This window comes from Schistocerca americana, chromosome X (genome assembly GCF_021461395.2).
Source record: "Schistocerca americana isolate TAMUIC-IGC-003095 chromosome X, iqSchAmer2.1, whole genome shotgun sequence".
Classification (NCBI taxonomy): Eukaryota; Metazoa; Arthropoda; class Insecta; order Orthoptera; family Acrididae; genus Schistocerca; species Schistocerca americana.
In genome coordinates, this window is record NC_060130.1 from 830,587,133 (window position 1) to 830,875,490 (window position 288,358).

Sequence of the window (288,358 nt, forward strand, 5' to 3'; positions counted from 1 at the left end):
GTTAATGAAGTGAATTAACAATATTCCGATCAAAGACCGTTTAGGTTTCTCCGCATTTTTTACATTGGACCACTGATAAGTCCAAGATACTCCTGACACTCCTTGTGAAAACCGCTGTTTTAAAACAGCAGTACTCGTGTTTTAAAATCAGGAGCCCTCTTTAAAATTTTCACTGAAGTTATCTTCCAAAACATATATTGGGTGATACAGATGCGCAATTAATGTATGTTCACTCTTACGTTCAGTCTGTTGCACTATCGATTTTTACTCCTCCTGAGTATTATCAGTATCATAGCATCGATCGGCATGGCAACACAGCAGTCACAATGGGTAGGATTACCTGGGTGTATCGTGTAACGCAGCAATTTGTTGTGCACTACTGTCCGGTAATTCTAGTAATCTTAGAGAACGAGTTCTATTTTCTTGCTAATTTGGTAGCAGCATCCGAAGTCCACTGATATTAATTTTTGAATAAAGGGCATGTTCTGGAGTAGAATGTCTTCTGAGCCATACGTGGATGGTAGAGTTCGAATTACGAGTACAAGTTTTTGCCTTGTCCATTGCCAAATTTCAGACTTCTCGTGATTTTTAGGTGATGGTGTATGATATCCTTCACGCTATAACAAATACACATTGACAGGGGCTAAGCTCTATTTAACGTAGTTTACTGTTTGTGATAATCTTTTGGTGGATAACACAGATATCGTGTATATGGATTTATCAGCGGGTTGTGGATATTTGCTCATATCTTCTTCCGGTTCTAGGACCTGCTGGCACTTTCTACTTTCTTCTTACATTTTGGGCGTATTACATTGTGTAACTTCCTAGCTGAAGGGTTCTCTGGACTTGATCTTCCTATACAACCTGCGAAGAATTTGCGTAGGTGTCGAAGATGGGGATTGATGCGGCCTATGTCAGTTGGGAGTTCTCTACTTTTTGGCTCTATGCCATAGATTACATAACTTGTAAGTGTTCTCCGAAGCTGTTGACGATGATGAAGCATGTTTCGCAAATAGATGGCAAAATATTTTTCTCTGATACACACGAGTTGTAATCCTCCCTTTTCAAACAATATCTGCATTGTAATGTGCGGAATTTTAAATGTTTCACCGTTCTGAACAAACCACCTTACAGCCCATTACTTATGCACTGTATTTCTAGCACGGTAATGAGCTCTCTGCGCGAGTACCTTCGCAATTCCCCTCTTATAATGAGTTTTTGATGTTGCTGAGCAATTATTTTTAAATGAACACACCGTCATTGAACTGCATTGTTATTTATGTAATTACAACCCAGTCCGCGCGGGATTAGCCGAGCGGTCTAAGGCGCTGCAGTCATGGACTGTGCGACTAGTCCCGGCGGAGGTTCGAGTCCTCCCTCGGGCATGGGTGTGTGTGTTTGTCCTTAGAATAATTTAGGTTAAGTAGTGGGTAAGCTTAGGGACTGATGACCTTAACAGTTAAGTCCCATAAGATTTCACACATACAACTCACGTTTTGCCCTTTTATGCCATTTTCAAGTGACTGAGTTAATGACACAACCCATCTTGTAGTTCCTAGACTTATTCTCCAGTTGATCCGCTAGCTCGCTGTAGGTGTTTTGTGAAACGTAGGCTTGATATATGCATAGTCAAGAGGTTTCTATCCAGTAAGCTAAAATGCGGTTTGAGTGAGGCCACAATTGTAGATTTTCGAATGTTTATTATTGCATTATTGGCTTCGCAGTAGCTGCCAGTTAGCTTTCGCAGCTTTTCCGTTTCTTCGTTCTGTGTTGCTAATAGTATGATACCATGACAGCCAGTTAGTTTCTCGGTGAATAGCGGAAAATAATTGCTCAAATGCCGACCGGTGTGGCCGTGCGGTTCTAGGAGCTTCAGTCTGGAACCGCGTGACCGCTACGGTCGCCGGTTCGAATCCTGCCTCTGGCATGGATGTGTGTGATGTCCTTAGGTTGTATTAGGTTTAAGTAGTTCTACGTTCTAGGGTACTGCTGACCACAGATGTTAAGTCCCATAGTACTCAGAGCCATTTGAACCATTTGAACCAATTCCTCAAATGCACCAGCCAACAGTGTCATGGACAACGGACAGCCCTGTCTGACAGAATGGTTGATCCTGATCAGGCTATTTATGGTTATCTTTATATGAATTATTTCACATATCACGGCGTGGATTGTGTTGCAAAATTCTTGACATAAATTAATTTTCTTCAAAGTAATATTCAGGTAATAATGCTTCACACGGCCAAATGATGTGTGAAGATCAAGGGACAGAACTGTCGATGTAGCGCTAATAGTATACAACCTGCTGTCGTGTCTGTGACGTTGGTTAGGGTGTGATGTGAATGATGGTCCTTCCGTTCCCAACACAGGCCTTATAAATATCGATTGGATGTTGTGCTACGAGTTTCGTTCTTCCCATATTTATCGGGACAGTATCTTAAAACTAGAATTAAGGAGAGTGAGTGGTCTATACTAATCGTTGTTTTCCTTTTCAGCTTCTTTAGGTTTCATGACTATCACTGTTTCTCGAATTTCAGTAGGAACATGACTCGTTTGCAGCATCTCATTACACATTTAGGTAAATAGATTTGTCAACAGTTCCCCATATTCCGCGTAAAATTCAGCGGGTGAGTCGTCAGGCCCGGGTGTCTAGCCTTTAGAGATCTTATTAATCACATCGAACACATGTAGTACTTTGATTTGCTCCATCGAAAACGTATTTATCTTCTCGCTGTCGTCTTGCCTATATGTAGCTTAGACATATGTGATTGTCGCCAGAATTTATCGCTAAGTGACTAAGTGCTGATCCTTCTCTCATCCCCCCCCCCCCCCCCCCGAAGAGTTGTTATTGCTTCGGATATTAATTTTCTATTCGAGTTAAACTTTTCTTGGTGTACTTCGTAAGCAGAAGTTCTTTCAGTTTGTATCGTGGAATGTTCTCTGGCTCTCACTTGCTATAATAATGTTTGCTTCGGTATAAGTTTGACAATTTAGACCTTTATTATCAAATGTCTTTCGAGGATTTAATTATATCGTTTTTCTTCTGTAAATATATCAGGGCGTGGAATAGAAATTCAGTTGTACTGTTTTGTTCTATCAGAATGTGTGTGTGAAATCTTATGGGACTTAACTACTAAGGTCATCAGTCCCTAAGGTTACACACTACCTAACCTAAATTATCCTAAGAACAAACACACACACACACCCATGCCCGAGGGAGGACTCGAACTTCCGCCGGGACTCTAGCAGAATGTATTATTGTTCTTCTGAGTTTGGGCTTTGTGCATTTCATCCACGAATTCGTTATATTTGCATAGCTATGCATTTGCCTTGTGCATTGTTCCCCGTTACAGCGTGCCTCACCCTTTACGTGCTTGTTTTCTACAGGGTGTTTCAAAAATGACCGGTATATTAGAAACGGCAATACAAACTAAACGAGCAGCGATAGAAATACACCGTTTGTTGCAATATGCTTGGGACAACAGTACATTTTCAGGCAGACAAACATTCGAAATTACAGTAGTTACAATTGTCAACAACAGATGGCGCTGCGGTCTGGGAAACTCTATAGTATGATATTTTCCACATATCCACCATGCGTAGCAATAATATGGCGTAGTCTCTGAATGAAATTACCCGACACCTTTGACAACGTGTCTGGCTGAATGGCTTCACATGCAGATGAGATGTACTGCTTCAACTGTTCAATTGTTTCTGGATTCTGGCGGTACACCTGGTCTTTCAAGTGTCCCCACAGAAAAAAGTCACAGGGGTTCATGTCTGGCGAATAGTGAGGCCAATCCACGCCGCCTCCTGTATGTTTCGGATAGCCCAAAGCAATCACACGATCATCGAAATATTGATTCAGGATATTGAAGACGTCGGCCGTGCGATGTGGCCAGGCACCATCTTGCATAAACCACGAGGTGTTCGCAGTGTCGTCTAAGGCAGTTTGTACCGCCACAAATTCACGAAGAATGTCCAGATAGCGTGATGCAGTAATCGTTTCGGATCTAAAAAATGGGCCAATGATTCCTTTGGAAGAAATGGCGGCCCAGACTAGCACTTTTTGAGGATGGAGCGACGATGGGACTGCAACATGGGGCTTTTCGGTTCCCCATATGCGCCAGTTCTGTTTATTGACGAAGCCGTCCAGGTAAAAATAAGCTTGGTCAGTAAACCAAATGCTGCCCACATGCATATCGCCGTCATCAATCCTGTGCACTATATCGTTAGCGAATGTCCCTCGTGCAGCAATGGTAGCGGCGCTGAGGGGTTGCCGCGTTTGAATTTTGTATGGATAGAGGTGTAAACTCTGGCGCATGAGACGATACGTGGACGTTGGCGTCATTTGGACCGCAGCTGCAACACGGCGAACGAATACCCGAGGCCACTGTTGGATCACCTGCTGCACTAGCTGCGCGTTGCCCTCTGTGGTTGCCGTACGCGGTCGCCCTACCTTTCCAGCACGTTCATCCGTCACGTTCCCAGTCCGTTCAAATTTTTCAAACAGATCCTTTATTGTATCGCTTTTCAGTCCTTTGGTTACATTAAACCTCCGTTGAAAACTTCGTCTTGTTGCAACAACACTGTGTTCTAGGCGGTGGAATTCCAACACCAGAAAAATCCTCTGTTCTAAGGAATAAACCTTGTTGTCCACAGCACACTTGCACGTTGTGAACAGCACACGCTTACAGCAGAAAGACGACGTACAGAATGGCGCACCAACAGACTGCGTTGTCTTCTATATCTTTCACATCACTTGCAGCGCCATCTGTTGTTGAAAATTGTAACTACTGTAATTTCGAAAGTTTGTCCGCCTGAAAATGTACTGTTGTCCCAAGCATATTGCAACAAACGGTGCATTTCTATCGCTGCTCGTTTAGTTTTTATTGCCGTTTCAAATATACCGGCCATTTTTGAAACACCCAGTAAGATCGATGTGTTTAGTTCAAATGGTTCAAATGACTCTGAGCACTATGGGACTTAACTGCTGAGGTCATCAGTCTCCTAGAAGTTAGATCTAGTTAAACCTAACTAACCTAAGGACGTCAGACACATCCATGCCCGAGGCAGGATTCGAACCTGCGACCGTAGCGGTCGCGCGGTCCCGGGCTGTAGCGCCTACAACCGCTCGGCCATCCCGGCCATCGATGTGATAAGTTTCATCAAACTTCGATACGTATAAATATTCTGGCGTTGTAGATTTATATTACAATGTGGTAAGCAGTGTGTTTGGAAAACGTAGTGGCCAAATTTCTATAAAAGTCAGTTTGGACAGTATGTTGCAGGATACGTAAATACGTTTGATGTATTCAATACGAGGTCTGTTACATACGTGTATCCGAAAGCGCCGTCGTGACCTACCACCAGGTGTCCCACGCATCTAGATTTTTAATGAGATAACCAAGTTCTTCGCTGTTGTTGGAGTTCGGAGTCTGACCTTTCGGTGACAAAACACGATTAAAATATTCTGGTATAACGAGGTCATCATGAGGGTTCCCTCGTAATCTAAGTGTTTGAGCTTTATAGAAATTCTTCCGAGCTTCCCTATCTTGATTTACAGACAGACGTACACTTTAACGAGGAGTGTTGCTGCTATTACACACGACAAATCGCTACCATTATGAAGAATTTTAACTTGCGCCGCATGAAGTCTTTTACTGTCGTTTTAGCAGCTACTGTGGCGCAGAGGTTCCCGGAGTTCTATATTGTCTCATATCCATTTATTTTATTTGGAATCGCTTCTTGCACTAGCGCTGTATCGACCGCCACTACGTATAAATATTCCTATACACGTTTCATCTGACGTACGGTTTGCGTTATACAGATGATACAGATGTTTGGCGTTGCTATGCAATATGTGTGTCTGTAAGGGCTGTTATTCTCTGGTGAAATGAAAGGAGTCTTATGCGCGAATAAAAAGCGATCTATGTACGTTTTTCCTGTTATCATGATCCATATTATCCTATTCATACCGCAACTGATACAATATTTAACTTGTCTGTCTACGAAAGTGCGAAAAGAGGCGACACGGTTCTTATATCTTGGTTTCATCTGTACCGTGGAGTAGACAGTAATGAAGCTGTCTCATTAGATCATCCGCCTATCTGACTGGGAACGTCGCCGCCTTAGACGCTTCCGATGTTGCCATCTGCCCCGGAATTTATCACCTCTTGGGTTTGGTTATGATTTCGTCTTTTTGGGATTTCCTTGCTTTAATGTACTATGGGAGTATGTGTGGGTGGGTGGGGGGAGGGGGGCTGGGGGGGGGGGGAAGATTTCCTGCCATTTTTTGCCTTTGCCAGCACAGTTTTATTCTGTTACTTTCTTTTTGACACGCTTTCGACTAACGAAAATGCTTTCAAGGTGCTGAACTTCTCTTGTTGTTTAGCGACAAGTTCCTTCGAAGGGGTTGATCAACTTGCATTTGTGCCACTTCTTGCGGAGTGTCATTGTTTCCTGTTTATTTTCCCCTCTGACCTTGTAGTCGGTCCTGGCAGCTGTTGAGAATCTATATACATTTCTGTCAGTCTTGTTTGATTCCTGGTGTACAGAGGAACATTGTCGCATCTGTTAGTGATCTATAACTCTTCAGATTTTTCCAGTTCACACTTTTTACCGTTTGGTGCAGCGCTAACAGTACTTGTACAAGTTGTGTTCGAAGTGGACGCTTCCATAGGCGTACGGTCCGTTACCACTTGCTCATTTTGCATTATTTTTCAAAGAGTTTCTACCTAAATTGCTGTACGTGCAGACGCAGCGGCTCCTGGTCCCTGTGGCTTAACACAGGCTCAGGTACTGGCGTTTCCGGGAGGGAGTTGTGCAGGCTATTTAGGAGGGCAGTTACTACACAGGTCAGCGCACGATCATGTGTCTGCGGCTGGCCAGTGTACGATACAAAATCCCTGGGAGCTCCTACTATCGAAAAGGATGGCACGTGATTTCTCATATCGATTATAACGTTTCTTACGACCCATCTGTACATGTATTAGAAGTGCGTCTTTTTCACACTGAGTACAGTTTCATAGCAACGCAGTACCTGATTAATTACATTATTTGGACATTTAAAAGCCAGGATATTTATGTCCTAATATTCCTGACACTGTATATATCCACGGTGCTGCATTAGTACATCACGGTCGCTGCAGTGTCTAAACTTGTGAAAGTCTTCATTTTCTTACACAATCCGTTAAGTAAAAAAAAAAAAAAAAAAAAAAAAAAAAAAAAAAAAAAAAAAAAAAAAAATGGAATCTCTGACCACAGCAGTTGTAATTCACTTTTGATCCATTCCTTGATCTGAAAAGCAGATGGACGCTGATGGTTTCTGTCAAAGCTGTACTGCGTGGTATCTACACCATTGATAACAGGCAATGTATAATTTTGAATGTGTGAGTCAGTAAAGTCACTTAACTTGGAAATGATATGGTGACTGCACCGATGTACAACATCGCCCCAGTTGCCTGTTGCCAAACATGTGTGTGCAGTACTGCTGCCTCTGGCAGACTGAAATCGAGAAGCAGGCAACAGAATCATTGTGCAACTAAGTAATACTCTTACCGATTTCTGTTACCTGCAGCAGAAAGTTTTTAAGCAATGAAGACTATCACTGGATGCGGAACAAGTTTTCCACGAGTAAGCTGCATCGCCCACGAGAACAGTTTTCGGTAGTGCTCCGTCGTTTTAGAGGGAACACAATCAAGAATCAATTTTTCGCTCAGTTGACTTCAAACTTCCCTACGGATTAAAAGCGTGTGTCGAACTCGGAATCGAAATCTGGATCTTGTGTTTCCCCGGAAATGCTCTTACCGATCGAGCTATCGAGGTATGACCTAGGACGCGCTCTCATAGCATTACTTCCGACAGTACCTGTCTCTGCCATTCAAATTCACAAAAATTTTCGTGCAGACCTTGTGGGACTGACACGTCTCGAAAAAAATAAAAGAAAACATCTCGATTGATCCTTCCCACTATTTGTCTTGGGCCATTTAGGGAAATCATGGAAACCCTACATCCTGATGACTAGACAGAGATTTTAACCACCGTCCTTTTAGGTATTCGTTGTCGTGAAAATCAAACGTCATGACGACTGTCGCCATTGATTAACAGACAAGCAGATTCTCTCAGCATAGAAGAATTCTATAACGCTGTTACGTCAACGCCTTCCCTAGTAGGCTCCACAATCTGTAGCGTCCAGGCCAACTTCCTGCCTTCGGTTCAAAAAATGGCTCTGACCGCTATGGGACTTAACTTCTGAGGTCATCAGTCCCCTAGAACTTAGAACTACTTAAACCTAACTAACCTAAGGACATCACAAACATCCATGCCCGAGGCAGGATTCGAACCAGCAACCGTAGCAGTCGCGCGGTTCCAGACTGTAGGACCTAGAACCGCTCGGCCACCCCGGCCGGCTCCTGCCTTCGGAATTTCGCTTCAGGGCCAGAATACTGCAGAGGCGGCACTGTATAAGACACCGTTCGGCTGCTAAAATGAGTTGGGTTACCACATTCCGCACTGCGTTGGCCTCCCTATGTGACCGGATGCGCACAGCGGTCCAAAGGAAGCTGCACGGACCTATCAGTATCTGTCGTCGACTGCTAACAGCCGTCGACCCGATATGGATTATTCACGCTCACTTGCAACTAGCCAGTCAATGAAATTGCTGAGGCCGCAACTGGCGCCGTGCAACTAAGACCTCCTGCAGGCTGCTGCCAACAGACTCCTGGGCATCGCCAAGGGGTCCGCGGTTTGCAGACCGTGCCTGGGTGGATCCCGCACCTGACCTGCGGCGAGCTGCGGGTGGAACGCCTGACGTAGGCACGTGCAGCCAAGGCGCTGACGCTGCACCGGAGCGGTGGCCGCCTTGCTGCTGCCGGGGCCAACGCGCTGCCCGCCAAGTTCTATCGCGTAGTTTGATGCACTGAGGTGAGCCCCGCCACACAGGCTCAATGCACACAATCGAGACGTCGCCTTCAGCGCTTGTATGAGTAATTACTGAATAAAATATGTTGCTCATACAGCTGAATTTCTGATTTCACGACCGCCTAGGAAATCGCTGCTGCATCCACCGCCTAATCAACACCCTGAGACATCTTCCTGACATTTAACAGTGTCAATAACTTGCGGGAAACTCTGGCACAATAGCAGAGCCGCAATGTGCTTTTTCTGGCGTTCACATGTCTTTTCCGTTTATTTTACAACATATATTATATCAACTGTGGTGTCACCGCCAGACACCACACTTGCTAGGTGGTAGCTTTAAATCGGCCGCGGTCCATTAGTACATGTCGGACCCGCGTGTCGCCACTGTCAGTGATCGCAGACCGAGCACCACCACACGGCAGGTCTCGAGAGACTTACTAGCACTCGCCCTAGTTGTACGGACGACTTAGCTAGCGATGCAACACTGACGAAGCCTCGTTTATTTGCAGAGTAGATAGTTAGAATAGCCTTCAGCTAAGTCAATGGCTACGACCTAGCAAGGCGCCATAGCAATTGATAGTTATCGTATGAAGCATGTCTCATCAAGAACGATGTATACAAATGATGGATTAAAGTTAAGTATTCCAGAAGCTACGTACTTTTCTTTATAGCATTCATTACGTATCCTGTTTCAGACCTCACGCCATCCTGCGTGAGCTTATAGCGTGCATTTCGGCCTTCTCTAGCAATATAACATCAACTGCTTTGGTGCCCCAGGGCATGCTAAAATCCTTATTGTGACCCATTCGTTGTGACATAAATAAAGAAAATAAAAGCGAAAATATAGATGCTTTGCGGCCTTTTATTCTTATAGTCTGGACTTCAGGAATGGTAAAGGAAGCGCAGAAGTAAACGATGGAAGGATGACTCATAGTGTGAACATTAAAGAACTAGAGACGGCATTAACGTACAGAGCGACGATTATTGAACTATGAACTGACCCTACGAAATATTTTAGAAAACAGATTAAGGAAAGGCAAACCTACGTATCTAGCATTTGTAGACTTAGAGAAATCTTTTGAAAATTTTGACTGGAATACTCTCTTTCAAATTCTAAAGGTGGCACGGGTAAAATACAGGGAGCGAAAGACTATTTACAATTTGTACAGAAACCAGATGGCAGTTATAAGAGTCGAGGGCCATAAAAGGAATGCAGTGATTGGGAAGGGAGTGAGACAGGGTTGTAGCCTATCCCTGATGTTATTCAATCTGTATATTGAGCAAGCAGTAAAGGAAACAAAAGAAAAAATCAGAGTAGCAATTAAAATCAATGGAGAAGAAATAAAAACTTTGAGGTTCCCCGATGACGTTGAAATTCTGTCAGAGACAGCAAAAGACCTGGAAAAGCAGCTGAACGGAATGGACAGTGTCTTGAAAGGAGGATGTAAGATGAACATCAACAAAAGCAAAACGAGGATAATTGAATGTAGTCGAATTAAATCGGGTGATGCTGCGGAAATTAGATTAGGAAATGAGACACTTAAAGTAGTAAATGAGTTTTGTTATTTGGGGAGCAAAATAACTAATGATGGTCGAAGTGGAGAGGATATAAAATGTAGACTGGCAATGGCAAAGAAAGCGCTTCTGAAGAAGAGAAATTTGTTAACATCGAGTATAGCTTCAAGTGTCAGGAAGTCGTTTCTCAAAGTATTTGTCTGGACTGTAGCCATGTACGGAAGTGAAACGTGGACGAATAATAGTTTAGACAAGAAGAGAATAGAAGCTTCCGAAATGTGGTGCTACAGAAGAATTCTGAAGATTAGAAGGGTAGATCACATAACTAACGAGGAGGTATTGAATAGAATTGTAGAGAAAAATTTGTGCCACAACTTGACTAGAAGAAGGGATAGGTTGGTAGGGCATATTCTGGGGCATCAAGGGATCACCAATTTAGTTCAAATGGTTCAAATGGCTCTGAGCGCTATGGGACTTAACATGTGTGGTCATCAGTCCCCTAGAACTTAGAACTACTTAAACCTAACCAACCTAATGACAGCACACACATCCATGCCCGAGGCAGGATTCGAACCTGCGACCGTAACAGTCGCGCGGTTCCGGACTGCGCGCCTAGAACCGCCAGACCACCGCGGCCGGCACCAATTTAGTATTGGAGGGCAGTGTGGAGGGTAAAAATCGTAGAGGGAGACCAAGAGATGAATACACTAAACAGATTCAGAAGGATGTTGGTTGCAGTAGGTACTGGGAGATGATGAAGCTTGCACAGGATAGAGTAGCATGGAGAGCTGCATCAAACCAGTCTCTGAACTGAATACGAAATGAAATTGTAATAACTTCGGAACAGTTTGCGTTAGGACGTTAAAACTGCACTGTTCGCCGCAGGGCATGATGATACTTAGTATGTGCAGTATGGTTTGGTTTAGTGACGAATCCCACATTCATTTGGATTGGTACGTCAATAAGCAAAACTGGCGCATTTGTGGTACTGAGAATCCACATTTCGCAATCGAGAAATCTCTTCACCCTATGTGGTCTGCAACGTCTAGTCACGGAATATTCGGTACGATATTCGTTGATAGCACGGTGACTGCCGAAAGGTACTAGAAGGTTTCCGAAAATGATTTCATCTCCATTATCCAAAATGATCCTGATTTCGACAAGACGTGCTGCATGCAAGACAGCGCTCGATCCCATCGAAGCAGGAGAGTGTTTGATGTCCTCGAGGAGTACTTTGAGGACCGCGTTCTGGCTCTGGCTCTGGCCATTGACAGGGGCCTCGATTGGCCGGCATATTCACCGGATCTGACAACATGTGACTTTTTTCTGTGGGGATGTATTAAAGAGAAGGTGTACAACAATAACCGTAAAGCCATTGCTGAGCTGAAAACAGCTATTCAGGAGGTCATCGACAGCATCGATGTTCCGACACCTCTGCGAATCATGCAGAATTTCGCTGTTCGTTTGCACCACATCATCACCAATGATGGCAGGCTTATCGAACGTGCCATAACCTAAATGCGAAAATCTGTAGCGGAGTTTACATGCTGAGTAAAGTGTGTGCACGCCGTAGTTTGTAACTAATTTACGTTTTTACGATACAGTTCATTAATTGTCACTCTGTATCTTGAGCAGCACACAAAGGCTAAATCAGCCGGAGTGTCGACATGTGGTTGATTACTGGGTTAGTGAACGTCATTCACCAGGCAAGCAGACATTGCTGTCAAGCCTCCTTTCTTAACACATTTTGTGAGATACTGCAAATAATAGTGAACTGATAAACTATAAATCACGTCATTCCCTCAGTAATACAGTATTTACAAATTATTCTGTATTTTCCGACATTTTCTGTTGTCTGACATAATCCAAGTCCAGTTAACGTCAGATAACGGAAGTTCTTCTATACCACAGCATTGTGAGACGCCATTTAAGTTCTTAATCATTTTAAAAGCAGTAAGTTAACCATCGGAACGATTATGATGTCACTATCTCGTCAAACCAAAGCTGACTGTCATCAAATCACCCAGTACAGTCACCTAACATGGGGCTACATTAAGATTGAATCAATGATTACAGAGAATACAGTTCAACATAATCTATATACACTCCTGGAAATTGAAATAAGAACACCGTGAATTCATTATCCCAGGAAGGGGAAACTTTATTGACACATTCCTGGGGTCAGATACATCACATGATCACACTGACAGAACCACAGGCACATAGACACAGGCAACAGAGCATGCACAATGTCGGCACTAGTACAGTGTATATCCACCTTTCGCAGCAATGCAGGCTGCTATTCTCCCATGGAGACGATCGTAGAGATGCTGGATGTAGTCCTGTGGAACGGCTTGCCATGCCATTTCCACCTGGCGCCTCAGTTGGACCAGCGTTCGTGCTGGACGTGCAGACCGCGTGAGACGACGCTTCATCCAGTCCCAAACATGCTCAATGGGGGACAGATCCGGAGATCTTGCTGGCCAGGGTAGTTGACTTACACCTTCTAGAGCACGTTGGGTGGCACGGGATACATGCGGACGTGCATTGTCCTGTTGGAACAGCAAGTTCCCTTGCCGGTCTAGGAATGGTAGAACGATGGGTTCGATGACGGTTTGGATGTACCGTGCACTATTCAGTGTCCCCTCGACGATCACCAGTGGTGTACGGCCAGTGTAGGAGATCGCTCCCCACACCATGATGCCGGGTGTTGGCCCTGTGTGCCTCGGTCGTATGCAGTCCTGATTGTGGCGCTCACCTGCAAGGCGCCAAACACGCATACGACCATCATTGGCACCAAGGCAGAAGCGACTCTCATCGCTGAAGACGACACGTCTCCATTCGTCCCTCCATTCACGCCTGTCGCGACACCACTGGAGGCGGGCTGCACGATGTTGGGGCGTGAGCGGAAGATGGCCTAACGGTGTGCGGGACCGTAGCCCAGCTTCATGGAGACGGTTGCGAATGGTCCTCGCCGATACCCCTGGAGCAACAGTGTCCCTAATTTGCTGGGAAGTGGCGGTGCGGTCCCCTACGGCACTGCGTAGGATCCTACGGTCTTGGCGTGCATCCGTGCGTCGCTGCGGTCCGGTCCCAGGTCGACGGGCACGTGCACCTTCCGCCGACCACTGGCGACAATATCGATGTACTGTGGAGACCTCACGCCCCACGTGTTGAGCAATTCGGCGGTACGTCCACCCGGCCTCCCGCATGCCCACTATACGCCCTCGCTCAAAGTCCGTCAACTGCACATATGGTTCACGTCCACGCTGTCGTGGCATGCTACCAGTGTTAAAGACTGCGATGGAGCTCCGTATGCCACGGCAAACTGGCTGACACTGACGGCGGCGGTGCACAAATGCTGTGCAGCTAGCGCCATTCGACGGCCAACACCGCGGTTCCTGGTGTGTCCGCTGTGCCGTGCGTGTGATCATTGCTTGTACAGCCCTCTCGCAGTGTCCGGAGCAAGAATGGTGGGTCTGACACACCGGTGTCAATGTGTTCTTTTTTCCATTTCCAGGAGTGTATATTGTAATTCTAAGGGCCTGCAGCGTAGTAGATGCTTTGTTAAGACGTTTTATACAGGGTGTTACAAAAAGGTACGGCAAAACTTTCAGGAAACATTCCTCACACACAAAGAAAGAAAAAATGTTATATGGACATGTGTCCGGAAACGCTTACTTTCCATGTTAGAGCTCATTTTATTACTTCTCTTCAAATCACATTAATCATGGAATGGAAACACACAGCAACAGAACGTACCAGCGTGACTTCAAACACTTTGTTACAGGAATTGTTGAAAATGTCCTCCATAAGCTAGGATACATGCATCCACCCTCAGTCACATGGAATCCCTGATGCGCTGATGCAGCCCTGGAGAAGGGGTATTGTATCACAACCGTCCAAAATACGAGCACGAAGAGTATCTACATTTGGTACCGGAGTTGCGTAGACAAGAGCTTTCAAATGCCCCCATAAATGAAAGTCAAGAGGGTTGAGGTCAGGATAGCGTGGAGGCCATGGAATTGGTCCGCCTCTACCAATCTATCGGTCACCGAATCTGTTGTTGAGAGTCTGGAGCCGAGCGACCGCTACGGTCGCAGTTTCGAATCCTGCCTCGGGCATGGATGTGTGATGTCCTTAGGTTAGTTAGGTTTAATTAGTTCTAAGTTCTAGGCGACTGATGACCTCAGAAGTTAAGTCGCATAGTGCTCAGAGCCATTTGAACCATTTTTTGTTGTTGTTGAGAAGCGTACGAACACTTCGACTGAAATGTGCAGGAGCTCCATCGTGCACGAACCACATGTTGTGTCGTACTTGTAAAGGCACATGTTCTAGCAGCACAGGTAGAGTATCCCGTATGAAATCATGATAACGTGCTCCATTGAGCGTAGGTGGAAGAACATGGGGTCCAATCAAGACATCACCAACAATGCCTGCCCAAACGTTCACAGAAAATCTGTGTTGATGGCGTGATTGCACAATTGCGTGCGGATTCTCGTCAGCCCACACATGTTGATTGCGAAAATTTACAATTTGATCACGTTGGAATGAAGCCTCATCCGTAAAGAGAACATTTGTACTGAAATGAGGATTGAGGCATTGTTGGATGAACCATTCGCAGAAGTGTACACGTGGAGGCCAATCAGCTGCTGATAGTGCCTGCACACGCTGAACTTGGTACGGAAACAACTGGTTCTCCCGTAGCACTCTCCATACAATGACGTGGTCAACGTTACTTTGTGCAGCAGTAACTTCTCTGACGCTGACATTATGGTTATCGTTAACTGCACGAAGAATTGCCTCGTCCATTGCTGGTGTCCTCGTCGTTCTAGGTCTTCCCCAGTCGCGAGTCATAGGTTGGAATTATCCGTGCTCCCTAAGACGCCGATCAATTGCTTCGAACGTCTTCCTGTCGGAACACCTTCGCTCTGGAAATCTGTCTCGATACAAACGTACCGCGCCACGGCTATTGCCCCGTGCTAATCCATACATCAAATGGGCATCTGCCAACTCCGCATTTGTAAACATTGCACTGACTGCAAAACCACGTTCGTGATGAACACTAATCTGTTGATGCTACGTTCTGATGTGCTTGATACTAGTACTGTAGAGCAATGAGTCGCATGTCAACACAAGCACCGAAGTCAACATTACATTCCTTCAATTGGGCCAACTGGCGGTGGATCGATGAAGTACAGATGGCCAGAAGACTCTGCGCCGAAATATCGTGGCAGAACGTTACTGATATCCGGCAGTTCTCCCGTGTTTTTATTGAACAATCAGTATGCCGGGAAAGCTTTAAACATCACAAGTACAGTACATACTGACGAAACTGAAATGAGCTCTAACATGGAAATTAAGCGTTTCCGGACACATGTCCACATAACATCTTTTCTTTATTTGAGTGTGAGGAATGTTTCCTGAAAGTTTGGCCGTACCTTTTTGTAACACTCTGTATTCAGGATGTACATTTTATGTAGACAAACCGGAATAACTCGAAAAATAAACTTCACACGTAAAAGTGTGTAGAATCCAAAGTTGATTATTTTCGAGGGGGACATACTGGTGCTAAAATTACCCCGCCACAACATCCCCATTGTGGTGGGGTGGGAGAAAACTTTAAAATTTCAAATGGGAACCCGCATTTTTGTATTGCAGAATCAGATTCTACATAGAAACTACGTACGTTTTGTCTTAAACATTTGCTTTGATTCTTGGTAGTTGGCACTGCAATTCAAGAAAATCCATGTTCTCAGTTTTGCGTGGACAACCGTTACGTATAAATAAAAAATACTTATTTAGTTCGTAAATTTTGATTTGCTAAAACTAAAACTCTCCCTCTCTCCCCAAATACTGTATTAATTTTTTCCACAGATTCGGATAAGTTTTGTTTGTTTCATGGTCATGAGGCCACACAACTTTTAATTATGAAACAAATCATTTGATTAACTAATTAACCAAACATCCTACTTACTAACGAGTGAACTCGATTTTTATTATCCGTAACCATTTTCTTTGTATAGCTTTATGTGAGCAGTCCTTGTTTATCATTTCATTTGTTACCATCTTCTAAAATGTATACCAGTTAATGTTCATTTTAAGGAAGAGGGAAAAGCCCATCCAAGGGTACAATGAAAACTTTTGTCTCAGATGTGTAAAACTCATGGAATATCAGTTACGCACCAAATGTGAAATATATTTAAATCATCAACTCTGAGTTAGCCGGAAACGTCACTAAAACTGCACTAACAACGTGTAGACCATAAACATCAACAAAACGTATTCTTTGTGGGAGCTACGCAAACTATATCTTAGCCAATAAGAGTTATTGTCTACAGTAACGCATGGGACATTATCTCGCATTCGCTGTATAGAAATATGAGGCCGTTTTAAGAAGCAACAGGTCGCTGTGAACGAAGCAACAGTTTATTATCAACATGACACTGTAGACGTTGTGTTTTACATGTATAAGACAAAAACGTAATCGTGTAATTGCCTGAACAACCGAAAACACTCGTCTACCATCACGCAAGGTAAGCCTCATAAGAGATACAGCGAAAAGTTATCCCGGCAAGTGTGTCACTGACATTGGAAACAAAGTTCTATTTATGAAGCTGCCGCCAGAAATTTAACCTCGGCACCGCGCAGCGACGCCTCAAAGCGTGGAGCTTACTTTAAAATATTCATGGCTTCTTCGCGGAAGTAGTATTGATCCAACCAAGAGGGTACTGTATGACTGATTCTGGAACCATCGATTCCTCGAGAGGTTACTGTCCATTTCTCTTTGTGCGGCCTTCGTTCAAATACGGACGCTGCAGTGATTGACGGGACTTCGTGCTATATTGTGTGGAAGATTTATTGGGACGCTAAGTACACTTTATCAGCGTTCCTGAAAAATGAAAGCACTATTATGTGGAATCAACTGATAATCTCAGTACTCGAAATTGTAATAGCCTTAGAGAATTTGCTTACTACTTAAATCATCTTCACTCCCATGCAGTCATAAGCGGTATACTGAGATGGAACACTATGCCACAGAATTTAACAATTTGACCCTCCTCCGTGGGTAAGTGATCTGATAAGAGATCGGCTTACCTAAGAAAAGAAAGAGGAATTTGTTGACATGGAATATAGATATAAGTGTTAGGAAGCCTTTTCTCAAGATGTTTGTTTGGAGTGTAGCCTTTTATGGCAGTGCAATGTCCAATATTAACAATTCCGACTAGAAGAGAGTAGAAGCTTTAGAATAAATGTGTGCACAACATGACTAAAACAAGGAATCGGCTGATAGTGCCCTGAGACATCAACGGATCACCAATTTAGCATTGGAGGGAAATGTGTGAGGTGCGAGAAGGTAAAAATTATACAGGCTGATTCACGAAGATATGCAAATATTTTAATATGTTGCTCTACAAGTACAACTAAAGGAAAAGTGCATATAAACATAGCTCAGCAAATGTTCAGTTACGGGGTTTCGGCTAATAAAAGATTTTTCCTGAAATTTTGCAACTTCGCTAATATTTAGCCATCGCAAAACCGTAGGAGGTTAAAGTAAACTACGATTTCAATTGATTTTGTAGTTATTGATCTGGTGAATCGATTGAAACATGTCCCAGACGTGTATCTGCAGTAGTTTTACAGAACATCCAGCGAAGCAAAGATTATTATACACGAAAATTTGTTTACTTTCTATTAAATTTGTAGAAACGTTTATGTAATTGTTGGCAACGGTTAGTGAGTCTTTTCAGTCGTTTCGTAACCTTGAAACGAGCTAGTTTTCTGTATGGTTCAGTGAAAGAACATAATAACCACAGTGTATGTAAGAGAAACCACATAGTAACTGTTGTAGTTTGTAGATTATTTATGAAATACGGATGCCTTTCAAATTACGACACAAGAATACGCCATATGGTGTTTATTTATGGTAATTGTGATGGTAATGCTATGGCTGCAGTTAACAAATATCGCGTACGTTATCCAACTTTGAGGATTCAGAATGCACGAACCATTAGCGGAGTATTTCTAATGTTATGGGAGACAGGTTCTCTGGATGTTCTGGAGGTACACGTCTGGGACATGTTTTATTAGATTCACCAGATCAGTAACAACAAAAGAAATGGGAATCGTGCTTTACTTTAACCTCGTACAGTTTTACGATGACCTAATATTAGAGAAGTTGCTAAATTTCATGCAAAATCTAGTATTAGCCGTAACTCCGTTACTAAACATCTGCTGACCTATGTTTATACGAACTTTTCTCTTTAGTTTGACTTGTAGAATAACATATTAAAATATTTGCATATCTTCGTGAATCACCCTGTAGAGGGGGACCAAGAGATGAATAGTTAACAGGTTCAAACGAATGTAGATTGCAGTCGTTATTCAGAGATTAAGAGGCTTACACAGGCTAGAGTAGCGTGGAGAGCCGTATCCAGACCCGCATGTAAGGTGAGTGTGTGTGTGTGTGTGGGGTGGGGGGAGGGGGGGGCAGAGGGGGCGGCGGCAAGGGCACGTGTTCCATCCCGTGGAATGGAATGTTTGGGATTATACAAGATACAATGGAAATTGTCTAGTACGAAAGTGCTTACTTAGAGTACACATCAAAAAAGTTTTGCATTACCTCGGTTCCGAGAGCCCCGGAACCCGTACAGAAAGCTAGAATCGAGACCAACATAAACATCATTTCCGCCCTTTTTATTCCTTTTGAAAACCACACATTGCATGATGTACCACTATACACTGAGACCTTTAGAGGTGGTGGTCCAGATTGCTCTAATACCCATTAGCTCTAAAACCCATTACCACGTCCTCTTGCATTGATGCATGCCTGTGTTCGTCGTGGCATACTATCCACAAGTTCATCAAGGCAATGTTGGACCAGATTGACCCACTCATCAACGGAGACTCGGCGTAGACCCCTCAGAGGGGTTGGTTGGTCACGTCGTCCATAAAAAGCCCTTATCATTCTACCGCAGGCACGCTGTAGAGGGTTTATGTGTGGAGAACACACTGGCCACTCTAGTCAGATGATGCCGGTATCCCAACGGAAGTCATTCTCGAGATGTACGAGGTGGGGGCTCGAACTGTCGTCCATGAAGACGAACGCCTCACCAATGTGCTGTCGATATGGTTGCACTATCGGTCGGAGGATAGCATTCACGTATCGTACAGCCATTACGGCGCATTCCATGACCACCAGCGGCGTAGGTCGGCACAACATAATGCTACTCCAAAACAGCAAGGAACCTCCACCCTGCTGCACTCGCTGGACAGTGTGTTTAAGGCGTTCAGCATGACCGGGTTGCCTCCAAACGCATCTCCGACGATTGTCTGGTTGAAGGCATATACGACCCACATCGGTGAAGGGAACGTGATGCCAATCCTGAGTGGTCAATTCGGCATGTTATTAGGCCCATCTGTACCGCGATGCATGTTGCCGTCGTTGCAAAGATGGACCTTGCCATGGACGTCGGGAGTGAAGCTGCACATCATGCAGCCTATTGCGCACAGCTTGAGTCGTAACACGACGTCCTGTGGCTGCAGGAAAAGCATTATTCGACATGGTGGCGCTGCTGTCAGTGTCCCTCCGAACCATAATCCGTAGGTAGCGGTCATCCACTGCAGTAGTAGCCCTTGGGAGGCCTGAGCGAGGCATGTCATCGACACTTCCTGTCTCTCTGTGTCTCCTCCATGTCCGAACAACATCGGTTTGGTTCACTCCGAGACGCCTGGTCACTTCAATTGTTGAGAGCCCTTCCTCGCAGAGAGTAACAATGTGGACGCGATCGAACAGCGATATTCACCGTCTAGGCATGGTTAAACTACAGACCACACGAGCCATGTACCTCCTTCCTGGTGGAATGACTGGAACTGATCGGCTGTTGGACCACCTCCGTCGAAGAGGCGCTGCTGACGCTTTGTTGTTTACACGTCTAGGCGTGTTTAGTGACATCTCTGAACAGTTTAACATTGTGATGAGACAATTACATACGCGTTTTGCCTACGTATGCATCAGTAAATTACGTCGGATGTATCATAAGACAGGCTCACACACCTCGGGCCACGAAGAAGAAAAACAAGTCTTGATCGACCCATGTGTTTTATAAAACTGTTGGCAACACTTCACACGAGTGAATCACTTGATGCCTGTGGAAATCTATAACACAACACTAAATAAGTTGAGGATTCATCCCAAAACCAATAACATAACGCTGGACTTGTTAACGATAGAGTCAATCACATGCCTGAAAACATTATTGTGAACCGACATTAACAGCCAACGTAAGCCGAGAGAAATTAGGACTCGTACAATAGAGACGCTTCCCTCGCTCTCTTCATCTGTTTTTTAGAGTGCCACATGGTACCATAAGGAATATATGTGTGTGTGTTTTAGAAGTTTTCAGAATAGACTCATCATCGCGTCGTACGCTTATAAGCGACGTAAAGTTCGGACAGACTTCAAAAAGATCACGATTGCAATACGTGTGGGATTGCTATTTTTCTGCCAGCCATAGGTGCGGGTGTATAATTAGTCATGTTGGCCAGTCTTAGTTCTATAGGAAGTAAGGGGGCATACGAATTGGTTTCAGTCAGCCGGCAGACTAACCCAACGTTAGATCGTCTACAAAACAGCTGCTACTGTCGCTGTTCCGTGTAATCGATTTCCGCACTAGAAAAACAGGCATACAGTGCACAGTTTTATAAACCATTATAGATCCTGATTGTCGTTTTTCTTAGAGTATCGAGGTACGGTATTACTTCCTGCTATTACCGAATAATTCGTTAAAACAATAGTCTTCCTTAACTGTACATATCTATACAGATCCAGTAAAAATGTAAAACTTACGGTATCTAATTTTAGGAGTCATAACCAAAAATGACGTCATGATGACGAAATCAAAACATCTAAGCTAGTCAGTTATATTCTTGTAGTACGGGTCCTCAGCTTCAAAATGGTTCAAAAGGCTCTGAGCACTATGCGACTTAACTTATGAGGTCATAAGTCGCCTAGAACTTAGAACTAATTAAACCTAACTAACCAAAGGACATCACACAAATCCATGCCCGAGGCAGGATTCGAACCTGCGACGGTAGCGGTCGCTCGGTTCCAGACTGTAGCGCCTAGAACCGCACGTCCACTCTTGCCGGCGGTCCTCAGCTTCTATAGATTATTAAAGGATTTCATCTAGCTTTCAGCTGTTATAATTTAATTTGTAATCGAAAGCATCGTGAAATCCTAATAGACAAAATTGCAGAATGACATTAGGTATACGTATACGGAAACTTTAATAGGTAATGATCTGAGTGTGCTCGAGATGCATTGTTTTCTTTTCGTATCAGTAAGGTATAATTTGTTCTATGTCTCCGCCAGCAAGGCAGTGAAGAACTCTAGAGATGCGTTCTCGTACTTACTGTCACTAGAATTTTTCATATTCATAACGCTAGGAGAAACAACTATAGGGGGTTATTGTATCCCGTACTGATTTGTTTACGACGAATTGACTGTCATAGAGCCAGAGCATAACTGTCAGCATCAGTGTTTGGTAGCTTATTTAAAGGATTTCCAGGTAATTATTTAAACTTATAGATACTTATTGAGCGCACGGTAACAACACGTCTGGTCGCATAATCTTCTGGCCATATCTCTTAAATGGGATGGGACCTGCAGTTCAGATACACTATTTTGTGTGTGCTGCCACATGGATACTCCAAGGCCATGGGGGTGGGGCGTGGGGTCCAGCAACGACAAGCAACATGCAAAGTGCTGCTCTGTGTACCAAAAACGCAAACTTAACAGTGTCTGTTTATTAAAGTATCAGTCCTGATGACTATAAAAAATTTCAGATGCTGCCTCCAAGCTCGACAACCATATGGAAGAAAGTGATAATGCAACTCCAGCACAGAGGTCTCATAACGTAAGTGTGACTTTGATATTTTTTTATATAGAGCATAGTTCTATAACGAATTGTTGGCACATCCATAGAATTCAGCAGTATTTACTTTAATTTTGTGGAATATGCTTGTTTAGACACCATGTCAGTCTACTTTAGTATCAGTAGAAGTGTAGGACAAACACTGGCATTCCTCTTAGCACGGCAGTATGAGCACAAACAGCAAATGCTTTTCTTTACTAATGATAATTACTCACTATAGTAGCAAAAAGTTTGGGGTGAAGGTCTTGCTGACAACACTACCAGTCAGGTGGTCTTCTGGCCATACCTTCTAAATGTGATTGGACTTGCAAACCCATTACACTATGATTTTGTGTGTGTGCTGCGACATGAATACACCAAGACCCTGTGGTGGGGTGTGAGCCCAGCTATGACAAGCAACATACACACAAGATGGCATCTCTTTCTGTCATACCCACTCATTGTGTATGTAATTTCACTCATACCAAAATGTTAGGGGTAGGGTGAATGTGATTTTATCCTGTACGCGTGACGTTACCCAAAATGCATACTAATGGAGGAAATTAAATTTAAAGACACACAAATCACTTCATAGTGAGGAAGTGATGGCTTATTTAAATAATAATAATAATAATAATAATGTATGACTGTAAAATGTTAAAAAGAGGATGGCTACAAGATATCGAAGGCTGGCATATAGATGGAGCTACCAGTGACCCTGGTTGACTCAGCAGCGTGTGAGACGTAACCTACCAAAACGGGCCTGACGACGAGATATGAAACAGTATCTGCGCTGTCTCTAATTCGGCCTTCTCTATCTCTCTCTCACCAATGTGCTTTCAGTCTCCTCCAAAACACCCAATTCTGTATACGCTGAAAGCAGTAAATTTCTCAAAACTTTATTGTCACAAAGAACAATCGAAAAAATTGTTAAATCTACGGTCAATAGTTTTCAAAAATTATAGAAATGATGAGCTATGGTCGTAGGTGCTAATATAATTAATTTAGATAAAAAATTATGCTACCCATGCATTACTCTCCATCCAAATACTTTCATGACTCCTAATACACATAGCCTGCTATTCGCATGTATTCGGTGGAGAATATCACAGCATTCAGAATAAAATGGGAGAATGACTGTGTCGTCTTGTCACCATACCTCTCTAGAATGAAGCATCTTTGTTATACGAAAGCATATGTGGTGTCATCTCTCTCTTATATCAATTCTTTTCATGCCAAATGTTCAAATGTGTGTGAATTTCTAAGGGACCAAACTGCTGAGGTCATCGGTCCCTAGACTTACACACTACTTAAATTAACTTGTGCTACCAACAACACACACACCTATGCCCGAGGGAAAACTCGAACCTCCGGCAGGAGGGGCCGCGCAGTCCGTGAAATGTCGAATCAAACGGCGCGGCCACTCCGCGGAGCCGTTTCATCTCTCTCTACCATTTACCCCGCCTGTATAATGCTTTTATTTTCAGTTCCATGTACATGTGTGACGTCATAGCTGTAACTTCCTCGCTCTGTACGAACAACAAAATCTGTTTTTTAATAGGAGTCTACAAGTTCTCTCTCAACCTTTAGCTCAGATCTCTGTCAGTTTGGAAGTAGATGGTGCTGTGATTCTCTCGTCCCTGTAACATTCTAGGAATTTGTAAAAGTGATCTCCAGGCTCTTTCATCAAGTTCTTAGGTCTTAAAAATTTCGGCTATTCTCTACGAATAAATACACATTTCCTGTATGACCTTGTAGTATCCAGATTTCACCGAAATTTTTAAATTTTCCAAATTGTTTTCCGTTTTTTCGGCATTCCTCCACTATGACGAACAGAAATGTAGTCTTCTCAGATATTTTCTGTTAATTTTTTAAACGTTTGTCCACGCCCTAGGTTGCTTATAAGTAGTTCATGCAGTCATGATGCCTATTCCTAAAATTTTTTTAGAACACACACATATTCCTTATGGTACCATGTGACACACACAGAAGTTGATCTACAGAAAAAGAGTCTGTACGAGACTTAATTTGTCTTCTTTTATGTTGGCTGTGAACGTCGGCTCACAGTAGTCTTCTCGAGCATGTTGACTGAATCTAAAAACTAAAGTAAACTAAACTCCATCGGAGTAGGCCTTGGAAGGTCGTACGGTACCGACCGGCCGCCGTGTCATCCACAGCCCACCGGCGTCACTGGATGCGGATATGGAGGGACATGTGGTCAGCACTCCACTCTCGTGGCCGTATGCTAGTTTACAAGGCCGGAGCCGTTACTTCTCTATCAAGTAGCTAATCAGTTTATCCCACAAGGGTTGAGTGTACACCGCTTGCCAACAGCGCTCGGCAGACCGGATGGTTACCCATCCAAGTGCTAGCCCAGCTCGACAGCGCTTAATTTCGGTGATCTGACGGGAACCGGTGTTACCACTGCCGCAAGGCCGTTGGCCCATTTAGATTGAATCCGCTGGTATTAATTCCAGCATAACGTTATTGGTTTTGCAAGAAGTCCTCAAGTTATAAACGTAGTTTTAAAGCGTTTTTGCAACCATCAAAAGATTCACTGTGACAAAATGTGGGCAGAAAACATAAACCTCATAAGCTGATCATTACTCGTTTTTCTTCTGCACTGGAAACAGTGTGTGATCATGTACTGTGATACATCGATTGTATCACTGAATATGTCATCAAAATGCGTATTTAATGATCCAGTTACTGTGGTAAAAATGCCAGAAGATAATGCATATTTTTTCTTCTTAGTCTAATGGGCTTAATTAATTCTCACTGTGTAGGTTGACTCTGCTACCGTCAGTTCTTTGTCATCTCTATATTTATTATTATTATTATTATTATTATTATTATTATTATGAGAGATATATAATACGAAAAAAATGAGGACGTGTTTTTCATGCAGTGTTTGTTAACTATTTCACGTTTTGATGGATGACACGCAGGTAGTCTTATCAAGCAGATTCCTGCTATCAGAGACGCTGTCATTAGAGCGTGGGCACTGTTTGTCTTATGTTGTATAACGGTCATAGAGCAGCCCGTGGACAGTGTAATGGATACTCATATATGTAGGGGGAGGGAATTTTTTGTCCGTTACTGCTAGGAACACACAGAGATCGGTGATTGGCACCATTTACAAGTTGGTATAGATCATTTTCCATGGTTGCCATTAGCCAGTGTCCACAGTTTGAGGCTGTAGTGATTCTTACCCAGGGCTAGTCGTTCCATTTATGCGGAAAGTACCGTGGTAGCAATGATAGGTCGTCTGGCCAGTCAGTATTCACACGCCTTTCTCCGCTGGTGTCAGCGTCGGAGGCGGGTGGTAGTGTCGCTGACTCCTGCAGAGAGGAGCTTAGCATCTCATCTGAAATTTTCTTCAGGGGATTATCGACAGACAGCACTAGAACGCAGGAGCTTCTTTGAATGAATTTCATCATGTAATAATTATGATGCGCATTGTTAGGCCGGGAGCCGACCTGCGCGGAGCGCGACCGTCTCGTGCAAGTCTTTTTAGTAGACGCCACTTCGACGACCTGCATGTTGATGAGAATGAAATGATGATGAAGACAACACAACATCCAGCCCCGAGAGGAGAAGATCTCAGACTCAGCTAGGAATCGAACAGCATCCTTCACATGGCACTCTGCCTCACTGACGACTCAGCTATGGAAGCGGACTGTCCTTTGTACAGCAAGAGAGTTGTTGTGATTTATGTGAGTTAGCGACTTTGTAAGCAGAAATCGTTCATTTCCTTGCTGCTCGGTATCAATTGTGTGTGTGTGGCGAATATACTGAGTGGTTATGCACTGAAGAGCGAAGAGATATGCCTAATATCGTATAGGGCCCCCTGCGAGCACGCACAAGTGCCGCAACACGACCTGACATGGACTTAACTAATGTCTGAAGTAGTGCTGGAGGCAATGGACACCATGAATCCTGCAAGGCTGTCCATAAATCCGTAAGAGTATCAAGGGGTGGAGATCAATTCTGAACAGCACGTTGCAGGGCATACCAGATATGCTCAATAATGTTAATGTCTGGGGAGTCTGGTGGCCAGCGGAAGTGTTTAAACTCAGAAGAGTGTTCCTGCAGACACTCTGTAGCAATCCTGGACCTGTGGGTGTCGCAGTGTCCTGCTGGAATTGCCTAAGTCCGTCGGAATGCACAATGGATGTGAATGGATGCAGGCGATCAGACAGGATGCGTACGTATGTGTCACCTGTCAGAGTCGTATATAAACGTATCGGGGGTCCCATATGACTCCAGATGCACACTCCCCACACCATTACAGACCCTACATCAGATTCAACAGTCCCCTGCTGACATGCCGGGTTCATCGATTCATGAGGGTGTCCCCATACCCGTACACGTCCATCCATTCGATACAATTTGAAACGAGACTCGAAAGATCAGGCTACATGTTTCCAGTCATCAACAGTCTAGAGGCGTAAGGCATTGTGTCGTGCAGTCATCGAGAGTACACGAGAAGGCTTTCGGCTCCAAAGCCCATGTCGATGATGTTTCGTTGAGTGGTTCGAACGCTGACACTTGCTGATGGCCCAGCACTGAAATCTGCAGCAATTTGCGAAAGGGTTGCACTTCTATCACGTTGAACGACTCTCTTCAGTCGTCGTTGGTCCCGTTCTTGCAGGATCTTTTTGCGGCGGCAGCGATGTCGGAGATTTGATATATTACCGGATTCCTGATATTCACGGTACATTCGTGAAATGGTCGTACGGGAAAATCCCCAGTCATCACTATCTCGGAGATGCTGTGTCCCATCGCTCGTGCGCCGACTGTTACACCACGTTACAACTCACTTAAATTGTTATAAACTGCCATTGTAGCAGCAGTAATCGATCTAACAACGGCGTCAGACACTTGTTGTCTTATATAGGCGTTGCCGACTGCAGAGCACTGTTCTGCCTGTTTACATATCTCTGTATTTGAATATGCATGCCTATACCAGTTTTTTTGGCTCTTCAGTGTAATTAAAGTACAACTACTTACACAGGTCGAGTATGGGCTGTAGTCATCGTATGGCAGCTAAACTTCGTAGATATTCTAATGCGTTAATGTGGAACCGATTTACGCTGGAAAAAAATTAGTTCCAGTTTTGACCATTACGTACAAATCTGGCGCTATTATTACAAGAAAGACGTCTAGAAACGCCTGCATATGTAATGGATTAGGAACGGGATGTGGGCACAAATGAGAAAGTCACAATGTTGATTTTACTTTTAACTACCGCTTACACAGTTTGTTCATTTGGAGTACTGGAGATGTCAACGAGAAGCTGCATCCCTAGAACTATGTTATTAACAGTTGCTGGCAGCAGTTCCGGTGGAATTTGAGTAATATGTTATTGAATGTTGGATTTAAGATCAGGTACGAACCGAAAGTATCTCCGATAAAAGTGTCCTTTTAGATATTCCCAGAGCAAAAAGTCACATGGATTCAGGTCACGTGATCTTGCAGGTCACACATCAGGAAAACATCTGGGGATAACACGTCAGCGGAAGGTTGCATTAAGCAGCTCTTTCACTGGGCGAGTGACACAAGGTGTCGCCACATCTTGCATGAAATGAGTGGTTTCAACACAGTTGCAGTCTTCCAAAGTAAGAATCACAAGCTTTTCAAGGGGGGCTCGATAATGTGCTAATGTCATTGTGGCCGTCACATGGGGCGAGTGAAGTGGCACTTTGTGCACACCACGCGGTTTAATAGTACCCCAAATTTGGCAGTTCTCTTTACTCACAACACCCTGTAGTGTAAACCGTGCCTCCTCATTCCATACAATGTTGCCCTGCCGCATAACATCAACTACGATCGTTGACAGAAATCGAAGCGCAAATCCAGAACGTTCCAGAGGAACATGAGGTTCCAGCAGCTTACAATCTGGATATTGTGTGGTACGAGTGTAAAACACACCGCGAAATGTTCCATACTGTTGACCATGGACAGACCATTGTCGTGACACTGCACTGTCTGGAGCATGTGCTGCACGGTCAGTCACAGCATCAGCAACCTCGTCAATAACTTCCACCAAAACAGAACGCCTTCCTCTTCTGGGTGACACTCCAAGCTTAAACCATTTAATGACACTGGGTCTCTCCACAGACCTTTCAGTTGGTGATACTCTCTCGATGTAGTACTGTAATTGCTTACATTCACATAAGCAGTTTCACTAATAGCACGACATCTTTATTCCCGACAGCCGTGCTGTTGACTCGCATTATGGAATAGAGTACAGTGTCAAATTTGCACCTGGTGGCCACAGCTGGAACTAACTTGTTTTTCACCTTAAATCTGTTCCACATAAACACATTAGCATATCTATCAAGAATCGGTGCCATACGATAACTGCTGCCAACAGCGGACCTCTGTGAGCAGCTACACTTAAATTACCACCCAGTGTTTTGTATCTGTTCCATATCTCAATTAGGATACCTTCCATTCAGAAAGCTGTTGCACTCAGCGACTGTTTTATTGACTTGTAAATTATAGATTGTAGCGATCAGTTTTATTGTGCAGATCTAGATTTTGGCTAGAAGCTAGCCATTCTCAATGCACTATTATTTTCGCTCAATGCATGTAATGCCTGTCGGCCGGGCTTCATCCACAATTCATTGAATACTCATTCAATGAACTGTGGATGAAGCCCAGCCAACAGGCATTACATGCATTGAGCGAAAATAATAGTGCATTGAGAATGGCTAGCTTCTAGCCAAAATCTAGATCTGCACAATAAAATTTTTTAAAAAGGACGACTGATCGCTGCAATCTATAATTTACAATTCCATATCTACTTATTAGTGTTATAGTGATGTCGCACACTAATAGAGTGAGAGTTACAAGCCTTTTTTTGTGCTTGGGAACTCAAGCAGATCTCGTTCACAGTCAAGAGCGCTTCCAGTAGTGCATCTAGGTGTCTTATAGCCTCGTCAGAAACTAATGATATTGTGGGGCCTCTCTGCGTAGCCGTCGTGTTGTGGTGGGTTATTAGTGGTAATATCTTGGCTTAATACTATTTAATCATTTTCTTTGAGCCTTTGTCCCACTGCAACGTGGGATCGGCCTTGTTCCTATGGATTTGGCGATGCTAGTGTCAGAGGGTGGCCGGATGTCCTTCCTGTGGCCACCCTATACCCCCCGGGACGGAATTAACATACCATAGCTGTCTGCGTCCAGCGTAAGCCATGAAATACTGTGAACGTTTTCAAACGTCTCCGAGTCGTGTAACTGAGGCGGAACGTAGAATCCAGCCCAGTACTCAACTTTTGGGATGTGAAAAACCATCTAAAAACCACATCCAGTCTGGCTGGCACATTGGCCCTCGTTGTTAATCCGCTGGGTGGATTCGATCCGGGACCTGCGCACTTATCCGTGTTCAGGAAGCAGCGCATTAGCGCTTTAGCGCTTTAGCGCCCTCGACAAACCTGGCGGGTCGTTAAGCTTATAGGGTGGTCCATTAATAGTGACCGGGCCAAATATCTCACGAAATAAGCATCAAACGAAAAAACTACGAAGAACGAAACTCGTCTGGCTTGAAGGGGGAAACCAGATGGCGCTATGGTTGGCCCACTAGATGGGGCTGCCATATGTCAAACGGATATCAACTGCGTTTTTTAAAATAGGAACCCCCATTTTTTATTACATATTCGTGTAGTACGTAAAGAAATATGAATGTTTTAGTTGGACCACTGTTTTCGCTTTGTGATAGGTGGCTCTGTAACAGTCACAAACATATAAATACGTGGTATCACGTAACATTCCGCCAGTGCGGACGGTATTTGCTTCGTGATACATTACCCGTGTTAAAATGGACCGTTTACCAATTGCGGAAAAGGTCGATATCGTGTTGATGTGTGGCTATTGTGACCAAAATGCCCATCGGGCGTGTGCTATGTGTGCTGCTCGCTATCCTAGACGACAACATCCAAGTATCCGGACCGTTCGCCTGATAGTTCCGTTATTTAAGGAAACAGGAAGTGTTCAGCCACATGTGAAACGTCAACCACGACCTGCAACAAATGATGATGCCCAAGTAAGTGTTTTAGCTGTTGTCGCGGCTAATCCGCACATCAGCAGCAGACAAACTGCGCGAGAATCGGGAATTTCAAAAACGTCGGTGTTGAGAATGCTACATCAACATCGATTGCACCCGTACCATATATCTATGCAACAGGAATTGCATGGCAATGACTTTGAACGTCGTGTACAGTTCTGCCACTGGGCACAAGAGAAATTACGGGACGATGACAGATCTTTTGCACGCGCTCTATTTTGCTACGAAGCGTCATTCACCAACAGCGGTAACGTAAACCGGCATAATATGCACTACTGGGCAACGGAAAATTCACAATGGCTGCTACAAGTGGAACATCAGCGATCTTGGCGGGTTAATGTATAGTGTGGTATTATGGGAGGAAGGATAATTCGCCCCCATTTTATCGATGCCAATCTAAATGGTGCAATGTATGCTGATTTCCTACGTAATGTTCTACCGATGTTACTACAAGACGTTTCACTGCATGACAGAATGGCGATGCACTTCCAACATGATGAATGTCCGGCACATAGCTCGCGGGCGGTTGAAGCGGTATTGAATAGCATATTTCATGACAGGTGGATTGGTCGTCGAAGAACCATACCATGGCCCGCACGTCTACCGGATCTGACGTCCCCGGATTTCTTTCTGTGGGGAAAGTTGAAGAATATTTGCTATCGTGATCCACCGACAACGCCTGACAACATGCTTCAGCGCATTATCAATGCATGTGCAAACAATACGGAAGGCGAACTACTCGCTGTTGAGAGGAATGTTGAGAGGAATATACGTTTTGCCAAATGCACTGAGGATGACGAACATAATTTTGAGCATTTATTGCATTAATGTGTTATTTACAGGTAATCACGCTATAACAGCATGCATTCTCAGAAACGATAAGTTCACAAAGGTACATAGATCACATTGGAACAACCGAAATAAAATGTTCAAACGTACCTACGTTCCGTATTTTAATTCAAAAACCCTACCTGTTACCAACTGATCGTCTGAAATTGTGAGCCGTATGTAAGTGACTATTACAGCACCATCTATCCCAAAGCGAAAAAAGTGGTCCAACTAAAACATTCATATTTCTTTACGTACTACACGAATATGTAATAAAACTGGAGGTTCCTATTTTAAAAAACGCCGTTGATAGCCGTTCGACCTATGGCAGCGCCATCTAGCGGGCCAACCACACAGCCATCTGGTTTCCCCCTTCAAGCTAGACAAGTTTCGTTCTATGTAGTCTTTTCGTTTGATGCTTATTTCGTGAGATATTTGGCCCGGTCACGATCAATCGACTCCCTGTATATATATTTCCATTAAAATTGCTACACCACGATGATGACGTGCTACAGACGCGAAATTTAACCAACAGGAAAAAGATGCTGTGATATGTAAATGATTAGCTTTTCAGAGCATTCACTCAAGTGCGGCGTCGGTGGCGACACCTACAACGTGCTGACATGAGGAAAGTTTCCAACCGATTTCTCATACACAAACAGCAGTTGACCGGCGTTGCCTGGTGAAATGTGGTTGTGATGCCTCGTGTAAGGAGGAGAAAAGCGTACCATCACGTGTCCGACTTTGATAAAGGTCGGATTGTAGGCTATCGCGATTGTGGTTTATCGTATCGCGACATTGCTGCTCGCGTTCGTCGAGATCCAATGACTGTTAGCAGAATATGGAATCGGTGGGTTCAGGAGGGTAGTACGGAACGCTATGCTGGATCCCAACAGCCTTGTATCACTAGCAGTCGAGATGAAAGGCTTCTTATCCGCATGGCTGTGACGGATCGTGCAGCCACGTCTCGATCCCTGAGTCAACAGATGGGGACGTTTGCAAGACAACAACCATCTGCACGAACAGTTCGACGACGTTTGCTGTAGCATGAACTATCAGCTCGGAGACCATGAGTGCCGTTACCCTTGACGATGCATCACAGACAGGAGCGCCTGCGTTGGTGTACTCAACGACGAACCTGGGTTCACGAATGGCAAAATGTCATTTTTTCGGACGAATCCAGGTTCTGTTTACAGCATCATGATGGTCGCATTCGTGTTTAGCGTCATCGCGGTGAACGCACATTGGAAGCGTGTATTCGTCATCTCCATCGGCGTGATGGTATGGGGTGCCATTGGTTGCACGTCTCGGTCACCTCTTGTTCGCATTGACGGTACTTTGAACAGTGGACGTTACATTTCAGATGTGTTACGACCCGTGGCTCTACCATTCATTCGATCTCTGTGAAACCCTACATTTCAGCAGGATAATGCACGGCCGCATGTTGCAGGTCGTGTACAGGCCTTTCTGGATACAGAAAATGTTCGACTGCTGTCCTGGCCAGCACATCCTCCAGATCTCTCACCAAATGAAAATGTCTGGTCAATGGTGGGCGAGCAACTAGCTCGTTACAATACGCCAGTCACTACTATTGATGAACTGTGGTATCGTGTTGAAGCTGCATGGGCAGCTGTACCTGTACACGGCATCCAAGCTGTGTTTGACTCAATGCCCAGGCGTATCAAGGCCGTTATTACGGCCAAAGGTGGTTGTTCTGGGTACTGATATCTCTGGATCTATGCACCTAAATTGCGTGAAAATGTAATCACACGTCAGTTCTAGTATAATATATTTGGCCAATGAATACCCGTTTATCATCTGCATTTCTTCTTGGTGTAGCAATTGTAATGGTCAGTAGTGTGTATATATATGCCATGTCGCTCATTATTGATACACATAAGTTTTCTTAGCAATATATTTTTTAAATACTGCAGTATTAGTTGCCTAGCATGTGTCTTTGGAATTCCAAGAATGAACCAAATTTATTTTAATAGTAATGGCCATACTCGTATTTTCCTACGGTTAATATTGAAGCCTTATATCAATATCGCATTTTCTAATAATAATGCAGAGCTTATTTTGTTTAGACATTGTGATTACAATTATGCGCCCTTATTCCACCTGGCAGTGCTGTCTGGCTGAAAATGGTGTCGCTTACGCATTAGGTCTTGTTAATTTCTACTGTTCCAAAGAGAAAGGGGTAAGGGAAGGGACTGCTTGACGCTTAAACTGTTTGCAATGTTTATCTGCAAAATCGTCATCAGATGTCAGCTTTTAACTGCGTAGGCGGCTGAAAAGTTACCACTGGTTCTCTGTGGAGCGACGTCCCATCCGTAAGTGACTGATTTTATAGCAGTGCCTTTTGCGCCAGCCACCAGGTCGCTCGCGTTGGACACGATTACATACAGATATTGTAAAATAATGCCCATTTTTGTACCATTCCTGGAGGGGGGGGGGGGGGGCTTGGTCTAGTGTAGTGTTGGGCAGTCGTGTGGAGCCCTCCTGTTTTTGCCCAGGCATTCGGTGGCAGCCCAGGCGGCATCTAACTTGGACTGTTCAACCTGCATAATGAGGCGAATGCAAGAGGGAGGGGACAGGGGAGTTCCTCATAATCTAGGTGTGTGTTTGTAGCTGTCCTTGATATTTCCACCGATATCTTGGGTATTGTTTTGCTGTTTTTATCTTGGCAGTGACGTATCCCATTGATTTGTCATCAGCAATGACATTTTCTGCTAACAGTCATGTCGGATGCGATTATGTATACATTGTACAAATTGCTCAGTTACTGCTATCTCGGTGCTAGTAACTGTACCCCTCAGGTAAGTGATAGAGGGGTGGACTACCTGCCAGGTGATATACGTTTCGCTGGTGTGGTTGCACATACTGGTCAGTTTTCTCTCTACATGCATATTTTGTAGTGCTGTTTTACAGACAAAGTATCTTTTGTTAGGAGCATCAGAATCTGGGTATGGTGTCACAGAATATAATTACGTGGTGGTGGCTTAGCAGGGGGTTTATTAATCATAGTGTGGTGTTTCTAATATACGTAATATCTTTTATTGGAAAACTGCAGTGCTTATAGATTTAGCTCTGGCGTCATTGATATGGTGTCACATCATTATTTCTACCAATGCATTCGTTTCTAACACGTATACAACGAAGTCACACACAGTAGTAACGTAGAGGTGTCTCAGCAATGATAAATAAATCTGGCTCATGATGCATTGCGATTGACTGAGATGTCAAGACAGAAGTCACATAATTCGATAAAATATGTAAAATTGTGAACAATATGTAAAAATATACAAAAATAACAATCTAGATTAAAATACGAGCTGCGCGAAGCGGCCGTGCGGTTTGAGGCGCCCTGTCACGGATTGCGCGGCCACTCCTGCCGGAGGTTCGAGTCCTCCCACTGGTATGGGCGCGCGGGATTAGCCGAGCGGTCTAGGGCGCTGCAGTCATGGACTATGCAGCTCTTCCCGGCGGAGGTTCGAGTCCTCCCTCGGGCATGAGTGTGTGGGTTTGTCCTGAGAATAATTTAGGTTAAGTAGTGTGTAAGCTTAGGGGCTGATCACCTTAGCAGTTAAGTCCCATAAAACTTCACACATACTTGAACATTCGGGCATGGGGTGCGTGTATTGTTCTTAGAATAAATTAGTTTCAGTTAGCTCAAATAGTGTGTAAGTCTAGGGACCGATGGCCTTAGCAGTTTGGTCCCATAGAAATTCACACACATCTGAATATTTTTTTAAAAATACGACAAATTCGGGAATAATGAGAGTATTTACATATTCAGCTGGGTATGGTCTTTGCTGTTGCCTCTCATGACGTAATATTAAATTGTTATTAACAAATAGCCCTCGAGTGATGTAACTCGTTATTAACAAATAGACACAGCATACAGTGTCTTCCTATGCTACTCACGCAAGCGTCCCAGTAACAAAAGATAATGATGTGGAGGGTGTTATTCAGCAGCAGTGATAAATTATTCTGACACATGCTGCATTATGATTGTCTGAGAGCATCATGACGTGGACGCAACGTCGGGACCAGTGATACGGCGCTCTCAGAATTGGATAAAATACGAGGAATTGTAGAAATATACATAAAATTGTGGAAAATACGGAAAAATTCGGAAAGGTGTGACATTACGTAAAATTGGAGAAAATGCGAAGAAAATGTGGTGAATACTGATGAATACATAAAATAGTGGAAGAATGAGAGTACTTACATACCTTCCAGAGTGTTGTTCGTGTTGATGTATCGAATGACGAAACAATAATTTGTTGTTAACAAATAGACCTCAAGTGATGTGGCTCAAGTTAATTTTGTCATTATCAGATAGAAATAGCCCGATTTTCTTCCTATGCTGCCTAGCGCCAGTGCGAAACCCACCCACTCAGATGTCCCAGTTATAATAGATAAATATTGGTAGGAGGTGCTAGATCCTCATTGGTCCAGGAGTGTCGGAAGTTCCATGCGGCTTTTCGCGGATGATGCTGTAGTATACAGAGAAGTTGCAGCATTAGAAAATTGTAGCGAAATGCAGGAAGATCTGCAGCGGATAGGCACTTGGTGCAGGGAGTGGCAACTGACCCTTAACATTGACAAATGTAATGTATTGCGAATACATAGAAAGGAGGATCCTTTATTGTATGATTATATGATAGCGGAACAAACACTGGTAGCAGTTACTTCTGTAAAATATCTGGGAGTATGCGTGCGGAACGATTTGAAGTGGAATGATCATATAAAATTAATTGTTGGTAAGGCGGGTACCAGGTTGAGATTCATTGGGAGAGTGCTTAGAAAATGTAGTCCATCAACAAAGGAGGTGGCTTACAAAACACTCGTTCGACCTATGCTTGAGTATTGCTCATCAGTGTGGGATCCGTACCAGATCGGTCTGACGGAGGAGATAGAGAAGATCCAAAGAAGAGCGGCGCGTTTCGTCACAGGGTTATTTGGTAACCGTGATAGCGTTACGGAGATGTTTAATATACTCAAGTGGCAGACTCTGCAAGAGAGGCTCTCTGCATCGCGGTGTAGCTTGCTCGCCAGGTTTCGAGAGGGTGCGTTTCTGGATGAGGTATCGAATATATTGCTTCCCCCTACTTATACCTCCCGAGTAGATCACGAATGTAAAATTAGAGAGATTAGAGCGCGAACGGAGGCATTCAGACAGTCGTTCTTCCCGCGAACCATACGCGACTGGAACAGGAATGGGAGGTAATGACAGTGGCACGTAAAGTGCCCTCCGCCACACACCGTTGGGTGGCTTGCGGAGTATAAATGTAGATGTAGATGTAGATGGGTGTAGAGGGGAAGAGGGGGAGGAGGGAAGGAGGTTTGGCTCCTATAGATGGCCTTGAGCAATTACCCGTGATTCCAGGGGCGAAGGGCGTGGGTAGTGGCCTTGAATATAACTAGTCCAAGTGTGTAACCTGGCACTCGAAGTTCTTTTCAGCGGCCTTGAGATAAGAAATCAGTTATAATTTGGTCTGGGTTAGAAGGAATATATGTTGATAACCTACTCACACACACACACACGCACGCGCACACACACGCACACGCACACACACACACACACACACGCACACCCACACACACACACACACACACACACACACAAACACAACTTCTTTGAAAACAGCATTTCATTTATTTTAAACTCTTATTCCTACCCAAAGAATTTCTAATAACAATGTTAACATACACACACATTCGACGTGTTAACAAGTCAGACGACACTACAAGGAAGAAGTAAATGAGGATCAAGTCTAATACCTACATGGTGATTAATTACAAAAATAAATCTTTAGCAGTTATCGAAAAAGTTGTGTCATAGAAATCATCGTTCATCTGCGCAACTCGTTATTAGTTTATAAAAGCAATTTTTAATGACGGCAAGAATGCACAAATATCACGCTTTTTGATCGCAGACACGTGGCAGTGACTTTGTTGTGTGATCGGTTTTCTCTAGACGAAGAATATACTCGTACTTTCCTCATGGATGACGTGAAATAAAGAAGAATACAGTCATTTAGTTTGAATTTGACGTTTATTGTGTGTCCTCTGTCTGAAACGTGGGCTACAACACCGCACATTCTCCAGACACGACTGTTCATATTATTAGCGCCTCTGTAATAGTATACACTGTATAGCAATCCTTTTCTTTCCTAACTGTTGCTATTTACAATATATATATATATTGTAAATAGCAATCCTTTTCTTTCCTAACCACTGTTTATTTGAAGCCAGAGAGTCTCCCAATTACATTTGAAGAATATTGCGGTTCTTTTATTTTTATTCGTAGCGAACCACCCCTATTTTCCCGGCCACATCAGTATAACTATGATTCGGATAATTACAGTGTGTACGGATTAGCAAGGCTGTCCTTAAGAACTTCGTCTATAAGAAGGTTAAACATCGGGGTATGTGGCACTCGCAGCATTTCACAAACATAAGATGGTCGTTGGCATGCTGCCCGCCTAGGGTCGATGGTAAAATATTGATGTATAGATATACTGGTATATTTTCCAAGAAATGTCAATATAACTCGGCGATATCTTTTCCAACAACATATCGATATCAAAATGACAGTACTAAGTGCAGATATTTTTATTTGATATTACATTTTTTCCACAACTTTCGGTAAATATTTGAAGGTGTTCTTTTGAAATTGTAGCAGAACATACTTTTACTTTCACTGTGTAGGAGTCTTGCTCCTTTCTGAGATTTCATCGCATCCAATTTTTCTCTTTGACTATGTAAAGCAAGCATATGTGTGGCAAAAGGGGGGTGAATAGAATAGCATTATTTCAAATGTGAAGAAATAGAACATCCGTTACGTTTCTCGACATATGAAGAGCCGATATGATACTTGTTTTAAATATCGATATATCGGCCTCCCGATATTTTTATAAATATCAACAGTCCTATGCCCACCTTGGTAAACCGAGTGAGTGACACCATTGCACTCAAGTAACTGGTCACTGGCATCTAATCAGTACGATTCAAGATATTTACGTTTTGAAATTAAAATGATAGAACTACCAGTTACCGAGACAGTCAGGTGGGACCTACTAATACTATTTATAATAGTTCACCGTTCCTGCTAAAATCCAAAATGGCGCATGCAGCTGAGAAAGTGTTTGAAAATCATGCGATTAGCAGTGAAAATAACAGCTAAACTGTTCAACAGTGACGATAAAATAATTTCCAGAAAGTAGAGCTCATATTACAGAATCAAGTACGAAAAAATAGTTAACGTTAGCCAAGAAAAAGTAATGTTAAACCGTCGGGACTTAGTGAGGACGAGGATCAGAAGTCTCCAGTCCGAGCCAATGCGCGGAGTCATTATCATATACTGAGTAGCATTAGTCAGCGTAAAAATATCGATCTCTCGCCGGTTGCGGAGGACATCAGCGGCGACCCTCGGAATGCAGAACAGTGTGTCCAGAAAGTTCAGCGCGTAACCGGGTGGCTAGCAATTCCTCGCTTCACCGCCAACTGAGGAGAGATGCCGCCGTGCAGCAAGCCGGCTGAGTGACAGAATACCTACAGCAGAGCAAGCTACGCCTGTCGGCAAGACGACCAACAACCCGCCGCAGGGAATCGCCGAGTAACGATGCAACAAAAACTTAAGTAATAGAAAATTTTTATTTGCTGGGAAATATCTAAGTTATGTGTGGAAAACTGGCTGAGCAAGCAGACACGTATAAGTTTCCACCTCTTGATGAGTCAGGCGAACAGTCCAATAGTAATACACTGACAGAAAAGAGCGCGACACCAAAACATAATTAATGTAGAGTAACATATTTAAGTGATTAACACTGCAAGGTCACACGTTAATGTAAGTGCAAGATAAGCCATTGCTAATGTGAAATGCTGGTACATCTATAACCATTGTAGTGCATTGTGTTCTGTAGGTGCAAGATGTCATTTTGTGGGCTGGAGTTCCATGCCTGTTGCGGTTGATCGGTCAATACATGGACGGTTAACGCCATTTCCGGATAACACGAAAGTTGTCGTCCGATAATGTTCCATATGTGCTCGACTGGAGATAGATCTGGTGACCGAGCAGGCCAAGACAACATCTCGACGAGCTGTAGAGCATGTTGTGTTACAACAGTGGGATGTGGGCGAGCGTTATTCTGTTGGAACACACCACTGGAATGCTGTTCATGAATAGCTGCACGCCTTAAGAGCAATCTTCACTGACGTCAGCTCACCTCGTCCAATCTCAAAGGCAACTAATAACGCACACGACCATGAGGGCTTGTATTTGTAGCAAACCTGATTATGCAATCTCACAGCAAAGCTACTAGCGCCACTCTTACGCGCTCGGCGCAAAATAGGAATTGGCATCATCTTCCAGATGTAGAAACACGCCTACCAACTATCGTTAATGTCGCAAAACTCCATTTTGGTGCAGCGATATTTTTCCGTCAGTGTATTAAGATTAAGCAAGAGCCACTTGATAGGAGGGCGCCGAAAAAAATGAAATGAAGCTGTGTACGTAGTTACCCAAGTATACAGACTAAGAAAGAAGAAATTGGGGAATGGATAATAGATGATTCAGGCCCATTAGCATGCTGAATAAAACTCGGATTCTATAAGAGCCTGAGCAGCCTCAATTTTCGGAACAAATGCTTGCTGGGGATGGAACTAACCATCTTATGTCATTTCTGAGTTCTTTAAGCGCTCAAGCAACTGCGGTAAATAGTAATATTGCGTCGGTAAATTCTAACGTTAAAGCTGTACGTTCAAATTTACAGTAAAAAATAGAATCTGTACATTCAAACATAGAGTCAAAAGTGCAATATATAAATTCAAATATAGAGTCAAACATGGAATCTATAAAAGCAGTGTTGAAAACGGTGGAAAGTAAACTTTTGGGTGAAATGGTTAATTTATGAACAGAATTTGATACAATTGTTAGAAATTAATTATAGCTGAAGAAATTACCCTCGACTAGGCTGTTGTGGGTAAATTAGTGTCAAAACAAAATTCTGAAATGCTTCAGGGAGCAGTGTCGGAAATGAATCGCGTGGAACGTCAAACCCGGGAATCGTTTCAGGCCTCACTGTTTGCTGATAATGTATTGCTGGACCAACAAATCGCTAATCTTTCTTAAGAAGGCTGTGGACTGTTTTGTAAAGTTGTGTATAGTTCAACTTGTGGGTCTATAGTCGTGGCAGTAATTAGACGTAGAAAATTTGATTACCTTGTTCCTAAGGGAAATGTGCATCCAAAAGAAATCATTCAACTTTCTGAACATATTTTACCAAAATCTTAGAGTGTAAGTCATTAAATATGCTTCATTACCGGATACTTGAGAGAAATATGCGGTCGTATGCGCAAACGGTTTCTCAAATTCCTGTAAAATCGAGAAAGAATTTCAGGAGTTGTTTCTACAGAAGTACTGGTCAGGGGTTCCTTTAACGGAGGGACTTATCAATCAAGGTACAGCTCATTAGTTTGTTTCTATGAACATTGGTGGGGAAATGCAAAGTCAATAGAGACTGGCTTGGACATGTAATCGTTCAGTTGTAATCTGGAGCGATCTCTGTTTATATGACACAAGAACTACCAGCACCGCGAGATACAAATGAACTCTATCTGCCTTACCTTAGTAGGATAGAACATTTACAGATGTACAACAGCAGCGTACGAGACCGGCAGCCGTCTGGGAGCCGCTGAGGCAAGTAAACATTGTGTGTGCGCAACCAGCGCGCTCAAATAGGAGCGCGGACGTTGCTGGCAAACGCCCACGCCTAATTACAGTTTAATGACTTCTACACGGAACAGGGAGTACAACTAAGGAAGGTCTCAGTGCGGGATCGATTAGAGACAAAACGATATAAGAGGTCCCGAAGTCATACAAATCCTGTGAGTGAAGCTAAAATGCCGCGTGATTTGGAGACAGAAGCTGGGAGCGGCGATGCAGTCGAAACCAGTAAAGCACAGCCAAGTCACAAAGTGTTAAAGGCGTGGGTGGGAGTGCAAGCCGCAAAATGTACTCCACTCGCAGTGCATCCAGCCAGACTCACCCCCGATCACCAGTTAAAACAAGACAATGATACAAAAATAAATAAGGGGATTAAAAGGATGCGAAAACGGATTTTGGACAGTATTTACGATCTTTCTGAATTATTCAGTGAGCAAGTAATAGAAGAATTGGTTGATACATCATGGGTTCACGTAATTTCAGCACCGTAGTATGGAGTATGTGAGCTCCTGAAACTGAAGAACAGTTGCAAAAGGAACGTGAACAGGTAAGCGATGGTGATAGCACGTTGATCAGTGTACATGGAGTTAGTAATAATCGAGTGACTATTAGTAATAAGGAAGATATTAGGGAATCTATTTCTGAAGAGGAAGATGGTAATGAATATGAATTTGTTTCTGAGACAATAATTAGTGATAAGGAGCTTAACGTTTTGGACACACAAAAGCGGTGGAGTCAGGCACAAAAATGTGCAATCCATCGCTTCATGATAGGTTGGCCTATCATCATCGTTGTTTAACCATTTTTACCAATAATAAGGAATCGAGGGATTATTCTGGTTTTCGTAGGAAGGAAAAAATTCAGTATGTGAGGAAGGACAGGATGATAAAGAAAATGCTATGAATTACGTAAACTTCTTAATTACAGCCCAGTTAGTACGTGTCACTGCGGATATTTTAGTGGGTAATGGTTAAGAGGTGTCTGCGGTGTCTGAAGAGTTCTTTGTACGGAATTAATCAATCTCTGAATGATACGTTGTACAGCAGCCGTGCGTCCCCAGCTGTCGGATGATTTTCTTCGCCTTTGATAACCATTAGTCTCCCACTCTTCAACAATTACTCCATAACAATTGTACTCCCGTGATACAGCAGCAATTTCGTGAATCTCTATTACGACAATTAGGTAAATCGGGGATTTAGTCGATCAAGAAGTAGTACTTCGCTGTATGTGAAGAGGTGTAGTACGTAAGACTTTTTTTTGGTTGAAATAGTTTGGAACATGGAATTTTACAGTGTTTAGGAAATGTACCCATTCACAAAAAGTGTAAGTGAATACCTATAGTGATGTAGAATTAGAAAGGCGTATGAAGAAGAAAAAAAAAGAAAAAAACGAAAGCTCAGCCATTAAAATTCTGCAGAGAACTTTGGAGAGATAGATTTAAGTTGTGACAACTAGTCAGAAGTTTCTACCGATGAGAAAGCTAAATTTCAATTAACTGTGTAATATTAGTATGTAAATGAGACAATTTTACCAATAAAGAGGTTCACAAGCTGTTACCTAACTCTCTTTTAGGAGAAATGAGAAAAACAATTATATTCAATTACATGATACATATTTCTTAAGAGTTAAAGTATTTTATTTGATGAGTAGATAGAAAATAAGCCAATACTTAATCTGAATGAGCAAACTTCTAAGAAGTGGCCAAGTGGTTCCAGATTTGTTTTTACCCTTAACAGATTTATTAATGAAAAATTATCAAAAGCAGCCAAAATGATTCCCAATTTGTAGATTATTTCGACTTACTTATGTATGTGTAATGTTAATACGTCCATAATTTTCAAGGGTAGCCGAAAAGGTTCATGCTACGTACATTTAATTATGTTGTATCTAAATGTTTGATGGCAAAATCAAATTTCTAATCTAAAAATTCTGTGTCATGTAAAGTAAGCAAGGGAATGCACAATACTTTGTTTTTTATGTTGTTGCTTCTGACGTTGATGGAAAGTAGTAGCTAAATAATTTGAATGTGGCTTTGTAAGGTTTAAAAGTTTCAAGGGATAAATATTCAATGGTAATGCAGGAAGTGCTAAAATTCTGTTCAAGGTGTGATTTCTTTCATTTTTTCAAAATTATTCAAAACTGACTACTTATGGAATGAAATGATTATCATCTTTTAATACGTTGGAAGCAGGTTTTAACATAGCCACCTATCAGGGACATAAAATAAGCTATCTGCCTTGTACTCCAACTAAAGTAAGTGGGAGCCTGAAACAGAACGGAGGCGGGCTACTGAACGTTATGTATGGAAGGCAGTGAGTTGCCTGGAGTGGGAAGGAGAGAGTGAAAGAGCCGAAAGTTATATGAACATGGCGTGTGTGGGAACACAGGAGATGACTCGATTGTTCTAGAAGGATTTTCGCGTGAACTTAAAAGCGTGCGGTACAGTTGCGCTGAAGGGGAATCCCAGTGCTGCTCTGCTATACAACAGATCGAGATATTGCACATAGACATATAATAGTCCCAGGAGTTATTAACCCTCCATGTTAAAAACTACACTCCTGGAAATTGAAATAAGAACACCGTGAATTCATTGTCCCAGGAAGGCGAAACTTTATTGACACATTCCTGGGGTCAGATACATCACATGATCACACTGACAGACCCACAGGCACATAGACATAGGCAACAGAGCATGCACAATGTCGGCACTAGTGCAGTGTATATCCACCTTCCGCAGCAATGTAGGCTGCTATTCTCCCATGGAGACGATCGTAGAGATGCTGGATGTAGTCCTGTGGAACGGCTTGCCATGCCATTTCCACCTGGCGCCTCAGTTGGACCAGCGTTCGTGCTGGACGTGCAGACCGCGTGAGACGACGCTTCATCCAGTCCCAAACATGCTCAATGGGGGACTGATCCGGAGATTTTGCTGGCCAGGGTAGTTGACTTACACCTTCTAGAGCACGTTGGGTGGCACGGGATACATGCGGACGTGCATTGTCCCGTTGGAACAGCAAGTTCCCTTGCCGGTCTAGGAATGGTAGAACGATAGGTTCGATGACGGTTTGGATGTACCGTGCACTATTCAGTGCCCCTCGACGATCACCAGTGGTGTACGGCCAGTGTAGGAGATCGCTCCCCACACCATGATGCCGGGTGTTGGCCCTGTGTGCCTCGATCGTATGCAGTCCTGATTGTGGCGCTCACCTGCACGGCGCCAAACACGCATACGACCATCATTGGCACCAAGGCAGAAGCGACTCTCATCGCTGAAGACGACACGTCTCCATTCGTCCCTCCATTCACGCCTGTCGCGACACCACTGGAGGCGGGCTGCACGATGTTGGGGCGTGAGCGGAAGACGGCCTAACGGTGTGCGGGACCGTAGCCCAGCTTCATGGAGACGGTTGCGAATGGTCCTCGCCGATACCCCAGGAGCAACAGTGGCCCTAATTTGCTGGGAAGTGGCGGTGCGGTCCCCTACGGCACTGCGTAGGATCCTACGGTCTTGGCGTGCATCCGTGCGTCGCTGCGGTCCGGTCCCAGGTCGACGGGCACGTGCACCTTCCCCCGACCACTGGCGACAACATCGATGTACTGTGGAGACCTCACGCCCCACGTGTTGAGCAATTCGGCGGTACGTCCACCCGGCATCCCGCATGCCCACTATACGCCCTCGCTCAAAGTCCGTCAACTGCACATACGGTTCACGTCCACGCTGTCGCGGCATGCTACCAGTGTTAAAGACTGCGATGGAGCTCCGTATGCCACGGCAAACTGGCTGACACTGACGGCGGCGGTGCACAAATGCTGCGCAGCTAGCGCCATTCGACGGCCAACACCGCGGTTCCTGGTGTGTCCGCTGTGCCGTGCGTGTGATCATTGCTTGTACAGCCCTCTCGCAGTGTCCGGAGCAAGTATGGTGGGTCTGACACACCGGTGTCAATGTGTTCTTTTTTCCATTTCCAGGAGTGTATATGAGATGTAAGTGTTGCACCATCTGACAGTGGAAAGACTAATTTTATTCTGTCACTATTAAACATCCCAAGGGAATTCGCTTTAGCCATGTATATGTATTTTCAGAAACAATATTTCACCCACTACACCAGCTATTATTGGAGATTCTTACATGGTACTGACGGAGTTACATATCAGACCTTAGTGAGAGCAGTGCCATCCCACTGCCAGAAACTGTAAAACACAACAGCGTCTTTATATCTGATGACGTCACTGTGGAGAATCAGGATAAGATATTAAGATATTTCTACTTTGGCCGACGTGTAATAATGGATGTGTTTTATTTGAGCCAGACGTCTTCCTGGATTCTGAAGCAGTTAGTTTATGATTTTGCTAACTTTGTGGAGGTTTTCACAGAGGAGATTATGAATTTAAAACATATTTACAACCCGTTTTAGATACTGACATGACTTCTAATGAATTTATAAACATCTGTTGAGTTTTCAGAAATTACACACAATATGGGCTTCTTTGACTAAACTACAAAATTAAATTACGTTTGGTATAGATGAGACTTCCAGGTGGCTTATATTATTAAAAAATATTTACAATATACAATATGCAATCATCATGTTCGGATGTACACTATGTGATCAAAAGTATCCGAACATCTGGCTGAAAATTACTTACGAGTTCGTGGCGCCCCTCATCTGTAATGCTGGAATTCAGTATAGGGTTGGCCCTCCCTTAGTCTTGATGACAGCTTCCACTCTCTCAGGCATACGTTCAATGAGGTGCTGGGAGGTTTCTGGAGGAATGGCAGCCCATTCTTCACGGAGTGCTGCACTCAGGAGATGTATCGATGTCGGTCGGTGAGCCTAGCACGAAGTCGGCGTTCCAAACATCCCAAAGGCGTTCTATAGGATTCAGGTCAGGACTCTGTGCACGCCAGTGCATTACAGGCACGTTATTGTTGTGCAACCACTCCGCCACAGGTCGTGCATTATGAACAGGTGCTCGATCGTGCTAAAAGATGCAATCGTCATCTCCGAATTGCTCTTCAACCGTGGGAAGCAAAAAGGTGCTTAAAACATCAATGTAGGCCTTTGATGTGATAGTGCCCCGCAAAACAGAAAGGGGTGTAAGCCCCCTCCATGAAAAATACTACCACACCATAACACCACCGCTCTGAATTTTACTTTTGGCACTACACATCCTGGCAGATGACGATCACCGGGCATCCGCCATACCCACAACCTGCCATCGGATCGCCACATTGTGTACCGTTATTCTTCACTCCACACAACGTTTTTCCACTGTTTAATCATCCAGTGTTTACACTCTTCACACCGAGCGACACGTCGTTTGGCTTTTACTGGGGTGATGTGTGCCATATGAGCAGCCGATCGACCATGAAATCCAAGTTTTCTTACCTCCCGCCTAACTGTCATAGTACTGACGCAGTTTGGAATTCCTGTGTGATGGTCTGGATAGATGTCTGCCTATTACACATTAGGATCCTCTTCACCCGTCGGCGGTCTCTGTCAGTCAACAGACAAGGTCGGCCTGTATTCTTTTGTGTTGTAAGTGTCCCTTCACGTTTCCACTTCACTATCACATTGGAAACAGTGGACTTACGGATGTTCAGTACTGTGGAAATTTTGCGTTCAGACGTATGACACAAGTGACACCTGACCACGTTCGAAGTCCGTGAGTTTCGCTGAGTGCCCCATTCTGCTCTCTCACGATGTCTAATGACTGCTGAAGTTGCTGTATGGAGTACCTGGCAGTAGGTGGCAGCACAATGCACCTAATATGAAAAACTTATTTTTTGGGGGTGTCCGCATACTTTTGATCACATAGTATATATCAGCAGTCCGATCGATAGGAGGACTACGCATAGACTGAACATCCGGAGGTGAAAACTGAAACTATCAGTGGAAATCTTAATCGTCATACTACGGAAATGCAGTGTTTGGGCAATGTCACGCAAAAGATAACTGTAAAGTTTATCACTCCCTAGATACTGCTGATACAGTCAATGCATGTGTAATCTCTCCCTCATGCCAAGAAGGACAGGTTTCAACTTTTCAGATTACAGTCAACTGGGCACCCTTTCTGAATGAAGTACGTATTTTTAACATTTCCCATCCCCTATCACAAATAATTATAACTTATTACTACTCATCATGACGATTTCTAACATCTAATCAGTAGCTGTTATTTTCAATGTTAAAAGAAGGACAGGTGTCGTTTAAGAAACAGGGCATTCTACAGCATTATTGGGCAAAACAAAATTAGAAAAAAATAAACAAAAAAGAATCCTAGACCCGGAATAAAACTCTCGAACTTGGGTATTCTAATGAAGAACACTACCCACTCCACTAATTTCTTTTATTTTTTTTTAAATCACATATTTGTGTTGCGGTTATTAACATGCAAATCAAATGTATTCAACAAGTTTCCACAACTAATGACTATATTCATATTCAATCGATACAGATGTAACACGCAAAACTTCAGAAGGTTTCTAAAGTCTTTGATGTTTTGTTAGCCAGCTTGGGTTGATGTTCCACTTTTTCTTAAATTCTTTCATTTCACCTTCATTCACTCCTCTTAACCAAACGGCTGGCATCGCATCAGTATGGGTGATGACTGTATACATATTGCCTTCAGTTTGTCAAGTTATTGTTGTTTCTTTATTGCCTTGATTGTCTCTAACAGTTTTATCATATTCTATAGACCCATCGCGCCAATGGCCTTACCGCAGTGGTAACACCGGTTCCCATCAGATCACCGACGTTAAGCGCTGTGGAGCTGGGCTAGCACTTGGATGGGTGACCATCCGGTCTGCCGAGCGCTGTTGGGAAGTGGGGTGCACTGAGCTATTGTGAGGCAAACTGTGAAGCTACTTGATTGAGTAGTAGCGGCCCCGGTCTCGTAAACTGGTATTCGGCTGGGAGAGCGGTGTGCTGACCACATGCCCCTCCATATCCTCATCTAGTGACGCCTGTGGTCTGAGGATGACATGACGACCGGTCGGTACCGCTGAGCCTTCCAAGGCCTGTTCGGACGGAGTTAGCTATACAACCATCAGGTTTGTAAACAGCTTGTTAAGATTTTCGCAAAGACTCATCTTTATGGTTCTCGTGGTGGCAGCTGCTCTACAACACCGATTCCTAACGGAGGCTTTGTAGTCAGTATCTCAGCTAGAGCTGAACGTCTCAGAATTTCTTGTCTTCCAAGTACACTTCAATGCCTGTATGTTTATAATGATTGTCAGGTTTAAATAATTCATCTCTTAAACGTGTACTAGTCTTTCGACTCTGTCACCATCATCGTCAATAGGATTTGAGTCAAACTCTTGGATGGTTTTGATTATTTCATTCATTATCTTTGGGATTCCACCTCTCAAATTTTAGTAGGTCCTGGATTTTGAAGGGGAATGATATACGATTAAAGTTATAACACCGATGGACATCATTCATTCCGTTTTTAGTATAACGGTCTGCATTCTAATTTCTATCAGAAGCCGGAAGCGACCACGCGAAGCAAAATACAACCCTCACAGCAGAAGTTTGGACATTGATACAGACCAGTTTAGCGGTTGTATCTGTCATCACCCGCCTTATTCGAAGTAGCGTGATTGCCTTTTCAATTTACGATTGGAATTGAAAACATCTGACTATGAATTGGATGTAAGTTCAACAAAACAGATAAAAAACTACAATACGAAGTGGGTGTAACCGAACCTGCTCACGACATCGAGATCGGTCACATTGGTTGCAGCCACTGAGGCTAACGGAGGTAGTGTATACGCTTCTTAGACTCAGTCACATAACGATGGGCGATTGGAAACGGTCTGAGAATACATTTTTACAGCATCCATGTGATACGGAAATCGCAATCATCAACACCGTTGTTACTGAAGACTTCAATATTTATCAAGAAATTAAGTCCTAATTAGGCCTCAGACCAGGATGTTGTGACCACGACTTTCCAATACTGTTTACGTTCACGAGCGTCTATCGGGATATCACCGCAGGTTATCAGCCATTCGTCAACCCAATTAGAGATGGTGCTGGAAGCCTCAGACGTCTTGTGCTTAATTCGAACTTCCATTGCGCGTATTTCAACGTCAGTTGGGAAAGAACTGTGCACCATATTCCATTAATTATTACAAACCCTCAGTCGTGGTCGTTTTGATTCTAGCAACAAAGTTAATGAATCATTATAAGACGTAACAGACTTGCTCAGAGAAACACGTTAGTGCAGTGGTAATGCACAGTATGAAATCGCTGCCATATTGAGCTTTTTTCTGTAAGCACTACATTACAAGATTTCGAGACTAATTCTTTTTCTTGTATTAGATATGTGTGTAGCAATGTCACTGTTTCTGCTTGGATAGGAAAGTATACTGATGATGCTGCTACGATGCTCATCATACACTGTATATAGGAGCGTTTATTGGAGTGGATATGATTGCAATAGGCAGGCGGCTAGATTAGCATCGTCCAGCACATACACTTGCAGTAGGTTATCTTTAGTGAGATGTTTAATGCTGCTCCACACTGACAAACACACAATTAGGTGAGAAGAAAAGTGTTGCTTTTTCGATATTTCTTAATTTATCAAAATTAGAATACTACGTCCCTTCTTCTCCCGCCTCCTGCGCAGTTATAATCTCCAAGATGGTCTCCTTGATGTCAGCCATCTAGACAGCCATCTCATCGTCATGTGTTGTAATAAATAAAAAAGGAAACGACAAGATTATAAATAACTTTGTTTACTTCCAGTCATATATCACTACTATATAAAACGGTGATATGCTGAAACTGCATCAACGAAGTGGCACAAACACTAAGCATTTATTTCGTAATACACATCTAAGTTCCTGCACTGTACTGTTATATTACAGCCATAACCCAACAATTGTGTAATTAATTTACACTAAATCTGTAACTGGGTTTTCTCAACTAGGGTAGTCGACCAGTTAGTAAATCACGACCATACTGCTTGAAGACAGAAGCTGTATTTCAGCGAGTTACGTCTTGCTATACCAGTGGTCAGTAAAGAAGGAAACATTAGCAAGATGTTGCTTGAATGTGATGGAATTTCCGTATACTTTACTAACATCCAAGTAGAAGTATCACCGTCATCAGAAGCCTTGTACTCCGCCTTAGTCATTCGTCAGATATACACCCACTGACAAAGTCCTCCCATGAATCCTGTGCTCGACAAAATATTAGCATGTCAAAAACTCGGTGCTGACACGCCTGTGGCTTAGCATTGCGTCCCACGAAAGCTCTGGCGCGGTGGAGGATTCGAAGAATACATGTCCGAGCATACACTCCGAAACTCCTGAAAATGTTCGGGGGATATCATATGTCGATGCTCATATATAACCTTGCATATTCATTTAAATTAGGGATATTAAACTCTTTCCAAACATTCACCACATGTCTACACTCTGCAGTTGTTATTTCAGTGTCTGCGAGTCTACTGGTGAATGTGGCTATGCTGGGTAATGGGAATTTCCTGAATCTCTCCCATTAATTTAGGTACAAGGCTCCTTCTTCCGCGCAAGCTGAAACTTTGCATCATTAGCATATACTGATCTAGTGATACTCCTAGGCTCTTGACACATTGTCTCAGCTAGTTTCCGAATGGACGTGGGCATGGAACGAAGAGAATTCCGGAAGCGGAGCGCAGTTCTAAGTGTGATCCGCTTGGATAATGAATTGTCCCGTTATCGGTGTCACACCGACATTATCTCTGAAGCTGAAATCACACACCAAGAAATAGAGCATCATATTCACTCAAATTATGGCTCTGAGCACTATGGGACTTAACATCTATGGTCATCAGTCCCTAGAACTTAGAACTACTTAAACCTAACTAACCTAAGGACATCACACAACACCCAGTCATCACGAGGCAGAGCAAATCCCTGACCCCGCCGGGAATCGAACCCGGGCGTGGGAAGCGAGAACGTTACCGCACGACCACGAGCTGCGGACACACTCAAATTATGAAAGAGAACGGGTATGTGATGTGTTGGCTGATAATTTAAGTTGCATACGTTATTAACTGTGCCACCGAATTTCACGATTAAATGTCCTTTACACGCCCTGGTTTCTTTGATGAGGAGATTCACTTATTTAAAGGAGAGCGCATTTTGACCCACATATTAAATGACTAGCAAATTCCCCATATGCTGGACGACGAAGTTAGACGTACACCCCTGGAAATGGAAAAAAGAACACATTGACACCGGTGCGTCAGACCCACCATACTTGCTCCGGACACTGCGAGAGGGCTGTACAAGCAATAATCACACGCACGGCACAGCGGACACACCAGGAACCGCGGTGTTGGCCGTCGAACGGCGCTAGCTGCGCAGCATTTGTGCACCGCCGCCGTCAGTGTCAGCCAGTTTGCCGTGGCATACGAAGCTCCATCGCAGTCTTTAACACTGGTAGCATGCCGCGACAGCGTGGACGTGAACCGTATGTGCAGTTGACGGACTTTGAGCGAGGGCATATAGTGGGCATGCGGGAGGCCGGGTGGACGTACCGCCGAATTGCTCAACACGTGGGGCGTGAGGTCTTCACAGTACATCGATGTTGTCGCCAGTGGTCGGCGGAAGGTGCACGTGCCCGTCGACCTGGGACCGGACCGCAGCGACGCACGGATGCACGCCAAGACCGTAGGATCCTACGCAGTGCCGTAGGGGACCGCACCGCCACTTCCCAGCAAATTAGGGACACTGTTGCTCCTGGGGTATCGGCGAGGACCATTCGCAACCGTCTCCATGAGGCTGGGCTACGGTCCCGCACACCGTTAGGCCGTCTTCCGCTCACGCCCCAACATCGTGCAGCCCGCCTCCAGTGGTGTCGCGACAGGCGTGAATGGAGGGACGAATGGAGACGTGTCGTCTTCAGCGATGAGAGTCGCTTCTGCCTTGGTGCCAATGATGGTCGTATGCGTGTTTGGCGCCGTGCAGGTGAGCGCCACAATCAGGACTGCATACGACCGAGGCACACAGGGCCAACACCCGGCATCATGGTGTGGGGAGCGATCTCCTACACTGGCCGTACACCACTGGTGATCGTCGAGGGGACACTGAATAGTGCACGGTACATCCAAACCGTCATCGAACCCATCGTTCTACCATTCCTAGACCGGCAAGGGAACTTGCTGTTCCAACAGGACAATGCACGTCCGCATGTATCCCGTGCCACCCAACGTGCTCTAGAAGGTGTAAGTCAACAACCCTGGCCAGCAAGATCTACGGATCTGTCTCCCATTGAGCATGTTTGGGACTGGATGAAGCGTCGTCTCACGCGGTCTGCACGTCCAGCACGAACGCTGGTCCAACAGAGGCGCCAGGTGGAAATGGCATGGCAAGCCGTTCCACAGGACTACATCCAGCATCTCTACGATCGTCTCCATGGGAGAATAGCAGCCTGCATTGCTGCGAAAGGTGGATATACACTGTACTAGTGCCGACATTGTGCATGCTCTGTTGCCTGTGTCTATGTGCCTGTGGTTCTGTCAGTGTGATCATGTGATGTATCTGACCCCAGGAATGTGTCAATAAAGTTTCCCCTTCCTGGGACAATGAATTCACGGTGTTCTTATTTCAATTTCCAGGAGTGTATTTTCCACCACTATTACTCATTTTCCGTAACAAGGTCTGAATTTCTGCCACGACTATCTGTATTGATGAGGGACGTAACATGTTGTCGAGTGTAACTCCCCGTGATACACACACTGTCCTCAGCCAGACTACAGTCACCTGGATAAAAATTTGCATACCTCCCACTGCCGGTTCCAGTGGTACATACACATCCGTGTCTGGTGTACAGTCATCCACCTCTTGTGGAGGGTATCTCTTACCCTCCATCTCGGAGTCGTGGTGCTGTGGAATATAATAAGTAAGTTTAAAATATATATTCACTGCAGTCTAGTAGTTGTAAATTTACACCCTCACTGAACTAAAAATTATTAATATTACTTGCCTTCCCTAGGTCCTGACGTTGCCCTTATTCACTGTTGGCGATTTGACTTGGAGAGAGCAGGCTACTGGTGGCTCAGTCACCCCACCAGCCATCCATCCCCCACACAGGACGGGTAACTTTGTAGTTTTGCTTAGATACAATGAAGCGACGATAGTAAGAGGTGTAAGTTTTACACAACTGTTTTCATTTTCTGTATGGATTATACTGGTGTGGTCGTAGAACTTGATCTGTGTACCAAGATAGGGAAAATTCTTTACAGGAACTCAACGCTACTGGGAACACAGTGAATCAACAGAAAGAGCTTACGAAGCTACGACGCTATCTGCTCTACCCATTAATGAGCAAATTGTGATTCTCAGCAGCAAACCGGTCAACACGTCACAGGGGGCAGCGATACTGCAGGTACTGCAAGAGCTTGAGATGAACAAGTTGTTTTTAGCATGTCACAGGCCCAGTTGTGCTCTACTCGGTGTGTTTGTGGTACGGATTCGTTTACATTCTCAAGCGATGAATCAAGTGCATGACCAATAAGTGTGGATTATTTATGGGTCATCTCATTATTTTTAAATAATTTCTGTTCCTATTGTGCTATCTGAGAAAAAAATTGTACCATTATTTCGTATAAAAAACTTTTTTTAATATTTATTTCTCCAGTTTAGTGGGCAGTTGTTACAATTAAGTTTTCTCTCCAATGCAAGCGCACAGGTGGCGGATACATCGTTGACAAGTTGGTTCTGACCCAACAACTAAGTGAATGGATTGTCAGTCTTGGGTATAATAATTGTCAAGTCGTGTGAACAAAAAGTTTATGAAACGCATGAGATCGTATGAGCGCATGTTGACTCGAAGTAGGGCGCGTGAATTGCTTTTAAAACAGAAAATAACGGATTCGGAAAGATTAGCAATGGCAGATCGTGACCTTTTTGACATGCCTCTGGTAATTCATCTTCCTCGTCAGTATTCTCCCAATTAATTTCGTCCCAATACGATCCCTGCGGATTTGTTTCTTACTTCTTCTCTTCTCGTGATAAGGTATTTACTTCTCTGTTCAAGGTGCTGCAATTGTCCTGGGTCGGTGGGTCATTCTCTTTGGCATGGGCGCTTAGCTGTCAATTCGAACGTTTATCGGGGTTTGGTGGTCTTACCTCCACCTCTTCTATCTGTATTCTCTTTTCTTGTTAAGCTTGTTGATAGTGGTTTCTTCGTTAATAATTTGTCGGTCTATTGGTTCTCCAGTACCCGTTCCGGTTGTCGTTATTCCCTCTGTAATAGTTGTTGCCGTTCCTGGGTGAATTATAGTTATTGCCATATTCTCTTCTAAATCCATAACCGGTTCTTTGTTGAAATCTATTGTCGTTTCTTGGTGCGAAGTTATCACATGGTTCGTAATTATTTTTTCTTCGTACTGTGTCTTGTGGATTCCACTGCTTTTTGCTTTCGTTTCCACGTGCGCTTCGTCTTTTTCTTGCGTCATCTTCCGAAAATATGAACTCTAGTTCCCTTAGAATACCTTTAAATGCTTCGACGTCATTGCCTCCGCGACCTACTAATGATTGCTGGTATTTCAATGGTAGCTTGATCGCGCATAGTTTAATCAACTCTCCGTCACTGTATGGTACATCTAAGCATTGATTTTTCTTTGCCATTAGCCGGCCGAAGTGGCCGTGCGGTTAAAGGCGCTGCAGTCTGGAACCGCAAGACCGCTACGGTCGCAGGTTCGAATCCTGCCTCGGGGATGGATGTTTGTGATGTCCTTAGGTTAGTTAGGTTTAACTAGTTCTAAGTTCTAGGGGACTAATGACCTCAGCAGTTGAGTCCCATAGTGCTCAGAGCCATTTGAACCATTTTTTTCTTTGCCATTAATTCGAAAAATTTCACGGGACTCTTCTCTCCTGAATTTTCAAAATATGGGTTCTGTATTAGTTCGTGCTTCACTCTGTTCTGTGCTTCACTGGACCAATATTGTGAGAGAAACTTCTCTCTGAAATCTTCGTACGATCGGCATGTCGCTGCAACATTTTGCATGATTTCTGCGACTGTTCCTGACATGTGTGCACATATAAAGTCTAATTTGAGTGCTAGCGTCCAGTGTTCTGGTAATCCAACTCGGAATTGATCAATAGAAGTTCTTGGATGTAATGAGTTTCCTTCTCGAAAGTGTCGAAATTTTCTGACTGTGAGGAAATGATCGTTGTAGTACTTCGTCATAGTTCCATATGAAATTCGCGATTCTTCGCCACTTTTGTTTCTGATCATTTATCCCGTCGTTCTTTCTGGTTGTGGTAGATCCATTGGATATTGTCCACTGTAACTTTCGCCTACCCTTGCGCAGTATCGTTGGAGTGGTACGAAATAATTTTCGTCCATCGGTTGTACACGTGTAGCTGAATGCATTGCACTGTACTCTTCGCGGCCTGGCTTTCCATTGTCAGGTATTGGTTCGGTATCTTGTCTGGCTAACCTTGCTGCTTCATTGCACGATCCAAACTGTCTTGAAACATACATTTGTGGTTCCGCATGTGTTTGTGATGACGTTTGTTCATCAAGAATTTCGAAACGTGTTTGTTGCTGTGCAGGCTGTCTGACTTCACGTATGTTGCTTTCCGCCTGTGATTGGAATCGCAAATGCGTAATATCTTCGTTAATTGCTTGTTTTTCCAGTGCTGTTACAGATACAGCTGTGGTTGCAGACTCTGTGCTTGTTCGGTCCAGTTCACTACGCTCTTCAATGGTTTGCAACAACTCTGTTCGCAATTTCTGAAATTGTCGCTTCGTTTGCGCTTCTATTTTGACTATGCGGTTATCATATCTTTTCAACGCTGCTTTTGTGATACGTTTGTGTAACACACTGTTTTCAACAACTTCACGCGCTGTACCTGCTGCTTGTCTAGTAATTTCGTTTATCTGTTTCTCTAGTTTCTTGACTTCTCCCTGGGTGTTGTTACGTAATGTTTTGATCTCATCCTGAGTGTCATTACGCAATGTTTGTACGTCCGCTTGTACCTTGTCAATGTCTGTTCTCAATTGATTGTGACCTGTTATTAAGTTTCCTACCACTTCTCGAGATTCTTTTGCCTCGTCTTCGATATGACTTAGGTGTAACTGATTTTTTCTGTTTTGTTCTTTAATCGCACGCATTTGTCTCGTGGTTTCTGCAGTCTGAATTTGAATTTGGTTCGCTATGTCTTTATTTTGCCGTGTCATGGTTTCCGTAATTTGTTGTAATAATTCTGCCAGATTGGTGGGTCCTATTGCGTTTTCTTCCGACGTCCCACGCTCTGTGTTTCCGCCCAAGTGTTGGTTCGCAACCGATTGCATTGAACTGTGCTGTGACACGTTTCTGCTCGCACTCCTTGAACTCTGTGGTGAGGGAGTTCTGATTACTTGTACTATGGGTTCTACGTATTCAAGACGCAAGTTAGAATCCTCATCGACTGTCTCTCTACTTTCCTGCTCCTCTGTCGTATGCTGACTTACGATTTCTATGCCTTGACGTACATTATCCTCGTTATGGTGCGTTATATGTCCTATTTCCCGCGATACTGCATCGTCTGTTGTACTGTCCTCTATTCTCTGTCCATTTTCATTCTGGGTCTCTACCTCAATTCGGTCAAGGTCTCGATCTGCCATTGCTAATTTTTCCGAATCCTTTATTTTCTGTTTTAAAAGCAATTCACGCGCCCTACTTCGCGTCAACATGCGCTCATACGATCTCACGCGTTTCATAAACTTTTTGTACACACGACTTGACAATCCATTCACTTACTTGTTGGGTCAGAACCAACTTGTCAACGATGTATCCGCAACCTGTGCGCTTGCATTGACGAGAAAACTTAATTCTAACAATTTTTAAAATTCATAACTTAATAATGCTATTGTGTCTGCTAGAATGTCTCACTATCTGTCGCTGCAGCTACTGTTTTAAACTATTTATGCCTTTCAAAAAAAAATTTTTTATTACGAAAATTTTTTAACAGGATATTTTTCTGACCTAGTTAGGCACGTGGTCGACCTTCAATCATGGTATTTTACCATCCTGGCAGGGTCGCCATTCTCTAACATTCTGCGTGGTGTCTGTTCTGTACCGTATCTCCCTACCACTTTCGCGCAATGACACTCTGAGCGTGTTTTTTTAGGGATTTGACTACTTTGAACCTGGGACCTGTTGCTGGTAAGGAGACGCCAGACCACACATGACATGTAGCGTTCAGAAGAGTTCAGTGAGACTAGCTATGATATAACCAAATACTTAATGATTTCAGCGTCAGCTCCACTGCACTCCCTGTAAAAGATTCTTCATACTAACTAAATTTAGTGGAAGGGTTTCAAGGATTTCCTATTTTTTGTTAACTGGTAAAATAACGTCGAAAAAGAAGTTAAGTTTACCATTGGAAATTACAGGGTGTTTCAAAAATGACCGGTATATTTGAAACGGCAATAAAAACTAAACGAGCAGCGATAGAAATACACCGTTTGTTGCAATATGCTTGGGACAACAGTACATTTTCCGGCAGACAAACTTTCGAAATTACAGTAGTTACAATTTTCAACAACAGATGGCGCTGCAAGTGATGTGAAAGATATAGAAGACAACGCAGTCTGTGGGTGCGCCATTCTGTACGTCGTCTTTCCGCTGTAAGCGTGTGCTGTTCACAACGTGCAAGTGTGATGTAGACAACATGGTTTATTCCTTAGAACAGAGGATTTTTCCGGTGTTGCAATTCCACCGCCTAGAACACAGTGTTGTTGCAACAAGACGAAGTTTTCAACGGAGGTTTAATGTAACCAAAGGACCGAAAAGCGATACAATAAAGGATCTGTTTGAAAAATTTCAACGGACTGGGAACGTCACGGATGAACGTGCTGGAAAGGTAGGGCGACCGCGTACGGCAACCACAGAGGGCAACGCGCAGCTAGTGCAGCAGGTGATCCAACAGCGGCCTCGGGTTTCCGTTCGCCGTGTTGCAGCTGCGGTCCAAATGACACCAACGTCCACGTATCGTCTCATGCGCCAGAGTTTACACCTCTATCCATACAAAATTCAAACACGGCAACCCCTCAGCGCCGCTACCACTGCTGCACGAGAGACATTCGCTAACGATATAGTGCACAGGATTGATGACGACGATATGCATCTGGGCAGCTTTTGGTTTACTGACCAAGCTTATTTTTAGCGGGACGGCTTCGTCAATAAACAGAACTGGCGCATATGGGGAACCGAAAAGCCCCATGTTACAGTCTCATCGTCCCTGCATCCTCAAAAAGTATTGGTCTGGGCCGCCATTTCTTCCAAAGGAATCACTGGCCCATTTTTCAGATCCGAAACGATTATTGCATCACGCTATCTGGACATTCTTCGTGAATTTGTGGCGGTACGAACTGCCTTAGACGACACTGCGAACACCTCGTGGTTTATGCAAGATGGTGCCTGGCCAAATCGCACGGTCGACGTCTTTAATTTCCTGAACGAATATTTCGATGATCGTGTGATTGCTTTGGGCTATCCGAAACTTACAGTATATATATATATATATATATCAGATCGTGACATCCAGTCTTACAAATTTTGTTTTTCTGACAGACACACGTCCAGATCGTCCGCTCTCAAAACTCTGCCATCCCTTTTCCCAAATCTACCACTGCTGGCGGCACACCTCCAACTGCGCAACGCTACGCGCCGTTCACATCCAACTGCCCAACACTACAATAGCGGATATTCCAACAATGCCAACCAGCCACAGATTGCACACAGTCAGTGATTTCATACAGAGCGCTACGTGGCGTTACCAACATAAAAACCTTAACAGCCTACTTACAGTGTATAAGTTAATAAAGAGTTTATTAATAGTAATAGTTATGCATGGAAATGTAAATGTCATAATAAAAAGGTGTAAAAAGTAAGAGATAAGCTATTAATAGAAACCTTTTACGATGATAAAGTGAATAAAGCAGGACATAGCGTGAAAGGTGCTTAATGAAACAATAAGTATTTAATTACAAGTCTCGATGGTCGATAGCGCCGTCAGAGGACAATCCAGCTGCCGCCACCTCGTGGCCTCCCTGTTCAATGTTTCCACTGTTCTGTGGTCGTACTTGCGGATGGAGGCTACTCTTCATGTCCTTGGCGGCCACTACACACAGTAGTAGGCCGGCCTGCTGTTACGGCTAGTGAGTTCCTGAATTCAAGAAATAGGTATTCAAATAAGATTCACTTTCTTCGTTAAGCAATAACCCCTTGTGCCGTCACCCATGTACATAGCTCTCCATTTGCTCCAAGAGATTATTTATGGATATTATTGATGCACATAATCCAGCTGGACCTGAAGATTAGTCAAGGGGAAATAGTAGATCTTACGGTCATTTCAGAACATGTGTTTTTAATTTTTTTTCTAAATTTAACGATGAGAGTTTTTATCATACTATCGGACTCACAAGTGGCAACAGTTTGGCAGGTACATTAGGTGAGTTTCTGATAAATGAATTTCAAAGTAAGTTTCTTAAAGAAATTGTAATGTATGAAAAAACAAATAAGTTCATAGTACAGGCGATGTGGATGTCAGGTTAACTAAAAGGGATAGAAGACACAAAATTAGTATATTTAGGAAGACAGCACCCATTGACACGGTCATCAATCTGAAGTCGTGTCACCATAGAAAGAAGAAAAGGGTATGTTTCATAGTAATGCTCAACCCAATATTAAAACTATTACTTCATCGTAATGACGAAGCGGAAGAACTGAACGATATTAAACAAGTAACCAAGGTGAACGGATATAACGACCACGATGTGACGAACTTATATAAAGAGCTAAGGTCAAAACTACATGACAAGACGAAGACAGTAAGTCTAGACGACAAGAGGTTTGTTACACCGTCATACAATGTAGCACTTCCTGATAGAGCGTGTAGAGCTGTAGGCTTGTAGAAAAACGAAAGTCAAGATTGGGTTTCGGAAAAAAGGTGCAACAGGTTCTTCAAATGGTTCAAATGGCCCTAAGCACTATAGGACTTAACATCTGTGTTCATCAGTCCCCTAGACTTAGAACTACTTAAATCTAACTAACATCAGGACATCACACACATCCATGCCCGAGGCAGGATTCGAAGCTGCGACCGTAGTAGCAGCTTGATTCCGGACTGAAGCGCCTAGACCCGCTCGGCCACAGCTGCCCGCCGCAATATATTCTAGACAACACCAGATGTTGAGAAAAGCAGTAATAATTGTTTTTAGTCCAGGAAAAACTGCCAGTACTGTGGGAGGTTTTGTACAGGTCAGGTGGGAAGTAGTTTTAAGACTCTTCAAAGAACATACGAATAGTCACAATAAGAGCGTATTAAGTAAATATTTGAATTAGAAAAAATATGTATCAGCGATAATTCAGGTTAATTTGGATGTGTTCCATTTGGCAACGAAAGGAAAATTATTGAGCTTAGTGGAAGAAATTTAAATCTACGTACGGTGGAAACGACAGTCAGGCAAATTGCTGATTGAGTTTCACTCGAGTGCCTATTTCATAAAATCTTGAACTTACTAGTGTGAAAGAGCAGCTCGTTATGCGGCCGTGTACACTATCAGCGACAAGAAGAGTGGGCCTCCTTCCGCCAGCAGCACTACTGGCAAACAAAAATATTCTAGAGAGAAACCAGGACGCGGCGCCAGTTGGATTCTCCTCTGAATGCGCGATCGACTCTCGAGACTTTTAATTAAATTATTATTGATTCATTAACCAGCTTTCACACAATGTCGTGTTTTATTGCCTTTGTCATGCTGAAAGGTTTTCTGTTAATAGTATGTTTCTTAAAAAAATGGATCAATTGGCTCTGGGCACTATGGGACTTAACATCTATGGTCATCAGTCCCCTAGAACTTAGAACTACTTAATCCTAACCAACTTCAGGACATTACGCAACACCCAGTCATCACGAGGCAGAGAAAATCTCTGACCCCACCGGGAATCGAACCCGGGAACCCGGGCGCGGGAAGCGAGAACGCTACCGCACGACCACGAGCTGCGGGCTCTGTTCCTTAATTTTGACACCATTTGTTATGATTTTAACACAATGTTATGTCTTATTTATTTTGTCAAGCTAAACTGTTTTCTACTAATTGACTCTTTACTAATTTTTATGCGTTTTATTCACATTTTAAGTACAGGTTTTTATTCCAGCATATTGTATTTCATTTACTATTTTGTTGTTAGAAGCCCTTTTCGTATTGTGAAATCATTTTGATTAATGAGTAAGAATATTCTTTTCTAAGCTACTGAATTTATGATGCTGATCACTTATTTGCCTCAGTACTAGTGCCCTCTACTGGCTATAGCTATGTTTGTATAAGTATAGGACTTGCCTAGGCCGTCATCAGCTCCTGTCATGTACCTAAACATACTATGTGTTTTACGTTGATTACTGTATCAGAATACTTTCAATGACATGTGTGGCTGTCAGCCATGTTACCTTTTCTATTTATCCCTAAATTTTATGTACATTTGGATCTGAGAATAACTGAAATTATTTTAGTCACATTAGCGTTTCTTATTACTTTGCAGCATATCTGATGACGGCAGTAAACCGAAACCGGTCATTGCAAATTGTGTGGCATATGTGATCAAGACAGACATTTATCAACAAAATGCTGTGTTTCTTATGACATCAACGTCAAAAGAAATTCGTTTTTAACCGTCCTTCTTTGTTTCTTCTGTTTGATATGTGTAATAGTAAGCTTATCTCTGCCAATTGTAGAACTTAAAATTTCTACCGATGGTCAAAAGACGCTGCATGCTTCGACAGAACACTTGACAGCACACAGTGTGGTGACATGTAGGTGAGATTTTAGTATTAGTGTTGTGATAGTGTAAGATATTCCCTCCTGCACACTAGGTATGGGGCAACTAACTGCTTGCTGCCCGTTTCAGCAAGGAAGCGCTTAAAAAAAATGGTTCAAATGGCTCGGAGCACAATGGGAGTTAACATGTGAGGTCATCGGTCCCCTAGAACTTAGAACTACTTAAGCCTAACTAACTTAAGGACATCATACACATCCATGCCCGAGGCAGGGTTCGAACCTGCGACCATAGCGGTCGCAAGCACTTCAAAAAAGTCGTTCAAATGGCTCTGAGCACTATGGGACGAAACATCTGTGGTCATCAGTCCCCTAGAACTTAGAACTACTTAAACCTATCTAACCTAAGGACACCACACACATCCATGCCCGAGGCAGGATTCGAACCTGCGACCGGAGCAGTCGCGCGGTTCCGGACTGAGCGCCTAGAACCGCTAGACCACTGCGGCCGGCGCAAGCACTTCAGAAGAGCAACATGGGCAGCAGGAGTTTACGCACTACAGAGCAATTCTTGTTAACGTTTGAAAAAAACTCGTAGCGTCATTGATGACGTTGAGACAAGTAATTTTATACAATACATATGGGTCCGCAAATGTAAGGATACACTCCAAAAGCATATTGACAAATGTTGTGATGTCACATCCAAAATATGGAGGATATTTTCCAGTGCCTGCATGAAGGGATAGCTGAAAGATGCAATACTTGCATTCAAACAAACGGTACAAACTTCGAACAGCCCCAGCTGTAACTAAGCAACCGCTGTTCTTCTTTTTTTTTTCTCTTTCTTTTCCCTTTTCTAGTTTTGTATACAGACGTAATGCAGTAATGAAAACGTAGGTCATTTACTGGGAATGACGCAGTTTGGAAGAATATATTCATTCAGCTGTGATGCAATACGGTAGGTTTTTGTTTTACTGTACTTTACAATAATCGAGCGGAGACGACAAGACCGGTAAATGTATTAATAAATTAATACATAAGTGTGCTACGCAGCGAAAAAAATACTGCCTGTTACATGCATGACTCGAATCGTGAACACCACGCTCTAAAGTATCGCGGAGACACGCCGACATGAATACTTTAATTGGGTTGGGATGATCAGGTGCGCCTGACCGATAGGCTCAACAGCTGTTCGTGCGGAGAGGTACGTTACGCGGTCCACGAGAAAAAGAGGCCGCGGCTCGTACGTCACGAACGTAGGCCTGAACCAAAGCCTTCTAGATACAAGGCCTACGCACAGCGGCCATATTGGCACGTGACGTCACAAACTGTTGGCCATCTTATCTTGAGTTGCAGGCCTGTTGGCGTGTATCTTGCGTTGAAAGTGTGTGACACGTGAAAGTGACTTATATTTCATACAGTATTCGCCTACAGTTCTTCGAAGTATGGGATACAAGTGCTGCGTTCCCTTTTGCCAGGGAAATTATAAATCTCAAAAAGCATCAAAGTGCACACGTTTCGATTTCCTAAATGTGTGAAGTTGAGAAATTGGTAGATTGCAGCTATTCACAGACAGGAATTTGTGTCTACGCATCATTCAAGGGTAAGTAAATGACAAAAAATTTGTAGCGTGTTATTTGTTTCCACTGCACCACATTTGCCAATTGTTTTTAAATGCGGTTATGTATCACGTACCAGTATCATTTGTTTCTTAATTTTGGACCATTGCTGCGAGGTTAATACGAAGCTAGCTATGGAATGTCTCTCATATTTGCAACTGTTGTCACACAAAATAGTTATATTAAATAGTGTAACTCGAAAATGTTTAGTATTCCTTATCATTCCTTCCAGATTATTGAGTTTCCAGTACTTTTATTTGGAAGAGCTACAGAATGATTTTGTTCAGTTTTACATATACAGCCATTCGGAAATAATTTCAATTTGAGTAAACTACCTTAGAAAATTGCTTTAATGAATTCAGTGTTCGACAGATTAAGCAGTATAGAAAGCAGAATGTCGAGGTAAGTGCATTATGATTAAATTAACAGTACTCAGTGACACGAATTTCAATCAAGGATATAGGAGAATAATCTTTTCATATTTAAGGTTCTAAAGTTCTGGAGAAATAGGGAGCCGGCCGGGGTGGCCGAGCGATTCTAGGCGCTACAGTCTGGAACCGCGCGATCGCTACGGTCGCAGGTTCGAATCCTGCCTCGGGCATGGATGTGTGTGATGTCCTTAGGTTAATTAGGTTTAAGTGGTTCTAATTTCTAGGGGACTGGTGACCTCATATGTTAAGTCCAATAGTGATCAGAGCCATTTGAATCATTTGAATCAAGAAACAGAAAAATAAAATATTTTTCGGGTTTTTTGATTTATTAAACATTATGTCAGGAGGTGCTCCATTTCGTCGAATGATTTGAGTTTCGTCTGAGATCAGCAAATTTTGAAGCGGAGAGGAAAATTTACGAAAATAACCAGGGAAACAAATTCTTAAATTCTGTAGGAGCTCCAGCTGCTTTATTTAAAACCGAAAACGTCTGCTTTTTGTTGCATATCGCCTATTTTGTACTGCAAGGACGCGTTGCTCCTGAGGTATTTAAAATTACAGTTTGTATTCAAGCCTAGAAACGCGTATTTAAGGGAAATCGTCAAAATGATTTTACGTCTTGAAATAACATAGGACAGTTTTGTTCAGTTACTTTACTCAGTGATATAACTTTCCATACTTTCATTACAAGGACATGTAGGAGTATCTCTATGCGGTCTCAGCTCTAAAACTCGTAAATTTCGTATAGCTGCAGAGTGCTTAACAGGTGCGCTCCGATACAGACCCGGCCATCAGTATGTGACGTCACAAGAGCACGCGCAGGGCTGAACTCGCACGCTCACAGCAGACGAAATGCCTTTCTAAACCTGTTAACTCGCAGCTGGGCGTCTACGTACTAACGAGAGTGGCATTTTCTACTGGAACCTGCTGTTATAACCTCTTTGTGATTGACAGTACAACAACAAAATTTAAGATCAGTACTTGATATAAATGATATAACGGCTTGTTTACAGCAGTTAAAAAAATGGCTCTGAGCACTATGGGACTCAACTGCTGTGGTCATAAGTCCCCTAGAACTTAGAACTACTTAAACCTAACTAACCTAAGGACATCACACACATCCATGCCCGAGGCAGGATTCGAACCTGCGACCGTAGCGTCGTGCGGTTCCAGACTGTAGCGCCTTTAACCCCTCGGCCACTCCGGCCGGCTTACAGCAGTTAGTCTCCTCTGCATAACAGTCCTCATTTCATACAAAAAGCAGTGCCTTAGGCCACTGATAATCATTTTGACATTATTTTAATTTTATTTTATCCAAGTACAGCAGTAACAAATCATAAGTAGGCCTATGGACTTCAGATCATTGAAGGAATAATGACAGTAAGACTCCATAATAGCGAATTCCAGTAGAAGATGCGATTTATTTGAACGTATACACCTAGTTAGGAGTTAACAGGTGTAGAAACGTAATTTGTATGCTGATTTGAGCAAGCGAGTGAGCTCGGTCTACCTTCGTGACGTACACCCAGCGGCCTGTCTTTCTCGGTACGTCATCTGGTGACCTCACATGTTGAACATCTCTCATTTTTTGGAAGTATTTCATGACATTTGTGGCCGCATGTTTCTCATATTAGATTACTTGTCTCAGCGTCATCTACGTTGCTTCGCAGTTTTTTCAACATTAATAAGGATCACCCTCTATGTTGCGGCAGTAAGGTAAGTGGATGTTTAGCTGGGGACTAGCGGATGAACGTTGCTCATCGAACCCACTTCGAAATTTCGTGGAGGTCGCACTATGGTATTCTACACAATGACTGTGGAGGCTACGTCCTATACGAAGACGAGCGAATGCAACTTCATTGTGTCTTTGTTACATGAGAGGAAACTCTATGTGCAGTTTGTAAATTTTACTATCTGCAGCTTGTTGTTGGTCTCGTCTACCTACGTTTCCTCTCGTTGGTGAATGGCTTTCTATCTCAACAGAAGTATTACAGCATTAAAGCGAGTGGTATAGTGTTGGTTTCGACCATGTCCATAGGCTTCATAAGCAGCTATATCAGCTAGCTTGTATCTCCCCATTTCTGTGTGGTTCGCTGCCCGGAGCAATGCTGCCTCCTTCCTCTGCTGCTGCAAGGGAGGAAAGTATTCTTGTGGTTTCTGGACCATTTTCTATGCTGGGTGCATTTTCTAAAGACCGCTAATAAAATGGGATTGAATGAGGAGCTTCATCTCTCCGTGATACCTCACCTGTTCCAGTGCATTGTGGATTATTGCGGACTATGAATGTATATGGTAGGCGAATACTTCGATACAGACTGAGAGAACCACTAATCATCCGAGAGAATCACATTGTTTCGGTCTATCTCTGTACTGAAATTATGGGGCGAATCTAAAATACAGCGTATTGGCCGGCCGGAGTGTCCGTGCGGTTCTAGGCGCTACAGTCTGGAACCGAGCGGCCGCAACGGTCGCAGGTTCGAATCCTGCCTCGGGCATGCATGTGTGTGATGTCCTTAGGTTAGTTGGGTTTAGTTAGTTCTAAGTTCTAGGCGACTGATGACCTCAGAAGTTAAGTCGCATAGTGCTCAGAGCTATTTGAACCATTTTGCAGAGTATTGTGCATACCCTGCAGACGTTTCCTGGAGTGTCGCATAGGAAACTAAGCCGCGGTAGGTTGCTCGGGTCACCGTGTGAAGCTAAGACAATGTGGCAGACGGCATATCTCGTTTAACCGGGAGTATACTAGATGAGTTAGGAAGGGCTTTAAATGCAATCCTAGAAACTGTTTGCCCATTTAGCATGTCAGACTGGTGTGTAAGTTACATATTATAAGTTGGCCGGTCTTTCTGACGATTTTATGGATTATTTATTTTCTTGACCTATTGTTTACTGTTGTATTGATTCGTCATCAGACTATTTTTTAGGCAGCATTTTCGAACAACCCACTCCCGAGGTAGACTTATCACCGTAACAGCTTCAATAACCGTTTGCCTATTTGACATGTGTTCCCTTAATCTGCTACTGCCACTCTCGAATATAACTAAATTAACGAATATACTACGATGAAAAGGATCTTGAAATTAAACAGTTTGTGATTAACTTTGATTTGTTATGAGCTAATTTCATGAAAAGCTCCTTACGCCTGTCTAAAGTGCATTCAGAGTACATGGACTCTCACACTACTCACATTTCCATTAGAGTTAGCCTAAGATTCCGTTCGAACGCCGTGAAGAGAAATTTACTGTTTCGCACCACATGTTAACCATAAAATACTCATTTCTGGTTCCTGTTCGTACCAACGGAGACACACACCAACTCGTACATGGCCACTACAGGAGCCAATATCGCAGCCTAAATACTTACGCGCCTTTGTTGTAGACGCCGAGGGCTCACCCCACTCACCACGTTACGATGCATTCCCACGCCACCTTCAGCAGAGATGAGTGAGGGTAAGATTTTATACAGGGTGAGTCACCTAACGTTACCGCTGGATATATTTCGTAAACCACATCAAATACTGACGAACCGATTCCACAGACCGAACGTGAGGAGAGGGGCTAGTGTAATTGTTTAATACAAACCATACAAAAATGCACGGATGTATGGTTTTCAACACAAACCTACGTTTTTTTAAATGGAACCACGTTAGTTTTGTTAGCACATCTGAACATATAAAAAAAATACGTAATAAGTGCCGATTGGTGCATTGTAAAATGTTAATTACATCCGGAGATATTGTAACCTAAAGTTGGTGCTTTACTTTCCTAAATATAATTAAATAAAAGAAATAAAAATAAAAATGACCTGGAGCTATGAGGTTCCAGTAACAGCGATTTTAAATATTTGTCACACATATTCCTTAAATGTAGTCCTTTTAATGAATTTCCGGGGACCTAGTTCGCAGATACAGTGGCGGTCGAAATAATAGAGCCACCTCTATTGACGAGATTAAGAACTAGGATATCTATTAGTTCGCGAAATCGCCACGAGTGCCGTGTTGTCAGTCCCTTGTAGACAACATCAGGGAATACGTTGCTGCTATCTTTAGTCGTCCGAAAGGAAGCGTTTGAGCTAGACGTGTGAAAAGAGGCATAAAGGTAAGAATCTTATGGGTCAAAATAATAGAGCCGCTTTACACATGTGCCTTTAAATTGATTGTTATGCAGTTGTTTTGTATGTAAATTGACGTGTGGTTTTGTTTACATTCGTCTAGATGGGCAGAGCAAAGCATACCAGTGAAGATGAGCGTATAGTAATGTTCCGGATGTTCAAAAGTGGGATGTCCATGAATAAAATAGCCAATGTCTTGCACGTTTCGCGAAAACGAGTCCAGAACGCCATGAGACGGTCAAAACAAACAAAGCCGCAGGTGGAGAACAGGGAGCGACCTCGTGTAACTACTCCTCGCGTAGACAGACTCATCACTAGGGAAGTGAAGAAAAACCCATTTTTGTCAACACCACGACTGAAAGCCATTTTGTTTAGCGACGAACATGATGTTCAACCATCAACCTCAACGATTCAAAGACGACTGAGATCTGCAAAATTGAATGGGCGCATTGCAAGAAAGAAGCCACATGTTTCACAAGCTAATGTTCGGAAAAGGTTAGCCTTTGCCCGGAGAAATGAACAAAAACCTAATACTTGGTGGAGGAACATCCTTTGGTCCGATGAATCCAAGTTTAATAGGTTTGCCTCAGACGGAAAAGTCTATGTGCGCCGCCCACCAAACCAGGAATTTAATCCCAAGTACACTTTAAAAACTGTGAAATACGGTGGCGGAAGTGTTATGGTATGGGGATGTTTTTAGTGGTACGGCATTGGTCCAATACACCGTATCAACGGCATAATGAACGCAGAAATGTACAAAGACATCTTGGCAAATGTGATGCTGCCTTATGCTGAAGAGGAAATGCCGCTGAAATGGAAATTTCAGCACGATAAAGATCCAAAGCATACTGCAAGGATCATAAGGCAGTTTGTTCAAGAGCACAATATCGAAGTATTAGAGTGGCCACCTCAGTCCCCTGACGCATCACCCATTGAGAACTTATGGGAGATCTTAGACAAGAGAATTGACCGCTCAAAAGCTACATCGTCAGAAAAACTGTGGGAAGAAATCCAGAGAGCCTGGTATGCGATCAGTAGTGACGAATGCAGGCGTTTAGTAGACTCTATGGGTAAGAGGTGCAGGGCAATCCTCAAAAATAAGGGTTACCCCACGAAGTACTAATGCAGTCCTATGCAAAAAAGACTGTTCCTGTACGTTTCATAAGACTGAGATCAAGTACAATATATTTGTTTCAATTGGCTCTATTTTTTTGACCCTGTGGTCTGGTATTCTTTTGAATATTATCGATTATTACTGATTATTTTGTGTTGTGTTATCGATATAACTGACTATAGTACAATGTGACTCGGTTGTAATGGTTTCCATCATAGTTCAAACATGTCAAGTAATAAATGTGCACTTTATTCCAAACTTTTGCCAGGTGGCTCTATTATTTTGACCGCCACTGTAAATACGGAACAGTCGCTCCATAGGTGGACGCGCAACGGTATCGTTTGCAGAACACCGGGGTACAGAATACATTTTGAATGCTTATCGCACCGTGAGGAGTTGTCATCTAATGCAAAGTGTCGCCTCGCCACCTCGGCGCAGATCCAGATAATTGGGCTCATCGTCCTAAACGCCCTCTGGCCAGTGTAATTTCCTCTCGGAGAATTGCGTCCAGTACCTTCTTGTAGACTGCTTCAGCAGGTCAGTGCACCTCGCATTCGTAATATGTCAGGAACAGTAGAGGACTCCTTAAAGCTGTGACAATGAGGCTCGCTTTTTATCTGGGATCCTGAGTATAGTTAATGTGCCATTACTATGTTTCATTTAATTATTATTGTTTATTGGTTTTAGACAAAACCCTTTCACAAGATACAATTATGTCACATAATGCTTAGAACAGGACATATGTCTGACTTCATTACAAAATGTAAAAAAAAATATATTACTTAAATTGAACTTTACATTTGTTGGATAAAAAGTAGTGGTAGCACGGCCGAAACGTGAAGGACATGCGTCGCGTGTCATGTCCGCTGTCTGGTACTGACAGCAGATGTTATGTTGAAGTAGTGCAGTGAGCGGCGATGGCTGTCTTTCAGTCAATTACTGCGTGTAATGTCTGGAAGTGAGTAGGCCCATCCCAACAGGACGTTTAGGAAACACGAAAAACATGAGTCAGTCAAGTCTGGAGCGACACGTGATCGGAGTGCACAACAATGTTTCCATCTGCCAATGAATCCCGTCAATCTTCATGACAGTGCACAGTGCCACACGGCGAACCCTGTGCAGCAGGTCCTGCGATATGTGGGAGTAGGACATATTGGAACATTCACCATATTCACCCGGCAAGACTCAATGCAATAAGGTGTTTTCGCCAAAATCAAGGAGCCTTTTCGCGGAACGTGCTACAACACAAGAGAAGACAGCATCCGTGCCATAGGGCGGTACTTGTGACACATCGAGAGAGTCGGACGCGCTGACGGAGTTCCTCACCTTTCATCCCTGTGGGGGAGGGTGATCGAGGTATGGGGCGATTATATTGAGAGCATGTTATATGGTGGACGTCTGTAAATAAATTCTGCTATGAATTATAACCATCTTGCCACTACTTTTAATCAAACCCGTGTATAAACGTAAGGGAGCGATTATGCAAAAGGCTTAGTCCAAACATCTTGCTATACGAGAACATATAGAGGTACGCATGAGAGAAATTAGGAAATTCTCCTCAGATTTTTAATTGCCTTTTTGTATAGACGGATGAAATAGAAAAGCAACATACTTATTCATGGAACTAAGAGATACTTCAAGAGAAAAATGATTCCTAATACTTCAAAATCATACAATATAGGTGTTGGATGAATGTCTCTGTTGATCAGTTGTCTACACCTACATCCACATGGATACTCTGCAAATCACATTTAAGTGTCTGGCAGAGGGTTCATCGAACCACGTTCACAATTCTCTGTTATTCTAATCTCGTATAAAATCTTACCATCACTCATCTCTGCTGAAGGTGGCGTGGGAATGCATCGTAACGTACTAAGTGGGGTGAGCCCTCGGCGTCTACAACAAAGGCGCGTAGGTATTTAGGCTGCGATATCGGCTCCTGTAGTGGCCATGTACGAGTTGGTGTGTGTCTCCGTTGGTACGAACAGGAACCAGAAATAAGTATTTTATGGTTAACAGTAAATTTCTCGTCACTGCGACCGAACGGAATCTTAGGCTAACTCTAGTGGGAACGTGAGTAGTGTGAGAGTCTATGTACTCTGAATGCACTTTAGACAGGCGCAAGGAGCTTTTCATGAAATCAGCTCATAACAAAACAAGTGTTAATCACAAACTGTTTAATTTCAAGATCATTTTTCGTCATAGTATTTTCGTTAATTCAGTTGTATTCAGGAGTGGCAGTAGCAGATTGAGGAGGCACGTGTCATAGAGGCAAACGGTTATCGAAGCTATTACGGTGGTACGTCTACCACGGGGGTAGGTTGTTTGAAAATGCTGTTGTATTCAGGAGTGGCAGTAGCAGATTCAGGAGGCACGTGTCATATAGGCAAACGGTTATCGAAGCTATTACGGTGGTACGTCTACCACAGGGGTGGGTTGTTTGAAAATGCTGTCTAAAAATAGTCTGATGGCGAATCAATACAACAGTAAACAATAGGACAAAAAAATAAAATATCCAACAACCGGCAGAAAGACCGAGCAACTTATAATATGTAACTCATACACCAGTCTGACATACTAAATGGGCAAACAGTTCCTCAGATTGCATTTAAAGCCCTTCCTAACTCGTCTAGTGTACACCCGGTTAAACGAGATACGTCATCTGCCACACTGTCCTAGCCTCACACGGTGATCAGAGCAACCTACTCTTGGTTAGTTTCCTGTACAACAGTGGAGATAACGCCTGCGCGGTATGCACAATACCCTCTATGTTAGATTCGCCTCATAATTTCAGTACAGAGATAGACCAAAACAAAGCGATTCTCTTGTATAATTAGTTGTTCTCTCAGTCTGTGTCCAAGTATTCGCCTACGGTATACATTCATATCCACAGTAATCCACAATGCACTGGAACAGATGAGGTGTCATGGAGAAATGAAGCTCCTCACTCAATCCCATTCCATTAGCGGTCTTTAAAATTGCACCTAGCTGGGAAAATGGTCCTGAAAGCGCAAGACTGCCTTCCCCCCCTTGTAGCAGCATAGGGAGGAGGCAGCAATACGCCGGGCAACGAACTGCAAAGAAATGGGAGGAAGCAATCTAGCTGATATAGCGGCTGATGAAGCCTACAGACGTGGTCGAAATCAACATAATGCCACTCCCTTACATGCTGTAATACTTCTGTTTAGATGGAAAGCCATTCACCAACGAGAGGAAACGTAGGTGGATGAGACTAACAACGAGGTGCGAATAGTAAAATTTACAAACTGAGCATAGAGTTTCCTCTCAAGTCACCAAGACACAATGAAGTTGCATTCGCCTTTCTCCGTATAGGACGTAGCTTCCACAGTCATGGTGTACAATACCATAGTGCCACCTCCACGATATTTCGAAGTGGGTCCGATGAGCAACGTTCATCCGCTTACCTTACTGCCGCAACATATAGGGTGATTGTTATAAACGTTGAACAAACTCCGAAGTGACATAGATGACACTGAGGCAAGTAATTTGAGACACATGGGACCACAAATGTCAAGAAATACCATCAAAAAAATACAAATGTTGAACATGTGATATCACCAGATGGTGTACCGTGGCGTACGAGAAACACAGTCCGCGGCGCGTACGAAACGAAGGTAGGCCGAGGTCGCTCACTCGATCAACTCAGCAGACCGACTACGTTTCTACACCTGTTAACTCCTAACTAGGTGTGTACGTACAAATTAATCGCATCTTCTACTGGAATCCGCTATTATGGAGTCTTATTAGTCCATAGGCATACCTATGATTTGTTACGACTGTAGTGGGATAGAATACAATTGAAAACATGCCAAAATAACTATCAGTTGCATAAGGCACCACTTGTTAAATGAAATGAGGACTGTTATGCAGAAGAGACTAATTGCTGTAAACAAGCCGTTAAACCATTTATATCAAGTACTGATCTTAAATTAAATTTTGCTGTAGTACTGTTAATCACAAAGAGGTACTAATAGCAAATTCCAGTAGAAGATGCCACTCTCGTTAGTACGTACAAGCCCAGCTGTGAGTTAATAGGTTTAGAAAGGCATTTTGTCTGCTGTTAGCGTGCGAGTTCAGGCCTACGTTCGTGACCTACGAGCATCGGCCTCTCTCGTGGGACGCGTGACGTACCTCTCCGCATGTGCAGCGGTTGGGGCTATCGGTCCGGCGCACCTGAACATCCTACCTCAATTAAAGTATTCACGTCGGCGTGTGTCCACGATACTTTAGATACTTTAGAGCGTGGGGTTCAGGATGCGAGTCATGCATATAACAGGAAGTATTTTTTCACTGTGTAGGACAATTTTATATTAATTTATTAATACATTTACCGGTCTTGTGGTCTCCGCTCGTTTATTGTAAAGTACAGTAACATAAAAAGCTACCGTATTCAGTCACAGCGGAATGAGTATAAGCTTCCACAATGGGTCATTACCAGCAAATGACCTACGTTTTCTTTACTGCATTACGTCTGTATACAAAAGTAGAAAAGGGAAAAGAAAGAAAAACAAAAGAAGAACAGCGTTTCCTGAGTTACAGCTGGAACTGTTCGAAGTTTGTACCAATTGTTTGAATGCAAGTATTGCATCGTTCAGCTATCCCTTCATGCAGGTGCTTGGAAAATATCCTCCGTGTATTGAATGTGACAGCATAACATTTATAAAAAAAATGTTCAAATGTGTGTGAATTCGTATGGAACTTAACTGCTAAGGACATCAGTCCCTAAGCTTACACACTACTGAAGCTAAATTATCCTAAGGACAAACACATACACTCATGCCCGAGGGAGGACTCCAACCTCTGCCGGGACCAGCCGCAACATTTATCGATATACTTTTGGATTGTATCCTGACGTTTGCGGCCCCATGTGTCTTGTATAAAATTACGTGTCTAAGCGTCATCTGTGATGCTACGAGTTTTTTCAAACGTTGATAAGAATTACTCTGTAGAGCGTAAACACCTGCTGCCCATGTTGCTCTTCTGAATCGCTTCCTTGCTAAAACGGGCAGTAAGCAATTAGTTGCCCCATCTCTTGTGTGCAGAAGGAAATATCTTACCCTATCACAACACTAAAACAAAAATCTCACCTACATGTCAACACAATGTGTGCTGTCAAGTGTTCTGTCCAAGCATGCCGTGTCGTTTGACCATCGGTAGAAAATTTAAGTTCTACAACTGGCAGAGATAAACTTGCTGTTACACATGTCAAATTAGAACCGAAGAATGAAAGAAGGTCGGTTAAAAATGATTTTCTTTTGACGTTAATGTCATAAGAAACACAGCATTTTGTTGATAAATGTCTGTCTTGGACACACATGCTAAACAATTTGCAATGACCGGTGGTTTCGGTTCGTTTTCGTCATCATATGTGCTGCAAAATAAGAAGAAACGCTAATTTGACATAACTAAGTTCATTTATCTCAGACATAAATGTACATAAAATTTAGGGATACATAGAAAAGGTAACATGGCTGACAGCCACACGTGTCATTGAAATATTCTGATACAGTAATCAAAGTAGAACACTCCATATATTTAGGTACACGACAGGAGCTGATGACGGCCTAGGGAACTCCTATACTTATACAAACATAGCTATGGGCAGTAGGGGGCAGTAGTACTGAGGCAAATAAGTGATCGGCATTATAAATTCAATACCTTAAAAAAGAATATTCTTAGTCATTAGTTAAAATGATTTCACATAACGAGAAGTGCTTCTAATAACAAAATAGTAAATGAAATACAATATGTAGAATTAAAAACCTATACTTAAAGTGTGAATAAAACACATAAAAATTAGTAAAGAGTCAATTACTAGAAAACACTTTAGCTTAACAAAGTAAATTAAACTTAACATTGTATGAAAATCATAATAAAACGTGTCAAAATTAAGAAAAAGTCTATTAACAGGAAACCTTTCTGCATGACAAAGGAAATAAAACACGACATTGTGTGGAAGATGGTTGATTAAACAGTAATTATTTAATTAAAAGTCTCGAGAGACGATCGCGCATACAGAGTACAATCCAACTGGTTCCACGTGGTGGTTTCTCTCTAGAATATTTTTGTTTGCCAGTAGTGCTGCTGGCGGAAGGAGGCCCACTCTTCTTGTCGCTGGTGGACAGTGTACACGACCGCACGACGAGCTGCTGTTTCACACTAGTAATTTCAAGAATTGATGAATTAGGCACTCAAGCGAAACTTAGTCAGTGTGTCAAGCGAGGAGCCTGACTGTCGCTTCCTCCGTACGTTCATTTCAATTTCTTCCACTAAACGCAAAAATTTTCCTTTCGTTGCCAAATGGAACACTTCCAAAATATCCTTAATGATCGCTGATACATGTTTTTGCTTATTCAAATATTTACTGAATACGCTCTTATTGTGACTATTCGTATGTTCTTTGAAGAGTCTTAAAACTACTTCCCACCTGACCTGTACAAAACCTATCACAGTACTGGCACTTGCCCCTGTACTAAAAAGAATTATTACTGGTGTACCCGACTTTTGGTGTTGTCCATAACCTGTTGCGGCTGGCCGCTGTGGTCGAGCGATTGTAGGCCGTACAGTCGGGAACCCTGCTGCTGCTAGGGTCGCAGGTTCGAATCCTGCCTCGGGCTTGGATGTGTGTGATGTCCTGATGTTAGATAGGGTTATGTAGTTCTAAATCTAGGGGACTGATGACCTCAGATGTTAAGCCCCATAGTGCTTGGAGCCATTTGAACCATATGAAGAACCTGTTGCACCTTTTGTCCCAAATCCAATCTTGCCTTTGGTCTTTCTGCAAGCTTCTGCTGCTCTATCAGGAAGTGCTCCATTGTATGACATTGTAACAAACCTCTTGTCGTCTAGACTTACTGTCGTCGTCTTGTCATGTAGTTTTGGCCTTAGCTTTTTGTATAAGTTCTTTACATCATGGTCCTAGCAACTTCTCGCCTTCGTTACTAGTTTAATATCGTTCAATTCTTCCTCTTCGTCATTACGGTGAAGTAATGGTTTTAACATTGTGTTGAGCATTACTATGAAACATACCCATTTATTCTTTCTATGGTGACACGACTTCACATTTATGACCGTGTCAGTGGTTGCTGACTTCCTAAATATGCTAATTTTCTGTCTTCTATCCCTTTTAGTTAATCTAACATCCACATCGTCTGCACCAACGAACCTACCGGGTGATCAAAAAGTCAGTATAAATTTGAAAACTGAATAAATCACGGAAAAATGTAGATAGAGAGGTACAAATTGACACACATGCTTGGAATGACATGGGGTTTTATTAGAACCAAAAAAATACGAAAATTCAACAAATGTCCGACAGATTGTGCTTCATCTGATCAGAATAGCCATAATTAGCATAACAAAGTAAGACAAAGCGAAGATGATGTTCTTTACAGGAAATGCTCAATATGTCCACCATCATTCCTCAACAATAGCTGTAGTCGAGGAATAAAGTTGTGAACAGCACTGTAAAGCATGTCCGGAGTTATGGTGAGGCATTGGCGACGGATGTTGTCTTTCAGCATCCCTAGAGATGTCGGTCGATCGCGATACATTTGTGACTTCAGGTAACCCCAAAGCTAATAATCGCACGGACTGAGGTCTGTGGACCTGGGAGGCCAATCATGACGAAAGTGGCGGCTGAGCACACGATCATCACCAAACGACGCGCGCAAGAGATCTTTTACGCGTCTAGCAATATGGGGTGGAGCGCCATCCTGCATAAACATCGTACGTTGCAGCAGGTGTTTATCAGCCAGGCTGGGGATGATGCGATTCTATAACATATCGGCGTACCTCTCACTCGTCACGGTAGAAGTAACAAAACCCGAATCACGCATTTCCTCGAAGAAAAAAGACCCGATAACGGTAGATGTGGTAAATACAACCCATACCGTGACTTTCTGCTCGTGCAATGGAGTTTCCACGACAGTTCTAAGATTTCCGGTAGCCCAATTCTGCAGTTGTGGGCGTTGACAGACCCCCAGAGCGTGAAATGAGCTTCGTCGGTCCACAACACGTTACTCAACCAATCGTCATCTTACGCCATTTTTTTAAACGCCCACACCGCAAATGCCCTCCTCTTCACTAAATCGCCAATTCATGATGCCGATGGATTTTATACAGATAGCATTGGAGTGTGCGCCTAAGGGCCAACCAAAGGGTAGTGTATGGAATGTCGGTGCGACGTGCGACTGCACGAGCGATGACTTCCCCGTGCATAGATGAACCCGCTACAGTCTCCATTTCTTCCTGAACTGTCTCAGCAGCATTACACCTTGTGCTTGGGCGGTCACTACGGGATCTATCGTCTGAACAACCCGTGGCTGTGAACTCCGAAATCATTCTCGCCACAGCTGCATTTGTCAACGGACCTTTACCCGTTCGAATCCACTTCCTATGGCGATAGGGTCGTAATACTGAACTAACACATTCTCCATTCTGATAATACAGCTTCACTAAAAGCGCCTTTTCAGGTAACGTCAACATGCTGCGACTGCTGGCGCATCTGATTGTCTCTCTCTTTTTTTTTTTTTTACTTTATTGTTATTTTGACACCTGAACAATCAGGTAGGCTGGCAGCAGCACAATACGCCGCTCTTCAGCCGAAGAGAGTACAATGAGATAAACAGAGAAGAGACATCACTTAGAAAAACGGCGGGAAAAAACAGTAGACACATGAACATAAAAACACAAGAAGCCGTTCACACTCGATGACAATCCACACTACGAACTGTTGACACGACGCACAAACACTGAAGAATACGATGGCACTGGTGAACAATGGAGTGTGACGGTGAACACTGAACACTAAACATGACGGCACACACGATACACTGATGGCGGTGATCTCCGTCGCGCGAATGTCCACTGAGTGTGTGCGAGTCCGGGGAACTGCCAAGAGGGGAACAGGGGTGAGGTGGGGCAGAGGAGAGAAAAAAAGCATGCCAATGGCTTAGGAGACGGGGGCAGGAGGAGAGGGACAGGGAGGGGAGGCCCGGGGGAGGGGGGGGGAGAAAAGGAGGAGGGAGGGGAAAGGGAGAGAAGAGAGGGAGGGTGCCCAGAGGAATAAGTACAGGAGGAGGGCGGGAGGATCAAAGTTGGTAGGAGGGGTAGATGGAGGGGAGGAGGGCATCATCAGGGAGAGGGAGCTGGCGGAAGCCACCTTGGGAGAGGGTAAGGAGGGTGGAGAGATGGAGGCCGGGTGGGACGTGCGAATACAGGCGCGGCAGCGGGCGGGGGTGGGAGAGGATCAGGGAGACGAGCGGGTGAGGAGGATCGAGTTTGCGGGAGGTGTACAGGATCCGTATCCTTTCAAGGAAAAGGAGGAGGTGAGGGAAGGGGATGAGATCATACAGGATCCGCGTGGGGGAGGGGAGACGGATGCGATAGGCGAGGCGGAGAGCATGACGTTCAATGATTTGGAGGGATTTATAAAAGGTAGGGGGGGCGGAGGTCCAAGCCGGATGGGCATAACAAAGGATAGGGCGGATGAGGGATTTATAGGTGTGGATGATGGTGGAGGGGTCCAGACCCCACGTACGGCCGGAGAGGAGCTTGAGGAGACTGAGTCGGGAATGTGCCTTGGCTTGGATTGTCCGGAGGTGGGGATTCCAGGAGAGGCGACGGTCGAGGGTGACGCCAAGGTACTTAAGGGTGGGAGTGAGGGCGATAGGACGGCCATAGATGGTGAGATAGAAATCAAGGAGGCGGAAGGAAGGGGTGGTTTTGCCTACAATGATCGCCTGGGTTTTGGAGGGGTTGACCTTGAGCAACCACTGGTTGCACCAAGCGGTGAACCGGTCAAGATGGGATTTGAGAAGGTGTTGGGAGCGCTGCAGGGTGGGGGCAAGGGCAAGGAACGCGGTGTCATCGGCAAACTGGAGGAGGTGGACGGGGGGTGACGGCGGCGGCATGTCCGCCGTGTACAAAAGGTACAGAAGGGGGGAGAATTCTCTCTCTCATTACAGCTCCTTTTATACACGATTGTCATGCACAGTTACTGTTGTTTTGCTGTCCAGCACCATCTGTTGGACATTTTGTGAACTTTGTTTTTTTTTTAATTTCTAATAAAACCCCATGTCGTTTCAAGCACGTGTGTCAATTTTTACCTCTCTATCTACATTATTGAGTGGTTTATTAAGTTTTCAAATTTATACTGACTTTTTGATCACCCGGTATTTGTTTTTTCATACATTACGATTTCGTCAAGAAACTTAATTTCTATTTCATTTACCAAAAACTCCCCTAATGTACCTGCCAAACTGTTGCTAATTCTGAGTCCGAAAGTTAGATAGAAACTCTCATCGTTAAATTTAGAATAAAATGAAAAGCACATGTTCTGAAATTGCCGTAGGATCTACTATTTCCCCTTGACTAATCTTCAGGTCCAGGTATATTATGTACATCTATATTATCCTTAGATAATCTCTCGGAGCAAATGGAGAGCTATGTACATAGGTAACGGCACAAGGGGTTATTGCTTAACGAAGAAAGTCAGTTTAACTTGCATACCTATTTCTTGAATTCGGGAACTCACTAGCCCGAAACAACAGGCCGGGGTACTGCTGTGTATACTGGCCGCCATGGACATGAAGAGTAGCCTCCAACCGGAAGTACGAACACAGGACAGTGGAAACATTCTACAGGGAGGCCACGAGGTGGCGGCAGCTAGAATGTGCTCTGACTGCGCTATCGACCACCGAGACTTGTAATTAAATAGTTATTGTTTCATTAAGCATCTTTCACACTATGTCCTGTTTTATTCCCCTTATCATGCTAAAGGGTTTCTATTAATAGCTTATCTCATACTTTTTACACCTTTATATTATGACATTTACATTTCAATGCATAACTGTTACTATTAATAATCTCTTTATTAACTTTTACACCTTTCATTGAGATTGTAAGTTTTTCCAGATCACATTTCGGTTGACTGCTTCTGTTATCAGTTTGACGGAAAGCTGAAGATAATTCGCTTCATTTCCTATCCTACCTGCAATAGCAAAAACTTCTGGAAACTATGCCGCCAAATAGCTCGTGACAGTGTCAACATTAGAAAAGTTTACGCTCGATCGATTCCTCTCCCTACGGCGGCCACCTTCTACCAGCCGCCCACCCGGCGCCTAACGCCAAGCACAATCCGCCAGATGAATGCACAGCGGCGCTATGAGTGTATTATCAGCTGTCAGTTTCTTATTTGAGGTTCTAGTATTTATGTTGCAGTTAAATACTGGAATCTGCACGCTTGAAATTCATGAAAGGTTTTCAAGAGTTGCACAAAAGTTTCGTAAGTGGAAAAAGGTCTAACGTTTGCGACCCTCGGAACCTTTGTATTGTATATGGGTCGAGTGTCCTTGGACAAAACACGTCAGAGAAGGATGTTCTTTTTTCACGAAAGATTGTTCTGGTATGAATGATTTTCTACATTCAGGAAGTCTGATGGCAGAAATATGTGGTGAACTGCATGTGATGAACTACGGCCATTGAAGTGTCGTGCTACATTCGATTTGAATAGGCAAGTTTGAGAACTCAGGTGTAGGAGTACTCCATTCTCTAATAGAACGCAACAAATGTCAATGCTGTGTTTATTCCTGCATTTCTACTTGAACGCCACCAATTCATACGTTGAGCATTATTATGCTTAATAACACTGGTGGCAAGTTATGATGCCTTTATGTCAATATCTTAAGAATATTTTAACTGCTGAGCCGTAACAAGAGACATACATGCGAGAAAAGGTCATTGTAAACATATTTCGCATCTGTTTGCTGAAAAAAAACATGCTGTGCACTATGAACTCCTCCCAAGGGGCGTGTCCATGATAGCTGGTAGTTGTTGCCAACAGCTCAGACACCTTTCGGTCACAGTTAGAAAAAGCAATAGATAAAACTTCCTCGCCCGTTGCTACTGTAAGATAACACACTCTACTGATTTCAAAAACCAGCCTATCCAAGAGGTTGTTTGCGAAGTCATCCCTTAAACGCTTATTAATTTGACCTTATGCCCTCAAATGTTGACCTTTCCTACTACTTATGGAACAACCATCAAGAAAATTTGTTTACAGACGAAAATGCTCTTCAAACCTGGTTTGATAGTGGTTCAAATGGCTCTGAGCACTATGGGACTTAACATCTAGGGTCATCAGTCCCCTTGAACTTAGAACTAATTAAACCTAACTAACCTAAGGACAGCACACAACACCCAGCCATCACGAGGCAGAGAAAATCCCTGACCCCGCCGGGAATCGAACCCGGGAACCCGGGCGTGGGAAGCGAGAACGCTACCGCACGACCACGAGATGCGGGCAGGTTTGATAATGTGTTTAACGCAGAACCAGTAGGTTTCTACATGAGTGGAATCGGTAAACGACCTGAACATTTTCACACGGTTTTGATAATGCGAGCGAAAATATTGTTGAAGATTGATTAATGTTTACTGTTTTGTTCCACAAATTAATGGAAAACGCTGCTATAATATGCACTGTAGTAATAAAAATGAAATACAGTTTACCAGAGTAACATTACAATGGAAGTCTATTTTAAATAAAAGATGAAGTATCCCTTACATGAGCCGCGCGGGATTAGCCGAGCGGTCTAGGCGCTGCAGTCACGGACTGTGCGGCTGGTCCCGGCGGAGGTTCGAGTCCTCCTTCGGGCATGGGTGTGTGTGTTTGTCCTTAGGATAATTTAGGTTAATAGTGTGTAAGTTTAGGGACTGATGACTTTAGCAGTTAAGTCCCATAAGATTGCACATACATTTGAACAATGTTGATCCCTTATATGAGTTTTCCTGTAACAGCATTAATTAGCAACATTTTATTCACTTTGTGCTTCGAATTGATCTGTGTTTACTGACAGTCCTGTGTCATACTGAAGTAATATGGAAATGTGTAATTTCAAAAATAAATTAGCATATCCACGAAAACCAAAACTGATGTCAGCAGAAGCAGAAAGAGCCATTATCAACTGTACAGTGTCATAAGTTTTTTACTCTTACAGTATGAGGTACTCTAAGTGGCGAGACGTTATTTAATGGAGAAATTTTCTTAAAATAACCCAATCGATTTTCAATGTTGCTGCTTATAACTCTGTAACAGAACAACTAAAAATATGGGCTTTAGCAAGTCTGGTACCGAGAGCCTACGCAGCCTCCTTTTCAGTGCGACAGTGCTTCCCTAGAGCTAGTGAAGAGCTGCCACAGATAAATTGCAGCGTGAAAGACGAGATCTGTTTCAGTTTGCATGTGGAATGACTTTTCTAGAGTGAAAACTATAAATTGATAACCCCATGTCTTACTTCGAGTGAAAATTATGAAAATCGTTCAATGATAATGATACAAATGTATCGTATATGAAAGCGTAGTGTCTATTCTTTCCTAGCCGGCCGTAGTGGCCGAGCGGTTCTAGGTGCTTCAGTCTGGAACCGCGCGACCGCTACGGCCGCAGGTTAGAATCCTGCCTCTGGCATGGATGTGTGTGATGTCCTTATGTTAGTCAGGTTTAAGTAGTTCTAAGTACTAGGGAACTGATGACCTTAGAAGTTAAGTCCCATAGTGCTCAGAGCCATTCGAGCCATATTCTTTCCGACACCATAGATTGCAAAGCGTGGTGATGGACATGTCCGAAAGAACAGACTCCACACTGAATCAGTAGCTGCGCAATTAGCGGCGACGAGCGAAAGTATGTGTGGGACTGGGAGTCGAACTCAGGACTTTCTGCTTAATATGGAGCTGTGTTAATCACTTTTTTTTATTATCAGAATGACTTGGTGCTATCATGATTCTTTAGTAGACCATTGCCAAACTATCAAGTAATAAAAGCTGCAAAAGTGAGAAAAAATTAATTATGATAACAGGATAATAAATCTAAAAGTAGAAGGAAAACGAAACAAGAGTGCATTTGAAATATGCAAACTAAGAAAAATCCCAATCTGAGTGCAAGGCGTATATATGCTCATGTGTATCTATACTTCATCGATACACATTTGACAATAGAACTGGAGCGATGCTGATCACAATACAAAACAAAACGAAAAGGATAACCATGACAAGACAAGCCGAAGCAGATCAGATGGGAACATACGTAACAAAGAAAAACACTTATCATCAGAATAAATTAAATTAACCAACACCTTGCCGACGTAAAACAAGATTCAACATGTTGGCGAAGAGGTCTCGAGATCGAGGCATTCGCAAGCATGTCCAATAGGCAGTGGTCATATACTGCATGAAGTTCATGGGATCTTCCCCGTCACCTTCTACAACGTAATGAACGAAGTGTCCCAGCAGCCATATAACGTATAGGATTGCGACAGTGGAAAGAAAGAATAATCTCGACGCAATGTGATGTTCGTAGTGTAGGCAGTCTCAGAAGATCGAGTAAGGAACGCCTATTGTGTCCTGATCCAAGACCAGTTTGCCTGATGACCTCCACAAGTAAAGCGATGTCGTATGGTATATGGAGACGTACAACAACTACATAATTCCGTGTCACTAAGCTCAATACGGAAAAGTCACTCGTTCGTTGGAATCAAGTTATTTATCACCTTATACCACGAAGACGTCACGCACATCTTCAAAATCGGAAAACTGATATTGAACCAAACTGTCGTCCAGGTTGTTTGCGGCGCGACTCTTTCTACGATGTTCGGGCAAGCGACTGCTTCCACACGAGTCAGTAGGAATTTCACGGTGAGAACAGGTGTCCATAAGATGTCATCCCAGAAATAGCTCACCGCAAGATAAAAGTCACTAATATGTTTTGACTTATAATTTATGCCACCAACATCAATAGGGGGTTCAAGAATAGCAGGACGGACACAGATAAATAAATGAGATGGAATGTGTGAGTTTCTTGAGTCATCGTCAAAACAGTACGACGCGCATATAGTATCTGCGACTTTCTTCCTATATCAGTCAGGTCTAGCCCCCCAAAGGAGCTAGGTTTCGTGATCACCTCTAACGTAACGAAAGATATGTCTTTTCCATAGCAATCGACCAGACATTTGTTGTAGTTTCTTCGCCGTCATCGTGGGAAGCGGATAAACTTGGGCCACGTTTTAACCTTTGCATAAGACATATGTACCCAGTATTCGGATTTTATGGAGCAGACTAAGAGATTACATTTCATGCTCCAATATCGCTCCCTGAATTTTTTCCGTAACGGCGTTCCAGTTGAGCACCGCCGTTTTGAGTGGACAACGATCAATGATGATACCGAGGGACGTATGCCGATCCACCACAGTATCCCATGGAACAACCGCGTCATCAAAACCTCGCAAGGCAAGAAGCTTGCATTTACCTTCATTACGTTTTGCACCTGAACTCTGACAAAAATCATCGATGACAGCCTTCAGTCGATGTATCTCACCAGGATTGCAAAGTAGAACGATCACGTCATCCGAGTATGCACGAACAGCTATAGCCCCGCCGGAAAGCGTCCAACCTGTCAGCTGGGATGCTAGAATCCGAAGTAGGGGCTCCAGAGGCAACACAACAAAGTCATTGACAGCGGGATTCCTTGAGGAACTCTCCTACACATATTTACTGGGGGCGTCCCTTTGGCCATTAACAACAACCGAAGCCGAAATACCCGTAAACAGATTTGAGGGCACTCGCCGTGTGTCAACAGTGAAACCAACTGTCGCCACAATCCGAACCAGAAAGTCGTGATTAACTCGATCAAATGCCTTATCGAAGTCTACAAAAACAAGGGCACAAGGGACGGACGTTATAGCAGCAACCGAAATCACGTCACGACACTCGACTGTAGGGGTAAGACATAGAACTACGGAGAGCCTTCGTTCCGCCGTAGCCCTCAGCGGTTCACAACCACACAACAGGCCACAGCAGTTCACCCATCTCACCACCGCCCCACACCGAACCCAGGGTTATTGTGCGGTTCGGTACCCACTGGACACCCTGAACCCTTCCCCCCGGGAATGTTTCACACCAGACCAGTGTAACCCCAAATGTTTGAGTGGTAGAGTAATTATAGTGTACGCATGTGTGGAGACAGTGTTTGCGCAGCAATCGCCGACACAGTGTAACTGAGGCCGAATAAGGGGAACCAGCCCGCATTCGCCGAGGCAGATGGAAAACCGCCTTAAAATCCATCCAGAGGCTGGCCGGCACACTGGACCTTGCCACTAATCCGCCAGACGAATTCGTGCTGGGGACCGGCACGCCTTCCCGCTGGGGAAGCAACGCGTTAGACCGCTCGGCTAGCCGGCGGGCCAAACAGTGCCTTACTCGTATTTCTTTCTATGGCCTACCTGTGAGCTGTTCAACTTTTCACTCTTTACGTAGGGATCTTTCGAGGAGTGAGTGGTTGTATATGATTGCTAAGTGCGGAGCTATTTTATCAGCATGCTCTGATAGCAACTGACATGTAAACAATCTGGAGCAGAACGAATCGCTTTAAGCTATTAATGAAACATACAATTAAAGCCACTGACCATTTTACATGCACAGTATTATCCATTTATTAACGCTTTCGGTATTTCCTACTCTATTGACAAGATAATTCAAGTTTTAATGTTCGGAATTTACATGCCCCCCGGTAAATTAAAAAACGTAATTTATACAAAAAAACCTATTATATAAGTTCGACAGCGCTTAGTGACACCCATCCATAGACACTACATTTGGAAGAATAGCTAAAGGCGTCATAGATACACTACTGGCCATTAAAATTGCTACAGCACAAGGCGACGTGCTACAGACGCGAAATTTAACCGACAGGAAGAAGATGCTGTGATATGCAAATGATTAGCTTTTCAGAGCATTCACACATCGTTGGCGCCGGTGGAGACACCTACAACGTGCTGACATAAGGAAAGTTTCCAACCGATTTCTCATACACAAACAGCAGTTGACCGGCGTTGCCTGGTAAAAAGTTGTGGTGATGCCTCGTGTAAGGAGGAGAAATGCATACCATTACGTTTCCGACTTTGATAAAGGTCTGATTGTAGTCTATCGCGATTGCTGTTTATCGTACCGCGACATTGCTGCTAGCGTTGGTCGAGATCCAATGACTGTTAGCAGAATATGGAATCTGTGGCATCAGGAGGGTAATAAGAAACGCCATGCTGGATCCCAACAGCCTCGTATCACTAGCAGTCGAGATGACAGGCATCTTATCCGCATGGCTGCAACGGATCATGCAGCCACGTCTCGATCCCTGAGTCAGCAAGTGGGGATGTTTGCAAGACAACAACCATCTGCACGAACAGTTCGACGACGTATGCAGCAGCATGGTCAATCAGCTCGGAGACCGTGGCTGCGGTTACCCTTGACACTGCATCACAGACAGGAGCCCCTGCGATGGTGTACTCAACGACGAACCTGGGTGCACGAATGGCAAAACGTTTTTCTTTCGGATGAATCCAGGTTCTGTTTACAGCATCATGATGGTTGCATCCGTGTTTGGCGACATCGCGCTGAACGTACATTGGAAGCGTGTATTTGCTATCGCCATACTGGCGTATAACCGGGCGTGATGGTATGGGGTGCCACTGGTTACACGTCTCGGTCACCTCTTGTTCGCATTGACGGCACTTTGAACAGTGGGCATTACATTTCAGATGTGTTACGACCCGTGGCTCTACCCTTCACTCGATCCCTACAAAACCCTACATTTCAGCAGGATAATGCACGACCGTATGTTGCAGGTCCTGTACGGGCCTTTCTGGATACAGAAAATGTTCGACTGCTGCCCTGGCCAGCACATTCTCCTGATCTCTCACCAATTGAAAACGTCTGGTCAATGGTGGCCGAGCAACTGGCTCGTCACAGTACGCCAGTCACTACTCTTGATGAACTGTGGTATCGTGTTGAAGCTGCATGGGCAGCTGTACCTGTACACGCCATCCAAGCTCTGTTTGACTCAATGCCCAGGCGTATCAAGGCCGTTATTACGGCCAGAGGTGGTTGTTCTGGGTACTGATTTCTCAGTATCTATGCACCCAAATTGCGTGAAAATGTAATCAAATGTCATTTCTAGTATAATATATTTGTCCAATGAATACCCGTTTATCATCTGCATTTCTTCTTGGTGTAGCAATTTTAATGGCCAGTAGTGTATATTAAAGGTAGTTTTCTATACGAAATACTCGTATTTAACGTTAAATAACTCAAATACTACGATTCGTAGCAAGGGCAAATCTTCGCTCGTCACTTTTTTTGTTTGTTTTTAGTACTAGTTGTTCCGTCACTGGTTGGGTTTAGTTTACACCAGGCAATCCACACATGGGTCGATATACACTCGTCACGGACGCGAGTCGTTCTCGACGCGATTCTTTCCGTATTCGACTGCAGACGTAACGTAATGGTTGGCGGGGCCAACGAGATTACGAGTCCTGCAACGAACTTCTGACGTCACGCTAGTCGACTTGTCCGCCACAATTCGCGAACGCTCGGTTCCGTGCAGGCCCCACGGGAAATCAATATTTATTTGAAAAGGTGCCCGCTAAAGGTGTTAGTTCTGTCGTGTACTGTCGAAAACTTGCATGCATTTAAACGCGCAGTCAAGAATTATTAAACTCGTCTGAAATAGTTATTCGCTCCATGCGGCAGACGGCTACTGGCACCCGTTAGACATACAGCGTCACGTGCTGTGATGTACGAGCCACGGCCTGTCTTTCGTGTTTTTAGTTTTTTTTTTTTTTCGTTTTGTTCGATGTAGTTCGTTGCGTTTGGTCTGGGTGGACGTCACAAGACATCCGTTCAAGTTGATCGTTGAATGCTTGACTCAGTTTTTTTATTACAGAGAGTACGCAGCCCTCTGACCCAACACGGTGAGCTACCGTGCCGGCTGTGTTGGAAGATGGGTGACCGCCAACGGATCAACTCGTAATCTTCTAGAAGTCCTTGCGGGCGACTCTCGTCTTTTGCGTCCTGCAGTGCACGGGAAGGCTGCAGCGTGACAGACAAAACATCACAAAGTTGTTTTGTCTTGAAGTCGTCCCCTGTTTTTAAATGTCGAGTGCATGAAACACTTTGCAATAACTGAAATAAAATTTTAATAAATAAGTAAATACATAATATATAGTACAATGTGGCAAATGCACAAATTCTGGATTGTCTTCATCAGAATTAACAAGCAATAGTTTCACAGAGTAGGTGCCAACAAAATCAGATCCCACAGTGAATAACAGCGATTCAGAAATTACATTCAAGCGTTCCCGCAGATTGTTTCAGCACGACGGAATAACAGGTCAATAACAATACAAATGAACTACTTCTTCTAGTTGTTCACCACCCAAACTACGTAGAAAGTGAGGAAACATTCTGCATTGTACGTTTACACCCTCCAAGGATATTCAAAGAGATATTGTACGGATAAACAATGGAATGAGGTTACCAAAGAAGTAAACTTGAAGGGTACTGACACTCAGTTTTATTTTCATTTTATACTTTTCCGTACCTCGGTATATCATTAAATGCGAACAAAACATATAAAAATAAAGAATATTTAAAAAAATGCACTGTCGAGTGTAATCAACAAGTACTTAATTCCATATGTATCTTCCAAAACCAAAAATGCCACCTCCAATTTAGTGATGGCCTTTGGAATCAGAGAATAATTTGATAAATGGTCTCTAATTTACAGTGGTTGTTTGTTTTGGCTCGAGGTGGTAACGCAAAGCTAATGAGGTTTGCAGAATCAGTGATGTTGACACTTTAGGCCATTTGTTGCGCTGTGTACTGACACCCCTCTCTCTCTCTGTAGCGTAGTAATGAGGTACGCAAACACATTTTAATTGTTTTGTAAATTATAGATTGTAGAGATCAGTCGTCCTTTTTAAATTTTATTGTGCAGATCTAGCTTTCGACTAGAAGCTATCCATTCTCATTGCACTATTATTTTCGCTCAATGCATGTGATACCTGTTGGTCGGGCTCCATCCACAGTTCATTGAATATTCAATGAACTGTGGATGAAGCCGGCCAACACCAATAATAGTACATTGAAAATGGCTAGCTTCTAGCCGAAATCTAGATCTGCACAGGAAAATTTTTAAAGGACGACTGATCGCTGCAATCTATAATTTACAGGTGAGTATAACAGTCGCTGAGTGCAATAGCTTTCTGAATGAAAGTTAACCTAATTTTATTTTGAGTATATATATTGGCCACGACATCTTGGTAGATGATTGTTGCAGTGTCTGTGTGTTTATGGGTTGCATTTTTTCGTATGACTTGTTAAGCCAATGGCAGCACGGCATCTCTTGCCGAAATTGTCACAAGTGTATCTGGCTGCTGAGGCAGGAGCAGTGGTAGCATTGCGAAGCTTTTTCTGCCTTAATCTGTCTAACAAGCCTTCATCATGCTTCGACATTCCAGATGATACATCACCACGCCACTCTGGTCTCATGCTAGCCCGTGCCTCCCATCTGTTTGTGTCGATTCCAAAGCTCTCCATATCTCGCTTACAGGAGTCCTTGAACCTCAATACAGGACGTCCTACAGGTCTTTTGGCTATAGAGATCTCTCCAAGCATCACCTCACGTGGTAATCTGTCAGGATCCATACGGTGGACGTGTCCCAGCCAGCGGAGTCGTCTCTGCTTCAAGATAGCTGAAATACTGTTGCAGTTAGTTTTAGATAGCACTGCTTCATTGGTCACTCGGTCCTTCCACGTTACTCCGAGGATGGATCTCAGGCATCGCATGTGGAAAGCATTAAGGCGACGTTCTTGTTTGGCATAGGTAGTCCATGTTTCTGATGCATACAAAAGGATGCTGAGGACTCAAGTTTGATATACAAGAATTTCGGTGGTCAAAGAGAGTTTGTTCCTTTTCCAAACACGTGTAGAGAGTTTGCCAAAAGTTGTCGCAGCTCTTCCAATGCGAGCATCAATTTTCTTGTCAACAGACATGTTTGATTCTATAGTAGATCCAAGATAGCAGAAGTTACCTACGACTTGCAGAGTAGTGCCATCTAGTATGATACTCGGCTTTGTGTTAGTACACTGAACCATAATTACGGTCTTACTGCTCTTTACACTCATTGAGAATAGGTGGCATGCGTGACTAAATCTTGATACTAGCTCTTGCAGCTCTTCTGCGGAGTTCGCAACAATTGCAGCGTCATCAGCATACAGGAGTTCACGAGCGACTCGTAGAGCTTTGTCTTACTCTTCAGAAGACTGACGTTGAAAAGCCTTCCATCTTTCCTAGTATGCAGATGTACTCCAACATTGCAATTCTCGAAAGCCACTTGGAGCAGAGCCGAGAGGAAAATTCCAAAAAGTGTAGGTGACAACACAAAGTCTTGTCTTACGCCACAGTTCATACAGAATGGTTTAGATGTACTGCCATCGAAGATTACAGAACCACGCATATTGTCATGAAAAGATCTTACTAAAGACAGCAAAGTTGGGGGACATCCAATTTTCGGGTTCCCGTGTACGATTCCCGGCGGGGTCAGGGATTTTCTCTGCCTCGTGATGTCTGGGTGTTGTGTGATGTCCTTAGGTTAGTTAGGTTTAAGTAGTTCTAAGTTCTAGGGGACTGATGACCATAGATGTTAAGTCCCATAGTGCTCAGAGCCATTTTTGAACATCCGATTTTTTCCAGTATGCTGTAGAGTCCCTCCCTACTGACGGTGTCAAAGGCTTTGTTGAGGTCAACAAAAGCCACATATAATGGCATTCTGTGTTCGCGGCACTTCTCTTGTAGTTGGCGCAAGGTGAATATCATGTCACTTGTTGATCTGCCAGTTCGAAATCCATACTGTGACTCAGGGTAGATCCGAGCAGACAAGGTTTCCAGTCTCTTCAGGATTATCCTTGCATACGCTTTTCCAGCAATGCTCAAGAGAGATATTCCTCTCTAGTTGTTAAAAATACCTCTGTCGCCTTTTCCCTTATAGATTGTTACTATATTTTCATCTCGCATGTCTTGAGGTACTGTGCCTTCTTCCCACCAGTGCAGTAGGATTTGATACAATATTGGCAAAACGCAGTCAAGTAAGTTCTTAGTAAATATCGGGGTAACGGGAAGGCTTTGTGTCCCTTAAAGTAATAAGGGACAACACAGTCAACATAGTCACCTGAGGGAAGCTTAAACTAAGCTGGTATTTAAGTAGAGAATTCGATAACAAGCTTTTAACTGCCGTGGCTCTGAAAATACTTAAATCGCCGTTTCTACCAACGTACCCAGTTTCAACCATCGTTAAAATACCATCGGCAACACAGAGTCTTAGGGGTACAACGGAGCCGGCCGTGGTGGCCGAGCGGTTCTAGGCGCTTCAGTCCGGAACCGCGTGGCTGCTACGGTTGCAGGTTCGAATCCTGCCTCGGGCATGGATGTGTGTGATGTCCTTAGGTTAGTTAGGTTTAAGTAGTTCTAAGTTCTAGGGGACTGATGACTTCAGATGTAAAGTCCCATAGTACTCAGAGCCATTTGAACCATGTTTGAGTACCACAGAGTAGTACGGTTTGCAATTAAAATTAAGCTAACTAGTATTAGGAGTTTTCTCAATGCCAACATGTTTCCCATCTATTGTCCTTATACAGTTTGGAAGGTTCCATAGCGACTGAAAACTCTCAACAGTTCCTTTGTCCCGATCTTGAGGAGGGCATATTATGCAGGCGTCTTTCAACTCATTCCTTGTGATATGCGCGTTCTCAGATACTATTCACCCAGATGTAATCTCTCCCGACAAAAGGAGAGTCCCAGCGAAACGAATGTACATCCTGTAGCCCAATTTCTGAAATTAAACATGCAAATAAGTGAAAAGGTTGTTATCTTCAAAACATGGTGAGTAAAAATATTTATTTATAAGCAATTGAACCCTTATCAGCCAATAACTATATACTTACATTTTAGGTTACATGGCTGAGTTAAAAAAAAAAAGGAACCTGCTGAGTACGTTCGTGAAGACTCTCAAGCCCTAACAAAGTGGTATCGGGGCAACACAGAAGAAACCTTATTACTTGGTGGATGCAATACAATTTGCTATTCTTCTCGTAGAATTTATTGGCGTCCCCATTGGTAATTACCCTACAATCCGTCATCCCTCACAAACACCAGATGTTTTCGAAATGGAAAATCACAACAAAATAACCCTCTTCTCAGAAAATATTTTTTCCAAGTTTTAAATTGTCAGAGCTGACCAGTAACAACTACCCTCCACCCCACCATCATGGCAACCCACACCTACGGCAACACCAGTTGACTCCTCTCCTGTCATGATGCCACCACAACTTTCGGCAATTCATGAGGACAGGGTGACATTATCTGATCCCATCGGTACGAGAAGACGAATCAGGAAGAGTAAATGTTCAAACTTTCAAACAGAGGAAAACGAAGTCTTTGCTGAATATTTTTCAACAAAGGCGGCTAAAATTTAAAACACCTCCACTGAAAAAGATATGAGAGAGGCCAGTATACACAATTTTCTGGTCAGCATCGTCCTAGACGTCATGCGTACGAGCGATGTTCAGTTGAGGTATTATAAAAGAAAGACATTTCTCCTAACAGACAAGGTTAGAGGTACCTCTCGGGAAATTTTGCACCATACCAACAGAAGATTGGCGCTATCTTACCACAGCACCGCAGGATTCAGCTTCAACCGAAACCAGTTTCAACAATCTGCCCTTACTGAAGAAAGACTAGCGGGAAGTTGTTTTTCCATGTTAACAGAGCCAGCAAACCACAGTCAACACTCTGTCTCCTCATCAACGAGTGAAGCAATTTTCCACTATTTGAGATGTGTTTGATTTACTTTAACCTTCTACTACTGTATAGTATAATATTTACCTTCAAAAAATTTAATATGGTTATAATATCTACACGGATAATCTCTTTCGTGATTTTATAAGTGTGTTACAAAGGTAGAGTGAAAGGATTACCTTAATGTCGCAAGTGTTTGTTCTTCTGCCCCCACATATTACACCATTTTTATATTCATGGGCTGAATAGCTGGAGCTACAGTTTTCACTAGGGCAATGGAGGGTTGCTTTAACGTTCTGTAGAGCGCTAAAAATTATGACTCACACTTTTGCAGCTCTCTAGCACCAACGAACAACCAATGATGAAAATTCCGTTCTACGTACAGATGCACCCATAACTTTCTCCATGTCTTTCCTTTGCTTCGCGGGCACCAGAACATCACAGCATTCCCCTCATCACTAGAACTGTTCGTTATACAGGTAGTTACTGAAGGAAATACCTACACAGTTTTGTAACTCCCTGCAATCGCGCCCGCGACGAGGGCCAATCGACCCGTGTGTGGAAGGCCGCAGCTTACATCGTATATTTCGTACAAGCCGCACGCGACCGACGAAATGCGAATCGCGTCCAAAACTAGAGCGGATGGACTTAGAGTTACTCTTATTTGATATATCCTCTATTCAGCCAAACCATTCATGACTGATAATCTTCGAACTTCATGCTAACAGGACCCGCTGGCCTCCGCGGACACACACATCTGTGTCTCCATTTAAAGTTCCTTGTACCCTTTCTGCCATGTACCATCTCAATAGCCCCACTTTATATTCCAAATTTGGTTCAAATGGCTCTGAGCACTATGGGACTTAACTGTTACGGTCATCAGTCCCCTAGAACTTAGAACTACTTAAACCTAACTAACCTAAGGACAGCACACAACACCCAGCCATCACGAGGCAGAGAAAATCCCTGACCCAGCCGGGAATCGAACCCGGGAACCCGGGCGAGGGAAGCGAGAACGCTACCGCACGACCACGAGATGCGGGCTTTATATCCCATAAACGTAGTTCTAGGTATCAAAAGTATCATCAAACACTTACTTACCCACAAAAAATTTTACACATATCCCTTTACACGGAAAATTAAAGAAAATCTTATCAGTTAACGCATGCGGCAGCATCACTTACACTAAACATTATCCTAAACGTGTTTACATATTTGTAACGCTGTGCACGTAAAAAAAGTTCATTGTCATTTTGTAAACAAAACATAAACATCAAAATAGATCCTAGCAGCCTAATAATTCTAACCGCCTGTGTTTTTATGTGTATACCTGATTACAAACTTCCTGACATTCACAATAAACAAATGAAAATCAAAATTAAAATTAAACTTCTGTATTCACACAGCTGTCACCAAATTTGCTTATAGTCCCCTATATATAATCGTATTATACTTTGTAATTGCTTATTAGTTTGCGCATTTTACATCATTGCCCATTTTATATAGCATTAGCTGAGTGGCCAGCAGTGAATAGGAATGTATTTATTACAACCTTCTATTAGTCCATCTCCTTCTACAGTCTCTCTTTCTCCATCTACTCTGTAACAACTATAACGCCAATTGTAACAACTAGAACGGCTTCTGACACCCAAATGTAACAGTTGTGTTACTAAACGTGACACTTCTGTCACTAAATGTAACTGGGTTTTCTCTTTTGATGCTGTCAATTGTCAGGATGAGCATTCTAAAGCATTCTGTCAGGGTGAAAATATTAAATAAAATTAACTTTTCTCTCTTACAACATGTGGGCAGGGTGGGTTCTCCCTTGGCTCGGGTATGAGGTCGAATGAAACATCATTTTTACATAAGATAACTTTTATTGAAGATTTCGTACAACTGTATCTTACTGGGACGTTCTGGTTCGGAGAGCGGCAGCCGTGTCGTTTGCGTAGCTTCTGCTGCGGCAGCGGCGGCGGCGGCGGCGGCGTCTGATTACGCGTAGCGGTGTGTATCTCGTGTCGCCGTCTCGCCCAGCTGACCGGAGACGCGCAGCGCGAGGTGGCCCGTTTAATTATTGCGAGCGACGTCGTGCATCGGATGGTGATACCTTGAATGTGGCGTCCCAGTGTTTCTCTTCTCTAAGCGGCCGCGTGTGTTGTGCGTCGACCAGCGGAGCGGCGCGGCGGGGGAAGGCCAGTGTCCCGAACTCGAACCACGGACTCCCGCTTGCCAGTCTTCGGCTGTCAGGTCTTCATCCCAGCTCACATGTGACTGCTGAGGTGAGGCCGTCTCCTTCCCGTCCTCACGAGTCACCCGGGTATGTAAAAACCAGACTTCAAATACCTTTTAACTTCTGTCTTCTGGCGCCGCGGCTGCTGCTTGCTATTCCATTACAGCGGCGGACTTGGTGCGTCTGTGCATGATGCAGTCTCTTCTTGCATGACGGTCTTCAGCAGCGAAACTGACTGAACACTACTGCTACTCTTCTTTTCTTCCTTCGTCTCTCGTCTTCGTCTCCGTTCCCGTCTCCGTCTTCGTCTTCGTCCCCGTCTTCATCTGTCTTCCTCTGTCTTCATCTGTCTTCATCTGTCTTCCTCTGTCGGGCCCACCGCGTCTCGCGTATTTATTCACTTCAGTTCACTGGAGGTGAACGACTTCACGGCCATTGCCTCTTCTGTCACGTTGAAAAGCTTCTCGAAGAATCTTCTTGACCTCGGTCATTGGCTCTTGGAATGTAAGTGGGGGCCTCTGATCGCATGTGACGACTGAGAAACACGTGAGCAGGTCATTGCCTCTTCCGTCACGTTGAAAAGCTTCTCGAAGAATCTTCTTAACGTCGGTCATTGGCTCTTGGAATGTAGGCGAGGGCCTTTGCTCACATGCGACAACTGAGAAACACGTGAGCCGGTCGGGCGATGCCCTGACGGCTGAATCGACAGCGCCCGTTTATGTGGAACTTGCTGACTTCATATGGTCATTGTCTCTTCTGTTCTGCCCGCTGAATGCCAGTATGTAACTCTCTAAACTAAACCAAGTTTTCGATTTATATTCTAATTTCTAGTTCACTTTGATTTCACTAATTTATTTACTTAAGTAACACTCAACATTCCTCCACCCTTCGGAGAAATTCGCCCTCGAATTTACCACTCAACATTCCTCCACTCTTCACACAGAAAAAGCACAAGCACTGAAAACTCTCGACTTAGAAGATTACACACGCTTCACATTAAGTATGTGGAAAATACTTTATCACTTTACAAAAGCACTGTACGGTCAGGAATCACCTAGTTCTTACATAAATGGTTGTAATAAGTGTAACAAATCTTGATGACAATGAACAAACAAAAAATAGGTTTTGCACTTAGAAAATTACAGAGCAACAGCTGTTTAATCTACCCTATACTAATGCAAGAATATCTGTTCTACAGTATTGTTTATGCTAACAAGAGACTGTTTAATAAAGAATGAAGTACAAGAAATAATATTAATACACTAATGCTCAAAAGTAACTGCTGAAGTACACCAGTTAAGAGTGTGGTATCCAGTTAACAGGGATTTGATGAAGTGGTATATTATTATTTGTCTTATTTTTTCGTCTTAAATAAAAGAAAACTGTACAAAGCAGAAACACCAACACAAAGGTTGCAGATATACCCGTTTCTAGCATTATAATTTTAGTTTTGTTCACCTTTTAATTGTAAGACATGTTGCATCATAACATTGGCATCAATTTTGCCTTGCTGCGAGTTTATGAACATATCTAATGACTTCAGAAGGGAACTGTCAAGGGAGTCTTTGAGGTAGGATAGGTTTTGTGTAGGAAATGCTTGCATGGCGTTTTCTGAAAAAAGCAAACATGGTTATAGACCTACGAACCTAGTAAAAACAAAAATAAAGAAAAGAAGGAATACATTGTTAACCACAAGATCTACATGTTTCTACGTTCAACTTTTTTTTCTTAAAAAATAAACCATTATAATTTATTAATTATTTACATTTGTATATTATCCACAGTCTACTAAGATTCAACTAGGACATTCGCACTCTTGGTCGAAGATTGTATGGTGCCATGTCTGTATGTTGTGCTGGCGTGGCCACTCTTTTTCCTTTACGGGAACTTCCTCCACCCTTCGGAAAAGCAGACACTATTGTTGAAGGAATTACATCTGGAGCGCCCTTAAAAGGTTTTATACGACTTGCATGGACAATGGTAGTTCGGGTGGGCAGTTGCAATTTAACGTTGACTGGTGACGTGATCTCAATAATTTGATAAGGACCTCTGTAGTTTGTTACAAATTTCTTCGTTTTTCCTTTCGCTATGTAAGGAGTTGAAAGCATAACCCACTGACCGATTTTGTAATTTGGATATTTAGCTTGGGCATTACCTAATCTTTCCTGTCGTTCCAAAGCCTTTGTATTAGATTTTTGAACCTTTTTCCATACATCCTTCATCATTCGACTGAAATCTCTTACTGTTTCTTCGACTTTTCCGTTTTTCTGCCTAACTACATCAAAAGGGGACGGCATTTTTTTCCCATAGACCACTTCATAAGGTGACATGCCAGTTGCTTCATGAGTTTTGGCGTTGTATACCGACACGATTATTGGTAAATACGTATCCCAATTAGAATGTTGTTCGTTAATATAATAACTAAGCATCTTGCCAATTGTCCGATGAACTCTTTCTGTGCGCCCGTTGCACTGAGGGTGTAACGGAGTTGTGCGTAATTTGCGTATTTTTAATAAGTGGCATAGCTGTTTCATTAATTCAGACATAAAATTAGATCCCTGATCTGTGATAATAGCTTCAGGTACGCCAAATTTAAGTATCCAGTTGTTAACTAAAGCTTGGGCAACTGTATTTGCTTGCTGATCTGGGAGACTCACCATAGCTAGATAGCGTGAAAAGTGATCTATAATTGTAAGGACATACTTATTACCAGCAGGTGTTTTATGAAATGGCCCGTAGAGATCTACTCCGCAGATTTGAAATGGACATGAAGCCTCGGGGAGCCTCTGTAAGGGTATTTTTGAACGAGAAAGTTCAGCTCTATGTGCGCACGCAATGCAATTACGAACGTACTGCGTAACATCCTGCTTTCTGGTTTGCCACCAAAATCGCTCTGCTACTCGTCTTTCGGTTGTCCGCTGTCCACCGTGTCCTGCAAGGATATGATCGTGGGCCTCTGCCATTATTTCTTGTCTAAGGTGTTGGGGAACAACAATTCGCGGTCCAAGTTTTGTTTTACGGCATAATACACCATCTTCAAAGCAAAATTGTTTTTGAGTTGCGTATTTTTTACATTCTGTATCCTCATCTTGTGCCTTTCTCCAGTCCTCAGTATCTCGGCCTGTTGCTTCCAAAAGTGCTATTTTCCGACTTAGGCAATCTGCATTCGTGTGTTTTTTGCCTGGTTTATGGATAACTTCGAAATCCATTTCGGAAAGACATAGGGCCCAACGCGTGAGACGACTAGATGGATCCTTTAATCCCAGCAACCATTTTAAAGCTGCGTGGTCTGTAATGACCTTGAATTTCCTACCATACAAGTAGCATTTAAAGTATTTGATACCATATATAACACTTAACAATTCTTTCTCCGTTGTGGAATAATTTCTTTCTGCCGTTGTTAGTTGTCTCGAAGCATAGGCTATGGGGTGTTCCGCGTCATTAATATTCTGACTCAAAACAACTCCTACTGAGTGACCACTTGCGTCACAGGATAAAATAAATTCTTTGTTATAATCTGGGTAGGCTAATACTGGACTGTGTGTTAACTTATCTTTAAGGGTTTGAAATGCAGATTCACAATCTTCAGACCAATGAAATTTTGCACCCTTTTTCAATAATTGGGTTAAGGGTCCGGCAATTTCAGCAAAATTTTGAACATATTTTCGGTAATACGATGCGAGACCAATGAAACTTTGTACTTCCTTAACGCGTTGTGGTGTTGGGAAGTCCTTAACTGCCGAAATTAATCGAGGATCTGTTTTAATTCCTTTTTCACTAATGACATGCCCTAGGTATGTAACCTCTGTCAATGCAAAACTACATTTTTCCATATTTAATGTTAATTTAGCTTTTCTAAGTCTCTGAAAAACGTTACGCAGACGCACAGCATGTTCATTAATGTCTCTCGAGAATACAATAATATCGTCTAGATATACACAACATTGCTGAGTTTTGAGTCCTCGCAATACTCCATCGAGTAGTCTTTGAAAAGTTGCTGGTGCATTTTTCAAACCGAAAGGCAATCTTTTAAATTGCCAGTGACCTCCAGGGGTAGAAAATGCTGTTTTATGCCTATCTTCAGGTGCAACTTCCAATTGATGATATCCGCTACGTAAATCGATTGTTGAAAAGTATTTACTGCTACCCAAACTGTCAATGATATCTGTAACGTTTGGAAGAGGATAAACATCTGAGATTGTTTGTTTGTTAAGGTGTCTGTAGTCACAACAGAATCTATACCGTTTCGTATCGTCGGGAGACTTCTTTGGAATAATTACAATATTTGAATTATAAGGAGAATCAGAATATTCTATAATTCCATCTGTTAGATGCTGTTCTATAAATTCATCCAGTACTGGCTGTAAGTGATGCAGAACTCTATAAGGCTTCCTATAAACTGGGGGGCTATTTCCTGTTGGGATCCTATGCTGTGTGATGTCTGTTGCTGGCAATGGACCTTCTGCATTAAATAAATCTTGGAACTCAACTAAAACTGCTTCTATCGTGTCTCTATCCTTTCCTTTCAAATGCTCAATCTTCTGGCGCAATGCGGTCTTATAGGCGTCTGGTTTCTGACCATCGTTAATATCTGACCAAATGAAATCTTCTTCTTCAAAAGTACTGACTGTAGCTACTAATATTCCCTTATGCAACTCTTTGTCCTCCACTCCGAAATTGTCAATATGTACCGGTACTTTTCTTTCTCCCTCAACGTCTTGAACCCGTACAACACTCCTACGTACAAAACAATGTGATACATCTAATTCCTCATTTTCCTCTAATGGCTCTATTAGACACACTGTATCTGTAGGTACTTCGTGGTCAACGGTCATCCAGAAAAGCTTTCCTGAGCCAGATGGTATCTGATCCCGTGAATCAACCTTCAAGGACGTTGCACGCAGTATAGTTGATTTCGCCTTCCGGTTGGGGAAATCTTGCGGCAGAGGGCCCTTTGCAGCGGTGTCACCTAGCTGAAACACTATTCCGCTAAGTTCTACAGTTTGCTGTCTGAGGTCGATTTTAGCGTGATGTTTATTCAGGAAATCCAACCCTAGGATCGCGTCGTACCCGTCAGTTACCTTTGTTACCACTTCTACATCTTCTTGAAATTGTACACCGTGAATATAGAAAATCAATGATGTACATCCTACTGACTTCACTGTACCTCCTCCTACTCCATTCAATCTATACCTTGGAGGGTCATATTTCTTTTCTCCAATACATTTATTACTTACTATTGATACGTTTGCGCCTGTATCCACCAGTATCCTTGCCTCTTTATCCTGTATGGTAGCAGATAACCAGCATTCCGCCTTCACATTCGCCTTAATGGCATGAAATTTTATTGGGAACGCCTGGCGGCGGTTCCGACATTCCCGTTTGAGTTTAACTGATTTCTATTTCCAAAAACTTTCTTAGACCTGCATTCCTTGAATGTGTGACCTATTCTTTGACAATTAGTGCATTGAGGTTGTCTGCAGTTTTTTGCTATATGTCCATGTCGATCGCACCGAAAACATCGCACTCCTGCTGGAAATATATTTCGCTCCTCCTTGTATCTGGTGGCAATGTCAATTTCTTCAAAAGCTGTCGCCACAGATACAGCTTCTGCTAAATTTTTAGGAAACTCTGCCCTGACACGACGGGACGTTTCAGGAGGTAACCCACGTAAAAATGTATCCAGAGCTCTATCTTCTGCCTCTTGTAAAATAACCTTATTTGCTTCATCACTAGTTGTCAACTGATAGGTGTTAATATTAACTTTTCTAATCCTATCTACAAAGCTTTCTAACGACTCGTTTTGCCTCTGAGTGATAGTGTTTAACTGTTCCCTATAAAATCTACAGCTGTTCTGTTTTTGAAAACATTTAAGCAATCCTTTCTTCAATTCCTCAAATGTTGAAGCATTCCGTAAATCTTCATGGTATAAGACGTGTGCTTTAGCCTCTCCTGTCAATCTTAACTTTGTCATTTGTAAGAGCCGTTCATCTGACCATGATCCTAACTTTGCAGCTGCTACTAAATCATCAAAAAAGGCTGTTATGTCCTCGCCAGGTTTACCTGAAAAAGGAGTTACTAAGGCTGCTGCTGAGGAATCTAGGGTGGGAGGGATTGAACTGGTTTGCCTAACATCACTCAACTGTATAAATATGCATTATTATCATTTTTAAGCTGTGCTATTTGATTAACTAAGCTCTGAATAGCTTCCTCAGTAGAAACCGCTTGTGGTGCTGACTCTGACTTTGTACGATTTCGTGTCATCATTTTACAAACTGTTAGTTACACAATCTTCCTATACTGAATTTAAAAGATGTTTAAATATTTCCGACATACTCTTAAACTCATGAGAGAAAATATACTTCTAAATAAAGAAAATATTACGACTGCTATGCAAACCTCTATCCCTTCACACATTAAAAAACACTAACTGTGGACCTTTAGTGACTGTCATTCACACCTCATATTGAGCCAAGGGTTTTTTCTCTGACACCAAATGTAACAACTATAACGCCAATTGTAACTACTAGAACGGCTTCTGACACCCAAATGTAACAGTTGTGTTACTAAACGTGACACTTCTGTCACTAAATGTAACTGGGTTTTCTCTTTTGATGCTGTCAATTGTCAGGATGAGCATTCTAAAGCATTCCGTCAGGGTGAAAATATTAAATAAAATTAACTTTTCTCTCTTACAACATGTGGGCAGGGTGGGTTCTCCCTTGGCTCGGGTATGAGGTCGAATGAAACATCATTTTTACATAAGATAACTTTTATTGAAGATTTCGTACAACTGTATCTTACTGGGACGTTCTGGTTCGGAGAGCGGCAGCCGTGTCGTTTGCGTAGCTTCTGCTGCGGCAGCGGCGGCGGCGGCGGCGGCGTCTGATTACGCGTAGCGGTGTGTATCTCGTGTCGCCGTCTCGCCCAGCTGACCGGAGACGCGCAGCGCGAGGTGGCCCGTTTAATTATTGCGAGCGACGTCGTGCATCGGATGGTGATACCTTGAATGTGGCGTCCCAGTGTTTCTCTTCTCTAAGCGGCCGCGTGTGTTGTGCGTCGACCAGCGGAGCGGCGCGGCGGGGGAAGGCCAGTGTCCCGAACTCGAACCACGGACTCCCGCTTGCCAGTCTTCGGCTGTCAGGTCTTCATCCCAGCTCACAGGTGACTGCTGAGGTGAGGCCGTCTCCTTCCCGTCCTCACGAGTCACCCGGGTATGTAAAAACCAGACTTCAAATACCTTTTAACTTCTGTCTTCTGGCGCCGCGGCTGCTGCTTGCTATTCCATTACAGCGGCGGACTTGGTGCGTCTGTGCATGATGCAGTCCCTTCTTGCATGACGGTCTTCAGCAGCGAAACTGACTGAACACTACTGCTACTCTTCTTTTCTTCCTTCGCCTCTCGTCTTCGTCACCGTTCCCGTCTCCGTCTTCGTCTTCGTCCCCGTCTTCATCTGTCTTCCTCTGTCTTCATCTGTCTTCATCTGTCTTCCTCTGTCGGGCCCACCGCGTCTCGCGTATTTATTCACTTCAGCTCACTGGAGGTGAACGACTTCACGGCCATTGCCTCTTCTGTCACGTTGAAAAGCTTCTCGAAGAATCTTCTTGACCTCGGTCATTGGCTCTTGGAATGTAAGTGGGGGCCTCTGATCGCATGTGACGACTGAGAAACACGTGAGCAGGTCATTGCCTCTTCCGTCACGTTGAAAAGCTTCTCGAAGAATCTTCTTAACGTCGGTCATTGGCTCTTGGAATGTAGGCGAGGGCCTTTGCTCACATGCGACAACTGAGAAACACGTGAGCCGGTCGGGCGATGCCCTGACGGCTGAATCGACAGCGCCCGCTTATGTGGAACTTGCTGACTTCATATGGTCATTGTCTCTTCTGTTCTGCCCGCTGAATGCCAGTATGTAACTCTCTAAACTAAACCAAGTTTTCGATTTATATTCTAATTTCTAGTTCACTTTGATTTCACTAATTTATTTACTTAAGTAACACTCAACAACTCATTTCTCCTCTGTCAGTTTGCTTCTTCCCCCTCTGCACATCTCCTCCTGCCCCTTCACTTTGTTCATATCTTCTCCTGCCTCTATTCTTTTGATCTCCTCTTATCTTGCTCAGTACATCTACTCCTCTCCCCTCTCACAGTCCATCTCCTCCTCCCCCTCTCTCCATCCACATCCTTCTTCCCCCTCTCCTTGCTCATTTCCTCTTCTCTCCCTCTTTCGCTTATCAATCAATCTCCTTCAGTCCTCCCCCCCCCCCCACTCTGCCCGCCCCATCCACTTCCTTGCACTGTGCACTTCCTCCTCCCCTACTCTTGGTTCATCCCCTCCTCCCCCACTCTCTTCCTGTTTCATCATCGCCCAGTCTCTGTCCATCACGTCCTCTTTTCTTTCTCTGTCCATCTCCTCTCTCTCTGTACATTCCGCCACCCCTTCTCTCTGTTCATCTCCTCTTCTCCCCTATCTGTGTCCATCTTCTTCTTCCCCTCGTTGTCTGTGTTGAACTGATTCACAGCAGAGGTAGCACTGAATGTATTATCTCTGACAGAGCAGACACGGCGTGAAAATTGTGTGCTAAAAAATTTTCTGGGATGTGCTAGAAATTCGAGTGTCCGAGAGAGAAGAAATCTCGTTATAGACAATCTGGAAAAGAGATCTAAGCCAGTCTCTAGCATTCTGTCATTACTACCCTGGTATTTGCCTGGAGTGATTTAGGGGAATAATGGAAAATTTATATCTGGATGAGCGGACGCGAGTTTGAACCTCCCGAATGCGGGTGCAGCGAGCTAACCACAGCGCCTCCTCGGTCACATGGATAGATACAGTGCTCGAAATGTTTTGGTATATGTTGACATACCACACTGAGACACTACAGTTTCAGCAAATTTTACAATAAAATTTACTCTGGTATGTCGTTTACAGAATTGGCTTTTATCTTTCGTGACAGAGTGTAATTAAGTTTTTGCCTAACTCAGAGCTATAGTCTTAAATTACTAGTTATATTATTTTATAGCTTTATGTGCTCCTATTCGTCGCGAAGATTCTCATTTGTTTAGAGTACAGATAAATGTTAGATTCGAATTTGTCATGTCATACTCTAGCAAGCTATTTCTTGTCCACGTTTCCTGGGCTTTTGAGCACAATAGTTCTGATCGATAATTGTCGGCGGAGGCTGTAAAACGTCAGTAGCTGTAGATTGACTAAGTAGCTAGAAAACTATAGGAATGTTCGCCTTAGTCACTGCGCGGACAGCGTCGTAGATTACTAACCGAAGTGGCCCGGGTTCGATTGCTGGCTGGGTCGGAAATCTTCTCCGCTCAGGGACAGGGTGTTGTGTTGTCCTTACAATTGTATCGCCTTAATTAACGTTACACTGTAGAGATGGCTGAATGGACACTGCGAGAAAGCCAATAAATTGAAAAAAAAAATTGATCATGCGGACTTTTATTTCCGTCTACGTGCTCTGATGTAAACAGTCAGATGGAGAACTGTGGGCGCAGCTCCACTTGCACCCACTTACCGTTCACCTGCATCACAGTCACTACATGCGTCTCAGCACAGAAACGGCCGTAATCGAGCGTTAAACTTCAGCAGCGGCATTGTCCGCGGGTTGGGGTTGGACATATAGTGTAATGCCAAAAAACATATTATCTGTGCCGATCGTCAGATATGGTAAAAACGTCAGATCCAACAAAAATGAGATTTTGCAAAGGGTAATTTTCAAACCTCTCATTCTTAAATGTGGTACGTTATGGCAGTAACAACAGCATACACAGCTCATGTACAACACTTCGTACCGAACACTACAGATATTAAGATTTGGCATTGGTAAGAGGAAGCACAAATTAGATCGAGTTCTACCGACGTTTCCCGAGAGGAAATAGAGCTCTGCATCTCATTATGAAGTTCTCAAAACTTCTTTTACCGACATAATTGTGAAAGATGTTTTATCGCACGTTTATTGTCTCATGACAATAAGAGTCCATATGCTTTACGCAGTTAATTTGTCACTGTCGTATTTTAACACAGTGGAGTTAAATTCAACTGGTAAATGTAATGGCTGAAGAATTGCAGATATGCTTTTCGGTGACAGCAAGCCAGCAGCCGTGCCTGTTATATTGTTGTGACACTTACCTATACCATGTTTCCGAAACACGTAACTGCAGCGGCATGAAGTTAGGGCCTACAATGCGAACGGGCCTGGCACTTCAGGGGCCTGCAGAAAAGGAAATAAAATATTTTGTTATTACTATTATGATTAAAAATAAAGAATGTAGATATACAAGGGGCCCACATACGCCGTCCTTCGTTGACATAATTTAATTCTGGATACCACAAACGCTGAAAGGTTTGCTTAAGCAGAACATTAAAGTGGACTCCACACCGAAAGAGAGGAGATTCTGCTAAAAGTAAGACCGGCGCTTGCTTGGAAACAAACACTGTACAGCTATAACTGGTCTCATACCTCGTAACTAGGAGAGTTCCTTGCTGAAGGGGGGGGGGGGTACTGGGTTCGATTCTTGGGCTCGATGAAGGTGTCTGTGAAGAAGACTGATTCTCCCTGACCAAATTAATACGCACAAGGGCCAAAGCACATTAATTATCTGTTTCGATGTATATAAAAATTTAACAGATAATTTATTAACAACACGTTATGCACCAATTCGTGCTCCAGAATTGGAAGTATCATATCTTTGATTGCAATGAAGAACGATGAATATAATGAACATCATAATTGATTTTTTAAACCTACGTTATAGACTGACAGACCTTTATAATTGCATTATTCATAATATGAATGTTCAAATGCATGTCCGCGTTGTTGGATGGTTTGATGTACAGGGTGTTTCAAAAATGACCGGTATATTTGAAACGGAAATAAAAACTAAACGAGCAGCGATGGAAATACACCGTTTGTTGCAATATGCTTGGGACAACAGTACATTTTCAGGCAGACAAACTTTCGAAATTACAGTAGTTACAATTTTCAACAACAGATGGCGCTGCGGTCTGGGAAACTCTATATTACGATATTTTCCACATATCCACCATGCGTAGCAATAATATGGCGTAGTCTCTGAATGAAATTATCCGAAACCTTTGACAACATGTCTGGCGGAATGGCTTCACATGCAGATGAGATGTACTGCTTCAGCTGTTCAATTGTTTCTGGATTCTGGCGGTACACCAGGTCTTTCAAGTGTCCCCACAGAAAGAAGTCACAGGGGTTCATGTCTGGCGAATAGGGAGGCCAATCCACGCCGCCTCCTGTATGTTTCGGATAGCCCAAAGCAATCACACGATCATCGAAATATTCATTCTGGAAATTAAAGACGTCGGCCGTGCAATGTGGCCGGGCACCATCTTGCATAAACCACGAGGTGTTCGCTGTGTCGTCTAAGGCAGTTTGTACCGCCGCAAATTCACGAAGAATGTCCAGATAGCGTGATGCAGTAATCGTTTGTCATCTGAAAAATGGGTCAATGATTCCTTTGGAAGAAATGGCGGCCCAGACCAGTACTTTTTGAGGATGCAGGGACGATGGGACTGCAACATGGGGCTTTTCGGTTCCACATATGCGCCAGTTCTGTTTACTGACGAAGCCGTCCAGGTAAAAATTAGCTTCGTCAGTAAACCAAATGCTGCCCACATGCATATCGCCGTCATCAATCCTGTGCACTATATCGTTAGCGAATGTCTCTCGTGCAGCAATGGTAGCGGCGCTGAGGGGTTGCCGTGTTTGAATTTTGTATGGATAGAGGTGTAAACTCTGGCGCATGAGACGATACGTGGACGTTGGCGTCATTTGGACCGCAGCTGCAACACGGCGAACGGAAACCCGAGGCCGCTGTTGGATCACCTGCTGCACTAGCTGCGCGTTGCCCTCTGTGGTTGCTGTACGCGGTCGCCCTACCTTTCCAGCACGTTCATCCGTCACGTTCCCAGTCCGTTCAAATTTTTCAAACAGATCCTTTATTGTATCGCTTTTCAGTCCTTTGGTTACATTAAACCTCCGTTGAAAACTTCGTCTTGTTGCAACAACACTGTGTTCTAGGCGGTGGAATTCCAACATCAGAAAAATCCTCTGTTCTAAGGAATAAACCATGTTGTCTACAGCACAATTGCACGTTGTGAACAGCACACGCTTACAGCAGAAAGACGACGTACAGAATGGCGCACCCACAGACTGCGTTGTCTTCTATATCTTTCACATCACTTGCAGCGCCATCTGTTGTTGAAAATTGTAACTACTGTAATTTCGAAAGTTTGTCCGCCTGAAAATGTACTGTTGTCCCAAGCATATTGCAACAAACGGTGTATTTCTATCGCTACTCGTTTAGTTTTTATTGCCGTTTCAAATATACCGGTCATTTTTGAAACACCCTGTAAGTGCCCCCCCCCCCCCCCCCCCCCGGTATTAACATGGCCACCTCGTAACGTTTCTGCTCATACTAAAGCGCAAGCATGACGTATTGTGTTTTTCAACACATATGGATTTTCCGCTTCCGTTTCGTAAGCCCTGGATTTAATATAACCCTAGAAGAAAGAAACAAACGGCGTTAAATCAGGAAATCACAACGACCGAACGACCGTTAGGGGTGCACATTGTTTTGATATTCCCTAACCCATTTTCAATGATGGGGTAGTGTGCCATTGCACTGAAACCAGTGTCTCACAAGTAAGTGAAGTGGAATGTCGCTTGGGAGATGTCCAAGATACAGCTCATTCTGTAAGAATTGCAACAGCCAACGAATTAGAATGGGAGCCAAATAAAGTCGTCCAATGATGTCTCCTAGAACTCAGCACTCAGGGCCCTTGCATTCGATGTGGTGTTAATCAGTGAGGATTTGCATGAGCCCATTAAAGTAGACTGTGTCTATTGACAGTAGTGTCAGTCGTGAAATAGCATTCATCTCCCCATAAAATCTGCCTGATGAATTCCGGCTCCACGGATACTTTATTTACAAGACGTCTGCATAAAGATACCCGATTTTGGAATTCGTTTCGATATAGCTGTTAGTGAAGGTGCAGCTTACATGGATCCTCCAGAATCCTTTGTACCGAAGATCTCGATATAACCAGGACTGCTTCAGTTCTTCTTTTCCTAATTACGATGAGAAATAGATATTACTGGACGAGATATAATGACTTTCATAATATTAGTAATAGTGATTATACTATTGTTATTATTATTATTATTATTGCTGTTACTGTTGTTATTACAGGTACAAATAATACTGCAACCTAAGTGCAATAGCACCATAAGACATTCGTGTAAACTAAATTCAAAAAAATGGCTCAAATGGCTGTGAACACTATGGGACTTAACATCTGAGGTCATCAGTCCCTTAGACTAACAATTACTTAAACCTAACTAACTTAAGGCAGCCGACACATCCATGCCCGAGGCAGGATTCGAATCTGCTACTGTAGCAGCAGCTCGGTTCCGGACTGAAGCACTTAGAACCGCTGGGCCACAACGGCCGGCTAAAATACACTCCTGGAAATTGAAATAAGAACACCGTGAATTCATTGTCCCATGAAGGGGAAACTTTATTGACACATTCCTGGGGTCAGATACATCACATGATCACACTGACAGAACCACAGGCACATAGACACAGGCAACAGAGCATGCACAATGTCGGCACTAGTACAGTGTATATCCACCTTTCGCAGCAATGCAGGCTGCTATTCTCCCATGGAGACGATCGTAGAGATGCTGGATGTAGTCCTGTGGAACGGCTTGCCATGCCATTTCCACCTGGCGCCTCAGTTAGACCAGCGTTCGTGCTGGACGTGCAGACCGCTTGAGACGCCGCTTCATCCAGTCCCAAACATGCTCAATGGGGGACAGATCCGGAGATCTTGCTGGCCAGGGTAGTTGACTTACACCATCTAGAGCACGTTGGGTGGCGCGGGATACATGCGGACGTGCATTGTCCTGTTGGAACAGCAAGTTCCCTTGCCGGTCTAGGAATGGTAGAACGATGGGTTCGATGACGGTTTGGATGTACCGTGCACTATTCAGTGTCCCCTCGACGATCACCAGTGGTGTACGGCCAGTGTAGGAGATCGCTCCCCATACCATGATGCCGGGTGTTGGCCCTGTGTGCCTCGGTCGTATGCAGTCCTGATTGTGGCGCTCACCTGCACGGCGCCAAACACTCATACGACCATCATTGGCACCACGGCAGAAGCGACTCTCATCGCTGAAGATGACACGTCTCCATTCGTCCCTCCATTCACGCCTGTCGCGACACCACTGGAGGCGGGCTGCACGATGTTGGGGCGTGAGCGGAAGACGGCCTAACGGTGTGCGGGACCGTAGCCCAGCTTCATGGAGACGGTTGCGAATGGTCCGCGCCGATACCCCAGGAGCAACAGTGTCCCTAATTTGCTGGGAAGTGGCGGTGCGGTCCCCTACGGCACTGCGTAGGATCCTACGGTCTTGGCGTGCATCCGTGCGTCGCTGCGGTCCGGTCCCAGGTCGACGGGCACGTGCACCTTCCGCCGACCACTGGCGACAACATCGATGTACTGTGGAGACCTCACGCCCCACGTGTTGAGCAATTCGGCGGTACGTCCACCCGGCCTCCCGCATGCCCACTATACGCCCTCGCTCGAAGTCCGTCAACTGCACATACGGTTCACGTCCACGCTGTCGCGGCATGCTACCAGTGTTAAAGACTGCGATGGAGCTCCGTATGCCACGGCAAACTGGCTGACACTGACGGCGGCGGTGCACAAATGCTGCGCAGCTAGCGCCATTCGACGGCCAACACCGCGGTTCCTGGTGTGTCCGCTGTGCCGTGCGTGTGATCATTGCTTGTACAGCCCTCTCGCAGTGTCCGGAGCAAGTATGGTGGGTCTGACACACCGGTGTCAATGTGTTCTTTTTTCCATTTCCAGGAGAGTACATAGCTCGTACGCGTTGTTTGCATTTAACCTATGCTTACCGTGCGTGGGATGTGCTCCAAAGTACTCAATAACGTTCCGAGCAACATCGGCTGCGTCGCGGATTGGTCTTTACAGTACACGTCGTACCTGGAAAGCTCCCATACTTCTTAAACGCATCTCTGTACGTCTAAAACCGTGCACAGAAGCAGACGTCGCGTTGGAAAACATTAACGCTGACCTTCAGCTGAATTGCGATTGATCTCCCCATAAATGAGAATCACATCGGTGTAGTCTTCGCTTGAATACATTGCAGTTGTTACCCGTCTGACTGTAAGACCTGATTTGAACTACAATAAGACGGCCACGCGGCCTTATCAGAGCGGAAGCAGGGGGAAAAACGCACGCAAATGGCGGCACAGCTCGGTGGAGGTTCTCTGGAACATGCACTTCCCCTTCGGACAGCTGTGAGGTGGCAACCATCTATGTACTAACGTCTGTGGGAAACAAAAAACTATAGAGGACGGCTTGCGTGGGCCACGTTGTGTAAAAATCCATGGCGAATCACCTAAGTTCTGGCGCTGCAGTCCGAACCGCGGGACTGCTACGGTCGCAGGTTCGAATCCTGCCTCGGGCATGGGTGTGTGTGATGTCCTTAGGTTGGTTAGGTTTAAGTAGTTCTAAGTTCTAGGGGACTGATGACCTAAGATGTTGAGTCCCATAGTGCTCAGAGCCATTTGAACCATTTTGAATCACCTAAAACTTGACAGCAAATAGATAGTACTATTGATGTGCGGTTTTCACAAAGTCGACTGGTAGTAAGGGCTCGTCTTGTTAGCCAATCAATAGACTCTAAAGATACTTAGGAAGTGTATTTTTTTGTGCAAATACGCCCGTTTTTAGAATAACTAATGTCCATTGACACTAACTAACTAAACGTAGCCCAACGGTTCTAGGCACTTCAGTCTGGAACCGCGCGACCGCTACGGTCGCAGGTTCGAATCCTGCCTCGGGCATGGATGTGTGTATGTCCTTAGGTTAGTTGGGTTTAAGTAGTTCTAAGTTCTAGGGGACTGATGACCTCAGATGTTAAGTCCCTTAGTGCTCAGAGCCATTTGAACTAAACGTAGGATAAATTAGAATATTAATGGTGTTTGATGCAAGAATCTAGCGCAAATCGTTCGCAAGATACCAAATTTTGTTCCCTCCCCCCTCTCCTCGTCACTTGTGCAATACCTGTGGTATCACACAATAACGAACAAAACAAGTGTGTATTCACGTTCTGGAGATTCTCACCAATAAGGTGACAACTGACCATCACAGATTGTGTGTTCAAAATAACAACCAGCTGCGTCAATACACGTTTCCAGTCTGGTATGGAACAACTCCTGCACAAGTGCTAGCATTTCAGGGGAGACGTTCAAGCAGGCTGCAGTAATACGTCGTCGCATAACATCAGGCTTCATTAGTATGTCCTTTGTAGACAGTGTCTTTCAGCTTTCCCCACAGAAGAAAAGTCTACAGGCATCAAATCCGGGCCAGCCGTTGTGGCCGAGTGGTTCTAGGCGCTTCAGTCTGGAACCGCGCTGCTGCTAAAGTCGCAGGCTCGAATCTTGCATCAGGCATGGATGTGTGTGTAGTTAGGTTTAAGTAGTCCTAAGTCCAGGGGACCGATGACCTCAGATGTTAAGTCGCATAGTGCTTAGAGCCATTTGAACCATCAAATCCGGGGAATGGACTGGCCAAGGTACGGGTCTTTTGCGTCTAATCCAGCGATCTGGAAAACATTCGTGAAGAAAGACATAGTGTAGTACTTCGTGCATTATGGGCTCGAAAGCCATCGTGTTGGTACCACAGGTTCATCCTCGTCAGCAAAGGAACGTCTTCTTACAACCATGGAGGATGGTCTGTTACGAGACTGTAATACTTCGACGTGTTCACTTTTCCGTCTATGAGCTGGTAGTTCACTATCCCACATCACACGTTGTCACTCTATGGACGCTGACTTCAGTCCGACAAAGCCAAAGGCAGTTAAGAGACCAACAGTGTCTGGCCAAATGGTAAATGTGGCTTAATCACTAAGCGTGGGTATCCTGTCTTAATGAACCTGTACAGAATTAACACCTTTCTCATAATCATTTCAATGCAGCTATTGATGGAGAGGAATGGGCTATGAATGGAATCTATGTCGATGGAGAATTCGTAGGACACTTAACCTGACCCATGCCACTTCCTCGTGCGATTACACGGGAGCTAACGTGCGAATCAATTGCACAGCAGCAAGTTCCCCCACTTCTGCCGTCACATGATCCCATCTGTTACGTTGCCTAGGTGTTACAATACCACTTGCACATAACTGGTTGAAGAGGCTGATAAATACATAACTGGACATTAAAATTGCTACACCACGAAGATGACGTGCTACATACGCAAAATGTAACCGACAGGAAGAAGATGCTACGATATGCAAATGATTAGCTTTTCAGATCATTCACACAAGGTTGGCGCCGGTGGCGACACATACTACTTGCTGACATGAGGAAAGTTTCAAACCGATTTCTCATACACAAACAGCAGTTGACCGGCGTTGCCTGGTGAAGCATTGCTTTCATGCCTCGTGTAAGGAGGAGAAATGCGTACCATCACGTTTCCGACTTTGTTAAAGGTCGGATTGTAGCCTATCGCGATTGCAGTTTATCGTATCGTGACATTGCTGCTCGCGTTGGTCGGGATCCAGTGACTTTTAGCAGAATATGGAATCGGTGGCTTCAGGAACGCCGTGCCGGGTCCTAACGGCCTCGTATCACTAGCAGTCGAGACGACAGGCTTCTTATCCGCATGGCTGTAACGGATGGTGCAGCCACGTCTCGATCCCTTAGTCAACATATGGGGACGTTTGCAAGACAACAACCATCTGCACGAACAGTTCGACGACGTTTGCACCAGCATGGACTATCAGCTCGGAGACCATGGCTGCGGTTGCCCTTGACGCTGCATCACAGACAGTAGCGCCTGCGATGGTGTACTCAACGACGAACCTGGGTGCACAAATGGCAAAACGTCATTTTTTCGGATAAATCCAGGTTCTGTTTACAGCATCATGATGGTCGCATCCGTGTTTGGCGACATCGCGGTGAACGCCCATTGGAAGTGTGTAGTCGTCATCGCCATACTGGCGTCTCACCCGGCGTGGTGGGACGGGGTGCCATTGGTTACACGTCTCGGTCACCTCTGATTTTCATTGACGGCACTTTGAACAGTGGACGTTACATTTCGGATGTGTTACGACCCGTGGCTTACCCTTCATTCGATCCCTGCGAAACCCTACGTTTCAGCGGGATAATGCATGTTGCAGGTCCTGTACGGGCCTTTCCGGATACAGAAAATGTTCGACTGCTGCCCTTGCCAGCACATTCTCCAGATCTCTCACCAATTGGAAACGTCTGGTCAATGGTGGCCGAGCAACTGGCTCGTCACAATACGCTCTCGATGAACTGTGGTATCGTGTTTAAGCTGCATGGGCAGCTGTACATGCACACGCCATCCAAGCTCTGTTTGACTCAATGCCCAGGCATATCAAGGCCGTTATGACGGCCAGAGGTGGTTGTTCTGGGTACTGATTTCTCAGGATCTATGCACCCAAATTGCGTGAAAATGTAATCACATGTCAGTTCTAATATAATATATTTGTCCAATGAATACCCGTTTATCATCTGCCTTTCTTCATGGTGTAACGATTTTAATGGGACGTAGTGCAATTGCCGAAATAGTTGACGTCTACTGGGATATCTTGTCGCATACACCGTACAAAAAGGAACTGCATTCTTTCCACACTTTCCATACACCACGAGCATGTCTACTTTTTCTGTACTGGTAAACCCCATCTTCCCCTCACGACATTCTGCTTGGAGTGTCAAACACTGACAGACTATCAGGTCGCATTGCACTCAAGGAATACAGGAGCACACTGTGTGCAAACGTGACAACATCGTACGTAGTTACTACGCAGTTTGAATGACACAAACAAGTGTTGGTGTGGAACCGTTTCAAAACGCCACATTCCGTAAACGACTTGCAACTGAATCCTGAAACAAATACCACTGACACTTTAATTTATCCAATTTTTACTTTGTTAATGTCAATAGGCATTGTTCCATTTAAGGAAGTTTATGTTAGCACAGAAACTACACTTTCCAAGTACTCTTACTATCAAGCCCGCCTGGCTATCCGCGCGTTCTAACACGCTGCTTCCCCAGTGGGAGGGCGTGCCTGTCCGCGGCACGAGTACGCCCTTTGGATTAGTGTTGATGTCCGGTGTGCTGTCCAGCCTTTGGATGGTTTTAAGGCGGTTTCCCATCTGCCTCGGCGAATGCTGGCTGGTTCCCCTTATTCTGCCTCAGTAACATTATGTCGTTGATTGCTGTGCAAACACTGTCTCCGCGTATGCGTACACCATAATTAAACATTTGGGAATGCACTCGTCTGGTATGAGACGTTCCTCAGGGTGAGGGGGGGGGGGGGTTCCACAGGGGGCCGAATGGCTCAATACAATAAGTATGGGTTCGGTGTGGGGGCGGCGGTTTGGTGGGTGGACTGCTGTGGCCTGTTGTGTGGTTGTGAGCCACTGAGGGCTACGGCGGGACGAAGCCTCTCCGTGGTTTCTAGGTCTCCAGTTCGACACACACACACACACACACACACACACACACACACACACACACACACACACACATTCTTACTGTCTGTTTATTGGCTAACAATACGAACTCCTGATTGCGTATGTTTGCACAAGAACTACACTTTCTAAGAATTATTAATGTGTGTTTGCTAGCTAACAATACGAGCCCCTGACTACCAATCAATTCTGTGGAAACCTCACGTCAACAGTACTTCCCATTTCAGCAATATTTGCGGTGAAAATTTTTGGTGATTGACCCTGTGTAATTACGGAAATATGTACAATATAATTGTTGTTGTTGTTATTGCAGTTGTCAGTTTGTACACTGGTTTCATGCAGCTCTCCATGGCATCCTATCCTGTGTGATCCTCTTCACCTCTGAGTAACTACTGCTCTACTGCTACCTACATCTTTCTGGATCTGCTCACTGTATTCATCTCTTGGTCTCCTTCTACGATTTTTAACCCCGAAACTTCCCTTCAGTACGAAGTTGGTGATCCCTTGATGTCCTAGAATGTGTACTATCAACCGACCCCTCCTTTTGATTCAAGCTGTCCCACGAATGTCTTTTCTTCCCAATTTATGCAGTAATTCCTCATTAGGTACGTGATCGACCCATCACTTTTTGTCTAAACTGCTTATCGTCCATGTTTTACTTCCATACATGGCCATACTCCACACAAATACCTTCAGCAAAGATTTCGTAACACTTAAATCTATTTTCGATGTTAACAAATTTCTTTTTTCGGAAATGCTTTTATTTCCGTTGCCTGTTTACATTTTATATCCTCTCTAGTTCGGCCATCGGCAGTTATTTTGCTGCCCAAAAAATCGAAACGCTTCTACTACTTCAAGTGTCTCGTGTCCTAACCTAATTCACTTAGCATCACCTGGTTTAATTCGACTACATTCCATTATCCTTGTTTTGCTTTAATTTGTGTTCATCTTATATCCCCCGTTAAAGACACTGTCAATTCCGTTCAACTGCTCTTCCAAGTCCTTTGCTGTATCTGGAAGAATTCAGTGTCATTGGTAAGCCTCGACGCTTATATTTATTCGCCCTGACTCCGTTTTCAACCAGTGCCCACCTTTCATGTCACTCGACTCTTATAACTGCCGTCTGGTTTCTGTACAAGTTCCTGTATATTACCCCAGCTGTCCTAAGAATTTCTAAGAGGTTATTGTAGTCAACACTGTCAAAAGCTTTCTCTAAGTCCGCAAATGATAACCTATCCAAAAATGTTCAAATGTGTGTGAAATCATGTGGGACTTGACTGCTGCCCGCATCTCGTGGTCGCGCGGTAGCGTTCTCGCTTCCCACGTCCGAGTTCCCGGGTTCGATTCCCGGCGGGGTCAGGAATTTTCTCTGCCTCGTGATGGCTGGGTGTTGTGTGCTGTCCTTAGGTTAGTTAGGTTTAAGTAGTTCTAAGTTCTAGGGGACTTATGACCACAGCAGTTGAGTCCCATAGTGCTCAGAGCCATTTTGAACTTGACTGCTAAGGTCATCAGTCCCTAAGCTTACACACTACTTAAACTAAATTATCCTAAGGACATACACACACACACCCATGCCCGATGGAGGACTCGAACCTCCGCCGGGACCAGCCGCACAGTCCATGACTGCAACGCCCGAGACCGCTCAGCTAATCCCGCGCGGCTTAACCTATCCTCTAAGGTACGTCGTACGGTCAGTATTGCCTCGCACGTTCCACATTTCTCCGGGATCCAAACTGATCTTGGCCAAGGTCTGCTTCTACCAGTTTTTCTGTTCTTCTGTAAATAATTCGTGTTAGTATTCTGAAACAATGACTTATTATAGTGATAGTTCGGTAATTTTTCACATCTGTCAGCAACTGATTTCTTTGGAATAAGAACCTAGTACCTAAATTATGCTTGTCATTGCCGTCTCTATCAACACTAGGTTTGCACCACGTTCCACGGTCGTTACGGCAGATCGGCACATATTAGTTATTACAAAACAATGACAACATTTAGGCAGAGAAACATTTTTTCTTGAAGTATAGTACAACTGAGATTGTTCTATGTACCTCTTTTCTCAGCATTTAACTTTTGTCACGGCTTTTTGGACAACACTGTCAGTTAGAAAATTGTTGTTGTGTATTAACTACCAGTCGGCAGCCAACTCAGTTTCAGACGAACTCTCTTCGCTGGAAATTAATAACGGGTGTAATGTTAAGTGGTGCAATATTTTTCAGACTTGACTTCCTGGCAGATTAAAAGTGTATGCAAGATCGAGACTCGAACTCGGAACCTTTGCCTCTAGCGGGTAAATGCTCTACCGATTTTTTTTTCTCTACTTCCTCCTGGGGAGTAGAGAAGGGATTCATGGAAAAGAAAAGAAAATTGCCACAGCCGCTTTTGCCCTAAGTAAAAAAAGGAAAAGAACCTCCACAGCAGGTGTTCGCACCTATTTAACACTACTCCCAGTACGACTAACCTAAAGGTTTGAGGGAGCGAGAAAAGATAAAAGGGAAAAAACCGCAGGGGGCCATGAAAACTGAACATAATTAGAATTTTTATATACGGGAACCCCATGAGTAGTGGATCTTGCGTCGGCCAGCACGTCCAAACGTGCATTCTCGTGGAGTGGACGTAGAGTCCGTTATCGGTTCTGTTCGGTTAAGGTAGGTTCAGGTCAGTTTACAGCTTCTCGTGGCTTGGACGTTCCATCTGCGAGGCGGATCAAAAATGATCAAGTGTGTGTGAAATCTTATGGGACTTGACTGCTAAGGTCATCAGTCTCTAAGCTTGCACACTACTTAACCTAAATTATCCTAAGGACAAACACACGCACCCATGCCCGAGGGAGGACTCGAACCTCCGCCGGGCCCAGCCGCACAGTCCATGATTGCAGCTCCTGAGACCGCTCGGCTAATCCCACGCTCGCGAGGCGGATCGTTGAAGATGCTCTCTACGAAATTGGAGGAGTATTGCTTGTAGCGTGTGTACCGTGTTAGGAGGTAGTGTCGTTCGTTGAGAACTCCAATATCCTAGCACAGACTTACTGCCAGAATTAAAAAGGTAACTGTTGGTGTGATCACATATCCAGTTCACAGAGTGAGTTTTAGTGGTGAGGTAAAAAGTGTATGGATTCCGATCTGAGAGGGTGTTTGGCATGTAAGAAACTCCAAAATACACCGCACAAGCGTCCACACATTGGACGCTGGACCACTATGGAACCGGTGATCGTCTGTGTTGTCCACACCACAGTGGGTGCAGAGGAGCGAATCGGCTAGATGCGTGCGATACAGTCGATGTCGGTTAACTTGACTGCCATTCACTGCGATCCAAGCTGATTGGACGCCTGATTCGAGAAAGTGTGCGTGAACCGCTTCCCATATGTGCCCCCACACACACTGGGGACACTTATTTCCGATGAGGTTGGGCGGTCGGCACTGTTGTGACGCTCTGTAAACTGTTTTCGCCTGGTACAGACCTATAGACATAAATGAAGTCCATGAGAAATCGTAGAAGATCATAAAATGGGTATGGAATGGTCTATACCAAAACCGGGTCAGACAAACAGACTGGCATGAAGTCTTGGAATAGGAGGCCAGTGAGGCTCTATGGGCAACGATGTCGGAGTTTTTGATGGAAGCTGACGTGCAGCGCTTTGACTCTGATCGGCACGTGTATTAGTCCCGCCCTACCACGGTCCCGTGGGAGTGCAAGGGAGTCATATTGCACTATGAATAACATCCCTGAGCTGACGAAAGAACCCAATACCATCAACAGACGTCTGGGAAGGAAGATTGAGCCACGTGTGATATACGGGAGGCGTAATAGATATTCATATATTACGCTCGTTGGATAATGTCGCGGGTTCATAGCTGGTGGTCTGCAAGGCTTTCTCTGATTATCTGTAGCAAATGCCTACCATTGATACCCTCTGAGCGACGGAGATTGGCTGTGAATGCAATGCCAGGACATCTAACGATGGTGGCGACGCTAAGGGGGCGACGCTTCTCTCCGGTAGGCCCTCACCAATAAGCAAGACCTTGGGTTTCGATACGCTGAGAGCTGCCCGATGCTTCGCCGTAAGTCGCCTACCATGTCAGGGCTGCTCGAACTCCATCCGCACTGCACAGATAAAGGACTAGATCGTCTACATTGGCCATCCAACAGAAACGGTGCCCGTGCAGCGTCATACCTTCCAAATGCTGACGCAGTTGAAACAGGGCTTTCAAAGTGAAAGCATATAAAATCGTGGAAAGGGACCAGCCTTGACGGACAGATCGTGCTATGGCCAGGGGCGGAGTGAAGCGACCGTTGTAAATGATTTTGGAGGGCGAACCTATCTAAAAGCGCAAAACTGTAATGATAGTACCTCCGGGGAAACCCATATGCTGAAGAAATGTCCGCAAATAAGAGTGGTCAGCACGGTCGAAGGACTGGCAATGCCAAGGCACCAGAGAGACGTTGGCAGCGAGCAAATGCTATCATGTCTCGGTAGCGGCAAAGGTATTAATCCCCCATATTGTTGTCGCATTCTATTGAAGTCTGGTCGCAGGATGTGAAGTAACGTGTGATCTTTTTGAGTCCCGATGCCTGGAGCCGTGTAAATATATTCATATCGCTGTTCAGCAACGTGACTGCTCGATAATCATGGACACTCGATCGTCCGCGCGATTTACGAACGGGGATAATAATTCCATCGAGAAAGGCGTTAGGTACCACTGTCATCGGGTACACCAGTACTTGTGCGATGTCGTCCATGTGGAAGCCAACAAAGAGTTAAAACATATGTAAAATTCGGTGGGGATCTGTTATCAGATCCCGTCTTGATAGCACCGAGTACGAGGTGCATTCAAGTTCTAAGGCCTCTGATTTTTTTTCTAATTAACTACTCACCCGAAATCGATGAAACTGGCGTTACTTCTCGACGTAATCGCCCTGCAGACGTACACATTTTTCGCAACGCTGACGCCATGATTCCATGGCAGGGGCGAAGGCTTCTTTAGGAGTCTGTTTTGACCACTGGAAAATCGCTGAGGCAATAGCAGCACGACTGGTGAATGTGCGGCCACGGAGAGTGTCTTTCATTGTTGGAAAAAGCCAAAAGTCACTAGGAGCCAGGTCAGGTGTGTAGGGAGCATGAGGAATCACTTCAAAGTTGTTATCACGACGAAACTGTTGCGTAACGTTACCTCGAAGTGCGGGTGCGTTGTCTTGGTGAAAAAGCACACGCGCAGCCCTTCCCGGACGTTTTTGTTGCAGTGCAGGAAGGAATTTGTTCTTCAAAACATTTTCGTAGGATGCACCTGTTACCGTAGTGCCTTTTGGAACGCAATGGGTAAGGATTACGCCCTCGCTGTCCCAGAACATGGACACCATCATTTTTTCAGCACTGGCGGTTACCCGAAATTTTGTTGGTGGCGGTGAATCGAATCTGTGTGCTTCCATTGAGCTGACTGGCGCTTTGTTTCTGGATTGAAAAATGGCATCCACGTCTCATCCATTGTCACAACCGACGACAAGAAAGTCCCATTCATGCTGTCGTTGCGCGTCAACATTGCTTGGCAACATGCCACACGGGCAGCCATGTGGTCGTCCGTCAGCATTCGTGGCACCCACCTGGATGAGACTTTTCGCATTTTCAGGTCTTCATGCAGGATTGTGTGCACAGAACCCACAGAAATGCCAACTCTGGAGGCGATCTGTTCAACAGTCATTCGGTGATCCCCCAAAACAATTCTCTCCACTTTCTCGATCATGTCGTCAGACCGGCTTGTGCGAGCCCGAGGTTGTTTTGGTTTGTTGTCACACGATGTTCTGCCTTCATTAAACTGTCGCACCCACGAAAGCACTTTCAGCACATCCATAACACCATCACCACATGTCTCCTTCAACTGGCGATGAATTTCAATTGATTTCACACCACGCAAATTCAGAAAACGAATCATTGCACGCTGTTCAAGTAAGGAAAACGTCGCCATTTTAAGTATTTAAAACAGTTCTCATTCTCGCCGCTGGCGGTAAAATTCCATCTGCTGTACGGTGCTGCCATCTCTGGGACGTATTGACAATGAACGCGGCCTCATTTTAAAACAATGCGCATGTTTCTATCTCTTTCCAGTGCGGAGAAAAAAAGTCGGAGGCCTTAGAACTTGAATGCACCTCGTACTTCATCTGTGATTACGTCTTCCTGGTGCTCATGTGCTACCTCAACCGGGAGATCACTCATAGTAAGTCGTGCGACCTCCACGATCAGTTCCACGGAATGCGGTACAATAGCGTACAATCCGGCGAAATTGTTGTGGAAAGCACAACCGATGATTTGTTGGGTCTCATGCTGGTGGTCTTCCACATCAGTGAGGACGTGGATCAGAGCCCTGTGTCGTAGTTTTCTTTCATGGAGCAGGTGGTCATCGATGGATGTTCTTGAGGTATACGACTAGAGGTTAGAGATCGGAAAACAGTTCCTTCCAGGTGACGGCGCATAATCAAGGAGATCTGCGCCTTCGTTCGATGTACCTTCGTCTGCCAGGCCAGCGAGAGAAGCATCGTCTCACAGTCACAGAGAATGGAGTAATAGACGTCTAAAGTATTAGTTAGCAGTGCCGTGACTTCCTTACCATAACTCATCAATTTTTTACGGAGGGTCTGTTTTGCATAGGAAAGCCACCAAGATAAGGTGGATTCATAGGCGTCGTTGCGCATTCTCAATCATATGGTAACACTCTGGAGAGGTCAAGTGGTCGACAATGAATTTCCACAGACTATTACTATGCCAGACACGCCTTTGGGTGAGAGTGACATCGCAGATGTGTGCTTGATGGTCCGAAAAGGGTATGGGCCAGGCTTCTGCATGGCGGGTGCCATCAGCAAGTTGTCAGGTGAAGTATGGTTCAAATGGCTCTAAGCACTATGGGACTTAACATCTGAGGTCATCAGTCCCCTAAAACTTAGAACTACTTAAACCTAACTAACCTAAGGACACCACACACATTAATGCCCGAGGCAGCATTCGAACCTGCGGCCACACCGGCCGGCTCAGGTGAGGTAGATGCTGTCTGTGTGACTTGACGGGCGAGCGGTGCAAAATGTGTAGCCCGGATGGGTTCCGTGGAGCTTCGTCGAACTGTCAACGCGTCGCAGGCGATCGATGATTACGGAAAGAACCGCACAAGATGAATGTCACAGTATTGCCCTTGTGTCCCTTCTGTGCTCCAGATCGGCTCGCGGGCCTGTCAAGAACGGTGTGACGTCCTCAGTGAAGAATGAATGTCATTCATGACGGTAGATAGAGCCAGACGGTCAATAGATATTGATGATACGCATGCCAAACAGGGTGAGGGCCATACACTGTCCTGTGGGCAGCCATACGACGTCCTCTGTAGGGATCCCGTCGCGTAGAAGGATAGCGACACTGCTGCAAGTGTCGAAGCCATGAGAAACATAGGTGACGTATGACGTGGGCATTTGGAAATCAGCAACGAATATCTCGTGCAGGATTGCAGTATCAACATCCGCAGACTAGATGGTGTCTCGGGACATGGCCACTTCGTGAGAGAGTTGAATGGTGGCAAGATTCACGTGGCGACACGATATTGCTGTGTATGGTCGCTTTCAGTCGATGCGTGATGGAAGCACCTGTTTCCTGATATATGGTCCCGAATCAGAATGTGTTCGCCCATCGTCGGATGCTGCACCCGTCTGCAGAAAGACAGAGGTCGGCACGACATCTGGTTCGACGTCCATGGTTCTAACAGCGTCTTCCGCCACGGTCCTGCCATTAGATGGACCTGGTGGGAGCATTGGAGGTGGCGCCATGCTGGTCTCGTTGGCGCGGTGTGCTACGTTCGGTGGCGTTGACGAGACTTCAGGTGTGTGCTGGAGTATAGTGGCAGGGTTCTTTGTTACCACCGAGTAGGTGACGGGTTGGGACGTGAGTGTCGTTACTGGAGTCACCACCCAGCGATGTTTGTGTCAAATGTTGGCGTAAACATTCGGACTGGACATGTCCTTCCTGCCCATATCCTGCGCGCGTTCGTGGCTGGCCAGCGTACATGACGATGGCCCGCACACAGGCAATCATAAAGTACGATGGGACGCGTTTCGTCAGATTTGTTTTGATATGTCGGTCGCCATATAACAGGGGATGGGTTTTTAATGTTTGTAACTCTTCAGCTTAGTTTTGATATGAGGTAGGTATTAAATGCTTGTGACTTCTTTGCGAGGTGACCCAAGACGTTGCCACATGACTGGAAAGCTGTAATGACAATGTCTTGACGTACTTCGTAGGGGAGCTCAAACACCCAGAAGGTCCGGAACCTGAATCGCGCATGGTCGACATCTTGATGTATACATCACTTCCTGTGATGCAAAAATGTTTTCCGATCACGTTCAGGTGTTTCAAACTGCACCCGTAGTATGAACTGTTCAGCTTCAAACGTTCGTGGTCATGGATGTTCGACCTGAAAGGTTACTTCAATTGTCGCACGGCGGCAACAGTGCGCCATGAGGTACGTTATTAGTCGACTCTATAGACACAAATACCGCGACGCGGAAGTAAACAACTCCGTGAGCGGAGCGCTGGCCCGCGCACGGAGCAGTTCCACTCGCTATCACGGTTAAGAGCCGACTGTGGAAACCGCCTGAGCTACCCAAGCACGATTCAGAAGCCCTCTTCACGTCTTTACTTTCGCAGTACCTCGTCTCCTACCTTCCAAAAACAGTTTTAATCTGCCAGGAAGTTTCATATCAGAGCACACTCCTCTGGAGAGAGAGAGTTTCATCCTTGATTTGAACACCTTCAATATAACATTTTTTTCATATTTATACGTGTACCTTTATAGAATAATTAAACCTTTTAAAGATAAGTTAGAAATTCTATGCGGCTCACGAAAAATAAAGTAGAAGATAAAAAAAAGAAACAAATTAATGAAAATAAGTTTTTCTTTCCTCTCTTGCTAGAGGTTACAGCAGTCTGCAGAGTCACAAGTGAGTGAGCTTCTCAAATGATAACAGTTATTGCGAAAGTGAAAAGGACGCTTGTAATAAAATCAATATAAATATACACTACTGGCCATTAAAACTGCTACACCACTAAGATGACGTGCTACAAACGCTAAATTTAACCAACAGGAAGAAGATGCTGTGATATGCAAATGATTAGCTTTTCAGAGCATTCACACACGATTGGCGCCGGTGGCGACACCTACAACGTGCTGACATGAGGATAGTTTCCAACCGATTTCTGATACACAAACAGCAGTTGACCGGCGTTGCCTGGAGAAACGTTGTTGTGATGCTTCGTGTAAGGAAGAGAAATACGTACCATCAAGTTGCCGACTTTGAAAAAGGTCGGATTGTAGCCTTTCGCGATTGCGGTTTATCGTATCGCGACACTGCTGCTCGCGTTGGTCGAGATCCAATGACTGTCAGCAGAATATGGTATCGGTGGCTTCAGGAGGGTAATACGTTACGCCGTGCTGGAAACCAACGGCCTCGTATCACTAGCAGTCGAGATAACAGGCATCTAATCCGCATGGCTGTAACGGATCGTGCAGCCACTCTCGATCCCTGAGTCAACAGATGGGGACATTTGCAAGACAACAACCATCTGCTCGAACAGTTCGACGACGTTTGCACCAGCATGGACTATCAGCTCGGAGACCATGGCTGTAGTTACCCTTGACGCTGCATGACAGACAGGAGCGCCTGCGATGGTTTCCTCAACGACGAACCTGGGTGCACGAATGGCAAAACGTCATTTTTTCGGATGAATCCAGGTTCTGTTTACAGCATCATCATGGTCGCATCCGTGTTTGGCGACATCGCGGTGAACGCACATTGGAAGCGTGTATTCGTCATCACCATACTGGCGTATCACCCGGCGTGATGGTATGGGGTGCCATTGGTTACGCGTCTCGGTCACCTCTTGTTCGCATGACGGCACTTTGAACTGTGGACGTTACATTTCGGATGTGTTACGACCCGTGCCCCTACCCTTCATTCGATCCCTGCGAAACCCCACGTTTCAGCAGGATAAGGCGTGTTGCAGGTCCTGTACGGGCCTTTCTGGATTCAGAAAATGTTCGACTACTGCCCTGGCCAGCACATTCTCCAGATCTCTCATCAATAGAAAACGTCTGGTCAATGGTGGCCGAGCAACTGGCTCGTCACAATACGCCAGTCACTACTCTTGATGAACAGTGGTACCGTGTTGAAGCTGCATGGGCAGCTGTACCTGTACACGCCATCCAAGCTCTGTTTGACTCAATGCCCAGGCGTGACAAGGCTGTTATTACGTCCAGAGGTGGTTGTTCTGGGTACTGATTTCTCAGCATCTATACACCCAAATTGCGTGAAAATGTAATCACATGTCAGTTCTAGTATAATATATTTGTCCAATGAATACCCGTAAATCATCTGCATTTCTTCTAGGTGTAGCAATTTTAATGATCAGTAGTGTAGTAGTACAGGGTACCCTCCACCTTGTACCATCTGGGGCTTGAGGAGTATCTGCGTAAACGTAGATGTAGAAGCTTTCAGAAAAAATTTGTTGTGTTACTTATTGAACACCCCTCGTGCCTTAGGCCATCAGTTCTAAGTGAGCTGATAAATGTCCTCTATCACTAGCAGTTGACGAAGTATCTATTAATGACATTCTAGCTGTCCCATTCTTTTCTGTTGTTACAGGTAAATAACACAGGACATTACAACAACAACAGAAAAAGAAATCAATTAACTCACTCATTCAAATAAGTTAGTATCACACGACGTCGCAGAAAAGTCTGTTAGGTTTCCGTGAAATGAAAGATGAAAGTGCATGAGGAATAGAGAAGGAAATAGTGCGTTGAATAGTCGAAAAAGAATTCTTATAGACTAAACGCCATGTTCAGCTTTACGATGGTTGTACCAATATATCACACATATACAAAGGTATTAGAATGAGAATTCAAAGAAGATAAAGAACTGAAAAATATATGCATTGTGAAGCGCGTGGTACTTAACGATGTCACATACGGAATTCAGAAAGCCAGGACGTTTCATTACACTGCAGAAGCATTCTATCTTTTCTTGTCATAGTGTTAAAAGAAGTGAAGTTTTGGTATCCTTTTGCACGTCAGAAAAGCTTTGCGCAACACATTGGTCTTGGAGAAACCGGTCTGCTAAAGTCATTCGTTATGCTTATCTCGAAGTACTAAGGCTCTATCGAAAGTAATACTGACGTCTAAGACAGGAGAAGAAAGAGAACGACCTGTTTTAAAAACCGATTAGAAAAATTTGAATTAATTTTTCAGACAGTGCTACAATCAAAGCTTATAAAAGGTACTAATTCAGCATCTAAAATTATGGTTCCGTAATGTAAAGTTCTTTTGTTCAGAATGAGACTGATAATTCACCAAGCTAGCGCAGCACTGTCATCAGCTACGTCTTTGACAAAGAAAGGGGGCATTTAACAGTATTTTCAAAAGTAAAAGAACTCGAAAAGTGAAAAACACTTTGATGAATTCCGTCAAGAAGAACCGCTAGTGAATCAGAATACGCACTTCAGAACCACTGTTTTAGCCTTATTGGAGCCCAGTTAAAAAGCGTGTTTGACGGTATGGATAATTCTACCACTTCCTCAAAATTATTATGGCAGTTTTCTAAATTGTTCTTTCGAAAAAGAGATTTACAATACAGCCGCACTTCTTAAAAATCAATATGTGGACCATTTATTCCGATTCCAGGTAATAACATTCAAAAACGCTCAGAAAAACTCCAGTACCCTCTGTAGTTGACTTGCAAAAACTATTAGTGACTGATAATTCGATCGTAGCTGCTAGCGTTCCAAATTTATGTACAGCATTTTTTCTGTTTTTTATCGATTCCCAGGGGCCTAGATACTTCTTCTAATTTTCGAAAACTGTTTCAACGTTTAGAATTGGAACACAGGTTACATGTGTTGAAAATTGTGACGCCGTGGTGGTAGTTTGGAGTGGCAGTGCTAAGTTGAGAGGTGCGCAAGATCGTTCAGGAAACATTTTTATTAATCGCATAAAATATTAACTGGCAAAATCAAGAGACGCCCCTCCACCCCCCCCCCCCTCCTTTTCAAACAGTTAACCATAAAATAAAATACACTGCATATACTGACCTCAATACACGGCCATCAAAGGAAGTACAGAGATAATTACTTATACAGAAATCTATCAGACTGGATTTTTACGCTAGCCAATTGCTAATACCACAGTCACAATATCCAATATATCTTAGCTCTATAGCGTCATTTACATCTGTCTTTTACAAAACAAGACGTAACATTCATTGGTGTTTCCAATTCAGCTACAACTTTCCAAGAAGAAAACCATCTTCAAACAGTTGCATCGTGAGGTTTTAAAACAGTATAGTCAAAATAGGGCTCCCCAAAATACTTTATACTCAAAACATTAGGAATAACGATGGCTACCAAGTATCATAGAAGGGCTTAGAAAGAAGCACGCCTACTTTCATTCGAATGGCAACGTGAGTTAACACAAAATTGCCATAATATCACAAACGAAAAACTTGCATGAAAGCACTGCAGTAGAAAAATTCCGACACATAGTGATGTTGATGTAAATCTCAAGTATATTTAGCATCTTTAAACTGCATGTTATGTAAAAGTTCACTTCAAACGCTTTCTTTCTCAGCATGGTTCATCTGGAAATAAGACACTCTACAAAAATTTGGTACGCATCTTAATAAAGGAGCAATTCATTAGTCTGGCTGGGGATTAGTGTTTCTGAAAACTTTTTCAGAGCTAAATATAAGAAACCTGTGCGAATTACTGATGACATCCATACGAAGTACACTGTGCATTCATATTCATGTGACTGCCTGTCAGAAGCCTTAGTAACAACCTTCTGCATTGAGGACTGCAGCAAGACATGCAGGAAGAGATTCAGTGAGGTTCTAGAATTTACCAACAGGGCTGTGGAGCCATGCAGACTCCAGTACCGTGCACTGCTGCGGTAGGTTTCTTGATTAAGGATCCATGGTGCGAACAGAACGATCGAAGTGGTACCAAAGATAATTGATTTGGCTTAAATCCGGGATTGAAAATTTGTGCAGGTAATTAGCAACATCTGTGAGATATTTATAGAAAAGCATTTTTATTTGCCATCAGCTGTTTGTATTAAATTTATTCGTGACCGGTTTCGTTTACTTCAATCATCATGAACTCGAAGAGAAAATATAACACCTGTTTGTTTCTAAAAGTCCGGGGAGATTTGTGTGGTCAGGCGTGGAAGAGGAAACTCATCCTGGTACTCTGCGAACGACACACGTAACCTGTGAGCTGTGTAACACGTTGCGTTGTCCTTTTAGTAGATGCCATCGTGCCAAACGAAAGCAAACTGCATGTAGCGGTGGATACGATCCCCAAGGGTAGAAGAATATTTGTGTTGATCTATTGTGCCTTCCAGATTGACGAGACCACCCAGGGAACGACATGAAAGTATTCCCCAGAGCATAGCGCTCCCTCCTCGTGTCTGTATCTTTATGAAGTGTATTGCAGAGTGTTTGCTTTCTGTCCGATGAAGCATAAAACGTGATTCATCTGAAAAGGTCACCTGTCGCAACTCGGTCGACATCCCGTTGCAGTATTGGCGTGAAAATTCCAGGCTTCGTCGCTGATGAACAGCAGTCAGCATGGTTGGATAAATCACGTACCTGCTACGTGTGTAGAATTGGACAAGGCAGAGACAAATGTAGCAGCTAACGGTCTGCGAAGCAGAGCAGCGCTGACAATTCGCAGCAAATGATGGCCCTGAAACTGACATAGCTGAAGGTGGAAAGAAACTGACAGATGAGGAAAGTAACAGTATTCCTATAAGCTACCGCAGGAAAATGAAAAATTTGGAAGGGTATAATGAATAAGGTGAACAAATGGAATGGATACAGAGTAACTGTTCAAAAATGGTTCAAATGGCTCTGAGCACTATGGGACTTAACTTCTGAGGTTCAAATGGTTCAAGTGGCTCTGAGCTCTATGGGACTACATCTGAGGTCATCAGTCCCCTAGAACTTAGAACTACTTAAACCCAACTAACGTAAGGACATCACACACCTCCATGCCCGAGGCAGGAACCTGTGGCCGTAGCGGTCACGCTGTTCCAGACTGTAGCGGCTAGAACCGCTCGGCCACCCCGGCCAGCAGAGTAACTGTTGACAGTAGCAACTAAAGTAGAGAAAACAGTTGATAACATTCGTGAATTAGACGAACAACAAAAGAGAGAGTGAAAAGAGGTTTTCTTTGAACATTAAAATGTTTTCTCGGATCAGCCAGGTGCACTAAGAGACTATGAATGTTATTTGACTTTCGAAGAAGATCCACAGTTTTTCAAAAAACCGACAGCAATTACTAAACAGTATAAGAAAGCTGTAAGAATTTTTATTCGAAATATACTTAAACGAGGAATCATTGAGAAAGGTGCCAGTCTAATCTGTAATATTGCTGATTAAAACAGATGAATCTGTGAGAATGGTGTTAGACGCTAGAGCACCTCCTCTTAGCTTTCAGATTGGAGACGTAGTCTTAGTCAAAAACAAGCGAAAAATCATAAAAAGGTAACGATAGGAATGGATAACCTTACTGATGGGTACATGGGTCCATTTACGGTGACTGAGTAACCACGGCTTAAGGCCTACAGGTTAGAATATAGGAAATCAGGAAAATTCTTAGTATCAAGCAATATTATTGACTTAAAGAGATGTATGTACGTCAAAGATAGGAGCTACGTAAGGATCTCACAGAACACTGCACTCTATGCAACGTCAGGTGACTGACGATCACCAAGTAAGAGCTATTGGCAATACTATTTAATTTTTCTTCCATATTGTCAATATTCCTGTTCTACCATTCTGAACTTCGTCTATCATCTTTTACCTTCTTCACTACGGAGAGAAAATAGACGTGTTGGGTGTGTTGTGCCTAAGTTAATTATTGGAAGGGAAAGAAATTCATAGTAAAGAAAAGTAGTAAGAAATTTGGAAGAGTAATAATGAAGTCTATGATTATTTAAGAATGTAATTAGCGAGACAATGAAGTAAATTGTTGCTGAGAAGCGTGTGTCGTAGTGTTGAAATATAGATAATGAATATTGAAGTAGTGGTGTACAGAATACTAGAGGTGCCATGTGAACGAAAGTTTCAGTACAAGGAAATTAATGGTGGAATGATATGACTTCTGGAAAAAAGGGGATGTTATTGAGTAGGAAAATTGACAGGATATTCGGGAACAGTGAAGTAAATGATACCTGATGTGTTTTATCAGGAAACTAACTAATATGCACTTATCACTCAAAACATGACCACTGCCCACCCACGTGACACGCTAACAAATGGTTCAAATGGCTCTGAGCACTATGGGATTTAACTTCTAAGGTCATCAGCACCCTAGAAGTTAGAACTACTTAAACCTAACTAACCTAAGGACATAGCACACATCCATGCCCGAGGCAGGATTCGAACCTGCGACCGTAGCGGTCGTGCGGTTCCAGACTGTAGCGCCTAGAACCGCTCGGCCATCCAGGCCGGCCACGCGATGACAAAAGCATGTAAGCCGAGCAGGCACGGACGGAGGATTACTCTAGTAAAGATATGGACTACAGGTGGGAAAATCCATTGAGATGAGTGACTTTGACAAAGGGTAGATTAATATTAGGCAGAATCTGTGAAAGACTATCTCGACAACGGCGAAGCTGGTCGAGTATTCACTTGTTACTGCCGTGAGCATCTACGGAAAGAGGTAGGACAGTGAACTAGCACTAGACGCAAACGGTTGGACGTCAACAACTCTTCAGAGAAAGTGAACTTCGGAGGCTTGTCTGCTCTGTAAAGATGGACAGACAGATGGTGAACAGTGGCATCTCTTCCGAAAGAGCACAATTTTGGTGCACGCACAAGTGTTTCGGAGCACATCGATCGTCGTACGTTGTTAACATGGAGCTCCGCAGCAGATCACCCCTACGTTTTCTCAAGCTGACCCAACGGCTGTGTCAGTTACGATAGCAGTGGTCACGGGACCATCTGGATTCGACTGCTGATCAATGGAAACGTGTCGGCTCCTCGGGTGAATCACATTTTTGCTGCATTTGGTCGATGGTAATCTCCATAAAAGTTGTCATCGAGGTGAACGGGATTTCAAAACGTGCAGCGCGCCAAGGACGTAGGCTCAAGGGAGCGGTATTATGCTGTGGGAGGCAGTCTCCCGAGGGGACTTATGACCACAGCAGTTGAGTCCCATAGTGCTCAGAGCCATTTGAGCCAGTCTCCCGCGCTTGCACGGGACCTGTGGTAGTAATCGCAGACACGCTGACCGCTGCGGACCACGTGGATACCTTCATGCTTGGTGTCTTCTCCGACGTCATTGTCATCGTTCAGCATTATAATCGCCCGTGTCTCGGAGCCGGAACCGTGCTACAGTGGTTTGAGGAGCATTATCGTAAACTAACGTTGACGTCTCGGCGACCAAATTCTCCTAATGTAAATCCTATGAAACCCATCTGCGTCGCTACGAGTACCATCACCTCGTACAGAAATCAGTGGCCGTTATTTATGCGAAGTACATGTCGTCTGCGTAGACATCTAATACTACACATCTCCAGAAACCTACCAACAAACTATCTGATCCCTGATCCGCTGAATCAGTGATATATCTCGTTCCAGAGACGGACAAACAAGATATTAAGCAGATGGTCATAATGATTTGTCTCATCAGTGTATCTAAACTAATTAGTTACTGCAGAAAAGCGTGTTTTTATGATGAAAAGTGACTAATAGGTTTTGGAGCAGTGACGAGAAACTTACCCGATGTGACTATTTGAAGTAAACTGAGTAGTGTAATAAAGTAGAGTTTTAGAGTGGGCACTGAATAGTTATCCTAATACGAGTAAGCCCAAGTGTGAGACATAAGAACTGTTATAAAAGATTCTGTAAGTAAGTTCATAATTTTGGACGCAATTTCTTTATTTATTAGGTCAAATATTTTATTGTGATAATTCTGAGAGGCAGTGTGGATTACTTACAATACATGGGACTGTATATAAACTGTGTAGAAAAGCTGGTAAATACAGTGATAACTTTGTAAAGGAATGAATTGGTTTAGGTTTCTTGAAAGATTTTGCAAAACCTAGTTAGTTAAAATTTATTTACTTAGTTAAGTAAATCTAGAAAAAGCTTCCACTGGCAACCTGTTTTACTAAAACTATTAATGTTTCTAACTTTGGGAAGTAAGTTTTTGCAGTAGTTTCATATTTGCTAGAATTGATTAAATAATTTAAAATTATAATTAACACATATAAAATATTAGTTTAAAGGAAAATATATGTACTCTTTAATAAGATACTGTGTATAATAGTAGCCTTACACGAAAGTATGGTTTCAGGTAAATCGGCATGTAACGGCAGCCTGGACTGTATTTCAAGCAGAGGTGGAGTGTTATGGACGCCACATGAACAGTCTGCTATGACAATGCAGGGAAAACGATTGAAAATGTAGGACACTAGTGAAGTGCTGTATATGAGGTAGAAATGGAACTATAGTTATACACAGACGTATTACTGAGAACAATGTATAGAACAACTTCCAGATGAAGTGAAAAAAAATTTCGAAATTAAAAGAATACATAAATTCATTGATTAACTAAAGTGGTCTAAATAATCTAAACCGCTCTCAAAACAGGAGTTAATCTGTTGCTTTGAAAAAGAATTTGTATAGTTTATGATTTTGTAAGGAAGGGAAAAAGAGTTGTAAAATAATAGACTAGGCTTATTTTATTACTGCCAAGTCCGGAGTAAGAATTATGTACTTCAGTTTATTAAGACTGCCTTTGGAAATTTATTATACATGTTGAAAGTAATAGCGATGTTGTATATTTATTAAGAATTTGTTTGCATATATTTTTTATAATAATATGGGTGCGAGGCGCATCGCTTCATATTAACTAAGAGACGGTAGCCGGCAGACAGCCTCAGGCAATGAGTCATGGCCATCGCATGACAGATGCGTTCTGATCCAAGTACGAGGGCAGTTCAATAAGTAATGCAACACATTTTTTTTCTGAAACAGGGGTTGTTTTATTCAGCATTGAAATACACCAGGTTATTCCCCAATCTTTTTGCTACACAACACTATTTTTCAACGTAATCTCCATTCAATGCTACGGCCTTACGCCACCTTGAAATGAGGGCCTGTATGCCTGCACGGTACCATTCCACTGGTCGATGTCGGAGCCAACGTCGTACTGCATCAATAACTTCTTCATCATCCACGTAGTGCCTCCCATGGATTGCGTCCTTCATTGGGCCAAACATATGGAAATCCGACGGTGCAAGATCGGGGCATGAGGAAGAACAATCCACTGAAGTTTTGTGAGCTCCTCTCGGGTGCGAAGACTTGTGTGAGGTCTTGCGTTGTCATGAAGAAGGAGAAGTTCGTTTAGATTTTTGTGCCTACGAACACGCTGAAGTCGTTTCTTCAATTTCTGAAAAGTAGCACAATACACTTCAGAGTTGATCGTTTGACCATGGGGAACGACATCGAACAGAATAACCCCTGCAGCGTCCCAGAAGACTGTAACCATGACTTTACCGGCTGAGGGTATGGCTTTAAACTTTTTCTTGGTAGGGGAGTGGGTGTGGCGCCACTCCATTGATTGCCGTTTTGTTTCAGGTTCGAAGTGATGAACCCATGTTTCATCGCCTGTAACAATCTTTGACAAGAAATTGTCACCCTCAGCCACATGACGAGCAAGCAATTCAGCACAGATGGTTCTCTTTTGCTCTTTATGGTGTTCGGTTAGACAACGAGGGACCCAGCGGGAACAAACCTTTGAATATCCCAACTGGTGAACAATTGTGACAGCACTACCAACAGAGATGTCAAGTTGAGCACTGAGTTGTTTGATGGTGATCCGTGGATCATCTCGAACGAGTGTGTTCGCACGCTCCGCCATTGCAGGGGTCATAGCTGTGCACGGCCGGCCCGCACGCGGGAGATCAGACAGTCTTGCTTGACCTTGTGGCGATGATGACACACGCTTTGCCCAACGACTCACCGTGCTTTTGTCCACTGCCAGATCACCGTAGACATTCTGCAAGCGCCTATGAATATCTGAGATGCCCTGGTTTTCCGCCAAAAGAAACTCGATCACTGCCCGTTGTTTGCAACGCACATCCGTTACAGACGCCATTTTAACAGCTCCGTACAGCGCTGCCACCTGTCGGAAGTCAATGAAACTATACGAGACGAAGCGGGAATGTTTGAAAATATTCCACAAGAAATTTCCGGTTTTTTCAAACAAAATTGGCCGAGAAAAAAAATGTGTTGCATTACTTATTGAACTGCCCTCGTAGTTACGACTATGGCCGAAAGATGTAAACCTCTTCGTGAATACAAATAATGGCTTGAAATGAGAAATTAAACGTAAAATTAGTGTTGCGACGAAATAATATGCTTCTTCTCCATACTGACATATCGAGGTCCTTCTTTCTTTTGACGAGGTTGTCTATCACCTCCAGTGGTGTAAGACATACTGAACGATTAGTGTACATGAGGCCTAATTCCTTTAGTCTTCCCCGAAACGATTAAACACTCTTACCAGCTTAACTCAAGTGATACAGCACCCATTAATTATTTTTACAAATTGTAAATATTAATAAAGTATAATATAATGATTGTTACGTGACTAAATGCGGTGAAATAAGCTTTAAAACTTTCCTTTCATGTTGAATTTTTGCAGGTATGTACTGATTCTCTTTAAAGTGGATATAAACTGTCTTTTCTTGTTAACAATATCAGATTCTTCACTAGAATTAGCGGCTTTACTCAGTTAATATTAGGCAGAAGTCCAATCTACATTTGGATAGCACTTCCTTGACACTTGTGAAGAAATGTGTGCAGTACACTGCTGCATCCATTTTCAATAAACTACGACAAGAATACAAAAGTCTTAGCAGTAATTCACGTGCTTTCAAATGGAATCTGAAGAGTTTCCTCATGAGTCAGTCCTTCTATTCTGTCGAAGACTTCCTTGAAAATTAAGCTGTTTCCTGAGTTATATTGTCGATTGCGTTAACACAAACGTATCACTAGTCGTTTTTGAGTTCATAAACATTTTATTTTATCTGTTATTACTCTTATACTGTAATTTCATGTACTGACACGTTCCGTGACCTTGGAAATTTGCTACTCAATTTGGTCTTACGGAACTAGACATGTAAAAATAAACAAAAAAAAAACAAAAAAACCTCTCTGCAGTTGCTGTAGTTACAAGAAGTGTGGCCAATTTCTTCATAAAGCTACCGATATGTTGATAGATATCTTGGTTGCATTATTACACAGTGCTCCCATGGCAGATGTAGGTCTGGAATCTCCCTTCACAGATTTCCTTCTCCATAAATGTAACTCAGCAAGAACGTCTTCAACTTACCATTCAATATGTACAATGCGAAATTCAGTTAAGCCCTTGAACTATTCTCTTTCATCACTATTTAAGCGTACTTCACTGAATGAAACCCGAAACAGTGAAGAAAATCCAGACAGTACGTTGTTATGTTCTGTAAACTTTAACTTTCATTCCGTCATAAAACAATATAAAAATGGGGTAATGACCGCCCGTGGACAGTTCTCTTCGCGACAGTGTATCAAGTAGTGTCGTCTGTTTTTTCAGATCTTAACCAACCGGGGAAACAAGACTGAGATGACCGACTGTTGACAACTCAAGCACAGTGTTTGTTTTTGGACTCACATTTACACTCTTAAAGTGTTTTCCCGCCACGAGCCTCTCTTTTGGAGCAGTACTCTTATTTTAATGTATCTAAAAGGCCACTAGAAACAAACAATTTCTGGTTTTTCAGCGCGCTATTTATGGTAACTCCAGAAATACTGAGTGGGTGATACAAAAGCTGTGGTCATGTATGGTTAGTATGATTAAATTAGCACAGTTATTTAATAACACTTCTCTCTTCCAAAATACCTATAAATAAAGAAACTTACCCTGAACTATCACTTTAGGTAAAGTGGGCAAACGACAGAACTCAATCACGTTAAGTACTGCAACTTACTTCTTTCTATCAGAAGAGTTTTAAAATTTCCACAGACTCTGTTCGTCCTTTAACCCTCTTGTAAACAAGCACACGACCAATGATTGGTCAGTGACCCTAGAACACAGTCATCGGTTGTTGTTACGCATTTGGAAGTAGGTCCAACTTACGTGTTATGTATAGCATTGTTGCTTCACTACAAATGAAACTCGGAGACACTCTAAAGTCTAAAGCATTAAACGACTTCTTGTGTTTGGTGACTACTGTCTTATTTAAGCTTAGTTTCTTTGATATCATATTTTAGTGATCTCAGGCGCAGTAGTTCCATGCTATAGATATCGACAGAAGCCAATGTAAGTTTTAAGTACTAAGTTAACTTTCATCCACAGTGGAGTGTGGGGTGGGAAAGCAGGCACAACTTCGTCGCTACGTTCTGGAGGTACCTAAGACGGGGAATGTTGTACGTTTGCTATAAAAGGGATACAACTTTAGACATGTGTACGCGCAGATAAATCAGCAGCTTGTCATTGAGTCATTCATATTCGAACACACTCATTACACCATTTATTTTTCAGTTGACACACGACAAGAGTTTGCTGCCCTGCTTTAGCGCTGCAGCTGTTAGGTCACTAAAATTGGCAGCATTCGTAATCATAAGAAGTCGTCACGAAGTGTAGTGGCTTTTACAGATAATAAGCAGGAAGGCGAAGCTTATCATAGTATCGACAACTAATATACATGGTGGTATTTCTACCCGCTGCAAACTTTGCAATCTAAGAGTCATTGTAGGTGTTCAACAGCCAATATGGAATCTCTTATTCATTACAACTAATATGTGCGACCATACACCCGCATTAAGATAGAATTCTCTGATTTTCCTTAGCGGTGGGGGGAGAGTGGGGGGGGGGGGGGGGGGAGGACTGGCCCATCGTCCTCAACCTCCATCCTATATAACGAACAGAGTTAGTGAACTCAACCTCCTCGGAAACGAAAGTGAAATATCCATTGATGTCAGTGAAATCATCAATGCCTTCTCACAGGAAGCACGGCACATGTTCCAGTTTCGCTGGAGGTCAAGCTGAGTACAGAGAGGTCTTATACGTACCAGAACGTTAGACAACAGATAGAAGTATAGGACTATTTTTATTGGTAACGGATATCAATCGCAATGATGTATTTCATTTTTAATAACGTTTACAAATATTAATAATTTTCTTTGATACTTGAAAAATAGGGAATGAACAACAGATTTCTTTGTACAACATACTGCATTAAATTTGTGCTTTTGCTTGCTGTAATTAGAGTTATGTTAGTTGCTGATAGGTTATACATTTTATTTTAGGGAGCCAGGACTTATATTTTTGCAGGTGAACCGGTTCTGCCTACGTTACGCCTCTGCATAACGTGTGGACGCAGCTCCAGTTACGAAGGTGCGTCATTAACATACGACGCGTTTTGTGGTTGTATGGGACGAAGGGTTTCTTCCTCGCTACCATTACTTTTCTCTTCTTCTTTTTTTTAAGAAAAACTTATTATAATGGCCTGTCTTTTTCTCTACCTGTCACTCATTACAGTATCACTTTACCAAAAACGTCAAGTTACTGTTAGTTATAGTATTCGTAGACTTCCGCATAATCTCTGCCTGTCACTCATTATAGTATCACTTTACCAAAAATATCAAGTTACAGTTAGTTATAATATTCCTAGACTTCCTCATAATTACTGTGGTATTATGTAGTTCGACAGCCCAATCAAATTAAAAGAGTACTGTAACCAGCGTAGCTGCGTCGTTATCAAATAACGCACTGAACACAATGCAGAAGTGGAAAAACAGCGTATACTAAAAGGTCACCCAATTACATGTCAGAATTAAACAGCCGGTAATACGACGCTCGTTGCTCGTTAAATTTGACATTCCCTCATGGCTCAAAAAGCAGATTTTTTGAGTGTAGAGTTGAATTGAATCAATTTCTTTTACAAAAAACATGATACATTTTCAAGACAGGTTTTTAAGTCAACAAGATTATATATAAATGTCTTTTAAGGAAAAATTCCTATCATGAAAAATCTTTCTACCTGACCGTGGGGAAAAATGCCGTCGAAGTTTCTAATTTGGAAGAACTAAAATTCAAATAGCAGCAACAATTTATGTTGATTTAGAGTAATGGTTATGAGTCTCTAAATCTTTCTCGAAAACAAATTGTTCTGTGAGCTTGACTGATCCTGTGTCAGGACATCAAATATCTTCAAAGTAGAGCTGTGACGTAAACAGCATGCAACATGTAGCCATTTTCGTAAGTTCTCCATGGATTAGTGGTAGTGTCTATTCATTTATATATTCAACTAGCTTTTACCCGCTCGTGTGTCAGTAGTACTGTTACGAGGAGTAAATACCTGCGAAACAGAACTCGGTATGTCTACCGTCCCCTTCGCTGCCCCTTAGCACGAAGTCACGTGTTCTGTTTACCGTCTTTCTACATCTATGGCATCACTGCTCCGACACGAATACATCGGCTTCAATGCAGTTCTTTTCTTGTATCATTTAAGAAACGGCTAGTTTAATCAGAATTGGGCGACGTGTGTTTCATGAAAGTTTGTTCAGCCGTTCAAAGGCCATCTGCTCTGTATAGTAAAGAGTTTGCCGGCAACAACACGCTGCTTAGTCGATATGTGGTGCATAATTTTATGTCGTCCTAAAGTATCGATCTCAAAAATGTCTTAAGAAGTGTTCACGAGAACATATGTTTATCTTTTATAGTTCACTTACGTGCACCATTTTTGCCGTTTCCATTCGCTGCACCTGGGACAACGAAAAGAGTAATATGGTGATTATGGGTGAAACGTAAAAGATAAGCATATGCTCTCATGTACTTCTGAGTAGATGTTTTTGAGCTCCACAATTTAGTACTTCCAGTTTGACGTAGCTTAAATCGCGTGCGCAGCGTATTGCAAAAGAGTGCATCGTAAACAGCTTTCTGCTGCCATGATTCGCTGTTGTCATCGTTTATCATCTCTCCCTTCTGATTTAATTTTTTAAGTAGCCTTTGTTCATCCTAAGGTTTCAAGCTATCTCCATACCAAACTTCGTCAAACTAGATTCAATGTTTCTGCTCTGAATAGGTGACAAAAAGAGTTACTTATACATTTTCAATATTGATACCTTATAGATTGTTTTCACCAAGAAGTGAAGTGCTGCATCATGATTGAAATACGGTGGTTCATGATACAAATCGCAGACAGAACACGAGGTACTGTTCGATAAGAAGAGGACTTTGACACGATATCAAGACGTAGAGAACAACAAATGTACTGACTGTAAGAAGCCTGACGATGATGGACAATCGATACGTGTAGCTTCAAACAAAGCTGTTTATAGCAAATGCTGACAGTACAGTTTCCTATTATCTATGAAAAGAATCCAGGGAGATAGAATATTAACCGAAAATATCAGTATGTGTGTGTCTGAACGCAGCCCTAAAATTGTACAAGTTTTTCACAAAGCAAAAGATTTAAGGGGCTCGAGAAAGGCTCAAAATCATGAAAAGTTCAATTTTTACTTTTTTACGTTTTCTGAATCTGCAGACTATTACATTTTAATAGATATATAATTTATTCAATTTCGAAGACTAAAACTATTTTTAAATTTTTTTTTTAAATGTGTTCTACATGGGCGTGACCCACTGTGGCGCTGTTAAACTGCTGTCAAATGGTGTTATTATTAACGTCCGTGTTCATCAGGTACATTTTAGTGATGTGAGATGAAGTATGTGTTGTGGCTACCCTGTGATGGTTCAATATATATCGCTGGTGTGATTGTCGATTGTTTCATGTTTATTTACTCTGTCGTTATCTCGAAAATATTCGTAAAGAATTCTGTTTCTTGAGTCTCTGTTTTGTTGAAGTATAATAATGAGTAAAAGTAAAGTTATTAGAAATCCTCTGAAGGCTTTTAAGAAAAGGAGAAATGTTGGAAAGCCAAAGGTATGTGTTATTACTGTAAACAATAAAGACGATAACCAAGTGAGTGAACCGAACCTCTCAAGTACACCTGCCCATAGCAGTCAAAGTGGGAAAGAAAATACTTCACAGAAGAAGCTTGGTTCAATGAGTGAAAACTGTGAATGTTTTATGGGCGAATCGGATGTGAATGAAATATTTGATATGTCGGTTCTCAATGGAATTTTTTCAAACTGTGTAAGATGTATTCATTGTAGTGAAGTTGGTCTGGAACTCTCCATAATAAAGCACGTAGGACTTGGTAGTGAAATACAACTGAAATGTGATAAGTGTTCATACATGACCACCTTTTGGAACAGTGTTGCAGTAACTGCAACTGAAGAAAATGGTAGCAAAATCTACGAACACAACAACGAGCCATGCTTGCTTTAGACAAGGAACGCCTTCGGGCTGCCGACAGGGCTGTAAAGAGTCTAGAAATACAAGCAAGAGTAAACAGGAGGAGGAACAAGAGGAAGCTGGAGGAGGAGTTTGCAGAGGATGAAGATAATCCATCCTATGGACCTGGAATGCACTAAAAAGTTAATCCAATCTTTGTCGGTCAGTTCCCAAAACTTTTATTTTCTCATACTAATTACATGTTTTCTAAGGATCTTCCAAACATATTTGTTTCAAACTTTCAGTAAATGTTACACAGTACCTTCTGCATAATTTAACACAGCCTTTTTCCAAAAAACTGTATATTTTTGAATATATAAATAAAAAATTGCCAAAAAAATTTGTGAATTTTCATTACAATTGAAAAAAAAATCATCTTTAATAATGGAACTAAAATTTTGTAAAATCCCTGTGTTAAGTTGTTGCCCATATTCCAATAAATAATCTGTAAAAAGTTCAACTTCCTACCTCAAATACTTTGTGAGGAAGGATGTAATTTATAAGCGTTATTTTAACATTGCAAGTATAGGGCGTTTCGGAGCCCCTTAACTTCAGAAGCCTAGCGCGTAAAACCTACACAATAGCTGATTTATTTGCTACGCAATCACGAAACTATTTACGACTTGTTTTGTTGCACCTGTATCGTACAGTCTGATAAAAAAATTAATAAGAAGCAATAAAATGGAGGCACAACGCAGCAGATCACACTTACCTTTCGTTAAATACAGGCTTTTTGCTTTTTTTTAAACTCACAGTTACATGTTGCCCATAAGTAAAAATTGTGATTATTTCGATATTCACCCCCTCTCTCCATCTCCCTTTATTTCTCGCAAACTCTCTGGGGATCGGTGGGGGATGAGGGTGGGGCTGATGGATGAAGGCCACGTGGCACCATACACCCGAGGGGGCTTCACGTGCCATCGTACACCGCTACCCTGAATCCGCTCTTCATTGAGACCACTCATTTTCAAGTCATTATCATTTCAACCTACCACACTCAAACAGTCGTTATCTCGCTAATCATTTGTCATATATCAATTAACCTCATACCATATCGATCAGTGTATGGATAGTTAACGGCATACCTTGGCGCAAAATATGAAGGAAATGCCAATTTCAGGCTCATGAAGATGTGCACTCCTAGTGACGTAAGTAATGGGAGGACGGCTTCATTTCTAGGAAAGCAAAATTCCCGTGACGTAAGAGTATATTCTACTTCATGGGGCACGTACACATATAGTAGTTTCGTCACTCAGATAATGAGCTGCTTCATTGCATTTTATTATAGCTTGGAGTGTCTTTGCATGCAGTCTTTCTTTCTTTATGAGCTATTCATTGTTCACAAGTAGAAAAATCTCGAACATTCTGGCTATAGAAATGTAAATTTAGTGTTGTGTTCTACGTCTTACAGATCCCGTACTGTACTTAGTTTACCAAGGAGGATGTCATTTTTAAGCTGTGTGTAACGTCCATTTATGATACAACAATTCATGGTTGTAATGTTGACAAGAACGACCAATACACGTGCCTCAGGGTAAAAACCAGAAAAGTTGCTGTAGAATGCTTTACACGTATTTAAAGTAAATTGTGTTCATCTGCTCATCACCATTGTTGCTTCACTTACTATGTTGTTATCTTGTACCAGATTTAGATATTAAAACAAAAAAAGTCGTTATTGAACATATCCGTTCGTGACATATCGATATCTCTGGGAGGACTTTTTAGATTCGTTTTCCTAAACTAAGGGCCATTGTCAGTTGGCACGCTCTAACAATTTGAGCAAATGTTGAAATATTTTCTGCTGGCTGTCAAAGACTGAACTAGTTCTACAACGGCTATAGAAAAATTTATGTATGACTTCAAAGAAAGAGATTTCTGCAACACGAGCACAGCGATTTTAAATCAATGATACTTTTTGTAACTTCATTTCCAGCCGCCTGTTTCTATAGTTTATTTTATAATTCACTTTACATGTGTTTTACATCATTTTACTCGGTTTTATCGCCTTTGCAGGTTATTTCAGCGACAATTTTCAGGGTATTTTAGATCCTAAAAATCTGAGCCCTGTAGTTAAACATACTTTTTGATATTTATAAAATAAATGAATTCTCACTATGGACAGCTATAACCACTGGCACCCCCTGCAGACGCCGTTCTCAGAGACATCTTTAGGCTTGCCATAGAATCCGTCGACCCCTTAAGAAGAGGAGGAAGTAGATGCTATTGGTGATTTCATTAAACATTACAGTGATAGCTGGATTGATAGAACATACGGAGTAAGCATAGAAAAAGCATGTACATGCTATGTACTCAACCTAGAAGTTTAACCAACACTGCAACACAGATCAGTGACAAAAAAAAAAAAAAAAAAAAATTGAGAAACACCCGGTTTACTGAATCTAATACTGTTGAAAACTACGAAACCAGACTGCTATTCACCAAAAGATACTGAAAATTATGGTCAGATATTTCGAATGGCGGAAGCATGTAAGAAAGCCAATGGAGAAGATGGAGTAGGAGCAAAATGCACCAACACTTCGAAATACAAACAAATTATTAAAATGCGTTAGCAGACCTATTTGGCAGTGGCATTATCGACATTCAGAATTAAAAACAGATACCCCAAATGCAGGTACATCAGTTACGATGACTCAAACTAAATAGAACAACTACGGCTTCTTACAGTATCATCTGCAGCTGGGAATACAGCACATTGAAATTAAGTCATTTCAGTAACTTCAGAAGTGGAGAAAGATTTACCATCGAATAATTATAGGGACAGTTATTCAAGATTTCCATAAACAAGTATGCAAGGCATTCCCATGTAGACAGGTTATAATTCAAGGCTTCGATGACTTATGGCAGAAAGATCTTGTAGATATGAGGCAATGTTCATGGGAAACCTTAATGGCAAGCCATGGAAGAGAGGGGAACTATCTTGTTAAATATCTCGGATTTCTTTCATCACATGACAGTTGGGTGGACCACACTGATTTGATGTACACTCCTGGAAATGGAAAAAAGAACACATTGACACCGGTGTGTCAGACCCACCATACTTGCTCCGGACACTGCGAGAGGGCTGTACAAGCAATGATCACACGCACGGCACAGCGGACACACCAGGAACCGCGGTGTTGGCCGTCGAATGGCGCTAGCTGCGCAGCATTTGTGCACCGCCGCCGTCAGTGTCAGCCAGTTTGCCGTGGCATACGGAGCTCCATCGCAGTCTTTAACACTGGTAGCATGCCGCGACAGCGTGGACGTGAACCGTATGTGCAGTTGACGGACTTTGAGCGAGGGCGTATAGTGAGCATGCGGGAGGCCGGGTGGACGTACCGCCGAATTGCTCAACACGTGGGGCGTGAGGTCTCCACAGTACATCGATGTTGTCGCCAGTGGTCGGCGGAAGGTGCACGTGCCCGTCGACCTGGGACCGGACCGCAGCGACGCACGGATGCACGCCAATACCGTAGGATCCTACGCAGTGCCGTAGGGGACCGCACCGCCACTTCCCAGCAAATTAGGGACACTGTTGCTCCTGGGGTATCGGCGAGGACCATTCGCAACCGTCTCCATGAAGCTGGGCAACGGTCCCGCACACCGTTAGGCCGTCTTCCGCTCACGCCCCAACATCGTGCAGCCCGCCTCCAGTGGTGTCGCGACAGGCGTGAATGGAGGTTCGAATGGAGACGTGTCGTCTTCAGCGATGAGAGTCGCTTCTGCCTTGGTGCCAATGATGGTCGTATGCGTGTTTGGCGCCGTGCAGGTGAGCGCCACAATCAGGACTGCATACGACCGAGGCACACAGGGCCAACACCCGGCATCATGGTGTGGGGAGCGATCTCCTACACTGGCCGTACACCACTGGTGATCGTCGAGGGGACACTAAATAGTGCACGGTACATCCAAAGCGTCATCGAACCCATCGTTCTACCATTCCTAGACCGGCAACGGAACTTGCTGTTCCAACAGGACAATGCACGTCCGCATGTATCCCGTGCCACCCAACGTGCTCTAGAAGGTGTAAGTCAACTACCCTGGCCAGCAAGATCTCCGGATCTGCCCCCCATTGAGCATGTTTGGGACTGGATGAAGCGTCGTCTCACGCGGTCTGCACGTCCAGCACGAACGCTGGTCCAACTGAGGCGCCAGGTGGAAATGGCATGGCAAGCCGTTCCACAGGACTACATCCAGCATCTCTACGATCGTCTCCATGGGAGAATAGCAGCCTGCATTGCTGCGAAAGGTGGATATACACTGTACTAGTGCCGACATTGTGCATGCTCTGTTGCCTGTGTCTATGTGCCTGTGGTTCTGTCAGTGTGATCATGTGATGTATCTGACCCCAGGAATGTGTCAATAAAGTTTCCCCTTCCTGGGACAATGAATTCACGGTGTTCTTATTTCAATTTCCAGGAGTGTATAACAAGGCGTGCACACCTCAAACAGCGCAGTAGCACAACATTCATGATAGGAAACGCATCAGCAGATGTGTGGTATTCTCGGTAAATTGTCAATAGGACATCATATTCCTACTTATAAGCTGGACCAAATCTCGAGAAACGACTTGCACATAGCAACACGTGAATCAGTCTCTTGGATGAGGCCAGCACACGTCGTCATACCGTGTATCCAGCAAACTAGGACCTCATAGAACATCACGCTGTATATAGAATATTAGCCGACTATGATAAGCAAATAGGTCAAAAAGCGGTATCAGGGCTGCTCAGCATATCGCCTCACTCTTAGCAGATAAAGCAATACGCGCAAATCTTAAACTGAGTACGGGAATAAATTTCAGTCACGTTATGAATGCCACCCGTCGCCCACTAAAGAATAAAATGAAGACGGGCATGTCAGGGTGTAAAAAATGCATGTAATTATCATTTCCAGCAGATAAAATAGCCTACAAAGGGAAACTGATTAAAAGTGCCACAGACCTATCACTGCCTGTTTGGCGTGTCAGGTGGCATCCCACTGTTCTTAATTGCAGATTTTGCGGGGCTTTCAGCGATTGGTTCTTTATACGATGGTGTGGAAACTATCACCAGAGCAGTGAAAAACGCGGAAAAGGCAAAGCAACAGCTTAACGGGGCCAACAGGAATGATAAATTCATGGAATCTGTGACTATTGGGAAAGGATTATGTCTAAAACAACGCAAGTAAAGGCTTGCATTGTTCAATAAAAAAAAGCTGTTAGCTATACTGCCTGATGGATTATTTACAAATACTTAGCTGCTGAAATTCGCCAAAAAGTGCTCTATCCAGTAATTTCGCAGAGTTCTAAATTTAGACATTGCAGGAGGCCTTGGAACTCGCTGGGTAGTGAATCTTAGAAAAAGAACTCGAAATAGTGTCTATTACTTCGACTTACTCGGCGATTCACAGCCATCATAAGAATTACACCGCTACTTTACCGATAACCATATGTTTTACAGTTTTCAGTAGTAAACACATACCTTTGCAGACGGGTGTGACTCATGTTTATACCGATGGCTACACTGATAGTGAAGGAAGATACCTAAAAACCGTTATAATGCACACCGGACTAGTAGCTGAGATTAATGATCGATATCACACCGTTTGACTTTAAATGGTCGATCATCAGCATGAGGTGCGAATTACTCCCCACCAACCGAACTAAGCGAAGGGAACTGGAGTATTGCGTTGACATCCTTAGAAACGTACCACACCATTCCTAAAATCACAACATTAAATTGCAGTATGCGCATGGGAAGTAGTAAAGACACGCAAGTGCCTCACAACGCATACCACAATGATGATTTAAACGAATATTTAAAACGGGGAGTAACAGGTTTCGATTTATGGACGAACGTCAACGCACTTAAAAACTGAAATAAGAACGACTGAGCACATAATAAACTTCTGAAAGTGGAATTCAAGAGGAAAGCTACTCCGTTTCTCAATGGGTCAAATTCTGCGCCCCAAATAAGTTTTACGAGTAAATTTAGTCCCTCTATATACTACCAGTTACCATAATTCAGGTCGAGTGCAATATTATGACAGTGCCATTTCTCAACAACAAACTGATTCATACAATGTTCAGTAGGTACAGCATACAGGGTGAACATTAATAAAACCGACAAACTGCAGTGGCGAATTCCTGCAGGTGAAGTTAGTTATTGAACAATTTCTTCCTTATGTACTTCCAAAATCTATTGCTCACTCAACAAACGTGTTACGTTTGTAGCAGAATTATAGAACACACCACAAAACATAACGAGTGCATTCACAAAATTACGTCAGTGCGATCACAAATTGGAGTATTGCGCTGACAGCCTTAGAAACGGCTGTTACGTTCGCTAATATTTCTTTCTAAATAATTATAGAAACTGAGAATGAGTGCAGGAGCACCTGCCAAGGGTTAGAGCGAGACATCTGTACAATATATTAATATGAAATGAGTCCAGTTTTCGAACTACAGGAGGCTCGCGCATCGACAAAATCGCAGCCCGACCTATACTCGGTGCGGGCTTTTTTAACACAGTGATGCGGCCCGAACTATGCCCAACCACAGCCCACTTAATAGAATTGTACGTAGACCTGTATAAATAAATAGGTGTGCCATAATAGCGAAACCATTTTGCGATGACACCTCAAAATGTTATCATTACAACTGACGTGAATGTCTTTCTTCATGAATATGGACATTTATTATTTGAAGACCTCAGATTTATCACCTTCATGAACGATGGCTGTGTTACCGCAACCTTTTCATCAATCATAGCTCTAAGTATGCCTTTCAGAGCCATCTACTGTCTCAAAACGTGAAAATATGTGTTATGGTTTAGTCACTATTACCATGGTAACAGTTTGGAAGAAGAAAGAATGATTATTGAAGAGATACTGACACTAATTCGAAATTTCTATCATACATACTCGGTTGATTACTGAAAGTTCATGAATAATCTTTATAGATTTGTTATATTTACAAGAACGTCTCTGTTACAGAGCTGCAAAGATATTGATGTCCTCCATTGCATTGCGTTTGGCTGAGAAAGAATGATGATAATTGTTTGGTATGTGCATTAGATAATGTAATAGTACTGTTTACTTTCATAATATGTAAATGAATTTCAAACTATCGTGCCTTCTTGTTTCACAAATTCGCCCCTGGTACTCTACCCTAAGATCCATCACAACATGCCTCCACTCCCGGTGGATTCTGGAAGAGTGCTGGCTGAACTCTATCCCTACCACCACTGGATTGGCCACACCTATTTAAGATGGTCCAGAAAGCTTAGTTTCACATCAGTCTACTCCTAGTATTCGAAGAGGAAGATTGTACCGAGCATTCATAACCCTAATGCAGTAAGGCTGTGACAGTAAAGGCCGGTTCCCACTAGAGCGCGGAAGCGCGGCGTGCGGCAACGGCAGCGACAAGCGTTTTTCGGTTTGACGCGGTGGCTCGCGGAACTGGCGTTTCCATCTGGAAGCGGCAGACGCTAGCGGTAGCTAATGACGGACAGCCACTGAGGTACGGGGCAGGGACCACTGCAACGCTCGGTGCGTTTGATTAACTATGTCTTACACCTAAATGAAGGAAAGACGACGTTGGGTGAAGGCATACCAATTTTTCTTTTTATGTACAATGTACTCTTTCACATATTTCATTATTCTTTTTATGTACAATGTACTCTTTCACATATTTCATTATTCATGTTTTCTCATTTCACCATAAACACATTTCATGACTACCGTTCATGATTGTTCACTATCTCCTAACACATTGAAACAATGCACGATAAAAGAGATTATTCAGATAGTTAAGCGAGACAAAAATTTAAAATGTTATACGGTAGCAGGTACACGAAAACAGTAAGAACACAAAGGCTAGGGGGAAGGGATGAAAGTGGAAGCCACCTGATAGAATTTCCCACAGAGCATAATGTAATCATTGCCAGCACTTTGCTTAAGAATCACGAAAGAATAATATATATTTGGAACAGAGTTTTCGAAACCAGATTTTAAATTGTAAGACATTTCCCGGTGCAGACGCAAACCTACAATAATTTATTGGTTACGAGCTGCCGTTTACAACTAAAGAAACAGTAAACGGTAGCAAATTAAGGAAATGGAACTTGAATAAGTCAAGACCCACAGTTTTTCGATAATCTTAAAGTTACTGTAATGCAACGACTGACTGAAACAGAGGAAGGAATCCGCTTGAATACGAATGGATATTTTTGAGAGAAGAAGTGGTGAATGCAGCAGTATGTGAACGGGAAAAAGGTACAGTAGAAATCGTTAGATAAAACGTGATATATTAAATTTGACAAGAGGGAAAAATACAAAAATGCAGCAAATAAAGTAGGCCATAGGAAATAGAAATGTCTAAAAATGACGTTGATAGAAAGTCCAAATTCGCAAAAGCGATTTTGCACTTGCAAAACATAGTAGAATGAAAATGAGAAAGAAGAAAGAAAACTTTGCTCAAAGGAGAAGCAACTGTCAAGAACTCACTTGGCAAGCCAGAACTAAGCAAATAAGAGAAGGCTAGAAACTGGAAGGAATATGTAGAGAGGAGAGGGGAAGGGGTTGTATAAAATAATATAAGCACAATGTTAGATTCCTGTGAAATGTCTGAACACACAAGGCAATACTGATCCTACCACTTAGCTAAGTAGGCAGACTGAAGAACTGTGCAACTGTCTTTATATTATTTGCATGTTTAGAGAAAGGTTTTGACAATCTTAATTAAAACATTCTTTGAAGCTCTGTAGATGTCATCGATAAAACACAGGGGCACAAGATTATCTACAACTTGTACAGAAACTAAACTGCATTTCTAAGATTTCAGTGACTTGACAGGGAAGCAGTAATTGAAAAGGTAGAAGTAGAGGGGATATAAAATGAAGACTGTCAATAGCAAGAAAAGCGTTCTGAAAAAGAAAATTTGTTCACATCGAATATAAATTCTAATGGTTGGATACTATTTTACAAAGGTATTTGTGTGGAATGCAGCCTTGTATATAAGTGAAACGTGGACGATGAACAGTTCTGTCAAGAAGACAATGGACACTTTCAAAACGTGGTGATCAATAAGAATGCTGAAGATCAGATGTGGGGATCGTGTAACTAAAGAAGAGGTACGGAATTAGATAGAGGAGGAAGAGGAAATCACGGCACAGCTTTGACTACAAGACGGGTTAGCTGACAGAACATATTATGGGGCGTCAAAGAGTGAGGACAAAGGGATTGGGTGATAGTATTCCGATAATAATCATCTGTTGAAATGCTGTTCTACTATTTCATCGATTAATGTAAGTTGTGAATTAACTCTTCCATGTACTCCTCCACAAAACAATTAAACCAAAACTTAAATCAGCTGAACACCAAATCTTTCAACCACTGTCTGACAACTACTGCATTCACTTTCAACTTTTTAGAACTATCACTGGCTAACCACACACACATACATGCAGATATATGGAGAACAGAAATAAACAAACATTAATTTTCAGCATTTAATTCTTTAGGTTGGCAACATGTACATAAACAAACCAAACCGGAAGGGACATGAGGTCAACACACTGTAGTTGCGACTTCAAATCAGAGTTTTCGGTAAAATGTCTACTGCTAGTGACAGAAGAAAAAAGAGCGAACATGAAAATGTGCTTATGTTCCATAATCTAAGTTTTAGTTCAACCTCCAGCATGCGACCAGGTGAGGGGAAACGTATATGTCCGCCGAAAACTCGATTCACTGTAAGTAATCAGTTATTCACATAAGAAAAGATGTGAACTGTTTTATAATCTGCAAGTATCACATATCAAAACAAAACTGAACATTCTAGATTCCACAGAAGATGCCTTAAAGTAAAAGACGAAACGCGTCTTGAACCAATAAAGTACACTGGATCAAGAAAAAAACATTTGTTACTTACCAAAGGATATAATCAATAGCTGTAGATACTTAGCAAATTACATCTTATGACATACCAGCAAATTAGTTTCGATTTAACTTTTCATTCCACATGCTATTAAATGCCGTCTAAAATAATTCATCCATCCCGTCTGAAAAACTGTAGTCACTTTCATATCTTGGTAGATAAATAGATTTTGGATATTTATCATGCGACGAAATTCATGACTTTTTAGAAGTTATCGTTTAGAAAAAACCATGTTTCGATTTCTTGAACCGTTTACGAAATTTGTGGTTGATACAACCACATGGTTTACGACGAGCAGGACAAAGTATCGGTCGCATCGCGAGCGGTCTGCGGCGGCCACCGCACAGCCCGTCCGCCGACATGTCATTCAATATCTCGAGAACGGTGATAGCTATCGTTCTGCTCTCAGCTTTAAAAACAATTTCGATATATCGACTAAATTTCATATGCAATAATGTATTACCTAAATTGAACTGCACGCAAAGACCACGCAATGCGTTTTTACCTCTGCACACACATTAAAGTTTCGTGTAAAGGTTTACGTAAATGCGATGCAGCAAGTAACCACAACGGATAACGAAAAAAAATTCGGCCCTTTATCGAGAGAAGATACCTGGCTGTAACATGCACAAGAATCAAATTTTCTTACCAAATAGTTTCCATGGAATCGGATGATAAGTATTTCATAGCTGTCGCTGCGTCCGCGCCAGCGGTTCGGCGAAAGTACTCTCTTTGACATAAAACTCGACCGGCGGCCGGCCGCTTCAGAGGCTAAGTCCGCGCCGATCGCGACATGGGACAAATAAACTGGCCAACTCGCTAATTCTCTAAGTCCGGTTATCTGCACAATCTGGCAACACTGTAGACTACGGCAATTGGAGGAAACCTTGTTCCAATATAGAGAAACCATAGGCTCATTACGCCTGTGGTCTAGTGGTAGCGTGCGTTGTTTCTGTTCACAATGTCAGTGGATCAAGAGCAGCTGGCGTAAAATATTTTTATAGCCTCTTCTGTCTGAATGCTGAAGACGTGAATGTAATGGTAGCGCAGATTCAATCTATTTCGCTTTCTGACACACCGATATCAAAATTTTATCCGGTAACCATTTTGCGGCAGATTTCCTGCAGACTGTCCTCCTCTGTACGACATATGCGGCAAAGCTCCGGGATCAATTTGCTGGCTACCGGTAGCTGCCGTGGCGACAGCAGTGGGTCTGCACTCCCCGGTTCTTTATCGAAAGCGCCTGCTACTGCTCGTCGTTTTTGATGATTTAAAACGCTTTATTATTAAATGTTGCTCCACAGAATATTTATACGATTTCCATTTACGCCCAAAAGCAACGGAGACAGATTAGTAGGCGGTTATTATATTACATTAATCGGCAAGAGTTGAGTATGGCCCAAAATTAATTTTGTAGACTGGTACGAAATTAAACCACCTCACTGCAATCGACGAATTTATAAATGCTTCATACCTCGTTTCTTTTCCTTTCAAAGTCAATTATTTGTGCAACTTTTGGCCAATATTCGGATGTTTCCGTCAAGCCAGAGTGAGCGTCTGTGGTGTAACGTGTATTACAGTTTTTGTTTCATTCCTTATGGTAAGTCTATGCGATAAACTGTGCGAATACCTTGCAATGCATGCTCTGTAGCAGTGCAGGAACACTGCAGATATGGAGTTCCATGTATGGGTTCATGAAGTATTTAAAAAAAAATGGTTCAAATGACTCAACTGCTGAGGTCATTAGTCCCCTAGAACTTAGAACTAGTTAAACCTAACTAACCTAAGGACATCACAAACATCCATGCCCGAGGCATGATTCGAACCTGCGACTGTAGCGGTCTTGCGGTTCCAGACTGCAGCGCCTTTAACCGCACGGCCACTCCGGCCGGCTATGAAGTATTTAATGTTAATCGGAAGTGATAGTTAAGGTCATCAGATTTAAACCAGAAAAATTTATCGTTTTGGAGGTTTCGGAGAACGGAAAGGAATTGCCAACGCCGGTGTCAGAAAACGTCTACAGTTAAATGCTATTGCAAAAATTTAGAAGAGAGGAACTATATTAATCAACATGTGCACTTCATAAACAACCTCCTGACATGTTAGACCTATATGACGAAGAAAGCTCAAATTCGTATCATTGACAGTCGGTTTGAATCTTTTCAGGAACTATTTTACAGTAAAGCACCTTGGCATTTGCAAAGCAGACATCCATCATATTAACATAATTTACTAAGTCGAAATCGGACGAAGATTGATGTTTAAAGGCATTCTTCAGATTTCGTATAAGGAATTCTTACTAGCAGTTTGCAACTCCATTAATTAAAATGAAAAATAAAAGGTTGTATTCAGTGGCTTCCACCGAGATTGGAACTGCTATGTCGTATAGTACGAGCACCGCAACGCACAAGGGAACCTCTGACCTAACGTCACACTGCGATGTTGCCTGCCCCTCAAAACGTAACCTTCAACACACTAACAGGTGTTACTTATGTGAAGAACGCCCTTCTTGCAGGCCAGTAATAAATATACTTTTTAAGTGTCTCATCTAACAGTGGATTATATCGTATGAGTCTTCGATGAGGAAAACGGATGTCAAGTGAATTTAGCGAGGTAATGCCGTCCTGCACCCGGAAGTAAATGCACTATCACAGTGTTGACAAATACTTGCTACGATGCTGCCAATTCTCGGCTCTCTTACGAGGCAGCTCTTTAGCGAAATGCTTGTCGTGATTGTCCGATACGGTTCTTCAGAGTGGAGGCGCGCGCGCACGTTTGGATTTTATGCGGCGTTCTCCCCTGATAGTTTCTGACGTCGCCTTGCGGGCTATGTATACATTTGAGACATTCAATTATAATTAATCCAGAATGCTACAAGTTTCAGCTTCCGGCGTGGAAGAACTGTTAACGCCGACATTTTATCATTTCATCGCAGGGAAAGAAAAATGGATGATTCAATGTTTCTCATTCAACATAAAGCATGTAAGATAATTTTCCGTAACGTTCATAATCATCTAAAAATACAAACGAAGTAAAAATACATCGGAAGCTTATTTGAATGGAATATAATGTAAGATATCAAACGCTTTGCACCTCGATGTCGAATGTGTCCACGTGCAATCTTTTGCAGCATACATACAGAATGTCATGATTACCACGAGAATGAAGAAATATGTAGGTAAGGATGGAAGCAAGAAGAGACGCAGTCAATAAATATTCGATTCATCATGGCATTCGTTTCATTTAAGATGTAAAAGAGGTAAAGCGGGATATTACTTTCGTTAACACGAAAGATATGCCGCACATGTGGATAACGAGGAAGTCTGCGTCTTCATACGTTTCCTCTTTGAAATTTGTATGCTGTATAATATACTAAGTAGCCTGATCATTGTTTCTGTAATGTTACCCTCTTGTTTGACCCCGTAACGATGAACAGAATCCAAATACATGTCTGTGCATGAAAGTAGTTGTTCGAACCCTTCCTGCGTTGTTTTTTGTGTTTTATTGCTTCGAATTCCTGAAGCAGACCACTGTGCCTTCCCCCCTCGAGGTTTAGGTCTCAAAACTGAACCGCTTTTTATCCAATGGCATAATTTATTCAGACAGCATCAGCACAAGACTATGAAACAATGCCTTCCATTTACAGTTGCAACACTCTAACCAGCAGCTGACCGAAGTGTAATCCACGGTCTTGGTCCGAAATTAGCAGCTCTCTGCTACTGTGGCAAAGTCCGTGCTACACTTTCGATTCCGCAGCACCATTTTATCTGGTAACACTGTGTAGTTGCAGAGTTGGGCCAGCATCTCTGTCCTAACACTGTCAACTTTATGTATCCCACTTCTCCTGTAGCGTTAGTCACAAGGAGCCGAAGTAAATAAGTGTATTCTGCATGACGTAACATTCAGTATTCCCTATTTTCATAGCCACTCTTCATGTGCATCGATACCAAATAGGAATGTGAAAACTCTTGCGAGTGAGAGAATGACAATTACAATCATAACAAGAACAAACAAATAATAAATGATGTTTATTCCAATGCAGAACGAGAATGGCTTTAAATATAAAAATCTATATATATGTCTATTGATCTTTGAGTTGGCACAATGCAAATATCTTCTTAGCATTTAGTTACTGAATTAAGTTCTGGATGTTTGCAGAGAAAAGGAAAAGTCGGTACTTCTCGCAAGTGTAATATAATGTGAACCAGCAACTACCCTTTCCTTAGAACACGACTCAAGCAGGTCCCCAAGTAGCTACCAAGGCACTGCTGCATTCTGTTCCCTGACATTTTGCTCTGATGACGGTTAATGCAGATAGTTCCGATTATGAAATACAAAACGTATTGCAGGTTATTTCCTAGGATAGTAATATTAAATTTGCGTTGTAGACGGCACATGAACATGACGACTATCCATATTACTCATCAAAATAAAAAGACAATATTGTGGTAATTTAGCAGAATTACTCAACGTGAATTCTGAAATTGGGTGACCGACTGCACTGGTGCTAAACGTCGTCAAGAATATACGAAGTCCCAAACGCACTCACAATATGAAGATCGTCTTCGACAGCTCGCACCTTTCACATTGCTATCTCCACCCTACTCTAGACAGCCCTCGGTGGAGTTGCACTACGTTGCCGATGTAATGGAAGGCCTTCAAACCGACAACAGACCACATATTGAAACATACAAGCGAATTTTCTTGCAGCGTAAGCTTATTGTAACTAATCTAAAAATTATTGGAGAGGATCATTGTCCTATTCAAAAAAAGTAAAATGTTACACACTGTTGACTTCAAACGGACATTACGTGTGTCCTGTCTTGTGTCCTACTCATCTATAATATCAAGTGTACTATCAAAATGATTATATATAATGGATGATAATGTAATGCATTTATGGTGGGTTCACAACAGTATTGATGCGAAAGTAAAACAGAAGTTCGCAAAAGTGCAGTTGTGCATTTTCGTATGTTTTCACCTCGAGATGTACCACAGATAATGCATACTAACAAACTTGGTCACTGTCCCTGTAGTTTTTTCCCTCTTATTTCAGACAGAGGTGATTAAAAAAAGTACAAATGCGTGACTCTTATAGATGATTCGAATCTGTTCAGTAATTTTGTTATTAATTTTGATGTGACTTGAGATTAGTGAAGTCTGCGGTCATGGCAACCCCTGCGAGCTTACTACGACAGACTTACATGTGACAGGTAGCACGTGATTTAAAACTTACCGAAAGGAACTGATACATCTTTTGCAGCAAACCTGGAACTGCTTTCGGAGGCAACTACCATTTTATAAAGTCACTACTTTACAACTACGCTGCCAAGGAATTCCTGCATTAACACACTCATTGCCATAATAGCGGCAGCAGTAGATAACTAATCTAAAAATACAAAACGTGAAGGATGAGACAAGGGGTAGCTTATGCATGACTCAAGGATGGTCAAGATGGTGTACCCAGTGATAAAACATAGTATTAGGATTTTACCAGAAATATTGACCCTTAGACAATGTGTCTAATAGTGTATTTCAAATACGACAGTAAACCATCTTAGGCACTGTATAACATTAAAACACTTGATAATGGCATTTAAGCCGAAATCATGATCGTATAAATGTAACACTGCAAATAGAAAAAAGTAGTCTAATGGCGGTACTGACTTTAAAGCCACACGTAACTGCTAGAATACCTTGCTACGTCAGGTATCAGGTACCTGTTATTAGACGCTCCATCTGAGTTGTTATTTTTTATTGAACCAACCTGCTGAGTTAAGGAAATTGATCAGAGCTACTGGATGAGTTTATTATTTTGGTATAATGTATGAAAACCCACTTTTCCCACTTATCCTATCCTAAATAGTGGACGATTGGGTTGAGAACAAGGTAAATAGTATGCAATGTGGATAGATTGGGAGTGAATATTGAAATGAAATCATTAGACTCATGGGAAGGCAATGACGTATCGATATGTAGCGACATGAGAGTTTTCTCAGGTAAAGGTCTGTCTCTGACATTGGAGAGACGGAGGCCTAGGTTTGTCTGTATTCTTACGTTAAGCTCATTGAGTAGAAAAGCGCGGGCAGATTTCATTGTGTGCTGGGGAGAAGACAGCAAGGAGTTTCAAATGCTTGAAATTCTGGAGCCTTGATTGGCCAGGATGCACACCACCCTCGCCGTAGGCAGGGAGAGAGCGGTAGTGTGACTTGCCTGGGGACGACTGAAGTAGCCGGATGGACTGAGGAAGTGGCGGAGTAAAATGCTCTCCGCAAAGGGAAAGGTAATGAGTTAGTTAAGGCTTTAATGTTCCACCTTACGTAGAAACCTTCTCTTTCAGGGTATATGTAATTTAATATAATATTTTGGAGGGAACCAAATTGTTTATAGGCAGGTAAAAGATAGGCGAATGTGAGAATACTATGTCGCGACCGTGAAGAGCAACTTGAAAGTTAACGGAATTTGATATTTCGTTTGAGTAGTTCGATGAACAGTAAGGTGTTAGAATTCAATTGTAAAGCAGGTACGACACAAACAGGAGGCATATGATGAACTATTATAGCCTAAAGACTTGTCACTCTCCAGATGGGGCTGATGAAGAAAATGATGAAGTGTGGATGACTGAGTGCTAGGAACCATTAGTTTATAAGTAGGAATGTGTTGATTTACCATAATTCTTTTTAGTAATCGTAAATTTAAATTCAAGATTTTGGTCAGTTTGTTTAAAAATCTGATCTGGAAGTGCAGGAAAATATTATCTCGTGGCTTTAACTAATCGAGCTGCTAACAGAAATTCATGGTAGAAAGTAATGCTCATAATTTTATCTGAAAGAATTGGTTTTTAAAGAAGCCATTTGCAGATTGCATGTGTTTCAGTTTGTAATTTGACGAGTATCTGAAATTCATGGATAAAGGCAAGGTTGCTAATTTAATATGAAAGAATAAGAATTCAACTTTTGTGAAATGAGTCAGTAGAAATTTACGTGTGAAGCTGATTTTAAGAACAACGGGACGTGAAAGATACATGGGAATCAGTGAGATCGCTTTCCTGACTTAAATAAAAGGGAAGCAGCACAATAGTAATTCGTGTAGCCATGCTATGCACACTATATACGAACTGTAAGTATTCTGAAAAGTTCTGTGTGTGTATTTATGTATCTTTTGGAGGGGAGGTTTTGTATGGTATATTCTTTAATGGTGCCGAGATATAATTAGGAAATTAGTCTAAGTAGCTTGTGGAGATTTTTTTTCAGTTGCAATAACGTGCCGCGCACGAATATGAGGGGAACGTATATTTCAGAATAGAGACCGCGCGAACTTTCCAACCACGCGAGACTTAGTTAACATCGAGGCATGTCAATAAGTGAGAGGTGTGTCTGGGATCATACAGTGAGTGAAGAAGTTACAGAATATTTCTAATACTAGTCCGCGTGGAGATACGATTTTGCTTTGGCCAATGGTAATAAGAGTGATAGTGTGTTGCTGTGACGTAATGAATCAAGCAGTGTGGGCTATCCTTCATTCCTTCTCGTGGGTGAGAAAAAGGTTGTCTTCGTAAGAGACCATAGGAAGTAGAAATATCTTTATATGTGCTGTTACAAGATCAACTGTTAGGCAATTTAACCCTGTATCTTACTGGTAATACCGTTATAATGTTTTGAGAGATGAAAGTAAGACAGAATGAAAAGAAATAGCCTACAGAACGGAGAAGGAGTTATTATGCAGGTCCAGTTGCGATTCCGATTACTTACGCGTTTTCTTTAAACACAGTCGGGTAATTAACAGTGTACCCAATTTGGGGTTAACACTACAAAATCAAACTTTTATCCGTATCGCATACATTTGTATATTTATTTCTTTGAGTAAAGAGTTTAATTAGTAGTTGCTATGTGTAAGAACCACACAGTGACACATTTAATGAGAATACCCAAGGACCATTTAGCTTTAGTAGGTTTCCGGAACACTTAAAGACCTCGCAACAGGTTTCACTTTTATTTTTCTTTCAGTAGCCTACCCATCCTCGCTCGTTTTCTATAACTGCTCGAAGGCGTCTGGGAAGTGATAAGACTAAATTACTCGAGAGATTGTGATGATCGTTTATCTCCCACCATGTATTCTCTATATTTTCCCACAGAGTTTCTGAATTCCTTGACCCAGGTGGTAACGACCTCGTAACCGCCCCCCACATATTTTCAATGGGGTTGAGGTCTGGTGATTTTGGCACGAAAGGAAGAAGTTTTATTCTCTGCTGACCTTGGAACCAGTTCTGGACGGCTCTGCTATTATGAATCGGGCTATGGTCCTGTAATGAAATGATCATCCATTAACTCAGAAATTTCAATACTTCTAATACTATGAATACCTAATTTCCATACTATGAAAAAATTCGACAACTGCTATCGCTGTGTAGTCTAAACTACAGGTTTATAAATTATTCGGAGGATTCCACATTCCAAAATACTTTGCTGACAGCTGTTGACAAAAACCTACTTTGACAAGGGGAGGGTGCTGGGACGGAGATCAGAATACAGAGTGAATGGTAATATAGTTTAAAGCGCCAGTTATAACACACAGGTGGGCCTTCTTTCGGAATATACCGCCTCCTATGCTTTGGCATTGATGAGGTGGGGTGTAAGTTGTTCAGTGCAGTGCGGCAGTCTGTTGAACTGTTAGACTCTGTTGCATGGTTGTAAAGCTAATCTGCTTCTCTTATTCAAAACGATTGCTAGCCTTTACTATGGAATTCTTTTTTCTATCTTTCCACTGACAAAGATATATAGAAGAAACAAATCTGTTTTATAGCGAGATATTCTCTATGGACTTTACACGTGCTCGTTCACTCAATGTGTTGCATTTACCGAAGGCGACCTTGGCCGGTGACGTCGCCTGTTCACACCTCGTGTCAACGCGGCCCCGCGCTCGGAGTAAACGCCTGCAGTTGAGATAAATAGCTGATTTCAGGAATGTTAATAAAATAAGTCTTCCCTTCATATTAGTAAGAACTACACTCCTGGAAATGGAAAAAAGAACACATTGACACCGGTGTGTCAGACCCACCATACTTGCTCTGGACACTGCGAGAGGGCTGTACAAGCAATGATCACACGCACGGCACAGCGGACACACCAGGAACAGCGGTGTTGGCCGTCGAATGGCGCTAGCTGCGCAGCATTTGTGCACCGCCGCCGTCAGTGTCAGCCAGTTTGCCGTGGCATACGGAGCTCCATCGCAGTCTTTAACACTGGTAGCATGCCGCGACAGCGTAAACGTGAACCGTATGTGCAGTTGACGGACTTTGAGCGAGGGCGTATAGTGGGCATGCGAGAGGCCGGGTGGACGTACCGCCGAATTGCTCAACACGTGGGGCGTGAGGTCTCCACAGTACATCGATGTTGTCGCCAGTGGTCGGCGGAAGGTGCACGTGCCCGTCGACCTGGGACCGGACCGCAGCGACGCACGGATGCACGCCAAGACCGTAGGATCCTACGCAGTGCCGTAGGGGACCGCACCGCCACTTCCCAGCAAATTAGGGACACTGTTGCTCCTGGGGTATCGGCGCGGACCATTCGCAACCGTCTCCATGAAGCTGGGCTACGGTCCCGCACACCGTTAGGCCGTCTTCCGCTCACGCCCCAACATCGTGCAGCCCGCCTCCAGTGGTGTCGCGACAGGCGTGAATGGAGGGACGAATGGAGACGTGTCGTCTTCAGCGATGAGAGTCGCTTCTGCCTTGGTGCCAATGATGGTCGTATGCGTGTTTGGCGCCGTGCAGGTGAGCGCCACAATCAGGACTGCATACGACCGAGGCACACAGGGCCAACACCCGGCATCATGGTGTGGGGCGCGATCTCCTACACTGGCCGTACACCACTGGTGATCGTCGAGGGGACACTGAATAGTGCACGGTACATCCAAACCGTCATCGAACCCATCGTTCTACCATTCCTAGACCGGCAAGGGAACTTGCTGTTCCAACAGGACAATGCACGTCCGCATGTATCCCGTGCCACCCAACGTGCTCTAGAAGGTGTAAGTCAACTACCCTGGCCAGCAAGATCTCCGGATCTGTCCCCCATTGAGCATGTTTGGGACTGGATGAAGCGTCGTCTCACGCGGTCTGCACGTCCAGCACGAACGCTGGTCCAACTGAGGCGCCAGGTGGAAATGGCATGGCAAGCCGTTCCACAGGACTACATCCAGCATCTCTACGATCGTCTCCATGGGAGAATAGCAGCCTGCATTGCTGCGAAAGGTGGATATACACTGTACTAGTGCCGACATTGTGCATGCTCTGTTGCCTGTGTCTATGTGCCTGTGGTTCTGTCAGTGTGATCATGTGATGTATCTGACCCCAGGAATGTGTCAATAAAGTTTCCCCTTCCTGGGACAATGAATTCACGGTGTTCTTATTTCAATTTCCAGGAGTGTAGATACCACTATGTGTACGTATCCTTATGTAATGCTCATTGGTAAGAACAATTCGTTATGCAACGTTGCTGTTTTGACTAAGAGCATAAAATCTGTAAATCGTAATCCAATTCATATATTTGCATGCACCTATGGGATATTAAACATGAAAACAATTTGTTTCTTTGTCATATAATTTTTAATCAAGGCAATTCGGGCAGTTGCCAGCTGATATTAAAATTGAATGTAAAGGAGGAATAAAGGAAAAGATATACAAGAAACAAATCTCGAACCCATGAACAACTGTGTAGTATCCTGGAAACGTGCTGATGAGGCTATCTGATAATTTCAAAGGATGAGAAAACCATCCTGTCCACTTTTCGACGACGACATTTCCTGACAGAAAGCACACTAGGGTGAACGGCTTTAGGTTGAGACACCAGGAACCTCAAACTACGTCACCAGTACGTTCACTCTCCAATTCCTAGCCCCGTCATCATTCACTTCCCATGTCAAAGTGGCTGGCAGAAACGAGCGCGAACGACACGGGATTAGGTGATACAGTCCTGGCCTCTCTTGTTTGACAGTTGTGTTATCATTCACCCATGCCAGGAGGTGAGGAAATACACTTACGAAAATGTTGAACACATTTTAATTTTACATGTGGACAGTACTGCATAATTATATACTAAGTTACGAGAAGTGACCTGGAGAAAAAGAGTGTATACCTTGGGGGATATGTTATAGATCATGATTTTAATGTTAGTGAAGTACTGTAAAGTATATTTTATCTTACACTTAACTTTATAAGAAAAATCATCCAAGGCAGTCAATAGTGAAAACTACAGCATGATTCCAAGAAACTTACGAATATCGTACAATTTTAATAAAAGGAAATATAGATCGGTTTATTGGGGCAGGCTTATTCGGGAACAAAGTAAGAACAACAAAATCAATTACAGGTTTGTATGTTCTGCTAGTTAAAAGAGAAGAAATGAACCGATAAAGAAATAATTCCTTCATTTATTTAGGAATGGTTCGAAATGGAAGGTGTAATTTTACTATTATAAAAACTGGCTTGGATTGAGTTGATTAGCTCCAATTTTTGAGTACATTACAGCCCAATAATCAATACAAATGGAATAAAACACTGTAACTGCTTTGTTCGGATGCAGGCTGAGTTGGCATCCGACGTTCCCAGCTTTAGGCAGAGTTGGCTTCGGTCACACAGCTTGAGGCTGTTGCCAATGGGCATCACTGTGGGGGTCCGGATGGGGGTTTGTCGGGGACGGCCAGCTCGTCCCACGCATGCCCCGATCGGGCTACGACTGTGGCTGCTCGGGATACTGCCCACATCGAGGCTGATCCCTCACCTGTGGTAGAGTGGGAGGTCGTCTCGAGGTGTGGCAGGGGGTGAAAGACATTCCAGAGGGCTGAACGGAAGGCCTCTCCAGTTTGTCTGACGAACCGGTTTCAGGCGCTGTCTCAGGCTGATACTGATCTTCGGCCGGACATGGCTGCTAGAGGTTGCCCCTCAGTCTGCAAGATCCGGGCGGTCGCAGAGGGTGGGCTTACTGGTAGTTGGGAGCTCCAACGTCAGGCGCGTAATGGGGCCCCTTAGGGATAAAGCAGCAAGAAAGGGGAAGAAAACCAATGTGCACTCCGTGTGCATACCGGGGAGAGTCATTCCAGATGTGGAAAGGGTCCTTCCGGATGCCATGAAGGGTATAGGGTGCACCCATCTGCAGGTGGTCGCTCATGTCGGCACCAATGATGTGTGTCGCTATGGATCCGAGGAAATCCTCTCTGGCTTCCGGCGGCTATCTGATTTGGTGAAGACTGCCAGTCTCGCTAGCGGGATGAAAGCAGAGCTCACCCTCTGCAGCATCGTCGACAGGACTGACTGCGGACCTTTGGTACAGAGCCGAGTGGAGGGTCTGAATCAGAGACTGGGACGGTTCTGCGACCGTGTGGGCTGCAGATTCCTCGACTTGCGCCATAGGGTGGTGCGGTTTCGGGTTCCGCTGGATAGGTCAGGAGTCCACTACACGCATCAAGCGGCTACACGGGTAGCAGGGGTTGTGTGGCGTGGACTGGGCGGTTTCTTAGGTTAGATGGCCTCGGGCAAGTACAGAAAGGGCAACAGCCTCCAAGGGTGCGGGGCAAAGTCAGGACATGCGGGGACCAAGCAGCAATCGGTATTGTAATAGTAAAGTAATTGGCAAAGTACCGGAACTTCAAGCGCTGATAGAAAGCACCGAAGCTGAAATCGTTATAGGTACAGAAATCTGGCTGAAGCCAGAGATAAATTCTGCCGAAATTTTTACAAAGGCACAGGCGGTGTTTAGAAAGGATAGATTGCATGCGATCGGTGGTGGCGTGTTTGTCGCTGTTAGTAGTAGTTTATCCTGTAGTGAAGTAGAAGTGGATAGTTCCTGTGAATTATTATGGGTGGAGGCTACACTCAACAACCGAGCTAGGTTAATAATTGGCTCCTTTCATCGACCTCCCGACTCAGCAGCATTAGTGGCAGAACAACTAAGAGAAAATTTGGAATACATTTCACACAAATTTTCTCGCCATGTCATAGTCTTAGGTGGAGATTTCAATTTACCAGATATAGACTGGGACACTAAGATGTTTAGGACGGGTGGTAGGGACAGAGCATCACGTGACATTATACTGAGTGCACTATCCGAAAATTACCTCGAGCAGTTAAACAGAGAACCGACTCGTGGAGATAACATCTTGGACCTACTGATAACAAACACACCCGAACTTTTCGACTCTGTAAGTGCAGAACAGGTAATCAGTGATCATAAGACCGTTGCAGCATCTCTGAATATAGAAGGTAACAGGAATATAAGAAAAGGGAGGAAGGTTTATCTGTTTAGCAAGAGTAATAGAAGGCAGATTTCAGACTACCTAACAGATCAAAACGAAAATTTCTGTTCCGACACTGACAATGTTGAGTGTTTATGGAAAAATTCAAGGCAATCGTAAAATGGGTTTTAGACAGGTACGTGCCGAGTCAAACTGTGAGGGACGGGAAAAACCCACCGTGGTTCAACAACAAAGTTAGGAAACTACTGCGAAACCAAAGAGAGCTCCATTGTAAGTTTAAAGGCAGCAAAAACCTCTCAGACAAACAGAAGCTAAACGATGTCAAAGTTAGCGTAAGGAGGGCTATGCGTGAAGCGCTCAGTGAATTCGATAGTAAAATTCTATGTACCGACTTGACAGATAATCCTAGGAAGTTAAATCAGTACGTGGCTCGAAACAGCATATCCAGACACTCCGGGATGATGATGATGGCTTTTAAACAGAGGATGACACGCGTAAAGCTGAAATACTAAACACCTTTTTCCAATGCTGTTTCACAGAGTAAGACCGCACTGCAGTTCCTTCTCTAAATCCTCGCACAAACGAAAAAATGGCTGACATCGAAATAAGTGTCCAAGGAATAGAAAAGCCACTGGAATCACTCAACAGAGGAAAGTCCACTGGACCTGACGGGATACCAATTCGATTCTACATAGAGTACGCGAAAGAACTTGGCCCCCTTCTAACAGCCATGTACCGCAAGTTTCTAGAGGAACGGAAGGTTCCAAATGATTGGAAAAGAGCACAGGTAGTCCCAGTCTTCAAGAAGGGTCGTCGAGCAGATGCGCAAAACTATAGACCTATATCTCTGACGTCGATCTCGTGTAGAATTTTAGAACATATTTTTGCTCGAGTATCATGTCGTTTTTGGAAACCCAGAATCTACTATGTAGGAATCAACATGGGTTCCGGAAACAGCGATCGTGTGAGACCCAACTCGCGTTATTTGTTCATGAAACCCAGAAAATATTAGATACAGGCTCCCAGGTAGATGCTATTTTCCTTGACTTCCGGAAGGCGTTCGATACAGTTCCACACTGTCGCCTGATAAACAAAGTAAGAGCCTACGGAATATCAGACCAGCTGTGTGGCTGGATTGAAAAATTTTTAGCAAACAGAACACAGCATGTTGTTATCAATGGAGAGACGTCTACAGACGTTAAAGTAACCTCTGGCGTGCCACAGGGGAGTGCTATGGGACCATTACTTTTCACAATATATATATATATATATATATATATATATATATATATATATATATATGACCTAGTAGATAGTGTCGGAAGTTCCATGCGGCTTTTCGCGGATGATGCTGTAGTATACAGAGAAGTTGCAGCATTAGAAAATTGTAGCGAAATGCAGGAAGATCTGCAGCGGATAGGCACTTGGTGCAAGGGGTGGCAACTGACCCTTAACATAGACAAATGTAATGTATTGCGAATACATAGAAAGAAGGATCCTTTATTGTATGATTACATGATAGCGGAACAAACACTGGTAGCAGTTACTTCTGTAAAATATCTGGGAGTATGCGTGCGGAATGATTTGAAGTGGAATGACCATATAAAATTAATTGTCGGTAAGGCAGGTACCAGGCTGAGATTCATTGGGAGAGTCCCTAGAAAATGTAGTCCATCAACAAAGGAGGTGGCTTACAAAACACTCGTTCGACCTATACTTGAGTATTGCTCATCAGTGTGGCATCCGTACCATATCGGGTTGACGGAAGAGATAGAGAAGATCCAAAGAAGAGCGGCGCGTTTCGTCACAGGGTTATTTGGTAACCGTGTTAGCGTTACGGAGATGTTTAGCAAACTCAAGTGGCAGACCCTGCAAGAGAGGCGCTCTGCATCGCGGTGTAGCTTGCTGTCCAGGTTTCGAGAGGGTGCGTTTCTGAATGAGGTATCGAATATATTGCTTCCCCCTACTTATACCTCCCGAGGAGATCAAGAATGTAAAATTAGAGAGATTCGAGCGCGCACGGAGGCTTTCAGACAGTCGTTCTTCCCGCGAACCATACGCGACTGGAACAGAAAAGGGAGGTAATGACAGTGGCACGTAAAGTGCCCTCCGCCACACACCGTTGGGTGGCTTGCGGAGTATAAATGTAGATGTAGATGTAAAATAGGAATATAACGTCTGGAAATGACTAAGCGAGCACGTCCTTTGTCTACATATCTGCTTCGAATATAGGCTATTAAAAACAAGTAGTCCATATTTCGAGAGCTGATAGGATGGACAGAAACAAGACAAACATCTCCAGTAAACAAGAGCAATGAGTTTGAAATGAATATCTTAAGAGCAGTGAGCATTTATTCACTTTTACCACTGTGAATCACATCTGTTGTTCTACATAAGACACTTCTCTTATACTGAAGAAGTGCGTGTAGCTCTTACGATATGCACTTTGTCTTGTTTTAGTCAATACTACTGACTCGCAAAGTATGGAATACCACTTTCCTTAACATCGTGTGTATATGTATTACAGAAGCAATACAAACAACGGAACAGTTAACATTAACAGTTAAAATCAATTGTGAAAAGATACGCTGCATCACATTTGTTAACAATTTCGTAATAGTTCCATATTTAGAAACAAAATGAACAACATTTTGCAGGTATTATCCGAAAATCGAGAAAATAAGAACACTGGAATGTAAGAACAACAACAAATGGTAATGGCAATGAGAAAAAGTAATAAACATATAAACACAGCAATAAAAGTTGATGCCATTACAAGTATAGCACTTCAGCCACGTCAGGACCAGAATGAGAGAGAAATAGATGCTTAACAAAAGTAAAACGAAGAACAGCGCTAACAAACCATTTATGTTTACGAATAATGTTCTTTCCAGTAAACATACAAGGCACAGAAATATAGAAACACACTGCAAAATGGATTATGTAGAGTACTCTTTTCTTTGTAAGTGAAAGATGGGACCTGAAAAAATGAAGTATGGTCCGCCTACAGGTAACCGGATACTGAATGTAGTGGAAAATGACCAAAACAACGTAGAAGGATATAGAAACGAATCGCAGAGTCGTATAAGAAATAATTGTGGAGAGAAGGTAAGTAGGAAAACGAAATTTATATATATCCATTATTTAAACAAGGCGTCTTCCTTACACATACAATTATGGAACGAGGCACTAAGGAAGAAACTAAGATGATGCCCGGGAAAGCTGTATTTCACGGCCATCAATATCAAAGCAAGTTGGAGAAATCAGAATTATACAACTGACAAAGTAGAGTAGACGCTTTGGTAAGAAGTAGAGCTTATCGAAGTAATGAATACATCATAGGATAAACCGGAAATACTCTTAATTGTTCCACATGTCCACTGTTCATACCTGCAGAAGATATATTTCACAGACTGGGTACTACATTTCAGCACTCGGCTTAATAATGTAATTCAGTATGTTAATGTAGGCCTCTCCGTTGAGAATTCCCTCTGTTTTCCAGAGAGGACCTGCCTCATGAACCGAACTATAGCTCCATACAGCTACAGAGAACCGTCCACTTCTTTGTCTTTCATTAAGATAACATTGGCTGGAAGCGTTGTCCTCTTGGGCGGTATACCTAACGCAAAAAACATTTCCGTGTTAATGCAAAAAAATGGTTCAAATGGCTCTGAGCACTATGGGACTTAACTGCTGTGTTCATCAGTCCCCTAGAACTTAGAACTACTTAAACCTAACTAACCCAAGGACATCACACACATCCATGCCCGAGGCAGGATTCCAACCTGCGACAGTAGCGGTCGCGCGGTTCCAGACTGTAGCGCCTTTAACCGCTCGGCCACTCCAGCCGGCGTGTTAATGCAAGTATTCACAAATTCAGGGGTCATATTTACATATCAGATAAGGGATGAACTACTAAAATCATGATACAGGGAACTGTTTATATTTATTATTTTGTGCCTACTACAAATATAAAGTCACTAACAGCATAAACTAATAAATTTATGGAGAAAATTTAGTGTGTCTCCTGAACAGAGGCGTCGCTACAGGAAGAAAATATTTTTTCATCCGAAAAGACTGCATTGCGACTGTCGCCCTTGTGACGTTACCACGCGTTTTATAAAGAGAACCATTTACAGCTCAGTGGAGAAAAAGGACTGACAAAATAAAATAATATCTTTTTTTAGTTATCTGACACACAAAAATATAAACTTCGTTAAAATGCTTTGTCAAGAATCACTGTTAAGAAAGAACGATAATCATTAGGGAAGATATTCAAATGGTTCAAATGGCTCTGAGCACTATGCGACTCAACTTCTGTGGTCATCAGTCGCCTAGAACTTAGAACTAATTAAACCTAACTAACCTAAGGACGTCACACACATCCATGCCCGAGGCAGGATTCGAACCTGCGACCGTAGCGGTCGCTCGGTTCCAGACTGTAGCGCCCAGAACCGCACGGTCACTCCGGCCGGCTAGGAAAGATATTAAACGATGATGTTCATTTAGGTCAGACCACAAATAAGCAATGAAAGGTAAATTAAGGTTTCTGTCCCATTCATGTAAAGCATTTGACTTATTACTTGAGTAACATGTTGAAAAAACACTGCGCCCTCTTGAGACTGCCACTCGCAGCATGTGACGTGGTGAGCAGTGTGCTCAGTCACGTGGTGTTTGTGTTGACGAAACAGGAACGCTGCGGCAGCCACTGTGATGTAGAAACAGCACTCGGTCCTGATCATGATCATATCACTCGACTACCCAAAAACTGATTCCCATTCTCAAATCGAACGGAACTAGTGAAATCTGCGTTACCCGACTTTTTATCATCACAAAAACACCCTTCCCATACACTACCAGACACGAAAGCATTCTTGAAATGAGTTTTTCGAAACGTATGTAAATCACTTCTGCATCTTGTGACGTAAAACATGGGTATTGTTACTGCCCACAGTGTTGTATTCCAGGACCTGCTGACAGCAGGCCCTTCTTCAGAAGTGATCTTCTGTATTTTCGAACCGCTGCTCAAATGATTTGATGCTCTAAGGCAAGTCAGAGCTTTATGGGTGTCTAACTTACGGTGTGACTAAAACTCGATATAACGTTTTAAGAAATCTCTGCGGCCGGAAGCAATGAGAAAAGTTCGAAAACATTTCAGTGCTTCATCAAGGAATGGGCTGAAATTAAAATTAATGATGGTCGCAGGCGAAACGCTACCTAACGTAACCAGGTATTCTTTGAATTACGCCGGCCGGTGTGGCCGAGCGGTTCTAAGCACTACAGTCTGGAACCGCGCGACCACTACGGTCGCAGGCTCGAAACCTGCCTCGGGCATGGATGTGTGTGATGTCCTTAGGTTAGTTAGGTTTAAGTAGTTCTAAGTTCTAGGAGACTGATGACCTCAGCTGTTATGTCCCATAGTGCTCAGAGACATTACTTTATTTCAATTACACGTTGGAAGTAGTTCCCATATGATTACAATGATGCTTTTGTATCAAGATCATATTTTGGTTATCAGGCACTAAACTCGACGGAAACTGGTCCAACTTCAATGCACTACATCAAACCCTCCCCACGCTCGCTATGGTCAACTTGCTCCCCTAATATTATTTTCTTTCATTCGGTCTGGTGTGTGCTGCAAATTGAAAGGCTCTTTCAGAGGTTCTGAGCGCTTTTATAAGCACAATTTTCTGATTTCATCACTGTAAACATTAGATATAGATGTTATTTCTCTTTCCTTGGTATATAGCCTTTAATAAAAGGGTAATGAGCAGCAGTAAAACTAAGGCTATGCAGAGGGTATTAGGTCAGGAAATGAGATGATGGTAATCTTAGGCGTGGTTTCCAATGTGGACAGCAAAATAACTGCTGCGGAAGAAGTAAGAAGGATATATAATGTTGTCTGGAAATAGAAACAATATCTTTATCGAAAAAGAAAACCTACTACATCCAAAAATGAATTTAAATATCGGGGCGTATACTCCGAAAATATTTCTCTCCGTTTCTGCTGTTATTTGATTATGTAGGTAAGCACGAACAGTGGTAATACATGGGCTTTAACCATGATACGAGTCACAGACGTGGTAATATTACTCAAAGGGTTAACAATTAGCTTTTCTGCTCTTTTTAGACATGTAGGCATACCGCCATATCTGTCATTCTGACTGCATTGTATCCGCATCCGTTCTTGAAGAATTCCTGCTAAGGAAACGGAATCTTCTTGCCAGTAACGTAGTCAAGGACTCACAAAGTCGTACGCCTTTCTTGGCAACTGTGTTGGTATGAGAATGATTTGCGGTTGTGGGACTACATTGTATCTGCTACATCCATTTAATATTTTCTTGTCATCTCGATGAAATATTGTCAATAATTATCACAGAAGGAATGGTTTTGAGTTAGGAAACGTATTTCAGTTCAAAATGGTAGCTTCATGCAAAAGGTGGTCGTACTCTTCATGTTTCACGTTGGGAGCTGTATACGTCAGCTACGATTATGGTAAGGGCAGTATTTACTACTGTGCGAACAAGGCACTGCTGCAGTGAAGTGCTCAATTTATATAACTATAGCAGTTTTTTTCATTAGTTCCAGTTTTTCTGCAGAAGCTTGATCTTATCAATTCCTTCCGCTAGTGCTCTTTTTTAAGTTCTAATGCCGAAAGGACCAAACTGCTAGGGTCATCAATCCCTAGACGTAGAAACTACTTTCACTAACTTTAACTTATTCAAAGGACAATACACACATCCATGCACGGGGGAGGACTCGAACCTCCGCCAGAAGCGGCCGTGAAATCTATGACACGCCGCGCGGCAACTACTATTGTTCAGGTCAAAACTGAGAGATTATTCTTAACCCTCCGTATCGTATGTGTTTCGAAAACCTCTCAGGATTTGCGACAGTAGTATTCTTCGTGAATGCTAATTTACAACAACAACAAAACAAGAATAAGTCCCTGAAGAGACTAGAATTATCTGTCAGGGACCCGAATTTGTGTTGTTTACATCATCTCGGTATCAAACAAGACGGTAACAGTTACTGAAGCAATAAACGAGGTTATTATTGATGTATTAACTATGGCAGCTATATCCTAGTCATGTATAATAAAATTAACGGAAGCTGCTGAGTATAAGTACACAATTCATTGGTAGATTTCAGCGGTGTAATGTGCAATCGAGTTGGCGTCTGGCAGCGCAGCTTCACAAGGGCTGACAGAAACAGGCTGTGGATTGCTGTGAGGCCTGTTTTTGGTACTTGGCAGACGTTTTGAAAGGGTTAGGCACGCCTGTAGTCATTCACTCTCTTTCGGGAATGGTGCCGAAGGACATTGCTCAATTCCCAAAATATTGTCTTCTTATATTGACGAGTAATCTGGATAGTCGTATCACGTTCATGTGGCATCTACATCGCGAATTTAATATTACGATCCTAGGACCTAAGCAGCAATACGTTTTATATGTCATAATCGGAACTATCTGCATTAACCGTCATCAGAGCAACGTCAGGGAACAGAATGCAGCAGTGCCTTGGTAGCTACTTGGAGACCTGCTTGAGTCGTGTACTAAGGAAAGGGTAGTTGCTGGTTCACATTATATTACACTAGCGAGAAGTACCGACTTTTCCTTTTTCTCTGCAAACATCCAGAACTAAATTCAGTAACAAAATGCTAAGAAGATATTTGCATTCTGCCAACTCAAAGATCAACCAAGATTTTTATATTCACAGTCATTCTCATTCTGCATTGCAATAAACTTCATTCATTATTTACGTGTTCTTGTTACGATTATTATTGTCATTCTCTCACTTTCAAGAGTTTTCACGTCCCTATTTAGCATCGACGCACATAAAGAGTAGCTATGAAAGAAGCGTCTACTTCAGGAATTCCAAGCAATGAAACACAAAAAACAACGCAACAAGGGTTCGAATAACTACTTTCATGCATAGACATTCATTTAGAATCTGTTCATCGTTACGGGTTCAAACAAGAGGGTAACATTATTGAAACAATGATCAGGCTACTTAGTATATAATACAGCATACAGATTTCAAAGAGGAAACGTATGAAGACGCAAACTTCCCCGCTATCCACATGTGCGGCATATCTTTCGTGTTAACGAAAGTAATATCCCGCTTTACCTCTTCTTACATCTCAAATGAAATAAATGCCATGAGGAATCGAATATTTGTCTCTTCTTGCTTCCATCCTTACCTACATATTTCTTCATTCTCGTGGTAAGATGACATTCTATATGTATTCTGCAAAAGATTGCACGTGGACACATTCGACATCGAGGTGCAAAGCGTTTGATATCTTACGTTATATTCCATTCAAATAAGCTTCCGATGTATTTTTACTTCGTTTGTATTTTTAGATGATTATGAACGTTACGGAAAATTATCTCACATGCTTTATGATGAATGAGAAACATTGAATCATCCGTTTCGCTTTCCCTACGATTAAATGATAAAATGTCGGCGTCAACAGTTCTTCCACGCCGGAAGCTGAAACTTGTATCATTCAGGATTAATGATAATTGAATGTCTCAAATGTATACATAGCCCACAAGGCGACGTCAGAAACTATCAGGGGAGAACGCCGCATAAAATCCAAACTTGCGCGCGCGTCTCCACTCTGAAGAACCGTATCGGACAATCACGACAAGCATTTCGCTGAAGAGCTGCCTCGTAAGAGAGCCAAGAATTGGCATCATCGTAGCAAGTATTTGTCAACACTGTGATAGTGCATTTACTTCCGGGTGCAGGCCGGCATTACCTCGCTAAATTCACTTGATATCCGTTTTCCTCATCGAAGACTCATACGATATAATCCACTGTTAGATGAGACACTTAGAAAGTATATTTAATTTCTGGACTGCAAGAAGGGCGTTCTTCACATAAGTAACACCTGTTAGTGTGTTGAAGGTTACGTTTTGAGGGGCAGGCAACATCGCAGTGTGACGTTAGGTCATAGGTTCCCTTGTGTGTTCCGGTGCTCGTACTATATGACATAGCAGTTCCAATCTCGGTGGAAGCCACTGAATACAACCTTTTATTTTTCATTTTAATTAATGGAGCTGCAAACTGCTAGTAAGAATTCCTTATACGAAATCTGAAGAATGCCTTTAAACATCAATCTTCGTCTGATTTCGACTTAGTAAATTATGTTAATATCATGGATGCCTCCTTTGCAAATGCCAAGGTGCTTCACTGTAAAATAGTTCCTGAAAAGATTCAAACCGACTGTCAACGATACGAATTTGAACTTTCTTCGTCATATAGGTCTAACATGTCAGGAGGTTGTTTATGAAGTGCATATGTTGATTAATATAGTTCCTCTCTTCTATATTTTTGCAATAGCATTTAACTGTAGACGTTTGCTGACACCGGCGTTAGCAATTCCTTTCCGTTCTCCGAAACCTCCAAAACGATAATTTTTTCTGGTTTAAATCTGATGACCTTAACTATCACTTCCGATCAACATTAAATACTTCATGAACCCATACATGGAACTCCAAATGTTCAGTGTTCCTGCACTGCTACAGAGCATGCATTTCAAGGTATTCGCACAGTTTATCGCATAGACTTACCATAAGGAATGAAACAAAAACTGTAATACACTTTACACCACAGACGCTCGCTCTGGCTTGAGGGAAACATCCGAATATTGACCAAAAGTTGCACAAATAATTGACTTTGAAAGGAAAAGAAACGAGGTATGAAGCATTTATAAATTCGTCGATTGTAGTGAGGTGGTTTAATTTTGTCCCAGTCTACAAAATTAATTTCGGGACATACTCAACTCTTGCCGATTAATGTAATATAATACCCGCCTACTAATCACGGCGTCTGTCTGCGTTGCTTTTGGGCGTGAATGGAAATCGTAGAAATTTTCTGTGGAACAACATTTAATAATAAAGCGTTTTAAATCATCAAAAGCGACGAGCAGTAGCAGGCGCTTTCGATACAGAACGGGGGAGTGCAGACCCACTGCTGTCGCCACGGCCGCTACCGGTAGCCAGCAAATTGATCCCAGAGCTTTGCCGCATATGGCGTCCAGAGGAGGACAGTTTGCAGGAAATCTTCCGCAAAATGGTTACTGGATAAAATTTTGAAATTGGTGTGTCAGAAAGCGAAATAGATTGAATCGGCGCTACCATTACATTCACGTCTCTAGCATTCAGACAGAAGAGGCTATAAGATATTTTACACCAGCTGCTCTCGATCCACTGACATTATGAACAAAAGCAACGCACGCTACCGCTAGACCACAGGCGTAATCAGTTTATGGTCTCTCTATCATGGGACAAGTTTTCCTCCAGGAAGTGCCGCAGTCTACAGTGTTGCCAGATTGTGCAGATAACCGGACTTATAGAATTAGCGAGGTGGCCAGTTTATTTGTCCCATGTCGCGATCGGCGCGGACTTAGCCTCTGAAGTGACCGGCCGCCGGTCAAGTTTTTTGTCAAAGAGTGTACGTGTGGCCCGGGGTTCCGTACCTGACGTCACGCTCAGCGCAGTCTGTGATCGGCGGCGCGGACTTGGAGCGCGGCACGCGGCAGATGCAGCGGTTCGACATGGTCAAACCGCGACGCAGAGCCCGCCGCGCCGCGCTGCTGACGGCGTTTCCATGGCAACCACGCCGCTGCCGCGCGGGTTTACACGCGGCAGCTCTAGTGGAAACCCGCCTTAATAGCAGTAGCAGCAACAGCAACAAGCGCTCTCGTTACGAGGGTGTTGTCGATGATGACAGTGTCCCATTAAACCTCTTTGGTAACGAGATGTTTGCGGCTTAAATACACTGTGCTGGACAAGACAAGAATCATGAACATAAATACCATAATTTTTTTGTATTTTCGACACTTGCTAACTATTATGTTGCTGTTTTAGGATTCATGCACGTTTTCACATGTAGGGCAACCCCCTTTGCGTATGCTATCACAGGAGTCTAATGTCACTGATTTAACTACACCATCCCTGGAACATGCTGATGATGTCTCTCTATATATGTGTGAGTTCTTGTATTTTTTCTCACGTTTTAACTAACCAGTATGGTTCATCCTGTTTTAGAATCGAGCTGTTGTTATATTCCACCACCCACGCCAGTCACAGTGTCAGTAGTACTGGAAAGGTGGTGGGTGAATGTCACTCCCCACATTGACATGCTGGATACACTGTCTCAAGATGTATATCATATACACATGTATGTGTTTGTGTCTATATTTGCCTCACACATTTTACTTAGGTCGTATCTTTCCTGTTGTTTCAGAATCACTTACAGTTCCTGCAACTACCCTGTTTTCAGCATCACCAGCATTGGTGGCTTGCAGGTAACCCTGTGTATTCAGGTGGTGGCCACCACCATCAAAAGGCCTGATGATGATGATGATTATGGTGATACTGAGTTTCTCATAGCTCTTATAGTTGTGTGTGTGTGTGTGTGTGTGTGTGTGTGTGTGTGTGTGTGTGTGTGGGTGTGGGTGAAAATTTTGTGTACTAACACCCTGTTGTGTTGCTTGTTTTGAGAAATGCTTGACGAATAGGAGCTGCCGCCTTTGTAACTAACACAAGGCCAACACAAGCACTGATGTCCACAATGCTGACTGCAGCCATGGCACAGCACACAACCGGTCCATCATGGTCAGCGATGCTGACAGCTGCACTTCAGCCTCCTCGACAGGTACTCGTCGATCCTATACAAATGGTGCCATGACAGATCATGTGGCCAGCCAGTCCCAAGCAGCAGCAGCAGCAGTTCTGTCAATGTCAGCATCAGCACTGCCATGAGCTGCAGCGCTAACATTGCCAGTACCTGGGCCACCAGGATGGAGTCTTCATAGAACTAGTGGCCAATGGCCAGCAGACCCTTCACCTGTTCTGACAGTGAAGGTGAGGGCGTTCAGGTATGTCACACATAATTTCTGTTTTCAGTGATTGAAGGTGCACTTGGAGACAAGCTCTTGCTTATCCACATCCATTACATGATCGACTACGAAGATTTGATTATCTCCACGAATAGGTGCCTACCAGTTCTGGAAAGGGAAGTTTCCCTGATCTTAAACGATCTATGGTATGCCACTATTAATTGCAGTACTAGGATATGCCATGAGTTCATTCTCCCGCATAAGGAAGGCGTCTCAAAAAATGTCTTCGTACATAAGCAAAGTGATAACAGCGAGATATCATGTGGCACCTCAATTGAGTCGTTTGATAATTATTCCTGAAGCCAATGCTGACCTGGCTCTCTGAATCCGAACAAAAAGTTTTGGAAACAACTCTCTGAAGAGTCCTGTATTTGGATGTTCACATACATGTGTGTGACCCAGCACATGGAGAGTCTGTGCGTATCTGCCTTCCAAGGAATATAGATGATAAACATGCTATTTTCAACGTCCAAAATAAATTACTGCCTCCTGTAGTCACATCTGCCTTGCGACAGAATTTTGAAGAAATATGTACAGCAACCAGAATAACAGCATGTGGATATTAGTGCGTTCATTCACATAATGGTATTAAACTCCCCATGAGCCTTCACGAAATCAGGAAATCTGAGAGGCAGAATACCAATATATCTATTCATGTATATGGTCAGGAGGAATGCAACTCATTTGATTGTGTGTGTGTGTGTTTTTTTTAAATATTTTATGGGACTTAACTGCTAAGGTCATCAGTCCCTAAGCTTACACACAACTTAACCTGAATTATCCTAAGGACAAACACACACACCCATGCCCAAGGGAGGACTTGAACCTCCGCCGGGATCAGCTGCACAGTCCATGACTGTAGCGCCCTAGACTGCTCATCTAATCCCGCGTGGCGATTGTGTGTCATACATATAGTTGTTTGATCACTTTACTTTCCCGTGACTCCCGGCTCATCATGCGAGAAATGTAGGTTTCTTGATATCCAGAGGTGACAAGCAACACAACTGCAGAATAAAAAGCATGTCCCATCTCCTCTCCTCCTAAATGTCGAAGCTTAATGATAAATGCCCTTTTTACCCAAGGTGCCTTAGGTCGCTTACTGCAAGTGAGCTATTAGCTAATTATCTGTTGGATTTCTCTACCAAGGACCCAGTACATCTAGAAAAAAATCTTAAAATTTAACCGTTGTTGTATATGTCAACTTTGAAGGTCTTCTAGTTGCTGTGGCAAACTGTAAGGGCGATCCTACTGCATCATTTACCACTGTCACAGAAGGGCATATACCTTTTGCAGGAGCATACCAAGTTGCTTGGGTGTATGTTTCAAGTATGTCAGTTTTACTCGTACATTGGGGTTAATCTTATGGCTGATATCTGAGCTTGAAACCCTTGCAAGGAAAGTTGATAATATTTGTAACAACATCGTTCCTATAACCGAAATACAGAAGGATAAATACTGTACCTTAAAAGAGTTGAGTGTTATATTAGTGCGCAGCTGATGGAAAAGAAGGAGAATCACCAAGTAGGGAGCAGTGACATCTAACTTGCAAATTTTTCAGTCCTGCACACCATGTACACAGATTTTACTATAAATTCTCAAAACACGCACAGCTATTTTCATCCATAAGTTAAGCAGGTTTGATGCTCACGTCCTAACTGAGCATTTGACTGATTATACAATGAGCAAAATCGTTTAGTGTCCTTCCTAAGACCACCATAAGATACATTTTGTTTTTGAAGAGAATCACCAATAAAGGTCGCCGCACTTGCTTCCCTCACTGTGATTCAAGGAGACATCACTACGGAAACGCTCTGAAAGAATGCATCAGCTGGATTTACATCTCACCTCATAACGAAGAAGGGGGTTTTCCTATAGAAATACACTCCTGGAAATTGAAATAAGAACACCGTGAATTCATTGTCCCAGGAAGGGGAAACTTTATTGACACATTCCTGGGCTCAGATACATCACATGATCACACTGACAGAACCACAGGCACATAGACACAGGCAACAGAGCATGCACAATGTCGGCACTAGTACAGTGTATATCCACCTTTCGCAGCAATGCAGGCTGCTATTCTCCCATGGAGACGATCGTAGAGATGCTGGATGTAGTCCTGTGGAACGGCTTGCCATGCCATTTCCACCTGGCGCCTCAGTTGGACCAGCGTTCGTGCCGGACGTGCAGACCGCGTGAGACGACTTTTCATCCAGTCCCAAACATGCTCAATGGGGGACAGATCCGGAGATCTTGCTGGCCAGGGTAGTTGACTTACACATTCTAGAGCACGTTGGGTGGCACGGGATACATGCGGACGTGCATTGTCCTGTTGGAACAGCAAGTTCCGTTGCCGGTCTAGGAATGGTAGAACGATGGGTTCGATGACGGTTTGGATGTACCGTGCACTATTCAGTGTCCCCTCGACGATCACCAGTGGTGTACGGCCAGTGTAGGAGATCGCTCCCCACACCATGATGCCGGGTGTTGGCCCTGTGTGCCTCGGTCGTATGCAGTCCTGATTGTGGCGCTCACCTGCAGGGCGCCAAACACGCATACGACCATCATTGGCACCAAGGCAGAAGCGACTCCATCGCTGAAGACGACACGTCTCCATTCGTCCCTCCATTCACGCCTGTCGCGACACCACTGGAGGCGGGCTGCACGATGTTGGGGCGTGAGCGGAAGACGGCCTAACGGTGTGCGGGACCGTAGCCCAGCTTCATGGAGACGGTTGCGAATGGTCCTCGCCGATACCCCAGGAGCAACAGTGTCCCTAATATGCTGGGAAGTGGCGGTACGGTCCCCTACGGCACTGCGTAGGATCCTACGGTCTTGGCGTGCATCCGTGCGTCGCTGCGGTCCGGTCCCAGGTCGACGGGCACGTGCACCTTCCGCCGACCACTGGCGACAACATCGATGTACTGTGGAGACCTCACGCCCCACGTGTTGAGCAATTCGGCGGTACGTCCACCCGGCCTCCCGCATGCCCACTATACGCCCTCGCTCAAAGTCCGTCAACTGCACATACGGTTCACGTCCACGCTGTCGCGGCATGCTACCAGTGTTAAAGAGTGCGATGGAGCTCCGTATGCCACGGCAAACAGGCTGACACTGACGGCGGCGGTGCACAAATGCTGCGCAGCTAGCGCCATTCGACGGCCAACACCGCGGTTCCTGGTGTGTCCGCTGTGCCGTGCGTGTGATCATTGCTTGTACAGCCCTCTCGCAGTGTCCGGAGCAAGTATGGTGGGTCTGACACACGGGTGTCAATGTGTTCTTTTTTCCATTTCCAGTAGTGTATAAGGGTTGGCAGGAATGTTCATCCAGATTTGGATAATTTCGAAAAACGAGTCTGAAGGAATGATTAATGAAAAAGGAGTGTATATTTGAGGCACTAGGAAAGCAACTACTGCCTGGAAAGCTGACCACTATGACCATGTAACACTACACCCCAATAGAACAAATCGTGCTGTCACGTTAAAAGCCACATATACCACTACTATACGGGGAACTGAGCATATATGTAGCGTACACGTCATAAACATGCCTACTTCTCACAACTGTCGTGTAATATTATCCCTTCTACAGGATTTGACCGTGATGTATTACTAATGAATATGGAAATCAGACTATTAGTTCTTTTCCTAAGCGTTTTCTAGCTGTTAGAAAGCAATGCAGTAAATATGGAATAATACTGGAACTAGAACATTTGTGTACTAAGTTCATTAAGTAGTTTGTCTAATGGATTTACGGTCGTTAGCCTACATTTTTGATCTAGAAAGGCCACGAATTATTAATCATCACTATGTGCGAAAAAATTTTGGCCTGAGGGGACTTCTATGTTTGCGTTTTGTATAACCAACAATTTAAATACCAAAATAGTTTAATAGCATTATGCAACCAATTAAATTTATTACTACACTTTGCTTACACCTTTATCTTAACAAATGATTTGTTAAAAACCAGAAGTAAGTTGTGGTCACTCTATATCGCCATTCAGTATTTTTATGCAACGCTATTTCAGTCTTATTGAGCCACATAAGCAACTTCCTTTTTATAACTCTTTGTACTTTATCGAATTTCAGTTATAAATGAAATGTTCAAATGTGTGCGAAATCTTAGGGAACTTAACTGCTAAGGTCATCAGTCCCTAAGCTTACACTCTTAACCTAAATTATCCTAAGGATTAACACACACATCCATGCCGGAGGGAGGACTCAAACCTCCGCCGGGACCAGCCGCACAGTTCATGACTGCAGCGCCTAAGACCGCTCGGCTAATCCCGCGTGGCTAAATGAAATGACTTTATCTTTACTTTACTCAAATTTTAAATTTGCAAAACCCCAGTATATACGCGTGACAAGTTGGTCTTTTTTCAGCAAAACCTGTCTACTCACTTTCACTTATTACCATGAAGGAAATGTAAAAGCAAGAGAGGAATATTCTGAGAAAGATCTATGTGCCAGTTCAGAGACAGGGGATCTGGAGAAAAGGACCGACAAAAGATCTGTACAAACAAGCAGAGACAATTATCAACAACATCAGAAAAAGAAGGGCTAAATTTTATGGGAACATTTATAGAATGAATGAAAATGTGCTGATCAAGAAGATTTTTAACGTAGTGATGAGTAATACCGTGAAAACTAACTGGGCAAAGAAAACCATGGAAGACCTCAACAAACTAAATATCTCCACAGAAGAAATAACCAACAAAGAAAAATAAAGAGCAAAAATCAGGAAACAAAAATTCGGTAAACACCGAAAGGGGAGAAACCAGGAAAGAAATGGACAGAAGAGAGGAAGAAGAAACACACTGAAAATATGAGAGGTATTTGGGAAGATAAAAGAAAGAGACAAAAAAGTGCCATGAAAATTGATTGTGTTTTAACGCTCTCCTAAATGGGGAATTAACGATAGTAATAATAATATTACCATAAAAAGAGTAAGAATGCAGAAATCCTTAAATTTGTCTGAAAACATCTCTGTGTGTGTGTGTATGTGTGTGTGTGTGTGTTTGTGTGTGTGTGTATTCCTAAGACATCAAGCTGCGGGGCTCATCGGTCCCTAGACTTCACACACTACTTAAGGTAACTTAAAGTAACTTTGCTAAGGACGTCACACAGACCCATGCCCGTGGACGACTCGAACCTCCGGCGGGAGGTGCCGCGCAATCCGTGACACGGCACCTCAAACCGCGCTGCCACTCCGTGAGGCTGAAAACATCTACTTCAGTACTTAAGAAAAATTTCACTTCAGCACTTCTGCTACATAAATGACACAGTGCCCTTACTCGCACTTCAAAAATTAGTCCACAACAATTATTTTCGGATATTTCTTCAAAGATGAAAATTAGTGCTTGTAGATTCTGAATCAAGCATATGAAATATTTTTTATAACATGTTTACTCGGAATAATCAAACACCAGGAAAGGGCAATATATAGGTGAATGATTAGGAATAAAATACCAGGGTGAAGCAAAATTTATGTTTAACGCAATGATTATTAAAAAATGTCACTTTTGGATTAATGGTTCACGCTCCTACAATTCTAATTACACAATTCGTAACATGTTGGCTCTAGTCGCTGTGTGTCTTGGATAATAGTGGCGGCTACACTACACATGGTACGACGTACACGTTTCTTGAAGTATGGACCAATTAATTCTTCTTGGCATCGTCTGAACGTCCGTAACATAGCCCAATCACTTGTACCAATCCCGTAATAATTCATCATTCGTCGTTCAAGGCTATTGTGGAACAACTTCCAGACAAGGCATCGCCTGTTCCATCCGAGTGTTGCCTCTTTCACTACTGCCTACAGACTGTCATCTCATCCCCACTCGCTATGCAGGTAGCATGCAAAAAACGCAAGCCACCCTTTACACTTCTCACAGTAACTTCCATACAGTACAAAAGCACTTTAACTTTTGCATAACACATGTACCAAACATTGTCCCTAAGCGTGTACATTTTATGGAAATGACAGTTTGCATAAATATATAAAATCACATACACGAACAGTTCCATTTCATTAATCCATGACAGAATATTATTCACTAAATTATACGTTCTACATATTTCTTTACATAAGTTACAAACGTACATTAGCAAAGCCCACTTAACATCACACATATCACATTTTCCATGCACTCTTTGCATATCACAGTTATATGACCACAAAGTTAGAAGAGAAATTTTTTTATGAATTAGATGTCTGATTCAATGACAGAGTTATAAGCAGAATGTGTTGGATGGCTTTGGAGAGAGGGGGAGGAATGTGTTAGTTGGTCCGGCACTGGCGAGTAAGAGAGCATAAAGTCCCCGCTGAGTCCAGTGCACGCACACACCCGCTGCACTGTGTGACACTGTCCAACTGTGGCCAATGATGGCGAAGTAAGGACACTGAAGGCACCCCTTGTTCAGCAATCGTTACTATGAGAGTTTTAACAGGTCAGTACGATGTGCTGAAGCCATGGGAGATTGTAGGTGGTCTGCCCTGCATCCAAGCTTGTGGCAATGAATTACGTAGTCTCAATAAAAAATTGAAAAGAAAAATACTCTCTCCACCCTCTTCAAGCGGGTGGGTCCTGCACATCCTTCCCCCTTCCACAGGAGTCGATTTCCGGCAGAGACACAGCGGCAACAGGATAATAACCAATTTTGCGACATCTTACAAGTTCCTAACCAGGAGAAAATTATATATTTTCATCTGTGTGCTTTGGTACTTTAATTTTTGAGTTTCTGCATGTTAATTTAATATTTCGTTGACACAGTTCTCGAGTTTTCGGTTGTGTCGGAAAGTAACCGATTTTGTGACATTTTACAAGTTCCTAACGAGGAGTGAATTATGTAGTCTCACCTAGTTTTTGAATCTTTGAGTGTTAATATGAATTACTAGTAACAGTTCTTGCATATTCGTCAGTGTCTACAGTAGGGTTTCAAGGCGAACGTCGGTAGTCATTTCTTTGCCTGTGTACCGTAGTTCTTAACTCTCTTTAGTAGGGATAGGGACTGTCATTGCTCTGTGTGGAGGCGAGCTAAGTTGGTGACACTTGGTTCTCAGCTCTAGGCTGCCTTGACTTTAGTTACACAGCTTGAGGCTTTACAGGACGGACATCACTATTGTAGACCAGCCGTGAGGATCCAACGGAAGTCCAGCAAGACCCAAGGGCCCGCCGATCGGTCCGCACCGTTGGTCAGCCCAGTTACTGCTCGGATTGAGGTTGACCTCTCACCCTTGATCGAGTGGAAGGCCGTCTCAGGGCGTGACAGGCTGCCAAAGATTTCTTAGGGGGTCGAATGTAAGACCTCTCCTGTTAGTCTGACAAACAGGTTTCAGGTGCTGTCTGTGGCTGACAATGTCCCTCAGCCAGATGCAGTCGCTCGTCCTGTTTCAGAGGCAACCTCTCAGCAGGCAAGAACCGTACAGTCACAGAGGGCCGGTTTGGCCAAGCGGTTCTAGGCGCTTCAGTCTGGAACCGCGTGACCGCTACGGTCGCAGGTTCGAATCCTGCCTCGGGCATGGATGTGTGTGATTTCCTTAGGTTAGTTAGGTTTAAGTAGTTCTAAGTTCTAGGGGAGTGATGACCTCAGATGTTAAGTCCCATAGTGCTCAGAGCCATTTGAACCATATTGGTAGTTGGGAGCTCCAGCGTTAGGTGGGTTATGAGGCCCCTTAGGGATATGGCTGCCTTGGAGGGGAAGGAAGCCAGTGTGCACACCATGTGCATACACAGTAGAGTCATTCCAGATATGGAACGAGTCCTGCCAGATACCTTGAGGAGCACAGGTTGTAGCCAACTGCAGGTTGTGGTCCACGTGGTGCCAGTGATGTGCGTCACTTTGGATCCGAAGAGATTGTCTCTGGTTTCGAACGGCTGTCGGAAGTGGTAAAGGCTGCTAGTTTTGCAGCTGTTTGCAGCATAGTCGACAGGAGCGACTGTGGACTTCTGGTACAGGGCCAAGAGGAGAGTCTGAATTAGAGGCTCAGACGGGTTGCAGATTATTGGACCTTCGCCATAGGGTGGTGGGGTTAGGGTCCTGCTAAATAAGAGGTGGCTATATGGGTAGCAGGGGCTGTATGGCGTGGACTTAGTGATTTTTTAGGTTAGAGGGTCTCGGGGAAACACAAAAAGCGCTTCAGTCTCAAAAGGTGCCAGTCGGACACAGGAAGAACATAGACCAAGGAAGTATCGCTATAACAGTTTAGGGGCCCCGGAAAGGTTCAAAATCATGAAATGTTCAGTTTGCACTTCTTTGCATTTTAAAAATCTACAGACTTTCCACTTTCAATTGATATATAATTTATTCAGTTCAGAAGACCACAACTATTTTTAAAATATTTTTGAAATATGTTCTGCATGGGTGCGACCCAATATGAAGCTGTTAAACTGCTATCAAATGTTGTACTCATGTACATACATGCTCATCAAGTACATTTTAGTGATGTGAGAGAAAATAAGTGTTAAAAAATAAGTATAGTGGTTAACATGTGATAGTTCGATATGTATCTCTCGAGTTTCATGTGTTTCCTGTTTATTTACGCTTTTGTTATACTGAAGGTATTCGTGGTGAATTCTGTTCATTGAAGTCCTTGTTTAATTGAAAGATAATGATGGGTAAGCGTAAAGTGACTAGAAATCCTCTGAAGATTTTTAAGAAAAGGAGAAATGATGGAAAGCCAAAGGTAGGTGTTATTACCGTAATCACCAAGGACGATAACCAAGTGTGTGAACCTAACCTTGCTGTTAAACATGCCCATTGTAATGAAAGTGAGAAAGAAAGTACTTTGCAGAGGGAGCTTGGTTCAGTTAGTGAAAAGTATGAATGTTTTATGGGCGAATAGAATATGAATGAAATACTTCATATGTCAGATCGCAACGGAATTTTTGCAAACTGTATAAGATGTATTCAGTGTAGTGAAATCAATCTGGAACTCTCTATAAAAATCACGTAGGACTTGACAGTGACATGTGGTAAGTGTTCATACATGACCACCTTTTGGAATGGAGTTGCAGTAACTCCAGATGAAGAAAATGGTAACAAAATCTACGAACACGACATTAGATTTGTGTATGCCTTGCGTAAAATTGTTAAGGGTGCTACTGCAGGTGCAGTTTTCTGTGGCATGATGAATCTTCCAAATCCCCCAACCAACTTTACGAGCTGTAGTAGATTCATAGGGTCTAAAGTAGAAAATGTCTCTATACAATCAATGAAGAAAGCTGTGGGAGAGGCAGTAATAGAAAACAGTGGTAGTAGAGACTTGATTGCAACATTCTACGGTACCTGGTATAAACGGGGACATGCATCTCTTCATGCTGTAGTATGTGTCGCCAGTATGTAAACAGGGAAAATTTTAGATGCAGCAGTAATATCTAAATATTGTAGGTGTCCACAAAAAAACGAAGGGACACATGAAAATAATTGTACAGCTAACTACAATGGCAGTAGCGGAGGAATGGAAGTGACTGGTGTTCCTGGTATATTTCAACGTTCTGTTGCGTGTGATTAAGTGCGACATACGAATTACCTTGGTAATGGTGATTCAAAAAGTTTCAAACATATTCAAGAACTGAAGCCCTGTGGTGATGGGTGTTGTAGTGTATAAATCTGAGTGTATTGGACACGTACACAAGCGAATGGGATCAAGACTTCGGGGACTGAAAGCTTCGTACAAAACACAAAAACTCAATGATGGTAAAAGGTGTTGTGACGTAACAAGACTGTTACGCCACACTGAAGTAGCCGAAAGAAAGGCACGCGTACACACACGCCGACTGGCGTCAAGTCTGGAACAAGATACGTTATGACTGCTATCAAGAAAATACGTAGCTTTGGAATATACTTAACTTTATTTACTCCTTGTGATACATCTCTCTTGACTATACAAATGCGACTCGTAAGATACATGCACTGTTACAATTGGCGCCTTGCTAGGTCGTAGCCATGGACTTAGCAGAAGGCTATTCTAACTGACTCTCGGCAAATGAGAGGAAGGCTTCGTCCGTATTGTCGCTAGCAATGTCGTCCGTACAACTGGGCGAGTGCTCTATCGTATATCGAGACCTGCCTTGTGGTGGCGCTAGGTCTGCGATCACACAGTGGCGACACGCGGGTCCGACATGTACTAAATGGACCGCGGCCGATTTAAGCTACCACCTAGCAAGTGTGGTGTCTGGCGGTTACACCACATTCCTCCCCCGCAAATCGGCGAACGGTCGTGTGATAAGGCTTCCGCCCGCCGTGGGGAGGACCCCATGTTGACGTATGCGATGAGGTGGGGAGCCTAACAACAGGCGAGGCTGTGCCACCCGCACCCGGCCATTCGGTCCGAGGGGATCTAGCAAACGCCTGAAAACCTAGTCCAGGGTGCACGTCAACATGCGGTGTATGCGCCCGTAATGAGACAGGAGGGGCCGAAGGGTCGACCTCCATTGCGTCGGGGTACCCGACGCGCGATGACATCATGTGGTCCGGAGCGGGCAAGAGGTCCAAGGCGGAGGACAGCTGGTCACGGGAAGCGAGCGGCGGCGCGTGACCCAGGGAGGCGCTTGGCGGCTGCAGCGAAGCGTCGAATGCGAGCGGCGCCGGCGGGAGAACAGGCGGCGGCGGCGGCGGCGGCTGCTGCGGCGGCGCATCGCCATGGGGCAAAATGGAAGGCATCGTCGGTAACACCTGGGGATGAGGCGAGCCAGTAGATGGGTCCCCAGGGCGCTGACCGGACGGCACCGTCGCTGAAAGCAGACGGGGAGCGGCAGAACCCGTGCGACGACAGAGGCGCAGCTGATTGAGATGCCGACGCACCTCACCAGAGGCCCCCAAAACCAAATACATCGCGCGGCCGCGGCAGCGAAGAATGCGCCCTGCGAGCCAACGCCGTGAACCTCGATAGTTGCGATAAAATACAACGTCGCCTGGAGCAAAAGCAGGAGTCTGCCGCTGCACAGGAACCTGATGCGGCGGATGCAGCAAAGACATCAAGGTGCGATGAGGACGACCGTGAAGCAACTCAGCCGGCGAGCGACCATCTCGGGGCTGAGAGCGATACGAAGACAAAAAGAGCAACAATGCGTCCTCCCGAGAATGCGACTCTTTCAATTTCAACATCTGTGACTTGAAAGTCCAGACCAATCGTTCAGCGGCACCGTTTGACTGAGGCGAAAACGGCGCGGATGTCAGATGTTGAACACCATTGGCCTGGCAGAATGACTGAAATTCTGCGGACATGAATTGTGGGCCATTGTCGGAAACAATAGTCTGCGGAAGACCTTCAATGCAAAAGATAGCAGACAACGCTTGGATGGTGGCGGAGGACGTCGTGTAAGACATCCGGACAACAAAAGGAAAATTACTGAAGGCATCGACCAGAACCAACCATCGAGCATTCCAGAATGGACCAGCAAAATCAATGTGCAAGCGTTGCCAAGGGGAAGTGGCTTTTGGCCATGCAAAGACTTTCCGCGGCGGCGCGGATTGTTGGTCGGCACACGCCATGCAAGAAGAACACATATTCGTAATCGCAGCATCGATTCCGAACCAAGTACAGTGCTGACGAGCAAGTTCTTTCGTTCGCACTATACCCCAATGTCCTTGGTGACGAAGCCGTAAAACAGAGGACTGTAACGAACGTGGGACCACGACTCTGGACTGATCATTATCAGAACGCAACAACAAAACACCATGTCGAACAAAAAGTCTCTCCCTGTGAGCAAAAAATCTGCGAACCAACGGATCCTCAATCCGAGACTTTGACAAAGGCCATTGCGTAGCAACAAAACGCAAAACGGTAGCAAGGACAGGGTCAGCAGCTGTGGCTGTAGCTACACGCCGAAAATCAATCGGAAACGATTCGACCACTTCATCGGTTTCCGAATCAATGAACATGCAAGCAAGTTCGGAAGAATCGAATGCTTTATCCTCAGCAACAGGCAAACGGGACAACGCATCGGCGTTTCCGTGCTTAGCAGTGGACCGATACAAGATATCGTAGCGGTACTGCGAGAGGAAAATAGACCAGCGAATGAATTTCTGCGGTGTACGTGGAGGTACAGGCTTGGTCGGATGAAAAAGCGACGTCAAAGGTTTGTGGTCTGTGATGATGGTAAAGTGACGACCATACAAGAAATCATGGAACTTAGTAACACCAAACACGAGAGCTAAAGCTTCTTTCTCTATCTGGGAATAATTTCTTTGCGCAGACGAGAGCAATTTGGACGCAAAGGCAATAGGGCGATCATGGGAGCCAACTTTGTGCGCAAGCACAGCACCGATCCCGAAATCCGATGCATCTACCATCAACAAAAGGGGTTTCTGGGGATCGAAAGGCGTGAGACAAGTATTAGAAAGCAACGCCGATTTCAACTGGCGAAAGGCGCGTTCGCATTCCGTCGTCCAGAGAAACGGAACACCTGTACGGCGTAAGCGATGAAGCGGAGCTGAAAGAGAAGAGGCATTGCGCACATTCACTCACACCTTGTGATTCTAAATCGTTCAATGTTCTTGCGACCTCATCACGCAATGCGTGAGGAACATTGCGCGCTCTGAAAAATTTCTTTTGCGCGTTTACTTTCAGGTCCAAATGTGCTTCATAATTCTGAGCGCAACCAAGGCCCGGTGCAAAAATGTCTGCAAATTCATCACATAGACGAGAAACACTGTCTGAAGGCACAGTTTGATTCACTGATAGGACCTGATTTACAATAGACATGTTAAACAACTGAAATAAGTCTAAACCAGACAAGTTCACTGCAGTAGAAGAACGAAGAACGTAAAATGACACAAGTGTCGTTTGTCCCTTGTATGTTGCAAGAAGGCTGCACTGTCCTAACACAGGAATTTTCTGTCCGGAATATGTGGTTAGCTTAACATTTGCGGAACGCAACGGAGGTTGGCCCAGTTGTTTGTACGTGTCGTGATTGAGCAATGAAACTGCAGCTCCGGTATCGAGCTGGAATGGTATGACCTTGCCATTAAAGTCCAAATCTACAAAAAGTTTATTGTCCTGCTGACGACAAGAGCGACTGTCTCGTGCAATTTGAACAGACACTGGTACAGAATCACTTGCTAATTGACGTGATTTCCGGCGACGTCGACGCACACGTTTTGCGGGACGAACACAGTCACTGTTAGAGAAAGTGTCACTGGACCAAGTGGAATTAACGACATGAATGTCCATGGGCGAAGGTCCACGAGCCTGAGTGTCCTTGGTTCGATTCCGGCGCGAAGCAAAGGGCCTGGAATGATTGTGATTGTCTGATCTGAGCTTTTTCTGGCAAACACTTTGAACATGTCCTTTCCTATTGCAGAAAAAGCAAATAGCTTGGCGTGACGGGCAATGTTCACGCGAATGTCTAGTAGCACACCGCGGGCATGATTGCACTGCCTTTGTGTGCTGGCGCGGCACACCTGGCTTAGCGCGCGGCGGCAGCTGCGTCGAAGTACGCGAGGGCCGGTTACCTGGCCGCGCAGAGCGTCCAGCAGGCCGGTTAATGTTACACACGGCTGGCGAAGTTTCAAAAGATTCCTGAGCACAGTCAAGTGTGTCTTGTCTATCCAATATGTCTATCACTTGTTGAAGGGAGGGATTTACTAGTTTCAAAATTTGCTCCCGTATGCGAACATCAGAAACGTTCTGTGCAATTGCATCACGCACCATTGTATCTGAATAAGAAAGGCCACAGTCACAGTCAAAGGCACAGTCCCTAGTAAGTCCTTGCAATGTTGCTACCCACTCCCTATTAGTTTGACCGGCCGTACGTTTTGTACGAAAAAACGTATACCGTTCTGCAACCACATTAACTGTTTCTTTGAAATAGGCATCTAAAGCAGACAAAATTTCCTCGTAGGACAGAGTTGCTACGTCGTGTCGGGGAAACAATTTCACTATCACACGGTAGGTGGACACACCGACACAAGAAAGCAAAAACGGCTGCCGCTCATTACCTTGAATTCTGTAGGCTGCTAGATGAAAGGCGAACTGTCGGGACCATTCTGGCCACGTCTCGTGGGTTTGGTCAAACTGGCAAAACTGCGGTGCAACTGCATGTTGTGGCTGCGGTAGCGGTGAAGCGGCGGCTGCCGCATCGTGTTGCAGTGCACGTTGACCCTGGACAAGCTGTCCAAGAGCATCCAATAACGCCTGCGTCTGCTGATTCTGCAAGCGATAAAATTCGGACACTACATCTGGAGATTGTGGCGAAGCCATGACACAAAGATATGTTAGCTATCAGAAAGAGCACTTCACTCGTCGCCAATCTGTTGTGACGTAACAAGACTGTTACGCCACACTGAAGTAGCCGAAAGAAAGGCACGCGTACACACACGCCGACTGGCGTCAAGTCTGGAACAAGATACGTTATGACTGCTATCAAGAAAATACGTAGCTTTGGAATATACTTAACTTTATTTACTCCTTGTGATACATCTCTCTTGACTATACAAATGCGACTCGTGAGATACATGCACTGTTACAATTGGCGCCTTGCTAGGTCGTAGCCATGGACTTAGCAGAAGGCTATTCTAACTGACTCTCGGCAAATGAGAGGAAGGCTTCGTCCGTATTGTCGCTAGCAATGTCGTCCGTACAACTGGGCGAGTGCTCTATCGTATATCGAGACCTGCCTTGTGGTGGCGCTAGGTCTGCGATCACACAGTGGCGACACGCGGGTCCGACATGTACTAAATGGACCGCGGCCGATTTAAGCTACCACCTAGCAAGTGTGGTGTCTGGCGGTGACACCACAAAAGGTAGGATGAGAAGGGAAGGTTAACTAATAGTGTAATTGATAAAATACACAACTATTATGGAATGGCTACTAGGCAAAACCCAGACAGTGTCGACGAAATGAAGAAGACTGTTTGGGTTATTTTTTTCATACTTTTTCAACTGATGAAAGTCTCCATGATTACTTGTCTACCAAAGGAGAAAACAGTTGGTGTAAGTACAAAAAGGGATTGCTAACTGGTGAAATGTAGACTCATAAACATAGTCTGACCGATGTGGTAATGGAGGTGATAAAAACTATTTTCAGAGACTTAGAAACACTTGAACTGCTGAAAATAGTGTTCGTGTAAAAACTGAAAACCCCGATGAAAGTATAAGTAGTGTTAGATGTTCCAGAATTCCCAAGACGCTTCTTGTTGGAATAGAAATACTTCACTATGCTGCTGTTGCTACTTTAAATAATGGCAAGGTTGTAAAGTGCGAAGTATTTCGAAATATCGGAATGAAGGTAGGTTTCAACATGGTACTAACGATGCCTGCTTTATACAAAGAGCGTCTTCAGGCTGCTGACAGGGCCGTCAATAGACAAAAATACAAGCCAGAGTAAACAGGAGGAGGACAAAGAGGAAGCTGGAGGAAGAGTCTGCAGAAAATGAAGATAATCCATCCTATGGACTTGGAATGCACGAAAAAGTTAATCCAAACTTTGTCGCCCGATTACCAAAAGTTTTATTTTTTCATAGAAATTACATGCTTTCTCAGGGTCTACCAAAATATTTTGGTTAAAATTTTCAGGAAATGTTACACAGCCTTTTTCCAAAAACCTGTACATTGTTGAATTTATAAGCAGAAAATGGCATAAAAAGTAATGAATTTTCACTACAATTGAACAAATTAATCTCTAACAACTGAATTCACATTTTAAAAATCTGTGTGTTAAGTTGTAACAAATGTCCCAATAAACAACCTGCAAAAACTTCATCTTCCTAGCTCAAATACTTTCTTAGAAAACATAGAATTTAAAAGCTCTATTTTAACACTGGAAGGATTTGGCTTTTTGGAACCCCTTAAAACTAGTCGAAGCTGTGTTGAGAAAGCACCACAGCTGCAAGCGCTAATGGAAAGCACTGATACTCAAATCGTTATAGGTACTGAAAGCTGATAAAGCCGGAGGTAAATTCAGCCGAAATTTTTTCGATGGACCTAAGGAAGGGAAAGGCTAAATAAAGTTGACAGTAGCGTGTTTATTGCTATTAGAAGTAGTTTATCTAGATGCGAAACTGAAGTAGATAGTTCCAGTGAGTTATTATGGGTAGAAGTCATTCTTGGCAACCGAAATAAAATAATAACTGAATCCTTTTACCGATCTCCCAACTCAGATGATACGATTTCTAAAAGGTTCAAAGAAAACTTGAGTTAAATTTCAAACAAGTACCTGCCACATACAATTATAATTCGTGGTGACTTCAATTTACCATGTATATGATTGCGAAAATACATTTTTAAATCCAATGGTAGACATAAATCATCATCCGAAAATTTGCTAAACTAATTATCTGAAAATTATTTTGAGCAGTTGGTTCATGAGCCTACTCTAATAGTAAACGATTGTAAAGCACACTCGGTCTCATAGCAAGAAATAGCCCTGAGCTACTAATGAGCATAAAAACGGGTGCAGGGATTAGTGAACGCAGGGTTGTCATAGTGAGACATAATACCGTAACTTCCAAATCCACAAAAAATGAATGAAAAGTATACCTTTCCTTATCCAATAAAAATTCGCTTTACGCTTTGGTTCAAATGGCTCTGAGCACTATGAGACTTAGCATTTGAGGTCATCAGTCCCCTAGACTTAGAACTACTTAAACCTAACTAACCTAAGGACAGCACACACATCCATGCCCGAGGCAGGATTCGAACTTGCGACCGTAGCAGCAGCGCAGTTCCGGGCTCAAGCACCTAGAAACGCTCGGCCACAACGGCCGGCCTTGACACATTCCTGAGAGACAACCTCCACTTCTTTCAAATTAACAATGTAACTGTAGACCAGATGTGGCGTGAATTAAAAGATATAGTATCGATGCAACTGAGACATTTATAACAAACAACGGAGTAGATGCCCCAATGTAACAAATCAGGTCAGAAAACTGTTGCGGAAACAAGGGAAAAATCATGCCAAATTAAAACGAACGCTAAATCCTAAAAATTGGCAATCTTTCAGACAAGATCGAAATTTAGCGTGGATATCAATGCGAGATGCTTATATGAGTTTCCACAACCAAACTTTATCTCGAAACGTTTCAGGAAATGCAAAGCGATTCTGGTCGTACGTAAAGTATGCTAGCGGTAAGATGCAATCCATGCCTTTTGTGCGCTATAGCAATGGAACTACTATCGTTGACTGTGTTGCTAGAGCAGAGTTACTAAACACACACATATTGTGTTCGAACATTATGAGTTACCTTAAAGAGAAAGGTCTCTTGACACATAGTCAACACGGACGCAGAAAATGTTCTTCTTGCGAAACGCAACTAGGTCTTTACTCAGACGAATTGTTGAGTGCTATCGGCAAGTGTTTCAAATTGGTTCAGTATTTCTAGATTTCCAGAAGACTTTTAATACCGTATCTCATGAACGGCTTGTAATCAGATTGCTTTCTTATATAATATCGTCTCAGTTATGGGACTGGACTCGTGATTTCCTTTCAGAGAAGTCACAGTTCGTAGTAACTGATGGAAAGTCACCGAGTAAATTGGATGTGATTTCTGGAATTCCCAGGGTAGTGTTATACGTCATTTTCTGTTCCTTATCTATCTAAACGATTTAAGAGACAATCTGAGCAGCCGTTTCACATTGTTTGCAGATGATGCTGGCGTTTATCGTCTACTAAAGTCATCAGAGGTTCAAAACCGATTACAAAACGATTTAGATAAGATATCGGTATTTTGAAAAGAATGTGAATTGATCCTAAATAATGGAAAGTGTGAGGTTATCCACATGAGTGCTAAAGTGTATCCGTTGAACATCGGTTACGTCATAAATAAATCAAAACTAAAGGCCGTAAATTCAACTAAATATGTAATTACTATCTATGAGAACTTGAATTGGACAGAACACATGGAAAATATGGTGGGTAAGTCGAATCAAGGATTGCGTTTTATTGGCAGAACACTTAGAAGACGCAACAGACATACTAAAGAGACTGTCAACACTATGCTTCTCTGTCCTCTTTTGGAGTACTGCTGTGCGGTGTGCGATTGTTGCCAGGTAGGATTAACGGAGTGCATCGAGAAAGTTAAAAAAAGGGCATCACGTTTTATATTATAGAGAAACAGGGGAGAGAGTGTCACGGACATGATACAGGATTTGGGGTGGACATCATTAAAACAAAGTCGTTTTTAATTGCGGCGGTATCTTCTCAAGAAGATAATAACCCTCGATAGCAACATGTAAACGTAAGTAAGTCATAGTGATTCCAGGAATTAGTCAACCATGAGCAGAGTCCGTTAAAGGTAAACGTTTCTGTAAAAGTGGCAGGTGACAGTTCATGTCAACAGGGAGTTGCCGCATACAGGTGGCTGGACCAAGACATATAAGCAAACAATCCAGGTCCTATCTGTCAGGCTCTCAGTTTGTACTTTGCACAGTAATCATCAGCGTGATGCGTTTGTTTATAGGCCGTGACATTCGCAAATGCCTGGTTAAGTGAGAAGATTAGTTCAACATAGATATCCTTAAGTTGCAAAGCTTGTAACAGCAAACTAAGTGGTGCAGACATGCCTTGCTGTACGTCACAAGTAGAATGGTGAGAAATACAACAAACTTCGATTTGAGTTACAGAGTGGGGGGAACAATCGTGGATGAACGTTTTAGTTTATTTATAATATCCGATTTTACACAATGTTCAGTTGATGTTGGCCCGTATCAGAGATATTTTTTCATTGTCGAAAGGAAAAAGTTGGTAAATCTGAAACAACAATCGACGGATACTTCCTATCGCCACACCCACCTTTAACAACGAGTTGTCCCACATGAGTGTCTCCCTTATCTCCCATTAACATGAGCTTACTCAGAAAGTATGGTTCACAGAGCCTTATTAGAATGCAATCCTTAACCGTAGCTCATAATACATAAATAGAGTGACTGTGCTTCCATTACCTGTTTCCCCGGCCTGTGCCAGCTAACCACCGGACTGGCAACTGATGCATTGGTGGATCTGTAGACTGTGTATGTTTGCATTTATTACAGAAATGAAATATGCACATATCTTGTAGAAACATGCCACAACTGGTACCGGAGATGCTTACCGACATGATCTTGCACTCATGATTTTTTTGAAAATTTGAACATGCTATAACATCTGACCCATTGAAAGTTTCCCCTGCTGTGACTCGGTAAATTTCTCTAATGGATACATAAGTACAGTAAAATTTAACTTACCAGATTGTCACTCTCAACCCAGAATTATTCAAATGTGCCACTCTATGGCCTTGGTGCAGCAAGTTTAGTGATATATTTTCAGCAATAAAAATAGTCTAGATTGGAATACCAGTATAAGCTTTATCGACGCATTTTCCCTTTTCACGGCATCTTCAGGATTTTTACATGGAAAAAATACATAAAAAGACATTAGGGTTATGGTCCTATGTAGCAAGACAAGGTGAAAAAAAATTTTATATAGTATAAAACGCAGGGTGAAAGGGGACTTGCGTTTATGAACTGCAGGTGATAGCCGGCCGGTGTAGCTGAGTGGTTCTAGGCGCTTCAGTCTGGAACCGCGAGACCGCTACTGTCGCAGGTTCGAATCCTGCGTCGGGCATAGATGTGTGTGATGTCCTTAGGTCAGTTAGGTTTAAATAGTTCTAAGCTCTAGGGGACTGATGACCTCAGATGTTAAGACCCATGGAGTCGCCAATCAATTCAAATGAAATGTCTCACCTGTATGAGAATATACATAATGGATGTAAGAGTGCAGGTTGTAGACATATGGTTGACGACATATGGAAATTTAGGTATCACCCTGAGTCGTGTACGGATAGCCAAATTGTAAAGCGACCACTCGGGAGAAGCGGGAAATGCGGGTACGAGGCCGGCCGGAGTGGCCGAGCGGTTCTAGGCGCTTCAGTCTGGAACCGCGCGACCGCTACGGTCGCAGGTTCGAATCCGGCCTCGGACATGGATGTGTGTGATGTCCTTGGGTTAGTTAGGTTTAAGTAGCTCTAAGTTCTAGGGGACTGTTGACCTCAGATGTAAAATCCCATAGTGCTCAGAGACATTTGAACCATTCTGAGCGGGTATGAGTCCCGAGCTGGCACAAATTTTCACTGTCGTCTTTGCATTCAGCAGCTGATGTTTGTCCATATTGGCAACTGAAAATACATTTCGTGTCTATAAGACAAGGTAAAAGATAGTTGGTGGCACTGCAGTCACTAATGAAACGAGTCCGGACCTCAATATTTTCTTCTCTTCGCCATAGTGCCAGTTTTCTCTGCAGTACTGAGCTCTGAGCACTATAGGACTTATCATCTGTGGTCATCAGTCCCCTAGAACTTGGACTTACTTAAACCTCACTAACCTAAGGACATCACATACATCCATGTCCGAGGCAGGATTCGAACCTGCGACCGTAGCAGTAGCGCGGTTCCGGACTGAAGCGCCTAGAACCGCTCGGCCACATCGGTCGGCTAACGACTCTGTCTACCAATGCCAAGCCGAATAATGAATTGTGTAAGAGCCATAGGTGAACGGGTTATTGTATTGATCAATTTGTGAAGCTCTTTCTCTTAAATAAATAATGAAATTTTTCTGAAATTTTAACCATTTGTTTGCCTATACACGTGCATACTACCGACTTCTGTCCATTCGGATAATTGCTTCGTAGTGCATCTTTTTTTTTGTAGGGGAGGGGGAGGGGGAGAAGGGGAGCTAGAATGTAGAAATGGCTACGGAAGAGTGACTGTGCATTTCTAATACGAACACATACATTAGAAAAAAAACAACACATTTTGTTGTTTCCCTTCTACAGCGAACACAGCGTAGTTTAAGAAAGCGTTATCTGAAATAAACATTGTTATTTAGCATATTTGTTCACAGTTAATGAAGCTTAAACTAAGCGAAACATGTACATGAGACTCAGTTTGAGTAATACAGAAAAAATGCTGCTATAAACGTCAGAGTTCGCACTTAATTCACAATCACAAGACGTTCCGTGGAGGTTTTTTTAAATATGATCAGTAAATTCTCCACGCTTCTCAAGAAGTACACCACCTCGTCCTGCGTGAGTGGTCTGGTGCGAATTTGGTGCTTCACGGGACCGCGCGATAGGCGAGTGAACCAACGTGATGCAGTGCGATGCGGTAATTATCACCTACGTGCGCAGCCCAGTAGCGCGGCGCTTGTTATCTGTTCTTGAGAAAAATTAGTTTTCCGATTTCCATACTGCAAGAGGTTCTGTATCTTAACGAAGCAAAGCTACATCAAATCCAGGAGTTCGTTTGTTCGGTAAGATTCTCCTTTCCCTTAAACAGTTAGAAACACTTATTTCGGTTTTGCGCATTTTCTTCGGTATATGATGCTTCTCAATCGATTCTGAGAAACTTTTTCGCACACTGAATTGATGTTTTTCGTATCTTATAATTTCACAACACGGTCTGATGAAGTTTCTGTTTCTTCGATATATGTGATAGTTTTCGTGATACATAATTCCTAAGCAGGCTGTTGCATAAAATGTCAAGCGTTTACAGTGGAAAATGTAGTCGCTGGTTACTTTACGTTTGGTACATTTTAAATGATACGTTGCTGCGCAGTAAATACAGCTAAAATATCTCAATCGTTTTTAACGCTGAAACAAAAGCCACGTCTCACAACAGTGTGGAGAAAATATAAGTTGAAATATTTCCTTTGAGTGTACTGGCGCCGAGTGCGCTGCTTGAGCAGTTCATTGTCTGTTGTGAAGAGTTCGTGGAAGCAAAAGGTTATTCCGCCGTCAGCAAGACGCACAAGTCAACAGAGCACATTAACTATAAACGGATGAAAGACAAAACATTTTTCACGGAAAAATCGTATCTTAAATATCAGTTACTGCATCATCATTGTCTACGATAAAGGAATGATACTAATATTTCCACCGGTATACGGAGAGGCATATTGACGGAGAATTCCATCAGTTGTATGAAGAAATGAAATGTTGACCTTTGCTATTCATGGAGTATGCTCCAATGTTACCTACAACGTTTGATTATATCGTGGACACAGTAAAACGTGTTCTGCAGCTGAATTCAACTATCACAGTTGCGTTAACTACCTTTTTCTTTTATAATTTCATAAACAAATATTTTCACAATCGTTGTAGCAGTTAGTAAAACTATGAGGACAACACTGTTAAGAAATAACATACCAGAGTCAACGGAAAATTATTTTAAAAAGTGTTCAGTAGTTTTGGAACAAATGGCAATTTCGTAATTGTCTTGGAAGTATTGAGTTTTTGCAAGGTACAGTGACGGCCAAGGAGTATTATACTCTGGCTGCAGACCACGTACAACCCTTCGTGACTATCATGCGTCGCGACGGAAGTCGCATATTTCAAGAAGGTAATGCATCATAGCAAAGTTCAAATGGCTCTGAGCACTATGGGACTTAACAGCTGAGGTCATCTGTCCCATAGATCTTAGAACTAACCTAAGGGCATCACACACATCCATGCCCAAGGCAGGATTCGAACCTGTGACCGTAGCGGTCTCGCGGTTCCAGACTGACGCGCCTAGAACCATACGGCCACACCGGCCGGCCTCATATCACAAGGCCAGGAATATGATAGAGTGGTTCGAGGAACACAGTGGGGAGTTCCAATTGATGTGATTCCTTCCGAAGTTGCCAGATCTGAATCCGATCGATCACATCTGGCATGTGATTAAACGCGACGTCAGAGCTCATAGATCCCCTTCCCGCAATTTACGGACTTGTGTGTGCAGATGTGGTACCAACTCACTCCAACGACCTACCAAGGCCACATTGCTTTCATGCCGCGACGTGTTGTGGGGCAGCGGGTGGAAATTGTTATATAAATGTTTGTAGAATGTAGAAACACTGCATTTCCCATTATTTAGAATTTTATTTATGCTGTCTTTCGCCGTTCTCAACACTGGCTTTCTAACTACAATATTGGCAACCAGAAAGTGATTAGCAAAACGTGAAGCCTGTAATTAGAATTCCTAGTGCCCACTTCATCTGAGAATACACTTATAGTTACAGCTTATAGCTCTGAGGAATTAGGAGATTGTCTGGGATTTCTAATCAAAAACGGTCGTAAAAAAAACGTTCTGTATTCTGAAAGTCACAGATGAAAACAAAAGAATCCACAAAATCTAACTAACAGAGCAGTTCAGAGTCTAATGCGCTGATGCAACTATAAATGTCCAAATTAAAGGTTTAAATGAATGCTCGCCATAATTTGATGATTAGGTTCATCAAACGCCACGCTAAATAATGGTAGAATGTTTGTCCCGCGGCGGCACGTGAAAATATGACAATACGCAAACTGAAGATCGATAATTAAAGTCATCCCAGAATTAACACTTCACTCGAAAATGATTTCATGGTTACGCGTACCTCGAGTAACTTAATACGGCATCCGAGGCTGTTTGTAGAAATGATACCGACGCGACGCGACGCGACTCCCGACACAGATGGCGTGCTATTCAGCGTCTGGAGAGAACTGGGGCCTTGCTTCCTCGCGCAGCGTTCTTATATATAAAGCCGCGGTGCGGACAGCTAAGGGAACGCCTGATCAAATCGGCTCTCCCGACTAGCCGCTGGTCTAGTAATGCACCACATTAAGTTACCGAATAAATCATAGCTTCTTTTGCTGATGGCCGATGAAGCTCTTAATTTAAATGTGCATTCAGCACACAGGTAAGTAATCATAATAAAAGTTTGACGTGGCTAAGTTAAATATTTTGGGTGAGAGAATTAATTTAATTACACTGCACGCAGTAGACGAGCTCTGAACTTGCCCTTTTGAGATATGCTATCGTTATAGTTTTATAGTTATTCAAATGAAACTTCTCACATCTTTGTGATTATATCGGATCTCCATCTACTTAAATATAAACATCCCAGCCTTATTTATTAGCCTACTTAATCTATCTTGCTTCCTTAAGTTTTAAGAGAAAAACTAGAAAATTATGAATTTCACCTAAAATCTTAATTTGTGAGATCCAAAGTACTGTTTCTATTAAATTATTATGGAAAAGGAATCTAACTATAAATTTTTAAATCTCTAGCTCTTTTCTGTTGCGCCAATGATTTTTACAGAAAAACGTCCAAATTTCGAAAATTGTTAAAGCTATCGAACTGATATTCAACACATATTAATTTAATATTACTCCTGACATGCTAGAAACATTTTAGGTTATTTACATGATTTTTAAAGTATTGCGCAACATTGATGATGTCAGAGCTAGTTACAGCGGACTGGCTGGCACACAATGGAAAGACTGGTGTGCATTTATTACGGCGTGAGTAGGCTGCTTCCCTACAGTGTCACCCCTGTTATCCGTGCCAAAGATGCAGATATCGGCTATGAGGTAGGTAGTCGTAATGTGCTGGCTGATCAGTGTACTTGAGCTCGACACACTGCTTTCTTTAGACAGCTATATCGTTACTATCAAGAGAGGTATAAATCCAATGTGTATTATCAGAATTACTGCCACTATGCTTTTCCATATTCCTCTGACGCTTTTGCCTGCCACAGTAAATGTAAATAATAAAATATGTTTCGCAGTCTTGATTCTGTATCATGTATCCGACCATCGTGAAGTTGCTGACGAACGGACTTCTACAATACCTTGTTCTGAAGACTCGCTTGGGGAATGGAAGATGCTGAGCTTCCCAAGTTTCTTTGGGTCGTACCTCATACATTTTTCCGTATAGTGCCAGAACACACCTGTGGTAAACGTATGTGCTGAACTGATTGATTCTGATAAACTTGTCACTGAGTTTGGGGTCAATTCAAGTTTGAAAAGCTTTTGTTCTAACTGTGCCCCAACATACTGCTCTAGTACCTTAGTAATGCGAACACATCGATTCTTTGTGTCACAGTATTGTTCACCTGCACAATGGACTTGTTTAAATTATTGGTATCAGAAACCACCACAGCTGTATCACCTTAAGCGATTTAGGGAAATTTCGGAATTCCGTGAATTTCGATGGGGTGCTGGTGATTTGACATACCCAAATCATTTAATAACAATAATGGCTACCTTTCTTTGAAAAGGTACAGCAGATTTCCTTCCCCATACTTCACCAATCAAAGCATGTGCTCCGTCTGTAATGACCGCGTGGTTGGCACACATTAAACGCTAATCATATTTCCCTCCATCTTACCTCCCTAAATTTCCTTTCTCAGACGGACATCTGTGGCAGATACCTCTGACCTCTGATGTGGTTGTGTGCTACATAGCTAGAGTGCCATACATTTCATTCTGCGAAAAATTTTCATCCTTATTTGAAATCGTGAAAATTATGAAAAGTTAGAAATACTGAATATTTTCAGTTGAAGCGAAGAAGTTTTCTCGTAACTACTTGCTTGCGAAGTATTCGCCTGGTGTTTCTTCTCTCTCTAAAGGTGAGAAGGAACGGGAGATTGAATTTATTTTCGCAGAGGCCCCGGCTTGTGTGTGGCGGAGCGGGCACTGCTGTTTATTAATGCAACAAGCTGCAGCGGCTGTGCGATGGCATACCCGCCACGGGGGAGATGAACGTCGTGAGGCAGTCTACATTCACGCACGGTGGGGCACATTTGTATTTGAAGCCACTAACTACCACTTGTATGTGGTGCAACTTGGCTCGTGATTAGCGGGTTTAATTCTTTTGACATGGCATGGTCCTTGAATAACTTAGGTGTCGGCAGGGGGCATCTGCGAATGCGGAGAAGAGGGAAAAATAAGAACGAGCTGTCTCCCACGGCCTCCTACGTAGCCCTTGTACACAGAATATTACATCTGAATCCGATCTATACAAAGCTGCAGGAGACCCCGAAAGCTCTGTGTACTTAAAGCCTAGCGAACAATATCACAAACGTGCTGCTTGTAGGATACAAAGGAATGAGCCGCAGTGGCCTTTGCAGCGTGCTGTTCGTACAAATAGTGAGTAGAATGCTACAGCTGTTGCAAATTAAGAGGGAGCGTAGGGCCTAGTGAAAGTGAAGTGGTCAATGCCTGTGGAGCTCATACCGCCATCATCAGATGTTCACATTCACGTCAACACTCACACTTACAACGCCAGCTAAACGACGGAAAAAATGAATTGCTGTTTTCACATCTGGCGCTTATGGTTCCTAAAATCGTACCACGCTACACTGCATCGAAATATTTTTACGATTCCAGAAACATATGGCATGCAAACCACATGTATTGCAGGAAAATACCACAACATTCTGAATTCGAGTATAATTCAGGGTGTCCCAAAAAAAATAACCCGATTTTAACTTGTAATAATATTGAGACAAATGTCACTAGGTAACTGAAACAGAATTAGATGTAATTGGCTAGATGTAATAGTCTAGACTTTCAGAAAAAATCCGCTAGATGCCGCTACGAGCGCTGCCCTGTAGCGTGCAGCCAGTCTCGCGCAATATGGAGTCCGCGCAACAGCAGGCGTATTGTGTTATTGAATTTAGTCGCACTCAATCAGTAATCGCAGTTCAGCGGGCGTTTCATATTCGATTTCGAGCTAACCCACCTTCACCAAAGAACATTCGACGGTGGAATAAACAGTTTGAAGAAACAAGGCGCCTCTGTAAAGGCAAAAGTACTGCCCGGACACGCGTTCCTGAACAGAGTAACGAATCATATCTTGCAATGCTACGGAGCTGGTTATTCCCACAACTTATAACGCCCCAAGTATAGAACCCATAATGACCACGCTTTTGTTGCGAAAGAAATAGCAAAATTAGACATCCTGACAGTGAAGGCAGCTACTGACAACCGAATTTACACTCTTGTCAATATGGTTAACAGCGATGGTATAAATATACTAATAATTATCCTAAATAAAGGACTGAATGAAACAATAACATACGAGTCAAAACAGAAACACTAAAGAAAGAATTCAAAAATGATTATTTACGAAAGTTAAAGCCCAGACCATAAATCGACCAAACATATCATTTATCCTAGAAGAGAGATGTAGACGCATCGAGCTGTAAGTTCGCTGTGACTACAATGTAACTCGGCAAAGGAGATGTTAACTTCACTTTTCTCTTGTACGCGGGCAATAGTAGTACGCTTGTTAAGCGCTGCTAGATTGTTTCAAAACTGATTTGAAGTTTAAAGTTTATCATATAGACTGGAAATATTAGTCAGAAGTCGGACTAAAGCAGGATCATCTTTACCGTTAGACAAATAACGGGATTTTGATGTGTATGAGAGAGAAGTGAATCGTGTGATTACCGATTTGTTATGGGACTTAGCCTTCGTGATACTTAATAGTCACGAACATCTAAGGACACAGAAAGAGACTGATCGCCAACATAAACTCGATTATTAGACTTGAGTAGGCTAAAACTAAACGCAATCACGAAGAAATTACAATTTCGCCGTGTTCTCAGAAGTTAATGTGAAGGGCAGAATTACTGAGGTTACCATATGCAGTTCGTTGAATGACATGTCGGTGTATGTGCTCAGAATACGGAAAGACAATAATTACGAAGAACAATAAACCTTAATTCAAATTTAATTCTCCGTGTCGCCTACATCTTTTAAGAGACATTTAAAGCGTATTCCTGAAATTAATTGATTATTCTTATAACATAAAGGTGCCAAGTGATTTAGTGACAATTCAACTGTAAACGGTAATAGCTTTACACTAAAAATACGAAGCATTCTGAACATTGGTCAAGGGTATGTTATCTCTGGAATTATGTCGTGTGGTTGTTGAATACGCGACGTAGCGACGGAATAATAATTAACAACTTAATATCCTCCAAAATTCATAATGTGGCCTCTGCTTTGGTGATGGAATGATGATTCAGGCCACTATTTTTTAACGTTTGAATAATCATTCTCAAACCGGGCATGAGAGCTATAGTCAGCAAGTTCGCGTTAACTGAAGGGTCTGTCGCGAATACGCAAGGGACTTTTGGTTATTTCAGATCGATGGAGGCATTGCGTTATCGAGTGGTGCAGTCGCTACATTTATAAGAGAAGATGATCGAAAAAAATGGCTCAAATGGCTCTGTGCACTATGGCACTTAACATCTGGGGTCATCAGTCTCCTAGAACTTAGAACTACTTAATCCTAACTAACCTAAGGACATGACAAACTTCCATGCCCGAGGCAGGATTTGAACCTGCGACCGTAGCTGTAGTGCGATTGCAGATTGAAGCGCCTAGAACCGCTCGGCCACATCGGCCGGCTAAAGAAGATCGACAGACAACTAATACAGTTGCTTTCATTACAAGCAAGGGCGGCGCACACACTCCGGCATGTTGCTTCATCGAGACAGTGATATACTTTTCGAGATACAATATCTGAAAATAACCAAACCACGCGAGGAGTTTTTTTTTTTTTAATAGTTACAAATTGGCGTTGTGATCGATGGACACCGTTCCACGTCACCTCGAGTGGGCACCCATCACCATCGAGCCAAGAGACAACATCGCCACATTATTTGGCGCCACAACGTGCGGAGGCCGACGCTACAACGACTGCAACGAGCGGGTCGACGCTTCGCGACTACGAGTAACACGAGCACATTTGCAGAGGGAGTGACACAACGCGTTGGAGAACTGAACCAGAGCAGGAGTTGGTCGAGAGAGCGACATCGGCTGCCGACAGTGACGTGAACGTGACTACAACAGCACGCAAGCAGGCGATAAATAGTAATCACTACTCAAAATAAGTGATTATCCAAGTACGGCAATTTTTTTGCTTTACCAAATTGATAACAGTAAGAATTTCATTGTGCTGGTGTCAAGTAGAGGTAAGATTAATATTGTGTGACGAGTGTGACCATAGCTAGTGTGGGTACTAGTAAAGAGTAGTTAATACGATTTAAATCATGTCAAGAAGAGGGAGAAGGTTGCGTAGCGATTTCGAGAAAATTGTCTAGGAATCCTGCGATGAATTAAGTGAAGTTTCAGACCATGAGGATACCAATAGAACGATTGTCAATGTGGGAGTAGAATCTTTTGCCGAGTCAGACAGAATTAACGTCCCTAGCGTATATGACACTGGGCTAGAAAGTAAGGAAAAGATAGCTGATGATAATACTTCCGATCCTAAGGATAAAGGTGTCAATGAATACATGACGACTATTGCACCAACGGCATCAGGAAATTTAGATGTCCTTAGTGCTATCTTAGCAAAATTGACTATGTTGGATGTTTAAAATGAAGTTCGCTGAACAGCAAGCGACTTTAAATGTTAAATTCTCTGACCTGGACCGTAAGTTAAGTGAACAGCAAGCGTCTATAGATGCTAAACTCATTGATCAACAACAGGCTTTAGAAATTAAGTTTGCCGAACAACAGGCTAATTTAATTGCGATTTGGGAGGCTAAACTAGCTGAACAACAGGCTAAAGTCGGTTATAAATTTAACAATCTGGAGTCAAGGTTAGCCAACAAAGAAAACGAGAATATTAGAATTATTGCTCGTGTAAATAAAATCAATGAAAATCTTAATACTCTTTCAAAACAATTTGGGGTTATGTCTGAAAACGTTAATGCCTTGGCCGAGAATAACATTTGTATCACGGAAAGAGGAGAGGGATTGACAGGTCGTATAATTGATTTGGAGAAAAATGCGTTGGGTAAAGTGGATACTTATATGTTAGAGCAAACTAAGAAACTGGACGAAGATCTATCCGAATGGATAGAGAACCAAACTGTAGAAATTAACGGAAATGTACGTTCGGCCATAGAGAGCGCGCAGAATCAAATTAATAGACAGGTGACCAACAATAATCAATTGATAGAGACTTTTGTTAATGAATTTCGTCAAATTAAGGATAAAATAGTTGACGAATGTATCAAGAATTGCAAATCAACAGTTGGTAACGCGCGATCTTCCGAGCATGTCATGAAGCGATTCCTGCTGCTGCTGCTGCTGTAGAACTCTGGCGACATCTGCCAGGTGTGGAGGCAGGGTAAGCAGCGTAGCTGCTGTTCCTGCGTGGACCTCTCTTTTGTATTTGGTTCCCTAACTTCTTGGATTGTCCTCAGGGAGCGCCTCTGATTAGGGAGGCGCTCTATGTGGCAACATCGACTCCGTGGGAATTTTACGGATTGTCTAGACGACGGCATAATACGTCTATGAAGTCTGGATTTTGTTCAATGAATTGGCTCGTTCTCTCCTTGGTGACGTTCTTTCCGAGCTCCAGGAATTTCTGGTATGCTGGATGCTGTTGCACTTCCGGACGCACTTTCCCAGCCGCTGCGCCCCGGGCTGAGACCACAAAGATGTGTTCCCAGTCCATGGGCGTGAAGACGGGGTGCTGGTTGATGATGGTCAGGTCCTTCCTCGATACCAGTCCTCTAAGGGCCTCGTTGTTCCTCACTGGTCCGTAAGGCTGGTGCGGGAGGGCCGGTTTCGTCCTGTCGGGTGGAGTAAATGGATAGGGGTTGTCCAGGTGCGGGCATGTCCCGTCGCGAAGAGACGCGGCGACCTTCTGCAGCACAGGCTGCACGCTGTACTCTGTAGGGAGCGGCAGGCATTCAGTCTCTGCCGCAGCAAGTGGGAGTGTCTCAGTGTGCGTCTCCTCGTCGTGTGCCCGCGGCTCGACCTCCCCGTCAGGAGGGAGAGCAGGCTGCTCCACTTCGATGTCCATGGGTGCCTCTACACCGCCCGTCACGTCAACTGGCGGCGCGGGTGGCTCCGTCTGGGTGGAGGCATCGACCGCCGCTGACCGACTCGCAGTGGAGCTGGCGGTGGGGGTAGGCGTCTTCCTGAGGACCCGCAGCTCCTCACGCAGCTGTTGCAGCTGGCGGTGAACAGCCACGAGTTCCTCCCTCATGGCGGCCCTCTCGGCCGCAAGGGCGGTGTGGAAGAGGGCCAGTGCGTCGTCCGTGGGTGGCGGCTTCGCGACGGCACGGTCCACCACCCCCGCGGGAACGGGGGGGGGGGGGGGGGACGTCTCGACGCCAGGTACCTCTGCAGGGCGTGGGGCGGCCATCTTCCTTCTGTAGCCCCGCACGTAGGCGCAGCTGCGCGAGTTTGCGGCGTGGGCACCGCCGCAATTCACGCACTTGGCAGCCGCGTCGCGGGGCTTGGTGCAGTTGCGTGTGTCGTGTGCCTCAGCACACTTCAGACACGCTAATGTGCCCCTGCACACTTTTGCAATGTGCCCCATCCTTTGGCACTTGAAGCATTGCTGCTCAGTGCGCTGTTTCTTCTTGTGGCGCCGTCTGCGTCCGCGATCCTTGCCGATCGCATCGACCAGGAGTTCCAGCGCGGCCGCAATCTTGCTGCCCTTCCTGCGTCCGGCCATGTCCGATCGTCAGTGTGTGGAGGTGCGTGCGCGCCGGCTTCTTCTGCTGCCTCGTGTGCAACGTGCCTGTGCGCTCCGTCCGCAGTCTCCCGCGCCCACTCGGCCGGATCGTATGAAGCGGAAACTGTCGACTTCTGTAAAAACTATGTTCCACTTTTAATGACGAAATGCATACTCTCCGAACGTAAGGATCATACTCCTCATCTGATTAGCTATTCGATTCCTACGGTGCACCTACAGACGTACTATGTTGCATTAGCGGGAATTTTCTCTCGCAGTTAGATTTCACGTTGTCGTGTATTTGTTCGTTTTCCTCTTTGGAATCGCTTCATTCCAAAGAGGAAAACGAACAAATACACGACAACGTGAAATCTAACTGCGAGAGAAAATTCCCGCGAATGCAACATAGTACGTCTGTAGGTGCACCGTAGGAAACGAATAGCTAATCAGATGAGGAGTATGATCCTTACGTTCGGAGAGGATGCATTTCGTCATTAAAAGTGGAACATAGTTTTTTTCAGAAGTCGACAGTTTCCCACAATTTCAAATGAAAAGAACAACATTAACCCCGGAGTGTTAATCAATTCTTTTAAAAGAATATTTCCCTGTAGCTGGACGGAATATGATAAATTACAGTTTATCTTGTCGAAGACTGTAGGAGAGGCAGCGTTATGGGCCGCTGCAGTTAGCGAGACCTGTAACACGTTTTCCGAATTTGAGAGACTATTTCTAGCTAAATATTGGTCTTCAAGTAAATAAGAGAAACTGCTATTTGAACAAAACGCGTTATTGGACAGAACCAATTTCGAGTAGAGGAGTTATTCGAACATTGAAATGTAGGTTACCTTTGAATATTTGAGAGAAATTAATTCATGTTCCCGATTCTGACGTTGAACAGTTCTTATCAGTGATTGATTCAATTGATATGCTTATGGAGGATGCAAAACAGTGGCATGATAACAACAACAATCATTATTATGCTAAGAACAACACTGGTAATAACACATGGAATAATGGCAATCAAATTAACAGTCACTCTGGAGAATTTAACCGAAATCACGCTAATTATAAGAACGGTAATGATCATTTGGATCGATCGCAAAAGAAAAATCAGAATTGGAACACGAATTTATCAGTAAACACTTCCGGGATAAGTTGCCGTGGTCGATCTGTAGAAATTCTTCTCCCTGACGTTTCGTTCTCAACTACGGAGAACATCTTCCGAGGTGAGTCGACGACTGGCTGCTAGGAGCTGGGGCTGCCGCTTATATGGAAATCGTAGAGGGCGCCACCACACGTCACGTGGCGTCGATGTGTGGCTATCTCTGGCTATCGTCTGTTCTCTCGATTGCAGGCAATGCAACGTCGACCGCCATATATTGTTCAATTTTAATCCTTCTTCTTTACGATTAAAATTGTATTGATGTTTGTGGATTTCAATTGCCTCTCTATACATACGTGTATAATAGTGCGACGTCCTCGCTAGCACGCTTGTCTCACCAAATTTTATTTCGTGATCTCCATCCTTAAAAACATGTTCCGCTACTGCCGATTTGTCGATATGTAACAAGCGACAGTTTCTTTTGTGCTCCGTCAACCGTGTATTGATGCTTCTTTTTGTAGTTCCTATGTAAACCCTGCCACAACTACACGGAGTTTTATATACCTCTGGGGTGGCTAGGGGGTGACGCCTGATAAAGACGCCGGCCGTGAAAGCCTACATGGGATGATTGGAACACGAATTATCAATATTCAAAAGGGAATCTTGTGGGAAACAATAACAAAGTGCTTGTAGCGGGAGGTTTTCAACGAGTTAATGTTGTAAACACTAACAGAAAGAGAAAGTATTGGGGGCGGCAGTCATTGAACCCTCAATATTGTGATGAAGTCAGTAGGAACACTTGCGCTCCTATAAATCCACCGAATAAATCAAATTGGGGAAACTGTCCGAGGCACAGTGTAAGTTGGGGAAATTCAAACACTACAAGTGTATATTCCGGGTCCAATAGACCCATACCTTTGTCAGATGGAAGAGGTGTAGTTATGGATAATTCGTATCCACAAACGGGAAACGAAATTCATATAGATGAAGTACGTGAAGAGCCGAGGGACCGAAAGGATGGACGGTCAAACTAATGCCAGTCATTTTAGGCCTTCTTCGGGTGGCTGGTATTGAGGAGGGAGGCCAACGTCGCGAGTTAGTAAATATACAGGACTATAATAAGGAAGTTGATATTCTTGAGGACGTCCGCAGCTCGTGGTCGTGCGGTAGCGTTCTCGCTTCACGCGCCCGGGTTCCCGGGTTAGATTCCCGGAGGGGTCAGGGATTTTCTTTGCCTCGTGATGACTGGGTGTTGTGTGATGTCCTTATGTTAGTTAGGTTTAAGTAGTTCTAAGTTCTTGGGGACTGATTACCATAGATGTTAAGTCCCATAGTGCTCAGAGCCATTTGACCCACTTTTTGAGGATCTCATGTTCGAACCGAAACAGGAAACAAATGAGAGTGAATATATTTTGCAAGCAACTGTCGAAGTAAAAATTAATGACGTATCGATTAACGTGCTAACAGACACAGGAGCGACAGTTAGTGTGATGACGATCAGTTGTCTAAATATGGTTAGTAAACAACGAAAGTTACTCACCTTACCGGTAACGGGCCGCCCGGTGTCAGGGGTGTTTAGCGCAAAAGCGTAGCGCATTGTTAAACACATACGAGTGACGGTAGAACTACAAGGGATAGCCATTGAATGCACTTTCTTGGTAGTATCTCGAATGTCAACGCCGTGTATTTGGGGAATGGATTTATTTTGTCTGAGTACAGTGCAATGATAGATTTTGAGGAGGGTGTATGTACTCTCATAGTTAAAGCTAAACCATAGAGGGTAACTTTATTAAAAAGAAAGATTATTTTGGGAAAATATTGCCAAAATGTAACAGTTAACTGTCTAGCTGTAAATGCTTTGCATTTGAAAAGCATTGATTGTGTAGGACAGAATGATGCTGAGATAGATGTATCAAGCATCGTAGAAAAGGTACCGTACGCGAATAGGAATGTCTATCAATAGAACTACAACATGAGTTGAGAAAGGTCTTACAACAATATTTGTATGTATTTAATAAGAAATCAGGCGTCATTAAAGATTTTGAATATTGTATTCAAACGTATCCACACTCTACGTTATGTAAAACCACTTATTCAGTTCCCTGCTCAAAAAGAAAAGCCGTGGCAAAAGAAATAAAAAGATGATAGACTGGGAAATAATTGAGACATCAACTTCTGAATACTCAGGTCCATTATTAGCTGTGACTAAACCAAATGGTGATATTCTGCTAGTTCTTGACGATCGCGACATTTAAAAAATTATCAAACCGGTAAGAACTCTTCCTGAAAACTTAGAAGAGCTATTGCAGAAATTCCACGGGGTGAAATTTCTGTCCTCCCTCGACCTGCGAAGTTCCTACTGGCAAACTAAAATATCAAAGGAATCGAGAAACTATACAGCACTCAGTTTTCTGGGATGGAGTTACCAATTTAAGGTGATGCCGTTTGGTCTTACAATTAGCGATATGTTTTCATTACTGCTTTAGATACCGTGCTCGAACCCGATTTATTAGAACGTGTCACTGTATATGTAGACGATCTACTGATCGCCACAGAAATTTGGAGCGAACATATCGAATTAATTGATCATGTATTTAATGAATTTCTTAAGTACGGCGTCACGATGAACTTGACGAAATCCAAATTTGGAAGAAATCAAATAAAATTCTTAGCGCATATTGTAACTCCACCAGGGATTGTACCGAACCCTAAGAAGTTGGATGCCATTAAAAATTGTCCGTAGTCACAAAATAAAAAACAATTAAAGTCATTTTTAGATCTGACATCTTTCTTTAGAAAGTTTGTGCCGCACCAGTTATTAAATAAAGACTATTTGTAACGTCTGTTCACGAAAAATGTTCCATGGCAATGGACGGAAGCGTGTGGTTAAGCTTTCGATGATATTCGAAATGCTTTGATAAATGCTCCATTGCTACATCATCCCCAAATCAATAAAGACTTTTATGTAGCGACAGAAGCGGCTGAAACAGGATTAGGTGGTACACTATTCCAAATGGAAGATGAAAATAATGTAGAAACCATAAAAATTATCGCCTTTGCAAGTCGAACCTTACCAGGTTGCGAGAGATCGTACAGCACGACTGAGAGGGAAGTGCTGGCAATTGTCTGGCCCCTTAAAAAGTTGCGATATTTCGTATATGGGAAACGAATTATAATTAATTGTGACCATATGGCGGTAACGTTTTTAATAACAAGTCGGATGCTGCATGGCCGATAACACGTTGGGCATTGTTGCTACAGGAATATGACATAACACTTAAGCATGTCAAGGGAAGGGATAATGTCGTCGCTGACGCATTGTCAAGGTTACCAACTGAAAATGTAGATGAAGAAGAAAGGGTAACGGACCTTAAAGAATGATGTTCGGAATACTTCCGTATAGGAGAAAAGTGAAAGAAATATGTTCGCAAATAAGACAAATGGAACCATCAGATAATAAATGGAGAAAAATTAGAAATGAATTAAGAGCAGGAATTCATAGTAACGTTAATGACCATTACCTATTGCGAGCAGATGTATTATTTTATCGTAGAACCGAGAAGGATGAGAGGAAGATATGTATTCCCTCACAGTGCGTTGAGACATTATTATGGTTCACACATGCAAGATGGGGACATTTTGGAGCTCACAATCTACATCTACATCTACATTTATACTCCGCAAGCCACCCAACGGTGTGTGGCGGAGGGCACTTTACGTGCCACTGTCATTACCTCCCTTTCCTGTTCCAGTCGCGTATGGTTCGCGGGAAGAACGACTGTCTGAAAGCCTCCGTGCGCGCTCGAATCTCTCTAATTTTACATTCGTGATCTCCTCGGGAGGTATAAGTAGGGGCAAGCAATATATTCGATACCTCATCCAGAAACGCACCCTCTCGAAACCTGGCGAGCAGGCTACACCGCGATGCAGAGCGCCTCTCTTGCAGAGTCTGCCACTTGAGTTTGTTAAACATCTCCGTAACGCTATCACGGTTACCAAATAACCCTGTGACGAAACGCGCCGCTCTTCTTTGGATCTTTTCTATCTCCTCCGTCAACCCGATCTGGTACGGATCCCACACTGATGAGCAATACTCAAGTATAGGTCGAACGAGTGTTTTGTAAGCCATCTCCTTTGTTGATGGACTACATTTTCTAAGGACTCTCCCAATGAATCTCAGCCTGGTACCCGCCTTACCAACAATTAATTTTATATGACCATTCCACTTCAAATCGTTCCGCACGCATACTCCCAGATATTTTACAGAAGTAACTGCTACCAGTGTTTGTTCCGCTATCATATAATCATACAATAAAGGATCCTTCATTCTATGTATTCGCAATACATTACATTTGTCTATGTTAAGGGTCAGTTGCCACTCCCTGCACCAAGTGCCTATCCGCTGCAGATCTTCCTGCATTTCGCTACAATTTTCTAATGCTGCAACTTCTCTGTATACTACAGCATCATCCGCGAAAAGCCGCATGGAACTTACGACACTATCTACTAGGTCATTTATATATATTGTGAAAAGCAATGGTCCCATAACACTCCCCTGTGGCACGCCAGAGGTTACTTTAACGTCTGTAGACGTCTCTCCATTGATAACAACATGCTGTGTTCTGTTTGCTAAAAACTCTTCAATCCAGCCACACAGCTGGTCTGATAATCCGTAGGCTCTTACTTTGTTTATCAGGCGACAGTGTGGAACTGTATCGAACGCCTTCCGGAAGTCAAGAAAAACAGCATCTACCTGGGAGCCTGTATCTAATATTTTCTGGGTCTCATGAACAAATAAAGCGAGTTGGGTCTCACACGATCGCTGATTCCGGAATCCATGTTGATTCCTACATAGTAGATTCTGGGTTTCCAAAAACGACATGATACTCGAGCAAAAACATGTTCTAAAATTCTACAAGAGATCGACGTCAGAGATATAGGTCTATAGTTTTGCGCATCTGCTCGACGACCCTTCTTGAAGACTGGGACTACCCGTGCTCTTTTCCAATCATTTGGAACCTTCCGTTCCTCTAGAGACTTGCGGTACACGGCTGTTAGAAGGGGGGCAAGTTCCTTCGCGTACTCTGTGTAGAATCGAATTGGTATCCCGTCAGGTCCAGTGGATTTTCCTTTGTTGAGTGAATCCAGTTGCGTGATGAAATTATAACAACTGTGTTTTTATCCAAATTTATTAAGGAAAACTCAGGAGATACTCAATAGATGTAAAATTTATCAAAGAGCAAAGCCGGTTGACTATTGTATGAAAGGTGTATTACATCCCATTATACCAATGAAACCACTGAGCATCGTATCATGTGATTCGTGTGAGCCGTTTCCCTCAGCTAAGGGAAATTTTAGATATATATTCGCTATGTATGATTTATTCTTGTATGTATGATTCATTAACTAATGAGGAGGTGTTGAATAGGATTGGGGAGAAGAGATGTTCGTGGCACAACTTGACTAGAAGAAGGGATCGGTTGGTAGGACATGTGCTGAGGCATCAAGGGATCACAAATTTATCATTGGAGGGCAGCGTGGAGGGTAAAAATCGTAGAGGGAGACCAAGAGATGAATACACTAAACAGATTCAGAAGGATGGAGGTTGCAGTAGGTACTGGGAGATGAAGGATCTTGCACAGGATAGATTAGCATGGAGAGCTGCATCAAACCAGTCTCAGGACTGAAGACCACAACAAAAACATGATTTATTCACGAAGTATGTGAAACTTTACGCCTTGCGAACAACTAATGTAAAACCCATGCTGAGAAAGATTACGGATGATTATTTGGTGAATGTAGGAAAACCTGGACGGCTTATTTCAGATAACGCCTCATATTTACGAAGTAAAGCGTGGAAGGAAACAATGAAGGTATCTGGAATTCCTCATGTATTCAAAGCCCACTTTAATCCATCGGGAAACCCAATAGAAAGAGTCTTTAGAGATTTAAATAGATTTTTTGGAACTTATGTACCCAATAAACACCGTAGGTGGATCGAATTAATTGAAGATTTTGAAAAGGTATACAACGAATTACCCCATGTGTCAACTGGGTATTCACCAAATGAGATTCTATTTAATAAGCAAGAGAGTGATAATTGGCTTGGTAACCTAACACGTATGCAAAGTGAACCAAAAGATCTTGCTGAAATTATAAAAAAATGTATACTAGAACTTACAATATAAAGCAAGTATTCAGAAACGTCAAATTGACCAACAGCTACACTTAAGAGTTAATAATAAGGTTGGTGACAATTTTGTCTTGAAGAATCATCCAAAATCTTCAAGGATAAGAGAATTAAATCGAACATGTAGCAATTTGTGTAAAGGACCATATAGGATTGTTAAGATACCACATGAAAGAAACTACATGTTGGAGGATGAAGAAACCAAGAGGTTAAAAGGGGTGTACCCTCATGGAGAGTTAAGGAAATACTTTAGTTAATTAAAGGTTTAAATTTCAGGTATGCAAAATAGGAATAGTTATAAAGCAGAAAGATGTTGAAAGAAAGTTTGTAAATTTTTTTCTATGGAGAATTAGTGGACAATGAAGTTTTAAGGAGTTCTTGCAAAAAATAAGTTCAGTTTACTTAGGTAATTAAGAAAGATTACGAGCTACGAGTTCGTAACAATAACTATTTTGTGTTCATTGGAAATGTTTGTTAAGAAAAACAGTTAAGTGGACATTATGATGTTAATAATTTATGTTTTAATATTCTTATGGTAATATGCCTCTACATGTTGTTTGACAAACGAGGGATCAGTTTAAAAATAAGCACGCGAGCACAATGAAAAATCTTATCTTGGTCAATCGGGAATAGGGGAATTTATTCGAACAAAGTCACTTACTTTGAGGAAGGAGTAGATGAGACACGAATAAGTGTGAATAGGAAATAAATGAATGAACCAATAAGACTTGAAACCAGGGAAAAACTAACTAATCGGAACCATAGAACGGTAGTGGTGTGAGGAATGTTGTACGTGTTTATAAACTGATAGTACAAGTGTGAACGTGAATATAGATTAATTAGACCTATCACAAACGTTATTAATTAAATGATGAGACAATATGCAACGATGAACGTTCAGAACTGAAGTAACGATATATAATTTCATGTTATGCATCGAAAAGAGAATTGGTCTAAATATTTCAGCATACTCAACAGTGGTGGTGCGGACTATCTTAGGCTATATTGTGCTGAGGTGTTAGTGCAGTCTACCGGGAGCGCAGCCACTGGCCAACGAGAGTAACCAGAGGAGCACGCGTAATCGGATCGTACTCGCTACCATGTACGATCCGATGCTGTTGCAGCTTCAGCATGGTCGACAGAGGAGAAGGCACTGGCATCGAACCGGGCCATGTTTGCAGCTTTGCATGGTCTGGTGCAGGTGCAGCGACGGTGTGGCGTTGCGACGAAAAACAAAAGGTGACAGTGAAATCAAATTATGAAATATTTAAGAGACATGAACCCTAAGTTCATATAGATGTAAAAGAAGTACTGCAATGATTCGATTCTAGAACACATAATGACCACCCTTTTGTTGCAAAAGAAATAGCAAATTAATAGGAATGGTATATAAACACTAATAATCATCATAAAGAAAGGACTGAATGAAAGAATAACATAGATTCAAAACAGAAAATTTAAAGAAAGAATTCAACAATTATTATTTACGAAGGTTAAAGCCCAGGCCATAAATCAACCAAAGATAACATTTATCCTAGAAGCGAGATGTAGACGCATCGAGCTGTAAGTTCGCTGTGACTACAATGTAACTCGGCAATTGAGATGTTAACTTCACTTTTCTCTTGTACGCGGGCAACAGTAGTACGCTTGTTAAGCGCTGCTAGATTGTTTCAAAACTGATTTGAAGTTTAAAGTTTTACCATATAGACTGAAAATGTTAGTCAGAAGTCGGAGTAAAGTAGGATCATCTTTACTGTTAGACAAATAACGGAATTTTGACGTATGTGACAGAAAAGTGAATCGTGTGATTACCGATTTGTGATGAGACTTAGCCTTCGTGGTACTTAATAGTCACGAACATCAAAGGACACAGAAACAGACTGATCGCCGACATAAACTCGATTATTAGACTTGAGTAGGCCGCAACTAAACGCAATCACGAAGAAATTACAATTTCGCCGTGTTGTCAGAAGTTAACGTCAAAGTCAGAATTACTGATGTTAACATATGAAATTCCTTGAATGACATATCGGTGTGTGTGTGCTCAGCATACGGAAAGACAATAATTACGAAGAACAATAGACCGTAATTCAACTTTAATTCTCCGTGTCGATTACATCAGTTAAGGGACACAAAAAGTGTAATCACGAAATTAACTGATTATTCTGATAACATAAAGGTGCTAAGTTATTTAGTGACAACTCAAATGTAAACAGTAATAACCTTACACTAAAATTACGACGCATTATGAACATTGCTCAAGGGTATGTTATCACTGGAATTACGTTGTGTAGTTGTTGAACACACGACGTAGCGACGGAATAATAATCAACAACTTAATATCCTCGCAAAATTCATAATGTGGCCTCGGATTGGGTGATGCAATGATGATTCAAGACACTATTTTTTAACGTTTGAATAACCATTCTCAAACCGGGCATAAGAAATATAGTCAGCAAGTTCGCGTAAACTGAAGGGTCTGCACGAACACGCAAGGGACTTTTGGTTATTTCATATCAATGGAGGCATCGCGTTATCGAGTGATGCAGTCGCTAAATTTATAAGTGAAGAACGTCGACAGACAACGAACTCAACTGCTTTCATTACAAGCAAGGGCGGCGCACACACTCCGGCGTGCTGCTCCACCAAGACAGTGATATCATTTTCGAGATACCGTATCTGAAAGTAACTAACGCACGCGAGGAGTTCGTTTTCTTTATATATATACCGGGTGATCAAAAAGTAAGTATAAATTTGAAAACTAAATAAATCACGGAATAACGTAGATAGAGAGGCACATGTTGACACACATGCTTGGAATGACATGGGGTTTTATTAGAACAAAAAAAAAAAAAAAAAAAAATACAAAAGTTCAAAAAATGTGCGACAGATGGCGCTTCATATGATCAGAATAGCAATAATTAGCATAACAAAGTAAGACAAAGCACAAAGCAAAGATGATGATCTTTACAGGAAATGCTCAATATGTCCACCATCATTCCTCAACATTAGCTGTAGTCGAGGAATAATGTTGTGAGCAGCACTGTAAAGCATGTCCGGAGTTATGGTGAGGCATTGGCGTCGGATGTTGTATTTCAGCATCCCTAGAGATGTCGGTCGATCACGATACACTTGCGACTTCAGATAACCCCAAAGCCAATAATCGCACGGACTGAGGTCTGGGGAGCTGGGAGGCCAAGCATGACGAAAGTGGCGGCTGAGCACACGATTATCACCAAACGACGCGCGCAAGAGATCCTTCATGCGTCTAGCAATATGGGGTGGAGCGTCATCCTGCATAAACATCGTACGTTCCAGCTGGTGTTTATCAGCCAGGCTGGGGATGATGCGATTCTGTAACATATCGGCGTACCTCTCACCCGTCACGGTAGCAGTTACAAAACCAGAATCACGCATTTCCCCGAAGATAAAAGGCCCGATAACGGTAGATGTGGTAAATCCAACCCATACCGTGACTTTCTCGTCGTGCAGTTGAGTTTCCACGGCAGTTCTAGGATTTTCGGTAGCCCAAATTCTGCAGTTTTGGGCGTTGACAGACCCTCGGAGCGTGAAATGAACTTCGTCCGTCCACAACACGTTACTCAACCAATCGTCATCTTCCGCCATCTTTTGTAACGTTCACACCGCAAATGCCCTCCGCTTCACTAAATCGCCAGGTAACAGCAGTTCATGATGCCGATGAATTTTGTGCGGATAGCATCGGAGGGTACGCCCAAGTGCCAAACAAACAGTAGTGAATGGAATGCCGGTGCAACGGGCGATTGCACGAGCGCTGACGTCCCCGTGCATAGACGAACCCGCTACAGTCTCCATTTGTTCCTGAACTGTCTCAGCAGCATTACGCCTTGTGCTCGGTCGGCCACTACCGGGTCTATCGTCTTAACAACCCGTGGCTTCGAACTTAGAAATCATTCTCGCCACAGCTGCATTTGTCAACGGACCTTTACCCGTTCGAGTTTAGCTTACCAGGGCTTAAGTCATGGGAGTGCTGTAGGTGGTATAGCACTTAGCAGGTTTAAGTATTTCTAAGTTCTAGGGGACTGATGACCTGAGTAGTTAAGTCCCATAGTGCTCAGAGCCATTTGAACCATTTTTGAACCTCTTGTCGGGTGCAAGTCTTTCGATTTGACGCCACTTCGGCGACTTGCGCGTGGATGGAGATGAAATGATGATAATAAGGAGAACACAACACCCAGTCCCTGAGTGGAGAAAACCTCCCACTCAGCCGGGAATCGAACCCGGGACATTCCGTCGCGCTGACCACTCAGCTACCGGGGGCGGACATCCAGATTGCTGTCAAAGGGTTATACACAATGCTGGTGACTACTATGAAGGTCAGTAAAACTTTGAAACACGTATCTATTTTGTACGAGCTGTAAATAAATAGTTGCCATTATTAAAGTTCCAACCCTCGTATATGTTGCGACCACGTTATATCTGAATATGACGTCATTTTTGGGGCTCGTAAATTTACATTGAAAGGGAATTTTAAAATGCTTAAGATCTTAATTTTTCATTGTTCAGAGATGAATTATGTGGAAAATTTTCAGTTCAGCGTCCGACATTGACAAAAAATGTCACATGTCCATAAAATTAGCATTTTAGCAAGTTTAATTTAATTTCAACTAGGCACTGCAGTTATTAACCCTTGTTACTTGCACGTGTCTTTTCTAGCACAGGAGATGAAGAGCACGGTAGCAGAGACATTCCTGCACCCTGCGGTAGCCTAAAAAATTCACAGGTCCACAATAGGATTTGTATTTTGGAAATTTGGAAATTTATGGTAAGTTCGTATAGGACCAAACTGCTGAGGTCATCAGTTCCTAGGCTTACACACTACTTAATCTATCATAAACTAACTTACGCGAAGTACAACACACACACCCACACCCGAGGGAGGACTAGAACCTCCGACGGGGGTAGCCGTGCGAAGCGTGACTATGCGCCTCAGACCGAACGGCTATCCCGCACGCTTAGCATTTGTAAAAATCTATATTAAACAACTATTTTTTTCATTTGTACGTCACTAAAATCATGAAACTTTTGTACGGAAAATATTGTAGAAAAAGGAAGCTATTTGTGATATAATACTTGATCTAGACAAAGAATTCACTGTAATATATGCATAGCGGGATAAGTGTTACTCCCAGATACCTGTATTGGCTGACTCATTTCAAAGACCCCATCAATAAGCTGCATAGTATTACCACTACACACACACACACACACACACACACACACACACACACACACACACACACACGAACACATACTAAAGTGGGAACAAAATCGGTACTTAAATGGGACCTCAAATTCCTGTGCTGTTCCGGCAATATCCTCGTATCGACTGGTCTCTATCATGACGATTAGTATTTCTATTGTATTGTTTCCTAGAAGCAGGCTATCAACGCCATGTAATTCGTACCTGTAGCTTCGTCGACCAAACGTGGATGCTTACCACTATCTTCTTCAGTTAACTGACTGGATTATGACGATCTGCTCATTGTAAGCAACGGAGTCAACAGAATGCGGAACCCATGAGTCAGTCATGCCTTTCGTCAGCCCATGGGACGGATAACTGAAGGGAGATGTTGGAGGTCAGCACCATATGCCAGATGGAAATGAGCGTATGGCATCATTGGCCGGGAGGCCGCTATTCGGGGAAGTTCGGCGGCCAAGTGCGAGTCTTATTCATTCGACGCCACATAGGGTAACTTGCGGGCCGGTAATGAGGATGAAATGATGATGAGGACAACACAACACCCAGTCTTCGAGCGGAGAAAATCTCCAACCCGACCGGGAATCGTACCCGGGCACACTTGCGTGGGAGGCGGGCACGTTACCACCCAGCTAAGCAGGCGGACCATGTTGTTGTTGTTGTTGTTGTTATATTTAGTCCTGAGACTGGTTTGATGCAGCTCTCCATGCTACTCTATCCTCTGCAAGCTTCTTCATCTTCCAGTACCTACTGCAGCCTACATCCTTCTGAATCTGCTTAGTGTATTCATCTCTTGGTTTCCCTCTACGATTTTTACCCTCCACGCTGCCCTCCAGTACTAAATATGTGATCCCTTAATGCCTCAGAACATGTCCTACCAACCGATCCCTTCTTCTTGTCAAACTGTGCCACAAACTCCTCTTCTCCCCAATTCTATTCAATACCTCCTCATTATGAGAGATAATTTGAGACGACATCTGTGGTTAGTGCCTGTGACTACTTATTATGACATTAGCAGGAAGCAATAATTATAACAAAAAACAGTGGTCTGTATTTTTCCCTGACTGTAGTGGACAAGTGCAGAAATGTCTTAGCAGGAAATGAGCCATCTGTCTGTGATCTGGAACATGGTCTTCCGTATGCTCAACCGTCATTATTGGTATGTAATGGGGAAGTGAAATCCTGTCAGGACAAGTCCAAGCAGGAAGCACAGTTTTCTACTGTGCTATAAACCATTTCTGGTCTACTATATGCACATCTGCCGAAAAATAAACGTTACGTGTTATGCGGTGTAATGTAACCAGTCTGCATGATAATTTGGTGAGGACCAGCTCCGCAGATGCGAAATAACGAGTAATGAACAAAATTTTCCATTACAGAACACAGCATAGGCTGGACGCTGCGATGAGTCGCGGCAGGAAATAATTGGCTCAAACACCTGCTCTGCCGGTGGGCGTGGTGGGGTGAGGCGGTCGAGGCCCGCCCCCGCGTCATTCGGCCGCGGGCTGCCGAGTTGAGCGGCAGCTGTGGGCTGGCCGACTGTGGCTGTGCCGCGCTCCCCGCCTAAACACAGCACGCGTTCAGTGCCTATGCAATATGTAATAAATGCTTCTCTAATGCAACTGCTGTTTTGTTCATGTGTCCCGTCTTTTTCTGTCGTAATATTTTTGTGTTTTGTACCTTTCTTCGTAATTTTAGTGTCGTAATATAATGGCAGAATTTGTATTCTCTTTCGTAATATAGTGAAATTTCATCATTTGTGTGATGTGCCGTAGTTCTTTTCAGTGTAATATACAGAGTGTTACAAAAAGGTACGGCCAAACTTTCAGGAAACATTCCTCACACACAAAGAAAGAAAATATGTTATGTGGACATGTGTCCGGAAACGCTTACTTTCCATGTTAGAGCTTATTTTATTACTTCTCTTCAAATCACATTAATCATGGAACAGAAACACGCAGCTACAGAACGTACCAGCGTGACTTCAAACACTTTGTTTCAGGAAATGTTCAAAATGTCCTCCGTTAGCGAGGATACATGCATCCACCCTTCGTCGCATGGAATCCCTGATGCGCTGAAGCAGCCCTGGAGAATGGCGAATTGTATCACAGCCGTCCACAATACGAGCACGGAGAGTCTCTACATTTGGTACCGGGGTTGCGTAGACAAGAGATTTCAAATGCCCCCATAAATGAAAGTCAAGTGGGTTGAGGTCAGGAGAGCGTGGAGTCCATGGAATTGGTCCGCCTCTACCAATCCATCGGTCACCGAGTCTGTTGTTGAGAAGCGTACGAACACTTCGACTGAAATGTGCCGGAGCTCCATCGTGCATGAAGCACATGTTGTGTCGTACTTGTAAAGGCACATGTTCTAGCAGCACAGGTAGAGTATCCCGTATGAAATCATGATAACGTGCTCCATTGAGCGTAGGTGGAAGAACAAGCTAAAATGAGCTCTAACATGGAAATTAAACGTGTCCGGACACATGTCCACGTAACACCTTTTCTTTATTTGTGTGTGAGAAATGTTTCCTGAAAGTTTGGCCGTACCTTTTCGTAACACCCTGTATAGAAGTAAATTTCGCATCGTCATTTCGAAATATCAGGGTCACAGTGTAATGGAGAAATTTTAACGCGCCATATTTCGTAGTTATAATTAATCTGTTGCGTTGTCTGTACCTTCATGTGCGTGTGGTATCAGCAGCTCACGTTTTTCTACGCGTTTTTTGGTCTTAACATTGGATCATCGTTTCTGTGTAATGTTCACGTCTTAATGTCAGTGTCGTAATTGTATTCGTAAAAAAAAGCACTCCGTCTTCAGGCCACGAGTGGCCTACCGGGACCATCCGACCGCCGTGTCATCCTCAGTGGAGGATGCGGACAGGAGGAGCGTGGGGTCAGCACACCGCTCTCCCGGTCGTTAGGATGGTATTCTTGACCGAAGCCGCTACTATTCGGTCGAGTAGCTCCTCAATTGGCATAAAGAGTCTGAGTGCACCCCGAAAAATGGCAACAGCGCATGGCGGCCTGGATGGTCACCCATCCAAGTGCCGACAACGCCCGACAGTGCTTAATTTCGGTGATCTCACGGGAACCGGTGTAGCCACTGCGGCAATGCCGTTGCCAATTGTATTCATATTTTTGCTATTTGCGGTAGTTGAGCCAAGACACTTCCAGCAGGATAACACTCGAACGTTTTTTTTCTAAAATACTTGTGTAGCGCAAGTATCCGATAAAATGGATCGTCTTTTTTCCGCCACCATCTTGTGTGACGTCAAAACATGATTGCCTGAAAAGGGGGGACCGGGGTTGGGAGGAAATGTGAGGGTGGGATAGGGGGTGTTACCTTGATCCTGATCCTGACACCCTATTTGCATAAGTGTGAATAAATTAAAGTTTCCCATCTCCCTCTTTGCTGTACTATTTATAGCAAGTTGCAGTTTACGAAATTCGCTTCATTAACTAATCTTGTGAGTATTAAACTGACCGTTAGAACACAGAGTTCCTCTGATAATTATGATCCCCTTGTCAACAGGAATGTTAGTGTTCAGATTCTGTCTATCGGAAGGAAGCGACACAAAAGGCTGGTGTAAAGACTTTTCCTTACAGTTTTTGAATTAATTCTTCCCCATTCAAGAGATATGACGAGATAAAAGAAATTATTCAGGTAGTGAAGGGAGACGAAAATTTAATAGTCATGGGTGACTGGAATTCGTCAGTAGGAAAAGGGAGAGAAGGAAACATAGTAGGTGAATATGGATTGGGGGAGAGAAATGAAAGAGGAGGCCGCCTTGTAGAATTTTGCACAGAGCATAACTTAATCATAGCTAACACTTGGTTCAAGAATCATAAAAGAACGTTGTATACCTGGAAGAATCCTGGATATACTAATAGGTATCAGATAGATTATATAATGGTAAGACAGAGATTTAGGAACCAGGTTTTAAATTGTAAGACATTTCCATGGGCAGATGTGGATTCTGACCACAATCTATTGGTTATGAACTGCAGATTGAAAATGAAGAAACTGCAAAAAGGTGGGAATTTAAGGAGATGGGACCTGGATAAACTGAAAGAACCAGAGGTTGTAGAGAGTTTCAGGGAGAGCATAAGGGAACAATTGACACGAATGGGGGAAAGAAATACAGTAGAAGAAGAATGGGTAGCTCTGAGGGATGAAGTAGTGAAGGCAGCAGACGATCAAGTAGGTAAAAAGACGAGGGCTAATAGAAATCCTTGGGTAACAGAAGAAATATTGAATTTAATTGATGAAAGGAGAAAATATAAAAATGCAGTAAATGTAGCAGGCAAAAAGGAATACAAACGTCTCAAAAAAGAGATCGACAGGAAGTGCAAAATGGCTAAGCAGGGATGGCTAGAGGACAAATGTAAGGATGTAGAGGCTTGTCTCACTAGGGCTAAAATAGATACTGCCTACAGGAAAATTAAAGAGACCTTTGGAGAGAAGAGAACCACTTGTATGAATATCAAGAGCTCAGATGGAAACCCAGTTCTAAGCAAAGAAGGGAAGGCAGAAAGGTGGAAGGAGTATATAGAGGGTTTATACAAGGGCGATGTACTTGAGGACAATATTATGGAAATGGAAGAGGATGTAGATGAAGATGAAATGGGAGATAAGATACTGCGTGAAGAGTTTGACAGAGCACTGAAAGACCTGAGTCGAAACAAGGCCCCAGGAGTAGACAACATTCCATTAGAACTACTGATGGCCTTGGGAGAGCCAGTCATGACAAAACTCTACCATCTGGTGAGCAAGATGTATGAGACAGGCGAAATACCCTCAGACTTCAAGAAGAATATAATAATTCCAATCCCAAAGAAAGCAGGTGTTGACAGATGTGAAAATTACCGAACTATCAGTTTAATAAGTCACAGCTGCAAAATACTAACGCGAATTCTTTACAGACGAATGGAAAAACTAGTAGAAGCGGACCTCGGGGAAGATCAGTTTGGATTCCGTAGAAATGTTGGAACACGTGACGCAATACTAACCTTACGACTTAACTTAGAAGAAAGATTAAGAAAAGGCAAACCTACGTTTCTAGCATTTGTAGACTTAGAGAAAGCTTTTGACAACGTTAACTGGAATACTCTCTTTCAAATTCTGAAGGTGGCAGGGGTAAAATACAAGGAGCGAAAGGCTATTTACAATTTGTACAGAAACCAGATGGCAGTTATAAGAGTCGAGGGGCATGAAAGGGAAGCAGTGGTTGGGAAAGGAGTGAGACAGGGTTGTAGCCTCTCCCCGATGTTATTCAATCTGTATATTGAGCAAGCAGTAAAGGAAACAAAAGAAAAATTCGGAGTAGGTATTAAAATTCATGGAGAAGAAGTAAAAACTTTGAGGTTCGCCGATGACATTGTAATTCTGTCAGAGACAGCAAAGGACTTGGAAGAGCAGTTGAACGGAATGGACAGTGTCTTGAAAGGAGGATATAAGATGAACATCAACAAAAGCAAAACGAGGATAATGGAATGTAGTGAAATTAAATCGGGTGATGCTGAGGGGATTAGATTAGGAAATGAGACACTTAAAGTAGTAAAGGAGTTTTGCTATTAGGGAGTAAAATATCTGATGATGGTCGAAGTAGAGAGGATATAAAATGTAGACTGGCAATGGCAAGGAAAGCGTTTCTGAAGAAGAGAAATTTGTTAACATCTAGTATAGATTTAAGTGTCAGGAAGTCGTTTCTGAAAGTATTTGTATGGAATGTAGCCATGTATGGAAGTGAAACATGGACGATAACCAGTTTGGACAAGAAGAGAATAGAAGCTTTCGAAATGTGGTGCTACAGAAGAATGCTGAAGATAAGGTGGGTAGATCACGTAACTAATGAGGAGGTATTGAATAGGATTGGGGAGAAGTTTGTGGCAGAACTTGACTAGAAGAAGAGATCGGTTGGTAGGACATGTTTTGAGGCATCAAGGGATCACAAGTTTAGCATTGGAGGGCAGCGTGGAGGGTAAAAATCGTAGAGGGAGACCAAGAGATCAATACACTAAGCAGATTCAGAAGGATGTAGGTTGCAGTAGGTACTGGGAGATGAAGAAGCTTGCACAGGATAGAGTAGCATGGAGAGCTGTATCAAACCAGTCTCAGGACTGAAGACCCAACAACAAACAACATTCAAAATAGAAACGTTTCTTCCGTATAGAAATGCTTTGCGTATTATTTTCAGTAAAAAAGCTTGGATTCACCCGAATTCCCAAGTCTGTTCACAATCAAGCAATCTGCGGGCGAAGAGCTGAAGCTCTTGGGTTCATTAGTTTTATTCTGTATAAATTCTCAAGACTGATAATATTGCTACACTTAAGAATGGACATCTCAAGGTCCTTACTGTAAGCGTTACGTGCATCATGATCAATCTGTGTGATGTTCTCTTCAAAAAACTCGTCCATCTACGCAAAGTAACTTTTTTATGGATGACAACAGCGGTGCTAGCCTTGTCTACCCTGACAGTCAAAGATTCGTTGTATCCAAGTTTTAAATTAACTTAATTCATGACAGACAGATCCCTATTTGGCATCATAGTTCGAAATGCATTCTCTATAAAATCACTAGCTTCACAAACAAATTTAAGTTTATCCGTCCTACTGTCAACCATGTTATCAACTGCTGTTTCCAAGTTAGCTACAAGGTTAGTAACCGTTGTGTCGTCTAATCGGAGTTGCAGATTATGTTTAAGCTCTTTCGTCAACAGCTCTTCAAAAACGGCTCTACGCACTATGAGACTTAACATCCGAGGTCATAAGTCCTCTAGAACTTAGAACAAATTAAACCTAACTAACCTAAGGACATCACACACGTTCATGCCCGAGACAGGATTCGAACTTGTGACCGTAGCGGTCGCGCGGTTCCAGACAGAAGCGCCTAGAACCACTCGGCCACATCGGCCGGCTAAGGGCTCTTCCTGGTGAGCATTGCAGACAACAGATGTTAAGTTGACCATGGGTTTATAAATAAACATGCGGACAGTGTTCTATGTCTTACGTTGGGCAGACTGGCAGTATGTTCATAAGGAGATTTCAGGAACATATGCCCACTAAAGAACGTATAATTCAACGTAACTTCTCGTTCGCTGAGAATTTGAAAGCTAGCAGACACATAGAACGCGTATCAGAATCGTTCCATAGTTTTCATCGTGCACTTTCATAGGGAAACTGGAGATTGTGAAACACTCTCATGCAGCTAAAAATTTAAGTCTTGCAGAGAAATTGATTACTAAGAATCAGAAGTTTTATGTTTCAAGGATGCGAGCTAACATCGCAAAGATGTTGGGGTTCACATGCGGTTCCTCTTCGTCGAAATGTCTTGGCTCAATCTCGTCTAGGGGTTGAACCGCACGTATCGCATTACACGCCCTAAGTTAGACACTTGTGACCCTTTGGTTAAATTGTATGGCTGATGGTAAGTTTGCGAAATACAAAGTTAATATAACATATAATAACAGTAATAATAGTATTGGGGTCTAAATTACCGACTCATAAATGATGTAGGCCACACAGTCGCGATTTGATCAGAATAATGTTTATTCACAAAGAGAACTAACAGCGAAAGTGGTCGTATTTAGAGCTACTGTTACACTCGAGCGCATATCCATTTGACACAGTTCGATCATTCACAATCTCATCGCGAAATACAAGTCCAATGCTACACCTCGTTATTAACGCGAAAGTTCGAGTTCATACCAGGCGCACTGCTGCTCACCGCTCAGAGACTTAAGTCCCGCAATACCACACAACGCGAAATCCTCTAAGTGGTTTCACTTCCTAGTAGCTACCTACAGACGGACCGTCAGCTTTCGCGTCTCAACCGGCTCTGACCACTTTAGTGTCTCCAGCCCAACTGCCCCCTATCGCGTCTGCACCAGCACTACCCCCCTCTGCCCGTCCCCGGCCACGTTTCCCGCGCGCGGAATATCCTCGCTCAATTGACTATGGCATTTTCCTTTCCTGAAACCGTCCCTCTGATTCCCTACAGCTTATTCCAAATTATATTACAATTTAATCTATTTAAATAATCAAAGCTTGACCACATTCACGTTCTACGTAAAGTAACAATAATATCCATTACAGAATAAACGTTAAATTCTTTTACATAAACCAATACAATTTCCTTTTTAACGGTGAATGTCACGGCCAGTAGCCTTGCACCAATGTGCTTTCTGGTAAATAGGTAAAGAACAAAGTAACTATTATGCACTAAACTTTACAACTAATATTCTATTACCTAATGATTCAATAAGGTGTCGTGCTGTCATTGTTCAATGTGTTTTGTGTAGAGGAAATGATGATCCGATGCTTAACGGAAAATACTGATAATTTGAATTCACTATACCTTTTAAACAAATAAAGTTACAGAGTTGGCATTTACAACATTTGTCATTTCAATGATGCGCTTCTATATGGAATGTCGATCGTTAACTTCGACCAAAGTATTCAGATTTTAACATTCAGGTTTTGTTACAAAACTTGTTAGTTTTACTTTAACAGGATATCCTAAACTATTATAGATATGATCAATATTGAAGTTTTACCGGTATTACCAAGAAAATGTCCGCTCCTGGTAGCTGAGTGGTCAGCACGACGGCTTTATGTCATACCTAACGGTTCGGGATCGGTTCTTAGCTGGGTCGGAGATTTACTCCGCTCAGGGAGTGCGTGTTGCGTTGTCCTTATCGTCATCATTTCATCTCCACCGACAAGCAAGTCGCCGAAATGGTGTCAACTCGAAAGACTTGCACCAGGCGAACGGCTAGCCAACGGGAGGCCCTAGCCACATGGCATTTATTTACCATGCTAATTTATAAAGGATGGTAGATTAAAATTACTGTGGCTTCATTCCTTGAATCACTACAGAATTAAATAGATTTCCTAAATGTTTCACTTTATGGACGATCTTAGGCCCGCCATATTTAACACGGTTACACCTCCTTGGTCACAAACAGCTTCTACGGGGTTTCCCAATGACATAGGTTCTCGTCTGTCTCACTTGCACACTACAGCGCTTAGGCATCATTCAGCACAATAGACGTCTGTGAATTTACCCATCTCATGGTGAATCTGCGCTCTTTGTGGCACACGGTCCTGGAAGACAGGGTTGGTTTCACAATTCGTGAGGGCTGACTCTTTCGGCCATATACTCAAATCAGAGTGAAATGTTCGTTAACTCACAAAGTTGACAATTTGTCAAAGACTCCCCATTCATACTTAACTGGAAGAATGCAGAAGGTCGAAATTTAATTCATACTTAAGTGTAAGACTGCGGAAGGTTGAAATTAACAGTACAGATAGTCTGCAAAAATCAGCAGAGTCCTGTAACGTGGGAGGTACCAAGAATGGTGTCCCACAGGGTTCAGTCATGAGCCCCTTATTTTTCTTAATATATATTAATGACTTGCTACTCTATATTCATGAAGATACAAAGCTAGTTCTTATTGATGATTACCTAAGTATAGTAATCACACCCAAAAAGCAAGAGTCAATTTAGGAAATTGTAAACAATTTCTTTCAGAAAATTGTTAAGTGGTTCTCTGCAAATGGACTCTTACTAAATTTTGAGGAAACACAGTTTATACAATTCTGTACAGTAAATCGTATAACGCCATTGATAAATATAGGCTTTGAACAGAAGTCTGATGCTAAGGCATAATACTTAAAATTTCTGGTTGTGTGCATTGATGAGAAATTGAAGTGGAAGAAACACCTTGACGCTCCGCTGAAACGGTTCGGTTCAGCTACTTATGCTATTAGGGTTATTGCAAATTTTGGTGATAAACATATCAGTAAATTAGGCTACTATGCCTATTTTCATTCACTGCTTTCATATGGCATCATATTTTGGGGCAATTATTCACTAAGAGAGAAAGTTACCATTGCACAAAAGCGTGTAATCAGGATAATAGCTGGAGCCCACCAAAGATCACCTTGCAGACATTTATTTAGAGAACTCGGGATGTTTGCAGAATCTTCGAAATACATATATGCACTTATGAAATTTGTCATTAATAACCCATCCCAATTGAAAAATAACAGCGAAGTGCGTAGCTACATGACTAAAAGAAAGGTGATCTGCACTATTCTGGCTTAAATCTCACTTTGGCACAAAAAGGGGTGAATTATGCTACCACAAAAATCTTTGGTCGTTTGCCAAATAGTATTGAAAGTGTGACAGATAGCCAACCAACATTTAAAAACAAATCAAAAGAATTTCTGAATAACAACTCATTCTACTCAATAGATGAATTCTTAGATATAAAGTAGTAACTGAAAATAATAAATAAAGAAAAAAATTAATTATTTTGTATAAAGAAAACTTATGTTAAAGTGACACGTACTACATCATTACGAAAGGTCGCATTCATGATCTATGGAACAAGGATTAATGTATGTTTGTGCGTATGTATGTCAGTCTGTTTCTTTACTCTTGATCCCAAAAGATGGCACCATATATTAGGTATTTTATTCCTTCTTTAATTGCTTTTACATCCATTTTATTTGAGTAGCCTACTTTCACACTGCTTTAAATCCATTTTTCATTTGCATTGGCTTCAATAACCAGTACAAGTTTTACTTTATTCTTATTTATTGTACTTCCAAACATGAACATCCTTCCAAGCACAACTTCCATCCGATGCATCGGCGACCTCCTGCCACGCAGTCTTACGTAGCGTGCATATACGTGGTCATGTATTTCACTCTAAAAGCTCTCCTCCATCCGAACAGGCGTTGGAAGGCCCAAAGGTACCGACCGGCCGTCGTGTCGTCCTCAGACCACAGGCGTCACTGGATGCGGATATGGAGGGGCATGTGGTCAGCACACCGCTCTCCCGGCCGTATATCAGTTTACGAGACTGTAGCCGTTATTTCTCAATCAAGTAGCTCCTCAGGGTTGTCTCACAAGGGCTGAGTGTACCCCGCTTGCCAACAGCGCTCGGCAGACCGGATGGTCACTCATCCAATGGCTAGCCCAGCCCGACTGTTCGTAACTTCGGTGACCTGACGGGAACCGGTGTTACCACTGATGCACGGCCGTTGTTTGATGTATTCATAGCTACTACGATATATATTCCAATATTTATGTTTCAAGATTAGAAGTATGGCCCTATCCCAGCATAGCTGCATACATTCAGGCCACTATGTATCTGACTTTTCGTTGCTAGTCTAGGGCAACGTTTTTTTAAAAAAATCTTCTATTGTTGAACACTCGGTGCATACAAAAAATTTTGGTTTAATACTAATACCTTCTCCGCAGCTCATAAACGTAAGTCCCCCTTCACCCTGGTTTTTATGGTTTTAAATTTTTTACCCTCTTCTCGTGGTGAATAGGACAGTAGCGCTAATCTTTTTCCATGTATTTTCCCAGTTATAAATTCTGAAGGTGCCCCGAAAAAGCGAAACATATCAATAACGCTCTCTTGTTATTGCGACTTAGACTGTTTCTGTTACTGAAAATGAATCACTAAGATTGCTGCAGCAAGGCCACAGAGCTGGAGTATTTGAATTTATTAAAGGTTGAGGATGGTATTCATGTAATTTAAATTTTGGGTAGGTAGTACCCGTAGAGACCATTTTGGCCAATCCAATGTATTTCGCGCCAATGCCAGGACGGTAGTAACAGTGAACGCAGGCGGAAGGCGGAAATTCGTCCCAGTCATCTCACAGGCCGTACCGTTAATGATAACAATACTGCCGTGTACCTCTAACCTTCTCAAACTCTCAGGTTTCCCTTTTATATAGCGATTTGACGACACGGATTCTGGCGAGAGAACCTAGTGCAGCCAATTCATCTCCACCTTTTGGAATTAAGACAACGTGGGCAAGGTTTCCTTTTCGCAACTTGCGTCATTCGGTTTCCCCAAAAATATTCGCTTGTCAATCTCTACCGGTCTGTCTGGATAGACAACAATACTTCCCTGAGTACGTTTCTCCAACGATATAACTACAATACCTTCTTTATACTTCGAAATCAGCAATAACTCCTTCGTCCTAACACGTATCAATTCCCCTGTGGCCCCCATTTCACCGTATTGTCCTGAATGGTGCAACACTGAAATTTCGCACTAACACCTGTTACAGATAAGTGATCTTATATGCACATCCGTGATCCACCTGCTCTTAGTTTAATCCTAACTACGTGGAAAAACAATGCTAAATTATTGTCTGTTACTTCCGATGTACACTCCTGGAAATGGAAAAAAGAACACATTGACACCGGTGTGTCAGACCCACCATACTTGCTCCGGACACTGCGAGAGGGCTGTACAAGCAATGATCACACGCACGGCACAGCGGACACACCAGGAACCGCGGTGTTGGCCGTCGAATGGCGCTAGCTGCGCAGCATTTGTGCACCGCCGCCGTCAGTGTCAGCCAGTTTGCCGTGGCATACGGAGCTCCATCGCAGTCTTTAACACTGGTAGCATGCCGCGACAGCGTGGACGTGAACCGTATGTGCAGTTGACGGACTTTGAGCGAGGGCGTATAGTGGGCATGCGGGAGGCCAGGTGGACGTACCGCCGAATTGCTCAACACGTGGGGCGTGAGGTCTCCACAGTACATCGATGTTGTCGCCAGTGGTCGGCGAAGGTGCACGTGCCCGTCGACCTGGGACCGGACCGCAGCGACGCACGGATGCACGCCAAGACCGTAGGATCCTACGCAGTGCCGCAGGGGACCGCACCGCCACTTCCCAGCAAATTAGGGACACTGTTGCTCCTGGGGTATCGGCGAGGACCATTCGCAACCGTCTCCATGAAGCTGGGCAACGGTCCCGCACACCGTTAGGCCGTCTTCCGCTCACGCCCCAACATCGTGCAGCCCGCCTCCAGTGGTGTCGCGACAGGCGTGAATGGAGGGACGAATGGAGACGTGTCGTCTTCAGCGATGAGAGTCGCTTCTGCTTTGGTGCCAATGATGGTCGTATGCGTGTTTGGCGCCGTACAGGTGAGCGCCACAATCAGGACTGCATACGACCGAGGCACACAGGGCCAACACCCGGCATCATGGTGTGGGGAGCGATCTCCTACACTGGCCGTACTCCACTGGTGATCGTCGAGGGGACACTGAATAGTGCACGGTACATCCAAACCGTCATCGAACCCATCGTTCTACCATTCCTAGACCGGCAAGGGAACTTGCTGTTCCAACAGGACAATGCACGTCCGCATGTATCCCGTGCCACCCAACGTGCTCTAGAAGGTGTAAGTCAACTACCCTGGCCAGCAAGATCTCCGGATCTGTCCCCCATTGAGCATGTTTGGGACTGGATGAAGCGTCGTCTCACGCGGTCTGCACGTCCAGCACGAACGCTGGTCCAACTGAGGCGCCAGGTGGAAATGGCATGGCAAGCCGTTCCACAGGACTACATCCAGCATCTCTACGATCGTATCCATGGGAGAATAGCGGCCTGCATTGCTGCGAAAGGTGGATATACACTGTACTAGTGCCGACATTGTGCATGCTCTGTTGCCTGTGTCTATGTGCCTGTGGTTCTGTCAGTGTGATCATGTGATGTATCTGACCCCAGGAATGTGTCAATAAAGTTTCCCCTTCCTGGGACAATGAATTCACGGTGTTCTTATTTCAATTTCCAGGAGTGTATATCTCAGTTCTGCCAGGAACTGTTTCTCCACAAGGCGTAATCCTGACATCAACGAGGATCTTCCCACAAAATAGTCACGTAGAAAGGTATAGGCAGTCATCCCCTCCCTCCTTTCGAAACGAGTAATTATAGACAAGTAGAAAACAAGACACAACAACAAAAGCACCTAACAATACCCCTACATTACTAAAAGAAAAATACGTATGGCAGTGATATAACAAAATGACACTAAATACATCCGAACACAACACATAATAAAATATACTCATAGAAGGCCAATATTAAGAATGAATATAGCACCACACAAAACATTCCACATAATAAAACGCTATAATTAATTACCTGACCTTAAAACATAAGACATGTCACGTGTCTTGTGTCATCTAACTGCTAAAAGTTCTTCCTTCCTGATGGTACCGCTTCCGCCATTAACTTAAAATGGTTTTGCGCGACTGAGGTGAGCGATATCTGTTTTGGCAGGAAACTAATTTTACATTAACTGCTTAGGTTGTCTCCACGACCTGATACAGCCCGTGATCGTTGGTCAAAAATTTCTCCTTCTCTGCCCTCCGTATGTAGGGATTAGTTAACAATACCCACTGTCCTACACGATATAGCATTTCTTTGACCATGCACCTGTTCAGCTGTTCCTGGCGTTCCGGGCCCTTTGTGTTCGCTTTTTGCACGGTTTTTCAAACTTCCCGTACTCTTATCACAAACTTCGCTACCGATTCGCAACCTGGTCCCAACTTAGGACTTAAAACATCAAAGGGGGCGGCATCTTACTCCTGTACACCATCTGAAATGGGGAAATGGATGTTCCCGTAGGAGCCTTTGAGTTGTATATACGAACCACATATGGAAGATATGTGTCGTGTGAAGCATTCATATTGAAACTTAGTAGTTTCGAAAAGATGTTTCGGACGCACTCCATTCTACCATTGGTCTGAGGGTGCAATTGGCTCATTCGAAACTTCTGAAAGCGTAACACATGGAATAGGTGATTCATAAGTTCTGAAACGAATTTCATACCTTGATCTGTGACTAAGCTATCATGTGCCCTAAACTTCAATGTCAAACGGTTACCTAACACCTTTGTTATAGTACTTGGCTGTTGGCTGGGAATACTATCGTTGCCACAAACTGTGAAAAATGGTCGATAATCGACCATGCTAATATGGAGCATATAAATAACACTCTGGGCAAGGTAAGAGTAAGTTACCGCAGTACGTAGAAAGACAGTGAGTCTTACTAGCGAACACTTAAATCCTAAATAATAAAGCTAAGAAATTACCGACAGAGTTTCAAGGACGATATCAGGTAGTGGAGATGACTTCACCAGAAAACGTCAGGTTGCAGTTAAAAGCCCAAACGCCAGTAGTTCATGTTAGTGGGACAAAACGATTTAATGGTATCATTGATGCACTATCGCAAGTACTTTCGCCGTTACTGCAGAAAGAGAAGCTACTGTCCACGATGTACCAAGCACATAATATAACATATGAACTTAGGTCTGGGAATAAGTAACAGACCATCGGATTAAGTGTGTCTTATTTTGTGTTAGGAGAACTAGGGCAACGTAATTTTTTGGTTTGTTGTAATGTGTGTCATTTTCATTTGAGACAAATTTTTAGTCTAAAGACGGAGAGGATGCATGATATTTGCTCTCTGCAAGGTGGTGTTGACGATGAAGTTCAAACATGTTATCATGAGCATAGTGTTCTTACGTGTAAGTAAGACAAACGTTATAAAGAACCAGCCTTTGGAAACTGGAATCCTGTTGCCACTGCAACAAGACATACTCTTCGCAAGCCACAAGTGGTTACTGAAGCCCACATGTAGCATCAAGGAAATGAGAAATTAAGTGCTACAGTTACAAAGTACAAGTTTGTAAACTTACCTACTGAGGCAACCAAGGAGAAATTCTAGCGAACATATGGAGTGAATACCCGGAATTGAAGTTACAATAGCTGACAAGAGTAATTCCGGACTGAGTAGTGCCAAAGAAAGGAGATATTCTAGACACTGGTGTAAAGCAGCTGAAAACAGTATCTGGAAGAGTAGATGGTGAAGACATCACGAACTTAAATTACGCAGTAAGTATGGTGCTGGAAATAGTCATGAACACAGAAACAACTGTTAGTTACCATAGGACATAGATTGCGCATATGGGAGAGGGAATATTCAACGTTATTAAAACAACGCATAAATTTACAACTGGAAAAAATGAAATTTATGGTAAGAACTATTGGATCAGACTGCTAAGGTCATCGGTCCATAGGCTTACACACTACTTAATCTAACTTAAACTAACGTACGATAAGGACAACACAAACACCCACGCCCGAGGGAGGGCTTGAACCTCCGACGGGGGCAGCCGCGCATTCCAACTCAATTACAGCAATATATGAAAGTAACTGCGGATATACTAAACAAATATGTGAAGCAACACAAATCGCTTGAGTAATCTAGATGAGAGATTAGTAGTAGACAAATTACTATATGAACTAGCTAATAGGATACGAGATCACAGAATAGAAATCCAGAGGATACAGAAAGCAGTTCTCCATGCCACACATGGTACATACACTAAGTACAACACCAGGAACTCCATAACAATTTCCATTAGGATTACAGCAAGTGGAAACAGAAATTCCAACAGGGTTTCGACACGTCTTAACTCTAACAAAAATCAACATAGCATTTTTGTATTACATCTCCACATTTGAGATTTACACGGATGAGGTTAGAATATACATTGAAATACAATTTCTAGCAGCAGGGTTGGACACTTGATACCAGTGTTATACGATCCAACGACATCTCGCCTGATTGAAACTTATAAATAAATGAATACGGGTTCAAACTTGCGAGGTATTATCAGTTTGGGAACAAAGGGATGCTCAAGTTTTTATGTCAACAGAGATCTCGGCGATTGTATCAAGGAGTTACCATTTGACCAACTCCAGTGGTACGATCTGAGAAGTGATCATCTGAAATCCAGCTAATCGTTAAGAAAATATAAGCTCCAGAATGAATCAGTGCGACTACCATACTGTCAGCGGATTGATAATCCTTCGATTTCTTCCACGTTCTCACCACAAACAGCAGCAGTTTATTCCTACGCTGATTTTAAGGTACGACAAAATTAGAATTACGACAGAGTGGATTATTGAGTAATGGAACGAAGTGCGGCGTAGCCGGAACACAATTTCAGCCTCACACTACTATTACAGAAACCACTATAACTACAGCCACTTGATCAATGTTGTATTTGCTAGAGAAATACCTAACTGTAGTACCGATGCAAAAATTAAGCAGCACCTTGGAACTCATCACACTAAATGAATGAATTATTTAGGAAAAGCGACAAAATTCAGTAGATCAAATGCTGCAGCACGTGCGCAATACTAACAAAAATACAGATGGAATATTATTGCGGTCGGTGTATTAACTGCCACTGTTATCATGATAATAGCATTCATTTCTGTAGTTTAAAAGGAAAATCATTCATGCAATTGAAGCAACCACACATGAAATCCCCCTGCAATGGATTCATAGTAGAAAGTAAGAAATTCTAGAAAATATTTTCAATAGGCAGACTAGGAAGACAGTGTTTAACTAAGTTAAGACCTCCACTGTTGACTTACGGAATCAGAAATTAGGAAAAAAATAAATTGTAGATATTTGATTGGTGCATAATTTCGTAGCGTTTTTCTATTAGCTTAATTAACACAACAGATACAAATGACAGCGTCCTTAGGTGTCAATAACACACTGACGAAAAGAAATCGCTACAGCAAGAAGCTATGCAATATAAACGAAAATTGGGGGAAGTGTTTTTACATCTGAAAGATGATATCTATTAGATTTCTCGTCAGTGGCATAAGAGCAGCGCTAGTAGCGCCACTATGAGGATGCAAATCAGGTTTGCTTTATATACACCCTGTAACGGTCGTTACCCTTGAGATTCGACGTGGTGAGCTGACGTTAGTGAAGAATGCCTTTAAGGTGACAAGCCCTCTCTCAGTTTGAACAAGGTCGTGTAGCAGGACTACGAGAAGTTCAGTGTTGCTTCTGCGGTATCTCAGAACGACTTGGTAGGAACGTAGCCACTGTACATGATTGCTGGCAGCGATGGTCACGAGAAAGTGCGGTCGCAAGAAGACCGAGATCCGGCTGGCCACTTGACACTACCGAGAGTGAGGGCCATTGTGTTCAGTAAGTTCTGTGGTGCATCGTACTGCATCTGCAGCAGCAGTCTGACCATCAGCTGGCACCACACTGCAACAACGAAGTCATACAAATAGCTTACTTCAAGGACAGCTCCGAGCCAGGTGCCCTGTAGCGCGCATTCCCCTGACCTCAATCCTCCGCCGTTTGCGACTTCATTAGTGTCAGGCAAGAACTAATTGGACGGCAAGGGTGAAGATTAGTTGTGCTTTCTGAGGAAAGCTGATTCTGCTTCGCTGTCATGGCCTTGTGTTGGTTAGAAGGAGATCATTTCTATGCCTGCAACCACTTTATTACTGCACTATACACACTGAACATATGCCTGGAGGTATGGCCTGGGAAGCGATTTCGTATGACAACAGCAGTTCTCTCACAGTTATCCTACGCACCCTGACTGCAAAAGTGTACGTCAGTCTGGTGATTAGACCTCTTGTGATGCCATTCATGAACAGCATTCCCAGGGTGTTTTCCAACAGGATAACGGTCGCCCACATACCACTGTTGTAATCCAACATGCTCTACGGAGTATCGACATGTTGCCTTGGCCTGCTCGATCATTCGATCAGTCTCTATTCGATGATGCATAGGACGACGACTCCAGTGTCATCCACAAACAACATTAACTGTCCAGAATGAGATTTCCACTCTGCAGCGGAGTGTGCGCTGATATGAACCTTCCTGGCAGATTAAAACTGTGTGCCCGACCGAGACTCGAACTCGGGACCTTTGCCTTTCGCGGGCAAGTGCTCCACCAGCTGAGCTACCGAAGCACGACTCACACCCGGTACTCACAGCTTTACTTCTGCCAGTACCTCGTCTCCTACCGTCCAAACTTTACAGAAGCTCTCCTGCGAACCTGGCAGTACTAGCACTCCTGAAAGAAAGGATATTGCGGAGACATGGCTTAGCCACAGCCTGGGGGATGTTTCCAGAATGAGATTTCCACTCTGCAGCGGAGTGTGCGCTGATATGAAACTTCCTGGCAGATTAAAACTGTGTGCCCGACCGAGACTCGAACTCGGGACCTTTGCCTTTCGCGGGCAAGTGCTCTACCAACTGAGCTACCGAAGCACGACTCACACCCGGTACTCACAGCTTTACTTCTGCCAGTACCTCGTCTCCTACCTTCCAATCTGTACAGAAGCTCTCCTGCGAAGGCACACAGTTTTAATCTGCCAGGAAGTTTCAACATTAACTGTCCTTGTATTGATCGACCAAGTGCAACAGGCATGGAACTCCATCTCACAAACTGATATTTAGCACCTGTACAACACATTACATTACAATTTGCATATTCGCATTCAACATTCTGGCGGTCACAACTGTTAGTAATGAACCAGCATTACACACTCCCAATGGCTTATCTCGCGCTCACATTGGCCTGTGATCTTGTAATATCAATCACTTTAATAGTTACGTAGACATAAGTATTCCCTGAATGTCATCACTCTACATTCAATATTTTTGAACGTTGTAATATTTTTCCATCAGTGTATATTCTCCTTCACTACTTATAAAAGTCTACCAACGCTGGGTAACTTTTCGATTCCGCTGCTGTCAAAATCGTGCGGCTTTGAGGAACAAAACACGTCATGTTCGGAGGGCATTTTCATCCGGAAAGGGAGTTCCTCGGCTGTTGTTCGATAGAGAGCGGAAAAGGTGAAAATATGAGGACGCAGGGTCAAACGAAAAAGGTGGGTGAGGAATTCCTTCCCAATTGAGCTCCTGTATTGTGTTTTTTGTCAGTCTAACACAATGTGGGCGGGCGTTATCGTGAAGCAGCATCCCATCCCTGTTATTATTCTTCAACTATGTCTCCATGACGTCTCATTTGTTGACAATAAATGTCAGCAATGATGTTTATACCTCGGGGAAGCAATTCGTAGTCCACCACACCGTCGCTGTTCCACCAGACGAATAACATAATCGTTTCTGGATGCACGCTGATCTTTGTACGGGAAGTTGTTGCTCTCTATAGACTCAATCATTCCTTTCTTTTCCTTACGTTGGCATGAAGACACCATTTCTTATCACCAGTAACAATACTGGATAGGAATTGTCGGTGTTGTTCATTAGCCAATTGGTGACGAGCAAACTGAGGTGTACAGTCGAGGACAAAACGAGCGAGACCCCTCGCCTTTTCATTATGCTGATCCGCACAGCTTTGAAGTCTGCTACACAGCATAACAGGCAAGGCGACGAAGTGCTACCAACTTACTATGCGCAGGCGTGAATTTGAAAAACTATCCGAACTTTGTCCCACTGTTTTCAATCATATGTAAGACTATATTAATGCTGATTAGTGTATTAAACACAACTCGTAAATATAAGATATAAGTGAAAGAAGAAACGCTAATTAGTGTGAACTGTACTAATAAAAATGAATTTCAGCTTATCCAGATAACATAACTGTTTTAGTAAGACAAAGTACTCCAGGTCGTTACGAATTAGCAAAATATTATGCGCAATCGGCCGCGAAACGGTCTGTGTCAACGTTCAGACGAGTCATACTGGATTACCGTTACTGACCTACCATGAGTGCAAATTTAGCAATGCGTGAAGATTCATAACGAAATTCAGATAAAAATCATTCAATGCCACCCTTAAGTCAGTTCAATTATTGACACAAGCGGAAAAAGTAGGCAGCAACAAGCATGAAATTCTACAAGATTTTCATATTTACATCCACAGGGCGCCGGTACAGAATAAAGGCAGCAATAAAACGTATTGGGGGCGCGAGAATTTCTTAAAATTTCTTTACTGATAGTCAGTGTGCCTCCATCAAGATTAGAACCGAAAATAAACCAGACCTCCCTTGCAGTAGCAAACACCCTTCACTACGCTAGCAGACAAACCAGGAAAACAGCCCTCTATTATTACCCGAGACATGAATAAGCCGGCAATATCGCAATGAAAATGCCAAAATGATCTTCAGTTTCCGTTGCATAGAGCTTTCTGGACTCAAAAAAATGAATTTTCTGCCTTTATGTCACCGCTTATGTGACAATCATTCGGGATGTTTATCGAAAGAACTAAATACTGTTATTAGCGAGTAAATTTAGTAGGATAGTTCTACACCACCCCAGGAAATAAACGACTACATAGCTGCCAAACGTATTCTATAATGTTTAGAATTTTCCATTAGACTCTCCACAGCCAGAAAACGTTCATTAGCCGAAGTGTTTCTTACGCTAGCTAGCAATGGGAATTCCCGCACTTCTAAAACGAAGTGGCATTAATACTGGGATCTGAATTACCACGTGTATAGGCAAATGGATTTTATTTGCATTCCTGTAAACGTGATTTGGATCGAAAGGGTAGCTACGAGTAATATGCTGATGTATCGACTGGAACTAGAACATTTCAAATAAGGGTAGGGAGGATTATTTATGCGGCCCTCGTCTTCAGTAACTGTCGTAGCTATTTTCGTTGTTAGGATTTCGTCAGCTAAATCAGTAGAAATGAAACCCTAGTAGTCTCACTTTCTTGACCGTTTACCTGTCTACCCAGTCCTTAAAACCTGTTTACCTCGAGAACAGGTAGACATAATAAGCGGAAATGTATCGCACTCCCTGCAGTATACTGTCCCTTGGTGGCGTAAAAAAAGTGAGCTTCTATGTCAACGCAATCTTAAGATACGGCCGTTTATGTAAAGAAAATGTACGCGTAAGGTCGAAAAATGACTCTAAGACCTATGCGACCAAACTACTTAGATCATCAGTCCCCTAGACGTATAACTACTTAAACCTACCGAACCTAACAACACACATCCATGCCCGGGGAAGGATTCGAACTGACGCCGCAAGCAGCCGCGTGGTCCGCGATATGACGCAGTTGAACGCATGTCTAACCCGCGCCAGCAAGCTACTACATTTACTCGCTAATAACAGTATTTTGTTCTTTCGATAAACATCCCGAATGATTGTCAGATAAGCAGTGACATAAAGGTAGAAAATTCATTTTTTTAGTCCAGAAAGCTCTATGCAACGGAAACTGAAGATCATTTTGACATTTTCATTGCGAAATTGCCGGCTTATTCATGTCTCGGGTAATAATAGAGGGCTGTTTTCCTGGTTTGACTGCTAGCGTAGTGAAGGGTGTTTGCTACTGCAAGGGAGGTCTGGTTTATTTTCGGTTCTAATCTTGATGGAGGCACACTGACTATCAGTAAAGAAATTTTAAGAAATTCTTGCGCCCCCAATACGTTTTATTGCTGCCTTTATTCTGTACCGCCGCCCTGTGGATGTAAATATGAAAATCTTGTAGAATTTCATGCTTGTTACTGCCTACTTTTTCCGCTTGTGTCAATAATTGAACTGACTTAAGTGTGGCATTGAATGATTTTTAACTGAATTTCGTTATGAATCTTCACGCATTGCTAAATTTGCACTCATGGTAGGTCAGCAACGGTAATCCAGTATGACTCGTCTGAACGTTGACACAGACCGTTTCGCGGCCGAATGCGCATAATATTTTGCTAATTCGTAACGGCCTGGGGTACTTTGTCTTACTAAAACAGTTATGTTATCTGGATAAGCTGAAATTCATTTTTATTAGTACATTTCATACTATTTAGCGTTTCTTCTTTCACTTATATCTTATATTTACGAGTTGTGTTTAACACACCAATGAGCATTTAATATGCACACATGATTGGAAACAGTGTGACAAAGTTAGCATCCACATATGAAGATGGTATCGGACATGTCCGAAAGAACAGATACCATCGATAACCATGCAGCTCGTTAGAATGAAATTTCAATGAAATGAATACCCTTAGCTGCATACAGGCGTTAATATAAGTCAACCGTCCCCTTTGACTTATATTAACGCCTGTATGCAGCTAAGGGTATTCATTTCATTGTAAAGTTCGGATAGTTTTTCAATTTCACGACTGCGCATAGTATGTTGGTAGCACTTCGTCGCCTTGCCTGTTATCCTGTGTAGCAGACTTTAAAGCTGTGCGGATCAGCACAACGAAAAGGCGAGGGGTCTCGCTCGTTTGGTCCACGACTGTACATACCACAACCAGTGATTTTTTTTATTTTGGTGTGGAGCATGTGTTTGTTAAACACCTGATCTTTTAACCTTCCCAATTGAATGCAAGTGCAGGATGGTGCAACGATCACAGAGCATCAGATTTGCCAGTCTCGAGCACGCAGACGTGGATCATTGTGGACTAAAGCATTTAATCGATCTTCATCAAGCCCCAAAGGTCGAGATTGGACAGTCAGTAATTTCAAAACGGTCCTCCTTAAAACGAGTTTCCATTTTCTTGCCGTGTTCTGTCGAATGGCTTTATCCTCATACATGGGGCAAACGTTTCTGGCTGCCACCCTCTATTCAACTCAAACAGAAGCATATGTCGAAAATGTTCCGATTTCTCCACTTGGCACTCCATTTTGTAGTGTCCAAAACTCCGCTCACTATCTTCAAATTGCCGGCCGGAGTGCCCGAGCGGTTCTAGGTGCTACAGTCTGGAACCACGCGACCGCTACGATCGCAGGTTCGAATCCTGCTTCGGGCATGGATGTGCGTGATGTCCTTAGGTTAGTTAGGTTTAAGTAGTTCTAAGTTCTAGGGGACTGATGACCTCAGAAGTTAAGTCCCATAGTGCTCAGAGCCATTTATCTTCAAATTACAAAATAACAATATGTAAACTCAAATAGCAACAGTGAACTACGAATAAAAAATTACAATCGATAAATAAACCCATAGCAGCCAGAATATCAACATGCAAACCAAAAACGCTATGACCCTTTGCACCAGGCTAAGGAAAGGTATTTAACTAGTAGATAAGGCAAAATGTAAAATTCGGGACATTGGAGGAGTAAAGTCCCCAAAGCACAGCTGTGCTTTAGCACAGGGACGTGTCAGTAAAAACGAGCCACAAGGTGTAAACATTTCGAAGCTGTTAGTCTGTCACCAAGAGAGTGACATCGACACTTTAGTGTGAGAGAGAGAACGAGCTCAGCGAAAAAGTGTAAGACAAGAGTGCAACGAACAGTCTTCGTTGCCCTCGTAGTATTAAGTGATATCCACTAAGTGGGACGCAACATCACATATCGTCACCTGACGCAGCAGTTATGGCACCGAAACAAACATGTTAATCAAATGTAGCAACGCTAAGAACCACTGACCTCTCGTAATAAGCTGGATTTATTTGGTCATTATGAACTACATCGCACAGCAAAGTCTCTCCTCAGTTGAATAAATACCCAGACCAGTTATCCTATGGACAGTCTATCAGTAGGCTCGATGGCATCCATTTTGTTCACATTCGATTCTCTGATTATTGCATAGTAATATATGACGTATGTGTCTTCTAGTATTGTCACACTTTGTCAGTCATAGTCCCGCTGCGTGGCGTAATGACAGCAGTTCCATAACTACCGACAACTGACGCCGACGTCCAGGACTGAGGCTGATTATGGATCATGGCACAAACTGTTCTGATATTTCGACATCATATGGATGAGAGGACCTACCAAACCACTACGCCAGAATCTGCATACATCAGGACATCTGGCATCATCGACTCGGAGAAGCCCAGAGTACTTCAAGGGTAGCGTTAGAATCAGTCTCACTCGGCGAGTGGGCAGCCCGCCAGACCACAAGTCACTGGTGCGTGCTACAAGCTGACACAGCGATCTCTGTGCAGCCATGAGTCTGCCATTGATGACAGCAGATTTCAGTCAGGCCAACACAGCAACTGGCCGTCAATGAGGGCACATCCACCAAATATATATTGAACAATAAAATTAGTAACAAGTACCCTTGTTTTATTTGCGTCAAATGATACCCAAAAGTCATCAGGTCACATCTCCTCATAAATTAGTAGGAGTTTCCAGTCCAGGAGGTGGCGACCCCTACAACATTGTGTCAAAAAGGATTAGTCCAATATGTGGGATATGTTTTCTGTCAGAAAGCATATTATCAACTATCAATTTTGATCAGCAGTAAATCTAATTGTCAAACTAAAGTAATTAATTATCTTACATTCCACCCTGTTGTAAGCATATACAACTCCAGAATGAAATTTTCGCTTTGCAGCGGACTGTGCGGTGGGAGTGTGTGTAGAACGCTTGCTTGTGAAAGACAAAGGTCCTGCATTGGAGTCTCCATCCTTCACACCATTTTAATGTTCCAGGACGCTGTTTACATAATTGTTTGCAATATGCAGTTACATCTGCATTGCACATACTTTTCCATAAGAAAGAAATCATTTAAACTTTAAATTTTTTTACTGTAGGTATATCAACACATCTGTCAAAAAGCAAGTGCGTTCATTGTATTCACCCTTTCTATAAGGATGGATGCATTTACACTTCATTAGAAGTGTGTTGAAGTATGACTACCTACACCTAAATAGCAGATATACTGAGCATAAGCTCTTTGCCTGAACTGGCAGTGGCGGCTAGAAGGCTGCTGCCTGGCACGGGGCAGCTGGTGCTGCAGTGGTGGTGGCCCAGTATCCTGTCACAGTGCGGTTGGACATGGTCTCCTACCACAGACGTTGGTTTTGCAAGGGTACACAGGGATTACAGGGGGCAGTGGGGGCAGCACTGGGGCAGTAAAGAGGGCCCTTTCCAGTGGTGGTGTGTTTGTTTAAGAATTAAGACCTACCTTTTCCCAGCATAGCACATGTAGACAGATACAACTTTGGTTGATGTCAGAGGGGAATAGTTTACACTTTGGACAGCTGAATTTGCAACGTTTTTTTTAAATTTTACGGAAAATGGACTCTTATTTTGACTTCAATGGATCTGAATTGAGTTTGGACTGAACAAAATTTAAATTAAATTGAAACAAAATTGAAATATAATTCATCTGAATTGAGAGTATGTCAAGAGGCTAGTTAACGGTGGTAACTACCTGTTGTGTGAAATATATTTATATACATAGCCAACAGGCTCAGATTGGCATTCTTTTTCTAGCATGCAGGTTTATACCTGTGAGTGCAACAAACACCTCTCTCCCTGGCTATGAACAGCTGACACTTGCATGGGAGATGAGCTCAGCATATCAGGTGAGACACTGTACTTCGACCTAGTACTGGTACAGGAGCATGGATGGTGCCCTTGGGAGGCAGTGCAGTATGTCCAAGAACCACAAGTTTAGTCTGGTAGAGGGAAAACGTCTTTTGCCTAACAGACAGGTTTGGAATTGGAGGGTAAATAAAAATTCTCATTCTCAGATCAGTGATGAGAGGGGAAAACACAGGGAATCTGGCAACAATGTAGAGCACGCAAGCATCCCTGGCCAGCCATCTTGAATTCCATCAGGACAGTGCCCTGTCTTGGATTTACTGCAAGTTTATATTTAGAATAACAACCCTGCTTCCATATTAACATCGTGGGATTCTGGAGAAAACCTTGTAACACTACTGGGCTGTTTTGAATTTCCTACTAGATCCTGAATGTCCTGCCATTTTCGAATTTCCCCTCCATTTTATAAATAGGGCAGTTGGTCCGTGTCAGAGGAGGGGGGAGAGGGGGAAATCTGGAACCAGTGCATGGTGTCATAGGAGTAGGGGAGAAATATGGCAACATTGCATACTGTACCAGAACTCTCACTATCTATCTACTCAAGTTTCTCTGTAAGTAACAGATCATTATTCCACTGATAAATAAAAAGACATTGGATGACTTAAATATATTGAACATCGCTTCTATTATCTAATTTGTCGGTCTGCAATTAAAAACATATGCAATCAATACTATGTCAGGACGCATAACATGCAGAGATAAGGTTGTTGAACAGTCTTCTTTTAATGGAGTAAGCATCGACGATTACAAGCAAGGTGGTTCAGATATTCTCTCAATTATGTACGTACAGTTTCGCGTATTTTGTCTGTATCGTTCAACGTTAACGTTATGTAGCATATCAGCTCCTTTCGTGCTATTACCAAGTGATTATAATTAAAGTAACAGGGTCCTGAGTGCTGCAGTGCGGACTGCATACATCGCAGGGAACTGATACATTCTAGATATGTTCATTAATGGGTGCGTTCGCGGAATATGCTGAAAAAATAGTAGCTCCACTTCCTGCCACAAGGTGAATGTACAGCGCTGTAAGCAGACATAATATGAAATGATTCCTGTTTTACGTCAGTATGCTGTTCGTCTCTTGGCGTTGCGTGTTATTTTCTTTAGAGAATTCACTGTTGGTGTAAGTGGTTAGGAAGGCTGAAGGTTGCCATACTAAATGCAATGGTTATTGAGAAGAAAAACCGCACCCTGCTGATAGAGAAGTTTTTTCAAAACGGTAGCAATAGCAAGTCTTCATTGCGGGAGTATCGTCGACAGGGAAAACTACAAAGAAGAGCCCCACGTCAATAAATGGGCTAAAGAATACGAACAAGTAGTTTTAAGAAACATGTGAATTAGGTGGTGCAGCAGGAGAGAGCGAGATGGCTTATTCCCATGGCAGTTGTAGATGAAGTTGTTATTGGTGTTGCCTACCGTGCAGCACATTTCTAAAATTCTGCAGCCAGTGCTCAAGCTGTGACATGAGATCTGCCTCTCCCCTAATCAATAGTTCAAAAAGATTTTTTTATAGGATGTAGGGTACAACAAATTAGTTAAAACATTCCATATTCTTTTGGAGATCAAAAATATGGAAATTATCCACAACTGTATAACCAATTTGTCTTAGAAAACTGACAGTCATATTTTATGTCAAACGTACAGACATCACAGGAGGAACAAGCTTCAAAAGAATATGGAATATTTTAACTAATCTGTTGTACCTTACATCCTGGAAGATGGTTAATAACACTAATCGGTAGATGATTAATGGGACAATAAGCAGCTGATGGTTAAAATGCATTTTGTAAAATACTTTACGGCTGTTTAATCTCATCTTACGGAAACAAACAAAAGATTTTGCCGCGCGTCTTATATTGGTATCCCTACAAGAATCAGAATGTGCACCAAATGAAGCCCAAGTTAACCCTAGGACTCACTCTGCTAAAATTTCCCTAGTACTCCATCTGGGGTCATACATGACCCCAATCAGTATATAATTGACTGCGTGTACTAATCATTCAGAGAACAACGTACTGTCGTTTAATACTGTTTGTTTACATTTTATTTATTATTTAGAAACATTTCATAGCTTTTTTAACAGGTATGTACATAGTAGAATTAAACTGCATATGGCAGAGTAATTACATATCAGAAGTTACAATATTACTCTAAGTCATAATTTGTTTCACTCACAAATATTTCACAATGGCTTCAAATTTACAGAAAATGTGAGGAACATCTCAACAGGAAACATAATTCTAACCGGAATCCGTACCATAGTCATCTGCACATATTTTGCAAGTAGTAGCTATTTCAGAATGTTCCTTGCAAACAAATTTGTTACACTTTTTGCATGTTGAACTGTATTTTGTGTCCTTTGATCGGGGACAAATGGAGCATCTGCCTCGCTTTCTCTTCTGATTGTCGGGTATTACGTCTGGATGTCCATTGTCTAACAGATCATCAAATCCACACCGTCTGATACTGCTAATAATATCCTTGTTCCTTGCTTGTGGTAAACTCAAACGACGTTCCACTTGGGGCTTTGCCATTTCTTTGGCCAACTTCATTAGAAAAAGACATCTCTGTTTTTTCAACAGCAACACAGAAGAGTCTATAGGCATTGAGTGCAGCTAGATCGACAAGATCATAAAATACTGCTAATGGCCAACGTTTTGTACCCTTTTTCACAGAATAGTAAGAGCTCATTTGATCTAGCGTATCAAAACCTGATTTTGTTGAGTTGTAATACAACACTACTTCTGGTTTTCGTTTCAAGTTGTTTTCTTTGGGCACTTCAAATGATTGAAGTTGTGTTGACAGGAGTAGCACAGCCTTATTTCTTTTTGGAACATACGAAACTAATAGGGTTTTACCACTGTATGCAAATCTGGTGGTGCATTCTTCCCTAGTTTTCGAAGGCAAAAACTCTTTTGGGACTTCTTTTCTTGTAGAACGTAGAGTACCTACAAGTGTCAACTTCATTTTCAACAATTCTCAGCCAAGATCATAGCTCGTGAAAAAATTGTCAGTGGTAATATTCCTACCACTGCCAGCCAGATGACGCACTAAATCTAAGACCACTCTCTTGCCTTGATTCACTTCTCTCACATCACCACTCCTTCCAGTGTACATTTGAAGATTTGTCAGATAACCATGTTCACAGTCTACTGCGCACCATATCTGGATGCCATACTTTCCTGGCTTTGAAGGAATGTAGGCCTTGAAACTGCACCGACCTCTGTATACGCAAAGATGTTCATCAACAGTAATGTTGCTGGAAGGTATAAATGATGTTTGACATTGCACGGCAAACAAATCAAATATTTCCTGTACAGCATCAGTCTTATTTCCATTCCTCTCTTTCCTTTCAAGTCTTGTGATGCGGTCGTCAAAACGAAGTGAACGCAGAATGTCCTGATATCGCCTCCTCGACATAGTAGCACGGAATAGAGGAGTGCCATATTCAAAGTCCCAAAATTCGTCAATAGGTTTTCCCCGGCTCTTCTGTACGCCATACTGAATCAGCAAGCCTAAAAATGAAAGAAGCTCGCATCTGTCTGTATCACGCCAGTCAATTAATTTTCCAGACGCTTTCAATTCATTTCCTCGTTGATTTGTGAACTGAACTATTATATCCAGCAATTCATTAGTAATAAACCGCCTGAAACAGTCAACAGCTGAGCTAACACTAACTGTACTAGGAATACCTGCTGAAAATCGTTGTATGTTGCGGATTGGAAATCTACGAATTCATGGTTCTTTTGTACTCCATGCAATATCCCGACCCCTGCTTACCAGTACTGCACTTTCATCTTCTCCACTGTCATCATTTTCAGCAAGAATATCATTTTATTCTAATTCATGTAAACAAATTTCATCACTTTGGTCTACAGGTGTCTCTGTTCCATCATCTTCGGTGTCACTACCTTCTGAATCACTACTGCTACGAAATAAGTCTTCCACAGCTTGTTCTACACTATAGCCAGGAGCAAAACGTATTCCAACCATGCTGAAATTAAACTGCAACAACAAATGTACAACAAACGTACAAACGAACTTCCAGTTTGAGGTTAGTTCTGAATAACACTTGAATTCAGTGTTACCAACTCAAAATACCTAAGAAAGAGATTGATAGTTGATAATCTATACATTCTATGAATGTTACATATAATCTATCTGGGGTCATAATCGACCCCAACAGTAGTTTTTGTTAATTATTGATTTAAATGTTGCGTCAAGCGCTCTAAAAATTTTTGTGAGAGAACTACAATACTGTGTGGTAAAAGTCATAAAATTCTGGATTTTTACAAGAAATAGAAATATTATTTTATGCATAGTACAGATGATTGGGGTCACCTATGACCCCAGAGTGAGTCTTAAGGTTAAACTACAACGGCGTGTCTTTGCCCTTCGGTTTTTGGCAGACATGGAAATGGATGGCATGCGGTCAGGCAGATAATTTTGGATTTTACTGCGCATAGTCCAGTGAATAAATAGAGCTGTTTCGTATGGGGATCTGCTCCGCCATATGTTGTGCAGTAATATCCATTGAACTCAGTTTATATGACTGCGTCATGTGGTTTCACAAGCCCCTTCATTCTCGGACCGTTTTTCATCGAGGAAATAACACCTCGCGGACCTGCTACGTGTACTGTGACATTTGCACGCTATAATAACCTCTTTGCGTAATCCACGCAACTTTGTCCACACCACTGTTTTCATGCAGGGTGATGTAACACCACACGACGCTTGCCAGGTGAAACATTTGCTTCGGCAAAATTCGGTAACGACCGCATCATCTGTACGCAGTTTCCAGATCCCCAGCCTACATCAAAGTGACTCTCTGTTTGTGGGGATATCTGAGAGATCGTGTTCATAAGGATGTATCTAGACCCTTCCTGTTCTGAAGGAAAGCATACAATAACTTATCGCTTTGCTTGCACCGGATATACTGCAAGCAACTGTCGACCACACTGCGTTATGGATGCAGCATGTTGATGAGTCGGGAGACCATACCGAAAACATTTTGTAACTTCTGACTATATTCCAAAAAAAGATGACAGAACCACGGTTATCATGTGTTTGATCGTTCCTCTCCTTTTATCGATTGGCAGAAAACAGAATTATTAATTTTTCGACATATTCCTCGAGCACATTGATTAGTGAGCATACCTACTAGGTTTCAGCATCCTGGGATGTATATAGCCCGTCTGCAGGACTCGGAACACTGTCTGTTAAGTTATAACATAGGGTATGTTGTATAAGTACTGGTTTGTTTGGGAAGAATCGTTGTCTCGGTGCAGAGATGACAAAATGGTTAGGATACGAAGGTATTATCATTTGAGACTCGTTATTCAGACGACCTGTGGTGGCAGATCTGTACTGATATCCCGGCATAGTCATGTCAGTTGCTGGGAATCTGACAGCCAAAACCTTTGAACAATGGATCATATCTTGGTAAGGAATGGACACCTAAATTTGTTGATGCCTGTATGCTTGGTCGTACTTTGGGATATACTGAGAAATTTTGGTCCACAGGCAGGTGATTACCACAGCGGTACTGACACACAGAAGCAAACACAGAGTACACTGCGCCTATAAATTACAAAACCAAAAGTACTCGTTGCCGCATGTGGTTCTCAGTCACCAAGCGTGGCACCCATCTTGCGCACACCTTCCGGTAATTCAATGTTTCCGTTAAAATTCTGGGAGCAGTGCTTCGGGAAACCTCAGGAACCAACGTGCAGAGATTATCCAGGGCGATCCACCGATCTTCACGCATGCTTTGTTCAACCTTCAACACTGCCTCCTCAGAAACTGACGGTCTCCCGCCCATTTGTTCGTCGTAAATTTCGGTCCAACCAGCTGCAAACTCTCTACACCACTTATGAACATTTTTGACATCCATGCACGTCTCACCATACACTTCCGTCAATTGGCGTTGGATTTCAATCGGCGCAGTCCCATTTGCGTTCAAAAACCGAATAACTGCGCGCAATTCGCACTTGGTGGTAACATCCAACGGGAGCTCCATTCTCAACGGCTGCGAAGTCAAGGCTGAGCGCCTCAGAGCGGCGTGCGCATGTTTACACAGATCGCGTGAAGCACTCTTCATAACAGTGTGACCAACTGCCACACAAAAAGAGTTCTGTACTTATAAAAAATAGGAGACCTTACTTTTGGGATTACCCTCGTAGTTACAACACTGTCCAACTGGCGGTCCGTAGAGTTCAATGTGGCATCTCACGACGTACAGGGGCATCTCATGACGTACTGGAAGCCATTGAGACCAGAATGTGACCTGCACTACTGAAAAACAGTTGGAAGATGGCCTCGTCATTGACTGGATGTTTCTTGAAATTTTTTTAAAATTTTAACTGTCGGAAATGGGGACTATATATTATTTACTACGTCCTTGTCGTTGATACCCATATCGATGTTGCGTATAATTCCCTAACAACGAATTACGTGTGCAGATATGTAAAAATTTTATCTCTCTATAGTGATGATGTCACAAGTGAATTATATGCAGTAGCGGAACTGATTGTAGGTTCAGTTCTTATACTATTCCTTCCCTCTATCTGATATCACAAATTTTAGTTTTCCAGCCACTAAAGTTTTCTAAATAATAGTATTCCCACGGAGAAGTGTTCCCATATTTGCGATTTACTTTCAATGGAGACAACGGTGTTACGACAACTGGTAATTTCCGTATTATGAGAATTTATTGTGCTGCATTTCATCGAGTTGATGCAGCTGCTGTGGTGGGTCTGCGTCTGGTGTAATGCAGCTTGTTCACTGGAGTCTTCATAATTTATGTGTGTCCATCGATTCTACTCAGCGTTCCATTCGGACATGCAAAGATATTGATGTGTGACAAAGGTTAAGGCGGCGCGGACCGCGAAGGCTACAGGGGATTTTGACGGGAGATCGCTCGCGAGTTATGGAGCAGTGCTGAGAAGCGGCAGTTTCGGGATCACGTGTGTACACGCCTGTAGCGGCAGCACGGCGCGAGTTGAGGCGGGTGGCCGCTGTCAACCGAAGCATATACGGGAGAGCGCGGAAGACTGTTGGCACTAGGCTTGTGGCTGTCGCACCGGGTTTGATCTGATTCTGTTTTCCCACGCTTGAGCTAACTGCTGAAGTATTAAAATACTCTGATGTGATTGGGAGTTTCTATGTTAAACGCAATTGTGTGGAGAATGTCATTCGGTCAGGTCGCCAGATGGCACTGGTGTGACGTAATTTGTGATGCACTTCATTGAGGTGGCCTGTCTGCAACAGTTCTTTCTTTCTTTCTTTTGCTTGTGCCTTGTCCCGCGGTTGCACAGGGTCGGCGTGGTTGTGAACGAATTTGGCAAGGTTAATGTTAAAGAGTGACCGGATGCCCTTCTTGCCGCCACCCCGTACCCCCCACGATGGAATTAGTGTACCCCAACTGTCTGTGTCTAGTGTAATTCTTGGCAAAGTTCGAACGTTTTCCGATGTCTGCGACTCTTGTAACTGAGGCGGAAAGTAGGGACCAGGCCGGTATTCACCTAGTGGGATGTGGAAAACCGCCTAGAAACCACATCCAGGCTGGCCTGCACACCGGCCTACGTCGGTAATCCCCCGGGCGGATTCGATGCGGGGCCAGAGCGCCTACTAGAGTCCAGGGAGTAGCGCATTAGCGCTCTCGGCGACATTGATGCGTTCCCTGTCTGCAACAATGTTCTGTATGATTTGGCCACCTCCTGAAACTACCTTGTACAGTATGCTGAGGCATTGCCAGTTACAATAGGTTTCGTAAACACGGCGCCATTCAACTTGTGTAAGTTGATTAAAGGTTTGACGTGCGAAGGATGAGTGCCGTTGTGTAATTCTATGAGTAGGTCATATGTCTTTATTTGAGATTGTTCTGAATTATTAAGTCTGTCGTTCCTTGCCTAAACAGAGTTCAGAGCCTTGTGTTTAGCTTTATTGCATTTTTTTCTCTGCATTGGTGTAACTACGACCTCCCGTTGGGTAGACCGTTCACCGGGTGCAAGTCTTTCGATTTGACTCCACTTCGGTGACTTGCGAGTCGATGGGGATGAAATGATGATGATTAGGACAACACAACACCCAGTCCGTGAGAGGAGAAAATTTCCGACCCAGCCAGGAATCGAACCCGTGCCCTTAGGATTGACATTCTATCACGCATAGTACTCAGCTACTGGAGGCGGACTTTGCATTGGTGATTCACGGCCGTGTTCGAGGAGAAATGTGAGTATTAGTTGCTTCTGGACTCCCTTGATTTATTGAGGTCGTTCCTGTTGAAGGAAGTGTAAGAGCATTTTTATTTAACAGTAGCAGTAATTTTTCTTCCTTGGGTTCTCATAGTCATTTGTTCAGGGAGTAAACTGTACCTCATATTTCCTGACTTGTTTGACAGGTTGTCGCAGCTGTTATTGCTTAAAGGATACTCCAGTCTTAATTAACTTAAATTGCTGTCAGAGCCGTTTTACTTAAGAAATTTAAGGGGCCCGAAAATCACTTGCCACCCCGTGGGTGCCGCAGGGTGTGTATGGTTAATACCACGAAGTACCCATGTCTGCTTGCCAGTCCGGGTACTGGAGCAGGTGTGTGCACTAGTAGATTCAAGTAGCATTATGTCCCTAGTTGCTTTTAATTCGTTTAATTGTTATAGAGGTATCACAACCTGTGAACAAGGTTCGCAGGACCAATTCTGGCGACACCATAGAAGTTGTAGAAGAAATGTAGTGCAAATTCGTGATAAGTAGGTGTGCAACGCCAATGAGATTTACGGTAGTGAAACTGTTAACTATGAGAGTGTTATTAGGATGTTATGTTTTTTGAGCACATTCAGTGCGTGCGTGAGTATTTATACTTTCCAGATAGTCCATAAGAGATGTTTAAGTTTTGTCACTACATAATTGGAGCTGAAGTTTGTCACGTTCAGGGTAAAACGGCCGAATTCGAGGTTGGGCACTTGGTAGGAAACGAAAGGAAAGAGTTGTTGGAATTGGTGTGAAGGTTCCTGGAGGTTTTAACTGATAGGTTGGTGGAAACTATTAAACTTGGGTACAATTCCAAGCTGAGCGATCAGAACCCATTGAGGCAGGCGCCCCACCGACTGTCACCTCCAAAAGTGTATATGCTGCACAAGATCGTGAATCAATTATGAAAGATCTTTTATAATTAAATTTTCCTTCAGGCATATGAGTCTCAACTTTATGTAAGATAATGATAGAAGGAGAAAAATGGATATGTCTCAAGGAAAATTTTATTATATAAAATCTATAGATCACCTATTCCTAAGGTACTGGCAGGATTTCCCCTTTACGTACAAAGCTAGGGTGCTATGCCAATTCTGGAGAGCATCAGAAATATGGACAATTTAAGAAGGGTAAAATCGGCTGAAGGCGTGAATTGAAGGTCGTCTTAGTGAGGGCATGGGACTAGCGTAGTCCGTGCTACGCAGGAGACATGGATTCAAGTCCTGGGTGTGCTAGATTTTTACTTATTTCTTTAGCTTATGTAATTATCAATTACTAAGAGATAGCGTGATCACGCAGTCAGCCTCCACATTTACGTTACCAAACTTCCTAGTTGAAAGGCCCAGTGAGCTAGGTATCGTCTAGTGAGGGATTACCAAGTCCTGAACCAGAAGGTGGTATTAGAATCGGTTCCATTACCAGACTAACATAACTGCTTCACTAGGTTTGAGAGCGTACGAATCTTCACCATGTTGAATTTAAACCAAGCCTGATATTAGATACCACTGACTGAGGAGACCAGCCAACTAACAGACTTTTGCACTGATTACAACTGACAGGAATTCAACATAGAGCCATTTGGCTTAGCAACGGGGATGGCGGTGCTGTAGCTGTTTTTAAACAATGCTTTGGGATTTGAAGTTTTATTGTGTTTAAAACTATTTGGATGATGTGGTCATATATAGTGCCAACTCTGATAAGCATCTAAGATATATGGAACAAGTTTTGGTGCAGCTGAGAGGGGCAGGGCTGACCGTTAACTCAGATAAGGTTACGCTTGTCATACATGAGATATCATTCCTCGGGCATATTGTGTCAGCTGTTGGAGTTCAGACCGATCAGTCAAGGACCGATGTGATTTATATCTTTCCTGTCCAACGAAATAAGAAAAGTGTCACCAGTTTCATTGGTATGGCGAAGTTTCTTCGCAAATTTCTGCGTAACTTCAAGGAACTAGCAGCATTACTAGTTGAGCCTGAAGGACGAACAATTCGTGTAGGGTGAGAGGCAGGAAGTCGCAATTGGGTCCATGAAGAGTGCACTTTTTAATGGTCCGGTTCTGGGGATACCTGGCTTCAACGTCCACTTTATCTTGTACACCGACACATCGTTTCCCGGTGTCGTGACGGTATTGTTGCAGGAGAAGGAGGGTGAACGCTGGCCTTTCAGTTGTGTGTCAATGTCCCTGGCCAATCCCGAGTTACGCAACTCAGTATCTAAGCAAGATGCTATGGCTGTGCTATTCGCAATGGAAAGGTTCACATTTTTCCTCGAACATAGGAGGTTACATTTAGAAATGCATAATCAAGCGCTGAGTTGGGTGTTTGCCTGTCCATGGAAAACAGACCGAATTGCACAGTGAGCCGTACGAATTTCGGTATTTCAATTCCATATGGTGCACTTCAGGAGAGCGAAGAACCAAGTAGCTGATGCACTGAGTAGAATGTTCAGGATGAGAGGAGGAAATGGGGTGGGTGGGGGGATGGGGGAGGCAGGAGCATCGTCATCTGCTGATACTGTAGAAGTTTCTGCTCACCATGTAGTAGCTGCTGTGTTGACCAAGATCCGAGCGCTGTTCTGTAATTCTGAGCAAGAACACGAAAAGAAAAATGAGCTGCATGAGACACTTGAGGAAATAAAACAGGGGCATCCCATCAATGGATATTCGTTAGAGAAATGGGTACTCCGTTATCAACAAAAAGATCTGCCTGACCTGTAGCTTGTGCTGGTCGTGTTCTCATACTTACATCGGTCCTTGTCTGGCAGCTATCTTTGTATCCATAAGATGTACATGAAGGTGGGTGAGCAGGTGATGTGGAGGGGAATGAAGGGCGACATTTGCGATTTGGCAGGGTGAAGCGAGGAGTGTAAGATGGGTAGACCAGACAGGAACAATAAACACAGTCTTCAACAGTCTAAATGTGAATTTTATCCGTTATATTAGGTTTTTATTGATTATCTGGGGCAGCTCTCGCGTATCAAAGGCCCGAACTGGTTCGTATTTGTTGTTGTGGGCGCGTTTACATGGTTTGCTTGGTTAGTCCCGAGTCATAGCACTACTAGAGAAATCACCATTCGACATCTGTCCTCTATCTCTGCGAGCTTTGGGGCCGCCGAGGATGCTAGTAACTGGCAACGCTCTGTCCTTTACTTTCTGTGAGTTCTGGGGATTTTGCTTCAGTCACATGGTCGGTCACAATACAGCCTCGTCCTCTTACCCACATCAGTCGCTTTTTGAGCGAATCAACGGAACTTTAAATTGGCTGTCATCATTTATCACTGAAGATCGCAAAAATGGTGAGACATCACTGGGATGATTCAGCCTGGCGTTCAGCACCACCCGCAACGAACCCCACCAAAGTACTTCGGTCGTCTGGTGTTCTCCTATGAGGCGAATTCTCTATTGAGCAGCCTATAGTCATTGAGCGTCTACAACCATGAGAAATGTGTGTTAGCAGTTGTGTTAGAAGGTAGATTGCACGTCAATAATGTCTGCGGTGATAGAGTTAGGGAGAGAGTGGTATAACTGGGAAAAAGGGGGCCGAGTTGTGTGGGTCCTTACGAGGTTGTCAGAGTTTTGTCTCCAGTGAGCTTCGTGCAGGCCGATTTGTATGCCCGCAGGAGAATCCGCAACAATCTAAATCAACTCAAAGAGAGCGGCGGGGAGGCATAGCACAGCAGGCTGTTGAGGGGAAGCTGTGGTGCCCCCCTTCCAACATTCTCTCCCCTCCCACTCCGGGAACATCACTCTGGGGGGAAGGGATTTGGGGGGGGGGAGGTCGATCCCTACCAATCGATTTTGCTCAGCCGTCCATTCGGACATGCAAAGATATTGACGTGTGGCAGAGGCGCAGACGGTGCGAATGGCGTTGGCTAGTAGAGATTTTGACGAGGGACCACACCCGATTTATGGAGAGAGGTGGCCGGCTATGTCAAAGGAGCACACACTACGAAGGGGCAGTATTGGGATCACGTGTTGTGGACACGCCCATAGCGGCAGCACAGCGCGAGCATGCGAAGGAGATGCGCAGAGCGCTTGTCTGTTGGCACCGGGCTTGTGGCCATGACACTGGGTTTGGTGCCACGTCGTGATAGGGTCTGTGACCTGCCTTTCGAACTACGGTGAGTATTGCCGAACATCATAAATAAGTTCCTTAATTTTCACCCAGCTCACCGCAATCTTGCTGTGTGTTTGAGACTTAAAGGTCTGCTTTTGGCTGTGGTGGCGAGCGTGAAGTCGACAGTGTGCACTATTTTCCCACACTTGAGTTAACTGTTGAAATAGTGAAAGATACTGATCTGACTGGAAGTTTCTATGTTAGACGTATTTGTATTCATAGCGTCATTCTTTAAGGTCACCTTGTAGCAATGGTGCGACGTAATTCGTGTTGTACATATTGCATTTCTCTGTCTCTTATAGTGTTCTCAACGATTTGGCCATCTCCTGAAATTGCCTTGCACAATGCGCTTAGGCACTGCCAGCTGCAAAAATTTAAGTTAAAACAGTGCCCTTAAATGTGCATAAGCTGACTGAAAGTTTGTCGTGCCATATATGCGCACTGCTGAGATATTGTAAAAAATGCTCATATGCCTTTATTTGAGGTTGTTCTGTATTGTTAAGTATGTTGTTCTTTGCTTAAAGAGAATTAAAATCCTTGTGCTTAGTTGTGCTACTGCTGGCTTTCTCTTGGTTATTCACAGTCGAGTTCGAAATATGAGTCTCAAATGTTTCAGGACTTTCTTGAGTTACTAGGGCCGTTTTCGCTAAAGAGATAGTAAAATGTTCTTTATTTAACTGTAATAGTGACTATTCCTCCTTAGGTTATCGTGGCCGTTTACTCATCCAGTAAGGTTTACCTCACACTTCCTGATTTGTCTGACTACTTGTCCTGAACGTTATTGCTTAAAGTAAATTCCCGTCTTAATGCCCTTAAAGTGTTGTATTTAAGGCACTGAACGTAGAGCCATTTTACCTAATAAGTTTTACTTACTTAGCTGTTGGTCAGCAAAGGCCGTTGATTAATACTATGTTACTTCCTTTTAATTATTCAAGTTATTTATTTGTTTTAGTGGTCAGTCAAGACCGTCCTTGTTCAGTATAAATTTGCATACTCATATACTAATACTGACTATTAGTCACTGCCATTCACTCAGTAAAATTACACCTGGTATTCCGCTGAAATTATTGGTCTGTTTAACATTTTAGATCACGACCGTTTTCTGAATAAATTGGTGTTATTATCGGTTTCAGCTGTTGATCTGATTAGGCTGAGTAAAGTTTTGGTGTTTTGCAACGAACTAAATTTGCTCAACTTGGTTTGAGTCGGCCATGACCATCTTGGCTAGTTATAACTATTTTAAAATTATGTTTCTCATTTTACTGGTAGTCATCTATGGCTGTTTGTGATAAACCATAAAGTTAAGGAAAATAATTTGGACTATCTCTGTGGAGATGTAATTGAGATGGCTCTGTGGAATGATGGACTTATATCCTTTTAAGAAAAGAATAACTGTTCTGAATTTCCCTTAGACAAGAAATTTAATGTAAGTACAGATGTAATTTAGACTGATTGTATTTCCTAGGACAAGAGTTTTAATTGACTCTGTTTTCTGGAGTTAATAGTCTTATGTTCTTTTGTTTTCTTTTTAGGAAGGAAATTTTTTAAATTTTGTATGTCTTTTCCTGTATTGTGCTAGTGCCGATGTATGCACTTTTTGCTTTGATGTTAAAATAAATTTTGAGGAGAACTCACGGAGCACGTCGTCCAAGCAAGCCAGATCCAAGGTTAAGTAGCACACATCCCCTATCCATCCTGGGTGTGTTTGAATAGTTGCTACGATGATTGCACTCCTGACCTGTACTTGCCGAGTTGTTACTGTTAGAACTGTCACCCATGTTGTTAATTTGAGTGTAATTGCTCCCACAATAATATTGTCTACAAGCACAGACCTGCAAACAATCTGATCATCTCTGGTACTTTCGAGGAGCAAAGAACAACTTGCTAGATCTGAGATGCCAGGGCTATAGCTAGTGCTACGTGACTGACATTTATACACAATGTCTTGCATATCGCTGTCATCTGTCGCGCTTCGGAGCTGTTGCCTGCATAGAATGCTGCTGCCGGAAGTGAAGATGACACGCTCCTGCGTGTCGTCGCTGCTCCTGCTGCACAGCGTGGACTGAAGTTCTACATGAAGGCATGGTAGCAGCTCGAGAGCAAGACTTTGCGGCTTTTGTGGCTATTGCATTCTGTGAATTTGTTGCACTGCACCAGATCGAGTTGATGAAGTTTTTGGGATGGGTCTGCATCTGTTCTGATGCAAATTTATGTTAACCAGCTTGTCACATTACATGCTCGTGCAGTTATTAAGTTATTGGGAGCCTATCTGACAGTGAACCATAAATATATCATTCACTCAGACGCTAGTGGAGCCAACATAACTGAGCCGGGGTGCGCCTTTTCTGGACACCAGCTCTTTGGCACGACACTATCGATTACCCGCCTGTACTAGGTCTTTGCCCCTGTTGTGATCTCGCGGGTGTTTCGCGCTCGCGGCGGTTGGTATTGGACTCGCTACGGGGAGCAAGGATGTGCTTGCGTCGACGAAAGAGGAAAACACGCGTGCTCGGCCAGCAGCGGCACGCCGGGCCTACCTCGTAAGACGGCCGCGAGTTTGTGGTGGACCTGCCTGATGTCAACTCCGGGGGCTGTTCGTCTTACTGCCTTGGCGCCTGTTTTCTCGGAGAGACCCATCCCTGGAGACCATCTCGAACAACGCTCTCCATCGAAGGTGTAAGTGATTTTGGTGCCATCCTTTCGTTGAACCATTTGCTTTCCATCGAGTGTACTTCTTGCTTGGTTGCCCTAATGTACGCGTTGTTGAAGTAAGAGCAGTCGGCAAAGAGTGTGACTGCATGGAGACCTGCAGTTACTAATTCTTTTTACAAATCTGCTGCTTGCATTACTATTAGGAAGCTGATTAGCACGAAGGTGTGTGTGTTATATTTTTTGCTTTTTGGGATAGTATCCGAATGTTTATGTATTGTCTGTATGAGATTTTCTGTGTATTTTGATTGCCCTGTATAGTGCTGTAAAATTAGAGTCACTTATATACGTGCATTTATTTGAAAGCACTCACTCAAGTAGTAGTAAAGACTCGTATTTTGTGAAGCTAGTCATTTATACGTAGTTCCTTTATATACGTGCATTTATTTGAAGGCATTCACTCAGTATTAGAGCAATTGCTTCTTCATTTATATAGCTATTTATTGATCTCTTAACTTATATTAATTGATGTTTGGTTGGTGTTTGCCGTGTCTTCAGCGGTCTGTTTGTGTTCCAGTTTTCTGCGAGTTGGGGTGTGCGGGAGCGGCGCCACGTTTCGCTTCGGTGCACAGAAGCTGTGACGTAACGTCTAATGGGAAGTGACTCCCGGTTGGGCCCCGTCGTTTAGGTGTGGTTTTTGGACGTCTGGTCTGCTCCTATAGGCATTTTAAGTTAAGATACCCTTCGCCCAGTGCAGCCTGGAGTCACTACCCGTTTAGTAAACCTTAAAGTGTTTCATGTATTTTTTTTAAAAAAAAAAGAAAGTAAGGATTTTTTAAATTGCTTGGTATCTTTTAAATCATCTCCAGATTGTAATTTATTCTCCCTTTAACAACTGAAATCTTTGTGGCTCATCTCTTTAAGTTAGTCTTGGTAATTATAATTCGCTGCCTTGCTTGAGATGCAAGGTATGTGACATTTTGCTATTGTCTTAAAGATGGCCACTTGTTGATTGTCTCTTAGCTGTTTTATAAATATTGTCTTGAATAAATTGCTAATTTATTGTTTTGGTAGTAGTTGTGTTTAAGTAGTGACAAGGGCCTTGACCTTCCGTACTAAGTGTACCCCTCATCCCGACTTCCAGAGTCACAATAACACACTGCGTTTCGAGATTCCGCCCGTCGTCACTTGTCCTCTATTCGTTTGTAGAGGAGGAGGGCGAAGGGGAAGGAATCTATAAGCGAGCAGAAACACGGAAAATAGTCTTAACTGCTCAAGCTCTGTTGTTTACAGCTCCACTCACGACCGCCAATTGAGTGCTACTGAGTAATTTTGGAAACCTATGTCTCTGGTGGTTCACGTGTCGGCTTACAACTTCTAAACTGCAGGCCACTGGTTACATTAATTTCAAGAAATCTTTACAGCTTCTGATTAAATGTTGCCAAATAATCAAAATAAAAGTTTTGTCCCTCATTCTAAGTTAAGGAAAACAAAATCTAGGTGGGAAGTATAAAAATCTATTCACATTCTTTACTTCCGTCGAAAGGTTAAAAATAGAATTCAGTGTCCGCAGTATCCCAGTTGTCATGTGGCGTGTACATACTGCAAAGTTGGAAGGCTAACTAAGATTAAATAGCCTTTCTCGAATAAATAGTACTCAATACTACCCTTTATTGTAAATGATGTTAACACCATGATCATGTCTAAAGCACTGGATTGAGAGGGAAGAGTCGAACTGAAAGTAACCAACACAGTATTTACAATGATGTAGGGAGAGAAAATGCCGTAAAAGGAAACTGGAAGGCGTCCCAGGCAGAGCTGTTGGAACAGCTGCTTGAGGATTCCATGACTGTAACTAGCTTCGTAGGCTTTCTCATATGTCAAGTTGTCAGTCGTGGCATTCTTTGTTCTGCACCCACATTGAGAGCGACTAACGAGCTGTCTGAGCTCCAAGATTCGGAATAGATTGCCCACTTAAAAATATTTCCTTCTCACAAAATGAAAAAACAGAGGAAGCCTAGGACCTAACGTCTCATAGAGGACGGGTTCATTAGAGACGGAGCACAAGAACGGATTGAGAAAGAATGGAGACGGCCTGGGTGGGAAATCGGCCTTCCCCTTTCACGTCACTATTTCAGAAGATATTTGGGATTTTTCTTCCCGCTCACGCTTTCCTCAACCTGAAGGTCAGTATTAATACCATCGTACTTCACCAGGCATCGGGGTATTGGATGTGGTATACTCTTGCCTTGCCTCAAATTCTGACTTTACTTTACCCAGCTAGGTACACTGTGACCTACGGTGGACTTAGAACGACGGTAAAACATTGCGTTGTTCACACAAACAAATCACAGACAGAGGAAATGGAATGTGGCATAAAAGTTCCTGATACCCGCCGCCTATTTAACCCCAGGCTTTTCAGTTGATAGTCTGTCACCCACTGTATCAACAATCCACACTCAAAAAGAGGCAATTAGATGGATTCCCTCTAGGAGTCGAAAATATATACTGTCATTCATTTTTACTTAAAATTTCTAGGAGGAGTTCCTTAGGGTGTGCTTGAGGTCGACGTTGTTATGACCTGGTATCAAGACACATAGAGGCGACCAGGCAGAATATACTTTATTGAAATGGTTCAAATGGCTCTGAGCTCTATGGGACTCATCATCTTAGGTCATAAGTCCCCTAGAACTTAGAACTACTTAAACCTAACTAACCTAAGGACATCACACACACCCATACCCGAGGCAGGATTCGAACCTGCGACCGTAGCAGTCCCGCGGTTCCGGACTGCAGCGCCAGAACCGCACGGCCACCGCGGTCGGCTATACGTTATTCTTCGTTATTAATGCAGGTGATGTTAGAAACGCCTGTGAATAATCGATCGTGAAAAGCTGGATCCTTCGTGGCAGTGATCGTGATTCAAGCGATATGCACCTTCGTGTTCTGGGCAGTCTCTCCATTACTCTTCGGGAGGAACCAAGTTTTCATAACAGTATTAAAGTAGCCCCTGCCATTTACTCCTGAAATCTTCACCCTAGTGTTGTGACGGTTTATAGTAAGAGGGATTGTTAGCTGGAGCAATCGTTTAAAATACAATGAAATTCCGCACACGCAGCCCGAAAGCTGTTAAATGTTTTTCAGTCCACTATGATTTCAATAATGAACTGCGGCACAAGTTACGTATTGTCTCATGCTTAGCACGACGCGTTTCGAAAAATAATTATTTTGTGTGCTGTTTATATGTATACTGTGCGGCTGTTATTGCACTGAATTCGTCACCCATCGTTATACTGAATTCGGAAAATCGGAAAAAATTTAATCCGGAGATTTCTTAAGTTCTAATTTTAGAAAATAGTATATTTTTACCCATATCTTTGCAGATACTGCGACTCCCCCGTTAAGCAGGAATCCATACCCACTGCGACCGTACGGGTTGTATGCGAATATGCATGAAATGTGGGTGACGAAATAAAATACAATTTCTCTCATCAACTCTCCGAAAACTAGAGTTCTAGAACTGTTCACAAATTCTATACCAGCTAGGAGCCAACAGGTGCTACTGCACGAAAACATTTATCCACACATTACATAGCATAAACACTTCAATGGGCCCCCGTAAATGTGGTTGGGCTTACAAGTTTGGCTACGTTTCGTCAGTGGGACGAGAGTTCACATTGGTATCAATGTACCCAATGTTCCACAGAAGTACTCGTATTTAATATAAATTCAAGCAGGATGTGCTATGCAAAAATCACGTATACACACGTATTTTTTTAAGTTCCACATATTCGAGGTTATTTCCGATAAGTACATAGAAAAATCGAGAGTCACAGCTAACGATAAACTAATTTTACAGCCTGACCGAATTTCGCAAGATCTTGGAGGCGGCTGAATGAACCGCGATTGATTGAGCGAGTTATCATTAGAAAATTGTTGAAGTTCCACGGTATATCAAAGTATAAATTCCTCTATGGCTCCACACTGAAACCTTATAAGTACGTCTTGTATCACATGCAACCCGAAAAGTAACAAGTTCATCAGATGCCGAATAATATCTGTGTCCGAAAATACGAACCTCGTTTATTGCAATCGGATAATCCATTGCCGAGGTATTCACTTTTATACTTAATGAATTATTTGTAACATTTAACTTACAACAACTTATACTCTAATGTGGATATCGAAGGCACATCTACATTCAAACCAGCAGCTATTTCACCGCTGATGAGATAAAACTTTCTCCTAACACAGGCTAACACCGCCTCACAGCTCTAACAGCGTCGGAACACAGACTCCTTCTAAACTGCCGCTGTTCACCCAGAAAACCTCGGTCAAGCACCGCTGAATTCAGTTAAACTACTGAGCGTAATGATTGCTGAAACACTTAATTTTAAACTGTTATACACATATGATACGACATATCACACAGAAATTTTCAGAGAAATATTGTGCTGTTATTAGTTTTCTTTTATCAGCCATAGTTTATTTATAAACAATTATTACCATTGTTTTCCCCCGTTTTAGGACTTACAAGTTGTAAAATTAACAAACATTTTAAATTATATATTAAATAATCTCCTATACATATAAAGCTTACAGCTTCTTTTAATGTTTTTCTGTATATTTAGTAGGGAAAGCTGTTTTTAATTGTGCGAAATCCACTTTTCAGCCTCTCATTTAAATATGGGAATAATTTCAATAAATCTACTATCACAGTACGATAGAATTCTACTAGGTGTATACGTAGACACCTCGTTTGTTGCAGTCAGATAATGCATTGCCGAGATATTCACTTGTACACTTCAGTAATTATATATAACATTTAACTTACAAGCCGGCCGGCGTGGCCGAGCGGTTCTATGCGCTTCAGTCTGGAACCTACCGACCGCTACGGTCGCAGGTTCGAATCCTGCCCCGGCATGAATGTGTGTGATGTCTTTAGGTTATTTAGGTTTAAGTAGTTCTAAGTTCTAGGGGACTGATGACCTCAGATGTTAAGTCCCATAGTGCTCAGAGCCATTTTTAACTTACAATAACTTATACGCTTATGTGGATATCGAATGCACCTCTTTATTCGCGTATTCATCTTTTCCGCATCGAATGAGCCTACTGGCTCTTCAGTGACACATATGGTTCAATATTTATTAATTTTTGGATAAGCTTTAAGTTTGCACTGGACCCGAAAAGCAGCAATGAGAAAATAGCAGCCATTGTGCTGCCCAATGTAATGGTTGTCCCGATCACGCGGTCACCTTGGCGGTCGCTGGAAGTCCAGAGACCACCCCATCTGTGGAGTATAGCGTGAAACTGACCCTTCATGTGCTCATGTCAAGCTGATTTCAGATGTCAGCACGCATATGGCCAGATCTTATACACCATCTGTGCATCCGCAATCGCATGTTTGTGATTGAACAGAGTGTCCCTTGCCTTTACGATAGACTGTTTTGTTACAGGACGCATACCATCATTCACACTGTTAGTCTGTGAAATCAAAATACAGTACAAAGATATTAAGACAGTATGGCTTCACAAAGAGTTTGAAAACGTGTTTATTTTCTGTGAATTACATTATTTACACAAAGTTGTCACTTATAAAATCAACCTTACGATTGTTCACTGTGAGTTTTAAATAATCGATTACGCTTTATACTCATATTCTGTTTCATTCTGTTTTGTTGAAATTATTAAGTTTATTGTATGAAGAAATTAACTATTTTTGGAATTTACTGTTGTTATTATACACAGGAGAACCATTTGAAGAAGTTAACTGATTCACTATCCATTTTGTCGCTGATAATTCTTTCCGATGCTTTTTACGGCTTAGGATGTGACACAGGTTTGATGTTGGACTGCACTGGAATTTGTTGGCAGTCACGCCTTTAGTTTAGCTTCCAGTCGACCTCGTCGGAACACCACAAGGGGAGACGCCATATTGTGCACCTAGAACAACGTAGCCCGTCCACATGTGCGCCTGCCGTCCGATACAATCTGCGTCGTCCCGTACAACTGGCTTGAGAGTAGCAGCCGCTGCACTAGGTATTTAAGGTCCCATGTGTAGGCTGCCATTAACAACACAACACAGATGGCTGCATATGGAGAGTTGCCGTGGTTCGGAAGCATGGGAAGCTGATGAATGGCCTCACATTGTGTTGGAGGATGAATCACAGTTCGGAACTAATCTGGATGAACATCTTTGGCGAGTATGGCGGCAATGTACTTGGAAGTTTCATAATTCCATTGAGTTGGAGAGGCCCAGTGGTGTTACCTCTGAAGTCATGCTGTGGGGAGCCATCAGGTATGACTATCACTTCAGAAGGCGTCTGGCAATGACTGAGGGAACTCTATCGTGACAGTACTTCACTGACCCCCTTCGTCCTCTGTGTTACCTCCCATGCGACAATATCGTTGTGGCAGGCAATGCAAGTTCAAAAATGGTTCAAATGGCTCTCAGCACTATGGGACACAACTGCTGTGATTATCAGTCCCCTAGAACTTAGAACTACTTAAACCTAACTAACCTAAGGACATCACACACATCCATGCCCGAAGCAGGATTCGAACCTTCGACCGTAGCAGTCGCACGGTTCCGGACTGCGCGCCTAGGACCGCGAGACCACCGCGGCCGGCGCAATGCAAGTCCACACATTGCAAGTGTCTCTACGAACTGTGTGCATAATGTTGAGGTATTCTTTGCTCAGAAAATTCCTGAAAGCAGTCCCTTAGACGTTAAATCCGTCCGAGTGCCAGAACCAGGATATCATGGTCCAGCACAAAATTCGTGTACCAGCTTGCCTCAGGAAATGACAAAACGTTCATGACACCCTTCCCAAACGAATTAGTGCACGCACACAGGTGCAATGGGTAGGGTGTGTGTGTGTGGGGGGGGGGGGAGGGGGGGCGAGGGAGGGATTGCAGTGTCATACTGATAAATGGGCTCGTACTGCAAGGCTGAATGTAAATTTGACTCGATTTTATAATCACAGCAATATCATCACATACCCTCTCATACCGTCAAATTTTATTTCGATTCCTCAGCCCGCTCTGTGTGCTTAACATTTTTTGTGAGACAATATATAAATGCGCAATTAGACATTGACGTCTATCCAATTCAAAGTCTAGAAGGGCTCATGTGGAGATCATCAGGTAGATAGCATTTCTTCAAACTCTGTCTATCTGAAACTTATTTACAATTACCGATGGAAAAAAGAGTCTCATCAATACTTGCTCACCAGCACTCCATTTAGACTGCACAGAAACAAAAGGTTGTCTTCCAGAGTTGCTAGAGTAAGAGTAGGTCTCCAATGTGTTTTGGAGCATTCGAAAAAAAATACCGAAAAGAATGAATTAGCTGGGTGATACGCACTGAGGTCACAAAGATAATTGAATAGTGATATGTACATATACATGTAGCGGTAGTATCGCTGAACTGTCATTTGTACATACGTGATCCTTATGGAAACGTGTCCGACGTCATTATGTACCGAGTGAGGTGGCGCAGTGGTTAAAGCACTGGACTCGAATTCGGAAGGACGACGGTTCAAACCCGCGTCCGGCCATCATGATTTACGTTTTCAGTGATTTCCCTAAATCGCTTCAGGCAAATGCCGGGAAGGTTCCTTCGAAAGGACATGCACGACTTCCTTCCCATTCTTTCCTAATCCAATGGGACCGATGACCTCGCCGTTTGGTCCCATCCCTCCAACCAATCAACCAACCGTGATTATGGCCGCACTACGGGAATTAACAGACTTTGAACATGTACTGGTAGCTGGAGCCAGGAACATAGGACACTTCATTTCTGAAATCGTTAGAGAATCAATATTCAGAGGTCATCAGTGTCAAGTGTGTGCCAAGAAAACCAAATTTCAGGTGGTACCTTCCATCACGGACAATGCAGTGGCCTTCGAGCTTTACTTAACGACTGAAAGCAGCGGCGTTTGCTTAGAGTCATCAGTACTAACAGTAAAACAACACTGCGTGAAATAACGGCAGAAATCGTCGTGAGACGTGCGACGAACGTATTCGTTGGGACAGTGCTGTGGAATATGGCGTTAATTAGCTATAATAGCAGACGACAGACACTAGCGCCTTTGCTTGCATCACGATATCACCAGCAGAGCCTCTCGTGGGCTTGTGACCATATCAGTTGGGCTCCCAGACGACTCCTCATTGTGTTAGTACGTTGTGCTAGAAGAGAGCAATTTCTTGCGAACTTACTTCTACGGTTCTAAACATTAAATCAAAATGGACTAATGTGAAACTTAAAAAAGTGTGAATTCTTTCAAGAACAAGAGCAGTACTTGGGTCACATATTGAGTTACGCAGAACTTCAACCCACTCAGCAGTCCCTCCCGCCAGAGTTTCGAGCCTCCCTTGGGTATGCGTGTGTGTGTTGTTCTTAGCATAAGTTATTGTAAGTAGTGCGTAAGTCTACGGACCGATGACCTCTGCAATTTAGTACTTTATAAATTCTCTCTCTCTCTATCTCTCTCTCACACACACACACACACACACACACACACACACTCAGCAACATATGTATGCGGTAGAAAAAGTAAGTGCATACTAATTTAAAAGACTCTGAGTCATTTTTATGAAAATAAATTACTATGCAAAATTTACATCAAATGCTGCTCAGATCGCTATATTTGTTAATAACTTCAACAAGTAAGTTGCAAAATATTAATGGTCACGGCAAAGTCAGGAGCCTTTTCACAGGCTAAAACATTATCGAAATACCACTTCTCTCCTGGCGCCCTGTGGGTCATCAAAACGCTTTATCCTGCCCTACGACGCATCTCAGCATGCCATCGAGGCAGTTCTTTCTCGAAAAAGCGATGATGGGTATAAACAGCTCATCACATACGCGTCTAAAACACTCACTTTCTCCCAGATCAGTTATTTAGAAATCAGAGAAGAAACCTTCACTTTCTCCCAGATCAGCTGTTTAGAAATCAGAGAGATGTCATACGTGACATCCAAAAACTCCATACATTTTTATGGCTCGTAGCTTCAGCTCATAACGGTACATAAATCAGAAATTTCGTTGTTCGGCCCTAAGAACCACCTTCCTTAAAAAGTGGTACAATGTCTATAACGATGGACCCTCTTCCTCAACAATTACAATAATTCACTTCTGTAGCGGCAGACAGTATAACATGCAAAGTCTAATGTCCTGTCATGTCTACGTAAGGGACCAGGTCATTTGACTGTCAGGAAACACTCTGATTCCATATACACACCTTACAAAACCATATACAAGAGTTTCCGTCACTGCACCTTTAACGTAGACGGATACAGCTGTGGGCTTTACCCTCAAACAAGCAACGAAATACCTTCGCCAAGACTGTGCGGAACGCCTGTACCCCTCTCATGCAGTAAAAACACGAACCAGATGGTACAGGAAATACTGATGCTAACATAGGACGACGATGAATGCCAGGTGATTATACCACCATTGTGTCAGTGAGTCACTAACCTTCAGCAACTTGACCACTGGGGATGACACGCATGAGGCCGCTCGCAAGGCGGCACCTCCACTGCCTCGGCATCACGCTTGATGTCGGGAGATCAGCCCACGCCTGTGGGACTTGCTCGTCAACGCAATCAGCACCCCCGAAACTGTTTCACGCCTAGCCAACCACGCAGAGCTGTTGGGAACGCGTCCATGCAGACTTAGCTGGCTCCTTCCTGAAAGCGGCGTGGCTCATCGTAATAAACTCATTTTCCAAGCTGCCTTATGTTTGAATGTAAAATATCACAGCAGCAGCACATGTCTGAAAGGGCCCCAGAAGCTATCGCGCCGTTCAATAGCCCTCAGTTTTAATTTCATATGCTTCACGATTTCTTCTTTCGAAACGGCATAACGCACTGGACAACAGTTCTGTTCCACGCAGCCTCCAATAATCAAGTAATCAGTTTGTCCTCAGCTATGAAATGCGTTGTGGAAGAAGTTTTCAGCCTCACCCAAAGGCGAGATCTTGACCCAGTTTCTGGACTTCTACTGGACCACGCCGATGCAGAGGCACACTCCAGGTCAAATGTTGCATGGCTTCCGACACGGGACCCTTTGGAACTTCCTGTGGTCTACAACACCCCTACTCCAGTGCAAATGTCGCCTCCGTCCCTTGCTGAGAACAAATGTTTGAGCTCGCACGTTCGGAAGGCTCAAATGGCTCTTAGCACTATGGGACTTAACATCTGTGGTCATCAGTCCCCTAGAACTTAGAACTACTTAAACCTAGCTAACCTAAGGACATCACACACATCCGTGCCCGAGGCAGGATTCGAACCTGCGACCGTAGCGGTCACGCAGTTCCAGACTGAAGCGCCTAGAACCGCACGGCCACACCGGCCGGCCCGTTCGGAAGGTTCCCAGAATATATATCAAGTTTCATCAATGCCGCCGTGGACGACAAACGTACACAGTGGAAGCCAATGGCTCCATACTCATACGACATACCAACCAGCTGCAACCACAATAAGAGGCTTCCACTTCGAGGAAACCACCAACCCTCCCAGAGCCAGATCAATAGAAATTTTGACACCAGGTAGGTCCACATTCACAGGTTCAGTGCCGTTGGAGCAAGCCCAGAGCTGCATGAGACCCTTTTCCATCTGCAGCACAACTACCTTCCACCACAGACCCAGAGACCAAACGGTTAACGGCGCTGCAGTCTGGAACCGCAAGACCGCTGCGGTCGCAGGTTCGAGTCCTGCCTCGGGCATGGATGTTTGTGATGTCCTTAGGTTAGTTAGGTTTAACTAGTTCTAAGTTCTAGGGGACTAATGACCTCAGCAGTTGAGTCCCATAGTGCTCAGAGCCATTTGAACCATTTTGAACCAGAGACCAAAACACCTGCTCCAGTAAACTCCTGTAACCAGAACTGCATCTCTGCTACAATCAGACGAGAAAGCGACATCAGACGTCATGATGGACAGCGAACCATTACCTGCCATGCCCACCAAAACATCACCACTATCGTTACGGCAATAAGGGCAGTTCCGACACTACTCGCCAGCTAAATTTGGGGCTATGCTATATCACACCCATCGGACAGTGATGTAGGCACCTTGTGATATCTGCTATCAGCGACTCATCCAGCGAATGATAAGAAATGCTAGTGGGGCGTCGTATGGGCCTGACTGTTCATGGCTGGCCGTGGTGACCGAGCGGTTCTAGGCGCTACAGTCTGCAACTGCGCGACCACTACGGTCGCAGGTTCGAATTCTGCCTCGGGCATGGCTGTGTGTGATGTCGTTAGGTTATTTAGGTTTAAGTAGTTCTAAGTTCTAGGGGACTGATGACCTTAGAAGTTATGTCCCATAGTGCTCATAGCCATTTGACTGTTCATGTCAAGACAGGGATAGAACCTGGCCTCCGGGTGTTTGCATGGCACCGAATCATGCTGCACAGAAGTTTCTACCTCGCTTTTATCCATACTTAAGTGCCCTGTCTGTTTAATGGATTTAAACTGGAGCCGGCCGGAGTGGCCGTGCGGTTCTGGGCGCTACAGTCTGGAACCGAGCGACCGCCACGGTCGCAGGTTCGAATCCTGCCTCGGGCATGGATGTGTGTGATGTCCATAGGTTAGTTAGGTTTAAGTAGTTCTAAGTTGTAGGCGACTGATGACCTCAGCAGTTAAGTCGCATAGTTCTCAGAGCCATTTGAACCATTTTTTAAACTGGACTATTTTTTGGATAGTTGTTCTACAGATTATTGACGGATTTGACTGTACCTGAATTCTCTGAATCAGCATTTAGGTAAGTTCTACAGTCTACGACTACCAAACACAGATTGTGATTGTGAGCTATCAAGAGCTGACAGTTTATCCACATTCCCTTGTAGTAAGGATCGCGTTGCACCGTAGCAGGTGTTTGCATGATGAAATCGAAAGTTGTTTCTGGTGTTCAAATGTTGTCTTATGAATGTCTATGATGCAGTTAATGTTTTAATGCGGCTATTTTAATTAATTAGTTATGAATAGAAATCTAGCCTTTCAATGGTATCGGACAGTGTTTTTAGAGGTAGACTGTCACTCAAGCCATTTGCAGTAGCGCAATTGCTGCGATATGTGAAATAATCAGGCTGATACAATTCAGTGTATGAAAATCACCGGAAACGAGTTAAGATGTTGCAGCTTCACGGTATCTACTGCCGTCATGAATTGTGCGTCTTCATACATCTCAAGAATGTAAACGTTTTGTAGTACTTCGTGTTAACATAAATCATAGAAATGAAAGTGTATATTACATTGAATCACTTACATCCGTAGGTGTAAACGATGTTACTATGTCTTGTATGACACAACTCTCAAAATTACAACCAAAATTATGTTATTGCCGGAGTTTTTTAGTTGTATTCTAGCAAATCTACATAAATTTAAGGTACGAACCAAAAACATTCCTGATTATAACTCACGGTTTGTACTCGTCTCAGTGCAATAGACGTTTGTGCGTGACAAAATACTGAGCACTGTGGGACTTAACATCTGAGGTCATCAGTCCCTAGAACTTAGAACTACTTAAACCCATCTAACCTAAGGACATCACACACATACATGTCCGAGGCAGGATTCGAACCTGCGACCGTAGCAGTCGCGCGGTTCCGGACTGAAGCACCTAGAACCGCTCACTACAACGGCCGGCATGTGCGTGACAATCGGGGTATAATCTTGAAATACGTCACAAATTTGACCCTTGTAGGACATTATCCATCTTTTCATTTGCTGAGATAGTTTGTCCTGTGGTGTGGATCATTTCCAAACCCTCTCTCGTCCATTTGTAACCTCTCCCTCACTTATCGACCTTAATGACAGTGAAAAATTAAACCGCGCGTACCTAATGGAAATTTTGGAAAAGCAGTCGTCACCGAGGTTAATCTGTCGATAAAGAGGGAGGAAAGGATTTCATCTAAATGAAAGGAAAAACGTAAATTAAATTGGTGGAAATTAATTTTGAAAAGGGGTAAAGTTAACAAAGAAAGTAAATGTGCGGTCGTTACGTTAACAATTAATTGGCGTTAATTAGATATTTCAGATTTGGGGAATATTACGGTCGCCAGTCCTATGGACAACTACTATAATAACTGAAAATGAAAGATTAATGCACATATAATTAGCACTAAAAGCGTGGCAACTGAAGGTTGACACGTGTAGTGTGAAAAACTGAATGTTTGTCAGAAGTAATAAATTTCGCTACACTCTGACTTAATTTAGCAAAATTGAAAGTTAATTTAGTGACTGAAAATAATAGTGAACTTTGTTTCGGAAACACTACGAAATTCAATAAAGTAAGATTAGTCTTGGGCTACCTCAACAATCATTTCAAAAGCTACTTGACTCTACGCAATTTAGAAATAAGAGAATTAACTTTGAACTTGAATTAAATGATTCTGAACAATTAACAACAGGAAAATTTAATACCTACCAAGCTGAGCTGCAGTCACAGGTAAGCTAAAATATGGTAACAAAACTCGCACTCTTAATTTCTGCTTGTATAATCTAAATATTGTAGCCAGCTATGAATACTTTAACTGAACTTTAAAATTAAAGCAGTGAAATGGAATATTACTTTAATGCCGGCGTATGAATTTCAACGACACCCGGGTTCATTCCAGAAAGGGAAGGGACCCTGCTTGGTAATGCAATTGGGACAATGAGCAACAGAGGTTCATTCTAAGTTGCTGTATTTTTGTGAGGCAAATGGGACAATTTTAAAAGCTGAGGTCTGCCATACAGTTCTGAAACTTCACGTGCTTCCAGTCTTCCTTGTTGGTTGATTGAAGGTTTGAAGTCGTCGGTCGAGGAGGTGACGACAGTCACTCATTGTCGGCCGGCGCTGTTGCAGAAGCTGGATGTTGGCGCGCCTTCTTCTCGACACTGTCACCAGGCGAAACGGGCTCTTGATGTGCGCCAGGTAGTGCTTCCCGTCCGCGACACCATGTCAGAAGCTATCATAGCAAGTCGAGCGCAATTACATGCTGCCAAACCCCGAAAGCGTGGCAACTCGCGCGAGCGTCACACAACACATCTGCTCCACTGCACTACTCCAGCCAGACTCTCCCTCTGCCCACGCTCCATGCGGCAGAGTTAACACTACCAAAGATCCTAAACACTTTGGTTCTCCACACGACATATCGATGTAATCGTTCGATAGCACAGTTTTCCCTAGGCCAGACCCAGCGTAAAAATACAAATAATATTTACAAAACAAACCAATTATACATCGACATAAATGCAAATAGCAAAACAATTTCAATATATAAAGACACAGAAATGTCATATCTTCAGGTAACAAAATAAGGAAAAACATTATAGTATAATAGATGGAAATAGGAGGATATGCATTTCCGGCGTTACACATTGTCTGAGCGCCAACCTTTGCTCTGATATCCTTGTCGACGAAAGTTAATTCTTAATGCTGATTCCTTTGTGTTATCTGTCACTGTACAATCAATTGCAGAGTATAGATGTACTTCTAGATGTATTGTAGTTTTGTAGTCTAAATAACACGATAACAGAAAAGCAAGGCTGATGCAAAAAATAGTCTGGAGCTCGTGGTCGTGTGGTAGCGTTCTCGCTTCCCGCGCCCGGGTTCCCGGGTTCGATTCCCGGCGGGGACAGGGATTTTCTCTGCCTCGTGATGACTAGGCGTTGTGTGATGTCGTTAGCTTAGTTAGGTTTAAGTAGTTCTAGGGGACTGATGACCATAGATGTTAAGTCCCATAGTGCTCAGAGCCATTCTTTTGCAAAAAGTATGACAACAATTGTGGTGGATCACTGCCAGTTCTGCCAGGATTCACTGACCTACCATCCGACAGCTCATTTTTACCGTTGCATTTGGCCACGATCGCTACAGCGATTTCGGGAATCCTGACATCAACATCAGCACTCTCTTAATATCCTGACCATATCCCCTACCCGGTCCCCACCCCCCATGCCCTATGCTTTCTAATAATTCCTTTTCCTTGCGAGCAAGCTGAAGACATTCCAGCATCAGTCACCTGACGTACAAGTAATGCTGTTCGATCACACCTGCTGTTTAAGCACTGTTGGCTGTATGTGTGTCATTGCTTATATGATATCCAATCAGGAGCTCTACCCAGTGGTAGTATTTGAAAACCCCCTGTTTAGTGACATCAAAGTAATATTATCCAGGGATGAATGACGTCGACCGTCGGTGTGTCAGTACAGATTTCGGTCTTGTTCCACAGAAACGTTCCCTCTCCGTCAGTGATACTGAATGATCGTACAATTTCTGCAGGGGATTCCCCAGGAATAGTTAAAATATTTAATAACAGTGATTGCATGTATCTAGTGGAGAAGGCTTTTAATAATTTAATGCGTACCAGCCATGCAATACAGTATGAGCTAGAATGTCAACTAAGGTTGCAGCCACATGCCTACCGATTCCAGGAGACATTGAGGAGTAATTTGCTGGAGTTATCTAGCCAAACTGTTAGCCCATCAAACGAAACTATAGCCCAACTCTGCAGCGCATGCTGTACATCGAAATAGATGTAAATGCATAATTTAACTTTGCCAAATGTGGGCACAGAATTAAGATTTTATTTGAGTGTGTTCATACCCCCAACTTATGTATGTGTTAATTAATTAAAATAAAAGTTTAAGAGCCATACGTGTATTACCAGTTTCCATAAAAATCTTCTGCATCCTACTGTAAATGAACAGTTACCACCATGACTAAGTGGATGAAACAACCTCACCAGAGCGATCATGTTGGCGGAAATCTGAAGAAGAGATAACGCATCATTACTTCCTCATAACATAAGCGCTTTAATTATTCTGGTTTCAGATTGTGAGAAGACTAATATTGTTCTAACACTGTAACACATCCTGAGGTGGCGCACTTCGAGTATGTACCTATATTTTTTTTAAATCCTGTTTGGACCAAAATATCAGAAATTACGGGAGACTTAACACGGCATTGATCGAAAAACGTGCCAGATATTCTACGAAAGCAGCTATGTTGCGTTGCTTGAAAATGTAAAGGCAAACAGTGTATTGGTATTTCATGACTTTGCAGTAGAAAATCAAGACAGGTCAGGAAATATGTCTGCCATGTGCAAGTCAAAATATTTTATTTGATCCAGATAAACTCAAGGGTTGAGCAGGTGACCCAGGGTTATGCGAACCTTATTACTGAGTAAAAAAAAAAAAAAGCCAAACTGAATTTATAGCATGTTTACCAACCATTGTTTAGAAACTGACATGTCGTTCAAAGAATTCGTTACTGTATACAGGGATTGCTGGAATGACTGGTAGTATTGTAACCTCCCCCTCACTTACCGACCTTAATGACAGTGAAAAATGAAACCGCGTGTACCTAATGGGAGTTTTGGAAAAGCAATCGTCACCGAAGTTAACCTGTCGGTAAAGAGGGAGGAAAGGGTTACGTCTAAATGAAAGGAAATGTGCTAATGAAACTGGTGGAAATTAATTTTGAAAAGGGGTAAAGTTAATAAGGAAAGTAAATGTGCAGCCGTTACGTTAACAATTAACTATCGGTAATTAGGTATTTGAGATTTGGGGGAAATTACGGTCGCCAGTCCTAAGGACAATTACTATAGTAACTGAAAAAGAAAGGTTATTACACATATAATTAGCACTAGAAGCGTGGCAACTGAAGGTTGACACGTGTAGTGTGAAAACTGAAAGTTTGTCAGAAGTAATAGATTTCGCTACACCCTGACTTAATTTAGCAAAAGAATTAATAAAACCGAAAAATCGAAAGTTAATTTAGTGACTGAAGTTAATAGTGAGCTTTCTTTCTGAAGCACATCGGAATTCTGTAAAATACGGTTAGTCTTGGACTACCTCAACAATCATTTCAAAAGCTACTTGAATCTACGCAATTTAGAAAGAAGAGATTTAACTTTGAACTTGGATTAAATGATTCTGAACAATTAACAATAGTAAAATTTAGTACGTACCAAGCTGAGCTGCAGTCACAGGTAAGCTAAAATACGGTAACAAAGCTCGCACTCTTAATTCGTGCTTGTGTAATCTGAATATTGTAGCCAGCTATTAATGCCATAATTGAACTTTGAAATTAAAGCAGTGAAAACGAGTTAGCTATATTACTTTAATGCTGGCGTTTGAATTTCAACGACACTCGGGTTCATTTCGGAAAAGGAAGGGACTCTGCTTGGTGATGCAATTGGGACAATGAGCAACAAAGGTTCATGCTAAGTTGCTGTAATTTTGCGAGGCAAATGGAACAATTTGAAAAGCTGAGGTCTGCCATACAGTTCTGAAACTTTACGTGTTTTTAGTCTTCCTTGTTGGTTGATTGAAGGTTTGAAGCCGTCGATCGAGGAGGTGGCGACAGTCACTCATTGTCGGCCGTCGCTGTTGCAGAAGCTGGATGTTGGCGCGCCTTCTTCTCGACACGGTCACCAGGCGAAACGGGCTCTTGATGTGCGCCAGCTAATGCTTCCCGTCCGCGACACCATGTCAGAAACTATCATCGCGAGTCGAGCGCAATTACATGCTGCCAAACCCCGAAAGCGCGGCAACTCGCGGGAGCGTCACACAACACCTGCTCCACTCGCTACTCCCGCCAGACTCCGACTGCCCGCGCTCCACGCGGCAGAGTTAACACTACCAAAGATCCTACACACTTTGATTCTTCACACGACCTATCGACGTAATCGTTCGATAGCAGTTTTCCCTAGGCAAGACCCAGCGTAAAAATACAAATAATATTTACGAAACAAACCAATTATACATCGACATAAATGCATAAATATACAAATAGTAAAACAATTACAATATACAAAGAGACAGAAATGTCATATCTTGAGGTAACAAAACAAGGAAAAAAATAATAGTACAATAGATGGAAATAGGAGGATATGCATTTCCGGCGTTACACGTGCCCCACATTGTCTGAGGATGTTCGTGTAACGTAAACAGACTCAGAAAATGTCCCAAAAAAGAAACAGCGGAAATGCATATGCTCAAAACATCAACAAAATTTAGCATTCGTCTAATTAACCATAAATCAATTTTTTGACCATAATAATTGAGTGGAGACACTCCTAATCTTATTCCACTCTGTCATCTTGATCAAAATAAAACAGGTTGACAACATATTAAAATTCATAGAAAATATAGAAAATGGTTTAGCTATTCCAAAATCATTAAAATTCGTAACACTATGAGGAATGGAATACTATTTGCAAAATTAATTAGATTGCATGGTCATAAAACCAGGTAGATCAAAATACGCAAATAAATAATTAAATAGACTACACATTTTATATAACCTTTTCATAATTAATATTCTCGTCATGGGAGTCCATTAAACGCTAAACAAGAAAATAACACACATCAGATCGAAAAAAACATAAATATTGACAGTAGAATTCTTTCAGCTGTCCAGGAAGAAAAACAATTCCGCCTTCCGTACTCGCAAGTACAAAGAATGCCGACAGCGGCCCAAGAGCCAACAGCGGCACAAGAGCCGACAGCGGCTCGCCTCGCCAGTATTGTTGCGCCCGCGTGTGCGGCACGCTTGATCTCACTCGCCCTTGTGACGGCGTTTCCAGAACGTCCGTTTCACTGAATTCTTTCGGAAAAACTCACTCCCGAGTAATCTCAAGGAGTCCCTTAATACTATCACAGTGGATAACTCAACACTGTCCATCATCACACATGTACAAGCCTGAAACTTAAAACAGCGTCTAAGTACATCGGCAATGACTAGTAAAACACATATTCATGAAATCTTACAGCTAGTTACAAAATCATATTTACATTGCTTAATCTACTGTGACTCAGCTGAAAACTTAAACTAGCAGCTTGGATTTTTCAGTTGATTAGATCATGATTAAATTGATTAAAATTAAATTGATTAATCAAAATTAATTACTTATTAATTACAACTTCTTTAATGACCTTGGTCAGTCAAAAGCATGGCAATCTAGCAAACCTTAAATCTTACACTCTATATACATATTGTACAAATTACCCATTGTGTGGTATTAATCGATCCTAGGTTGGTACAATTTCAAATCTACTATATCTCGAATACCTAATAGCTTTCCAGAGCTTGGATACTCTAAGCAATAAGCATTTGTGTGAGGTATACCAATGACTTTATATGGTCCATTATAAACAAACTTAAATTTAGAGATTTCATTGTCTATCTCGCACGATTTCTCATGAGCTTTTACAAGTACTAAGTCTCCGATCGCAAACTTAGCAATACGCGCTTTAGCGTCATAACGACGTATGCGAGCATCGGCTTTTAGCTTCATTACTTCTCGCAAACGATCTTTTTTCACACCAATACTAATGTCAATCCGTGGAGGGAATTTGATTATCTCTTCCACTAAACTTTTACTTCTGTCATCCAGCAGGATTTCCTCTGGAGAAAATCCCGTCGATTCATGTCTCAAGGTGTTCATAATTCTCTCAAATACTGCTACATATTTGCCCCATGCCCTATGGTTGTGATGGCAATAGGTACGGCACAGTCGGCCTAGCTCGCGCATATACCTCTCAGCGGGATTCCCAGCCGGACAATAAGCTGAAATATGGATCACATCGACCCCATTACTTTCCATGCCTTCATTCCACAACTTAGAAGTAAATTGTGCCCCATTGTCTGATAGAATCGCCTTGGGCTTACCAATATGAACAAAATAATCGTTCACCAGCTTGCTATAGACCGCTTTGGCTGTAGCTTTCCTAATCGGGTATAGTTTGATGAACTTGGAAAAAGCTTCTAGCACTACTAAAATGTAGGCAAAGTTTCCTGATGACTTGGGCAAAGGTCCGTACAAGTCCACGCACAGTAACTCAAAGGTGTCGTTAGGCCTTATACTTTGCATAGGACCACGACTCGTACAGTTGGTAACCTTCACCTTCTGACATAAATCGCAAGTTTTCACTCTGTCAGTAACTCGTTTTAACATGTTGTTGAAATGCACTACTTCACTCAGCTTTTCCGTACATTTCTTTGGTCCACTGTGACCATACGCCAAATGGTAGTAGTCTATTATTTCCGTGACGTATTTGCTGGGCCAGCATACCCGCCAAATATTACTATCTTCACCCTTACGTATGTACAAGATATGATCGTATATCTTGTAATACTTCCTTAATTTCTCTCCTTCTGGACTCTTTTCATCATATCGGGTTTTCACCATATTTAAACAACCATCCTCGTTCTGATGACGACGTAGATTCTTACAAATGTTCATTATTAATTTACGTCCCTCAACTTCTTTAAAATAGTACAATTTGACCACTCCATCTGCGTCATCTTTCAATAGACCTTGATTAGACTCGGGCAACCGCGACAGCGCATCCGCTACGCAATTGTCGGTCCCTTTTACGTAACAGATGTCATAGTTAAATTGCTGTAAATACAGCGACCACCTAGTCAGTCTTTCGTGAAGTAGTTTACAATCCTTCAGATAAGTGAGCGCCTTATGGTCCGTATGAATAATCACCTTACGGTCCCATAGGTAACCCTTGAACTTCTTGAATCCCCACACGATAGCGAGACACTCTTTCTCAGAAATCGTGTAGTTTCGCTCACTTTTTGATAAAGTTCGACTCGCGAACGCTATCGTCCGGTGTTCCTTATCCACTCCTTTACCAACTTCTTGGAACAGTTCTACCCCCACCCCGTAATTCGACGAATCCGTTCCCAGATGGAAGGGTAGCGATAAATCAGGATGAAATAGTATGTTAGATCTTAACAACTCGTCTTTTAATCTCTCGAAAGCGGTCTGACACCCGTCAGTCCACACAAACGGAACATTTTTGCGTAAGAGGTTATTCAAATTTTCATCATTAAACACTTGTCCTTTTACAAATTTACGGTAAAATCCTGTGAGCCCTAGAAAACTTTTTAACTGTTTCCTAGACTTGGGTGGAGGACAATTCCTTATTGCCTCTAGTTTCTCTGGGTCTTTCGTAATACCAGCAGTGGTAATTACATGCCCTAAAAATTTCAGTTCCTGCTTCACAAATTCGCATTTCTTTAGCTTTAGAGTCATTCCGCCACGGCGCAATGCTCTAAAAACTTCATCTAACAGGTCACAATGGTCATGCCAAGTGGCATTGGCCAACAATAGGTCGTCAACATATACAGTTAATCTTGAACTCAAAGCCGGTCCTAGCACTTTATCTAGGGCCCTGATGAATACGGACACAGATATATTAAGTCCAAACGGCAGTACTCTATACTGATAACACCTGCCCGCAAACAAGAAGGCGGTGTATGGCCTAGATTCTTCTTCGAGTTCTATTTGCCAGTAACTAGCCGTCAGATCGAGGCTAGTCATGAACTTAACGTCATGAAAACGTTGCAAAATCTCCTCCATACTCTCTGGTCTGTCTGTTTCACGTTGAACGACCCTATTCAACGTGCGTGCGTCAATCACAATACGCACACTACCATCCCGTTTTGCTACAATGACCAAACCGTTATTGTATGGACTTGTACTTCTTTCAATCACTCCCCATTCGATCATCTTATCTATCTCCCGTTGCACTGCTTCCTTTTTGGACAGCGGTATAGCATACGGTCTCACGAAGAATGGTTCGTGCGGAATTACGTGCAACTTGCATTTATATCCATCCACAAGACCCGGTTTGTCTGAAAACACACTCTTATTCCTCATTATTACTTCATACAGGCCTCGTCTTTGTTCGTGTGTTACGTTTGACACACCGTCTACAATACTTTCCAATTCACTTTCTACACTATTGTCAATGCCGAGATTTCTCACATTACAGTAGTTCAAATTCATACCTACGTCAATACCATTCGGCCAGTTAACAATGTGTATAGGCTGGTATTGCCTATGCACACCGTCTCCTGCCTCGTCAAAGCTAACTACTATCGTTTTATCTAGTGACATACATGTCAAAGTTTTGCTTTCGCAGTTAATCACTGCACGGTACTTTAATAGCCAATCTAACCCGATAATTACTTCCGTAGTTAAGTCTGGCACGACTACAAACTCTTGTTCAAATCGTGCCCCACATATCTCGAAGTGGACAAAAATCTGTTTTGTGACCGGTTTACTGGCCTTCCCAGTAGCACCGATAATTTTCACTCCTGTTACTGGCATAACTACGATGCCGGGTCTGTCTTTCAGTAACTCAAATATTTTCCCAGATACAGCACTCAATTCTGCACCGGTGTCAATCAACACGTTTAGTTGTAGGTCGTGCATATTAACAGACACTACTATCTGTCTACACTTGTCCTCGACTGTTTCTTTATTTTCCCACAGTAAATCCTCGTCTATATCCAGGTCATTCCAGAAAAAACCATCCGGCTTTGATCCTAAATCCGGTTTATCTGGCGGCTTTTTCAGCCTCTGTTCACATACAGTTTTAATTTCAACACGTTTGTCCTGAGGCTTAGTCTGTAGCGTCGCCTCCAATACCGAAACCGTTTCCTGTAACTCGTCAACTAGTGAGTGTTGCTTTGCTATCAATTCACTAATTGTCACCTTCGTTGATTCCTCTTTAATCAGATTGATCTCATCTGCCAATCTACCTGGAGACATGTGCCCAGTAGTATCTGCAATTACTTCCTCCAAATCTGCGCAACCCACACTGTTATCTTCTGACCGTATAATGTCAGCTCTAACCTCATACACGCTGTAATCTACGTGCTTTTCTACCAATCGTGTCCGGCTATCACTAAAATTTTCGTAATCTTTCTCCTTAATACTCTCGCAATGTTTAAACTGGATGTTCGCGTCGGATGGGTCGGCTACTTCTACCACTACAACTTTCGGTAAAGTCTGCCGGTTAGGGCCAGAACTTTCCGTTACTACTTCAACATTCAACTCCTGCGGGACGAAACACGACGCATCTTGCTCGTGCTCCCCCTTAACATCAACTATTTCTAGTAAAGTCTGCCGGTTAGGGCCAGAACTTTCCATCACTTCACAATCACTATCTTCCTGCGGGACGAGACGCGGCAAATCCTGCCCGCGCTCCCCATAAACACTTCTCCCGTACAGGCCCCTATAATCTCTTAGTTCGTCGTATAAGCGACCGAACTGCCTTAACCAGACCTCATCCCTCTCTGCATCCCCTCGCTCGATGACGGACGTTTTATCCGACATCTGATCTTCTCTCAACAATTGCGAATCATTCTTAAACTCAATCTCCAGTTCCGCTGTGGGTATTACAGCTGCCACTTTATGATCGATTTCCGGAACACTACTTAAATTGTTCTCACTGACAGCGAATGTATTTTCTACTGCCGTGTATACAGCTGATCTACTACTTGTGGGCGCACTCTTTTCTCTTAACACTGGCACACTCTCCCGCCGTTGATTATTCCACACGGAATTTTCATAATGACGATACCTGGGTTTTCTCCTGTTATTGGGCCGCCAAAATTTCTCCACGCCCGCTCGGCCCCTCACCGGCGCGGCTAATGGTTTCCCTGTCTCGTCCCAGCAGATACGCTCCCCGGATGCTGCTGAGGCGGCTGATCACACCCTCTGGCGTTATTACTATTCTGTGAAGCCCGTATCACGTTAGTGTGATACTGGTTTCCGTCATTCCTGTTATTATTTGCATTGTACCGATTGTTATTACGGTCCGAACCATTTTTGTTATTGCTGCCAAGATTGCGGTATGCATTATTCCCATAGTTATCGTTGTTATGGTTGGGGTGGTACCCGTTGTTGTTACCACGGCCTCTACCACTGTCGCGATTATTGCGCCAATTGTCCTCGTCCTCAACTCTTTCCAGGAAATCATTGATTGTCCTGTAATTGCTTCCTACGTAGCGTTTCGTATCATCTGGAAGCTTCTTGTGGAGTTCCCAGACTATTTCGGATTCCGTGCGGCGATCACGCAAATATTCCAACTTGCGGATCCAGCCCTCACAAAACTCCCTCATCGAACCGCGCGAATTCGCATCGAAAGGCCTCGATACGACAAATTCGCGCCAGACACTTTGCTGTTTTTGCTCTGACCAGTATTCAGCCAGAAACAAATTTTTAAACTCGTCAAAAGTCAGGTTCGTAATGTCGAGGTTTAAGCCCCAACGCTTGGCATCACCAGCCAGCACATCAATAACCGCATTAATTTTTCTCTCATTAGTCCATGATCTGGGTAAAACTCTTTCACAATTTTTAATGAAATCCGTCGCGTGTATACCGCCTTTTTTCAAGGGGTCGAACCGCTCCTCTTTCGTCAACAATTCCGAACTATGTGCACAGATTGGCACATAGCTATGTTTTTCGTCAAGTTTCTTTTCTAATTCCGACACTCTCGTAATTACTTGGCAAGTGGTTGTCGCAAGCGTTTCCACTTCCCTCTTTTTCTCTTCGCAGGTATTAGCCTGCTCCCTCACTTTAGTGTCTACTTCGGACACTAAAACCTTTAAAGTTTCCACCTTCTGTTGATCCTGTTTTTTCACTAATTGAATTTGTTCCGTCACCTTATTCTCGATGATCGGAGCAACTGCTTCTCCTACACTTTTCTCGATTCTGCTAATTTCGGAATCAAAACGAGTATTTATGCTCGCAATTTCCGCCTGAACGCCTATCATTTCCTGTTTAAGATTACCGATTTCGGTATTAATTACAACAATATCTTCTTTGATTTTATCAACTTTTGTATTAACAACTCCAACATTGTTGTTAACAACATTAATAGCTTTGTTCTGATTGTCTAGCTTTCGTTCAATCTTTTCAGACTGAGCTTCTTGCTTGGCAGACAGAGCTATAATTTCTGCCGATTGACTCTTGATTTCATTAATCAAAACATTCAATAAATCAGTTAAATTCCCGGAGACTACCGGTTTTACTTCCGTAGCTGGTTCCTCTATACATGTTCCCCCGTATTCATCATCAAGGGGTACAGATTTGATTTTCGCTTCCGATTCCGAAACATTTTCTAAAGTTTGGAATTCCATTTCTGCTCTTTGTTGCGTTTCGGCGGTCGCGTCTTTCATGCTAGCCGCCTGCCCCTGAACAATGGGAACCGCCGTGCGCGTTTCCCACTGTTCGACCGATTGTTCCGTATCCAAGTCTACCAAATTTTGGTAATTGTTGCCTTCACTCATTTTAATAATTTTCAATATAAATGACAAATCTCAAATGTAATTAGGATTACTCCCACTACTTATTCTCGCTGACGTAACGGCCTGTACGTAACCAGTACTTTGTTACGAGATTTGCACAATGCAAAATTCGTGTCCAGAACAACCTCAAATTTGAAGATTGTCCTGTCACCAGGTCGCCACGTGTAACCTCCCCCTCACTTACCGACCTTAATGACAGTGAAAAATGAAACCGCGTGTACCTAATGGGAGTTTTGGAAAAGCAATCGTCACCGAAGTTAACCTGTCGGTAAAGAGGGAGGAAAGGGTTACGTCTAAATGAAAGGAAATGTGCTAATGAAACTGGTGGAAATTAATTTTGAAAAGGGGTAAAGTTAATAAGGAAAGTAAATGTGCAGCCGTTACGTTAACAATCAACTATCGGTAATTAGGTATTTGAGATTTGGGGGAAATTACGGTCGCCAGTCCTAAGGACAATTACTATAGTAACTGAAAAAGAAAGGTTATTACACATATAATTAGCACTAGAAGCGTGGCAACTGAAGGTTGACACGTGTAGTGTGAAAACTGAAAGTTTGTCAGAAGTAATAGATTTCGCTACACCCTGACTTAATTTAGCAAAAGAATTAATAAAACCGAAAAATCGAAAGTTAATTTAGTGACTGAAGTTAATAGTGAGCTTTCTTTCTGAAGCACATCGGAATTCTGTAAAATACGGTTAGTCTTGGACTACCTCAACAATCATTTCAAAAGCTACTTGAATCTACGCAATTTAGAAAGAAGAGATTTAACTTTGAACTTGAATTAAATGATTCTGAACAATTAACAATAGTAAAATTTAGTACGTACCAAGCTGAGCTGCAGTCACAGGTAAGCTAAAATACGGTAACAAAGCTCGCACTCTTAATTCGTGCTTGTGTAATCTGAATATTGTAGCCAGCTATTAATGCCATAATTGAACTTTGAAATTAAAGCAGTGAAAACGAGTTAGCTATATTACTTTAATGCTGGCGTTTGAATTTCAACGACACTCGGGTTCATTTCGGAAAAGGAAGGGACTCTGCTTGGTGATGCAATTGGGACAATGAGCAACAAAGGTTCATGCTAAGTTGCTGTAATTTTGCGAGGCAAATGGAACAATTTGAAAAGCTGAGGTCTGCCATACAGTTCTGAAACTTTACGTGTTTTTAGTCTTCCTTGTTGGTTGATTGAAGGTTTGAAGCCGTCGATCGAGGAGGTGGCGACAGTCACTCATTGTCGGCCGTCGCTGTTGCAGAAGCTGGATGTTGGCGCGCCTTCTTCTCGACACGGTCACCAGGCGAAACGGGCTCTTGATGTGCGCCAGCTAATGCTTCCCGTCCGCGACACCATGTCAGAAACTATCATCGCGGTCGAGCGCAATTACATGCTGCCAAACCCCGAAAGCGCGGCAACTCGCGGGAGCGTCACACAACACCTGCTCCACTCGCTACTCCCGCCAGACTCCGACTGCCCGCGCTCCACGCGGCAGAGTTAACACTACCAAAGATCCTACACACTTTGATTCTTCACACGACCTATCGACGTAATCGTTCGATAGCAGTTTTCCCTAGGCAAGACCCAGCGTAAAAATACAAATAATATTTACGAAACAAACCAATTATACATCGACATAAATGCATAAATATACAAATAGTAAAACAATTACAATATACAAAGAGACAGAAATGTCATATCTTGAGGTAACAAAACAAGGAAAAAAATAATAGTACAATAGATGGAAATAGGAGGATATGCATTTCCGGCGTTACAGTATGACTTTATGGTTATCAATAAAACTAGGAAATTGAATGAGAGCCGATATACACGAAACCTCGATGAGATCCTGCATAAAAGGCAGTGTACCAAAACGTAACAACATCAGTATACTGGCGACTACGTAAAAACTAGCACATGTGTTGCACACACGCTTTGGGGGGAGGAGGGGTGGGGGGACGGTGGAACGGGGAGGGGGTGCAAAGCACATTCATCTACGTATTGAGAGAAAAATCGATGCAAGTAGTGCTGAATTAATGGAACTTGAGAATCTTGAGAGGTGTTGAAATGTTAGAGGACAGCAATGTGAACTGTATGTGGAAGAGAAAATTGAAGAAATGAAAACACATCTATCGAATACCTGTTGATACAGCTACAGCTAGGGTACCTGACTCCCATCGTCAACAGTGGTCTCAGAGTATATATAACTAGTAGAGGAAAGGTGCCTAATATGAAACACACTTTAGTAAACCCATTTGAAACACCTAAAAGTAAGTGCAATTGTATTTTTTATGATGGTAATAATATCTTGCATTATTTAATTTTATCATACAATTCTCGTATTTGCAATAATAAACAATATTTCAGAGTAGTTATTAATTCTTCACAAACAAGGCATTTCATAGAAATGAGATCAAGGTTTCGTAATGTGAGACAGTAAAAATATTTTCTTTTAATTATTTTATTACAGAATAATGACATATGAATATACATGTTTTACATGTTCATTCATTTCTGTTATCCTTCACTCATTTCAGACTACTTAGGTTTATATTTAGGATATCCGGGGCAAACAAAATTGTCTTCTGTGACACCGCAATCTTCATGAATCCAGCGATAACATTTCGTGCACTGTGCCCATTTCTCCCCGAGTTTGTCTTCAGAAAAGCGCCAAGTACAGAACAGATACACTGTGTCATAGTCATCACTGTTGTCTGAATCCCCACTGTCATCAAGATGGACATCGGATGCCGAGTCACCAGACGATTCTTCTGCTTTAGGTCTACGATTTGAAGATTTTCCACTCTTCTCCCCAAATAACTTTCTGGCTGCTTTCTTAGCTTCAGCCTCTGATTTCTTCTGTTCAGATTCTTGCAATTGCTTCACATAAGGAGTTGAACTTAGTAACGCAGCAGAGCACGAACGCGATGTTTGACCTATTTGACTTTCTCCAGGTGGTTTTGCGATGTGTGGGAGAGGTCTGATGTCTGGCGGGCTGACAGCTTGACCATCGCCATCAGTAGTTTCACTTTCGTTTTTGGATCTCTTTCTTGAAGAGCGTCAGCATGGTGTGCACCCTGCCGCCGTTGGATAAGCAGCTGCAGCAGCAAGTCGTATACTCCTAGCTCACTCATTTGTTACATAGTTTAATTCTTAATTTCTTTGCGTGTTTTTGGTACTTGCATTGTTTAATTCATAAATTTCGGGCGTATTATAGTATTTGAGAGTTGTAGCATCGCGTTTTAGTACCTGAATAGTGTAAATTCGCGTAGTCGTTTGTCTACTGTTTTGTTTTGAACGGCCAGTGTCGGTTGGTCACAGTCAGTGTGCTCCCTGCCGCCGTTGGATAAGCAGCTGCAGCAGCAAGTCGTATACTCCTAGCTCACTCATTTGTTACATAGTTTAATTCTTAATTTCTTTGCGTGTTTTTGGTACTTGCATTGTTTAATTCATAAATTTCGGGCGTATTATAGTATTTGAGAGTTGTAGCATCGCGTTTTAGTACCTGAATAGTGTAAATTCGCGTAGTCGTTTGTCTACTGTTTTGTTTTG

The 288,358-nt window shown here is 43.1% G+C and overlaps 1 pseudogene; it reads left to right on the top strand.

The window, feature by feature from the left end:
• Nucleotides 1-47,695: 47,695 nt before the first annotated feature.
• Nucleotides 47,696-47,813, top strand: LOC124557387 (annotated as a pseudogene).
• Nucleotides 47,814-288,358: the final 240,545 nt, after the last annotated feature.